Source organism: Lithobates pipiens, unplaced genomic scaffold (genome assembly GCF_037356315.1).
Source record: "Lithobates pipiens isolate NorthernLeopardFrog02 unplaced genomic scaffold, aLitPip1_a1.2 Scaffold_3, whole genome shotgun sequence".
Lineage (NCBI taxonomy): Eukaryota > Metazoa > Chordata > Amphibia > Anura > Ranidae > Lithobates > Lithobates pipiens.
The window spans coordinates 274,802,336-275,090,693 of record NW_027507790.1 but is presented as its reverse complement, the minus strand read 5'-3'; the positions used below and the strand labels follow the sequence as shown (position 1 = coordinate 275,090,693).

The 288,358-nt window shown below is 46.2% G+C and overlaps 1 protein-coding gene and 1 pseudogene across 1 annotated transcript; one reads left to right on the top strand and one right to left on the bottom strand.

The window, feature by feature from the left end:
* Positions 1–71,633: 71,633 nt before the first annotated feature.
* Positions 71,634–261,310, top strand: LOC143941275 (taste receptor type 1 member 3-like). Its single transcript, XM_077463312.1, has 5 exons — positions 71,634–71,926; positions 110,782–111,070; positions 176,430–177,212; positions 249,184–249,402; positions 261,167–261,310. Exons 1-5 carry the CDS (start codon positions 71,658–71,660, stop codon positions 261,308–261,310), a joined length of 1,704 nt encoding a protein of 567 aa, XP_077319438.1. The 5' UTR covers positions 71,634–71,657.
* LOC143940059 (small nuclear ribonucleoprotein F pseudogene) lies at positions 254,672–254,941 on the bottom strand (annotated as a pseudogene).
* Positions 261,311–288,358: the final 27,048 nt, after the last annotated feature.

Here is a 288,358-nt window from a genome sequence, read left to right as displayed (position 1 = left end):
ACCCCATGATGGATGTGTCATCATAGGTCAAAGTTCTTTTACACAGTATACACGGAAGGCCGCCGGGCGAACGGCGCCAATAGTCCACCGAACGGGCGGACCGCGAACAGCCGAAATTCGCCGCAAAACGACCGCCGGGCCAACCGTTCGGCCATCACTATTGGTCATAGAGCACGTGTGTATAAAAAAATCAGTCGAGTAACTCAGATCCACATAGACAAATGCAGTCAGCAGTGTTGGTCATCTTACTTTAAAAAAGTAATTAGTTAAGTTACAAATTACTTCTCCCAAAAAGTAATTGCGTTAGTAACTCGGTTACTACATTGGAAAAGTAATTAGTTACTCAGCAAAGTAACTATGACAGGGGTGGCAGTGGTGGTACTTGAGGGGGTGGCAGTGGTGGTACTTGAGGGGTGGCAGCGGTGGTACTTGGGAGGTGGCAGTGGTGGTAGTGTACAGTACTTGAGGGGTGGCAGCAGTGGTACTTGGGGGGTGGCAGCGGTGGTGTACTTGGGGGGGTGGCAGGCAGTGGTGGTACTTTGGGAGGTGTCAGCGGTGGTGGTGCCATCCTCTTCCACCACCACCTCTGCCTCTTACTGATCCCATCCCCCACAACCACCATACCTCCCCCATCACCTTTGTTGTAAAAGTGATGGTGGGTGGGTAGAGATGGCATCAGTAAGAAGCAGAGGTGGTGGAGGACTTGGGATGGATCGATTGCACTGCAATTCGAATTGTCAGACAGTCACTTACTTGAATGCCTCCCGGGATGCTTTTTCTCATGGGGAGAGAGAGAGACCCTCCCCTTCACTCAATTGGTGTCAGCTGCTTAGCTGACTTCATTTTTCAGTGTCCGCCCTGCCTCCCTACATTCTCTCTCTCTCTGGATAGGCAGGACGGGATGGGGAGGTCCAGAAGTCTCTCTGAGTCTCAGCCTCTTCTCAGCTCAGCGGGCGAAAGCCCCCTCCCCTCGGCCTAACAAACGGCCAGGCAGCACGGCCATGGCAGGCCTCCCGGGCGGGAGATGTAATTGCGGTAAAGCCGCCCAAGTAATGGAAACTTAATTACCATGAGGGGAAGAGTAATCAGTTAGATTACTCGTTACCCTCTAAAGTAACTGCATTAAGTAACTCCGTTTAATTTAATTGAGTTACTTACATCACTGGCAGTCAGTCACACATTAACAAAAGCACACTTTTCTATAGATAAGCCCTGCTGCAAGAAAATCAGCTCAACATAAAAGAAAGGCCCTACAAAATAATAATCAACATACCTGAAAAAAAAATGCAAACACCAAACTACACCCCTCCTGAAACAAGAGCTATAAGAAAGGGGAGCAATGCAGTAAAAAATATTGATATCTGCCTGGCAGAGGTGAGGGCTGCAAGGGATATTACCTAGGTGAGAGTAGAGAGAGGGGTGTCTCTAATGGGTTACAAAGACCATTTCTTAAGGCCAGAGGACACCAAATTTCCATGGATAAACTGATTAGTGGACCCTCTCTGCTATCTGCACATTGGAGAGGCTGGGAGCCCTTAAAAGGACCAAGGCACAGAGTCTAAACACACGCATACACACACACCGGATCTTCACCAAAGACCCTGCAAAAGGAAAAAAATGTGACCTTTGAAAAAAAAATTAAAATTTGATTCTAGCTTCCATCAGCACCCAAAGGCAAAGGCACCTAATCCCAATTAGAATATTTTTAATAAATGGAAAGACCAAGAGAGAGGGGGATTTTTGCGGTGCTAAATATAACAAAAAGAAAAACAATATATAAAAACAATTGTTTTATTCTCTCATAGTAAAATTTACACATGACACGAGTTAAGTAGATATCTACATATAGAAAAATTACAAATCAATAACTGGTCCACATAGCAAAGAGATTTTTTTGAAATGCTTGTACTTGACTATCCCGACATGTTTCGCAATAGCTTCTTCGGGGGATATACAAGCTAGTGACAACAAAAACACAAAATTAATTACAGTCAATGCAACCATCATAGAATACACTTAATGCATACATTATTCATAAAGCATATCGGCATGAATCTCCACACCCAGAGCCCCAAGAAGATGCTTACATTTAAAAGGACCAAGGCACAGAGTCTAAACACACACACACCGGATCTTCACCAAAAGCCGCGTACACACGGGGCGGACTGTCTGGCCAACTTAGTCCGTCAGACAATCCGACGGACACTCCGTCATACTTTCGAATGAACGGACTTGCCCACACACGGCACTTTTTGAGCAGACTAATACGGCGTACTAAGTCCGCCATACTATCCGCCCTACTTTTGAAATGAACGGACTCGCCCACACACACGGAGGAAAGTCCGCTCATTTCGAGCGCATCTCCAGGTAGGCGGGGCCCGCGAAGGAGACGTCGCTGGCCCCGCCGCCTGGTATGGACTTAAAGGGGAACCCCAACGCCGAAAAAAATCGGCGTGGGGGTCCCCCCCAAGTCCACAACAGACCCTTGTCCGAGCACGCTACCCGGCCGGCCAGGAAAGGGGGGCGAGCGAGCGCCCCCCCCTCCTGAGCCGTACCAGGCCACGTGCCCTCAACATGGGGGGGTGCCTTGGGGAAGGGGGGGCCGCGCGGCCCCCCCACCCCAAAGCACCTTGTCCCCATGTTGATGAGGACAAGGGCCTCTTCCCGACAACCCTGGCCGTTGGTTGTCGGGGTCTGCGGGCGGGGGGCTTATCGGAATCCGGGAGCCCCCTTTAATAAGGGGGCCCCGGATACCGGCCCCCCACCCTATGTGAATGAGTATGGGGTACAATGTACCCCTACCCATTCACCTGTAAAATAAAAGTACCAAAAAAAACACAACACACGAGATAAAATACTTTATTGCACAGCTCCGGGGGTCTTCCGTCTTCGGGGGTCTTCTCACCGGACTCCCCTGCTATCTTCTTGTAGCTCTTTTGCTAGCGGAGGACTCCGGCTTTCTTCTTCGCCGCCGGCCTCTTCTCCCGACTTCGGGGGTCTTGTCCCCCTCTTCGGTTCTTCTGTCGCCGCTGTCGCCGCCGTCGCCGCCGCCGTCGCCGCCGCCTTCCGTTCTTCTTCTTCTTCTTCTTCTTCTTCTTCTTCTTCTCCAGGAGATGTTGCCTCGACGATCTCTCCGGCCGGAATGCCAGGGACGCACTGCGCAGCCACTTATATAGGGACAATGGGGCGGTGTCACATGGCTTTGTGACCTCAATACAGTGCAGTTACACCCCCTTCTTGACCAGACCAATTTTCAGCTTTCAGCGCTCTCACAGTTTGAATGACAATTAGTCAGTCACCCTACACTGTATCCATATGAAACTTGCGTCCTTTTTTCCACACAAATAGAGCTTTCTTTTAGTGGTATTTAATCACTAGTGGGTTTTTTATTATTTGTGCTATAAATAAAATAAAACGTAAATTTTGTGAAAAAAATGCCTTTTTCTTCGTTTCTGTCATAAATTTTTGCTAATTAGTAATTTTTCTTCATAAATTTTGGCCAAAATTTATACTGCTGCATATCTTTGGTAAAAATAACCCACATTAGTATATATTATTTGGTCTTTGTGAAAGTTATAGAGTCTACAAACTATGGTGCCAATCACTGAAAATTGATCACTTCTGATCAGGCCTTCAGTACATCAGGTGTACCTCATTTCTTGAGACACTAACAAGTCAGGAAAGTACAAATACCCCCCAAATGACCCCTTTTTACAAAGTAGACATCCCAAGGTATTAAGTAAGTAGCATGGTGAGTTTTTTTAAGTTGTCATTTTTTCCCACAATTCTTCGCAAAATTAAGATTTTTTTTTTTTTTTTTTAACTAAATTGTCATATTATCAGGTTATTTCTCACACACAGCATATGCATACAACAAATTACACCCCAAAATACATTCTGCTACTCTTCCCGAGTACAGCGATACCACATGTGTAGGACTTTTACACAACCTGGCCACATACAGAGCACTAACATTGATGTAGTACCTTCAGACGTTCTACGAGCAAAAATTACGCATCTCATTTCTCAACCACCTATTACACTTTTGAAGGCCCTAGAGTACCAGGACAATGTAATTTCCCATAAAATGACCCCATTTTGGAAAGAATACACCCCAACGTATAATCTGTGAGGCATGATGAGTCTTTTGAACGGTTCATTTTTTTCCAGAAGTTTTTGGAATATGTGGAAAAAAATTAAAATGCATTTTTTTTTTACACAAAGTTGTCAATTTATAAGATATTTCTAACACATAGCATGTATATAGCAAAGATTACACCCCAAAACACATTCTGCTACTCCTCCTGAGTATGGCGATACCACATGTGTAGGACTTTTACAAAGCCTGTCCACATAGAGAGGCCGAACATTGAAGTAGTACGTTCAGGCATTCTAGGAGCATAAATGACACATCTCATTTCATTCCTACCTATCACACTTTTGAAGGTCCTGGAGCACCCGGACAGTGGAATTACCCACAAATTATCCAATTTTGGAAAGAAAACACCCCAACATATATTCTATGAGGCATGGGCTGCAAATAGGTACTCTGGTACTCTGATGGGCTGCAGATAGGTACTCTGGTACACTGATGGCCCGATGACAGGTAATTGAGTACTCTGATGGCCTGGTGACAGGTACTCGGGTACTCTGATGGCTGGTGACAGGTACTCGGGTACACTCATGGCCTGGTGACAGGTACTTGGGTACTCTGATGGCCTGGTGACAGGTTCTCTGATGGCCTGGTGACTGGTATATGGGTACTCTGAAGGGCGGTGATAGGTACTCAGGTACTCATATGGAATGTGACAGGTACTCAGGTACTCAGATGAACTGTGACAGGTACTCGGTTACTCAGATGGACTGGGACAGGTACTCGGGTATGGATGGACTGTGTTAGAGTCCAGATGTGGAGCCCGACTTGTAGGAGGAGACCTCTCTTACAGCGCTGGTTCAGGAGCCGCTGGAATGGGAACAGCGGTCTCGAGAGCACAGTGGGTAGGAGGGCCTGCTGGATAGGGCCGCTGGAGCTGGTAGAAGAGCGGAGATCCCTCTGAAGGCTGAGTGGACTGCGGTTTGCTGGAAGCAGGCAGTAGCTTCAGAAGCCGAAGATTGGAACTGGCAGCAGGCTGGAGAAGAGTCAGACGGTCCGGGTCAGAAGGTAAGCAGACTGGTGGTAACGGAAGGCAGAAGAGGTGTCGGTAAGCAGGCAGAGGTCGGCAACGGAATCACAAGCAGAAGAGGTTTCGAGGTCAGGCAGGCCGGGTCGGGATTGGAGAAGGCAGAGAAGTCAAGCAAGCCGGGTCGATAACGGTAGCAGGTAATCAGGTTCAGGATCAGGTCTTCAAAGGTAACCGGGTTCAGGGTCAGATATTCAGACACACGGAAGCTGAGACGAAACAGCGCCGCACAGGCGCACTTGAGGGTCCTTTAAACGCTCAGTGGCGGGAAGGAGCGCACGCACGCCACGCACGACCACGTGAACGAGCGCGCGTACGAATCGCCACTCGCGAACGTGCACACTAACGCGTAAACGAACGCGTACGCGAACGCGTACGCGAACGCGCAGAAGACACACGCCGACGCCTGTGTGCACGCAGCTGTACCTGTCTATTGCTGGTAAGTTCCTGACATTGCCCCCTCCCAAGGGGCAGCCTCCGGATGCCCAACAGGTTCCTCTTTTCTGGATGGGCAGACAAGTATGCGTGAATTAACCGCCTGGCATGGATATTGCTGTTCGGTTCCCAGGAATTGTTCTCTGGCCCAAATCCCTTCCATTTGATCAGAAATTGGATGCGTCCCTGTCTTTTTCTGCAATCGAGGATGGCCTCCACCTCGTACTCCTCATTTCCATCCACTAAGATGGGTTCTGGAGGTCTAGTTCCTCTATCAGGAAAGGGATCAGGGGTGGCAGGTCTCAGCAGTGACACATGGAACACAGGATGAATCCTAAGCGACTCAGGCAGGGTTAGCTCGTAGGAAACTTCATTAATTTTCCTCTTAACCGGAAATGGTCCCATAAATTTAGGTGCAAGTTTCTTGGAGGGACAAGCCATTTTAATGTTATTGGTAGAAAGCCATACCTGGTCGCCAGGTTGTAGGATCAGTTCCCCTCTTCTTCTCCGGTCAAAGGCTCTCTTACTGTCTGCCTGGGCCTTGGCCACTGCTTCCTGCAACACCCGGTTATAGTGGCTGAGGAAATCCACTGTCTTCTGGACCGCTGGAACTGAGGTTTCTGGAAGAAAATCAGGCAAAAAGGTTAAATGAAAGCCATAATTGGCGAAAAAAGGGGACTGACCGGTGGCCGAATGACAAGCATTATTGTAGGCAAATTCTGCCAAAGGCAGCAGGGACACCCAATCATTCTGTACGAATGATGTGAAGCACCTAATGTACTGCTCAAGAGTCTGGTTGGTCCTTTCTGTCTGCCCATTAGTTTGGGGATGATAGGCCGAGGACAGTGCCAGCTCAATTTTCAGGATCTCGCACAGGGCCCTCCAGAAGCGTGAGGTGAACTGCACTCCTCTGTCGGAGACTATATTCGCTGGAATCCCGTGTAGCCTCACAATCTCCTTAATGAACACGTGGGCAGTCTCCACAGCAGATGGGGTGCCTTTTAAGGGTGAGAAGTGGGCCATCTTGGATAGCCGGTCTACAACCACAAAAATAGTTGAACATCCCTCAGAACATGGAAGCTCGACAATAAAGTCCATACTAATCATTCTCCAGGGTCTGTCGGGTACGGGTAGGGGTTTCAGCAGTCCCCAAGCCCGGTTCCTGGGTGTCTTGTTCTGGATACAGACGGGGCAAGAGCTGATGTACTTTTCGCAAAAGTCCTTCAAATTGGGCCACCAGAACGTGCGTTGTACCAGATCAAGGGTCTTGCGGACTCCAAAGTGGCCTGCCAGTGGGTGGTCATGAAGAAGGGACAGCACCTTAACTCGGACATTCTTGGGGACAAAAATTTGACTTCCCCTCCAGAACAAGCCATCTCTGGACATTAAGGTGATTCCGGGGGGTCTAGAGGAGTCAGAGGATGCTTCTCTGATCAGAGAGAGGAGGTCAGGCTGTAAGAGTAAAAAATTCCCGGCAGGTAAGATGGTGTCAGGAACAGATGAGTCCTTGGGATTGTCATACATCCGTGACAGCGCATCCGGTTTCACGTTCTTCGATCCGGGCCGGTACGTGATGTGAAAGGAGAAACGTGAAAAGAACAGGGCCCAGCGGGCTTGTCGGGGTCTCAGTCGCTTGGCAGACCGTAGATATTCTAAGTTCTTGTGGTCTGTGTATATTAGTACCGGGTGAGCAGCGCCCTCCAATAGGTATCTCCACTCCTCCAAGGCGGCCTTAATGGCGAGCAACTCTCGGTCGCCTACGTCGTAATTCTTCTCCGCGGAAGAGAGTTTCCTGGAGAAGAACCCCACGGGATGCATTAGGTCCTTGTTGCCTTGACGTTGGGAGATGACCGCTCCTACGGCCACTTCAGAGGCGTCTACCTCGAGGATGAAGGGTAGAGACGGGTCCGGATGGCTGAGAATTGGGGCGGACGTGAAGAGTTTTTTAAGTCTTTCGAAAGCACTCTGGGCCTCCTGAGTCCAGCAGAAGCGGAAGTTTTGTCTGGTCAGTTGCGTGATGGGCGCAATTATAGCTGAAAAGTCTCTTATGAACTTTCTATAAAAGTTCGCAAAACCGATGAAGCGTTGTACACCCTTCTTATCCAAAGGCGCTGGCCAATCTAGTACAGCAGACACCTTTTGGGGATCCATCCTGATGCCCGTTGGGGAGATCACTAGTCCCAGGAATCGGATGCTCTGTAACTCAAATTCGCATTTCTCAGCCTTTGCGTAGAGTCGGTGCTGGCGAAGGCGGTCTAGGACTTTACGGACGTGTTCTCGATGCTGATCAAGAGAGTTGGAAAATATTAAAATGTCGTCCAGGTAGACAATCACGAACACGTCGAGGAAATCCTTAAACACGTCATTGATTAGGTGTTGAAATGTGGCCAGGGCGTTGCAGAGCCCAAAGGGCATCACTAAATATTCATAATGACCGAATCGGGTCCGGAAGGCTGTTTTCCATTCATGCCCGGCCTGGATGCGAACTAGGTTATACGCTCCCCTTAGATCCAACTTGGTGAATATTTTAGCGGATCTCAGTCTCTGGAAGAGTTCGGGTATCAAGGGTAAGGGGTAGCGGTTCTTAACCGTAATCTTGTTTAAGTCTCTATAGTCCACACATGGACGGAGGGACTGATCTTTTTTAGTGACAAAAAAGATTCCAGCTCCTGCTGGGGAAGTTGAAGGACGGATGAACCCCTTCTCTAGGTTTTCGTCCAAGTAGGTCTTCAGTGCCCCCTGCTCCTTTTCTGATAAAGGGAATATGCGTCCGAAAGGAATCTCGGCCCCAGGGAGTAGCTCGATCGGACAATCATAGGGACGATGGGGAGGCAGAGTGTCTGCTCCCTTTTTACTGAACACATCAATAAAGTCATGGTAGTGCTTGGGCACAGTCTGCAGTAGGTCTTGATCAGAGTCTAAACATAAAAGGGTGGCGGAAGGCTTGGTGGAATCTGTTAGGCAGTGTTTCAAGCAATAGGAAGATGGAAATGTGACTTCTCTGGTAACCCAATTGATGTAGGGGTTGTGGGCTTGGAGCCAGGGTATGCCCAGAATGATCGGGAACATTGGAGAGGAGATGACATCCAACGTCAGAAATTCCTTGTGTTGAGAGGAGATAGTGACAGGTAGAGGGAGAGTCTCTTGAATTACCTTTCCAGAACTGATGCTAGACCCATCGGCCAGAAAAACTGAGAGTTCATGAGCCTTGCCTCGTAACGGGATGCCCTGTCGGCCCGCAAAGGTGGAGTCTATGAAGCAGCGGCATGCCCCGGAGTCAATGATAGCGTTGACTGTCACCGTCCTTCCTTGGAGCTGTAGTGAGAGAGGAACAGCAAGGTGGGTTGAATTGGCAGTCAATGCAGAGAGACTGGTAGAAGCAGAAGGTAGACACTTACTTGTCTTGACAGGGCAATTAAAGACATAGTGATCCGAACCACCGCAGTAGAGGCAGAGATTCTGCTGCCGGCGACGTGCACGCTCTTCTGGAAGCAGAGCGGGGCGCAGTAGTCCTAATTGCATAGGCTCGGAGGTGTCAGGAGCCGTACAGGGCGGAATAGGACTGGACGGAGGTACAAAGCGAGAAGCAGGCATTGGGGCTCTCACTGTCATCCAGACTGGACGGGCTTGCTGAGCGGAGCGCTCTGATCTTCGCTCCCTGAGACGGCGATCAATCTGGATTGTCAAGGAGATCAGGGCCTCCAGGGTTTCTGGTATACCGACTCGAGCCAGTTCATCCTTAAGTCCTTCGGATAACCCCATGCGAAATTGATGCCTTAAAGCCGCATCATTCCATTCCTTGTCTGCGCTCCAGCGTCGAAAGTCCGAGACATAATCCTCAGCCGGTCTGCGGCCCTGCTGGAGCGCAAACAGAGCAGATTCAGCCGTGGCAGTCTTTTGGGGGTCCTCGTAAAGCTGAGCCATGGCCTCAAAGAAGGATTGCAGAGAGAAGGTTGCGACTGAATCTCCTTCAAGTAAATGGTGGGCCCAGGTCTGCGGTTCACCTTGTAGGAGGGAGATTACAAATCCTACCTTCGTGGCTTCCAGGGAGAAAGTCCGTGGTTGTAGGGCAAAATAGAGTTGACAAGCGTTCCGAAAAGCCCGAAATTTGGTTCGATCCCCAGAAAACCTTTCCGGAATGGGTACCCTTGGTTCAGGTGGAAGCATGACAACGGATGGTGAGGCGACGGGCTGTGCTGATAGGGAGGACGGAGCAGGGGCCACGTGACCAGTATCTGTAAGGTCCTGGACCTGTCCTTCAAGCCTGGCGTAGCTATCTTGAAGCGATTTTACCGCTTGGGTAAGGGCCGACAGGTGCGTGCAGATCTCCTTCATGGGAGAGGTCTCTCCTGCGGGCTCAGTCATGGCTGTTTCGTACTGTTAGAGTCCAGATGTGGAGCCCGACTTGTAGGAGGAGACCTCTCTTACAGCGCTGGTTCAGGAGCCGCTGGAATGGGAACAGCGGTCTCGAGAGCACAGTGGGTAGGAGGGCCTGCTGGATAGGGCCGCTGGAGCTGGTAGAAGAGCGGAGATCCCTCTGAAGGCTGAGTGGACTGCGGTTTGCTGGAAGCAGGCAGTAGCTTCAGAAGCCGAAGATTGGAACTGGCAGCAGGCTGGAGAAGAGTCAGACGGTCCGGGTCAGAAGGTAAGCAGACTGGTGGTAACGGAAGGCAGAAGAGGTGTCGGTAAGCAGGCAGAGGTCGGCAACGGAATCACAAGCAGAAGAGGTTTCGAGGTCAGGCAGGCCGGGTCGGGATTGGAGAAGGCAGAGAAGTCAAGCAAGCCGGGTCGATAACGGTAGCAGGTAATCAGGTTCAGGATCAGGTCTTCAAAGGTAACCGGGTTCAGGGTCAGATATTCAGACACACGGAAGCTGAGACGAAACAGCGCCGCACAGGCGCACTTGAGGGTCCTTTAAACGCTCAGTGGCGGGAAGGAGCGCACGCACGCCACGCACGACCACGTGAACGAGCGCGCGTACGAATCGCCACTCGCGAACGTGCACACTAACGCGTAAACGAACGCGTACGCGAACGTGTACGCGAACGCGCAGAAGACACACGCCGACGCCTGTGTGCACGCAGCTGTACCGGTCTATTGCTGGTAAGTTCCTGACAGACTGGAACAGGTACTCGGGTACTTTGATGGGCTGTGACAGGTACTCGGGTACTCGGATGAACCGTGACAGGTACTCGGGTACTCTGACGTGCCGTGACAGGTACTTGGGTACTCTGATGTGCCGTGACAGGTACTCGAGTACTCTGATGGACTGTGACAGGTATTCGGGTACTTTTATGGACTGTGACAGATACTCGTGTACTCTGATGGGCTGTGACAGGTACTAGGGTACTCTGATGGGCTGTGACAGGTACTCGGGTACTCTGATGGGCTGTGAAAGGTACTCGGGTACTCTGATGGACTGTGACAGGTACTTGGGTACTCTGATGGACTGTGACAGGTACTCGGGTACTCTGATGGGCTGTGACAGGTACACGGGTACTCTGATGGACTGTGACAGGTACTCTGATAGACTGTGAGTGACAGGTACTATGGGGGGTAGTGACAGGTCCTCTTTATTGGGGGGGGCAATCAGTGTCATTGGTGTACACTGTAAGCGGTAACGAGATGTTACCGCAATCGCCTCCTCACACACGATCGGTGTGTGAGGAGGAGAACCCGGTAACATCTCATTACCGCGGTTTGTATTTTAGTGATCGGCTGTGAAAGGATCACAGCCGATCACGTGGGTAAACAGCCGTGCAATGGCTGTTTACCAGCGTCGGTGACGAGCAGTGTTCCCGGGGAACACGCCGCCACCGAAGTGCACGCACAGCGCACTCTAAATTGCGCGCATGCTACGTGCACAGTGGGGGTGTGACCATCTGTGATTGGCCGTGACTTCATCAAGGCCGATCACGTGGTAAACAGCCATAACCAATGGCTGTTCACCCCCTTCGATGGCGAGCGGTGTCTCAGTGACACGCCGCCACTGAAAAAACAGGGATGCGCACACACGATCACGCGCATTCCCTGTTTAAACAGGAGGCCATCATATAAAGTCCTCCCGCCACAATAAGTGCGCCGCCTGGCCGTCAGTTGATGGCCGGCGGTCGGGAAGCAGTTAATAACAATAATAGATTCAGCTGGAATCAGTTAAACCACATTTAACTCTATATTTCTTAATCCTACTATCAATCACTTTCAAGTGGTATCGGAGTGATTTTGTAGGTCATGGGTACACCTGATTTCTCACTCTCGTTCCGATACCACTTTAACCACTTTCAGACCGGACCATTTTGCTGGTCAATGACCAGAGGTCTTTTTACAATTTGGCACTGCGCTGCTTTAACTGGTAATTGCGCGGTCATGCAATGTTGTACCCAAACAAAATTTGCGTCCTTTTTTTCCCACTAATAGAGCTTTCTTTTAAAGGTATTTGACTGACTCTGCGATTTTTATTTTTTGCGATATAAGCGTAAAAAGACCGCAAATTTTGAAAAAAATTATATTTTCTACTTTTTGTTATTAGAAAAATCCAATAAACTCAATTTTAGTCATACATTTAGGCCAAAATGTATTCAGCCACATGTCTTTGGTAAAAAAAAAGTCAATAACTGTATATTTATTGGTTTGCGCAAAAGTTGTCACATCTACAAACTAAGGTACGTTTTCTGGAATTTACGCAGCTTTTAGTTTATGACTGCCTATCTCATTTCTTGAGGTGCTAAAATGGCAGGGCAGTACAAAACCCCCCCAAATTACTCCATTTTGGAAAGTAGACACCCTAAGGAAATTGATAAGAGGCATGTTGAGCCCATTGAATATTTTATTTTTTTGCCTCAAGCGATTGAATAATGACAAAAAATTTTTTTTATTTTTTTACACAAAGTTGTCACTAAATGATATATTGCTCACACATGCCATGGTTATATGTGGAATTGTACCCCAAAATACATTCTGCTGCTTCTCCTGAGTACGGGGATACCACATGTGGTCGACTTTTTGGAAGCCTAGCCGCGTACGGGGCCCCGAAAACCAAGCACCGCCTTCAGGATTTCTAAGGGCATACATTTGTAATTTCACTCCTCACTACCTATCACAGTTTTGAAGGCCATAAAATGCCAAGATGGCATAAAACACCCACAAATGACCCCATTTTAGAAAGTAGACACCCCAAGCTATTTGCTGAGAGGCATGTTGAGTCCATGGAATATTTTATATTTTGCCACAAGTTGCGGGAAAATTACAAACTTTTATTTATTTATTTATTTTTCACAAAGTTGTCACTAAATGATATATTGCTCACACATGCTATGGGCATATGTGAAATGACACCCCAAAATAAATTTTGCTGCTTCTCCTGAGTATGGGGATACCACATGTGTGGGATTTTTTGGGAGCCTAGCCGTGTACGGGGCCCCGAAAGCCAAGAACCGCCTTCAGGCTTTCTAAGGGCGTAAATTTTTGACTTCACTCCTCACTACCTATTACAGTTTTGAAGGCCATAAAATGCCAAGATGGCACAAAACCCCCACAAATGACCCCATTTTAGAAAGTAGACACCCCAAGCTATTTGCTGAGAGGCATGTTGAGTCCATAGAATATTTTATATTTTGCCACAAGTTGCGGGAATATTACAAACTTTTTTTTTTTTTCACAAAGTTGTCACTAAATGATATATTGCTCACACATGCCATGGGCATAAGTGAAATGACACCCCAAAATAAATTCTGCTGCTTCTCCTGAGTACGGGGATATCACGTGTGGGATTTTTTGGGAGCCTAGCCGCGTACGGGGCCCCGAAATCCAAGCACTGCCTTCAGGATTTCTAAGGGTGTAAATTTTTGATTTTACTCCTCACTACCTATCGCAGTTTTGAAGGCCATAAAATGCCAAGATGGCACAAACCCCCACCAAATGACCCCATTTTGGAAAGTAGACGTCCCTAAATTTAGGGGTACACTAGTGAGACTCACAGGTAAAAAAGCACCTAGGCTGTCAGCGACTGTATCAAAACGCTACAAAAAAACTGTTAGCGATCGCAGGGATCAGGCCTGACTCTGCGAACTCTGCAGTTATGTGTGTTGTGTTTTGTAAGTGACAGTGATCGATCGATACTGCATTTGGGTGGGCTGGGCTGGGCTTGGCGGAGGGGCTAAACGCAGGTGCTAGCAGTTATCTGGGCTGATCCCACTAACAATGCGTTTTGGGAAACCTAAACTGCTGGGGACGCTAATATAGATCTGATCAGATACTATATTACTAAGGGAGGTGTATGCTTTGTGCGTGGGTGTTAGCGGTACTGGCACTAACCTGACGCTGCCTGGGGCGACGCAGACCTTATCTGACCCTCAAACTTATATCACCCGCCGGGTGATCAGGGGGTTAAACCTTTATTAGGTAATAAATGGCGGGTGCCCTGAAACTATAAAAAAATAACTAACCAACCAGCGTCACCTGTAACAGTTATATGGTGATCACTGGTGAAAGGGTTAACTAGGGAGCAATCAGGGGGCTTTATGCGGTAGTATATGGGGGTCCCTGGCGCTATAAAAAGCTGCGGCGAACCTAAATACCTACCTGCCTAACTAGCGTCACCTGTGACACTAATACAGCGATCAGAAAAACGATCGCTTATTAGGCTGGGTTCACACTGGAGCGATGCGGGAACGCCACAAATCCGCGGCGGGTTCCCGCATCACACTGCCCTATGCGAACTGCTGGGAGTGTCAGTGAAATGTTAATGACACCCCCAGATCAGTTCGCATATCGCAGTGCGATCTGCAAACTCGGACAGGAATCGGATCGCATGGTGTGAACACCCATGCGATCCGATTCTGCTGCGGACCAAAAAAAGGGTCCCGTGCAAGTTTGCGGCGGGTGCGGCGGGTGCGGCGCAAATTCAGCCATACTATCTGTATGGCTGAACTCGAATCGCACAGAGATCGGATGTGATTTGCACTGCAGTGCAGTGCGAATCACATCCGTTCTCATAAACCGCTGCAATGTGAACCCAGCCTTAGTGACACTGGCGACGGGGGGGTGATCACGGGGTTAAACCTTTATTGGGGGGTTAGGGGGGTACCCTAGAACTAAAGGGGGCTAACCCTAACTGCCCTAACAGTTATTACAGTCACAAATGGCACCAATGCAAAAAAAAATAAAAAATGCAATTGGTGTCACTGTGACTGGGGGTGCAGGGGTGATTCGGGGGGTGAAGGGGGGTGAGAGTGTGCCTGGCATGTTCTACTGTATTGTGTAGTGTTGGTGCAACTCACCGATCCTCTCTCCTCGGTGCCGGAACGAAAAATACCGACACGGAGGAGAGATTACATCACTTCCTCTGCCTGTGTTTACATTACAGGAGAGGAAGTGATGTCACGCTGCACTTCCATTCGTCAGGAGCGATCGCGAGGGGGTGGCCATGAACAAATGGCCGCCCCCTCATCCCGGATCGCTCCTGAACGGATTCCGACCGCCGCTGGCACCGGGGGGGCCCGATCGGGCCCCCCACCCGCGGGAAGGCAGGGACGTACATGTACGCCCATATGCCTGCCCGTGCCATTCTGTCGACGTACATCGTCGTGCGGTGGTCGGCAACTGGTTAAAGTGATTGATAGTAAGATTAAGAAATATAGAGTTAAATGTGGTTTAACTGATTCCAGCTGAATCTATTATTGTGATTAAGGAGTCTGTGATTCTGATAAATGTTATGTGAAGTGTGTTACCAGTTGCAGACATGAGATTGTGAGAAAGGGCGCTAGCTTCATAGCCCGAAACGTCGACTGCCAGTTGTACCTGGTACTTTTTTGATATTTCTATCTGATGTAATCCTTTTTGGAAATAAAAGAATTTTGTGCAGCAAAAACGCATCGTTGTTTCTACATATCTGTCCGTGGGAAGGACTAGATTTCTTGCACTTCAAGGATCATTCAGTGCATCTTACCTCTGCAATTGCAATATATATATATATATATATATATATATATATATATATATATATATATATATATATATATATATACACGAGACTATCTGTGTGTATGTATATACGTATGTATATATGTGTGTATATATATATATATATATATATATATATATATATATATATATATATATATAAAATACACTGCAGCTAACTGAATCACCTGCCTGCCTGAAGTAGTGTGGGGCGTGGACTTAGTCCCCCTGAGCCATGAGTGGCCAAAGGCACCCTGCCTTTGGCCAATTATGGCTCTCTTAGCGGAGGGCGCTGTGATTGGCCAAAGCATGCAGGTCATGGTGCATGCTTTGGCCAATCATCCTACAGTAATGCAATGCGCTCCCGTAGTGCATTATTGGCTGTTACGCACCACTTTAATTTGGTGCGATTGGCCCACAATGTTAGTTTTTTGACGAACAGGCGAACAGCCAATGCTCATCCCTAATGTCTATGTGTATTGATACATGTATGTACTATATATATAATTTCCCCTTTTAGATCCTTCTCATTGTGACAACATCCATTTCTCAACACCATATAGCTCCTGTCTCTCTAGGCTGCATTTTGGGGGAATCTCTCCGGGACTATTTTGAGTGGACCTTCGGTCATATCAGGAGTGGTGTCAGAGAAAACCAATGCTTGGCCCGCTGATGCATGCTTTTAAGCTTCAAAACATGGTTTTAGGACATATCACTTAAAATTTGGGTCAGTTCAGTTGCATTATTTGGTTCTGCTCATACAGTTGTGCTGATAAGTTTTCATACCCTGGCAGAATTTATGATTTCTTGGCCATTTTTCAGAGAATATGAATAATAACACAAAAACTTTTCTTTCACTCATGGTTAGTGTTTGGCTGAAGCCATTTATTATCAATCAACTGTGTTTACTTTTTAAAATATTTTTTGATAACATGCACACAAGTTGACACAAAGGAGTTGGAATGGCTTTTAAAGGTAACAATCCTCACCTGTGATCTGTTTGCTTGTGATTAATGTGTGTGCATAAAAGGTCAATAAGTTTTTGGACTCCTGACAGACCCTTGCATCTTTCATCCAGTGTTGCACTAAAGTTTCTGTATTCTGAGTCATGAGGAAAGTAAATGAATCATCAAAGGATCTGCGGGAAAACGTAATTGAACTGTATAAAACAGGAAAAGGATATAAAAAGATATCCAAGGAATTGAGAATGCCAATCAGCAGTGTTCAAGCTCTAATCAAGAAGTGGAAAATGAAGGGTTCTATTGAAACCAAACTATGGTCAGGTAGACCAACAAAAATTTCAGTCACAACTGCCAGGAAAATTGTTTGGGATGCAAAGAAAAAGCCACAAATAACTTCAGGTGAAACACAGGACTCTCTGAAAACATGTGGTGTGGTTGTTTCAAGATGCACAATAAGGAGGCACTTGAAGTAAGATGGGCTGCATGGTCGAGTTGCCAGAAGAAAGCCATTACTATGCAAATGCCACAAAGTATCCCACTTACAATACGCCAAACAGCACAGAGACAAGCCTCAAACCTTCTGGCACAAATTCATTTGGAGTGATGAGACCAAAATTTTGCTTTTTGGCCACAACCATAATTACTACATTTGGAGAGGAGTCAAGGCCTATGATGAAAGGTACACCATTCCTAATGTGAAACACGGAGGTGGATCGCTGATGTTTTGGGATGTGTGAGCTACAAAGGCACAGGAAATTTGGTCAAAATTGATGGCAAGATGAATGCAGTATGTTATCAAAAAAATACTGAAGGAACATTTGCATTCATCAGCCAGGAAGTTGGCCATGGGACGTACTTGGACATTCCAACATGACAATGATCCAAAACACAAGGCCAAGTCAATCTTTCATTGGCTAAGGCAGGATAAAGTGAAGATTCTGAAGTGGCCATCTCAGTCTCCTGACCTCAATATCATTGAGCGACTCTGGGGAGATCTCAAACGTGTAGTTTATGATAGACAGCCCAAGAATTTACAGGAGCTGGAGGACTTTTGCTAAGAGGAATGGGCAGCTTTACCATCTGAGAAGATAAAGTCCCTCATCCACAAATGCCACAAAAGACTTCAAGCTGTCATTGATCTTAAAGGAGGCAATACATAGTATTAAGAACTGGGGTATGTAAACTTTTGATCAGGGTAATTTGGGTAGTTTCTGTTGTCATTATGATTTAAAAAGAGTAAACACAGTTGATTGATAATAAATGGCTTCATCCAAACACTAAACATGGGTGAAAGAAAAGTTGTTGTTATCATTCATATTCTCTGAAAAATTACCAAGAAATCATAAATTCTGCCAGGGTATGTAAACTTATGAGCACGACTGTATATATATATATATATATATATATATATATATATATATATATATATATATATATATATATATATATATATATATACTGATATATGTAATTGTATACTAATATTTAACTTTATCTTGCAGAAAGTTATATGTATTGTCATTTCTGGACACCTCTGAAGAAGGAGTCTCAGTATGCGTTAGGTGTCTGTATCCATTCTTTTTAAAATCTATGTATGGTTGCCATCAATACCATTTTCACTTGATGTTTTGTATATATATAGTTTGTAATAAAATTGAATATATATTTTTTACTACTTATTGACTTTATTGACCAGTGCCGCCATAGTCCCACCCTTTGAGGGATATCTCCATTTCCATTTATTAGGGATGATGGCACTTATCTACTACAGCCATAATCCATATTGACAGAAGTACCATGGACCTCACCATGGAGGTAAGCAATACACAGCCCTCTAATCCTCCTCCAGACCCTATTGCTACCTTTCACACAGTGTCTCAGATACTATTTTAACCTCTTCAATACTGGCCACTTTTGCCCCTTTCCTTCCCAGGTCAATTTTCAGCTTTGTGCGGTCATGTAATACTGTACCCAAATGAAATTTTTATCATTTTGTTCACACAAATAGAGTTTTCTTTTGGTGGTATTTATTCATAAATATTTCTTTTTATTTTTGGAGATATAAGTGAAAAAAAGAGCGGAAATTTTGAAAAACATTTTTCCTGACAGACTCCATGGCAGCAACGTGTGGGTTAAGTCCCGCCTCCACTACCCATAGGACACTACTCCCATAAATCTTTGCTCCCTGCCCCTGGCCGTGTTCTTTTTTTGTCCTCCTCCGAAGGACCCAGAAGTGGTCTTCCTACCTGAAGATTTATCATCCCCGCGATCGAGGTCGGCCGGTCTGCGACTCTGGGTCTGGAAAGTCGCATTACTCCGCTAAGCCCTAGCTATTAGCAGGGTATGGAGTGGGCAGTGGAAGAGGCGCTGTGAAGAAGCCCATGTCCTGGCCACTGGCAGGCAGGCTGCGCATTGGTCGGATAGCCAGCTATTAGCAGGTGACCCGTTTTGCCCCCTGGAAAGTCCGGTGTCATCTTACCTTATCTTCGGCCGAGTGATCGATCGTGGTGGGAGTGGTGAGAGGTTCTAAAAGTTCTTTATGGCAGCAGTTTTTGTATCTTATTATCTGCCTTCGTTTGTTTCTGTTTGTTTGTATGTGCAGGCATGGCGGCTGGTTCTTCCGCGTTCCAGCCGCCGTTCTACTTCCGGGTTTGCGTTTTCGGCCGTACTGCGCATGCGCGAACGCGGTTGAGATCGAGGCTTGGTTTCGCGCATGCGCGATAGCGGCAAAATTGCCGCTGTTTCGCGCATGCGCACGGGCACGGCGGTGACATCACAGGGGCGGGCTATTTAAATGTGGAATTTGTCTGCAAGCTTTGGGAATGCTTGCGGGCTGTTGCGGTGACTTCCCCCTGCCTCTGTGTTGCATCCACTGGTAAGTGGCATTCTGGGATAGGGAGGCTATCCCTTCCCTGTCCCTTGCACTGATCCCTTGTCATCTTTTCAGCGCGTATGGATATCGCTGAGGACATGGATTCCTTACCGCCTGCTTGTGGCCAGCCCTCTCATAAAAGGTATTTCTAATGATCACCTGAAGGTCTGGTGGGGGAGGGGTATTTATCTGTTAGCTCTGTCCTGATGTCTTGTCTCTTGTGGTTTCTTGTCTTGTTCCTTTTTCAGCCCTTCCAGGTCAGAACAGCATCGCAGCTCTCATAGAGGGAGCGACTCCTCCAAGTCACATCAATGGCACTCCTCTTCCAAATCTAAACATTATGGTTCCTCCTCAAGATCAGGACACCGTAGTGAAGAAAGATCGCACTCCTCGAGGACTCAATCTAGTCACTCAGCTAGTGCCTGTTGGGGGTGCAGAGCTCTTGTACCGGCAGGAAAATCTTTATGCGACCCTTTCTACGCCAAGGCTTCCAATGAAAGGGGTGACGCGGATCAACAACTTAAAACCCTGGTGGAAAAAGTTGTTAAGGAGTCCCTCAGAAATATTGAGGGCCAGTCCTATGTTCCCCCGGCAGAGCCGCCACTTTCTCCAGGAAGGGAGACTCAGCTACAGGATACTTGGGAATCCTCTGCGCATAGCCACCCCTCAGCTGCCATATCTGACAGTGACTCTGATGAAAGTGATCCCTGTGTGGGCTTTGATTTCGCTCTACTGCCTCCTCTGGTCAGAGCTGTTAGAGAGACACTGAACTGGGAAGATTCTGTGGCTACTCCTTCCAAACAAAGAAAATTCTTTAAGCAATTAAAGAAGGAACAGATTAATTTTCCTTTTATCTCTGAGCTAGGTGAGATTATCACAGATGAATGGGGCAAGGTGGAGAAGAAAAATTCCATGCTATCAAAGGTTTCGAAACTCTATCCTTTCAATGAAGAAGAGGTGAAGCATTTGGAGTCAGCGCCACTGGTAGACGCAGCAGTCATGCGGCTGGTGAAACATGTCACTCTTCCCTTAGAGGATACCGTGTCTTTTAAGGACGTTCTGGACAGACGAATTGATGCTGATTTGAAGAGAGTGTATCTCACAGCAGGAGTGGCCTGTAAGCCAGCGCTAGCTCTGGCCGCTATGTCCAAAGCAATGGAGATATGGACAGATAGTGTAGAAGAGACACTTAGAAATATCTCTGAAGATACAGCTAAGAGCTCGCCTATCCAAGAGCTTAGGCTGGCCTCCGCCTTTCTTGGGGAGGCCTCTATCGACATTATACGCCTGGTGGCTCGGGTGATGCTTTCTTCTGTTACGGCTAAACGGGCTCTTTGGCTCCGCCCCTGGCTGGCAGACCCAGCCTCAAAACAAGTATGGTGCCGCATCCCCTTTGAAGGGTCCTCCCTTTTCGGCAATAAGTTGGATGAGGCTATTACCCGAGCCACTGGTGGGAAGTCGGGGTTCCTCCCCCAGGACCGGCGTTTGCAAGCCCAGAGAAGGTCTTTTCCAAAGAGACAGTACCAGGAACGAGCCAGGGAAGCTCGCAGTTACAGACCAGGCCGTGATTTTTCCAGGTCCTGGAAATCAAGACAATCCTCTTTTAAAAAATCTACAAAAAGTGATTTGAAGGGAGAGAGGGAGCCAACTAAATCCTTTTGAGGTTGGGCCCGCTCAGACATGGCAGGTGGGGGCTCGTCTTTTCCACTTTCGCCATGTCTGGGCGGCCTCGATCCAAGACTTCTGGACCGTCAAGACCGTCTCCTCAGGTCATGTTTGGACCTTCAAGGAATCTCCCAGACTCAGATGGGTCCCCACCTCTCTCCCGGCTTCAGACGAAAAAAGGCTAATTCTTCTAGCCTACGTGGAATCTTTGTTGGCTCAAGGCGCCATTATCCATGTTCCAGTCATTCAGCGAGGCATGGGAATCTACTCTCCTTTGTTTATGGTCCGGAAAAAGAGCGGGGCCTGGAGGCCGGTCATAGATCTAACCCACTTGAACAGTTTTATCAAAAAAGAAAAATTCAAGATGGAGTCTTTATCCACAATTCAACAATCTGTCCAAGCAGGGGACTGGATGGTCTCCATAGACCTCAAGGACGCCTATTTTTCATGTCCCAGTTGCAGAAAATTACCAGCAGTATCTCCGCTTCTCCGTGGGCGAAAGCCATTTTCAATTTACTTGCCTTCCCTTCGGGCTATCAACTTCTCCTCGTGTATTTTCAAAAGTATTGTTGGCAGTGGTAGCTCTTCTGAGAACCAAAGGGATTCGTCTACATCACTACCTAGACGACCTTCTGTTGTTGGCTCAAGACAAGGATCAACTTCTGGTACACAGAAAGCAGGTCATCTCCACCCTACAGGAATTCGGGTGGATCTTGAACTTGGAGAAGAGCCAGCTTGTCCCATCTCAGCGGCTGGTGTTCTTAGGGGCCCTATTCAACACTGTCAGAGGCACCATCTCATTACCAGAAGAGAAGTTGTCAGTGGTCAGGGACAGAATCCGTCCAGCCCTCTCTGCCTCTCATCTCCAGGCTCTCCAGTGCCTGAAAATTATAGGCACTATGGTAGCGACAATCCCGATGGTGAGGTGGTTACAGTGGAGGATGAGGCCCTTTCAGAAGGGTTTCCTTCATCAATGGTCAGGCAGCAAAACCCAGCTGATTCGGATCACCTTATCCATGAGGAATTCCCTTCTGTGGTGGCTCCAACGGGAAAATCTCTGCAACTGCCATTCTATTCTCCCCATCTCATGGGTCACCATAACAACAGATGCCAGCAACAGGGGTTGGGGCGCCCACTGTCTGGCGGAAGTGGCTCAGGGCACCTGGATTCTCCCCTCCAGAGGGACGGTGTCGAACATCCTGGAGTTAAGGGCAGCCTTTCAAGCTCTGCTAGCCTTTCGGCATCTGATTTCAGGAGCCTCGGTCTCACTCAGGCTAGACAATACCACAGCAGTGGCGTACATAAGAAGGCAAGGGGGTACCCGAAGTCTATCCCTTCTCCAGGAGGTGGAACCGATCATGACCTGGGCTCAGAGGAACCTGAAGGATCTGACAGCATCTTATGTCCCAGGGATTCAGAACGTTCAGGCAGACTTTCTTTCCCGGATACTTCTGGACAACGAGTGGTCTCTCCACGAGGAAGTGTTCAACTGGATCCTGACAATGGGGCTCTCCCCAGAAGTCGACCTGTTTGCCTCCCCTTGCAACAAAAAACTGGAGAAGTATTACTCAAGGTACAGGGATCCTCAAGCCTACGGGGTGGATGCCTTGACAGAGAAATGGTGGTTCCACAAGGCCTATGCCTTTCCCCCAACTCCTATTATTCATCAGTTCCTGAGGAGACTCAGGTCAGAGACAGCAGAAGTGATAGCCATAATTCCCTATTGGCCCAACAGACCCTGGTTTCCGCTTCTGATGCTCCTCAGTGTCAGGGATCCAATTCCTTTACCATCCAGGCCAGACCTTCTGTCCCAAGGGTCGAGATTACATCCTTGCCCGGATCACCTGCGCCTAAAGGCTTGGTTTTTGAAAGGGGACGGTTGAAGGCTTTAGGCTGTCCTGAAGAAGTCATTCCCACTCTTCTTAGTGCTCGAAGAAGCAGTATTAACCGGGTATATGAGAGAATTTGGGCGAAGTTTGCAGATCACTTGTCTTCAAGATCCAGTTCCTGTAATACCCTGACAGTCCGGGACGTCTTAAGCTTCTTGCAATCAGGATTGGATATCTCCCTTTCGGTTAGTTCTCTCCGGGTCCAGGTTTCAGCAATTTCAGCTTTTCTGGAGTCGCATGGGCCAATCATCCCTTGGTCCAACAATTCTTCAAAGGAGCAGTCAGGCTTAGGCCACAAAGGAAGCCTAGATTCCCCAAATGGGACCTTCCATTGGTTCTAGATTTCTTCTCTCAACTTGACAGAACGCTCTCAATCAGTGAATTAACCCTTAAAACCTCTTTTCTGGTAGCCATAACTTCGGCGAAGAGAATCTCCGAAATTCAGTCTCTAGGTACAAAGGAACCTTTTCTCACCTTCTTTCCAGATAGGGTGGTCCTAATTCCGATGTTGGGGACAAATCCCAAGGTGACCTCTGTTTTCCATGAAAACCAGGAAATCACTCTTCCTACCTTCAATTCTGCTGGAAGTCAGGATCCACATCCACTCGATTTGGGAGTTACTCTAAAACAATATCTGGATATTACAGCTTCTTTTCGTCAATCTGACTTCCTCTTCGTACTATTTAACGGGAAAAGTAGAGGCGCCAAGGCCTCCGTTAGATCCATCGCTGCTTGGGTAGTTCAGGCAATTCAATGGGCTTATAGAGAGAAGGGCTTGGCTCCTCCTGAGGCGGTTACAGCTCACTCTACCAGAAGTCTCTCAACCTCATGGGCGGCTTCGCGCCACGTTGCACCTGATGTAATCTGCAGAGCGGCCTCCTGGTCTTCTATTCATACTTTCATGTCTCACTATTGTGTTGAGCCAGCTTCTTTATCCTCTGTTGATTTTGGTTTGAAAGTCCTGTCGGCCGACAGTGTTAAATAAATCTTTTGTTCAGCATTTTGCCCACCCGAGTGTGTTTGGCGAGTTATTTCCCACACGTTGCTGCCATGGAGTCTGTCAGGAAAATGGAAAATTCCTATCAAAATACTTACCGTAATTTTCCTTTCCTGATGGACTCCATGGCAGCAGGAGTTCCCTCCCAAATGGCTGGAGTAGGCTAGTTACCGAACACGGCCAGGGGCAGGGAGCAAAGATTTATGGGAGTAGTGTCCTATGGGTAGTGGAGGCGGGACTTAACCCACACGTTGCTGCCATGGAGTCCATCAGGAAAGGAAAATTACGGTAAGTATTTTGATAGGAATTTTCCATTTTTTTTATACTTTCTGTTTTAAAAGAAATCCAATAAAATCTTATTCTGTCATAAATTTAAGCCAAAATGTATTCTGCTACATGTCTTTCATAAAAAAATAGCGTTAAGTGTATAATAATTGGTTTGTGTGATCACAGACTAGGGATGAGCTTCGTGTTCGAGTCGAACATACGTTCGACTCGAACATCGGCTGTTCGCCCGTTCGGCGAAGTCCGAACATTTTGGTCCGTTCGCGCCAAATTCGTGTGGCGCTCACGGCCCACAATGCACTGCGATGGCGCAGTGCATTGCTGGCTCATGATTGGCCAAGCATGCACTGTGACCCCGCATGCTTGGCCAATCGCAGCGCCAGCAGCGAGGAGAGCCATGATTGGCCACAGGCAGGATGCCTGTGGCCAATCATAGCTCAGGCTGTGTAGTGCACGCCCCACACTATATAAGGCCGCCAGCGCGGCGGCCTTGTGTAGTGTGTTGGCGTCTGAAGCAGTGGGTGTTCTCTGTACCTTCAACACAGTACACACCGATCGTTTTCGGCCGATTTTCGATCTTGCTGTTGTGTAGTGGTTGTTGTCTGCGTGCCCTGACCGCAGTATACACCGCTATATTCACCTCACCTATATAGCTAGTGATCTATCTTTTATAATAGAGCTTGCAGTCAGTAGTGTTAGGAGCTAGTGCGTGCTGTCTACGTGCTCTGTACCCAGTACATACCGCTATATCCACCTACATAGCTCTTCTCTATTTGAGCCCACTTACCATCTGCAGGAGTTATTGGAAGTTGTGTGTGCCCCCAGCACAGCACAGTATACATCTGTATATACCCCTTTATCTCTGGTGTTCTATAATAAAGGCATCTGCAGGAGTTAGTGCGTGTTCTGTGTACCTTCAACACAGTACACACCGATCGTTTTCAGACGATTTTCGATCTTGCTGTTGTGTAGTGGTTGTTGTCTGCGTGCCCTGACCGCAGTATACACCGCTATATTCACCTCACCTATATAGCTAGTGATCTATCTTTTATAATAGAGCTTGCAGTCAGTAGTGTTAGGAGCTAGTGCGTGCTGTCTGCGTGCTCTGTACCCAGTACATACCGCTATATCCACCTACATAGCTCTTCTCTATTTGAGACCACTTGCCATCTGCAGGAGTTATTGGAAGTTGTGTGTGCCTCCAGCACAGCACAGTATACATCTGTATATACCCCTTTATCTCTGGTGTTCTATAATAAAGGCATCTGCAGGAGTTAGTGGGTGTTGTGTGCCTCTAGCCCAATATACACTACCCAACGGCTTTTTTACCCAACTCCCTTCAGGCCATTACCATGTCTGGAAGGCCAGCAAGGAGAGGCAGACAGGCGCGAGCCGATAAAAGAGGGCAAGCAGGCTCTGTGTCTAGAGACAACAGTGCTGGTCGTGGACGCGGTGCATTGTCATCAGCACGTGGCCATGGGACACGCTTGTCCTTCTTTTCGGCAGCTGGACATGTTGAGCCGCAACATGCCAATGACTTGGTAGAGTGGATGACCAAGCCCTCTTCATCCTCCTCATCCTCTCTCACCCAGTCTCAGGGTACTAGCAAAGCAGCTGCCAACGAATCGTCTTCCCTCCTCTCAATGTCATCATCAGTGACTCCTTCCCTAGACCCACCACGTCCTCCTGAGGAGTCTCCTGAACTCTTTGAGCACAGTGTTGGGTACATACTCCAGGAGGATGCCCAGTGTTTTGTGGGCTCTGATGATGACACTCAGCTAGAGGAAGGCAGTAGCGTGAGCGCAGACAGAGGGGATGCTCAAGAAGGACAGCAATCTGGCAGTCATGTTCCACAAGCTGCAGCATACTGCCAGGTTTGCTACAGCGATGAAGAGGGAGGGGATGATGAGGGAACTGACTCCACATGGGTGCCTGGTAGGAGAGAGGAGGAGGAGGAGGAGGAGGAGGCACATGTCCAATGAGGCAGGATGCCCTCCGGGGGCCAGCTTAAGGGCAGCACACCGACTGAATCACACCGCAGAGCTCCGCCTGTGCAGGGCGCTGCCTCTGCACGTTATTCTAAAAGTTCTTTGGTGTGGGCCTTTTTTGAGACGAGTGCATCAGATCGCACTGCTGCTATTTGCAACATATGTCTCAAGCGTATCTCGCGTGGCCAAAACATCAGCCGCTTGGGCACCACATGCTTGACCAGACATATGTTGACCTGCCATGCAGCTCGTTGGCAAGCGTACCTCAAAGACCCACACCAAAGAACAAAGCGGACCTCTCCTCGCTCCTCATCAGCTGGCATCTCCAACCCCACTAGACCTTCAGTCCTCTCTGAAACCTGCTCTGAGAGGAATGAAGGTGTAGAATTAGGTGTGTCACAGCCAAGTGCTTCCGGGAACTCTGCTAGCGGTACACCCATGTCCGATTATAGCAGGCAAATGTCCCTGCCCCAGCTGCTGGACCGGCGAAAGAAGTTCACTCCCAGCCATCCACATGCCCAGCGGTTGAATGCTAGCTTGGCTAAATTGCTAGCACTTCAACTGCTGCCTTTTCAGTTGGTAGACTCGGCCCCCTTCCGTGAGTTTGTACAATGTGCGGTTCCTCAGTGGCAGGTCCCCAAACGCCACTTTTTCTCACGGAAGGCGATTCCGGCTCTCTACCGGCATGTGGAAGGCAATGTCCTTGCCTCGCTGGACAGGGCGGTCAGCGGTAAGGTGCATATTACCGCTGACTCATGGTCCAGCAGGCATGGACAGGGACGTTACCTGTCTTTCACGGCCCATTGGGTCACTCTTCTGGCAGCTGGGAAGGATGCAGGACAAAGTGCAGTAGTGTTGGAGGTTGTTTTTCCGCCACCACGCCTCCAAAATGCTACTATTGGTTGTGACACACCTCTCTCCTCCACCCCCTCCTCTTCTTCTTCCTCCATGGCCTCTTCCAGTGCTCTGTCCTCAGAACCAGCGGTGCTTCGTAGGCATTCCAGGGGCTACGCAAGTACGCAGACAAAACGATGCCATGCCGTGCTTGCGCTGGTTTGTTTGGGGGACAGGAGCCACACTGGGGCGGATGTTTTGTCAGCTCTGCAGGGGCAGGCCGAAAGGTGGTTGACGCCACGCCAGCTTAAGCCAGGAATGGTGGTTTGTGACAATGGCACCAACCTCCTCTCCGCCCTCCGACAGGGACAACTGACCCATGTGCCCTGTGTAGCTCACGTCCTTAACCTGGTGGTGCAGCGGTTCTTGGGCAGGTACCCCGGCTTACAGGATGTCCTGAAGCAGGCCAGGAAAGTCTGTGTGCATTTCCGCCGATCATTTAATGCCTGTGCTCGGCTGGCTGAGCTCCAAAAGGAGTTGAACCTGCCCAAGAACCGCCTTATATGTGACATGCCCACCAGATGGAACTCAACGTTGGCCATGCTGCAGCGGCTGCACATGCAGCAGAGGGCCATCAATGAGTACCTGTGCGACTACGGCACCAGGACAGGGTCAGGGGAGCTCGGTTTTTTCTCACCACGCCAGTGGGGCATGATCAGGGATGCATGTACTGTCCTGTCACAGTTTGAGGAGGCCACAAGGATGGTGAGCAGTGACAGTGCATGCATCAGTGACACTGTACCTCTTGTCCACCTTTTGGAGCATACGCTGCGTGGAATAATGGACAGGGCACTTGAGACAGAACAGAGGCAGGAAGAGGAGGACTTCCTTGCCTCTCAAGGCCCCCTTTATCCAGACAGTGTTCCTGCTGTGCCACCCATCACACAGGAAGAGGATGAGGAGGAGGAAGAGGAGGAGGAGGATGATTGTGTCAGCATGGAGGTGGAGGCTGGCACTCAGCATCAGCAGCAGCAGCAGCAGACTTGTAGGGATGATTTACAGTCCCAAGAAACACGTGGACTTGTACGTGGCTGGGAGGAGGTAGCTGCGGATCATGTTGTCCTTAGTGACCCAGAGGACTCCGGACCGAATGCCTCAGCTAACCTATGCTGCATGGCCTCCCTGATCCTGCAAAGCCTGCGGAAGGATCCTCATATTCTTTGGATCAAGTAGAGGGACCATTACTGGCTGGCCACTCTCCTTGATTCACGGTACAAGGTAAGGTTGCCGACCTTATCTTGCCATCGCAGAGGGAGCAGAGGATGAGACATCTCTGGGAGGCCTTGCAGAAAGGTCTGTGCAACGCGTTCCCAGAGACTGGGAGGTTACAAACTCCTGGTCCTGGACAACGTGTTGCTGAGGCATCAGTCAGAAGTAGCGGTGGAGAAGGTGGCCGTCTGACTGATGCTTTCAGACAATTTTTTAGTCCGCAGCCCCAAGGTATGATCGGTTCCAGCACCCATCGCCAGCGTCTGATTTACATGGTGCAGGAATACCTAGGGGCAAGGTCAGACTTGGACACCTTTCCCACCGAAAATCCTCTGGCTTACTGGGTCTTGAGGATGGATCACTGGCCAGAGCTTGCACAGTATGCAATTGAGCTACTGGCCTGTCCTGCATCCAGCGTTCTTTTGGAACGCACCTTCAGTGCTGCTGGTGGCTTTGTTACCGATCACAGTGTGCGCCTGTCCACCGAATCAGTTGATCGACTGACCTTCATCAAGATGAATCAGTCTTGGATCACCCACAGCTACCAAGCACCTGAAGCTGATGTAACCGAATATTTTTTTTTTTAAATATCACATCCCTTCAAGACTGCCTATGCTGATGCTGAGTGACTGTCCTGTTATGTTGATTGTCTATCCTCTTCCTCCTCCGCTGATATGTTGGAAGAACATTTCCCCTGTTTAAGAGGGGCGTTTAAGTACAATTTTTGATGCAATGCTTTGCAGCAGGGCTAATTCCTGCAATCAAACAAGAGTATATGGGAGAGGTTGCAGTGTGGTGGCACCAGCATCAGTGCCTAAGGCCCAATTGTTCTGCCCCTGTTTAACAGGGGCGTTTAATTACAATTTTTGATGCAATGCTTTGCAGCAGGGCTAATTCCTGCAATAAAACTAGAGTATATGGAAGAGGTTGCAGTGTGGTGGCACCAGCACCAGTGCCTAAGGCCCAATTTTTATGCCCCTGTTTAACTAGAGTATATGGAAGAGGTTGCAGTGTGGTGGCACCAGCACCAGTGCCTAAGGACCAATTTTTCTGCCCCTGTTTAACAGGGGCGTTTAAGTACAATTTTTGATGCAATGCTTTGCAGCAGGGCTAATTCCTGCAATAAAACTAGAGTATATGGAAGAGGTTGCAGTGTGGTGGCACCAGCACCAGTGCATAAGGCCCAATTTTTCTGCCCCTGTTTAACAGGGGCGTTTAATTAAAATTTTTGATGCAATGCTTTGCATCAGGGCTAATTCCTGCAATAAAACTAGAGTATATGGAAGAGGTTGCAGTGTGGTGGCACCAGCACCAGTGCCTAAGGCCCAATTTTTCTGCCCCTGTTTAACAGGGGTGTTTAAGTACAATTTTTGATGCAATGCTTTCCAACAGGGCTTATTCCTGCAATAAAACTAGAGTATATGGGAGAGGTTGCAGTGTGGTGGCACCAGCAGCAGTGCCTAAGGCCAAATTTTTCTGCCCCTGTTTAACAGGGACATGTAATTACAATTCTTGATATAATATTTCACAGGAGGGCCCCTTCCTGTGCCCACCCAGAGTAACTGTGAGGACTTATAGTGTTGTGGCACCAGCACCACAACCACCAAAGGTCAATTTTTCTACCACTGTTCAACAATGGCATGTAATTACAATTCTTGATATAATCGTTCACAGCAGGGCGCTCCAGCGCCCACCAAGAGTCACTTTGAGGGCTTACAATGTTGTGGCAAAACCAACACCTTGTTCCGCCATTTCTGCAGAGCATATAGGGCAGGCCCCTACTTTCAAACATCCAATTTACAAACATCTCCTACTTGCAAACGGAAGTAGACAACAGCAAGTGAGATGAAAAAAGATGGACGACAAAATAAATTATACAGGGGTGATAACCCTTCCCTATGTTTTCCAAAAAGCTTAAAAATAGTTTTTTTGACTGGAGCTACACTTTAAAAATGTACCAGTTGAAAATTACAAACAGATTCAACTTAACACAACAAACCTACACAGTTCCTGTCTTGTTTGCACCGCCTGTATACTGCTGTTCTGAGTATATAGGGCCTGGGGGCCACACGCATTTCCTTTTTTTAATATGGGTACAGGGTTCCCCTTAATATGCGTACAAGACCCAAATAGGCTGGTAATGGGCAGGGAGGGCTACCCATGCCATTTTTCTCAATGATTTTTAACCATATTGCAGGAACCAGATATAACATTAAAACCGCAAGCAGTTTTAAATGGTGCTATTTCCGTTTAATGTCATTTTGTGCAGGGACTGTTCTAAACACGGGAAACACGTGGCACTTCACAGGCATACTACAGACACCCCCCAGGCACCATATTTAAAGGAATATTTCACTTTTTTTTTCACTTTAATCGTCATTAAAATCAGTGCTCCCGCCAAAACGGCCATTTTTAAAAACATTTTAGGCATTGACCCATGTCCCCTGGGGCAGGAGCCAGGTCCCCAAACCCTTTTTAGGACAGGATCTTGCATATTAGCCGTTAAAATTAGCACTTTTAATTTCGAACGTTCGAGTCCCATAGACTTCAATGGGGTTCTAAAGTTCGTTCGAATTTGGGGTCCGTTCGAAAGTTCTGGTACGAACCGAACCGGGGGGTGTTCGGCTCATCCCTATCACAGACTATGTACGCAGATAATCATGTACAGATGTGTGCAGATGATCACGGACATATGTGTGCAGATGATCATTGGGACATATGATTTTAGTGTTACATATGTGGGGACAGTTGTTTTTACTGTGCGGGGACAGTGTTTTGGGACAGTGTTTTGGGGACAGTGTTTTGGGGACAGTGTTTTGGGGACATTGTGTGTTTACATTGTGTGGGGACACTGGGCTGATGATCAGTGTGCAAAAAGCAGTAAAAAACAGCTCATACTCACTGATCACTGGCTGGCTGCAGCGATCTGCTTTCCTCTCCTCAATGACAACTTCCGTGTGAGGAGAGAAGAGCCAATCACCTATCAACTAGCTCTCTATTTACATCACATGACGGCTCTGATGGGACGACACATCCGTCATGTGATCAGAAGGGCCAATCATAGAGCCCTCCTGCTGATTGGAGATGCGCCATGTCCGGGTGACACAAGCACATCGGGATCGTGCTGCTGCACGGGCACGTGTGGGTGTGATCTCCCTCCTTCTGAGGGATGTTCCTGAACTTCCACTTAGAAGGAGGAAGCTCCCACCTGGCCATATGTGTGCAGTGGCTGGGTGGAAGATGGTTAAAGGACATGCTCCTTTTCCTGTGTCCATCCCTTCACTCAGACCTGCTCTCATATGTGCAGTAATTTAACCACCTCAATACAGTGCAGTTACACCCCCTTCCTGACCAGACCAATTTTCAACCTATTACACTTTTGAAGGCCCTGGAGTACCAGGACAATGGAATTTCCCATAAAATTACCCCATTTTGGAAAGCAAACACCCCAACGTATAATCTGTGAGGCATAATGAGTCTTTTTAACGGTTCATTTTTTTCCAGAAGTTTTTGGAATATGTGGAAAAAAATTTAAACGCATTTTTTTTTTACACAAAATTGTCAATTTATAAGATATTTCTAACACATAGCATGTATATAGCAAAAATTACACCCCAAAATACATTCTGCTACTCCTCCCGAGTATGGCGATACCACATGTGTAGGACTTTTACACAGCCTGGCCACATAGAGAGGCCGAACATTGAAGTAGTACGTTCAGGCGTTCTAGGAGCATAAATGACACATCTCATTTCATTCCTACCCATCACACTTTTGAAGGTCCTGGACCACCAGGACAGTGAAATTACCCACAAAATGACCCCATTTTGGAAAGCAAACACCCCAACGTATATTCTATGAGACATGGGCTGGAGATAGGTACTCGGGTACTCTGATGGCCTGGTGACAGGTACTCGGGTACTCTGATGGCCTGGTGACAGGTACTCGGGTACTCTGATGGCCTGGTGACAGGTACTCGGGTACTCTGATGGTCTGGTGACAGGTACTCGGATACTCTGATGGTCTGGTGACAGGTACTCGGGTACTCTGATGGTCTGGTGGCAGGTACTCGGGTACTCTGATGGCTTGGTGGCAGGTACTCGGGTACTCTGATGGCCTGGTGGCAGGTACTCGGGTACTCTGATGGCCTGGTGACAGGTACTCGGGTACTCTGATGGCCTGGTGACAGGTACTCGGGTACTCTGATGGCCTGGTGACAGGTACTCGGGTACTCTGATGGTCTGGTGACAGGTACTCGGATACTCTGATGGTCTGGTGACAGGTACTCGGGTACTCTGATGGTCTGGTGGCAGGTACTCGGGTACTCTGATGGCTTGGTGGCAGGTACTCGGGTACTCTGATGGCCTGGTGGCAGGTACTCGGGTACTCTGATGGCCTGGTGACAGGTACTCGGGTACTCTGATGGCCTGGTGACAGGTACTCGGGTACTCTGATGGCCTGGTGACAGGTACTCGGGTACTCTGATAGCCTGGTGACAGGTACTCGGGTACTCTGATGGCCTGGTGACAGGTACTCGGGTACTCTGATGGCCTGGTGACAGGTACTCTGATGGTTTGGTGACTGGTATTTGGGTACTCTGAAGGGCGGTGACAGGTACTCATATGGACTGTGACAGGTACTCGGGTACTCAGATGGACTGTGACAGGTACTCTGGTACACAGATGGACTGGAACAGGTACTCGGGTACTCAGATGGGCTGTGACAGGTACTCGGGTACCCTGATGGACTGTGACAGGTACTCGGTACTCTAATGGACTGTGACAGGTACTCGGTACTCTAATGGACTGTGACAGGTACTCGGGTACCCTGATGGACTGTGACAGGTACTCGGTACTCTAAGGGACTGTGACAGGTACTCGGTACTCTAATGGACTGTGACAGGTACTCGGGTACCCTGATGGGCCGTGACAGGTACTTGGGTACCCTGATGGGCCGTGACAGGTACTCGGGTACCCTGATGGGCCGTGACAGGTACTCGGGTACCCTGATGTGCCGTGACAGGTACTTGGGTACTTTGATGTGCCGTGACAGGTACTCGGGTACTCTGATGAGCTGTGACAGGTACTCGGGTACTCTGATGGGCTGTGACAGGTACTCGGGTACTCAGATGAACTGTGACAGGTACTCGGGTACTCTGATGGGCTGACAGGTACTCTGATGGGCTGTGACAGGTACTCGGGTACTCTGATGTGCTGTGACAGGTACTCAAATACTCTGATGGACTGTGACAGGTACTCTGATGGACTGTGATTGACAGGTACTATGAGGGGTGGTGACAGGTCCTCTTTATTGGGGGGGGCAATCAGTATGATTGGTGTACACTGTATGCGGTAACGAGATGTTACCGCAATCTCCTCCTCACACACGATCGGTGTGTGAGGAGGAGAACCCGGTAACATCCCGTTACCGCAGTTTGTTTACATTTTTGTGATCGGCTGTGAAAGGATCACAGCCGATCACGTGGGTAAACAGCCGGCCAATGGCTGTTTACCAGCGTCGGTGACGAGCAGTGTTCCCGGGGAACACGCCGCCACCGACGTGCACGCGCAGCGCGATCGCGCGCATGCGCCATGCACGTTCGGGGTGTGACCATCAGTGATCGGCCGTGACTTCATCACGGCCCATCACGTGGTAAACAGCCATAACGAATGGCTGTTCACCCCCTTTGGTGTCTCCGTGACACGCCGCCACCGAAGAAACAGGGATGCGCGCGCACATTCATTGTTTAAACAGGAGGCCGTCATATGACGGCCTCCCGCCACAATAGGTGCGCCACCTGGCCGTCATTTGACGGCAGGCGGTCAGCAACTAGTTAAAGTAGAAGTGCAAAAATTTGGGTGAGAGGGTGGACAGAATAGAAACTTCTATGTGAGTGAGTGAGTGAGTTTACAATGCCCTTCAACACCATGGTGGATGCCCAGACAGCACAATCTGAACATATCACTTTGCTAAAGGATAAGGTAGCGGACCTGGAGGACAGATCCAGGTGGAATAACATCAAAATTAGGTGGGTCCCACAGTCAGTAACACATGATCAGCTATTGCAGTAAGCACAAGAGCTGTTCTCCTCCCTGATTCCCTTTCTCACGAGTCACACATATGGACCTTTTTATTGACAGGATCCACAGGCTGCCTAAGCCCTCTTTTCTCCTGCCAGAGGTCCGGAGGGATGTCCTCCCCAAAATGTATTTCTTCCATGTCAAAGAGCGAATCCTATCAGAGTCTGGAAAAATGGATACTCTCTCTGCTACCTTCTCAACAGTGCGACTACCTCCTGACCTATCTCACCACACTCTTTGACGTTGCAAGATCTTGTGACAACAACTAAAGGCTTATGTAACCTCAAGATCCCACATAAGCAGAAATATGCGGCAACTCTTTCTGTCACCCACTCGACTCAATTCGCTAGATGGAGGGTCTGCAAGGTTTCCATCAATGGAACATCCTCCCTGATCACCTGCCATCAGGACCTTATCAAGCTCATCCTGAATTTCTACATCCGAATTGGCAAGTATTCTCCTATAAGCATCTGTCAAAAAGAATGCTTCTGGAGTTTCTTGAGCTGTTTTCATCATGTCAGCACCAACTCACCGGCTCCAAAATGGCCCTCCCTTCTACCGTGGTCCCCCTGTTTTCTTGATATGGGTCCCCTTTTTAGACTTTTTTTAGTCTCCTTTGCTGTTCCATGGCTCCCCGTCTTCACCAGTACCATATTTTCAGTGCATATTTGGCTCATCATCATACAGTCTTGACCTCTGTGCTTCTACTCAAGGTACTCCTGAAGTCTGCTACAACCTAAACTATAGCACCACTATGCCACCTCCATGATCTATACTTTTCGCGTCACCAGCTTCTTGCTTTATTCTCATTATGCTGCTGAAATGTTCTTCTCTTAATGCCAAGGGTCTCAACCATTCTGCAAATAGATTCTCCCATTGGAAAGATGCCTCTAAAGACAAGGTTGATATTCTCTGTGTCCAGGAGGACACATTTCCGCATAGACAATGCCCTTTTACCCTTAAAAATCTCCATAGGTGACAAAATTCTACAAGTTGCATGTTTTGTGTTACAGAGGAAGTCTAGGGCTAAACCTATTGCTCTTGCTCTACCGATCATGGCAATACCTCACATGTGTGGTTTGAACATGGTTTTCATATGCAGAAGCTACTCACATATGCATTCACATCTGCATGTGAGCTCCGTGGGACGAGTATGTTTAAAAAAAAAAATTCTTATTTGTTTTTTATTTTTACACTGTTTTAAAAGAAATTCACTTTTATTCCTATTAAAAGGAATGTAAACCTTGTATTAGAAGAAAAGCATGGCAGGACCTCCTAAATATGAGATCTGGGGTCAAAAAGACCTCATATCTCATATTTACACTAAAATGCAATAACAAAAAAAACAATTTGTCAATTTGTCATTTAAAAAAAATGTAAAAAATAAAATGGCCATTTGAGAGCTATGGGCGGAAGTGACGTTATGACGTTGCTTCCACCCTGCAGTGTCATGGAGACGGGTGGGGGCCATCTTCTCCTCACTCATCTCCATGCACAGCACTGAGAAGGATCCAATCGCCTCCGGTAAGTGGTGGAGGGCACCAGATCGCAGGGGGAGGGGGGCCCTCTTCCGCTGCAGATAAAAGTGATCTTGCAGCGAATCCGCCACAGAGACCACTTTTATCTTGTACCGGACCACCGGCCGAACATGGGGATACTGGGGTTATGGCAGCCAGCTGCTGCCATAACAACGATATCCGTCCCCAAAGGAGGAACGTACATCAGCGTGCAGCAGTCTGGAAGTGGCTAAAGTAATCTTCCAGCATCTCCGGGACTTTTTTCCCACCAACACAAACTCTGTGTCTCATCCCTATGTCCTCTGGAACTCCCATAAGGCCTTTATCAGAGAAATCTGTATACAACAAAGGTCTAGAGCCAAGAGAAAATATAACTAAATTGTCAAATCTTCTTTCAGAAATCTAGTAACAAATCCCCTCTCTCCTATGCCACTTCACCTACCCTCATTAGACTCAGGGGGCAGTTGAGCATGCATTTAGTGAATTGGTACAACCAACACCTTAGGTCTCTTAAACACAACCAATAAGGCTGGGAAATATTTGGCCAACAAATTGAAAATTGCTCAGGCTAAATCTAAGATCGATCCCCTATCTAATTTATCCCACACTCAAATCAAAAATCACTAACCCACAGGATATAGTGGACACATTTGTTAATTTTTACAGTACCTTTACAATCCCCAACACAGTTGGCATACCGAGTGTTTTTATACATATATAACCAATCACCATACACTTTTATTTTTGGCTAACAATACCCTCCCTTTGACTCCTTAATCTTCTTATGCAGTAACCAATGATTGATTTCTCTGACAATCAACCAATCATTGATTGGTTTTTAATTAATACATTATAATAGGTTTTTATCATCTATCCCTCCATGTATACTTATATATGGGTCCATCTCTTCTATAGACATGTCTGCCTAGGTGTGCATGCACCCACACATTTACACCATAACACATATCTGTATATATATATATATATATATATATATATATATATATATATATATATATATATATACATACATATGTGTATGTGCTTATTATGGCATGGTGTATTTGATCTAGCCAGCTTGTTTCCTATATATTATTTCATATAAGGTTTTTCTACCTTTTTTTTATTTATACCCATACCGGGCCATCTCTATATAGACATATCAGGCTAATTCTCCCCCTTCCCTCTCTCTTTTCTTATATACATTGCCATTGATCGATGCGTCTGTGAGAATACTGTTGCTCCCTCCCTTGTTTTTTAGCAGCCTTAGCTCCTCTTTCTCTCCTTTTTTTATCATGACATTTTAAATTCATTCGCCTTCCTTTGGCTTTCCTTATTTGCTTTTAACCATTTTAGCATTGATAACAGTTTGTGAATGTCAGTTTTTATATGGTCCGATTTCCAGCAATGTTCGGTGTTACTCCCTAGTAGGGATGAGCTTGGTGTTTGAGTCGAATGCATGTTCGACTTGAAAACCAGCTGTTCGCCCGTTCGGCGAAGCTAGAACTCTGTGGGCCATTCACGCCAAATTCATGTGGCGCTCACGGCCCACAGTGCACTGCGCCATCGGATTTTCCGAACAACTTTGTCCAACCATGTGTATGCAACACCAGTTTAGGACAAAATCCGTCTGAAAAAATCCAACGGATTTTGTTGTTGGAATGTCCGACCGTGTGTACAAGGCATTATACTTAATTGATTGGTTGCAGATTTAAATTGCATGCTATTACTGTGTATGATCCCCAAAAATCCCAATTTTAATATAATGCTATTCAGGAGAGTACCTCCCAAAATATGTCTCATGTATATTGAACCCATAGCTTCCAGGTCTTTCAAAATGTTATTTGTTAACTAGAGTTTTCCTTAAGAGTAATTATATACACATTTTATTGTTAATTAGATCATATTAATACAGAGTGACCCTAATCCAAAAGCTGACATTGCCACCTGTAGTAGCATAACTAGGAACTTGAATAATAAAAAATCAAAAGGAGTGACATTTTGCAAATTATAACTTTACATATGAAATAAAGAAACAAATTATTACTTTAGTCAAACTAATAATCAGCCTGATGTTTACTAAATATTGTAATCAGGTAAGACAAAATAAGTTATAGGCGATACCAATAAGGGACCTTGCTCACCAGAGCTTAAAAGCTAATATTAAAAATGATGACTGTAATTATCTAACTCATCCCCCTGCATGTGCTACATATAGCACATATAATAGGATGGTAGCACTGTTTTTAACATGCATCACTCTTCACTATTCTTATTAGAAAATAAGAAACAAATATAAATTTGGAGTTCCCTTTTACCAAATAAATCCCATTGCTATCTTTGTGAATACTACTAAGTAGGCAAATATATAAAAATGACAGCATACATAATACTGTACAATAAGATAGGGACACGACAAAATAAACAACAAAAGCTACAAGGGAGAATAAGCACCCTACTTACAAGAGTGATACTCCGAAAACAAAATGCACCTTTCACTACTGCAGTCCATAATATGTCAGACAGAATACCTATTATAATCTACAATTTATATTCTAATAAATATAGATCTATTCCTATGATAGACATTTCTCTTTTTAGAAGCATAAAAAATAAAAATTTACTAATTTTTAAGAATAAGAACGTATTCTGAGATTTTTCTGGTCTGCTCAACAAGTTTCTGTCTAAATTCACCAGACATAACTCCCTAAACGTGCCCCTTTCATCTCAGTACAGAGCACTTAGCCCTTGTACACACGGTCGGAGAATCCGTCGGAATGTGTCCTATCGGACCGTGTCGTCGGATAAGCCGTGTGGTATGCATCGGATTGATTCCGTCGGAATATCTGTCGGACCCAACATGTTGGAAATATTTCCCGACCAACTGGACCGGTCGGACCTAATCCGATCATGTGTAGAGAATTTTGATCGGACCAAGTGCCACGCATGCTCAGATCAAATTCCTACATCAAAGCTATTGGCTATTAGCCTGAATGTAGTCCCATCGTAACGAAATTACGTCATCACGTTCTGAAAGATCAGATTTTTCGCCAAGTTTGTCCGACCGTGTGTATGCAACAGTTTCAGACAAGATCCGACGGATTTGGTTGTGGAAATCTCCGACCGTGTGTACAGGGGCTTAGAGGAACTGTCACAAAATTGATTTAATGTTGTTGTTACATAATTAGTAAGGTTGAATAAAGACACCAGTCCAACCTGAGTGAGTGCCTACAATTGTCTCTATCCCTATACATTGCACACTCACATTGGTCCTCATTCATATACAAGGGCCAATTTTTTTATTTATTTTTTAGACAGAAGCTAATTAACCTACCTGCATGTCTTTGGAGTGTGGGAGGAAACCCACACAGGCACAGGGAGAACATGCAAACTCCTGGAAGGTAGTGTCATGGTTGGGATTTGAACCAGTGACCCTTGTTTACTGCTAGGTGAGAGTGCTAACCACTATACCACTGTGCCACTATTCACAGCTGTTTCTAAAATGGTGGCTATATCTTCTACTCTCCTACACTCATACTGGAGGAAATACATTATCTTGTCTAACATGTAAAATCTACAACTGTAAAAATCTTTTTAAGCATGCCATTAATTACATTAACAGCATTGAATTTATCTACAGATTCAGGCTATGCTGGGACTTGGGGTTCTACAACAGATAGTACTCAGAGAGCAGCTACAACAATGAGATATATTCACAAATTGTATCTAAGCATCTAATCGTGAGAGGGATCATTAAAGTCATCTGTGCCATCAAAACGTCTAATATTCTTATGACTATAAACTTCAGTAGTATTTAGTATTATGTATTCAGTATTATTTTTTCTGCCTATTGCAATAGTTCAGCAAGAAAAAATGGTCAATGACTATAAAACAAAACAACCCCCTTTTTTTTTTTCAGTTTAAGATGTTATGATTACCTACATACATTTTCCTTCCAGAAGCAGTATGCTAGATACAAAAAAATAAAATAAAAATGGGTGAATGTTGTGTTGTTGTCTTTTTTCTACAGTTTAAATAACTAACTCCCTCAGCCCATTCATGGCGCTATCTAGCTGAGGTACTTATTCAAAAGAATATAAAAAATATGATTGATTAAGTCCATAGCTATGCACTTGATAAACGTTGCTAGGCTATGCATACCGGTAGATTGGAGGTCCACACGGCCTCCCTCATTGAAAGAGTGGGCAGCACATACTGATCGCATAGCGACAATGGATGAGCTGATCTTCACTTCACAGGACAAGATCTCGAGCTTTTCAGCAACTTGGGAGGTGTGGATCACGTTCAAAAACTCCCACTCATATCGGGATTTGCTACAACATGACATGTAATTCATTGTCAAGAGACATAAGGTGATCTCAGATGGTTCATCCTGGGATCCTGGAGGATCCTGTTGATGTAGATTGCAAACAGGTGGATGGAGTGGGTATCAGGTGGGACCCCACACCCCCCTCTGTTAGTCCCCACTTTTTCTTCCACTCATCACTCCCTCTTGCCCCCTTACTTTTTTTGCTCTCTTCACTTCTTTGTTATCTGATCCCTTTATAGTCGAGGACCTGGAGGTTGGAGCCGACTGTTTGGAGTGGCTAGGAATGAGCCCCCTCAGGTAGTTTGGATGGTCTCCAAGAGTGTTAGTAGGCTAATTTGAGCTGAGACTAGGGATGAGCCTGATGTTTGAGTCGAACGTAAGTTTGACCTGAACATCGGGTGTTCGCCTGTTCGCCAAGTAGTGAACAATTTGGGGTGTTCGTGGCAAATTCGAAAGCCAAGGAACACCCTTTAAAAGTCTATGGGAGAAATCAAAAGTGCTAATTTTAAAGGCTTATGTGCATATTATTGTCATAAAAAGTGTTTAAGTACCTGGGTCCTCCCCCAGGGGACATGTATCAATGCAAAAAAAGTTTTAAAAGTTTTTTTTGGGAGCAGTGATTTTAATAATGCTTAAAGTGAAACAATAAAAGTGAAATATTTCTTTAAATTTCATTCCTGGGGGGTGTCTATAGTATGCCTGTAAAGTGGCACATGTATCCTGTGTTTACAGAAGTCCCTGCACAAAATGGCATTTCTAAAGGAAAAGAAGTCTTTTAAAAGTACTTGCAGCTATAATGAATTGTTGGTCCCAGCAATACACATAAAAGACATTGAAAAAAATGGTATGGGATTCCCCTACAGTCCATTACCAGGCCCTTTGGGTCTGGCATGAATATTAAGTGAACCCTTAACCAAAATAAAAAAATGGTCCAACCAGACCCTTATCCGAGCACGCAACCTGGCAGGTCACAGGAAAAGGGAGGTGGATGAGAGAGCGCCCCCCCTCCTGAACCGTACCAGGCCACATGCCCTCAACATGGGGAGGGTGCTTTGGGGTAGCAAGGGCCTCATCCCCACAACCCTTGCCCTGTGATTGTGGGGGCCTGCCGAATTATCAGAATCTGGAAGCTCCCTTTAACAAGGGGACCCCCAGATCCCAGCCCCCCATGTGAAATGGCAATGGGGTACAAATTTACCCCTACCATTTCACAAAAAAAGTGTCAAGATGGTAAAAGTTACAAGACATGGCTTGGGGCAAGTCCTTTATTAAGAAATAAAAAAATAAAAATGTCTCATGAAGTACATTCACCTTCTTCTTCTCTCGCTCTGACATACCGAAAAAAAAAAACTTGACCATGGGAGGCTCCTGCCATATGACGCGTCTTCGCTAGGTGACAGTTCTTTTATAACTGAGGACGGGGCCACACTGTGACGTCCCCAAATGACCCCACCCCCTCTGACGCACGGGGACTTCCCTATAACTTTCCTGAAGCATCAGAGGGGGTTGGGCCACTCGGTGGTTTAACCTGGTGGCTAATACAAACAAACCCAAGGATAAACCGAGGAAAAAAACAAGCTTTACTTACCACCAGCCCACAGACAACCAGATAACCTGTCTAACAGTATGCGTTAAAAACAGGGGTTTAGTCTGCACACATTTGCAAATGCATACGTAAGCCACAGAGCCGCGCCAAGGCACCCCAATATCTGTGGATAAAGCACCCTCCCCATGTTGAGGGCATATGGCCTGGTACGTTTCAGGAGGGGTGGGCGCTCTCTTGTTCTCCCGTCTTTTCCTGCAGCCTGCCAGGTTGTGCGCTCAGATAAGGGTCTGGTATGGATTTTTGAGGGGACCTCCTACACCATTTTTTTCATTTTGGCATGGGGTTCTCCTTAAAATTCATACCAGACCTGAAGGGCCTGGTATGGAATATGGGGGGACCTCTAAGCAATTTTTTTTTACATTTTGGTTCGGGGTTCCCTTTAATATTCATACCAGACCTAAAGGGCCTGGTAATGGACTGTGGGGAATCACATGCCGTTTTTAGGACAATAAGTTGCATATTAGCCTTTAAAATTCACACTTTTGATTTTTCACGTTCTGGTCCCATAGAATTTAACGGGGTATCCCTATTCCTGACAAATTTTTGCAGTCCAGGGAACCAACATGCATGTAAAACCTAGGTTTACATAGAAACATAATATAAGGTCTGGTGTCACCCCAACATCACTTCCATCCCTATGAAATTTAAAGGAATATCTCACTTTTATTGTTTCACTTTAAGCATTATTAAAATCACTGGGCCTGAAAAAACTCGTTCGACTCGAACATCGGACTCATCCCTAAAAGGCACACTATATAAGGTCTCTCTCTCTCTCTCTCTCTCTCTCTCTCTCTCTCTCTCTCTCTCTCTCTCTCTCTCTCTCTCTCTCTCTCTCTCTCTCTCTCTCTCTCTCTCTCTCTCTCTCTCTCTCTCTCTCTCTCTCTCTCTCTCTCTCTCTCTCTCTCTCTCTCTCTCTCTCTCTCTCTATATATATATATATATATATATATATCCACTGTATCCAATCCAGCTTAGCTAGATCTGACTGCAGTCCGTTCCTGGTGTACTGTTTCTAATATTCTTCAGGCAGGCAGGCGATTCAGTGAACTGCATTATCCACTGCATTCTAGTCTAGCCAAGCCTATATATTACTGTAGGTCATTCCTGGTGTACATTTTCAAATATACTTGCAGGCAGGCAGGTGATTCAGTGAGCTGCAGTGCATAATATATATATACAGTCTCTTACATATGTATATCCATTGCATTCCAGTCTAGCCAAGCCTATATCTGACTGCAGGCCATTCCTGGTGTACTTTTCAAAGATACTTTCAGGCAGGCAGGTGATTCAGTGAGCTGTGGTGCATAAAATATATATACAGTCTCCTACATATATATATATATCCACTGCATTCTAGTCTAGCCAAGCCTATATATGAGTGCAGGTCATTCCTGGTGTACATTTTCAAATATACTTGTAGGCAGGCAGGGGATTCAGTGAACTGCAGTGCATACAATATATATACAGTCTCCTACACTCAGATGGAACATGTTATTGCCATCATCTCTCAGTGTACAAAATATTTGAATATTTGAATACTTCAACGGTGGGATTTTAAAGGCAATATCAATGACAATGATTTTTCATATTTATATACAAAAATATTTATTAATACAAAATGATAAAAAATACAGTAGTAATTATACAAAAGTATTTGCACAGTATGATATGTGGTTTATAAAGCGACAAAGGGCGGCTTTTTGACGCTTTATAAACCGCATATCATACTGTGCAAATATATATATATATATATTCACTGCATTCCAGTCTAGCCAAGCCCATCTCTGACTGCAGACCATTCCTGGTTAAGGATGAGCTGAACACCCCCCGGTTCGGTTCGCACCAGAACCTGTGAACAGACCTAAACTTTGTGGGAACTTTAGAACCCTATTAAAGTCTATGGGACTCGAACGTTCAAAATCGAAAGTGCTCATTTTAAAGGCTAATATGCAAGTTATTGTCCTAAAAAGTGTTTGAGGATCTGGGTTCTGCCTCAGGGGACATGTATCAATGCAAAAAAAAGTTTTAAAAACTGAAGTTTTTTCGGGAGCAGTGATTTTAATAATGCTTAAAGTGAAACAAAGTGTAATATTCCTTAAAATTTCATACCTGGGGGGTGTCTATAGTATGCCTGTAAAGAGGCACATGTTTCCCGTGCTTAGAACTGTCCCTGCACAACGTGTCATTTCTGCAGGAAAAAAAGTAATTTAAAATCACTCACGGCTATAATGAATTGTCGGCTCACCTTAATACAGAGAACAGTCATTGAAAGTCATTGATAAAAAAAGGGGGGGGGGGGGGTCCCCCAAATTCAATTACCAGGCCCTTCAGGTCTGGTATGGATATTAAGGGGAACCCCGCCTCAAATTAAAAAAAAATGACATGGGGTTCCCCCTAAATATCCATACCAGACCTGAATGGTCTGGATCAGATGAGCCATCACTGGACCCCGGAGAGATGATCATCCATCGCTGGACAGCAAGAGTGGATTACCACTTTTAAAAAAAAAAATATTTTTAATAAAGGACTTTTTCAACGGTGTGTGTGTCTTTTTTAACATTCTTTTACACTTTCTTTGTGAAATGGTAACCATTTCAAACAGGGGGGCCGGGATCTGGGGGTCCCCTTGTTAAAGGGGGCTTCCAGATTCTGATAAGCCCCCTGCCCGCAGACCCCCACAACCACCGGCCAAGGTTGTGGGGATGAGGCCCTTGTCCTCATCAACATGGGGACAAGGTGCTTTGAGGGGACCAGACCCCCAAAGCATCCTCCCAATGTTGGGGGCATGTGGCCTGGTACAGTTCAGGAGGGGGGCGCTCTCTCGTCCCCCCACTTTTCCTACGGCCTGCCAGGTTGCATGCTCGGATAAAGGGTCTGGTGTGGATTTTTAGGGGGAACTCGACACCATTTTTTTATCAATTTGGCGTGGAGTTCCCCTTATTACCCATACCAGACCTGAAGGGCCTGGTAATTGAATTTGGGGGAACCCCACGCTTTTTTTTTATCAATGACTTTCCATGAGTCTTTCTGTATTACGGGAGCAGACAATTCATTATAGCCACAAGTGATTTTAAATTACTTTTTTTCCTGCAGAAATGAAACTTTGTGCAGGGACAGTTCTAAGCACGGGAAACATGTGCCCCTTAAGGCCGCGTACACACGCGGGGACTGTTCGCCCAACTTTGTCCGTCAAACAGTTTCAGCAAACAGTCCGCTCAAAATTAGCATGGACGGACATGGCCACACACGACGAACGAACAGTTTGCTGAAACCGTGCGCGATGACGTGAACGGCACGTACGACGGGGCGGAAAATACGACGTCCTATACACTGCATTACAACTTTCGGCGTGTAAATCCTTTCTGAGCATGCGCGGAACTTAGTTTGACGAACAAGCCTACACAGGAGGGGACTGTTCGCTGAAACCAAGTTTCAGCGGACAGTTTTTCGGAATTTCCGAAAAACTTTGTTCAGCAGACTGTTCGCTGAAACTGTCCGCTGAAAGCCCACACACGGGCGGACTGTCCGCCGAAACACTGTTCAGCGGACAAAGTTGGGCGAACAGTCCCCGCGTGTGTACGCGGCCTTACAGGCATACTATAGACACCCCCCAGGTACAAAATTTAAAGAAATATTACACTTTTATTGTTTCACTTTAAGCATTATTAAAATCACTGCTTCCAAAAAAACTACAGTTTTTAAAACTTTTTTTTGCATTGATACATGTCCCCTGGGGCAGGACCCAGGTCCCCAAACACTATTTATGACAATAACTTGCATATAAGCCTTTAAAATTAGCACTTTAGATTTCTCCCATAGACTTGTACAGGGTGTTCCACGGCTTTTCGAATTTGCCGCAAATACCCAAAATTGTTCACTGTTCGCCGAACAGGCGAACAGGCAATGTTCGAGTCGAACTCAAAGCTCATCCCTATTCCTGGTGTACTTTTTCTAGTACTTCAGGCAGTGTTTTGCTAATAAAATTTTACAGCATGTCTGGAAGGTCACCAAGGGGAGGCAGATGCTCACAGGCCACTAAAGGAGGGAAAGCAGGCTCTTTGTCTACAGCCAACAATGCTGGTCATCGACACGGGGCATCCTCAGGACGTGGCCGTAGGGCACACTTGTCCTTTATTTTGGCAGCTGGCCGTGTTGATCCACAACATGCAGAAGCATTGGTAGAGTGGATAACTAAGCCGTCCTCATTCTCCTCATCCTCTGTCACCCAGGCTCAGAGTAGTTTACCTGCCGATGCAGCTGCCAAAGCAGCCTATTCCATCGGCTCAATGTCATCAGTCACTCCTTCCTTAGCCCCACCATCATGCACGGAGGAGTCCCCCGAACTTTGACCACAGTGTCGGGTACAAGCTGCAGGAGGATGCTCAGCGTTTTGAAGGTTCCGATGATGGTACCCAGGTTGAGGAAGGCAGTAACGTGAACCCAAAGAGAGAGGGTTCCCAAGAAGGACAAGAAACTGGCATTCGTGTTCCCCCAGCTGCAGCATACTGCCAGGTTTGCTCCAGTGACAAGAAGGGAGGGGATGATGAGGTCACTGACTCTATGTGGGTGCCTGATTGAAGAGAGGAGGAGGAGGAGGCACATCTCCAATGAGGCAGGATACCCTCCAGGAGCCAGCTTAAGGGCAGCCACCCAACTGTATCACAACGCAGAGCTCCACATGTGCAGGGTGCTGCTGACTCCCCACATATTTTGAAAAGTTCTTTGGTGTGGACCTTTTTTTAATACGTGTGCAGTAGATCATACCGTTGCTGTTTGCAAATTATGTCTGAAGCATATCAAGTGTAACCAAAACAGCAGCCGCTTGGGCACCACATACTTGACCAGACATATGTCTACCTCCCATGCAGTCCATTGGCAACAGTACTTAAAAGACCCACACCAGATAACAAGGCAGACCTCTCCTTCAGTCCTCTCAGAAACCTGCACAGAGCCAAGCACTTGCGGGCAATCTGCTATCACTACACCAACAGCTGATTGTAGCAGGCAAATCTCCCTACCCCAGTTGCTAAACCATCAAAAGAAATTCGGTCCCAGCCATCCAGATGCTCAGCGGCTGAATGCTAGCTTGGATAAATTGCTAGCACTCTAACTGCTGCCTTTTCAGCTGGTAGACTCTGCCCCCTTTCGTGAATTTTTGGAATGTATGGTACCTCAGTGGCAGATTCCCAAACGCCATTTCTTTTCACGGAAACAAAATGAAACGTCTGGAGTCACCAGTGATACACCTCCATCCCTATATACATATACAAAAAAAGGAGAGTCACCCTGGACTTTAAATTAGGTGGTCACAGTTAGCCACTGAGTAACACGAGTAATAGTAGTATAAATGTTTATTAAAATAATTGTACATACAATAGCATACTGGCTCAGCCAATGGATTTGCACATAGTAAAAAGAATAAATCAAGTTGATACAAACATTATACAATGCAGTATATACCAATGCACGCATCAGATAACCCGACGCGCGTTTAAATGTTTAAATGAAACAAAAAGTGCAGGGAATGCAGGTAAAGCACCAGGTGAGTGTTAGGGTGGGAAGAGCATATTTACCTTGATCTACAAACAGATGAACAGCAATGGAAATCTGTGATGTGCATAGTATTGATGAGTGAAGGAAGTGATCTCAGCCATGTCACACCCTTGACTTTTATCCCCTAAGAAGTCCGGTCCTCTCCGCCCCCAACGCCATGCCAGGATGGATTGGTAAGCCAACACCTAGGTGTCAGCTGCCAGTGGGAGTGTGCATGCACAATGGACTCCCGTCCATCCAAGATGACAAACTGCACTGCCACTGGGTGACAGCGCATCCGCAGAAGCCACCCAATGGGTGTAGGAGCATGGCGCCGATATGCTGGTGGCCCCCCCACAAAGTCCATAGGATGAGGGGGAGGGGACAGCAGGAGACAAAAATCTCCTTTTAGCAAATTGCAGCTCCAACGCCATACAAAAAACCTCCAACCGCCAGAGGAGACAGCAAAGGAAACAAAGGCCACAGAACACCACCACTATTGGAGGCAAGATCAAAAGGCTAAATCATGTATATGGAATATGTTTGTGAAACAGTGGCTGGTGGGGACAGCAGGCCAGTTTTTGGACTAAATGGGTGTCTTCCACCCGGATTCAATATGGAAGGCCATTCTGGCTCTCTACCGGCATGTGGAAGGCAATGTCTTGGCCTCGTTGGACAGGGCGCTCAGCAGTAAGGTGCATATTACTACTGACTCATCTTGCGGCAGGCATGGACAGGAATTATACCTTCCTTTCATGGTGAACTCTGCTGGCAGCTGGGAAGGATGCAGGACAGGGTGCAGTATTGTTGGAGCTTGTTCGGCCACCACGCCTCCAAAATGCTAGTAGTGGTGATTCTGCCATACCTCTCTTCTCCACCCCGTCCTCTTCTTCTTCCTCTATGGCCTCTTCCTCTACAGATTTGTCCTCTGAAGCAGCGGTACTCAGTAGGCGTTCAAGGGGTTACTGAAGCACTCATTAAGAATGCCATGCAGTGTTTGAGTTGGTCTGCTTAGGGGACAGGAGCCACACTGGGACAGAGATTCTGTCAGCTCTGCAGTGGCAGACTCAGAGGTGGTTGATGCCACGCCAGCTTCAGCCAGGAATGGTGGTTTGTGACAATGGCACCAACCTTCTCTCCACCCTCCAACAAGGACACTTGACCCATGTTCCCTGTTTGGCTCATGTCCTTAATTTGGTGGTGCAGCAGTTCTTGTGCAGGTACGCGGGCTTACAGGATCCCCTGAGGCAGGCCAGGAAAGTATGCGGGCATTTCTGCTTATCATATAATGCCAGTGCTCAGCTGGCTGACCTTCAAAAGGAATACAACCTGCCCAAGAACCGCCTAATTTGTGAGATGCCAACCAGGTGGAACTCAACATTGGCAATGCTGCAGCGGCTGAACATGCAGCAGAGGGCCATCAATGAGTACCTGTATGAGTATGGCACCAGGACAGGGTCAGGGGAGCTTGGCTTTTTTTTGCTACTGATCAAGGATGCATGCACTGTCCTGTCACCATTTGAGGAGTCCACGTGGATGATGAGCAGGGACAGTGCATGCATCAGTGATACTGTCCCTCTTGTCTTGCCGTTGGAGCACATGCTTTGTGGAATAATGGACAAGGCACCTGAGGCAGAACAGAGGGAGGAAGAGGTGGACTTCATTACCTCTCAAGGCCTCCTTTATCCTGACAGCCAATCACACAGGAAGAGGAGGATGCAGAGGAGGAGGAGGATGAGGATTGTGTCAGCATGGAGGTGGAGCTTAGCACTCAGCATCAGCAGCAGTCTTCAAGGAATCATTTTCAGTCCCCAGAAACCTATGGACTTGTACATGGCTGATAGGAGGTGGCTGTGGATGATGTCATCCTTAGTGACCCAGAGGATTCCGGATCGAATGCCTCAGCAAACCTTCACTGCATGGCCTCCCTGATCCTGCAAAAGGACCCTCGGTTTTGTAGTATCAAGGAGAGGGATCATTACTGGCTTGCAACTCTTCTTGATCCACGTTACAAAGGTAAGGTTGCGGAACTTATGCAGCCTTCACAGAGGGAGCGGGGGATGAAACATCTTCGGGAGGCCTTGTAGAAAGGTTTGTGCAATTTGTTTCCAGAGCCTGGGAGGTTACAATTTTCTGGTCCTCCTAGACAACGTGTTGCTAAAGCTTCAGTCAGTCACAGAAGAAGCGGTGCAGAAGGTGGCCATCTGACTGATGCATTCAGACAATTCTTCTGCAGTCTGCAGCCCCAAGGTCCAATCAGTTCCAGCAACCATTGCCTGATTTACACGGTGCAGGAATACCTAGGGGCAAGATCAGACTTGGAGACCTTTCCCACCGAAAATCCACTGGGTTACTGGGTCTTGAGGATGAATCACTGGCCAGAGCTTGCACAATATGCAATTGAGCTACTGGCCTGTCCTGCATTCAGCGTTCTTTCTGAATGCACATTGAGTGCTGCTGGAGGCTTTGTAACCGATCACAGAGTGCGCCTGTCCACAGACTAAGTTGATCAGCTCACTTTCATAAAAATGAATCAGTCTTGGATCACCAGCTACCAAGCACCTAATGCTGATGTAACCGATAATTTTTTCTGTGAATGTGAGATCCCTGCCTATGCTGAGTGACTATCCTGTTATGCTGAATGGCTATCCTATTCCTCCTCAATGTTCATGTTGATAGCTTCTAAGAACATTTTTGTATTAGGGCATCACCACCAGTGCCTAATGCCCAATTTTTCTGCCCCTGTTTAACAGTGGCATGTAATTACAATATTTGCTCTAATATTTCACAACAGAGCCTGTTCCTGCGCTCAGCAAAAGTATCTGTGAGGCTTTACAGTGTTGTGTCACCACTACCGCCTGAAGCCCAATTTTTCTGCCCCTGTTTAACAGGGGCATGTAATTACAATATATGCTTTAATATTTCACAGCAAGGCTTGTTCCTGCACTCAGCAACAGAATCTGTGAGGGGTTACAGTGTTGTGGCACAACCACCACTGCCTAAGACCCCATTTTTCTGCCCCTGTTTAACAGTGGCATGTACTTACGATTTTTGATCAAATATTTAACAGCAGGGCCCATTCCTGCACCCACCAAGAGTAACTGTGAGGACTTACAGTGTTGTGGCACCACCACCACACCACCAAAGGCCCAATTTTTCTGCCCCTGTTCAACAGGGGCATGTAATTACAATTCTTGATATAATATTTCACAGCAGAGTTCGTTCCAGTGCCCACCATGAGTAACTGTGAGGGCTTACAGTGTTCTGGAACCACCAACACCTAAGGCCCAATTTTCTGCAGAGTATATAGGGCAGGCTGCATAGTATATACAGGCCGCCCCTACTTTCAAACAACAGACTTAAAAATGACTTCTACTTACAAATGGAGGGAGACAACAGGGAGTGAGAGGAAATCTACTCCTAGGAAGGGAAATTATCTCCTATAAGAGTTAACATGGGAAAAAGGTGTCTCCACTGATGCTTTATCACCAATCCTTATTTCCCTAATAAACCCAAATTTTCAAAATCCAATTGTCATTGGGACAGAAAGTGAGGTGAAATCTTCTGAACAGGGGCACAGACAGCAAAACAAATTTTACAGGGGTGATAACCCTTCTCTATTATATACAAAACGCTTAAAAATTTATTTTTTTGCTGGAGCTACATTTACAAAATGTACCTGTTCCAAATTACAAACAGATTCTACTTAAGAACAAACCTACAGTCCCTGTCTTGTTTGGACCACCTTTATACTGCTGTTCAGAGTATATTGGGTGTGGGGTTCCCCTTAAAATCCATACACGACCCAAAGGTGTGAGTATATATATATATATATATATATATATATATATATATATATATATATATATATATATATATATATATATATATATACACTCACACACATACTCCTTAACTATTTTTGCAACATGCATATTAAACACTGCAGCAAGCTCACCTGTATTCGCAGGGTCTTTCTGATATACATATATTCTCTTTTACTACTTTTGCAGTTCATGATCATGGACAAGGGGAGGCTTCTAGGGACATTCGTACTTGCACCCATCAATACCATGTCAGTGCTCCGGTTGTTCACCCAATTGGGTTACCTTTTGCTCCGCCTCCTCAGCTCCCGTGCTGATTGTTTATTGCTGCCGGTGGAATCAGTGATTGATGGCCAGGCCCAAACCATTGGTGAGTATAGGGACCCACAGTTTGACCCCGATGATGACTCACCTCCCTGCCTATTTTTTGCTACATACATTCATTTGATTTACTACTTGTATTACAGATATAGCAAATAATTTACCCCTGAAGAGCGAGCACGGTCTCGCAAAACGTTGTTGGGTACTACTGATGCATGCACATTTTTCTGATGCTTGTAATTGGTATATACTGTTTACCATGTATGTGGACTGACCTATATTTTATCGGCCTGTATTTATTGCTGTTGTGTCTTACACGCGCAACAAACTGTAATAAATCTACTTTTTTACTATCATGATATGTTTTGGCTTACCATATTCACCTCATTTAAAGTCCCAGGGTGTACCCCATGTATATATATGTAAGTTTACATAGAGAATAACTAACCCTTTACAGGGTTACCCCTTCAGAGAAAAAAAAATAAAAAATTTCCACCTAGGGTATCTCATCCTGTACAATGCACTCTAAGGCACCCACAGTTGAGAAAACCCAACCTGCCATCACAAAGATCTGCCTGGTGGACAGAAATACCCCAAAAACAACCACCTGCCCCCCCTGGCGCTAGCAAAACATGCACAACACAATGCAGAACTTTCAATAATAGATGTCTGCTCACCTGATATAAATTGCGCAATATTGTGTTGAGCTTAGTGCCTAACCAGCACGGAGTTTGGCAAGATCGGAGTTGAGGTGATGCTGTCCCCGTATGGGCCATAAAATGAAGTAGAATAATAACGTATAGAACCAGGCAGGACCTCAGTGATGCAGGTTTATTAAGAGCTGGGAACATACAGGATTATGTCTTATTTATACAGTTTCTTACAATGCAAGCATATTAGGTACAACATGATTGGTTGCTACGATCTACGTCAATGTACCTAACCATAAATCTGACACCTATTCTAAAATCAGACAAACTCAATTATTCCCAGAATTCCTACAGGTTCATTAAAAGAGATTTATAACTGGTGTTGTCCAATTAAAAACACTTGTGTAGAAATGATGGCACCCATGATGCACCCAGCTGTGTTAAACTCAACTCTTCTTGTCCTGATAAGACTTCAACAACTTCAAGAATAACACATTTATGACTTTGGGAGAATTAACTTTCAGTAACCCCACCTTATGTGTTATATGTCTCACTATATAATCCTATATGTATGTATTTTAACAGTTTTGAGGGCACAAGTAGACCTTTGTTTGACCCTGTCAAACTTAATTAATATACTGTACATAACTTTCCCATATTCCACATAATTATTTCTAAACCACCTGTGTAAGATGTTCTATCTTATCTCTGCAGCTGTCAAAAGTTTATTTTCTCATTAGTAAACTAAAAATGACCTATCTTATCTCTGTGATTTACAGTATATGCATTTCAAGGACTCCAATCAACTCAGTGTAACTTGAATCTATTCTAATGAACTTTCACCCAGTAAAAATATCAGCATGAAGCAGAGAGGTCATCTAAAGTTCAACAATCTAAAAATGAAGACATTCTATGTTAGGGATGAGCCGAACACCCCCCGGTTCGGTTCGCATAGTGTAATGATCAGGAGTATGTGATGTACATAGTGTAAGGATCAGGAGTATGTGATGTACATAATGTAAGGATCAGGAGTATGTGATGTACATAGTGTAAGGATCAGGAGTATATGATGTACATAATGTAATGATCAGGAGTATGGATGACCCAAACCCCCCCCCCCCCGGTTCGGTTCGCACCAGAACTTTCGAACGGACCCCAAATTCGTACGAACTTTAGAACCCCATTGAAGTCTATGGGACTCGAACGTTCGAAATTAAAAGTGCTAATTTTAACGGCTAATATGCAAGATGCTGTCCTAAAAAGGGTTTGGGGACCTGGCTCCTGCCCCAGGGGACATGGGTCAATGCCTAAAATGTTTTTAAAAATGGCAGTTTTGGCGGTAGTACTGATTTTAATGACGATTAAAGTGAAAAAAAAAGTGAAATATTCCTTTAAATATGGTGCCTGGGGGGTGTCTGTAGTATGCCTGTGAAGTGCCACGTGTTTCCCGTGTTTAGAACAGTCCCTGCACAAAATGACATTAAACGGAAATAACACCATTTAAAACTGCTTGCGGTTTTAATCTTATATCTGGTTCCTGCAATATGGTTGAAAATTATTGAGAAAAATGGCATGGGTAGCCCTACCTGTCCATTACCAGCCTATTTAGGTCTTGTACACATATTAAGGGGAAACCTGTACCCATATTAAAAAAAGGAAATGCGTGTGGCTCCCAGGCCCTATATACTCAGAACAGCAGTATACTGGCGGTGCAAACAAGACAGGGACTGTGTAGGTTTGTTGTGTTAAGTTGAATCTGTTTGTAATTTTCAACTGGTACATTTTTAAAGTGTAGCTCCAGTCAAAAAAACTATTTTTAAGCTTTTTGGAAAACATAGGGAAGGGTTATCACCCCTGTATAATTTGTTTTGTCGTCCATCTTTTTTCATCTCACTTGATGTTGTCTCCTTCCGTTTGCAAGTAGGAGTTGTTTGTAAGTTGGATGTTTGAAAGTAAGGGCCTGCCCTATATGCTCTGCAGAAATGGCGGAACAAGGTGTTGGTTTTGCCACAACATTGTAAGCCCTCAAAGTGACTCTTGGTGGGCGCTGGAGTGCCCTGCTGTGAACAATTATATCAAGAATTGTAATTACATGCCATTGTTGAACAGTGGTAGAAAAATGTACCTTTGGTGGTTGTGGTGCTGGTGCCACCACACTGCAACCTCTCCCATATACTCTAGTTTTATTGCAGGAATTAGCCCTGCTGCAAAGCATTGCATTAAAAATTGTAATCAAACGCCCTTGTTAAACAGGGGCAGAAAAATTGGGCTGATGGCACTGGTGCTGGTGCCACCACACTGCAACCTCTCCCATATACTCTAGTTTTATTGCAGGAATTAGCCCTGCTGCAAAGCATTGCATCAAAAATTTTAATTAAATGCCCCTGTTAAACAGGGGCAGAAAAATTGGGCCTTAGGCACTGGTGCTGGTGCCACAACACTGCAACCTCTCCCATATACCTCTAGTTTTATTGCAGGAATTAGCCCTGCTGCAAAGCATTGCATCAAAAATTGTAATTAAACGCCCCTGTTTAACAGGGGCAGAAAAATTGAGCCTTAGGCACTGGTGCTGGTGCCACCACACTGCAACCTCTCCCATATACTCTAGTTTTATTGCAGGATTTAGCCCTGCTGCAAAGCATTGCATCAAAAATTGTAATTAAACGCCCCTGTTAAACAGGGGCAGAAAAATTGGGTTGATAGCATCACCCAGAACCAGAAATGTTCTTCCAACATATCAGCGGAGGAGGAAGAGGATAGACAATCAACATAACAGTCACTCAGCATCAGCATAGGCAGTCTTGAAGGGATGTGATATTTCCAAAAAAATTATTCGGTTACATCAGCTTCAGGTGCTTGGTAGCTGTGGGTAGGGATGAGCTTCGTGTTCGAGTCGAACATACGTTCGACTCGAACATCGGCTGTTCGCCCGTTCGGCGAATTCCGAACGTTATGGGCCGTTCGCGGCAAATTCGTGTGGCGCTCACGGCCCACAATGCACTGCGTCATCGCAGTGCATTGCTGGCTCATGATTGGCCAAGCATGCACTGTGACCCCGCATGCTTGGCCAATCACAGCGCCAGCAGCGAGGAGAGCCATGATTGGCGACAGGCAGGATGCCTGTGGCCAATCATAGCTCAGGCTGGGTAGTACACGCCCCACACTATATAAGGCCACCAGCGTGGCGGCCTTGTGTAGTGTGTTGGCGTCTGAAGCAGTTAGTGGGTGTTCTGTGTACCTTCAACACAGTACACACCGATCGTTTTCAGTTGATTTTCGCTCTTGCTGTTGTGTAGTGGTTGTTGTCTGTGTGCCCTGACCGCAGTATACACCGCTATATTCACCTCACCTATATAGCTAGTGATCTATCTTTTATAATAGAGCTTGCAGTCAGTAGTGTTAGGAGCTTGTGCGTGCTGTCTGCGTGCTCTGTAGCCAGTACACACCGCTATATCCACCTACATAGCTCTTATCTATTTGAGCCCACTTGCCATCTGCAGGAGTTATTGGAAGTTGTGTGTGCCTCCAGCACAGCACAGTATACATCTGTATATACCCCTTTATCTCTGGTGTTCTATAAAAAAGGCATCTGCAGGAGTTAGTGGGTTTTTTGTGCCTCCAGCACAATATACACCTGTATCCACCCTTTATTGCTGTTCTCTAATAGAGCCATCTGCAGGGCTTAGTGGGTGTTGTGTGACTCAATTACAGTATACCCCTTTATTTCTGGTTTTCTTTAATAAAGGCATCTGCAGGAGTTAGTGGGTGTTGTGTGACTCCAGCACAATATACACCTGTATCTACCGTTTATTGCTGTTCTCTAATAGAGCCATCTTCAGGGCTTAGTGGGTGTTGTGTGACTCCATTACACTGCTGTTTTACCCAACTCCCTTCAGGCCATTACCATGTCTGGAAGGCCAGCAAGGAGAGGCAGACAGGCACGAGCCGATAAAAGAGGGCAAGCAGGCTCTGTGTCTAGAGACAACAGTGCTGGTCGTGGACGCGGTGCATTGTCATCAGCACGTGGCCATGGGACACGCTTGTCCTTCTTTTCGGCAGCTGGACATGTTGAACTGCAACATGCCAATGACTTGGTAGAGTGGATGACCAAGCCCTCTTCATCCTCCTCATCCTCTCTCACCCAGTCTCAGGGTACTAGCAAAGCAGCTGCCAACGCATCGTCTTCCCTCCTCTCAATGTCATCATCAGTGACTCCTTCCCTAGACCCACCACGTCCTCCTGAGGAGTCTCCTGAACTCTTTGAGCACAGTGTTGGGTACATGCTCCAGGAGGATGCCCAGTGTTTTGTGGGCTCTGATGATGACACTCAGCTAGAGGAAGGCAAGAAGGACAGCAATCTGGCAGTCATGTTCCACAAGCTGAAGCATACTGCCAGGTTTGCTACAGCGATGAAGAGGGAGGGGATGATGAGGGCACTGACTCCACATGGGTGCCTGGAAGGAGAGAGGAGGAGGAGGAGGCGGCACATGTCCAACGAGGCAGGATGCCCTCCGGGGGCCAGCTTAGGGGCAGCACACCGACTGAATCACGCCACAGAGCTGCCTCTGCGCGTTATTCTAAAAGTTCTTTGGTGTGGGCCTTTTTTGAGACGAGTGCATCAGATCGCACCGCTGCTATTTGCAACATATGTCTCAAGCGTATCTCGCGTGGCCAAAACATCAGCCGCTTGGGCACCACATGCTTGACCAGACATATGTTGACCTGCCATGCAGCTCGTTGGCAAGCGTACCTCAAAGACCCACACCAAAGAACAAAGCGGACCGCTCCTTGCTCCTCATCAGCTGGCATCTCCAACCCCACTAGACCTTCAGTCCTCTCTGAAACCTGCTCTGAGAGGAATGAAGGTGTAGAATTAGGTGTGTCACAGCCAAGTGCTTCCGGGCACTCTGCTAGCAGTACACCCACGTCCGATTATAGCAGGCAAATGTCCCTGCCCCAGCTGCTGGACCGGCGAAAGAAGTTCACTCCCAGCCATCCACATGCCCAGCGGTTGAATGCTAGCTTGGCTAAATTGCTAGCACTTCAACTGCTGCCTTTTCAGTTGGTAGACTCGGCCCCCTTCCGTGAGTTTGTACAATGTGCAGTTCCTCAGTGGCAGGTCCCCAAACGCCACTTTTTCTCACGGAAGGCGATTCCGGCTCTCTACCGGCATGTGGAAGGCAATGTCCTTGCCTCGCTGGACAGGGCGGTCAGCGGTAAGCTGCATATTACCGCTGACTCATGGTCCAGCAGGCATGGACAGGGACGTTACCTGTCTTTCACGGCCCATTGGGTCACTCTTCTGGCTGCTGGGAAGGATGCAGGACAAGGTGCAGTAGTGTTGGAGGTTGTTCCGCCACCACGCCTCCAAAATGCTACTATTGGTTGTGACACACCTCTCTCCTCCACCCGCTCCTCTTCTTCTTCCTCCATGGCCTCTTCCAGTGCTCTGTCCTCAGAACCAGCGGTGCTCCGTAGGCGTTCCAGGGGCTACGGCAGTACGCAGGCAAAACGATGTCATGCCGTGCTTGCGCTGGTTTGTTTGGGGGACAGGAGCCACACTGGGGCGGATGTTTTGTCAGCTCTGCAGGGGCAGGCCGAGAGGTGGTTGACGCCATGCCAGCTTAAGCCAGGAATGGTGGTTTGTGACAATGGCACCAACCTCCTCTCCGCCCTCCGACAGGGACAACTGACCCATGTGCCCTGTGTAGCTCACGTCCTTAACCTGGTGGTGCAGCGGTTCTTGGGCAGGTACCCCGGCTTACAGGATGTCCTGAAGCAGGCCAGGAAAGTCTGTGTGCATTTCCGCCGATCATTTAATGCCTGTGCTCGGCTGGCTGAGCTCCAAAAGGAGTTGAACCTGCCCAAGAACCGCCTTATATGTGACATGCCCACCAGATGGAACTCAACGTTGGCCATGCTGCAGCGGCTGCACACGCAGCAGAGGGCAATCAATGAGTACCTGTGCGACTACGGCACCAGGACAGGGTCAGGGGAGCTCGGTTTTTTCTCACCACGCCAGTGGGGCATGATCAGGGATGCATGCACTGTCCTGTCACCATTCGAGGAGGCCACAAGGATGGTTAGCAGTGACAGTGCATGCATCAGTAACACTGTACCTTTTGTCCACCTCTTGGAGCATACGCTGCGTGGAATAATGGACAGGGCACTTGAGGCAGAACAGAGGCAGGAAGAGGAGGACTTCCTTGCCTCTCAAGGCCCCCTTTATCCAGACAGTGTTCCTGCTGTGCCACCCAACACACAGGAAGAGGATGAGGAGGAGGAAGAGGAGGAGGAGGATGATTGTGTCAGCATGGAGGTGGAGGCTGGCACTCAGCAGCAGCAGCAGTCTTGTAGGGATGATTTACAGTCCCGAGAAACCCGTGGACTTGTACGTGGCTGGGAGGAGGTAGCTGCGGATCCTGTTGTCCTTAGTGACCCAGGGGACTCTGGACCGAATGCCTCAGCTAACCTACGCTGCATGGCTTCCCTGATCCTGCAAAGCCTGCGGAAGGATCCTCGTATTCTTCGGATCAAGGAGAGGGACCATTACTGGCTGGCCACTCTCCTTGATCCACGGTACAAGGGTAAGGTTGCCGACCTTATCTTCCCATCGCAGAGGGAGCAGAGGATGAGACATCTCCAGGGGGCCTTGCAGAAAGGTCTGTGCAACGCGTTCCCAGAGACTGGGAGGTTACAAACTCCTGGTCCTGGACAACGTGTTGCTGAGGCATCGGTCAGAAGGAGCAGTGGAGAAGGTGGTCGTCTGACTGATGCTTTCAGACAATTTTTTAGTCCGCAGCCCCAAGGTATGATCGGTTCCAGCAACCATCGCCAGCGTCTGATTTACATGGTGCAGGAATACCTAGGGGCAAGGCCAGACTTGGACACCTTTCCCACCGAAAATCCTCTGGCTTACTGGGTCTTGAGGATGGATCACTGGCCAGAGCTTGCACAGTATGCAATTGAGCTACTGGCCTGTCCTGCATCCAGCGTTCTTTCGAAAAAGCACCTTAAGTGCTGCTGGTGGCTTTGTTACCGATCACAGGGTGCGCTTGTCCACCGAATCAGTTGATCGACTGACCTTCATCAAGATGAATCAGTCTTGGATCACCCACAGCTACCAAGCACCTGAAGCTGATGTAACCGAATCATTTTTTTTGAAATATCACATCCCTTCAAGACTGCCTATGCTGATGATGAGTGACTGTCCTGTTATGTTGATTGTCTATCCTCTTCCTCCTCCGCTGATATGTTGGAAGAACATTTCTGGTTCTGGGTGATGCCATCAGCCCAATTTTTCTGCCCCTGTTTAACAGGGGCGTTTAATTACAATTTTTGATGCAATGCTTTGCAGCAGGGCTAATTCCTGCAATAAAACTAGAGTATATGGGAGAGGTTGCAGTGTGGTGGCACCAGCACCAGTGCCTAAGGCCCAATTTTTATGCCTCTGTTTAACAGGGGCGTTTAATTACAATTTTTGATGCAATGCTTTGCAGCAGGGCTAATTCCTGCAATAAAACAAGAGTATATGGGAGAGGTTTCAGTGTGGTGGCACCAGCACCAGTGCCTAAGGCCCAATTTTTCTGCCCCTGTTTAACAGGGATATGTAATTACAATTCTTGATATAATATTTCACAGGTGGGCCCCTTCCTGTGCCCACCCAAAGTAACGGTGAGGACTTATAGTGTTGTGGCACCAGCACCACAACCACCAAAGGTCAATTTTTCTACCACTGTTCAACAATGGCATGTAATTACAATTCTTGATATAATCGTTCACAGCAGGGCGCTCCAGCGCCCACCAAGAGTCACTTTGAGGGCTTACAATGTTGTGGCAAAACCAACACCTTGTTCCGCCATTTCTGCAGAGCATATAGGGCAGGCCCCTACTTTCAAACATCCAACTTACAAACATCTCCTACTTGCAAACGGAAGGAGACAACAGCAAGTGAGATGAAAAAAGATGGACGACAAAACAAATTATACAGGGGTGATAACCCTTCCCTATGTTTTCCAAAAAGCTTAAAATTCGTTTTTTTGACTGGAGCTACACTTTAAAAATGTACCAGTTGAAAATTACAAACAGATTCAACTTAACACAACAAACCTACACAGTCCCTGTCTTGTTTGCACCGCCTGTATACTGGCGTTCTGAGTATAAAGGGCCTGGGAGCCACACACATTTCCTTTTTTTAATATGGGTACAGGGTTCCCCTTAATATGCGTACAAGACCTAAATAGGCTGGTAATGGGCAGGGAGGGCTACCCATGCCATTTTTCTCAATCATTTTCAACCATATTGCAGGAACCAGATATAAGATTAAAACCGCAAGCAGTTTTAAATGGTGTTATTTCCGTTTAATGTCATTTTGTGCAGGGACTGTTCTAAACACGGGAAACACGTGGCACTTCACAGGCATACTACAGACACCCCCCAGGCACCATATTTAAAGGAATATTTCACTTTATTTTTTCACTTTAATCGTCATTAAAATCAGTACTCCCGCCAAAACGGCCATTTTTAAAAAAATTTTAGGCATTGACCCATGTCCCCTGGGGCAGGAGCCAGGTCCCCAAACCCTTTTTAGGACAGTATCTTGCATATTAGCCGTTAAAATTAGCACTTTTAATTTCGAACGTTCGAGTCCCATAGACTTCAATGGGGTTCTAACTTTCGTACGAATTTGGGGTTCGTTCGAAAGTTCTGGTGCGAACCGAACCGGGGGGTGTTTGGCTCATCCCTAGCTGTGGGTTATCCAAGACTGATTCATCTTGATGAAGGTCAGTCGATCAACTGATTCGGTGGACAGGCGCACCCTGTGATCGGTAACAAAGCCACCAGCATAACTGAAGATGCGTTCCGAAAGAACGCTGGATGCAGGACAGGCCAGTAGCTCAATTGTATACTGTGCAAGCTCTGGCCAGTGATCCATCCTCAAGACCCAGTAAGCCAGAGGATGTTCGGTGGGAAAGGTGTCCAAGTCTGACTGCAGGATCAGGGAGGCCATGCAGCGTATGTTAGCTGAGGCATTCGATCCTGAGTCCTCTGGGTCACTAAGGACAACAGGATCCGCAGATACCTCCTCCCAGCCACGTACAAGTCCACGTGTTTCTTGGGACTGTAAATCATCCCTACAAGACTGCTGCTGCTGCTGATTCTGAGTGCCAGCCTCCACCTCCGTGCTGACACAATCATCCTCCTCCTCCTCTTCCTCCCCCTCATCCTCTTCCTGTGTGTTGGGTGGCACAGCAGGAACACTGTCTGGATAAAGGGGGCCTTGAGGGGCAAGGAAGTCCTCCTCTTCCTGCCTCTGTTCTGCCTCAAGTGCCCTGTTCATTATTCCACGCGGCGTATGCTCCAAGAGGTGGACAAGAGGTACAGTGTCACTGATGCATACACTGTCACTGCTCACCATCCTTGTGGCCTCCTCAAACGGTGACAGGACAGTGCATGTATCCCTGATCATGCCCCACTGGCGTGGTGAGAAAAAACTGAGCTCCCCTGACCCTGTCCTGGTGCCGTAGTCGCACCGGTACTCATTGATGGCCCTCTGCTGCGTGTGCAGCCGCTGAAGCATGGCTAACGTTGAGTTCCACCTGGTGGGCATGTCACATATAAGGCTGTTCTTGGGCAGGTTCAACTCCTTTTGGAGCTCAGCCAGCCGAGCACAGGCATTAAATGATCGGCGGAAATGCACACAGACTTTCCTGGCCTGCTTCAGGACATCCTGTAAGCCCGGGTACCTGCCCAAGAACCGCTGCACCACCAGGTTAAGGACATGAGCTACACAGGGCACATGGGTCAGTTGTCCCTGTCGGAGGGCGGAGAGGAGGTTGGTGCCATTGTCGCAAACCACCATTCCTGTCTTAAGCTGGCGTGGCGTCAACCACCTCTCGGCCTGCCCCTGCAGAGCTGACAAAACATCCGCCCCAGTGTGGTTCCTGTCCTCCAAACAAACCAGCGCAAGCACGGCATGGCATCGTTTTGCCTGCGTACTTGCGTAGCCCCTGGAACGCCTACGGAGCACCGCTGGTTCTGAGGACAGAGCACTGGAAGAGGCCATGGAGGAAGAAGAAGAGGAGGGGGTGGAGGAGAGAGGTGTGTCACAACCAATAGTAGCATTTTGGAGGTGTGGTGGCGGAACAACCTCCAACACTACTGCACCTTGTCCTGCATCCTTCCCAGCTGCCAGAAGAGTGACCCAATGGGCCGTGAAAGACAGGTAACGTCCCTGTCCATGCCTGCTGGACCATGAGTCAGTGGTAATATGCACCTTACCGCTGACCACCCTGTCCAGTGAGGCAAGGATATTGCCTTCCACATGCCGGTAGAGAGCCGGAATCGCCTTCCGTGAGAAAAAGTGGCGTTTGGGGACCAGCCACTGAGGAACCGCACATTGTACAAACTCACGTAAAGGGGCCGAGTCTACCAATTGAAAAGGCAGCAGTTGAAGTGCTAACAATTTAGCCAAGCTAGCATTCAACCGCTGGGCATGTGGATGGCTGGGAGTGAACTTCTTTCGCTGGTCCAGCAGCTGGGGCAGGGACATTTGCCTGCTATAATCGGACTTGGGTGTACTGCTAGCAGAGTGTCCGGAAGCACTTGGCTGTGACACACCTAATTCTACACCTTCATTCCTCTCAGAGCAGGTTTCAGAGAGGACTGAAGGTCTAGTGGGGTTGGAGATGCCAGCTGATGAGGAGCAAGGAGAGGTCTGCTTTGTTCTTTGGTGTGGGTCTTTGAGGTACGCTTGCCAACGAGCTGCATGGCAGGTCAACATATGTCTGGTCAAGCATGTGGTGCCCAAGCGGCTGATGTTTTGGCCACGCGAGATACGCTTGAGACATATGTTGCAAATAGCAGCGGTGCGATCTGATGCACTCGTCTCAAAAAAGGCCCACACCAAAGAACTTTTAGAATAACGTGCAGAGGCAGCGCCCTGCACAGGCGGAGCGCTGCGGTGTGATTCAGTCGGTGTGCTGCCCCTAATCTGGCCCCCGGAGGGCATCCTGCCTCGTTAGACATGTGCCTCCTCCTCCTCCTCCTCCTCCTTCCTCCTACCAGGCACCCACGTGGAGTCAGTGCCCTCATCATCCCTTCCCTCTTCATCGCTGGAGCAAACCTGGCAGTATGCTTCAGCTTGTGAAACATGACTGCCAGATTGCTGTCCTTCTTGAGCATCCCCTCTCTCTGCATTCACGCTACTGCCTTCCTCTAGCTGAGTATCATCATCAGAGCCTACAAAACACTGGGCATCCTCCTGGAGCATGTACCCAACACTGTGCTCAAAGAGTTCAGGAGACTCCTCAGGAGGACGTGGTGGGTCTAGGGAAGGAGTCACTGATGATGACATTGAGAGGAGGGAAGACGATGCGTTGGCAGCTGCTTTGCGACTACCCTGAGACTGGGTGAGAGAGGATGAGGAGGATGAAGAGGGCTTGGTCATCCACTCTACCAAGTCGTTGGCATGTTGCGGTTCAACATGTCCAGCTGCTGAAAAGAAGGACAAGCGTGTCCCATGGCCACGTGCTGATGATGACGATGCACCGCGTCCACGACCAGCACTGTTGTCTCTAGACACAGAGCCTGCTTGCCCTCTGTTATCGGCTTGCGCCTGTCTGCCTCTCCTTGCTGGCCTTCCAGACATGGTAATGGCCTGAAGGGAGTTGGGAAAACCAGCAATTGGGTAGTGAATATTGTGCTGGAGGCACACACAACTTCCACTAACTCCTGCAGATGGCAGATGGCTCAAATAGAGAAGAGCTATGTAGGTGGATATAGCGGTGTATACTGGGTTCAGAGCACACAGACAGCATGCACAAGCTCCTACCACTGACTGCAAGCTCTATTTAAAACGAGCAAGATAGTTTGCTATATAGGTGGATATAGCGGTGTATACTGGGTTCAGAGCACACAGACAGCATGCACAAGCTCCTACCACTGACTGCAAGCTCTATTTAAAACGAGCAAGATAGTTTGCTATATAGGTGGATATATCGGTGTATACTGGGTTCAGAGTACGCAGACAGCACGCACAAGCTCCTACCGCTGACTGCAAGCTCTATTTAAAACTAGCATGATAGTTTGCTATATAGGTGGATATAGCGGTGTATACTGGGTTCAGAGCACGCAGACAGCACGCACAAGCTCCTACCGCTGACTGCAAGCTCTATTTAAAACGAGCAAGATAGTTTGCTATATAGGTGGATATAGCGGTGTATACTGGGTTCAGAGCACACAGACAGCACGCACAAGCTCCTACCGCTGACTGCAAGCTCTATTTAAAACGAGCAAGATAGTTTGCTATATAGGTGGATATAGCGGTGTATACTGGGTTCAGAGCACGCAGACAGCACGCACAAGCTCCTAACACTGACTGCAAGCTCTATTATAAAATATAGATATATCGCTAGCTATATAGGTGAATATAGTGGTGTATACTGCGGTCAGGGCACGCAGACAACAACCACTACAGAAGAGCAAGAACGAAAAATCGGCCGATTACGATCGGTGTATACTGTGTTGAAGGTACACAGAACACCCACTAACTGCTACAGATGCCAACACACTACACAAGGCTGCCGCGCTGGTGGCCTTATATAGTGTGGGGCGTGTACTACACAGCCTGAGCTATGATTGGCCACAGTCATCCTGCCTGTGGCCAATCATGGCTCTCCTCGCTGCAGGCGCTGTGATTGGCCAAGCATGCGGGGTCACAGTGCATGCTTGGCCAATCATGAGCCAGCAATGCACTGCGCCATCGCAGTGCATTGTGGGCCGTGAGCGCCACACGAATTTGGCGCGAACGGCCCATAACGTTCGGAATTCGCCGAACGGGCGAACAGCCGATGTTCGAGTCGAACATATGTTCGACTCGAACACGAAGCTCATCCCTAGTATGGAATGTGTATAAGGCATTCATATGAGGCATTTTGATCCAACAAGGGGCTAGAATGATAAAATACTATAACTCCAAACCTAACATCCTCACATCGGAAATACACAAATTAGAAGCTTAAACAAACATAACTGCACACCAACTATCTCAAATTATCTTCACAAACTCAGGGATGACCTTAGCATTCTCTTGACACAACACTATGACAATCTCCTAAAAAATGTAAAAGCACGCACATATGCCAATTCCAAAAAAACTTGCAAACTCTTAGTCAACAGAGTTAAAACAGAAAAAGCCAAATCCAGAATAGCTCACCTTATCCACCCTACCCTCAACCACAAGATTACTAACCCGCAAGAGATTACTAACCAATTGACTGAATATTATGGAGATCTGTACAATCTTCGAAAAGATCCAACCCACTACAAAGGACATTGAGGTGTTTTTACACAAATTACACCTACTATCCCTATCTGACCCCCAATTACAAGTGCTAAACACCCCATTCACCCTTAAGGAAATAAACCAAATCATAGCCACTCTTCGAAATGGGAAATCACCCGGTCTGGATGGATTTTCTAACAAATATTACAAATTATTTAGCTCCATCATATCCCCCCATTTGAACAAAGTGTTTTCTGAGGCAGCATCTTCCTCCTCTTTTCTCCAGGAAAGGCTCAAAGCACATATCATAACTCCTAAACCTGGGAAAGACCCTATTACTCCATCTAACTTTAAACTTATCTCGTTATTAAACTCAGATATCAACATTTTTGCAAAACTTCTAGCAAGACATCTAATGGACATTATTTTGTCTTTAATTCAAAAAGACCAGATGGGGTTCATCGAGGGGAGACAGACCTCTGATGCAAGTAGGAGAATACTGAATGTTGTGCACTATGCAGAATGCTTACAAACGCCTTCTCTGCTACTTTCAATAGACGCGGAGAAGGCATTCGATAGGGTGCATTGTAGATATATGTCTATGGTACTATCAAAATTTTGGTTCATGGATTCCATCCTATCGGCCATCTTAGCACCATATTCCCAACCTATGGCACAGGTGTATAAATTGGGTCTACTGTCCACAACATTCAAGATTTTAAACGGTTGTCCCTTATCTCCCTCCATATTCAATCTAATGATTGAACCCCACACCGAAGCGATTGGGACTCACTCCCTCATCACTGGCTTTCAGTTTAAGTCACGACAACATGCCATCACCTTTTTCACTGACAATTTCATACTTACTCTGACCAATCTGCATTATTCCCTCCCTGCAGCCTATTAAATCCTGCCCAAATTTAGTGAAACATCTTATTATAAGGTCAATTTTTCAAATTCCCTAATTCTAAACCTCGGCCTCAGCAATTCATGAAAAAGTGCTCTCCAGAGTGCTCTACCCTTTAAATGGAGCACACAAGGCATCCCATACCTACACTGACATCACAAGCCACAAGACATCACAAGCCTCTGAACTACCCTCACTAAACCTACTCCCCCTTATAAACAAAATCAAAGAGAAACTGAAACAATTCTCAACATGGGAACTATCCTGGGTGGGTAGACTGGCCTCCTTTAAAATTATACTACCCCAAATTCCTTACCTATTCAGAGCGCTCCCCATCCCCATACCAAATTACTATCTGAAAACCCTGTTGAGTATCCTTAGTAGCTATGTGTGGTAGGGTAAAAGAGCCTGATGCTCCCAATCCCACCTGGTTTCCCAACGGCCAGTAGGAGAAGCAGGATGGGTAGATATTCAAGATTATTATCAGGCTGCTCACATGAACTAACTTAAATTTTGTCTCCGTGACACTGTCCTTTCATTGTGGACAGAAATAGAACCAGCCCTAGCTCCTACCACCGACATGCTTCAGCATGCCTCATTTCAGTGTCTGCACATTTATTTACATCACTCGGTTAGCATGGCCTTGGTTCTTCCCATACATGTTCCATTTTTCGCTACTGCTTGTCTTTTGCCTCCCTTCGAGGCTATTTTTTCGCAACATGTTTTGCAAGCTTGTTTCCAGTGGCAATAAACTCGGCTACTCACATTTATTGCATTTTGTAGTTTCTCCATTGGGTCAACCAAGTTCAGGTTGTTCATCCTGAACCAGGTTGGACATTTTTTTCTCAAAAAATAAAAATAAAAGGAAAAATTGTAAAAGAAAACTTTTCTAAAAAAAAACACAAAATGTTCTGCATCTTTACTCAGGGGAATAAGTCACATGTGAGGGGAGGGTCAGGATTTATTCCATACCAGATTAAAACTTTCGACTCCTATGTCACCTTTCCTACAGATTCTCGGTTGACTAGGTTTCTCAGCCTCAACCAGAACAACTAGGACATTGAGTCAGGTGTGTGGTACACGGGTTCCACCCTCACATCACTCTGCAGCATCCTTTCACCATATTCACTTTACATATGCGATTTAGGCCGCTCATCAGGCGTCAGCCACTGTCACATGTTTCTTTGCACTACATTCTATTTTCCCTTCACCTATGAAGACAAGGCCTCTAAACATCAGGCTGATAGCATTGGCAGGCCGAACATATGTCACAAACTACAGAATGCAACATTTCTACTTAGGCCGTATCAGACTTCGCTTCTTGCCCCAGTACACCCTAGGGCTCTGGTCCACAGGTGTTTGCTTAGGGCAGACAGGCACCCGAGTATTGGTTACCTGGCCAGTCCCCTCCTTGCTCACCTCAGTTGCAATGCATTCTTTTGAGTTTTCTAAATTTCCACTCAACAGTGTTTGACGCTCCCGAATGCAATATGGCTTCTTCATTGTGTCTGTTGTTCCTTTGCTATTCTTCTTCACCTTTTTCCCATCTATGTTTATGTACTCCATCTCTCCTCATTTTGTTCTTACATTTCTGACTCTTCTTAAATATACACGCTCCACATCAGCCGATTTGTCCCATCGATTCTAATCCATTGCTCAAAATGACACATCTTTCTTTTACACACTTCCCAAGCTTCCACAGCTCAGCCTCCCCCTCGCGGCACCTGCCACAAGCAACCAGTTACTACTCGTACCATTCACTAGTAAGTTGGCACACACTCACTGCTCATATAATGCTCCAGTTCATAGTTCCGTCACGAGTCGGCACGTTCCGTTCTCATTTACCTACATACGATCACGATACACGACTAGCATGGTCCATGGATCCTCCCCACACTGGCTCCCATTTCTCTACTTCCTTTTGTTTTCTGCCCCGTCACAAACATCAAGGCAGCACACCATTTCAACTTGTCTACCAGTGGCACGGTTACGGCCACTCATCATCTACAGTAGCACACATTCACAGCCATTCATTCACATGTCTGTCTTTTCCCTTTGAGATCAGTTGGGTTAAGTTTGACCCATCCATGTCATGGGCCGACAGCATAGATCTTGCCTCCGTCCCTCTGACACAGCCCGTGGATTCTGAGCACGGCACACTCAGTCTCTGAGGGTTTGGAGGCTTTGCTTTCTACGACTACCATCAGTCATTCACAGATGCAGCAGCAGCCAAACACTCTCCGTTCCAAGTGGCTCCAATCAGGGCATCTTGGACTCCAAACTTTTATGCCGCCACTTGCGGGCTTATGTTCCCTGCTCTGCCCCATCTGCCAATCCTCCACACATAGGATGAATGGGTGTTCCAATGCAGATTCCAGACATCCCCTGACCATCCCCTCCATCTCCTGTACTGCACAGGGCATGCCTGCCACCACTCAGCATTTGCATCTGGACAAATTGGGGCAGCCTGCCCAGTCTCTGGAGGAAGCACAGATTTGCAACAATTTCCACTATGCTCTCCCTCATAAAGCCAATACCATCTGCTCCACATCCTCAACCTAGCCATACAGCACTTCATCAGCACAGGCATGGGCACATGGCTGTCCAAAGTGGACATTTTGCATGCCTTCAAACTGTTGCCCATCGAGCCATCCTTGCCCACAATGCCGCGTCTTAAAGGGCAACGTACAGGTACGTTAATATGCCTGTATGTGCCCTTATGCTGACGTATATCAGCATGAGCCAGTCGGCAAGGGGTTAACCTGCTGGAATATTTGGTGGAGTCCCATTGTTTTAGGGACGATTGCAGAGTAGGGTCATCAATAGGAGGGTGAAGTTTTGAGGGACCAGATTAGGTTATAGATTGGTGTAGGAAAGCAGTTCAAAATGTTGAGATGAGTCCAAATTGGTAACTCAGAAGTATTGTGAAGAACTTCTATTTAATCAGCCCTGTAGTATTTAGAATTGATGGGTGCATTAACTTATTCACCCCAACTGGACATTCACTTTCCATCCTGTAGAATATAAATTAAGCTTTGGCGCTAAAACCTTTTTGTGCACTGTGAATACTAAAATCATATATGAGTGTGAGATGATCTATTATCTCTGCTAGTGCTCTGGAGAATTTAAAACAAATTGCGGTGGAAACCTTTTAAAACCACTATATACGTGATGTTAAAATGCGTGAAAAAAGAAAAGAGGATGTATGTCTGTTGATTTACACCTCAAAAATGCACATATGTATTGGAAAAGTAGTGGATCAATCACATAAAAACAATTAAGAATACTACTGTGCTCGGTAAAAAAACATACATAAACCAATATCTGAAAAATCATATGCAATATGTTCAAAGTGATAATCAAAAAGCGTTTTGTGAAAGTACCCAGAAAAAATAATAATAATAGTGACAAAAAATCTTATAATGTCCAACGGAAATTTTCAAAGTCGCATCAACTGGTTGCTGGAAAAACGCATGAAACTTTCATCAAATGAGGAAGATAGAGTAAAGTGACTAGTGCAGAAGGGTTAAATGCATTCCTCTCCGGTGCGCCACTCTGTGTTAGGAAAAAGGGATCTATATGTGCTCACCAGACAAAAAACCCTCAATGGGTTAATCGAGCAGCCACAGTATGAGCCACTGTGCAGCTTTCTTTGGGCTCTGCTTCTGCTATGCTGGGGAGATGCTTTACACTTTTCCTTCCACAGGTAGTCCGTTTAGCAATTATGCATGAAGGGAAACAGAAGTACAAACATAGTGCAATACTGTTGTTTGAACGTTTTTTTGTTTATTAAGAAGTCAGGTTACTCACAATATCCAAAGAGACAAGATCGCTTTAAAATTAGCCGCGCCGGCGTTGCTGCTTGTATACCAGTGTAAGGTGCACGTTCTAGGCCACGCCCGGCGTGGCCTAGAACGTGCACCTTACACTGGTAAACAAGCAGCAACGCCGGCGCGGCTAATTTTAAAGCGATCTTGTCTCTTTGGATATTGTGAGTAACCTGACTTCTTAATAAACAAAAAAACGTTCAAACAACAGTATTGCACTATGTTTGTACTTCTGTTTCCCTTCATGCATAATTGCTAAACGGACTACCTGTGGAAGGAAAAGTGTAAAGCATCTCCCCAGCATAGCAGAAGCAGAGCCCAAAGAAAGCTGCACAGTGGCTCATACTGTGGCTGCTCGATTAACCCATTGAGGGTTTTTTGTCTGGTGAGCACATATAGATCCCTTTTTCCTAACACAGAGTGGCGCACCGGAGAGGAATGCATTTAACCCTTCTGCACTAGTCACTTTACTCTATCTTCCTCATTTGATGAAAGTTCCATGCGTTTTTCCAGCAACCAGTTGATGCGACTTTGAAAATTTCCGTTGGACATTATAAGATTTTTTGTCACTATTATTATTATTTTTTCTGGGTACTTTCACAAAACGCTTTTTGATTATCACTTTGAACATATTGCATATGATTTTTCAGATATTGGTTTATGTATGTTTTTTTACCGAGCACAGTAGTATTCTTAATTGTTTTTATGTGATTGATCCACTACTTTTCCAATACATATGTGCATTTTTGAGGTGTAAATCAACAGACATACATCCTCTTTTCTTTTTTCACGCATTTTAACATCACGTATATAGTGGTTTTAAAAGGTTTCCACCGCAATTTGTTTTAAATTCTCCAGAGCACTAGCAGAGATAATAGATCATCTCACACTCATATATGATTTTAGTATTCACAGTGCACAAAAAGGTTTTAGCGCCAAAGCTTAATTTTTATTCTAGATTTCTAACCTATTCCTATTCTTAGGGACAGGTCTCAAGCACAGGCAGCTTTAACCCCTTAAGTTCATTTTTTTAATTTATCTTTATTTCACTATATATATATTTTTTTCCCTTGCCTGTGTGGCGAACGGGTGGAATTTGTCCATAGCGCAATCTTATCTATTTTTTACTTTCCATCCTGTGATGTAAAGATATATTAACAATATATATATATTATTATTATTTTTTTTTACAGAAGAATATCTTGAAAATGAATAAATATAAATCTAAACTACTGAAAGTGTACTGAATATGGAATAAAGAATAAACCAACTTTATTAGATCAGTTACACTGATATAGATGTGATATTTTCAGACTGATGCTATTATTATTCTGTTCTTTGCTCTGTAGTGTAAATCGGTGTCAGTCGATGTGTATAAAGCTCTGGTGATTGTGTCTCCCCTGAGCAGAGCTGCCGGTGACTGAGAGGATCTGCTGTGTGACATGAAATTTTCTGCGATGTTCTGTGTCTGTTTACTGCTGATACTCTTCATTCCTATCACATCCTATGTAGTTGCATTGTCCTGGACATCAACACAGCGTTGTAGACTTAATCTGATAAAGCCAATGTTTGAGTATGAATATTACAAGGAGGGAGATGTTATTATCGGAGGATTGGTCTCTGCTCATGTGAACAGCAAATTTGATACAACTTTAAATGAGAGAAAGTTTGGTTGGCCTAATTCACCTGTAAGCTTTTCCTTTTGTGAATTGTAAGTCTCTTTTTATCATCTTTTCTCTCTCTGTATGACTCAACAAAGAGAAATATAATTCTTTATTTTCACTGTAATATTTTTTGAAAATGTACAAATGTTTCTACTGTTGTGCTATATATTTTCTCATTGTTAAATGACAGTCTGTGTTTCACCAATATACAATGAATACATGGGGCTTCCATAACATTGGTCTTCAGGCCATGCTGGGATTTCAGATAAATAGTCATGTCAGTACCTGCAAACTGAAAATCCATCTGGTTGTGTTTCTGCCAGGAGAGAGGGAGGGAGGTGTGCTGTCATTTCATAGTTGTGTGTGTGATCTTCTACTATTCATGGCTCTTCACAATGATTACTTTTCACAGCATAGCAATAGGTCAGCCTGGTGTAAAATTATGGGTACTGTATATGTAGACAATATGACATTCAACAAATATTAAATGCAGGTGAATATTCACTTCAGCTAAATGTGTTTTACAGTGCCTTGAAAAAATATTCATACCCCTTGAAATTTTCCACATTTTGTCATGTTACAACCAAAAACGTAAATGTATTTTACAGGCATACCCTACTTTTAAGTACACAATGGGGTTTATTTACTAAAGCTGGAAAGTGCAAAATCAGGCTCACTTCTGCATAGAAACCAATGAGCTTCTAATCCCAGCTTGTTCAATTAAGCTTTGGTAATAAAACCTGGAAGCTCATTGGTTTCTATGTAGCGCCCGCATATGAAAACGGTGTTCAAACCACACATGTGAGGTATTGCCGAGATTGGTAGAGTGAGAGCAATAATTCTAGCCCTAGACCTCCTCTGTAACTCAAAACATGCAACCTGTAGAATTTTACATTTAAATTTTAAACATCGCCTATGGAGATTTTTAAGGGTAAAAGTTTGTCGCCATTCCACGAGTGGGTGCAATTTTGAAGAATGACATGTTGGGTATCAATTTACTTGACGTAACATTCTCTTTCACAATATTAAATTTTTTTTATTTTTTCCCAAAAAAGTGCACTTGTATGACCACTGCACAAATACAGTGTGACAGAAAGTATTGCAATGATTGAAATAATTTTCTAGCAAAAAAACTGTTTTTAACTTGTAAACAACAAATCTCAGAATAAGGCTCGGTCCTTAAGTGGTTAATGAGCAGGCCATTTTTTTGTGATATGGCACTGCTTCACTTTAACTGACGCTGTACCCAGACGAAATTGATGTCCCTTTTTTTTTGAAAAAAAAAAAAAAACAACAATTTGTTTTACTTTCTGCTATAATACATATCCAAAAAATATATATAAAGAACAAATTTATTCATCAGTTTAGGCCAATATATATTCTTTTACATATTTTTGGTAAAAAAAATTGCGTATGTTGATTGGCTTTAGCAAATGTTATCATGTCTACAAACTACGGGGTCGATTTTGGGACTTTTTTATTGTTTTTACTAGGGATCAGCCCGATGTTCGAGTCGAACATAAATCACGGGATGTTTGCTTGTTCACCGAACAGCGAACATTATGCGGTGCTCGCAGCAAATTCAAAAGCCGCAGAACACTGCTAAAGTCTACGGGACATTAACATGAAAAACCAAAAGTGCTCATTCTAAAGGCTAATATGCAATTTATTGCCATAAAAAGTGTTTGGGGACCCGGGTCCTGCCCCAGGGGACATGTATCAATGCAAAAAAAGTTTTAAAAACTGCAGTTTTTTCAGGAGCAGTGATTTTAATAATACTTAAAGTGAAACAATAAAAATTAAATATTCCTTTAACCAGTTGAGATCCGTGCTATAGCCAAATGACAGCTACAGCGCGGACCTCCTTTGCCGGGACTACGTCTATTGACGTCGTCCCGTGCACAAGCGGCCTCATAGACTCGCGCTCTGTGATCGGCGAGTCTATGAGACTCGCCTGATCACGGATCCGAGCAAGGGGTCGATCCCGACCACTTACCACGTGATCAGCTGGCAGCCAATGACAGCTGATCATGTGATACAATGGAGCCGGTAATCGGCTATTATTCCTCCTCGCGCTCACAGCGCGAGGAAAAAAAAAAAGAGCCGATCACTGGCGGCCGTGATTGGGACATCAGTCCCGATCACGGCCAGCCCTGCCAGTGCCCACCTGCCCCCTGCCAGTGCCACCCATCAATAAATAAGTGCCCCCCATCAGTGCCACCCAGCAGTGCCCACAGTGCCACCCAGCAGTGCCCACAGTGCCACCCATCAATGCCCGCAATCTGCCTCAACAACGGTGCTGCACTCCAGTGCCACATATCCATGCCCATCAGTGTCATCTACCAGTGCCCATCAGTGCCCATCAGTGCCGCCCATCAGTGCCCAGCAGTGCCACCTATCAGAGCCACCTATCAGTGCCACCTATCAGTGCCCATCAGTCCCATCTATCAGTGGTACCTATCAGTGCCCCTTAGTGCCACCCATCTGTGCCACCCATTCGTGCCACCCATCCGTGCCATCTTATCTGTGCCCATCTGTGCCCATCAGTGCCGCCTTATCTGTGCCCATCAGTACTACCTTATCTGTGCCTATCGGTGCCACCTTAACTATGCCTATTGGTGCCACCTTAACTATGCCTATCAGTGCCCACCAGTGCAGCCTATCAGTGCCGCCTCATCAGCGCACTTCAATGAAGGAGAAAAATGACCTGTTTGCAAAATTTTATAACAAACTATTAAACATGATTTTTTTATTTTTTTTATTTTGCATCTTTTTTTGTTTGTTTAGCAAAAAATAAAACTCCGAGCTGTAATTAAATACCACCAAAAGAAAACTCTATTTGTGGGAAAAAAATGATAAAAATGTCATTTGGGTACAGTGTTGTATGCCCGCGCAATTGTCATTCAAAGTGCTTCAGCGCTGAAAGCTGAAAATTGCTCTGGGCAGGAGGGGGGTTTAAGTGCCCAGTAAGCAAGTGGTTAAATATCGTGCCTGGGGGGTGTCTATAGTATACCTGTAAAGTGGCGCATTTTTCCCGTGTTTAGAACAGTACAGCAGCAAAATGACATTTCTAAAGGAAAAAAAACCTCTTGTTTACACAGAGATCTAAACGCATCCCCTCCCCTTTTAGGTGGGCTGACCTACAACAAGGACATTTGGATACACCGCAGCTGTCCTTGTTGTAGGCATATTATTAAAGGGGAGGTTGTGCGTTCTCATTCTAATGTGGAAGAACATTCTATAATTGCAATATCAAACATGTTGTGTAGATCATCACATGCAGACTCTGCAATGTACAGTACATTGAACGCACGATCAGACGTCTCAGGGATAGATTCATTGAGCATTTATCCAGTATTGAGAAAAATCATTCCACCAAAGTTGCTCACCACTTTAATCAATAACACAATGGTGACACCTCAGCAATCGGAGTACAGATCCTTGAGAAAGTCAGCCTGTCTAAATGGGGAGGGGAAGCATTTAGATCTCTGTGTAAACAAGAGGTTTTTTGGATCTTTCATTTCAAAACTCATATACCATACCGCTTAAATTTCACATGAGATATCACACATTTTTATGACTAAATTAGATAGTTTTTATGTTCTCATTAATGAACTAGTGATTTATCGGTTTTGGTATTTTTTGCCATTTTGAGTTTTTGTACGTTATGCTGGACAGGATTGGTTTCCAGGATTTACCATCATGTCATTCTTTGCTATCTTTAAGTATTCATATATTATTGGATTCCGCAAGGTTGTCATAATATTTTATGGTTTTAGATTGCCCTCATTTTTCTTATGATGTTTATTGCTTTAATGTAGCATTTGTGAATATTGGATTTCCATTGCTGCATTTTTATTTAGCACACCGCTTTTTACATCTCTGCTTCTTGCAATTGTTTTTGTATTGTTATTTGGTCTCATACTTTCCAAACACGTATATATTCCGTGTGTACTTTTATATATATTCAGATAAATGTTTATAGGAGTTCAAAAGAGGACTTTTTCTGTTGTTGGATTTGCTATCTGATTGTATACACACATATTAAATAAAAAAAAATTATATATATATATATTAATATATGGTTTTTATTTTGTTATGTAGTTATTTTTTTTCCGATCACTCTTCTACAATCTATATGTATATGTCCTCACTTTTATATTCAGTGATTGCTTCTTGTGTTCTCTGTTCCGGGTTAACTAACCAATCAACGCATATTGTTTATATTCATTTTGTTTTGGTTTTATTCCTGATTTTTTCTAAGTCCTTTTTGAAGGTCTATATCAAGTATCTATATTTATATATGTTTATGTATACTTCTGCTCATGCTGTACTCTTTGTTCTATCTTCATTATGTTTGTTTTTTCAAGTCTAGTTTTTACACACTTTGTGATTCAATGATTCAATGATTTTATTTGGTGTGTTTAACCACTTACAGACCGGACCATTTTGCTGGTCAAAGACCAGACCACTTTTTGCGATTCGGCACTGCATCGCTTTAACTGACAATTGCGCGGTCGTGCGACGTGGCTCCCAAACAAAATTGACGTCCTTTTTTCCCACAAATAGAGCTTTCTTTTGGTGGTATTTGATCACCCCTGCGGTTTTTATTTTTTGCGCTATAAACAAAAATAGAGCGACAATTTTGAAAAAAACGCATTATTTTTTACTTTTTGTTATAATAAATATTCCCCAAAAATATATAAAAAAACTTTTTTTTCCCTCAGTTTAGGCCGATACGTATTCTTCTACATATTTTTGGTAAAAAAAATCGCAATAAGCGATTATTGATTGGTTTGCGCAAAAGTTATAGCGTTTACAAAATAGGGATAGTTTTAAAGCATTTTTATTAATAATTTTTTATTATTTTTTTTTTACTAGTAATGTCGGCGATCAGCGATTTTTATTGTGACTGCGACATTGTGGGGGACCCATCGGACATTTTTGACACATTTTTGGGACCATTGTCATTTATACAGTAATCACTGCTATATAAATGCAGTGATTCCTGTGTAAATGACACTGGCAGTGAAGGGGTTAACCAGTGGGTGGCAGTGTAGGGGTTAAGTGTTCCTAGGGGTGTGTTACTAACTGTGGGGGGGTTGGGCTTTCATTTAGTGAACACTGATCTCTGCTCCAATCACATGGAGCAGAGATCAGCGTCACTAGTTGCTAGGCAGAATGGAGAAATGTTGTTTACAATGGCATTTCTTCATTCGGCCGCTCCGTGAGACGATCGCGGGTATGCCCGCAGCGATCGAGTCCGCGGGTCCCGCGACCGGACTCACAGAGGTCCTGACCAGTGCGGGAGCGCGCCGCTGCCGGCGCGCTCCCGATGGCAGGGCGGCAAATTTAAAGGGACGTATATGTACGCCCATTTGACTGCCCGTGCCATTCTGTCGAACGTACATCGTTGTGTGCTGGTCAGCAAGTGGTTAATTGCTATACAAGTTGGTCAGCCAATCAAACTGGGCTTTTTTTTTTTGTTGCTTCACTTTTGGGTGGAGCATTTAAATAGCTCAGGTTTGGGGCAAATATTGTAGCTGCTGACTTTTAATATAAGCACACTTAGGCTGCTTTCACACTGGGGCGGTATTCAGGCGTTACAGCGCTAAAAATAGCGCCTGTGTAACGCCTGAAAAAAACCGGCCCCTTTAACTCCAGTGTGAAAGCCGGAGGGCTTTCACACTGGAGCGATGCGCTGGCAGGACGGTGAAAAAAGTCCTGCTAGCCGCATCTTTGCAGCGGTGAAGGAGCGGTGTATTCACCGCTCCTATACCGCTCGTACCCATTGAAATCAATGGGACACCGCGGCAATACCGCCGGCAAAGCGCCGCTGCAGAGGCGCTTTGCGGGCGGGTTTAACCCCTTTTCGGCTGCTAGCGGGGGTTAAAACCACCCCGCTAGCGCCCGCACACCGCCGCTAAAATGACGGTAAAGCGCCGCTAAAAATAGCGGCGCTTTACCGCCGACGCTGCTCCCGCCCCAGTGTGAAAGCAGCCTTACCTGTCCAGGGATCCCGCCATGTCCGCACCCCAAGCCGATTCGTCCATTGGCTGTGGGTGCAGGTACCAGCATTGCAAGTAAGGAAAACTGGCAGTAAGGCCTTTAGACTTCACAGCCGGTTTCCTACTAGACATGTGCATTCGTTTTCATCCGAATGCATTTTCGTCCGAATTTCAGGTATTTTCGTTATCGTTTTGACAAACGACATAACGAAAGTGCAGAATCCGAAAAACGAAAGATCCGACATAAATAAAGTCTTTATTTTCATTTTCGTTGTGACAACAGTTCAATACAGAATAGGAGATTTGACGTGACTCTGACAATAGCAATCTGTGTCTATTGAACTTGTATCATTAACAGTCCATTCACACAGGGGCAACATGACTTCCAGCGTGACTTTGGGAGGCAACTTGGACACGACTTGAGTGTAAATCACAGCGCAACTTGGGGTGACTTACAACATGACTTTAACTCGCCCCCAGGCCAGGCCAAATAATAAAAACGGCATGGGTTCCCCTTCAAGAGCATACCAGGCCCTTCAGGTCTGGTATGGATATTAAGGGGAACCCCGTGCCAAAAAAAAAATGGCATGGGGTCCCCCTCAAAATCCATACCAGACCCTTATCTGCGCACGCAACCTGGCAGGCTGCAGAAAAAGAGGGGGGATGAGAGAGCGCCCCCCCCTCCTGAACCGTACCAGGCCACATGCCCTCAACATTAGGAGGATGCCCCCCAAATCACCATGTCCCCATGTTGATGAGCACAAGGGCCTCATCCCCACAACCCTGGCCGGTGGGTGTGGGGGTCTGCGGGTGGGGGCTTATCGGAATCTGGAAGCCCCCTTTAACAAGGGGACCCCCAGATCCCAGCCTCCCCCCTGTGTGAAATGGTAAGGGGGTATCATACCCCTACCATTTCAACAAAAAAGTGACAAAAGTGTTAAAAATGACAAGAGACAGTTTTTTGACAATTCCTTTATTAAAGTCTTCTTTCATCTTCTTCCTTTCTTCATCCTTCGGTTTCTTCCTCCATCTTCTTCTTCCTCCATCTTCTTCTTCCTTCGATCTGCTTCTTCTTACTCCAGTGTTCTCGTCCGGCATCTTCCTCCACGGCGTCTTTTCTTTGTTCTTGGGCCACTACGCGCAATGGGAGGCTCCCGCTGTGTGATGCTTCTCTTCTACTGACAGTTTTAATATAACGGAGGGCGGGGCCAACCGGTGACCCCGCCCCCTCCGATGCATGGAACCGTGCATCAGAGGGGGCGGAGTAACCTGGTGACCCCGCCCTCCGTTATATAAGACCTGTCAGAAGAAGAGAAGCGTCACACAGTGGGAGCCTCCCATTGCGCGGAGTGACCCGAAAACGAAGAAGAGACGCCGTGGAGGAAGATGCCGGACGAGAACACCGGAGCAAGTAGAAGCAGATCGGAGGAAGAAGAGGATCGGAGGAAGAAGAAGATGGAGGAAGAAACCGAAGGATGAAGAAAGGAAGAAGACCAGAAGATGAAAGAAGACTTTAATAAAGGAATTGTCAAAAACTATCATTTTTAACACTTTTGTCACTTTTTTGGTGAAATGGTAGAGGTACTTTTGTACCCCCTTACCATTTCAAACAGGGGGGGAAGCCGGGATCTGGGGGTCCCCTTGTTAAAGGAGGCTTCCAGATTCTGATAAGCCCCCTGCCTGCAGAACCCCACAACCACCGGCCAGGGTTGTGGGGATGAGGCCCTTGTCCTCATCAACATGGGGACAAGGTGCTTCGGGGGGACCCGAAAGCACCCTCCCAATGTTGAGAGCATGTGGCCTGGTACGGTTCAGCAGTAGTCAGAAATTGTGGAGATCGCTGATTTTATCAAGAAGTGGGAGAGGGTACCTGTAAAAACCAGGTACCCCCCCCTCTCCCCCCCTCAAAAAAGTACCAAATGTGGCAATGGAGCTTCCCCTTTTGGGTGGAGCTCGGCTTTTAGAGCATCAGATATGGATAGATGTGGATAATCAGAGGATTTATTAAAGGCCAATAGACTGTTCACTCTGCAAATGCAGTTTCTTCAGAGCTTAGTAAATGAGGGGAAGCTCTGCTGACTTCTATCGTCCAAACGTGTGAGTACATTTTTTTTATTTTTTTATTTTATTTCCATTGCAGATGATTCGGTGTTCTTTGCAAATTAAGCTTCACCTCATTTAATAAGATCTGGAGCAACTGTTTGCCTTTTGTAAATCAACCATTATATGTGAAGGGAATGTGATAGGGCTGTTGCACATTACAAATGATGATGATGATAATACCGATAACAATGTGTAATAAAACAGTATGTGCTGAATGAGTAGTCCAATAATATGAAAATGGTGATATAAAAAAAAAATGGTGAAAAAATATACATTAAAAAAATCAAAAAATGTGATGTACATAGGTAAGGATCTGGAGTATATGATGTACATAGGTAAGGATCAGGAGTATATGATGTACATAGTGTAAGGATCAGGAGTATGTGATGTACATAGTGTAAGGATCAGGAGTATGTGATGTACAGTACATAGTGTAATGATCAGGAGTATGTGATGTACATAGTGTAAGGATCAGGAGTACATGATGTGCATAGTGTAATGATCAGGAGTATGTGATGTACGGTTCGGTTCGCACCAGAACTTTCGAACGGACCCCGCGTTCGAAACGAACGTTAGAACCCCATTGAAGTCTATGGGACTCGAACGTTCGAAATGGAAAGTGCTAATTTTAACGGCTAATATGCAAGATACTATCCTAAAAAGGGTTTGGGGACCTGACTCCTGCCTCAGGGGACATGAGTCAATGCAAAAAAAGGTTTTAAAAACGGCCGTTTTGGCGGGAGCACTGATTTTAATGACGATTAAAGTGAAAAAAAAAGTGAAATATTCCTTTAAATATGGTGCCTGGGGGGTGTCTGTAGTATGCCTGTGAAGTGCCACGTGTTTCCCGTGTTTAGAACAGTCCCTGCACAAAATGACATTAAACGGAAATAACACCATTTAAAACTGCTTGCGGTTTTAATCTTATATCTGGTTCCTGCAATATGGTTGAAAATCATTCAGAAAAATGGCATGGGTAGCCCTCCCTGCCCATTACCAGCCTATTTGGGTCTTGTACGCATATTAACCCTTTCATGACTAAGCCTGTTTTTGGAATTTGGTGTTTACAAGTTAAAATCCATATTTTCTACTAGAAAATTACTTGGAACCCCCAAACATTATATATATTTTTTTAACAGAGACTCTAGAGAATAAAACGGCGATTGTTGCAATATTTTATGTCACACGGTATTTGCGCAGCGGTGTTTTAAATGCAACTTTTTGGGAAAAGGTACACTTTCATTAATTAAAAAAAAAAAAAACAGTAAAATTATCCCATTTTTTTTGCATGATGTGAAAGATAATGTTACGCCGAGTAAATAGATACCAAACGTGTCACACTTTATAATTGCACGCACTTGTGGATTGACGACAAAGTACGGTACCTAAAAATCTCAATAGGCGACGCTTTAAACATTTTTTACGGTTACCAGGTTAGCGTTACAGAGGAGGTCTAGTGCTAGAATTATTGCTCTCGCTCTGACGATCGCGGCGATACCTCACATGTGTGATTTGAACACCGTTTACATACGCGGGCGCGACTTCCGTATGCGTTTTCTTTGCTTTGCGAGCTCGCGGGGACGGTGGGCGCTTTAAAATTTTTTTTTTTTTTTTTTTTTTTATTTATTTTAAAATTACTAAATTGTTTAAAAAAAAATAAATAATTTTGATCACTTTTATTGCTGTCACAAGGAATGTAAACATCCCTTGTGACAGTAATAGGTGGTGACAGGTACTCTTTATGGAGGGATCGGGGGTCTAAAAGACCCCCCACCCCTCCTTTACACTTCAGTGTATTCAGATCGCCGAAAACGGCGATTCTGAATACCGGATATTTTTTTTAAACCGGCGCCATTGGCAGCCGAGTAAACGGGAAGTGACGTCATGACGTCGCTTCCGTGTTTACTATGAGGAGACTGGAACGAAGCCGATTACGGCTTCGTTCCAGTTCCTCCCCAGCAGCCGGAGCCATCGGACACGCAATCGGTGCTCCCGATCGAGCGGGAGCACCGGTAACAGCGGCGGGAGGCGGCGGGAGGGGGGGACGTCCCCTCCCGCTCCTCCGGCATAACAACCGAGCGGCTTTTAGCCGCATCGGTTGTTATGGCTGGATAGCCAATCACCCGCTGTAAAAGACGGTACCGGGATGATGCCTGCAGGTGCGGGCATCATCCCGGTATACCCCCCGGAAGCCGAGTACGCATATCTGCGTACGCTCGGCGGGAAGGGGTTAAGGGGAACCCCGTACCCATATTAAAAAAAGGAAATGCGTGTGGCCCCCAGGCCCTATATACTCAGAACAGCAGTATACAGGCGGTGCAAACAAGACAGGGACTGTGTAGGTTTGTTGTGTTAAGTTGAATCTGTTTGTAATTTTGAACTGGTACATTTTTAAAGTGTAGCTCCAGTCAAAAAATACTATTTTTAAGCTTTTTGGAAAACATAGGGAAGGGTTATCACCCCTGTATAATTTGTTGTGTCGTCCATCTTTTTTCATCTCACTTGCTGCTGTCTGATGTTTGTAAGTTGGATGTTAGTAAGTAGGGGCCTGCCCTATATGCTCTGCAGAAATGGCGGAACAAGGTGTTGGTTTTGCCACAACATTGTAAGCCCTGAAAGTGACTCTTGGTGGGCGCTGGAGCGCCCTGCTGTGAACGATTATATCAAGAATTGTAATTACATGCCATTGTTGAACAGTGGTAGAAAAATTGACCTTTGGTGGTTGTGGTGCTGGTGCCACAACACTATAAGTCCTCACCGTTACTCTCGGTGGGCACAGGAAGGGGCCCTCCTGTGAAATATTATATCAAGAATTGTAATTACATGTCCCTGTTAAACAGGGGCAGAAAAATTGGGCCTTAGGCACTGGTGCCATCACACTGCAACCTCTGCCATATACTCTAGTTTTATTGCAGGAATTAGCCCTGCTGCAAAGCATTGCATCAAAAATTGTACTTAAACGCCCCTGTTAAACAGGGGCAGAAAAATTGGGCCTTAGGCACTGGTGCTGGTGCCATCACACTGCAACCTCTGCCATATACTCTAGTTTTATTGCAGGAATTAGCCCTGCTGCAAAGCATTGCATCAAAAATTGTACTTAAACGCCCCTGTTAAACAGGGGCAGAAAAATTGGGCCTTAGGCACTGGTGCTGGTGCCACCACACTCCAACCTCTGCCATATACTCTAGTTTTATTGCAGGAATTAGCCCTGCTGCAAAGCATTGCATCAAAAATTGTAATTAAACGCCCCTGTTAAACAGGGGCAGAAAAATTGGGCTGCTGGCATCACCCAGAACCAAAAATGTTCTTCCAACATATCAGCGGAGGAGAAAGAGGATAGACAATCAACATAACAGGACAGTCACTCAGCATCAGCATAGGCAGTCTTGAAGGGATGTGGTATTTCAAAAAAAAATTATTCGGTTACATCAGCTTCAGGTGCTTGGTAGCTGTGGGTGATCCAAGACTTAGACGCTGGCGATGGGTGCTGGAACCAATCATACCTTGGGGCTGCGGACTAAAAAATTGTCTGAAAGCATCAGTCAGACGGCCACCTTCTCCACCGCTCCTTCTGACTGATGCCTCAGCAACACGTTGTCCAGGACCAGGAGTTTGTGACCTCCCAGTCTCTGGGAATGCGTTGCACAGAGCTTTCTGCAAGGCCTCCCGGAGATGTCTCATCCTCTGCTCCCTCTGCGATGGCAAGATAAGGTCGGCAACCTTACCCTTGTACCGTGGATCAAGGAGAGTGGCCAGCCAGTAATGGTCCCTCTCCTTGATCTGAAGAATACGAGGATCCTTCCGCAGGCTTTGCAGGATCAGGGAGGCCATGCAGCGTAGGTTAGCTGAGGCATTCGGTCCGGAGTCCTCTGGGTCACTAAGGACAACATGATCCGCAGCTACCTCCTCCCAGCCACGTACAAGTCCACGTGTTTCTTGGGACTGTAAATCATCCCTATAAGACTGCTGATGCTGATGCTGAGTGCCAGCCTCCACCTCCATGCTGACACAATCATCCTCCTCCTCCTCTTCCTCCTCCTCACCCTGTTCCTGTGTGATGGGTGGCACAGCAGGAACACTGTCTGGATAAAGGGGGCCTTGAGAGGCAAGGAAGTCCTCCTCTTCCTGCCTCTGTTCTGCCTCAAGTGCCCTGTCCATTATTCCATGCAGCGTATGCTCCAAGAGGTGGACAAGAGGTACAGTGTCACTGATGCATGCACTGTCACTGCTCACCATCCTTGTGGCCTCCTCAAACGGTGACAGGACAGTGCATGCATCCCTGATCATGCTGCACTGGCGTGGTGAGAAAAAACCGAGCTCCCCTGACCCTGTCCTGGTGCCGTAGTCGCACAGGTACTCATTGATGGCCCTCTGCTGCGTGTGCAGCCGCTGCAGCATGGCCAATGTTGAGTTCCATCTGGTGGGCATGTCACATATAAGGCGGTTCTTGGGCAGGTTCAACTCCTTTTGGAGCTCAGCCAGCCGAGCACAGGCATTAAATGATCGGCGGAAATGCACACAGACTTTCCTGGCCTGCTTCAGGACATCATGTAAGCCGGGGTACCTGCCCAAGAACCGCTGCACCACCAGGTTAAGGACGTGAGCTACACAGGGCACATGGGTCAGTTGTCCCTGTCGGAGGGCGGAGAGGAGGTTGGTGCCATTGTCGCAAACCACCATTCCTGGCTTAAGCTGGCGTGGCGTCAACCACCTCTCGGCCTGCCCCTGCAGAGCTGACAAAACTTCCGCCCCAGTGTGGCTCCTGTCCCCCAAACAAACCAGCACAAGCACAGCATGGCATCGTTTTGCCTGCGTACTTGCGTAGCCCCTGGAACGCCTACGGAGCACCGCTGGTTCTGAGGACAGAGCACTGGAAGAGGCCATGGAGGAAGAAGAAGAGGAGGGGGTGGAGGAGAGAGGTGTGTCACAACCAATAGTAGCATTTTGGAGGCGTAGTGGCGGAACAACCTCCAACACTACTGCACCTTGTCCTGCATCCTTCCCAGCAGCCAGAAGAGTGACCCAATGGGCCGTGAAAGACAGGTAACGTCCCTGTCCATGCCTGCTGGACCATGAGTCAGCGGTAATATGCACCTTACCGCTGACCGCCCTGTCCAGCGAGGCAAGGACATTGCCTTCCACATGCCGGTAGAGAGCCGGAATCGCCTTCCATGAGAAAAAGTGGCGTTTGGGGACCTGCCACTGAGGAACCGCACATTGTACAAACTCACGGAAGGGGGCCGAGTCTACTAACTGAAAAGGCAGCAGTTGAAGTGCTAGCAATTTAGCCAAGCTAGCATTCAACCGCTGGGCATGTGGATGGCTGGGAGTAAACTTCTTCCACCGGTCCAGCAGCTGGGGCAGGGACATTTGCCTGCTATAATCGGATGTGGATGTACCACTAGCAGAGTTCCCGGAAGCACTTGGCTGTGACACACCTAATTCTACACCTTCATTCCTCTCAGAGCAGGTTTCAGAGAGGACTGAAGGTCTAGTGGGGTTGGAGATGCCAGCTGATGAGGAGCAAGGAGAGGTCCGCTTTGTTCTTTGGTGTGGGTCTTTGAGGTACGCTTGCCAACGAGCTGCATGGCAGGTCAACATATGTCTGGTCAAGCATGTGGTGCCCAAGCGGCTGATGTTTTGGCCACGTGAGATACGCTTGAGACATATGTTGCAAATAGCAGCGGTGCGATCTGATGCACTCGTCTCAAAAAAGGCCCACACCAAAGAACTTTTAGAATAACGCGCAGAGGAAGCACTCTGCGCAGGCGGAGCTCTGCGGTGTGATTCAGTTGGTGTGCTGCCCCTAAGCTGACCCCCAGAGGGCATCCTGCCTCTTTGGACATGTGCCTCCTCCTCCTCCTCCCTCCTTCCAGGCACCCACGTGGAGTCAGTGCCCTCATCATCCCCTCCCTCTTCATCGCTGTAGCAAACCTGGCAGTATGCTGCAGCTTGTGGAACATGACTGCCAGATTGCTGTCCTTCTTGAGCATCCCCTCTCTCTGCGCTCACGCTACTGCCTTCCTCTAGCTGAGTGTCATCATCAGAGCCCACCAAACACTGGGCATCCTCCTGGAGCATGTACCCAACACTGTGCTCAAAGAGTTCAGGAGACTCCTCAGGAGGACGTGGTGGGTCTAGGGAAGGAGTCACTGATGATGACATTGAGAGGAGGGAAGACGATGTGTTGGCAGCTGCTTTGCTACTACCCTGAGACTGGGTGAGAGAGGATGAGGAGGATGAAGAGGGCTTGGTCATCCACTCTACCAAGTCATTGGCATGTTGCGGTTCAACATGTCCAGCTGCAGAAAAGAAGGACAAGCATGTCCCATGGCCACGTGCTGATGACAATGCACCGCGTCCACGACCAGCACTGTTGTCTCTAGACACAGAGCCTGCTTGCCCTCTTTTATCGGCTCGCGCCTGTCTGCCTCTCCTTGCTGGCCTTCCAGACATGGTAATGGCCTGAAGGGAGTTGGGTAAAACAGTAGTTGGGTAGTTTATATTGTGCTGGAGGCACACAACACCCACTAACTCCTGCAGATGCCTTTTTTATAGAACAGCAGAGATAAAGGGGTATATACAGATGTATACTGTGCTGTGCTGGAAGCACACACAACTTCCAATAACTCCTGCAGATGACAATTGGGCCCAAATAGAGAACAGCTATGTAGGTGGATTATAGCGGTATGTACTGGGTACAGAGCACGCAGACAGCACGCACTATCTTCTGACACTACTGACTGCAAGCTCTATTATTAAAGATGGACCACTAGCTATATAGGTGAGGTGAATATCACGGTGTATACTGCGGTCAGGGCACGCAGACAATAACCAGAAAACAGCAGAGTTAAAGGGCTATATACAGATGTATACTGTGCTGTGCTGGAAGCACACACAACTTCCAATAACTCCTGCAGATGACAATTGGGCCCAAATAGTGAACAGCTATGTAGGTGGATTATAGCGGTATGTACTGGGTACAGAGCACGCAGACAGCACGCACTATCTCCTGACACTACTGACTGCAAGCGCTATTATTAAAGATGGACCACTAGCTATATAGGTGAGGTGAATATCACGGTGTATACTGCGGTCAGGGCACGCAGACAATAACCAGAAAACAGCAGAGTTAAAGGGGTATATACAGATGTATACTGTGCTGTGCTGTGCTAGAAGCACACACAACTTCCAATAACTCCTGCAGATGGCAATTGGGCTCAAATAGAGAACCGCTATGTAGGTGGATTATAGTGGTATGTACTGGGTACAGAGCACGCAGACAGCACGCACTATCTCCTAACACTACTGACTGCAAGCTCTATTGTTAAAGCTAGATCACTAGCTATATAGGTGAGGTGAATATAGTGGTGTATACTGCGGTCAGGGCACAGACAGTAACCACTACACAAGAGCAAGATAGGAAATCAGCCAAAAACGATTGGTGTGTAACTGTGTTGAAGGTACACAGAACACCCACTGCTTCAGATGCCAACACACTACACGAGGCCGCCTCAAAGGCGGCCTTATATAGTGTGGGGCGTGCACTACACAGCCTGAGCTATGATTGGCCACAGGCAGGACGCCCGTGGCCAATCATGGCTCTCCTCGCTGCTGGCGCTGCGATTGGCCAAGCATGCGGGGTCACAGTGCATGCTTGGCCAATCATGAGCCAGCAATGCACTGCGCCATCGCAGTGCATTGTGGGCCACACAAATTTTGCCGCGAACGGCACAAACGTTCGGAATTCGGCGAACGCCGAACGACCAATGTTCGAGTCGAACGTACGTTCGACTCGAACACGAAGCCCATCCCTAATCAGGAGTATATGCTGTACATAGTGTAATGATCAGGAGTATATGATGGACATAGTGTAATGATCAGGAGTATGTGATGTACATAGTGTAGTGATCAGGAGTATGTGATGTACATAGTGTAAGGATCAGGAGTATATACATATATAGTTACATAGTTAGTCAGGTTGAAAAAAGGCACAAGTCCATCTAGTTCAACCACAAAATAATAATAATAATAATAATAATAATAATAATAATAATATCATACAATCCCATATACCCAATTTTATACTCACAGTTGATCCAGAGGAAGGCAAAAAACCCCAGCAGAGCATGATCCAATTTGCTAAAGCAGGGGAAAAAAATCCTTCCTGATCCCCTGAGAGGCAATCGGACTTTCCCTGGATCAACTTTACCTATAAATGTTAGTACCCAGTTATATTAGGAAATAAGGGGGCGTGGCCTAACTCCGGACAAAGATGGATGCCTAATCCCTGAGCTCCAGCACTCGGGAGAATAATCTATCTCAATCAGGGCTAATTTAAAGTCATCCACGCCAGGGATCAGCGGATCGGAGCTCCCCATCGCCTCAGGCACAGATGGAGCATCAGCAGCAGCCGCCAGTAAGCATCCCAGCGATGTTCCGTACGTCGCACGGAGAAGGCCTCAAAGCTGCGGCCTCGCCTAAGACGCCCATGCCGCCCGGTGGCTCCACGGCCATCGCGGACACCGCGAACGGAGCGAACGGATCACAAAGGCAAGAAACACTCCAGCCCCAACCGTTCGGCCTAGCAGACCTTCAGGCCAACCTTCAAGCTATGTCTATGGACATAAAAGCCTCCTTTTCCGCTGCCATCAATGAAATAAGAGCAGACATACAAGGCATAGCAGCAAGAACTGGAGCAATGGAGCAAGCCTCAGCTCATCAGGCAGAAGCAATAAAGCAGGTACAAAAAAACGCTGACATACATCTAAATCACATCATAGATATGCATCGCCGCATTGAAGATTTGGACAATAGGGGGAGGAGACACAATATTAGAATCAGAGGAGTCCCAGAAATGACTGATCAAAACCCAGTTGAACAGACTGCTGCCGCACTATTTAATGACATCCTGGACAGACCCCCTGACTCCCCTATTGAATTTCGAAAGGATCCACAGAGCTCTGCAGCCCAGGGGTAGAGATGATGACCCACCTAGAGACATAATCTGTTGCCTGGTCAATTTCCCCCTGAAGGAAGCAATTCTTAAAAAAGCGAGAGAAAAAGGCAGAATCATCTTTAATGGAAATGAAATCAAACTGTACAGCCGCGTACACACGGGCGGACTGTCTGGCCAACTTAGTCCGTTGAAACACATTTCAGCGGACAGTCCGCTCGTGTGTGGGCTTCAGCGGACTTTTTCAGCGTGCAGTCTGGCGGACTAAGTATTTCCGAATTTCCGTAATATTGTCCGTCAGACTTTGGTTTCAGCAAACAATCCGCTCGTGAGTAGGCTAGTTGGACGGACTAAGTATGGCGCATGCTCAGAAAGGATTTACACGGCCGAAGGTTGCATTGCTGTGTATTGGACGTCCTATTTTCTTCCCGTCGTACGTGCTGTACACGTCATCGCGCAAGATTTCGAGGGACTGTTTGTGCATCCGTGTGTGGTCAAGTCCGTTCATTCGAAAGTAGGACGGACTGTCCGTCGGATTGTCTGACGGACTAAGTTGGCCATACAATCCGCCCGTGTGTAAGCGGCTTAAGTCTTGTTGTCGCTTTGACTGTAATTACAATTTAGGGTTAAAGTCACAAAATGCAATTTTCTCTGCATTCTAAGGTTAACAAACTTATTGATCAGAACACAGCCTGCTAGTTATGTCTTTATATATTATAGAATGTTCGTATGTATGTGTTCTCAATACCGTAGATATGTTTATCTCGATAATAGAACTGAGTATAAGATGATCAAGATACATGCATTGTTGATACGGGTTAAAATTGTTTAAAGTTCAGAATTCTTATAGAGTTGTTATTTATGGCGATAAGCCTGAGGGAGATCTCCTCCCCCTCGGAAGGTTGATGGTATATATCCTAGTCGGTAGATTGCAACCAATCTTCTACCCTCCTATATTCCGCTAGGAGAGACACTTAGATCAGCTCACTGACAACACAATCGATATCTCAACTAGGCCACCAATCACTATCATACATCACAGCTACTCGCTTCCACGCTACATACTATCTCATATGGTCAAAAACAGACATAGAGGAAAGTTTAACACCTGATATTATAGGTATAAGTCAAAACACAAACCTAAACTACCGCTATGTCTCATTGTTGGTATACTGTTCTTAGTATATGGTGCACCTGACACAAACCTCTCATAGGTTAGACAAAATGGCTTTCACTAAAGGTTAGTCAACCGTTCCACTAGCTTTTTGTAGACACTTGAAATACTTGATTGTCTCTTTCAAGCCATATGTCTTGGTGCACCCTCACTGTATCTGCCCCGTCATGTTTCTCCATTTGTACACAAAGGGCTAAAATACAATAACTCACCCCTAAAACGTCCTAATGGATAATAGGTCTATTACCAACCCCTACCCTGGCCCAATCTATCAAGAAAACGCCCTAATCTAATTAAGCATTATCTCAATGACTTCTCCCGAGTGCAGGAAGTTATTCCATAAGTAAGAAGAGAAATATACAAGGAAAAAAGAAAGGAAGAAACTAACAAGAGAGAAGAGGAAAAACTTCTTTCTTTTTAGTATACCGCTAATCAATTAGCAACCACAAGCATCCATTGAGCCCTGAGTAGACCCCGTTCTCACACAAAGGGCAACCACCTTTGCTCTTTGAACAAACCGGATCCCTAAAAGGGTAGACTAGCAGGTCTATCTCTCCCCCCGGTCAAACCCCCTTCACACATTCCTCCCCCCCACCCCTTTCCCCCTCTACACCCCTTTTTTTAATTTTATTTTTATTTTAGTTTTTTGTTTCTCTGAAACATACCCATTCACCTAGAAGTATACAACCAAACTCTAAGATGACTAACTGTAAACAGAATTCCACTCCACTAATGATCAAACTTCTCTCAATTAATGCCAAAGGACTTAACATACCTGAAAAAAGGACCAAACTACTCAATGAACTCCATAAACACAAAGCAAATATCATATGTATCCAAGAAACACATTTTAAATCCGAAAAGTTCCCGAAACTACAAGACAAAAGATTCCCATTTGCCTACCACGCCACAAACCCCGAAGGGAAAACAAAAGGGGTCTCAATTTTGATTTCCAGACAGACATCATTCCAACTCCAGGACTCTATGACTGACCCTGGAGGCAGATTTATATTTTTAAAAGGTAAACTTGGCCATCACCCCATCACTATTGCAAATATATATGCTCCAAATTCTAAACAGGTAGTCTTTTTCCGTAAAATCAAAGACCTACTAACGACATTCGCGTCTGGTATTCTCATCCTAGGGGGTGACTTTAACATCCCGCTAAACCCCGCAATAGACACCCCAAATGGAGCGTCGAGCCTACCATACAGAGCATTAAAGCAAATTAAAATTCAGTTACAAAACCTTATGTTACACGACTCCTGGAGAACTCTCAATCCCCAATACAAGGACTTCACATTCTTTTCCAGCGTTCATCAAAAGTATTCAAGAATAGATTACTTCTTTATGACACAATCAGACCTATCCCTCCTGACCAACAGTACCATCGAACCAATGACCATTTCAGACCATCACCCAATCACCATGACTCTAACTTTCCCAGAGAAAAACACTAGCACAAAAACATGGAGACTGAACACTTCCATATTGAAAAGATATTTCAGAGTTTAATGAAACACTAAAAGATTACTTTGCTCGTAATGATAACGGAGAAACCTCAACAATCACACAGTGGGAGGCCCACAAATGTTTTATCAGAGGATAATTTATAAAAAAACTAGCCAAAATAAAGAAAGAAAAACAATCCAAAATAAATTCATTGATAGCACATATCCATAATCTTGAAACAACACATAAAAGAACTATTGCAATCTCAACATTTGAGGAGCTTACGAATGCGAGAAAACTACTCGCAGATGAATTAAATATCAAAACCAAAAGGCAATATATCTTAAGACACAAGATATACTATGAGCAAGGAAACAAGAGTGGGAGACTGCTCGCTAAAGCAGTACAAAACAAAAAAATCTCAGCAACAATCCACCAAATAATGGACAAACAAGGCAAATTACAATCCTCGAATGTGGAGATTGCAAAACAATTCGAATTATATTATCAGTCTCTTTATAATATCCCTTCCAATCCCAAAAGTCCGCTAAATTCAGACCTAAGAGCCAACCTTATCCAAGACTTTCTAAGTAAATATAGTCCACCCCGAATCTCAGACGCCACTGCCCAAAAACTTGAAGAACCGATCTCTGGCACGGAACTAGACAAAGCTATAAAGCTTTGAGCTTTATAGCTTTTAAGCTAGATGAAAATAGGGAAAGCCCCAGGCCCTGATGGATTACCCCTACAATATTACAAGACCTTCATCGAAATATTAAAACCACAATTTCTGAAATCTTTTCAATCACTACACTCCGAGAAACGCCCCCCCAAACAACTACTAGAAGCCCATATAACTGTAATACCCAAGGAAGGCAAGGACATAACCCAGGTCACAAACTATAGGCCGATTTCCTTAATTAACGTTGATGTAAAACTTTATGCGAAAATTTTAGCAAACAGAATACTACCTTTACTAACATCCCTAATAACCCTAGACCAAGTGGGCTTTATTCCCGGCAGAGAGGGAAGAGACAACACGACCAAAGCCTTAAATATCAGTCACTGGTTAACTTCAAAACAAAAACAAGGATTCTTTCTCTCCCTCGATGCGGAGAAGGCATTCGATAGGGTGGCATGGGATTTCATAGACGCAGTATTGAACCATATAGGAATACTACCCCAAATGAGATCTTACATCAATGTACTATATTCCAATCCGACTGCACGAGTTTGTGTAAACAACCACCTATTGAACGCCTTCAACTTACGAAATGGCACCAGACAAGGATGCCCACTCTCCCCACTCCTATTTCTCCTCACTCTAGAACCACTATTAAATAAAATCAGAGCAAATAATGACATCAAGGGAGTAGAAATCCAAAATAACACCTACAAAGTTGCAGCATTCACTGACGATATGCTACTCTTCCTATCGGAACCACACACATCCTTGCCTAACCTCCTCAAAGACCTGGAACATTTCCATCTTCTCTCCAATCTAAAAATCAACCACTCCAAATCAAACGCTCTCAATATCACTTTGCAGCCAAGTTCTGTAGAACTCTGCAAGAAAAATCACCCATTTATCTGGGCTGAAAAGAGCATCACATATTTGGGCATTGAAATTCCCTCAGATTTAAAAAAACTATACCAATTAAACTATATACCCATTCTAAAAGAAACACGAGATGATTTGAGAAGATGGAACGCCCTAAACATCTCGTGGTTTGGCAGGGCCTCGCTGATAAAAATGACAATTTTACCCAGATACCTATACGTTATGCAAACTATCCCCATCAGAGTGCCAATTTCCTTTTTTACAGCCTTCCGTAAAGCGTGCTCCCTGGTTATATGGAGGGCCAAAACCCCCAGAATAAAGTTTGCCAGACTAAACCTCCCTAAACACAAGGGTGGTATAGCTCTCCCTGACCTTAGGAAATACCACCAAGCAACACTCTTAACCCGTATAGTAGACTGGAACATTCATCAAGCTGTTAAGGACTGGGTGACGTTAGAACAATCTCAGTTTACCTCCTCAATCAAGTCACTTCCGTGGATCCACCCTAAACTTCACTCTAATCACATCAAAACGCACCCCCTAGTTGGACCCACATTAGAAATCTTTCACAACACATTCAAATCCAAAATCCCCACCCCTTGGTATAGCCCTCTCACACCTCTGAGAAATAACCCTGACTTCCCACCAGGATTAGATAGAAACTTTCTTTCACACAATTGGCCACATAAAGAAATCCTTGCCAAACATTTCTTCAAAAATGGGAAAATACTCTCTAGAGAAGACCTCCATGACATTATAACACCTTTCCAAATACCCCATTGGAACTATATTCAAATTAGACACTTCCTGACCAACAGACAGACAACGCATCTTTGGACGAAACCCCTAATGACTGTTGAAGACCTTTGTACGAAGAAAACCCCACACAGACATATTATATCAATCATTTATAACTCACTATTTGAAGGGGCACCCGATTTTTCCATCAAAACATGTGAACATTGGGAAAGAGACCTTGATATCTCAATATCCGAAAAAAAATGGGAGAAATTATATATCTACGCACACAAAGGGTCACTAAATGTAGCCACTCAGGAATACAGCTATAAAATCTTGTCCAGATGGTATAGGGCCCCCTCTATTCTACACAAGTTTTCCCCCACATCCTCAGAAAAATGCTGGAGATGCAAACGAGAAGAGGGCTCGATGCTCCATGTGTGGTGATCCTGCCCCTTACTCCAGACCTTCTGGATAGAGGTTCACGAAACAATCAACAAAATCTCCTCAGAACACTTGAACTTTAACGTGGCACAATACCTCCTTCACTTAAATGACATCCCCAGGAAAATTTATGTGAAATCAATGCCAATGTTTATGGTCAATGCTGCACGTCACTGTATCCCCGTCCACTGGCGCTCCGAGGCCATTCCAACGAAAAAGGAATGGTTTCGGAGAATTGACAACATAGAGCAGATTGAAGAACTTATCAGTGTATCTCAGGAAAAAACTACAAAATTCTTTGCAACCTGGCATGAATGGATAGAATATAAAAGCTCTCAGGAATATAAATCAATTGTAAACCATTAGAAAATTACTTCTATAAGAGAAAAACTCAGGTAGAACTGAAATACATTTTGTAATTATAAGTACTTTTCTCACTGTACGGTCCCCCCCCCCCCCCCCCATCTATTAATTAATTAATTAATTAAATTTTTTTTTTTTTTTTCTCTCCTTCTATTCCTCACCCTTTCCCCCTCCCCACCCCTATACCTCCCCCCCCTACTCTGGGTACAGTTAGCCAAACTACCAACTGACCTTCAGTATTATGATGGAATAATATGCTTATTTGTTCATATATATATATTGTACTATCTACATGAATATTTTTCCTATTTTCCTCTGTAACTGTACTCTACTATTATCACATGTATAATATGCGACACTATATGTCTTTATACTAAGATGTATTTTATGTTCTGGTTCACTCAATAAACTTTGTGAAACAAAAAAAAAAAGGAAATAATCCAGGTCTTTCTTAAAGCAATCTACTGAGCTGGCCAGAACCACCTCTGCAGGGAGTCTATTCCACATTTTCACAGCTCTTACTGTGAAGAAACCTTTCCATATTTGGAGATTAAATCTCTTTTCCTCTAGACGTAAAGAGTGCCCCCTTGTCCTCTTTGTTGACTGTAAAGTGAATAACTCGACACCAAGTTCACTATATGGACCCCTTATATATTTGTACATGTTGATCATATCCCCCCTTAATCTCCTCTTATCAAGAGTGAATAAATTCAGTTCCTCTAATCTTTCCTCATAGCTGAGTTCCTCTATGCCTCTTATCAGTTTGGTTGCCCTTCTCTGCACTTTCTCCAGTTCCCCCACATCCTTTTTGAGAACTGGTGCCCAATACTGAATGGCATATTACCGATGAGGTCTTACTAATGATTTGAACAGGGGGGCAAAATGATATCTCTCTCTCTGGAGTCCATACCTCTCTTAATACAGGAAAGGACTTTTCTCGCTTAGCAAACCGCAGCTTGGCATTGCATGTTATTATTGAGCTTATGATCTACCAAAACCCCCAGATCCTTCTCCAATACGGATTCACCAAGTTGTACTCCCCCTAGTATGTATGATGCATGCATATTCTTAGCCCCCAAGTGCATAACTTTACATTTCTCAACATTAAACCTTATCTGCCACAGTCGCCTAATCAGACAGAGCATTGAGGTCGGCTTGTAAATTGGAGACATCCTGTAAGGAGGTTATTCCACTGCATAGCTTGGTGTCATCTGCAAAGATGGAAATTTTACTTTTGATCCCAGACCCAATATCATTTATAAAGATATTAAAAAGTAAGGGTCCCAACACTGAACCTTGGGGTACACCACTGATAACCTCAGACCATTCAGAGTAAGAATCATTAACCACTACTCTCTGAATTCTGTCTTTTAGCCAGTTTTCTATCCATTTACAAACTGATATTTCCAAATCTGTAGACTTTACCTTACACATGAGTCCTGTGTGCGGAACTGTATCGAACACTTTTGCAAAATCAAGAGTATGTGATGTACAGATTGCAATGATCAGGAGTATGTGATGTACATAGCGTAATGATCAGGAGTATGTGATGTACAGATTGCAATGATCAGGAGTATGTTACATACAGACAAGTGTAGAGAGTTCGGTGGTCAGAAGGGGGTAACATGCAGAGCAATTTACATATATATGTAATATACAGTATTGGGGCAATGTACTGTCCCTACTGCTACCCCGTTCCAAAATAAATCATCTCTGCAACCCTCTTCCTGCACTGCTCACCCTTGCACCACTTGAAACCCTTCTCCAACACCGCTCACTTCTGGACCCCCTTCCACTCCTTTCCAACACTGACCAACTCTACATTCTCTACAACCCTATTCCCCTACTGCTCACTTCTGTTCCCTATGCAAAGGCAACGTCCTTCCAACACTGCTCACAGGTGCTCCACCTGTAACTCTTTTCCAACACTGCTCACCTTTGTGCCTACTGCAATTATTTTATCACACTGTTTAGCCCTGCACCTGATTTTCCAGCACTAGTAACCAATGCAATCTCTGCAGCTCTCCTCCAACATGGGTCACCCCTGAGCCCCTCCATCCCACTTCCAGAACTTCTAATCAAGCACTGCTCTCCTCTGCACTTCATGCACCGCTTCCAAAACTGCTCAATTTGTACATCTGCACCCTCTTCTAGTGCTGCTCATCTCTGCACATCCTGAAACCCTCCTCCAACATTGCTCACTCCTTCTCCCTCCACATCCCTCTTCCAGCACCGTTAATTACCAAAGACATCAATTAAAAACATTACTTATCAGTCTACAAATCAGAAGGTATTAGCCCTTGTACACACGGTCGGATATTCAGACGGAAAATGTCAGATCGGACCGTGTTGTGTCATAATCCGACAGTGTGTGGGCTCCATCGGACTGTTTCCATCAGAATATCCAACGGACCAAGTTTGAGAGCTTAGCTATAAAATTTTCCAACAACATGATCCGATGTGCGTCAGTTCCGATCGTGTGTAGCCTAGTCCGAGGGACAAGGTGCCACGCATGCTCAGAATAAATTCTGAGACGTAAGCGCTCGGTCAGGTAAAACTACCGCTCGTAATCGATATAGCACATTCGTCACGCTGCAATGTTAAAAATTCTTTAATGCAGCGCATTCTCTTTTTCTTTATAATGCTACAAGAATGAAATTGTTTTGTTGCTCATATTCACACACACTTCTCTAAAACGTATTTCTTTATTCTTTTTCTTCATTTCATGAATACAATATTTAAATTTGTCATATCTCCCCAATCATTATTTTTTTTGCTTTTACATTTTTGACAGTTTGCTTATCTTCGCAATTTTTTTGGTGTGTTTTGTGTGTCAACTTACCACAACACCATTATTATCTTTTTATTGGTGTTTTCTTTTTTAATCTAGAGGAGGTTGTTTGGTGTTGGTGCCCCTTGTTATTAATTTGACTTTGTATTTTTGAAATGTACCTGCCTACTCACAAATAAACTGAACTTTTTGAAGTAAAACACATAGGCAAGTATTTCTTGAAAAAAACCTTTATTTAGGTGTCAGTAGCAAATAAAGAGGGAGGCAGTGCTGGAGAAACTGGGGAGATTAGCGAAGCCTTTGGCCCCCAGGGCACACATCAACTATTTTAATGCAAAATTGGTGGGCAGAGGAGTACATATCTGAGGGAGAGCAGTCTGGTCCTGAAGTCCAAGAAACCCGAAACAGCAGCAGATGACATCTATGTTCCCAGGCTGTGGTCCTACAAGAGGCTGCATCTTCTGTCAGACCAGACTGAACCCAGGTCATCACTCTTTTGTCTTCCTTCCACGCTTCCTTCCAGGCTGTGGCTGTGGTGCTGGAGGTGTGGAAGAAGGAGGAGGAGGAGGAGGAGCATGGTCCAAATCACACAAGTGTTTTGCTTGTGTGCTTTGGCCCAACAACCCCTTGTTGAGGGTGTGTATGATGAGCTCCTCACACAAGAGGTGTTGCCCCTCCTCCATTTGCTGGAGTTTGCAGGCAGTCAAGGCGGCAAACGGCTCTTGATATGTGGGGTGGCTTTGAGGGCCGCTGAAGCCTCCCCGATGAGCTTCATAGCCAACTCCTCCACATTCCACCCCTTTCTGGCCCTTTTGAGTGGAAGGCGGAGGGGAGGGACCTGGGATTCAGTCAGGCTCCTACGCCTGCCCACCTCCTGGCTGCCACTTTCCACAGCCACCTCCTGGCTGCTGCAGTCCACACCCTCCTCCTGGCTGAGGTCTTCCTGTGTATGAAAAAGGGACATCATTTTAGTTTTTGGTTCATCAAACACACACAATTTTTAGCTCAAGACTGTTGCAAATTGTTAACAAATAGAAAAGACTATCGGGGCGTGGCCTGACCTTGGTGGAGAATGGCAGCATAATCCCTAAGCTCCCACCGACTGAGAGAATCATCTGCCTACATCGGAGGATTTTCACCCACTAAACAGCCTAAAAACTATGGGAACCTCTTCCCGTGGCTCTTCGGGCCCCCGCTCCAGATCTCCGAGGGAAAATTCTGGGCGCCTAAGCCAGAATATACCCGAGATGTTCAGGACCCAGGCCGGCAACATGACGGCGTCATGAGGCACCCCACAAACAACAGGCCCGACACACAGCTCTAGTCTGCGGACCCCGCCAGGAAAAGATGGCATTGTCCTCACGCCCCAGCAACAACCAAGCCTACATGATCTACGATCGGTGGCTGCCGATATTAAAGACACCCAAACGGCGTCAGTTTCAGACCTCAGAGTGGACATTCAAGCAATAACAGGAAGAGTCCAAGAGGTGGAGAAAGTTATGGCGACCCACTCCACAGTAGGGATGGCCGAACGGTTGGCCCGGCGGTCGTTTCGTGGCGAATTTCGGCTGTTCGCGGTCCGCTCGATCGGCGGACTATTGCCGCCGTTCACCCGGCAGACTTCCGTGTTTACTGTGTAAAAGAACTTTGACCTATGATGACACATCCATCATGGGGTACAGGACAGCCAATTGAGACATTACAGCACATGGACACTTGGTCATTCCCCCTAACTTATAAATAGACCCGATCCGGCGGCCATTTTACATTCTTTCATATGTCAATATCGGGAGAGGTTGCTGTGTGGAGCAGGGAGAGACTGCAGTGACCCAGATCGCTAGCTATTAGGTCCACAAAAGTTATTTTAAGGACTGGTATCATGGTATAGGTGTTAGGTGCAGTTCAGGATATAGGTTTGAGGCACTGCTGTGCTAGTGATTGTTGCAGCAGCCTGTCTTTTGTCAGTGTAGAGAGAGGGACAGGACGCTGTGTGCAGCAGGGACAGTCAGTTTAATCATTAGCTGTTACTATTAGGTCCACAAAAGTCCTTTTCAGGACTGGTATGGTAAAGTAGTACAGGATATAGTTTTGAGTGCTATTCAAGTTATTGTTCCAGCAGCCTGTGTTTTGTCAGTTTAAATAGGGACAGGCAGGAAGCTGTGTGTGGCAGTGAGGGACAGTCAGTTTAATCAGTAGCTGTTACTATTAGGTCCACAAAGGTTATTTTCAGGACTGGTATGGTAATAGGCTTGTACACGTATAATATTCTTTCTTCCAAATATAGAAAGAATATTATACTTGACTGCTGCCCTTCTGCTGCAGTAGTCCTTTATCAGTATAGGGACTGAGGTACAGTCTGCTAATCATTCACAACCTACTAGTTCCACAAAGGTCCATATAAGGACTGGTAAGGTATAGTGTACTACAGTACATAGGGTTGAGTGAGGTACAGTCTGCTATTCCTTAAGGACTGGTATAGGTCCACAATACATAGGGTTGAGGTGCACTACTGCTGACTGCTGCCCTATACTGCAGCAGTCCTTTATCAGTATAGGGACTCAGGTACAGCCTGTTAATCATTCACAACCTACTAGTTCCACAAAGGTCCTTATAAGGACTGGTAAGGTATAGCATACTACAGTACATAGGGTTGAGTGAGGTACAGTCTGCTATTCCTTAAGGACTGGTATATGTCCACAATACATAGGGTTGAGGTGCACTACTGCTGACTGCTGCCCTATACTGCAGCAGTCCTTTATCAGTATAGGGACTGAGGTACAGTCTGCTAATCATTCACAACCTACTAGTTCCACAAAGGTCCTTATAAGGACTGGTAAGGTATAGTGTACTACAGTACATAGGGTTGAGTGAGGTACAGTCTGCTATTCCTTAAGGACTGGTATAGGTCCACAATATAGAGGGTTGAGGTGGACTACTGCTGACTGCTGCCCTATACTGCAGCAGTCCTTTATCAGTATAGGGACTCAGGTACAGCCTGCTAATCATTCACAACCTACTAGTTCCACAAAGGTCCTTATAAGGACTGGTAAGGTATAGTGTAATACAGTACATAGGGTTGAGTGAGGTACAGTCTGCTATTCCTTAAGGACTGGTATAGGTCCACAATACATAGGGTTGAGGTGCACTACTGCTGACTGCTGCCCTATACTGCAGCAGTCCTTTATCAGTATAGGGACTGAAGTACAGTCTGCTAATCATTCACAACCTACTAGTTCCACAAAGGTCCATATAAGGACTGGTAAGGTATAGCGTACTACAGTACATAGGATTGAGTGAGGTACAGTCTGCTATTCCTTAAGGACTGGTATAGGTCCACAATATATAGGGTTGAGGTGCACTACTGCTGACTGCTGCCCTATACTTCAGCAGTCCTTTATCAGTATAGGGACTGAGAGTTTTGTCACAGGGTCATTTAAAAAATGACAGGCAGAGGAAGAGGCAGGCCCTTCCGCAGGGGTTGTAGGGGTAGGGCAGGAGCAACAGGCTTGAGCCAAAGTGGGAAGTTGCAGAAGGTGCGTTCAATTACTTTAAAGGACGCACCAGACTTGGTTGAGTGGCTCACTCAGCCTTATACCGCGTACACACGATCAAACAATCCGGTGGAAAAGTCCGGCAAACTCAAGTCCGCCAAACAATCCCCCCGTGTGTAGACTCCGGCATACTTTTTTGACCCGAAAGTACGGCGGACTTAGAATGCCGTGTTGCACACCAATCTTCCCGCCGGACTCGCCTTTCGACGGACAATCCGGCCGTGTGTGTGCTAGTCCGCCGTACTTTTGAAATGAGCGGACTTTTCCCGCCCGGAGAAAAGTCCGCTCATTTTGAGCGGGTCTCCAGTTAGGCGGGGCCCGCAAAGGAGACGTCGCTGGCCCCGCCGCCTGGTATGGACTTAAAGGGGAACCCCAACGCCGAACAAAATCCGCGTGGGGTTCCCCCCCAAGTCCACAACAGACCCTTGTCCGAGCACGCTACCCGGCCGGCCAGGAAAGGGGGGGACGAGCGAGCGCCCCCCCTCCTGAGCCGTACCAGGCCGCGTGCCCTCAACATGGGTGGTGCCTTTGGGAAGGGGGGGCCGCGCGGCCCCCCACCCTAAAGCATCTTGTCCCCATGTTGATGAGGACAAGGGCCTCTTCCCGACAACCAACGGCCAATGTACCCCTACCCATTCACCTGTGAAATACAAGTATAAAAAAAACACACGAGATAAAATACTTTATTGCACAGCTCCGGGGGTCTTCCGTCTTCGGGGGTTTTCTCGCCGGACTCCACCGCTATCTTCTTGTAGCTCTTTTGCTAGCGGAGGAGCCCGGCATTCTTCCTCGCCGCCGGCCTCTTCTTCCGACTTCGGGGGTCTTGTCCCCCTCTTCGGTTCTTCTCATGTGTTGTGTTTTTTTTGTACTTTTATTTCACAGGTGAATGGGTAGGGGTACATTGTACCCCATACTCATTCACATAGGGTGGGGGGCCGGTATCCGGGGGCCCCCTTATTAAAGGGGGCTCCCGGATTCCGATAAGCCCCCCGCCCGCAGACCCCGACAACCAACAGCCAGGGTTGTCGGGAAGAGGCCCTTGTCCTCATCAACATGGGGACAAGGTGCATTGGGGTGGGGGGGCCGCGCGGCCCCCTTCCCCAAGGCACCCCCCATGTTGAGGGCACGCGGCCTGGTATGGCTCAGAAGGGGGGGGGGGCGCTCGCTCGCCCCCCCTTTCCTGGCCGGCCGGGTAGCGTGCTCGGACAAGGGTCTGTTGTGGACTTGGGGGGATCCCCACGCCGATTTTTTTCGGCGTTGGGGTTCCTCTTTAAGTCCATACCAGGCGGCGGGGTCAGCGACGTCTCCTTCGCGGGCCCCGCCTACCTGGTGACGCGCTCAAAATGAGCGGACTTTCCTCCGCGTGTGTGGGCGAGTCCGTTCATTTCAAAAGTAGGGCGGATAGTACGGCGGACTTAGTACGTCGTATTAGTCCGCTCAAAAAGTGCCGTGTGTGGGCAAGTAGCCCGTTCAGAAAGTCCGACAGACAGTCTGGCGGGAAGTCCGCCAGACTAAGTACGTCGGACATACCACTACGTGTGTACGCGGCTTTACTCTTCTGCACCCTCCTCATCCTCCCGATCTGCACCCTCTTCTTCACTCTCTGCTATGTGCACCCCCAAAGACACTACCACCAACAACACCACCACCACATACCTTCCGCTTGAGTCACAGGAATTATTTTCCGATCCATATCAAGACATTTCTGATGCGCAGCCACTCTTGGCATTGGATCAGGAAGAGGAGGTAGCAAGAACCGCCACTCAGCAGTCTGACGACAGTACCCAGATCAGCCCAAGGAGGAGATTGGTCCCCGGTGTTGCTGCCTACTCCGAGATCTCTACTTATAGCGGTGGGGAAGGTGACGTTGATGATGACGTGTCTAGTGATGTCACATGGGTGCCCACAAGAGAGGAAGAGGAGGGGAGTTCAGAGGGAGATATGGACCAGCAGATAGGGAGGAGAAGCAGGAATAACTTACATTGCACAGGAGGGACAAAGCAGACTGCTAATGTATCAGGAGCGAGGCATCAACCATGTATGGTCACATCTGGCGCTCCCAGGACGCCGGCACATGGCTCTGCAGTGTGGGCTTTTTTTAACGTGTCCGCTGCTGACAATAATGTTGCCATCTGCAATCTTTGCAGTCAACGCATTAGTCGCGGTAAGCCCAACACTCACCTAGGGATGACCGCCTTAAGAAGGCACATGAGCAGCCATCACCGAGCCCAGTGGGAGCAACGGAGCATACAAAGCCACCCTCCAGGCTCTCACCGTTCAGCCTCGTCTTCTACTTCTCCTTCTCCTCTCTCCTCACAATTGTCCTCCACTCCACCTTCCATCACGCCAAGCTCACGTTTTTCTGCAAAAAGGCAGGCTTCCGTGGGCCTAATGTTCAAAAGTAAAAAAATGATGACGCCGGATAACCCTCTTGCCCAACGGTTGACGGCTGGCTTGTCAGAACTCATAGCCCGCCAACTACTGCCATATAAACTGGTGGACTCGGAGGCCTTTCGAAAATTTGTGGCCATTGGAACACCACAATGGAAGGTCCCAGGAAGGAAGTATTTCTCAGAGAAGGGCATCCCAGAGCTATATGGCCATGTTCAGCGGCAAGTGAATGTATCTCTGGCACACAGTGTCGGTGCCAAGATACATCTGACCACAGACACGTGGTCTAGCAAACACTGGCAGGGAAGGTATATCACTTTTACTGCCCACTGGGTGAACCTTCTGACGGCCGTCAAGCATGTAACCCGTGGCACCCATGTAGATTTGGTTTTACCGCCACGGGTGAGTGTCGGAGACCACAGCTTCAGGTAAGCTAATCAATGTATGTCGGCATATTTATAATACATGGTGTGTGTTTTTTTTTGTTTTTTGTTTTTTAGGTGATGGGGATGTTGTGGAAGAAGAATCACATTTTACCAGTGAAAGTGCCCAGATCCTCATTGGGGAGATAATGGGGTGCAATCGCGAAACAAAAAATGAAGAACATCATTGATGTTTTAGAGAGAGTCTGAAACACCCAAAACTAGCTCGCATCCATTTTAAAATAAAAAAAAAACACTTTTATATATTTTTAGAAAAGCCAAATTTGGAAGATGCACACAGTGTGTCAACATGTGCTATCTCCCATCATGGCGGATCAATGTACGTGTTTTGTGGGTGCAACCCCTTCCTTGCTACTAAAGTTGCTGAGATGAAGGAGTTGCACCCCCAAAACACGTACATTGATACCCCATGATGGGAGATGGCACATGTTGACATTAGGCATGGGATCGGGAGGAAACTGGCCACTTTTTGATTCTCAATTTGTGTGCATCTTCCAAATTTGGCTTTTCCAGGGGTGACACCCCATCTGATGGAGGCAATATCAGCATAGTTTGTACATACTCATGCCTGATATTGTCTTCACTTTTCAAAGTTTGAAAAATGTTACCCAAAATAATGTTTTATATACACCAAATATGTGGGTTTGTTGTAAAACCCTTTTCTAAACGCACATGTGAATGTGCTTTGAGTAAAAAGTTAAATTATCAACAATGTGTGGCTTCCTTTTTCAATGTGCAAAAGCAGTATTTGTAGTAAAGTTGTTGTTTTCTGTGGCAATGGGTGTTATTTACTAAAGGCAAATCCACTTTGCATTCCAAGTGTAGTTTCAGGTGCACTTTTGCAGTGTACTTGTAGTGCATAGTGGATTTGCCGTTAGTAAATAACACCCACAGTGATGTTAATATTTCCCAATCACGTCATTTTCATGACCCCACATATTTCTGCCATGGTGCTGAAAATGAGCAATATTTTTGTTTGTGTAGCAGACCCACAACATAATAAGATTATCTAAAGACGAGACTGTCAGCTCATCTTGCTCTGAACTTGGGTTTGCACTGTTGTAGAAAAAGGCCCAAAAAAAACACAAAAAAACCTAGGAGACACCTAAAACAGAGCCAAGCCGTAAATGAAAACAAAGATTATTGGAGTTTCAAAGAAAAATGTATTAAAAAAATGTCTCTCAGACATTGTCTGGCATATCAATGGCCCCCCTACCCACAAAGTACTCCACATATCTGGATCAGACCTCACAGGCGCTTGGGGGGCAAGTCAGGATGAGCAGCTTCAAGGGCCGTGAGGTTCACATTTTCCATCAAGTCTGCATCAGGGCCAACTGAGGCCACATAGTCTCTGGAATGTTTTTTCAAAAAATTGTGTAGAACGCAGCAGGCAAGCACAATATGATTTAGTTTATATTCTGCCATGTGTGTTGGAGTCAAAAATAGGCGGAACCGGCTGGCCATTATCCCGAAAGTGTTCCCACTACTCTTCTGGCTCTGGCCAGCCGCACATTAAAGATCCTCTGATCCGGGGTAAGGGTCCTCATCGAGAAAGGCCACATCAGGTGGTTTGCCAGAGCTGATGAAATGAACGGGAGTCCTTCTACATTCTCCTCTGGAGGTGGCAAGCCCAGACTGCCACTCTGGAGATGCCAGTAGAATTCCGTCCGTGCGAACACTCCACCATCCAATATATGGCCATTTTTCCCCCACGTCCACATACAGCAAGTCATATGTCGCTGACACCACCGCTAACATCACCCCTTGTAATTATAATAGTAGGACCCCAAGTTGGGGGGTGGGACGATGTGGACGTGTTTCCCCATCAATTGCACCTCCACAATTGGGAAAGTCCCAACGGCTGGCAAAGTGGGAGGCCACAGTCTGCCATTCCTGTGGCGTTGAAGGAAACTGTGGAGTCAAACAAGAAAAAAATGTGTAATTTTGCACATCAACATTGCAAGCAGATTAGACACAAACATTGTTGGCCAATATCAGTATAACATTTTTGGAAATGAGTATTTAAAGCCTAAAGTATAAGGTCCCCTTATGAGATTCCTCACCCCCCCACCCCTCCCCCTCCTATCTGATGGCCCATTGCAAAAAAATTGGAGGGGGGTATGTTTTGGACAGGTAACCCCCTCCACTTCATTGAGAGCTGAATGCATAAATAATGTGTGATACATTGGCCATCCCCTCCTTACTTACACTATTGGCAGCCCACCGGACAGGTAAGAAGTGTCATAATACAAAAAAAAGGAACAAATGGAAGCACATTTTGACATTCTGCTATTACCTATCAAGATAGTAAAAGGAGAAAAAAAAACTTTAAACTGTAGCATTTGAAAGTATCGAGGCAAGCCCTTGCACTACATGCTTTGGTGAATTGATCCATAAATCTGACCAGAAAAAAGGTAGGTATAGTGTGTATTGGGTTTGGCAAAGTCAGCAGATAGAGGATTGCTATAAGCTGACCTAGCAGTTGGGGGAGGGGGGTTTCTAATGAGTTTGGCCCAACAAAAAAAAACCTGGCACTCTGTATGAATTGAAGCACACACATAACATTTGTACTAATTTTAGAGGGTGTTTAGGGGAAAGCAATACTATGGAGCTGACAGAATACATTGCTAAGTGACTAGGCTATAGGTTTATGGCCCCAGAAGAGCATGCTGGGGAAGTTAGTGAAGGCAAATATGCATGAAGGAAAAAAAAGGAACTTGAAAAGCTTCCAGCATGCATGAGGACAAAGGGGCACAGCATATCAATTAAAGCATATTGCAATCATGGTAATTAGGGAATGAGGAAAGAAATACAATACATTAGCAAACATTAAATACATAGAATGTGATGTTAAAGGAGAAAACTTACCTTAATATAGTCCTTCTGCAGGACCTGAATTATGGCAGAACAGGTCTCTGGAATAATGATTCCCAGAGCCTGGGGGGAGATGCTTGTCGAGAACTTGAGGTCCTGAAGACTTCTCCCTGTCGCCAAGTAGGGCCAAGTGGCGATGAGCCTCTGCTCCGGAGTGATGGCTTGCCGCATGCAGGTATCCTGCCTGCTGATATAAGGGGACAGCAAAGCCAGCAGACGGTGAAAAACGGGGTCTGTCATCCGGAGATAATTCCTGAAATCATCAGGATTATTCTCCTGGATCTCACGAAGCAAAGGCATGTGCGAGAACTGGTCACGCTGGAGCAACCAATTATTGGTCCACAAACTCCTCCTCGCCCTGTTCATGGACCGGGCTTGTGTCAAAGCTAAAAGTCGAACACCAAGCCCCTGCACATCACGAACTCTACAACGAGTATGTACACAAAACATGGCTTGAAAACGGTCAGCTGGTCAGAACGGACAACAGAAAGCACCGATAAACAGAAAGGCCTGAAAGAGCTAACTGAAAACGAGAAACAAGCAGACAATAAGCAATGAAAATCAAAGCGTACTATACAAAGATATAGTCCACAATGAGCAACAAATGCTTACTGACTACACGCACTGATAAGCAGATACGCACCGACAAGCACAAACTGAAGAGCAGTAATGATCTGAAGCACAAATTTGAAAAGCGTGAGTAGAGACTAACCAAACTTCTACTAACACGCGATAAACACGAGATCAGCAGAAGGAGCCCAAAGGGTGCTGAACTTCCCTTTTCTAGTCCCGTCGTACGTGTCTTACATAACCGCGTTCTTGGCAACCGGAAATTCTGACAACTTAGTCCGACCGTGTGTATGCAACACCACTTCCGGACCACTTCTGGACTAAATCCGTCAGAATTTATCCGACGGATTTGGTTGTCGGAATGTCCGACTGTGTGTACAAGGGCTTATGGCAAAAACCCACTAGAGAATGTCAGTCAACACGTTTGTCCACATTTTGTCCACAGGCAGGATATCATATTTCTTAATAGAATAAAAATCCCATATACTGGTGAATTTCATGCAGACATATAAAGGTGGCCGGGAAACAGAATCATGAACTCCAGGATTGCGGGGAGGTGTTGTAGTGAATGGAGGACAGGACATGCACATGTTGCTTATCCCTCTATTTCAGGGCCAAAACTTCTTCATTCTTCAACTCACTGACCCTCCTCTTAAAGGCTTTTGGTGGCAGGATTTTGTGGGAAGACCTTACTAGTTGTTTGTGCTGTACCGCATGATAACGTTTTCTGGAGGTAAAGGTGGTGGAAAAGGGTCAGGCTTGTGTAAATGTTGTCCACATAGATGAATAATGGCAAAGCAAGGCCCCACACAATTTTTCCACTGCTCCCCATATATAATAGGTTGGGCAGTCAGGGGGCTCCAGCTGGCTATCTTTCCCTTCATAAACATTTTAGGTATAGATATACCCTTAGGCTCTCATAAAGTTTGTATAGCTTCACCCCATATATGGCCCTTTTACTGAGGATGTATTGTTTGATTCCCGGCCAAATGTTAAAATGGACTCACCAATGCAAATATGCTTCTCAGAAGTACACAATGAGCAAATTTCTGGGGGAAAAAACAATAATAAGTGGGCAAATATTGCAAAGTTTATCATAGCCATGGTGGTATCTGGGAAAGCACAGTGTATTCTCACTAAAATGGAGGAGGCACATGATCATTTAACAGTGTATCCTTGACATAACAGATGAATATGGTGACATAGGATGAATGAGGTTTGTGGCTGAGTAAAAGTGTACTTCATTTTTTTTTGTAATCCCATGTTAAGGGTGTGGGACCAAAAATGTTTTGAATGCATCCACTGTGATATGTCTCAACTCAAATGTATGGGCATAATGTGAATTTGGGTTATTCATGATGTATTGCTGGGTAAAAAGACTGCTCTGGTCCAAAATTAAATGGAAAAAACATTGGTGAAAAAATAAAGAAAAAAAATAAAATGGAGTAAAATGTTGGGTGTTGGCCTAAATGCCTGGCTATGCAGTAAAAGAGGGGGTTAATAGCTGATGCTAGGTTACAAGGAAGCTATACCAGGTTTGTAGGTGCCTCTGGGAGACTTGTATGGGCTCTGATTCTTGGTGGATGATGTGACACCCCACTTCTAGTACTATGGCTTTCATCCAGGGGTACTGCATTGCTGGTGGTCGCCCCTTCACCAGGATGATGTACAGCGCTGCTGTTGGCTGCCTGCTCTTCAGAAAGCCTCATGCTTATTATAGGCATCCTTTCCTCTGATTCAGTTATTGACCCACTTCTCTCCATTGGCCCATATTCTGAATCCAAATCTGACAGTGAGAGCTCCCCGCTGCTCTCATCTGTCAGTCATTGTCAGAAACTGGAAGGTGAGCAAACAATAATTGAAGCTCTAAAATATCTGTTGCTCGAGCAAGTACACCAATGGCTTAAATGGATCAAAGGACCAGGGATGTGGGGATAGGGGCAAGTCCTTATTGTGTGCAGTGGTCCATTAGTCCTAGGTTGTAACACACTTGGTAGGCAGAACACTATAGAGCAGAAGATACTCTGTGAACACTGGAAGAGAAAGAGAGAGGGGCAATGCCAATCTAAGTGCAGCAAGGATACAATCAGTTTATCAAGGATTGTAATACATTTGATAACATGGGCTCATCAAAAGGTAGCAGCCTTGTGGTTAGCAGAGATCTGGAGGGGCAGCTGGAGAGTGCAGTATCATTGTACCCGATGGCGTTGGTGGTTCCCGGGGTCCCAGGTCCGAAAGGCAGGGCACAGGAGGAAGCTGTTAGGATGGTGTCTGGATGAGAATGAGGCTGCATGCATTGAGAGCATGCATGCTTCTTCATCAGGCAATCTCCGAATGTGTACACAGCTTCCTCCTGCACCCTTCCTTCCGACCTGGGACCCCGGGAACCACCAACGCCATCGGGTACGATGATACTGCACTCACCAGCTGCCTCTCGGATCTCTTCTAACCACAAGGCTGCCATGTTTTGATGTGCCCACGTTACCTACATTTTAGTGAGTGTATTACTTTCCTTAATTAACTGGTTGTATCATTGCTGCACTTAGATTGACACTGCCCCTCTCTCCTTCTCTTCCAGAAAGTGGAAGGCCTCTTTCCTGGTGTATATTTTTTTGGACATGATGTATGCTGGCTCAAGTGACACTGGAATAGGTGTGGCTGCAATCAGGGATACGGTGTATGGCTGCACTGGTGTGGCTGTTCAGGGCACTGACAACTGCACTGGTGTGAGAGGTACACTGGCTTTACTCAGGGCACTGTCAGGTGGGTCTCTGTGTGTAACAATGTAAAGTAGGGTAATGTAAAGATCACAGGAAATCACAATGGAATTGTTAAAATTACAGATCCTGGTACAGATCTCTCTTCTTCCTCTCACATGCGGTCTGTGTCTGAGTAAGGAGAACTAGTAAAAGCAAGTACCGGCCATAGTTTACATTTTTGTGGTCCACTGTGTTTGGACACAGCGATCACATGGTAAAGGGCCACTGAGATTGGTCCTTTACCTGGATCTAGACTATGTGATTAACTGTGTCCAAAGAATATAACAATTACAGATCATGGTGCTGCATGCCCCCTTGGTCATGTACAAGTTCAAAGAATAATACAACCTCCCGCCTGGCCGTATTATTACAAAAGGCAAGTGGAAAGCGGTTACATGCCGATTTAAAGGTCTTCACCAAAGTCTTAGTGAACCAAAAATGTCCACACCTACCTAATTTGATACATGGGGATCAGGTGGGCTTTGTCCCTTGCTTTGGGCCATAACCTAACATCTAACTGACACATCATTATGGGATTTCCAAACCAGGACATCCACACTTTAGTGGCTCTATCAATTTTAGTTGTTCATATTATTTCTATTCCTTTCTCTTTCCTTCGTTTTTTGTGAAAAACAGTTTGTGTTAGTTTTGTGGGATGTGGCCAAACTGTAATCTCATAATTAACTATTTGGTGTTGTTTGAAAAACCTCTCAATATCTTGCAGCGTTGACCCTGAAGAGTACAAAAGCATCTTGCTGATGAAATTAGTTGTTCAGGAAATTAACGAGAACCCCGATCTTCTGCCGAATGTTACCCTGGGCTATCATATATTTAGTACATGTTCTGATCCGAAGAAAACATTGGGATATGCCACAAAGATATTGTCTAGAGAAAAGGAAGCTCCTAACTATTACTGTAAGGGACATGGAGAAGTGGCTGGTTTTATTGGTGACAGTAATTTCCATTCAAGTCATGCGTTGGCCCAGTTACTTAGTCTGTATCGGTATACACAGGTAAGTGATCACTTCAATGTATTATATGTTCGTAATATGAAGTGTCCAATAGATAACTAAGTACAGTCTAGGTGATTTTTTTTTTAGCTTTACTTTTCTAATATGAGTGCCGATCAGAATGAACAGAACTTTGAATAATTCAGCTACACAGAACAAGTGGTGTCATTTGTTGAAGTTGTACCCCTGTGGGGCCGCTGAGTGTAGTAGTTCCACCTCTCACCCTGCTCCGCCCCGGAATTCACTTCCAGTCACTCTCCAGACAATGAACAGTCCAACAGCTTTGTTTTTGTTGTTTTATTGAGGAATTAAACTTGGATGGGGTAAAGGGAATATGGAATGCCCAGATCAATAGCATCTAATCGATCAAAATATAGATTGGAACCCCAGACTGCTCTAGTACAACACTTCTTGCATGAACTGTTACTTCCTCTACTGTGCAATACTTGGATCCTATTGCAGATAGCACATGTCTAGGCCCAACTCTAAATTAAACCTAACTTTGTAGATATGCCATTTGCTGTCAGGGGACCATTGGGTCCCTTTGGTGTATCAACCAATAGCAATAAAAAAATGTCCATTTTGTGCTAGCTGCATCTAGGTGGACTACTGGTCCCAATCAGTCCTGTGCAGACTCTGCCAGCCCTCCCGCAGCCTGACTTCAACTAAAGCAACATCAAAGTCTCTCCCTCTGACTCTACATCCATTTGGTATAATGAGTAGCACTCTTGCCTAGAAGTAAAATGGGTTACTGGTTTAAATCCCAACCACGACACTACCTGCCTGGAGTTTGCATGTTCTCCCTGTGCTTGCGTGGGTTTCCTCGGGGTACTCCACTTTCCTCTGGCACTCCAAAAACATGCAGGTAGGTTAATGTCCAAAATTGGCCCTAGTATAAGAATGGGGACCTTGGATTGTGGGCTCCTTGAGGGTATGGATTGATGTGAGTGTGCAATGTACAGGGATAGGGGCAATTGTAGACACTCACTCAGGTTGAACTGGATAGACTGGTGTCTTTATTCATCCTTACTAACTATGTAACTATGTACATCCACTCCTGGCATGACTCTCCCAGATCTCCCGACTGTGCCTGTCGCTCACCGAACAACAGGTGAATCCTTCCTGAAGATTTGCCTGGCAGTGTTCACCGCTGTCCTCTCCTAGGGATGGGCGAATGGTTCGGGCCGAACTTTGGTTGATTGGACGTTCGGCAAACAATGAACATTATGTGGTGTTCATGGCAAATTCTAAAGCCAGGGAACATCATTAAAGTCTATGGGACACGAACATGAATAATCAAAAGTGCTAATTTTAAAGGCTTATATGTAAGTTATTGTCATAAAAAAGTGTTTGGGGACCCGAGTCCTGCTCCAGGGACATGTATCAATGCAAAAAAAGTTTTAAAAACAAAAGTTTTTTTCAGGAGCAGTGATTTTAATAATGCTTAAAGTGAAACAATAAAAATGAAATATTCCTTTAAATATTGTGTCTGGGGGTGTCTATAGTATGCTTGTAAATTGGCCCAGTTTTCCTAAGTTTAGAACAATACCACAGCAGTATTACATTCTAAAGAAAAAAAGTAATTTAAAACTGGTCTTGGCAATATAGATAAAACTCATTGAAAAAAACAGCATGAGTTCCCACCCCAGTCCATTACCAGGCCCTTTGGGTCTGGTATGAATGTTAAGGGGAACCCCGTGCCAAAATTAAAAAAAATGGTGTGAGGGTCCCCCTCAAAATCCATACCAGACCCTTCAAGTCTGGTATGGATTTTAAGGGGAACCCCCACGCCAAAATAAAAAAAAATGGGGTGGGGTCCCCCAAAAATCCATACCAAACCCTTATCTGAGCACGCAACCTGGCAGGCCGCAGGAAAATGGAGGGGGGACAAGAGAGCTCCCCCCTCCTGAACCAAGCGTGAACAAATGTACCCCTACCATTTCACAAAAAAGTGTGAAAATTGTAAAAATGACAAGGCATGGCATATTTAGGGGAACCCTGTGCCAAATTTTTAAAAAATGGCGTAGGGGTCCCCCCAAAATCCATAGCAGACCCTTATCCGAGCATGCAAACTTGCAGGCCACAGGATAAGAGGGGGGCAAGAGAGTGCCCCCCTCCTGTACCAAGCTATATGCCCTCAACATGGGGAGGGTGCTTTGAAGTAGCCCCCCAAAGCACCTTGCCCCCATGTTAATGGGGACAAGGGCCTCATCCCCACAACCCTTGCCCGGTGGTTGTGGGGTTATGCAGGCTGGTGGCTTATCAAAATCTAGAAGCCCCCGTATGGGGACCCCCAGATCATGGCCTCCCCCATGTGAATTGGTAACAGGTACATTGTACCCCTACCATTTCACAAAAAATGTGTCAAAAATTGTCTTTTTTACAATTTTTTACACTTTTTTGGGGGGAAATGGTAATGTACAATGTACCGGTTACCAATTCACATGGGGGAGGCCGGGATCTGGCCGCCCGCATACCCCCACAACCACTGGTCAAGGGTTGTGGGGATGCGGCCCTTGTCCCCAACAACATGGGGACAAGGTGCTTTGGGGGGCTACTCCAAAGCATCCTTCACATGTTGAGAGCATGTGGCCTGGTATGGTTCAAGAGGGGGGGCTCTCTCATCCCTCCTCTTTTCCTGCAGCCTGCCAGGTTTCGTGCTCAGATCAGGGTCTGTTATGGGTTTTGGGGGGAGCCCTACGCCATTTCTTTTTAAATTTTGGTGCAGGGTTCCCCTTAAAATCCATACCTTCAGGTCTGATATGGATTTTGGTGTGGATCTCCACACCATATTTTTTTTTTAAATTTGGCAGAGGGTTCCCCTTAATTTCCATACCGGAACTGAAGGGCCTGCTATGGGTTTTGGGGGGCCCCCTACGGAATTTTTTCCCTTTGGGTCTGGTAATGGACTGGGGGGGGGGAACCCATGCCATATTTTTCAATGAGTTTTAGCTATATTGCCGAGACCCGACCATTCATTAAAGCCGCAATCAGTTTTAAGTGACTTTTTTTCCTTTAGAAATGTAATTGTGCTGTTATATATTCTAAACACAGGAAACATGGGCCATGCAGCAGTAAGGTGTATATTACCTCTGACTCATGGTCTAGGGATTTTACCTTTCCTTCATGGCACACTGGGTAACTCTGCTGGCAGCTGGGAAGGATGCAGGACAGTTCAGTATTGTTGGAGCTTGTTCCACCACCACGTCTCCAAAATGCTAGGGGTGATTCTGCCACAGCTCTCTCCTCCACCCCCTCCTCTTCTTCTTCCTCTATGGCCTCTTCTGCAGATTTGTCCTATGAACCAGCGGTGCTCTGTAAGCATTAAAGGGGCTACGCAAGCACTCAGGAAAACAGATGCCATGCGGTGCTTGAGTTGGTCTGCTTAGGGGACAGGAGCCACACTGGGGCACAGATTCTGTCAGCTCTGCAGGGGCAGGCTCAGAGGTGGTCGACGCCACACCAGCTTCAGCCAGGAATGGTTGTATGTGACAATGGCACCAACCTTCTATCCGCCCTCCGACAGGGACACTTGACCCATGTTCCATGTTTGGCACACGTCCTGAATTTGGTGGTGCAGTGGTTCTTGAGCAGGTACCCAGGCTTACAAGTTCTCCTGAGGCAGGCTCGAAAAGTCTTTGGTCGTTTCTGCCATTCATACAAGGACAGTGTTTGGCTGGCTGACATTCAAAGGGAATGCAATCTGCCCACCAACCGCCTCATTTGTGACATGTCCACCAGGTGGAACTCAATGTTGGCAATGCTGCAGTGGCTGTAAATGCAGCAGAGGGCCATCAATGAGTACCTGTGTGAGTATGACACCAGGACAGGGTCAGGGGAGCTTGGCTTCTTTTCACCACTGATCAAGGATGCACAATATATATGCACTGTAGAATGTAGATCTAGGCTACACTGACTGGATGCTGAAAAGAAAAGTGTATATATATATATATATATATATATATATATATATATATATATATATATATATTGTGAAGTTTGGAAGTTGGGGGATACTAGATCCGCGGGATTAAGTGCATAAACCGTTGTCAGGTGAAACCAAACTATATTTATTGATAATTAAATCTAAAATAAAGCTTTTCTTCAGCATATAAAAACCGTAAATTAAAGTCTGCTTATCTTCAGCACAAAATAATACAAAAAGAAAAGCACCTACAGTTCTGTAGACAGGTCTTCACCAAAAAGAGTCCTTGCAGAGATCTTTTTGCAGACAGCAAGACAGCAAGACAGCAAGACAGCAAGACAGCAAGACAGCAAGACAGCAAGACAGCAAGACAGCAAGACAGCAAGACAGCAAGACAGCAAGACAGCAAGACAGCAAGACAGCAAGACAGCTCCTCAGACAGGTGTTCAACTCCTTCTCCTCCTCACCACCACCTCTCTACTACTTCCTGTCTTATAGGCTGTCTGTCTTCCTGGAGGCCGTTAACCCCCTGTGGTCAGGGAGGGAGGCTCTTTCCCACCCAAATGTCACTTTAGAGCCTCCCAAATTCCGGGTCCCAACTATCTCTCTTAAAATATAGAGAGGACCGCGAATCAGTCTTCTCCTGAAAACTATCCCCGGAATCTGTCACCCATTTTTGGGTGACCCCCTGAGGCCTACCATGATTCCCTTAAAGGGACCACATCCCGAATATAGGCGCCACATAGTACCAGTCCAGGACCCAACCTTGGCGTCCTGTACAATATAAAAAAAAATATATATAAAAAATATGTATATATATATATATATATATATATATATATATATATATATATATATATATATATATAAAATATAAATATATATATATATATATATATATATATACTAAATTGACTGTATATATATATATATATATATATATATATATATGCAGCAGTAACCCCCAAAGATTCCTTTTTGAAGATTTATTTAGGGATAACACAAAAGAAGCAGAGCAAACACAGTCTTTCAATAGAGGGTCAAAGGGTAAAGGGGAGTTCAGGCACTTAATAATTGTGGGTTAGAGGTATTAATCAGGTCCAGAGGACAAACAGCTCCACAGACTGGATCCAGCAATCACCGGATAGGCCCCTCTCACTTGACCTAGCAGCCAATGAGATGCTCAACAAAGTCTCCAACAATGTCAATTGAACTTAGAGAATTTCGAGAGTTTTAAGAAGAACTACAATACAGTACCAGATTCTTTCAGCCGAGCTGGCGATACTGTAAGGATATTGATCCGAGTTGTGTCCTCTAAGTTTCCAGGCTCCTCCAGAGACACCAGCCTTGTGCTTGGCCCTCCACCCAAGAAGTCCTCCCCTGCATCCTCCAGTTTTCTTGGCAACTCCCCGCAGGCGAGACAGCACAGGACCACCACTGGATCAGAAGGCCCCAAGACATTCCTGGGCCCACACTCTCAGTTGCCGGCCCCGAGGCACTGAAGCATGTACCATAGTCCCCAGGCCATGAGGTCGGGATAGCGGATCCCAGAACAGGGACCCGGAAACAGACCCAATAAAATGGTGTTGGTACCTTAAATACCCTCTCCCAGAATGCACAGCAGGTAAACCACACCCACTGAGCCATTTCCAAGCAAGAGGTGGCATTCAATGCATCCAGCCTACTGCTGTTCCATACCCACTGATGGTGACAGCGACACCTACGGTCAAGTGGGAATCAGTGCAACCCAACTGGACTGGTACAGAAACCAGAACTTTTAGAGAGAATTAATCTGAGCCAAACTACAGCTTCAGACACTTAAATTTGAAAAAAAAACAAACAATAGCGCCTGCCCATCAGGAGCAGGGCGCTATATATATATATATATATATACATATATATCTATATATATATACATATATATATATATATATATCAAATACACTGCCTGAAGTAGATTGGAAAATAGTACACCCCAGAATGCACTGTAGAATGTAGATCTAGGCTACACTGACTGGATGTAGAGTATATATATATATATATATATATATATATATATATATATAATATATATATATATATAAGAGGGCCAGTATGGTGGCCCGTAATTATGGGAGGAGCCCGGAGGGTATATAATCAGACCACCCACAACGGTCTGTGTCGGTTCCAGTGCAAGGTACTGCACATCAAGGGGCCGACTCTTCTCAGCTCCCTCACGGTTGACTATCTGTGCGTCCAATCGCAGGTGCACTTCGGCTTCTTCATTCATGTTCTTCGTCGGCGGTTCCCGCTCATGGTCGCAGATAAGTAGTATCCGAATCTTTTCATATCATGTGCAAACTTGCGGCTTATCGTGCTTACTATCCTGCACCCCTTTCGCAAAACCTACCTCTGAGTTGTTGACACTCATGTCCCGACATCTTTCGGCACAGGCATAGTACATTCGTAAATTCCTTCTACCAAACATATGATTCATTCATAGATCCAAGCCTCCGAGTCGCTGTCGGTCGTTCTCCAATATCACTCGCCATAGGCTTCACTAGTTATAAAATTCACTGTTCTCATCCTTTTTGAGATAAACAGGTATTGTTTGTATGGGTTTCTGTGGCTGATTGAGGTGTAATTAAACCCACCTGATGTCTTTCTTGCACTTGACTAGCCTGGGGGGATGGGTGGTTGATAGGTGTTTGGTTTCACAGTAAGGAATGGCATACACTCTACAACCAATTCGTATCAGATACTCCTTACTGCCAATTTATATCAGATTCATCTCATACATTTTTTAAGCTGATTCGTGTCAAATGCATTGCACAGGCTAACTCTGCCAACTCACTGCGTGTCCACGTAGTTGTACCTTTGAAATCGGTCGTATATCTTCATCGATTGTCCCACGCTCGGACTGCTACACACTCGCTGTTGCAGGTAGGACTTTGTTGTTACCGCTCCTCTAAACTCTAGTAGTTACGTTATCATGTTCGTTTAGCATGTTCATTTTGCAAAAAGTCGCACTTACGCCACCGTAAGTCTTTCTATGTCATCTTTCATGTATTTCATGCTTTCTACCCAACGCGGGTTTACTCGAGCCGTTCACTTCACGGCGATGCGGTCAAATCCGACATTCAAGCCCCTTACTCACCTCGCGTCTACGGCCGATTCGAAACTAGTCGCAACTTCGCTTCTATGTTTCGGATCCTCGGCAATCACAAAGCCCCTTCAACCGCCATCACCATTTAGTTGATTCGAACCCAGCCATATCATCGGCAATACGGTCAGATCTGTCATACGAGCCCTGTAGTCCCCTCGCATCTACGGCCGATTCGAATCTAGTCGCAACTTCGCTTCTGTGTTTCGGATCATTGGCAATCACCAGCCCCTTCAACCACCATCACAATTCAATCAATCCGAACCCAGCCATATCCTTAGCGATACGGTCGGATCCCATATATGAGCCTCTCAGTCGCATCTACGGAAGATTCGAGTCTAGTCGCAGCATCGGCGCAACGATTCCAGTCCTTGCCAAACACAACTCTAACAACCAAGCCGAATCCTGTTGTATCTCCGACTCAAATGAGTCAAATCTTTCGCAGACTATTCCATAGCTATAGCCCAGTTCAAACTAGTCACATCGACTGTACGAATTCAGCAGTACTTACGTTTGACTTTCTCAGTCTATCCATACATGATCATACACAATTCTCTCCACCAATTTGCTCAGTATTGCGCACGGTCATTCCTACATAATCACATTTCCTCTATAACCTTTCTTTCGCCTTTCAACAAAGCTCCTTGCAATCGCTGCAAGCATCAATGCAATGGCTCAATACGGCCACTCATCTCCAGTAGCAACACGGCTGCTCTCCTCATTCCTACACACTTATAATTTAATTTATAGATTCAAATAAAGCTGCTTTCTTGCAATCGCTGCAAGCATCTCTGCAATAGCTTAATACGGCCACTCATCTCCAGTAGCAACACAGCTGCTCACCTCATTCATCCATTCATTCATTCTCACCTCATAATTCAAATAAAGCCGCTTCCTTGCAATCACTGCAAGCATTTCAGCAAGTGGCTCAAACTGCCACTCATCGTCTCCAGTAGCAACATGGCTGCTCATCATTTTCTGTCGCTTTCCCCTTTTTAGGCAAGTTAGAACACCAGTTAGTCCACCCTGCACCAGGTTTGGACAGTATCTCCCAAAAAAAACAAAAAACAAAAAAAAAACATTGTCGAGGGCTTGCATCTTCACCAGGGGGCCAGCTTTGCCCCAAAGAGCTCTTTGCAATCCCCCTTGTCAAAACGAAATTTTCATGTCACCTTACTACAGGCTCCCGGTCAACTCAGTTCTCGACCCCAACCAGTCGACTTCACAACTAGTGCATAAAGTCAGGTGTTTAGTTCAATGGGATTCCCCCTTTCTCTTAAACACTCTTTCACTACATATTTTTACTTCACATACAGAATTTGACCTGCTCCTGAGGCGTTAGCAACTGTCACATACTTCTGTGCACTTCACTCTGTTTTCGAAGCACAAGCCTTCAATACGCAGACAAGGTCGCCTAATCTCCATACTTGCTGGCAGTGCAAGCATTAGTAGACCGAACCCACGTCAATTAACTACAGATCGCAACATTCCTACTTAGTATACCAGACTTCAGCTACCCACCCCAGTCCGCCCTGGGGCGCTCTGGTTCATTGTCTGTGCCGAGCACAGACTGACACCCGAGCTATCGGTTACCTAGCCAGTCACCTCCTGGCTCACCTCGTTTGTCACGCATTCTTTTGAGTTTTCTAAAGTCACACTCAACAGCGCTCAAGCGCAAACCAACTGTCACTATGGCTGTTGTTCCTTGTCCTATTCTTCTTGTTTCCTTCCGCCTTTCATCTTATCTACCCAACGCAACTATCCCCTCCTACCTTTGCAACTTACCTCAAACATACGCACCCCCCCCCCCCCCTTGCTTTTAGTTGACGCCATGTCGCAGGCAGACAGTGAGGACTTTGCCTCAGCCCTGCCATCACCCTTTATGGGCTCAGCAAGCGGCGGTTTACAGTCTCACAAGAGCTTGGACCAATAATAAAAAATAAAAAAAATAAAAACCTCATAGCAGAACGGTGTCGCAGGAGTAAATCCTACCCTGCCGCAGCCAGGAAACCAAGCCTTTAGGCTACTGTTTCCACCGCCAGTGGCACCCCTTCCAGGCACCACTTCAGTCTATCTTCTTTGCGACTACTCAGCTGCACTCCTGGGTAACCACACTGTCAACAGCAGTCGCCGAAGTCCAAGCAGAGTGACAGCCCTGGAGGTACGCCCAGCCGTGCCCCTACCAGCTCCAGTCACCACCGTCATTCCGTACCTTCACTTACAGATACACCCAACTTCTGCACCATCGTCTTCCCTGCACACCTTGTCCTAGCAGGGCATCTAGGAGGACATCTTGGATGACAACGACGTTAACTTAGCATCCCTCCTCATAGCAGTACACAACTTGGCCTAGAACAAGTCATATTCGCGGGGAGATGTCTCCATCATCCTGAAGGACAGAGACCCTTTACTTAATCGCAAGCTCACTGTCACAGAGTTTGTGCTGGCCTTGGGGACAGTCAGAGACATGTTAGGCAGAGCAACCCCAACAGGAGGGTAGAATTGGACCCGTATCTGCATGCAGCAGGTCACAAGTGTGCAGGGTGCCCATCCTTTGACTATCACCGCTCATTTTCAGCCAAGGCAGCCAGACTCAAGGGGATCCTTTACCTCCCATCTTTTAGTGTTTCTCTTCCAGGTAAAGACCCTGACTAAATCCTTAAATTAAGATGTGCCAGCTATAGCAGATCTGCCCATGGGAGTCGAATTTCTCACAAATTGGAATGGCATGCCAATGTGCATTCCCTCAGCATCTCTCTCTTCATCTCAGGTAGTCATGGTCACCACAGCCTCCACAGGTCCTCGCCTCAATTTGTGGCCAAATTGGGTTTATAGGGCCATGGCCGTCAGAAATTCCTGGGTTCAGTTAGTCCTCCTCTTTGTTCGACCTCTACCCCATTGTCGCAGCAGCTCAAGTCTGGTGCAACAACTGGGCAGGACAAACAGTGACGTTTGCCACAGACAACCAAGCCACAGCCAGTATTATGAATAAAGGAGGTCCTAGTAGCCTGCCATCGTGGCCTTCCTGCGCAGGCTGGTGCCACTATCCCCACAGCACCAATCTAACGTCCTATGTGTCCACATCCCAGACAAACGCAATAATCTGGCCGACGCACTACCCGTTAACTTTGCTTCGTTATTTTTTGCAGGAACCTGGAATCGACCCGACCATGTCTCTTATCCCACACTGGTCATAGCTAACCTCGGATTCAAACAACACTTTCACGACGCTACCTGCCTTATTAATCTTTCACTATCTCACAACACCCTGAAGGCCTACCGTGCAGCCTAGAGGTTCTACGTCAGGTTACTAGCCTCAAACCCCAGAGCAATACCAAGAGTTCTCCATCACATCCTGGTCTTCATATTATGCCACCACACACAGTTGGCATTGTCACACAATACCTTAGACCCCACTCAGCTAACATCCATTATTTCATCCCCTTATGAGATCCTCTTGTTTGCCGCCCATACGGTCAAGACCATGTTGTGTGGTATTCACAGGCAATGACCCCAAATCAGTATCAAACGGCTACCCGTCACCAGCGCCATATTCCGAGACGTGTCTTTCATCCTGTCACATTCTCCTTTGGCTAAATTCAGCCCGGTCGTTCAAGCAGCCATCTACCTGGCTTTCTACAGCTTCTTACGCCCCAGTGAATACTGTCACCATCCCAGTTGTAAAGTGTTACGTAGACGCCACCTTACACGCCATCAGACTTCATCTTGCTCCTCAGGGTGTCCAAAACACAATAGTCTGGTCCAGGGGTTGACATCAAACCTTTCCAAACTCTCAAAGCCTGGTGCCCCGTGTCCATCTTAGATCAATTTTTGGCCCATATGTTTGATCCCTCGCAGGACAGCCCATTACTACCGTTCCCGATTAGTACCCCAGGCAGCAACCAGTTCATTAGTCACGTCAGGTTCCTTTTGAGAAAATTAGGCCAGGACCTTGGTCATTTTCTTGGACATTCTTTCGCATTGGAGCAGCATCAGCAGCCTCACGAAACAGGGTCCCAGTTCACGCGATCAAAGATGGGCAGGCGGGAATCCACCTGCTTTAATCGATACATCTCCAATCCACAAGTGGAAATGTCCTGAGCCTTCAGCAACTTTGCCCCGTAGTGTCTTGTTGTACATAAATTAATAATTACCTCCCTAAATCAAGTCTTTTGCGGCCTTCTCTTGGCATATCACCCAGCAGACCAGGGCTTACCTTACAGCAGACCAAGGGCACAATTCAGGTCTATTTTATGTTGTTAGTCTTGTGACGTGTTTATGTGTTCTTTCATATCTCTTAGAGCGGAGGGCTCCGAACATAAATAAGAGGGCCAGTATGGTGGCCCGTAATTATGGGAGGAGCCCGGAGGGTATATAATCAGACCACCCACAACGGTCTGTGTCGGTTCCAGTGCAAGGTACCCACCCACCCATTTCCCTTCTCAGAGTACTTCACTTAAAACACGTTTCTCTACAGAAACATCCATTTACTTTCTTAAGGTATGCGGCCTTCTCTTGGCATATCGCCCAGCAGACCAGGGCTCACCGCCCAGCTCACCAGGGCTTACCTTACAGCAGACCAAGGGCACAATTCAGGTCTATTTTATGTTGTTAGTCTTGTGAGGTGTTTATGTGTTCTTTCATATCTCTTAGAGCGGAGGGCTCCGAACATAAATATATATATATATATATATATATATATATATATATATTAGACATGTGCATTAATTTTCATCCGAATGCATTTTCGTCCATATTTCGGGTATTTTCGTTATCGTTTTAACGAATGATAATGAACGTGCGGAATCGGATGAAAACAAAATTCCAAAGCAAAATATTTCAGTGTGCACATGTCTAATATATATATATATATATATATATATATATATATATATATATATATATATATATATATATATACACACACTAGACTGACTGTGTATATATATATATATATATATATATATATATATATATATATAATATATACCAAATACACTGGCACTAACTGAATAACCTACCTGTTTAATATAAATCAAGCTATCTCTCCATCCATGCCAACAACACTACACAGGGCCGCTGTGTAGGCAGCCTTATATAGTGCGGGGCATGGACTTAGTCCCCCTGAGCCATGATTGGCCAAAGGCACCCTGCCTTTGGCCAATTATGGCTCTCTTAGCAGAGGGCACTGGGATTGGCCAAAGCATGCCGGTCAGGTGCATGCTTTGGCTAATCATCAAACAGCAATGCACTGCGATCTCGCAGTGCATTATGGGGCATTCCACGGGTGCTCAAATTTTCCAGCGAACACCCCATGATGTTCGTTCTTTGGTGAACGAGCGAACACCCGATGTTTGAGTTAAACTCATGTTCGACCCCAACATCAAGCTCATCCCTATTAAGAACATACAGTAGGTGAACGCGTTATTGTGTCAATCTCGCCGCTTCTATCGGCGAGATTGACACCCTACGAGCTCCGTCGCGGGAGCCAGCGCCGAGCTGGCTTGCATCGGGAAAGGAATAATGTTTCTTTTCCTTTCCCGATAAGCGACAAGCATCGCTGGCCGGGTTCACACTGGTGCGGGGATCCAAATTGGATTCCTGCCAATACCAGGCACTGTGTTTGGTATGAATCCTAAGGGAGAACTCCACACCAAATGTAAAAAAAAAACGGCATGGGTTCCCCCTTGGGAGGCATACCAGGCCCTTAGGTCCGGTAGGGATTTTAAGGGGAATCCACAAAATCCACACCAGACCCCTATCCTACTCAGGCTTCATGAGTGAGGCGACATTATCGCCGCTCTCTCGCTCTCGCTACTATAGGAAAATTACATTTTCCTATTGCAGCCAGCGTGAGAACCAGCGCAACGGGATCGCGCTGGTTAGAGAAGCCTGTCACCGGGAACCAGCGCGACAGTATCGCGCTGGAAACACAATATCGGCGGCACCTACTGTATACACATTTTTCCTCAGAAAAGATACTCTGCTCAAAGAAATTCTTGTCTTTCCAGGAAGATGAAGATGGAGAGCCATCCCATCCCATGAGGACCCTAAAAGAAGACACAAAAAAAAACCACATCTTACACTTACATGTAACTTTGCACTGTACACAACGTCTACTGAAAGGGGGTAGCTTCCTTTCAGCAGAGAATATTGAGCCAAAAAAGCACACACATTTTCCTTGTCTTGTTCTGTCAGAAGGGGATTATAACCAACAACAGAACAATAAAATAAAACGTATGTACAATAGGTGCACAGTCCTCTTTAGAATTGCTGACAGCAGGGGCCCCTCCCTGAACAAACAGGATCCCAAAGAGGTAGAGCAGGAACAATGTTACGCAAAGTGTCCATGTAACAGACAGTCCCTCTGTCAGGCATATAGGGTGACAGGCTTAATTTGTTTCTGCTGAGTCAGGGTAGAAAAGAAAAAAACACAATTTTCCTTAGTTCAAATGCCCAAGTTTTAAGCATAGAACCGAGGGTCTGGTAGTCTCTTTGAACCCTTTTCTCATCTCTCCATGGGAACCAAATTACTTTCTACAAGCTGACCAGCCTTGCATATCAGCACCCGGTCCTTGTAGATGGTCCTCTTAAGTCGTCATTATTCCTTAAACTCCAGGAACCGGGTCCAGACTGCACTGTCTGGCAACCTTGATGGCTTGGGGACACATAGGTAGCCCCAAATCGTATCATCCTCCCATCCTCCCTGGGAGCTCATGATGCCCTCCATGATTTGGGACGGAACATAAGGGAAATCCAAACCCCACTCCAGGGCCACTCTCTCCTGCTCCAGCCACTGAAATCTGGAGAACCTAGGCAGCTCCTTAGGGTTCTACTTTCCATACAGGACACAAGAAGTAAGGGCCTGACTGTCTTACTGCCGATGGCAAATTCCTTGGTCTGGGTGGTAGAAAGCCTGGATTCTGAGAACTGCACGCTGCTGACTGAAGTTCCTACTGGTTATTCAGGCTCCAAAGCTGGCTCTGGTCTATCCCCACTGTCGGAGCCATGGGATTCCCCAGTCTACCAATCCTCATCAGTATCTTCCTCAGGGGACGACCGCTACGGCAACCTCTCTAGGGACCCAAACTCGGCCTGCACTCTGGGGAACCCCAATCAATGACTCGGCCCTCTGCCCCTTCCCCCTGGCTCCTTACGGACTACAAGGCCAAAGGGTTTAGTGCTGACCAGCTCTTTAGGGGAAGCCTCTGGCTTTCGTAATATAGTACTCATGGTTACCAGACCCCTGGCCAGGCCACTAGTCTCGGCAGTCTCTCTCCCGCTGTCCTTGGTATTCACAAAGGGGTCTCCAGGCTGCAACACCTCTCTGCCTTTAGTGTGTGATCTTTGGTCCTCTCAGGCCTTCCAGTTCTTCCACGGGTTGTGCGTACAGAGTCCTGATAGCAGGACTGTAATACCTTACATGCTGTAATACTGTGAATCCTGCTGAAAAGGGCTCAGCCGGGTAAGTGGCTCCTCACAATGCCTGCACTGGGCCCAATCAGTCACCTGTGCTGTCAGAATCTGGCACTCAGGACAGAGCAGGCAGAGTCGCTCTGCTTCATCAATGACTCCCAAGGTGTGCCCTTTGTGAGGCTCCGATTGGACGCCAGTGTCCACCAGCACCCGCATTTCAGGCAACCACTGTAAGGTGGGCATCAGCCGATTACCCTCCACCATCTTGCTTCTCTGCCTCGTGCCTGCTGCTAGCAGGAACTTTAAAGTTTCCTCCAGGGTGTGGCACCACCCCATCGCTTCCAGGCAGACTGGAGCCAAACAAACTGATACGCACACTCCTCCCTAAAAAATCAAAATATTGCAGGACGGAGGACAATCAGGGAAACATTGTCAAAGGCTTTCTCCGCATCAAGGGAGATTATGGCTATGTCTTTACTGGTGTTAGACGTGGCATGTTTGAGGACTGTGAGTACTTTGCTGATATTGGAGGATGCGGATCAGCCTTGGGCGAAGCCAGCTTGAGCCAGGTGGATAAGGGCGGGCATGATTCTGGCCAATCTATTGGCCATGATCTTGTAAAGGATCTTAGAGTCTAGGTTAAGTCATGAGCTGGCTCTGTAGGAGATAGGTTCAAAGGGATCTTTACCTTTCTTGGCTATCAGCTTTATGTCCGCTTGATATCCTGATGGGAGGTAATCTCCAACCTCGAGAATCATTTAGTAGACCCTCGCCAGGGTTGGGACTATTGTATGTGCTGTGAACTTGAAGAATGCAAGGGTGTACCCATCTGGGCCTGGGGCTTTCTCGTTGGCAAAAGAGGAGATTGTTTTGTGAATTTCTGGTTTGGTGATTGGAGAATTTATGATCAAGGAGAGTGGAATCGATTTGGGGAAGATTTTTTGTAAAAAATTTTGTACGGCATCTGGGTCAGACGGGTCTGGGCTATATAGAGTGGTGTAATATTTTTCAAGGGTAGAGGGAGAGGAGCATAAGTTTCATTGGGAATCTTTTAGGGAAGTGTGTGGGGACATGTGCTCCCTTGCACAGCTTTGCTAGCAATTTCCCTGACTTGTTGCCAAACTTATGGTAATGAAGGTCAGAATAAGATTTATGTATACGTTCTTGAGCTTCCGCCCATCGATCAAAGTTTTTTTTGGCTCCTCATCAATTCTTACAGTTTGTGGTGGCTTTTCGACAATTCTTATGGTTTGTGGTGGTATTGGTACATGATAGCTGCCCTCTGGTGAGTCTGAGGCAACCACTGGCTTCACGGTAAGAACCTTCCTTTTGTACATAGTGGCAAAAGCGATGATCCTACCACATAGGACGGTTTTACATGCATCCCAAAACATGTTGGGGTCAGAGCATTGTGGGGCATTAGTCAGCTTGTAGTCTGACCAGGGTTTTCTGTAGGGTTTTCTGAAGGTCGGGATTTTGGGCCTAGAATTGGGGGAAGATCCATATTCTCATAGGGGTAGAGGGCTGAAGTTATGTAATTTTATTGAAATGGGGGTATGGTTGGAGGAGATTGCAATGTCATGGATAAGAGTTTTGGAGGTTTTGGTCAGTTGCACGGAATTGCATAAAAGGTAATAAATCCTGGATAGCGTGTGGTTGAGGCTGAGTAATAGGAGTATTCCCTGCCTTCTGGGTGAGCTAAGCGCCATGGACCGCTAAGCTGGAGGGCTGTTTCAAAGGAAGTTAGTAGAGTTGTAATGGATTGAGGGGGAGGTTAAAGTGTGGGTAGTGCCTTGCATTTGCCCACTTGTGTATCCATCACAGTGTTAAAGTCACCTCCTAATAGGAGGGGGTATTGTATATAGGAGGCTAGGTGTGCCATGACCACATGGAAGAAGGGTTTGGTGGGGGAGTTTGATGTGTAGATGTCAGTGATTGTAAAGGTCTTTGTTGGAAATGCAAAGGTGAAGATTCATTTAAATCATGAATGATTAGGTCTGTTGAAGCCAGATCTAAATCAAATCCAGATATCAAGAGGGAAGTAAAAAGAAGAGAGAGGAGAAGAGGAGAGGGGGATGCAGAAAAGGATATAGTTGTGAGACAATGGATGAATTTATGATGCTCAGTATGGCTCCATTGTGTGTAGGGCCTGTTACAAATGTAGTGGGGAATACGGCATGCTCGTGATTTTGGTGGGCATTAGAGAGCTGTGTTTAGTCAAGCTTGTGATAACTCAGGTCATTTATCCAGGCAAACCAATTTAAGATAATTTTTTTTTTCTTTACAATTGCTTGATATGAAAAATAATCATTATCATTTGGGGTGTGTTTGGGTTTTCTGATTTCCGATATTGATTGTAAAATAACAATAAACAAAATATTTGATTGAAAAAAAATAGATACATTTTGGAAAGGTCAGGTGAGCTTTAGCAAACATGAGTTCCAACTGTTGTTGAATATATGGAGAGCAGTATTTTTCTACGATCGTGTGATGAATAAGCGTTTTAAAAAAGCATGAAAGAGGTTGGGCCATTCATCCAGGCCCAGACCCAACAGAGCCAACTGAGGCATAATTCTTTGTGATATGTCTGTAACACTTTCTATAAACACTTGTACATCTTTCTAGAAGGGTGAAAGAATTGGACAAGTCCGCCATATGTGGGCGAATGATCCAATCCCAGATAGCAAGCAATTGTGGTGCAAGTTTGAAAATTATATTGCTAGACTTGCCAGGCTTCACAAGTTTGTTGCACAATTGCAGCAAGTCCACATTGCATGGCTCCAGATTACTTTTCTTTGGAGGGATGAGCCGAACACCCCCCGGTTTGGTTCGCACCAGAACTTTCGAACGGACCCCAAATTCGAACGGACTTTAGAACCCCATTGAAGTCTATGGGACTCAAACGTTCGAAATTAAAAGTGCTAATTTTAACGGCTAATATGCAAGATGCTGTCCTAAAAAGGGTTTGGGGACGTGGCTCCTGCCCCAGGGGACATGGGTCAATGCCTAAAATGTTTTTAAAAATGGCAGTTTTGGCGGGAGCACTGATTTTAATGACGATTAAAGTGAAAAAAAAGTGAAATATTCCTTTAAATATCGTGCCTGGGGGGTGTCTGTAGTATGCCTGTGAAGTACCACGTGTTTCCCGTGTTTAGAACAGTCCCTGCACAAAATGACATTTAACGGAAATAACATCATTTAAAACTGCTTGCGGTTTTAATGTGATATCTGGTTCCTGCAATACAGTGGTGTGAAAAAGTGTTTGCCCCCTTCCTCATTTCCTGTTCCTTTGCATGTTTGTCACACTTAAGTGTTTCGAAATATCAAACCAATTTAAACAATAGTCAAGGACAACACAAGTAAACACAAAATGCAATTTGTAAATGAAGGTGTTTATTATTAAAGGTGAAAAAAAATCCAAACCATCATGGCCCTGTGTGAAAAAGTGATTGCCCCCTAAACCTAATAACTGGTTGGGCCACCCTTAGCAGCAACAACTGCAACCAAGCGTTTGCAATAACGTGCAATGAGGCTTTTACAGCGTCCTGGAGGAATTTTGGCCCACTCATCTTTGCAGAATTGTCCTAATTCAGTTACATTAGAGGGTTTTCGAGCATGAACGGCCTTTTTAAGGTCATACCACAACATCTCAATAGGATTCAGGTCAGGACTTTGGCTAGGCCACTCCAAAGTCTTCATTTTGTTTTTCTTCAGCCATTCGGTGGTGGACTTGCTGGTGTGTTTAGGATCATTGTCCTGCTGCAGAACCCAAGTTCGTTTCAGCTTGAGTACCCCGAACAGATGGTCGGACATTCTCCTTCAGGATCTCTTGGTAGACAGCAAAATTCATAGTTCCTTTTATCACGGCAAGTCTTCCAGGTCCTGAAGCAGTAAAACAGCCCCAGACCATCACACTACCACCACCATATTTTACTGTTGGTATAATGTTCTTTTTATGAAATGCAGTGTTCCTTCTACGCCAGATATACTTGGACACACACCTTCCAAAGAGTTCCACTTTTGTCTCATCGGTCCACAGAATGTTGTCCCAAAAGTCTTGGGGATCATCAAGTTGTGTTGTGGAGAAATTAAGACGAGCTTTGATGTTCTTTTTGCTCAGCAGTGGTTTTCTCCTTGGAACTCTGCCATGCAGGCCATTTTTGCCCAGTCTTTTCCTGATGGTGGAGGCATGAACGCTGACCTTAACTGAGGCAAGTGAGGCCTGCAGTTCCTTGGACGTTGTTGTGGGGTCTTTTGTGACCTCTTGGATGAGTCGTCGCTGCGCTCTTGGGGTAATTTTGGGCGGCCGGCCACTCCTGGGAAGGTTCACCACTGTTCCATGTCTTCGCCATTTGTGGAAATGGCTCTCACTGTGGTTCGCTGGATTCCCAAAGCTTTGGAAATGGCTTTATAACCCTTTCCAGATTGATAGATCTCAATTACTTTCTTTCTCAATTGTTCCTGAATTTCTTTGGGTCTCGGCATGATGTGTAGCTTTTAAGGATCTTCTGGTGGACCTCACTGTGTCAAGCAGCTCCTATTTAAGTGATGCCTTGATTGTGAACAGGTGTGGCAATAATCAGGCCTGGGTGTGGCTAGAGAAATTGAACTCAGGTGTGGACAACCACAGTTATAGTATGTTTTAACAAGGGGGGCAATCACTTTTTCACACAGGGCCATGATGGTTTGGATTTTTTTTCACCTTTAATAATAAACACCTTCATTTGCAAATTGCATTTTGTGTTTACTTGTGTTGTCATTGACTATTGTTTAAATTGGTTTGATGTTCCGAAACACTTAAGTGTGACAAACATGCAAAGGAACAGGAAATGAGGAAGGGGGCAAACACTTTTTCACACCACTGTATGGTTGAAAATCATTGAGAAAAATGGCATGGGTAGCCCTCCCTGCCCATTACCATCCCCTTTGGGTCTTGTACGCATATTAAGGGGAACACCGTACCCATATTAAAAAAAAGGAAATACGTGTGGCCCCCAGGCCTTATATACTCAGAACAGCAGTATACAGGCGATGCAAACAAGACAGGGACTGTGTAGGTTTGTTGTGTTAAGTTGAATGAATCTGTTTGTAATTTTCAACTGGTAGATTTTTTGTCTCCTTCCGTTTGCAAGTAGGAGATGTTTGTAAGTTGGATGTTTGAAAGTAGGAGCCTGCCCTATATGCTCTGCAGAAATGGCGGAACAAGGTGTTGGTTTTGCCACAACATTGTAAGCCCTGAAAGTGACTCTTGGTGGGCGCTGGAGCGCATTGCTGTGAACGATTATATCAAGAATTGTAATTACATGCCATTGTTGAACAGTGGTAGAAAAATTGACCTTTGGTGGTTGTGGTGCTGGTGCCACAACACTATAAGTCCTCACAGTTACTCTGGGTGGGCACAGGAACGGGCCCTCCTGTGAAATATTATATCAAGAATTGTAATTACATGTCCCTGTTAAACAGGGGCAGAAAAATTGGGCCTCTGGCACTGGTGATGGTGCCACGACACTGCAACCTCTCCCATATACACTAGTTTTAGTGCAGGAATTAGCCCTGCTGCAAAGCATTGCATCAAAAATTTTAATTAAATGCCCCTGTTAAACAGAGGCAGAAAAATTGGGCCTTAGGCACTGGTGCTGGTGCCACCACACTGCAACCTCTCCCGTATACTCTAGTTGTAGTGCAGGAATTAGCCCTGCTGCAAAGCATTGCATCAAAAATTGTAATTAAACGCCCCTGTTAAACAGGGGCAGAAAAATTGGGCTGATGGCATCACCCAGAACCAGAAATGTTCTTCCAACATATCAGCGGAGGAGGAAGAGGATAGACAATCAACATAACAGGACAGTCACTCAGCATCAGCATAGGCAGTCTTGAAGGGATGTGATATTTCAAAAAAAATTCGGTTACATCAGCTTCAGGTGCTTGGTAGCTGTGGGTGATCCAAGACTGATTCATCTTGATGAAGATCAGTCGATCAACTGATTCGGTGGACAGGTGCACCCTGTGATCAGTAACAAAACCACCAGCAGCACTGAAGGTGCGTTCCGAAAGAACGCTGGATGCAGGACAGGCCAGTAGCTCAATTGCATACTGTGCAAGCTCTGGCCAGTGATCCATCCTCAAGACCCAGTAAGCCAGAGGATTTTCGGTGGGAAAGGTGTCCAAGTCTGACCTTGCCCCTAGGTATTCCTGCACCATGTAAATCAGACGCTGGCGATGGTTGCGGGAACCGATCATACCTTGGGGCTGCGGACTAAAAAATTGTCTGAAAGTGTCACGTGCCTAGTAGGGGAGCCCGGAATGCAGGGAGCGGCCCCTCGTATCCCCTGGCTCAAGAACCCCTGGAGATGGTAACAGGGATTCAAAAGTTCAGAGGGCACAAGTGCCTGGCAGGTAGAGGCAGGTCCGGATAGTCAGCAGCACACAGACAGCAGGTAGATAAGGCTGATGACAATCGGCTGGTGACGGCAGGCACAAGTGGATAGACTGGCAAGCAGACGATCGTCAGCGGAGACAGCAGGCACAGGAAATCCGAACGGATTGGCAGGTACAGGCCGGGTCAGCAGCAGGCGATCAACACAGTACAAGGGGGCGAGGCAGAGACGTGGTCAGACAGGCAGGTAGTCGAAGGCAGGCAGCAACGGATCATGGTCAAGAACAAGCCGGGTCACAGGAATCTAGGCAACGGGTAGCAGGTAACAGAATAGCAGAATCTCCGAACACGCTGTAGACTGGACAGCAAGAAGGGAATGGAGCAGAGACCTTAAGAAGCCTTTAGGGCGCCAAAACAGTCGCACGACGAGTCAGCGTGCCCCCGCGAGTGGCCATGCGCCCGTTCGTGACCCCGCGCACACGCGTGCGCTCGTTCGTGCCGACGCGCACCCGAGTGCGTCTGTTCGCGCTAACGCGCGTCAAAGGGGAACGACGGGTTCTCGACAACAGGTTTCTGTGGGTAATTCTCCCGTGTGCGACCGGGACGCCAGGGCGATCGTGACAGAAAGCATCGGTCAGACGGCCACCTTCTCCACCGCTCCTTCTGACCGATACCTCAGCAACACGTTGTCCAGGACCAGGAGTTTGTTATCTCCCAGTCTCTGGGAACGCGTTGCACAGACCTTTCTGCAAGGCCTCCCGGAGATGTCTCATCCTCTGCTCCCTCTGCGATGGCAAGATAAGGTCGGCAACCTTACCCTTGTACCGTGGATCAAGGAGAGTGGCCAGCCAGTAATGGTCCCTCTCCTTGATCCGAAGAATACGAGGATCCTTACGCAGGCTTTGCAAGATCAGGGAGGCCATGCAGCGTAGGTTAGCTGAGGCATTTGGTCCGGAGTCCTCTGGGTCACTAAGGACAACATGATCCGCAGCTACCTCCTCCCAGCCACGTACAAGTCCACAGGTTTCTTGGGACTGTAAATCATCCCTACAAGACTGCTGCTGCTGCTGATGCTGAGTGCCAGCCTCCACCTCCATGCTGACACAATCATCCTCCTCCTCCTCCTCCTCCTCATCGTCTTCCTGTGTGATGGGTGGCACAGCAGGAACACTGTCTGGATAAAGGGGGCCTTGAGAGGCAAGGAAGTCCTCCTCTTCCTGCCTCTGTTCTGCCTCAAGTGCCCTGTCCATTATTCCACGCAGCGTATGCTCCAAGAGGTGGACAAGAGGTACAGTGTCACTGATGCATGCACTGTCACTGCTCACCATCCTTGTGGCCTCCTCAAACGGTGACAGGACAGTGCATGCATCCCTGATCATGCCCCACTGGCGTGGTGAGAAAAAACCGAGCTCCCCTGACCCTGTCCTGGTGCCGTAGTCGCACAGGTACACATTGATGGCCCTCTGCTGCGTGTGCAGCCGCTGCAGCATGGCCAACGTTGAGTTCCACTTGGTGGGCATGTCACATATAAGGCGGTTCTTGGGCAGGTTCAACTCCTTTTGGAGCTCAGCCAGCCGAGTACAGGCATTAAATGATCGGCGGAAATGCACAAAGACTTTCCTGGCCTGCTTCAGGACATCCTGTAAGCCCGGGTACCTGCCCAAGAATCGCTGCACCACCAGGTTAAGGACGTGAGCTACACAGGGCACATGGGTCAGTTGTCCCTGTCGGAGGGCGGAGAGGAGGTTGGTGCCATTGTCGCAAACCACCATTCCTGGCTTAAGCTCGCGTGGCGTCAACCACCTCTCGGCCTGCCCCTGCAGAGCTGACAAAACATCCGCCCCAGTGTGGCTCCTGTCTCCCAAACAAACCAGCGCAAGCACGGCATGGCATCATTTTGCCTGCGTACTTGCATAGCCCCTGGAACGCCTACGGAGCACCGCTGGTTCTGAGGACAGAGCACTGGAAGAGGCCATGGAGGAAGATGAAGAGGAGGGGGTGGAGGAGAGAGGTGTGTCACAACCAATAGTAGCATTTTGGAGGAGTGGTGGCGGAACAACCTCCAACACTACTGCACCTTGTCCTGCATCCTTCCCAGCTGCCAGAAAAGTGACCCAATGGGCCGTGAAAGACAGGTAACATCCCTGTCCATGCCTGCTGGACCATGAGTCAGCGGTAATATGCACCTTACCGCTGACCGCCCTGTCCAGCGAGGCAAGGACATTACCTTTCACATGCCTTTCTCATCGCCTTTCTCATCGCCTTTCCGTGAGAAACCTGCCACTGAGGAACCGCACATTGCACAAACTCACGGAAGGGGGCCGAGTATACCAATTGAAAAGGCAGCAGTTGAAGTGCTAGCAATTTAGCCAAGCTAGCATTCAACCGCTGGGCATGTGGATGACTGGGAGTGAACTTCTTTCACCGGTCCAGCAGCTGGGGCAGGGACATTTGCCTGCTATAATCGGACGTGGGTGTACTGCTAGCAGAGTGCCCGGAAGCACTTGGCTGTGACACACCTAATTCTACACCTTCATTCCTCTCAGAGCAGGTTTCAATGCTTACCATATTTTTAAAAGAAGGTTACCAAAAAGCTAAACAGGGAGTGATAGGATAGAAAGACCCACCACCAAGGAAAAGGAAGGGGGGGTCATCAAGGCGGCCGGAAAGAGAACCCCCTCCACAACTTGGCACACCTCTCTCTCCCCATTCTTTCCCCCTCAAGATACCTCACCTTTTCCAATTCCCGAAGGATATCACCCACCACCTCATGCATGGGCAGGTACTTACCCCTAGTGGAAATCAAACACCGAGCGTGCCATGTGTAATAGAGACAGACTACATTAACTAGGTAAAGTGACGACAAATCAAAACCCCTTCGGGCTCCAAAGTTGCCGTACACCCTCTCAGAGTAGGTAAGGGCCTGGAGACGGGGATAGCCGATGGCATCTCCCACCTCCCCCAGAACCTCTGAGTTGAAAGGGCACTCGACCAAAAAGTGGTCCATAGTCTCCAGCGCCCCTCCACACTCAGAGCGAGGACAGCCTCTGTCCTCTAGGTTCCGGTACTTCAAGTTCGATCTCACATAGAGGCGTCCGTGGAACGCCCTCCATGCGAGATCCCAGAACTTGGCAGGAATTCTCTTGGAATTCAGGAGGGCTAGCCCCTCCTTGAGAACCCTGTCCGGACAGTCCCTTAAGGCTAGAGGCTTCAGGACATCCGAGGCCATGACCCTCTGGTGCAGCTCACGCCGCCCCAGGGAGCCCACCTCCAAGGCCGTCAGCCTCCAACGCCTCAGTACCTTTAGGGCGGTTGGAACATAGGCAGGGAGGTATCCATGGGACCTCCGAAGGTCTCCAGGACGACCTCCCTCCTCCCACCCACTCAGGAAAGCCAGAAACCAATCCTTACACGAACGTTCGAACAGAGAGGGTTCGTCCACAAAGATGGATTGTAGGTTGAACTTTATAAAAAACCACGGTGAAAAAGACCGTGGGGTTCACCATGTCCAACCCACCCTGCTCTCTCCGTCGGTACGTGACTTCTCTTTTCACCAGGTTCAGTCTGTTTCCCCACAGGAGCAGGAAGAACAGACCGCAGACCCGTGCATAGAGAGACTTTGGCAAAAGACAAGCGTAGCTGACATAGATAAACTCGGGAAGCAGATAGGTTTTAACCAAGCTCACCCTTTCCCTCAACGTCAGCTTCCAGCCTTTCCAGGCGTTAACTTTCTGGGTGGCACTTACCAGCCTGCGCTCCCAGTTTTGCTTGGGATAATCACCCGGGCCGAAATAAATGCCAAGAATTACAACTTCTGGCCGGGGCGTGGGAAAAACGTCCGGGAGGGTGAACTGCTCACCCTCCCTACCCAGCCAGAGAGCTTCGCTCTTATCCCAGTTGACCAACGAACCGGACGCCTCGGAGTAGCCCCCAATCTGTGTTTCCACAAACTGGGCCTCCTCTCGGCTAGCCACCACCACCGAGACGTTGTCCGCGTAGGCCACTACCCTCACCGCCTTATCTGGGCCACTGCCGGGCTCCGTCAGGACCCCCCTCAAACACTCGCAGTCTAGCCTCCTTACGAAAGGGTCGACCGCAAAGACGTAGAGAAGGGAACTCAACGGACAACCCTGCCTAACACCAGAGTCCACCGGGAAGGTAGGACCCACCCAACCATTGACCAGAGGGAAGCTCTCAGCCCCCCTGTACAAGATCTTAAGCCAATCAATGAATTGATCAGGCAGGCCGTATCTTTCCAGAAGAAGCCAGAGGTACTCCTGGTTCACCCGATCAAAAGCTTTCGCCTGATCTAGTGCCAGCAGGTACCGCCCTTCACCCGTCGCCCTGCACCTTTCCACAGCCTCCCGGACGTTAAGGACAGCACTAAAGGTGCTGCAGCCGGGAACTGTGCAGTGCTGGGAGACTGACAGTAGCTTGTCTGCGACAGCAGACATACGCACAAACAATACTTTTGCCAGAATCTTTCTATCTGTAGAGAGAAGGGCAATGGGACGCCAATTCTCTACCACAGACGGATCCTTCCCTTTGGACAGAAGGATCAAGGCTGACCTTCTCATCGAAGGAGGGAGCAGGCCGGATGCCAAACACTCGTTAAAAACCTCCTTCAGACGAGGAGCCAAGAGGCTCTTAAAGGTTTTGTAGAATTCTGCCGTGAACCCATCGGGCCCTGGCGACTTCTTTGGTGACAAAGAGTCTATGGCCTGTTCTATCTCAGCCACAGAGATCTCTTCTGCCAAAGAGTCCCGAGAGTCAGACCCCACTTCAAGCGGAGTCTCGTCAAGGAACTGTTTGGCCTTTCTCAGATCCAACGGCTTCTTCCGAAGGATGTCTGAAAAATGGGCTCTGACGATCCCCAAGATGCCTGGTTTGGACCTCACCAGGGAACCCGAGGGATCTTTCAGTCCGTGTATGACCTTCCCACTCACCGCGTCCCCGCAGCTTTTGTAGGGATCCGGGTTGGTAAACTTCCCGTAATCCCTCTCCAGCTTCAGGGAGGCGAGACGGTCATACTGACACTCCTTCATCTGACGCTTCAGATCTGAGATCTGGTCCTGAGGGCGACCATCGGAAACCAAGCGATCCAGTCGCCTGCGCAACCTTTGGTAGGCCTGGTACCGGGATGCTGCCCGGCGGCCTGAGACTTCCCGGAAGAAGCCCTCCGACCTCTTCTTCACTACTTCCCACCATTCCTGGCGGGAGCAGCCGCTCTCAAGGAGCGAGGCTTGTTCCTTAAAGAAGTCTTCATAGGCCGACCTAATTTCAGGGTCCTCAAGTAGCGACCCATTTAGTCGCCACAGACCCCTACCTTTCTGAGGGGTGTCCACCACATTCAGAGTGACCGATACCATACAGTGGTCAGAGAACTCGACCGCATGCAGCACAGGAGCCGCAAAGGACGAGTCCCCCTTCAAAAAAAACCTATCTATTCTACTCTTACTGCTACCTCTGGAGTATGTGAAACCAGTGAGGTTGGGGAAGTGGCGAACGTGCACATCCACCAACCCAGCTTCCCTCACTATTCTATTCAAAAAGATACTATCATATCCCAGAGGGCCTGAGGTGCCTGCCCGGTCCTTTGACCTGGTGACCATGTTAAAGTCACCACCAAAGACCACCTGCTGGGATGTAAACAGGTATGGTTTCAGCAGCGTGAGAAGGTCCTTCCTCCCCCTCTGGGACTGAGGACCATAGAAATTTATGAGGCGGAGGAATTCCCCCCTCACGACTGCATCCACAATCAAACATCTACCCATTTCTAATTCGATCACTCGTCGACAAGCCACCGAACCAGTCTTAAAAAGGACCGCAACTCCACTGCAGGGCTCAGCCGCAAGAGACCAGAGGGAGGGCCCATGTCTCCACTCCCTCTTTGCTAGATGCATCTCTGCCACAGATGCCAGCCAGGTCTCTTGCAAAAACAAAATGTCGGCTTCAACCCGGCCGAGAAAATCAAAGGCTGCAAACCTAGCCGCCGCAGAACGCACACTTGCGACATTAATGGTCGCAAGGCGTATTGGAGAGGGCGCCGTCATCCTTAGTGAAAAAAGTCTACGTTCCTCTCTTTAAACTTACAACATTAATCCACCTCGGAGTCCGAGGAGAGGACCCCAAACCGGTTCCAGAGGGCAAGCGAGGGATCCCCCCCCGCTCCCGAACTGGTTTCAGGCTGAGGACCCCTGCCGCCCTCCTTCCCCGGGCTCCTTCTCTTCTTTTTCTTGTCTGAGGCTTTTTAATGGATGATTTATTGGCTTTTACCGGCTTATCAGCCGGTCTACCTGTCACTACTCCATCCCTCCTTGACCCAGGCTGGGCCGGGGGGTCTACTGGGCAACCACCTATTGGGTCCTCAACCACCCTACCCGCCCCCTGCTCACGCCTGGGGGGCCTAACCCTTTGAGGGAGGGGGGGATCCTCCCTCTGTGGCTCTGGGGGATTGGGGGCTCCACTTTGTCTAGGGTCACCATCACCCCCTGGGCCTGGGGCAGCCCCGCCCGCCTGATGCCCCCGGAAAGCCTTGGGGCAACGGCTGAAGGGGTGCCCCATTTCCCCGCAGAGGTTGCAGACTATCAGTCTGCAACCATCAGATGAATGGCCGAAACCATTACATCTCACGCACCGAGGCATTGTGCAGTCTGCACTGAGGTGTGCAGGACTGCCGCACTTGAAACACCTACGGGGCTGGCCGGGGTAGAAGACCAGGATCCGGTCTCGCCCGATAAACGCGCTACCAGGAACGTGTGCCACGGTGTTGCCCTGGCGCTTGAGCCGGATCCTGACCTGCCACGCACCCGTCCAGACCCCGCGCTCGTCAAGGCTCTTCCTCAGCCCTGACTGGAGCTGTCCGTACCGCGCCAGCCAGGTGGCGATGTCCTCAGGCGGGAGAGACTCGTTCCTGACCAGCACAGTGATGTTTTTAATTTCCTCCTGCCTCGAGAGAGGCACTACCCGGAAACGTTTCCATGGTTCAGACCTCCCGACAATCTCGTAGAGGGTCAGGAAAAGCTCCATGGAGACCACGGAGACGAAGCTAATATCGAACTCTTTCGAGTTCGCAGGATGTATCACTGCGAACAGGTCCGAAACCTTAAACCGAAGCTCCAACAGGTAATCAATCACTTGACCCCTGCTGGGACAAGCGGTCGCTCCCTCCCACCTGAGCTGCACCACGTTGCGTCTGCACCTTTCGGGACCCCCTGTACCCCTGGACCAGGCATTCGCCCCTTGGAACTGCTCCTCGGGGGGGGCCCTGAAGTTCTGGGCACCAAACTGGCCGTACAGGGGCCTTAGGGGCACAGACGCACCTGCCACCTGGGCAAACGAACGCCCAGTTTTCAGGGCACTCAGGAGGTTAGCCTCGGCTTGCATGCCCAAGATGGTATTGGGGCCTGCGGGGGAAGGGTCAGGCTCCCCGTGAACCAGGCCGGAAGGCCCAGGCTGAGCTGATGCTGTTTTCCCACCCTCTGGTCCACCTGTGACCCTTACTTTCCTCCTCACCCTTACCATGGGGGGCGGGGCACTAGCCACCTCTACTGCAGGACCCTGGGGGGAGGCGACTTCCATCACCTCCTCCCGTTGGGATCCCTCTAGCTCCCTTATAAATTTCAGTGCGGAGCATTCCGCTCCCAACTCTCCCATAGGGGATTCACCCCAGCTCCCCTGCCTGGCCGGGAGATCCACACCAGGGGATTCCCCCTGCCCCTCCGAGATAGTACCCAGTGGGTCTCCCAAATCCTCGTCCATTCCTTCCGCCTCGACCGAGAGGCCGTGGGCAGTATCATGTGGTGACTCCACAGTCTTTTCGGACATTTCCTGCACTTCCGGGGACGCATTGTCAGTCACTTCCGGTTCGCGGGAGCCACTTCCGGTCGCGGCAGTCACTTCCGGTCCGCGGGAGCCACTTCCGGTCGCGGCAGTCACTTCCGGTCCGCGGGAGCCACTTCCGGTCGCGGCCCCCTGCGCCGGAAATGACGCGGATTTTCCCGCGACATGTCCCGCCATGGTGTCCGCAGCAGAAGAAGATCTCCTTTCCACATATGTCTTCACAGACGCTACAGACGCCATTGGCGCCACAGACTCCAACCCCTTACCACGTGCGGCCGCGGCGGGGGCCGCCATTATGGCCGGCAACCCTCGCACCGCATGGGGGACCGACGGATCACCCTGGATCACTGGGGGGGCCTGTGCTGCACCATCAGCCGCGGACTTGCTGACAACAGGTTGTACCGGCCCTTCCAGATGGCTCCGGGTGAGGACTACTACCAGTTTTTTCCCTTGGCACTCCACACTTCCCGCTCTTCCCTCTCCCCTGGAGCCTCCCAACACTTCACCGGGTACCCTACCCGGGTCAACCCTTGCCCCAATCACGGACTGGGCAGGCGGACTTACATGGACCCGGGGACCCTCCGTGCTTACTGCTCCAAGGGGGGCACCGTCCTCACTGATGTCTGTACCGGGATGCTGGCTTCTCTCTTCCTCCACACTTGCCAAAGGGTCTTCCACAGCCGGCTCGGGTAAGCTCTTCCGTGTTCCCCTCCTTCCTGCATGGGAGCCCTCCTGGCTCATTCTCAGGAGTTCCCGTTTTATTTCAAGCAGGAATCCTCTCTCTCCTACTCCTTTCTCACAGAGACCGCCCAGGAGCTGCCAGAGGTCTCTGCATTCAGATTTAAGCTCTTCTATGGTATCTCTGTACTCTGCTCTCTTCCTGCTTCCTGAACGGTCTCTGGAGTTCCTGAGAGCCGTCAGCCTTTCCATCTTCTTGCCGTATACCTCTACTGCCTTCTGGATCAGGGTTTTCACCCTGACCCTGCGCCTCTGCAGCTTCAAGCCGTCTTCACCCGGCTGTGCCCGGGTCCAGTCGCTTAACTCCACTTGGGTGGATAAAAACAATCGTTCCTCCCTGGAGAGGCCTTCCTTTCCACCAGGGGGATGAGCTGTAGCCCCAGGCCGGGAAGAGGGCCCCGAGCCTGGGCTGGCCGACGCCATAAGGCTGGATGTCCAAGACAGCTACGGTTCTCCACAGAGCTCTACCACACACGTCTGCTCTCCTCGGAAGCCTCTCCTGTGTGCTGGGTTCAGAGCACGCAGACAGCACGCACAAGCTCCTACCGGTGACTGCAAACTCTTTTTAAAACGAGTAAGATAGTTAGCTATATAGGTGGATATTTTTATTCCAAGAATACTGCTACCATCTTACAATCATAACATTACAAAACAAAAATCAGTTTACATACACTTTACAATAAACTATACCATCAAAGAGAACAATTTTTACATGTCATTCTCCCCCTCCTCATCCCCGGAAGAAAAATCTATGAGAAGGTCTTTACTTCTACTGCTAGGCCCTGGCGGAGGCCCAGGATCCACCTCAGGTGGTGGAGCCCTCTTTTTCTTCTTCTTCCCCTGCTTTTTCCTTATCATGACCCAAGCCACTTCACCCTCCTCATCTGACACCTCTTTTGGGCGCTTCTGAGCTCCTTTTACAGAGACCTCCATCTCCTCCTCCCCAGACCTATCATCTCCAGCCGAAGAGTCGGATGAAGAGACAGCGACCAGATGCCTGCCTGGCCTACACCTTCGAGGAAGAGGAGTGGGAACAGGACCCTGGGGGTTGGAACCCTGTGCCCCCCCACCTGGAAGGGGAGTCCCGACCACCCCCACCTGACCAGATACTTGACTTTCAGTAACAGGGGCCTGGGCAACCTCTACAGGTCGCACCCATTTCTCTCTTTGAGGGACCTTGTTTGCTTTCTGAACTTGAGGTGTACCTTGTGGTTCCACCACAGGAGAACTTTCCTGCCTTTCCCCTCCATAACTTTGCCCAGCAGGGGGCGGTACATTGTCCCCTCCTAATCCATCACTTGCTGCAGCTTTACCCCTGTAGGCCCTGGGGCATCTGCTAAAGGGATGCCCCATTTGACCACATAGGTTGCAGCAGATTAAGCCGCAAGTGTCACCGGAGTGCCCGAACTTATTGCACTTAGTGCAGCGCACGATTGTGCAATCTGCACTCAGGTGGGTTGGACACCCGCACCTGAAACACCTACGAGGCTGACCTGGGTAGAACACCAGGATTCTGTCCCTTCCCAGGAAAGCACTCCCTGGGACATGCGCAACCGTGTTGCCAGATCTTTTTAAGCGAATCCTGGTGTTCCACGCTCCAGTCCATACCCCCCGCTCGTCTAGACATTTATTCAGAGGACACTGCAACTGGCCATGCCTTCCCAGCCAAGTTGCTATGTCCTCTGGAGGCAGGCTCTCGTTTCTCACTAATACCGTGAGATTTTTAATCTCCTCCTGCCTACTCAAGGGGATCAAACGAAGCCCCTTCCAGGGATCAGTACCCCTGACCAGCCCAAAAGCGGTTATAAAACGCTCCATGGTCACCGCGTTGGTGAAACTGATGTCAAAGTCAGGGGAGCCCGCTGGATGGATTACAGCGAAAAGCTCAGCCACCCTGAACCCCAACGCCAAGATCATGTCAACCACTTTGCCCCTTGTGGGACACTGACCCTCACCCTCCCATCTCAGCTGAACTACGTTCCTACGCCTACGCTCCGGACCACCTGTCCCCCTAGACCAAGAACTGGCCCCTGGGGTCTGACCAGCTGGGGGAGCCCTAAAATTGCTGGCCCCAAACTGGTGGTACAGGTGGTCCAAAGGCACACTGGACCCAGCCACATTGGCGTAGGAACGTTTCTCACCAAGGGCTGTCAACAACCTCACCTCTGGTGTACCCCTCAACCTGGGCTCCGGAGGAGGAGTCTCCGCCACAGACACCGGGGGCACCACATGAGAAGAGACCCCCACTCCCCCCACATGAGGATTCACTTTTACACCGGGCTGAACCTTAGAGTGAGTTTCCTCCTCAGAACTGTAAAACAGAGCATTCCAAGATTCCTGCCATTCCACCTCCATATAGGCGCCGCAGGAATCTACTGACACCTGACTCTGCATTGATTGAGAACCCTCCAAGTCCCGAATGAACGCCATTGCAGGGTTCTCATCATCAAGCTCTCCCATTGGGCAGTCACCCCAGGCTGCAACTTGCTCAGGTATCATACTGTTAGATGTTTCAACATTACCACTTTTGTTTACACTTTCCTGACCGGAACGAAGACCGGAAGTTCCTTGAAAACAACCTCCGTGGTCTACTTCCGGCCTCGCCACCGTCACTTCCGGCCGCGGGCCAATCCCACCAGGAACCTGCCCGCCCACCGGAAGTGCGTCATCACCACCCAACGCGCTACTATTGGCCTTGCGGTCAGAAGCACCACCCCTCCTCCCGCGGGAAGACGGCGTTTTCTCATTCACGGCCGCCATTCCCAAACTATCAGACGCCATGCTGCCGGCCAACGCTGCACCGCTCCCCACAGCGGCAGCCAAGCTGGCTTGACTCTCACATTTCCCGGTCCCCTTACCCTGAGCCTGGCTTGCGGCAGCGGCAGCCGACAACGCAACTGACGGTATGCCCTGCTTGCAACCACCGGTCGGGATCACTGGGGATTGTACAGGTAAGTCCGATTTTTCTTTGCTTACTAGTCTAGCAAGCTGAACCACAGGTATCTTCTTTTCTTTCATGACACATTTTTCTTTATTGTCCTTCTGCTGTCTCCTTCCTGCTTCACCGGAGTCTAACCTGCCTTCTGGGGATACAGCCTCGCTCATAGGCTGACAACCCCTAGGCTTACCTGACCCCTCTGCAGTACTAACGGAGTTAGCAGTCTTGTCACTGGGAGCACTCTTCACACTTGCAGCCTTCTCTGCACTCTTTCTCACCGGTGCTGTCTCTTTACAAGCCATTGGCTTTTTCTCCACCACCTCTTCACGGGTGGCCACCTCAGAGGGACCCGCCATTTCCTCCTCTTGCGTTGTGTTCGGGGCTGGATACAGTCTACGGCGTCTCCCTGCCTGGGTCCCCTCGTCACACGCAATTCTCATCGCTTTGTCCACGTTAGATAGAAAGTCTTTCTCACCAGAAGCACTGTCAATCAGGTTGGATAACAGCTCACCCATCATGCTGCACTGCTTCTTCAATCCGTCTATCACCGTCTTATACTCCTGTCTCTTTACAACGCCCGATCTGTCTCTCCGGTTCCTTAACTCCGCCAGGACCTTCATTTTCTCGCAGTAGCTGCGGGAAGCCTTCACAATTAAGCTTTTAACTTTCTTTCTTCTGTCTGCAGATTTCTCTGCATCCTCTCCTGGCTGTCTCAGAGACCAATCTGCAAGATCCAGTTGGTTCTCCAAGAACAACCTCTCCCCCTTGACGAGCTCCAGGAGCTTAGGGGCTCCACGTCCTTCACTAGGCTGAGAAACAGGCCCCTGGCCTGGGCTGACCGACGCCATCAGCTCCCTGTCCTCCTCCACCACTCTGGAAGTCCTCAGAGATCAGAGCACGCAGCCAGCACGCACAATCTCCTACCGCTGATTGCAAGCTCTATTTAAAACGAGCAAGATAGTTTGCTATATAGGTGGATATAGCGGTGTATACTGGGTTCAGAGCGCGCAGACAGCACGCACAATCTCCTACCGCTGATTGCAAGCTCTATTTAAAACGAGCAAGATAGTTTGCTATATAGGTGGATATAGCGGTGTATACTGGGTTCAGAGCACGCAGACAGCACGCACAATCTCCTAACACTGACTGCAAGCTCTATTTAAAACGAGCAAGATAGTTTGCTATATAGGTGGATATAGCGGTGTATACTGGGTTCAGAGCACGCAGACAGCACGCACAAGCTCCTACCGCTGACTGCAAGCTCCATTTAAAACGAGCAAGATAGTTAGCTATATAGGTGGATATAGCGGTGTATACTGCGTTCAGAGCACGCGGACAGCACGCACAATCTCCTAACACTGACTGAAAGCTCTATTTAAAACGAGCAAGATAGTTTGCTATATAGGTGGATATAGCGGTGTATACTGCGTTCAGAGCACGCAGACAGCATGCACAATCTCCTAACACTGACTGCAAGCTCTATTATAAAAGATAGATATATAGCTAGCTATATAGGTGACTATAGCGGTGTATACTGCGGTCAGGGCACGCAGACAACAACCACTACAGAAGAGCAAGAACGAAAAATCGGCAGATAACGATCGGTGTATACTGTGTTGAAGGTACACAGAACACCCACTAACTGCTACAGACGCCAACACACTACACAAGGCTGCCGTGCTGGCGGCCTTATATAGTGTGGGGCGTGTACTACACAGCCTGAGCTATGATTGGCCACAGGCATCCTGCCTGTGGCCAATCATGGCTCTCCTCGCTGCCGGTGCTGTGATTGGCCAAGCATGCGAGGTCACAGTGCATGCTTGGCCAATCATGAGCCAGCAATGCACTGCGCCATCGCAGTGCATTGTGGGCCGTGAGCGCCACACAAATTTGGCGCGAGCGGCCCATAACGTTCGGAATTCGCCGAACGGGCGAACAGCCGATGTTCGAGACGAACATATGTTCGACTCGAACACGAAGCTCATCCCTATTTCTTTGCAAACATTCTGCAAGTCTGCTGCAAGTTCTGCTTCAATTATGCTCTGCAATAGTCATCCCACCACCTGGGTCACTGTGGCTGAATTTTCATGCTGTAGACTTGCAGAGCTCTTGCTGTAGACCTACTACTTCAACTTTTCTCTTGCTAGAGTCTTTCCTGCAAATTTGCTACAAATTGAAAAAGTGTCAACTAGAATTTGGGCTTTAAGTGCTCTGCAAATGTATAACTTGCCAGTGAAAATGTACAGAAAGTTAACAGACTAACAATTCAGCACTGCCACAAATTTGTAGCAAGCTATAGCAGTTGTAGTAAGTTTTTTTTACACCTGCTTTCGTGCCTGTGTGAGAGGTAGCAGAAAATAATCTGGGATAATGCTTAGTAATAAAATGTAAATTGGCAGTTGATGAATAAAAAGTGACTGCAGAGCTCAATCTCAGTCCCGTAAAGACTCTCTCATGTGAAGACTGAGATTGAGCTCTGCAGTCACTTTTGCAGCAGTTGTCTTCTTATTCCGGGTTACAATCCTGCACACTGTGCTTTTGTCTCTTTTAGTCCGTTGGCCATCTCTACCAGGCTTATGCCTAACAGACAAGGTTTTCCTGGAAACTGTATATGCCATCATAACCTTTGATAGTGTACTTCACGACACAGCAAATAAATCAGAAACTTCAGTCACAGAGGTCCCAGCTAAGCCTTTCCAGGCTTCCCACGTGTTAGCTTGGTGTCTGAACACACAGTGGAAGCAAAAGAATGTTATATTACTTCCTCTTTTTTTAACGCAAAACATGACATCCCTTTCACACCTGCAAATTATGTAGTGTTTCCATATTTTTTTTCCAATCCCTGTACAATGCACAACTGGCATAGCCACATAAACTAGAAGAGGGGGAAGGGTAAAATATGAAAAATGAGGGGCTTGGGAATTAAAGGAAGTCAAGGATGAAGAAAAGAAAGAAAAAAACAAGAAGTTTCCCAAAAGAATAGTGGCCATGTTACAGGAGACATATTGTCGTGGTAATGTATGCAATATAAACATCATGTCCATAGGCCTAAGGTGTCTGAGAGATCTAGATAAATCATTGCATAGCTATTAAAAAATAAAATAAAAATAGTATGTTACTATTGGAATCCTGAGTCAGTTGGAGCATAAACACAATTCCATATTGTGACAGACCTAGCCGGGACACAGGCTTTTTGAGAGGACTGAATGCGAGCCTCTTGCCGACCGATTATGGGCCCAGGATTTTTAGGGGCACAGGGTGAATGAGAACCCCAATATAATCTGTGCTAGTCAGATTCAATGCTGTGTATATGTATATATAATGTGTGTTGTCTCTTGCTGTTGGGACACACACTGTCAGATCAGAGGCGTAACTAGAAACCTCAGGGCCCCGATGCAAAAAATCAGGAAGGCCCCCCCCCCCGAAAAGCATGATTTTGATACTATATTTTTTTCCACTGTAGAACAAAGTAAAACATTTCTGTGCAGCCTGTGTCCCGAGTGAAACCTGTGTCACCAGTGCAGTGGTGGTACTGGAGGGGGGTGGCGGTGGTACCGGAGGGGGATGGTGGTCCTGGAGAGGGTTGGTGGTCCTGGAGGTGGGTGGCGGTGGTGGTACTGGAGGGGGGTGGCAGTGGTACTGGAGGGGGATGGTGGTCCTGGAGAGGGGTAGCAGTGGTACTGGAGGTGGTGGCGGTGGTACTGGAGGTGGGTGGTGGTGGTGGTGGTGGTACTGGAGGGGGGTGGCGGTGGTGGTACTGGAGGGGGATAGTGGTCCTGGAGAGGGGTGGCGGTGGTACTGGAGGGGGATGGTGGTCCTGGAGAGGGGTGGCGGTGGTACTGGAGGTGGGTGGCGGTGGTGGTACTGAAGGGGGGTGGCGGTCCTGGAGAGGGGTGGCGGTGGTACCGGAGGTGGGTGGCGGTGGTACTGGAGGGTGGGTGGTGGTACTGGAGGAGGGTGGCGATGGTACTGGAGAGGCATGGTGGTCCTGGAGAGGGGTGGCGGTGGTACTGGAGGTGGGTGGCATGGTGGTGGTACTGGAGAGGGGGTGGCGGTGGTACTGGAGGTGGGTGGTGGTGGTACTGGAGGTGGGTGGCGGTGGTGGTACTGAAGGGGGGGTGGCGGTCCTGGAGAGGGGTGGCGGTGGTACTGGAGGGTGGGTGGGGGTACTGGAGGAGGGTGGCGATGGTACTGGAGAGGCATGGTGGTCCTGGAGAGGGGTGGCGGTGGTACTGGAGGTGGGTGGCATGGTGGTGGCGGTGGTACTGGAGGTGGGTGGTGGTGGTACTGGAGGTGGGTGGCGGTGGTGGTACTGAAGGGGGGTGGCGGTCCTGGAGAGGGGTGGCGGTGGTACCGGAGGTGGGTGGCGGTGGTACTGGAGGGTGGGTGGTGGTACTGGAGGAGGGTGGCGATGGTACTGGAGAGGCATGGTGGTCCTGGAGAGGGGTGGCGGTGGTACTGGAGGTGGGTGGCATGGTGGTGGTACTGGAGGGGGGGTGGCAGTGGTCCTGGAGGTGGGTGGTGGTGGTACTGAAGGTGGGGGGCACGGTGGTGGTACTGGAGAGGGGTGGTGGTGGTCCTGGAGGTGGGTGGTGGTGGTACTGAAGGTGGGTGGCACGGTGGTGGTGGTGGTACTGGAGGAGGGGTGGCGGTGGTACTGGACATCAGGGTTCACAGAGGGCCCCCTTGCTTCAGGATCCCCAGATACCCCCCCTTACTTTAGGGTCCCTAGACAGTCACCCCCCCCCCTTAAAGAGGTTTCTCTGTACCTTGCTGGACTCCGATGTGCACCTTGGCCCCCAGCAGATCTCTGTAACCCCCCCCACCGCACCTTGGGGGAGGCAACGATCAGCAGCTCTATGGATGTTGATGGGCGGCGGGATCTTCCTGAGTCTCTGCACACACTGGAGAGGGGTCATCACGGCTGTGAGTGGAGAGCGTGTCTGTCATTTAACAGCAGCGCAGAGACACCGGGACTGACGTTTAATTTTCCCTCGTTCTCTCTCCCAGGGAACACAAAACACTGACACAGCTGATCTGCTCCCCCTTCGGCCCCCCCTCCCCTCCTCTCCTGTGTTCTCCGCGGGAAATGTGAGCTTGTTAGCTTCGCACCTGAATGCCCACGGAGAACACAGGAGAGGAGGGGAGGTGGGGCCGAAGGGGGAGCAGATCAGCTGTGTCAGTGTTTTGTGTTCCCTGGGAGAGAGAACGAGGGAAAATTAAACGTCAGTCCCGGTGTCTCTGCGCTGCTGTTAAATGACAGACACGCTCTCCACTCACAGCCCCGTGGATAGCAACCACGCCGGGCCCCCCCCCCACAGTGATGGAATTCCAGGGCCCAGTCACAACTGCGACTGTTGCGACCCTGATAATTCCGCCACTGTGTCAGATGCTAATGTCATGAACTCCAGCCACCTGTCTGTTGGCTTGTATAATGTAAATGAGTCTAGTCTGGCACATTGTTGTTTGGGCTAATAAACCCTATGTTGATGTTTATGGTAATGTTTATTGAATTGTTAGTGAGTTAGGAGCCGGAAAGTCTTATCCCTCAGTCAACTAGTCTGAGTGTTGATTAGATAATTAGCTCATGCTAATTAGGTTAGGTTTTAGTCACCCCGCTGTATATATTTTGTGTGAGATCTCAAATAAAGGTCATTCCTGATGTCCTCCAAGACTGGTGTCGTCTAGTTCTTGGGGGTTCCTATAGCCAGATCCACTGGGCTTGTGTTTCAAGACTTAGGAAGCGGTATACTGCCGGAAGCACCTAATCGGAGTGTGGGATCAGTTCCGTCACACGTATACAAAGCTAAAGAGGTAGCCTTAAGTACTTTTTCAAGTAACTGATATGACTGAACCATGGAAATAAAAGGAGGGTGAGGGATGGGCAATAAAAGGGGAAAAAAAGGGGGACACTGAAAATAAACCAGGTGTCAGGCAAGCAATACAAGAAAAATTGTAGGTCATATCAGCTATGCTAATCAGCTTAGAAAGGAATATGTTCCTCAACAGTAAAATATCATCAGGAAAAGAAAACAGCAACCTTTTATAAGGGCATATAAGGCTCATCAATTGTAGCATCACTAAAGTAACTCTTTAAGTGTGGAGGGTGGATAAAGATGAGTGTGGGCGCTTAGTAAAAATTACCTTTTGCAAAACTTGTGGTTCAGGCAGGATAGATGGTAGGGGTTCCCAGCCTGCAAGTTTGGGACAAGGAATGTACAGGTCCTTGCAAAAGGAGGGAAGATCTTCAGGAATCCTGAGTATAAATTATTTACCATCTCTCTTTGCGATAAGGCTGAATGGGAACCCCCAATGGTAAGACATATCAGATTCCCTGAGAATTGCCAATTTTGGTTGCAGAGAGTGACTTTTGTTTAGAGTCAACCAGGAGAGATGCAGATACAGTTGAATGGGAGTTCCATAAAATTCCAAGTTGCCCATATTGTGAGCCTTGAGCATAATGTCCTCAATAATGATATAGAAAAAAATACTACAGATGACATCCCTTAGCTGTGAAGATAACTTGCAGGGAGTAATGATCTATGATCCCCATTGAATTCAATTTTATGGGAAGCCGGTTCCCACAGGATGTTATTAAAAATTGCTTCCAGAGTCTCCTTCTGATGCTCAGGGCTAGTTGCATTTAGTAGGCCTTAAAGTCTGATGTTATTTCTACGCCCACAATTGTACAAGTCCTCTAGATCACATTGAATGTCTCTAACAGTGGGGTTTTGAGCGGCTATCATGATATGAAGAGTATGAATCTAGGGTTAGACCTCATCCTCCACCGTTTCCACATGATTATTAAGGCTCTGTAAATTGTCATGCAGAGCAGTGTTTTCAGTGTGGCAGGTGTCACAGACATCTTATATGAGCATTCTGAAATCTTTTTTTGTAGGAATAAATAAATGGTTCCTTAGTATATGAATTGGAAATGGAGGACATAGGAGAGTGAAGTGGGGTGCCCATGGAATTTTCCACAATGGGGTGGAAGGGCATGATGGAGATTACTGAGAAGCTGCAGTGGAAATTGCAGCAGGAGTATGCACATTCTTCCATGGTTCCAACCATTTATCTGAGGGCAGGTCAGCTAATACAATCACTCTGAAGATGTGTAGAAATAATGGTATGACTTCCTACTTGTGGAGGAACACTGGAGGAGCAGGTGTGCAACTGATATTGTTTACATGTAGGCTGTCTCTGTTGCTTGGATGTATGCTGCAAAAATGTACGGTAGACTCAACATATGGTAGAGAACACTTGCGAATGGTGGTAGTAGAGGCACAAGGCACAGAATGCAATGGTTGTTCACCTGCTCCCTGGTGATCTATGGCAGGAGAGGCTATTACACAGTCCAGGTGCTGTGAATGCAAGACAGAGAGAGAGCTGGGAAGCATGGAAGAGTCGGCAGCTGGCTCTGTGGGAGAAGCATGTGGTGCCATCTTGAATATTTTATTGGGATTTTAGGTGATAGACCAACACAAAGTGGCACATAATTGTGAAGTGGAAGGAAAATGATAAATGATTTTAAACATTTTTTACAAATAAATAAGTATCGCGTGCATTTGTATTCAGCCCCTTTTACGCTGATACTCCTAACTAAAATCTAGTGAAACCAATTGCCTTCAGAGGTCACCTAATTAGTAAATAGAGTCAATCTGTGTGTAATTTTTTCTCAGTATAAATACAGATGTTCTGTGAAGCCCTCAGATGTTTGTTAGAGAAACTTAGTGAACCAGCGATAAAGTTGTGGAGAATTTTAATGCAGGGTTAGGTTATAACAAAAATCCCAAGGTTTTAAAATCTCACAGAGCACTGTTCAATCCATCATCCAAAAATGGAAAGAGTATGGCACAACTAAAAACCTACCAAGATATGGCCATCCACCTAAACTGACAGGCAAGAAGAGAATTCACCAGAGAAGCAGCCAAGAGGCCCATGGTAACTCTGGAGGAGCTGCAACTCAGGTAGGAGAATCTGTCCACAGGACAACTATTAGTCATGTACTTTGCAATTTGCCCTTTATGGAAGAATGGCAAGAAGAAAGCCAAGAATGGCAAGAAGTTATGTTTGCAATTTGCAAAAAGCCATGTAGGGGACACAGCAAACATGTGGAAGAGGGTGCTCTGGTCAGATGAGAACAAAATTAAACTTTTTGGCATAAAAGCAAAACGTTATGTGTGGCAGAAAACTAACACTGCACCTAAACCTATTAGAGTCTGCAAAGGACTTGAGACTGGGGTGGAGGTTCACCCTCCAGTATGACAACAACCCTAAACATACAACCAGAGCTACAATGGAATGGTTTAGATAAAAGCATATTCATGTGTTAGAATGGCCCAGTCAAAGTTCAGACCTAAATCCAATTGAGAATCTGTGGCAAGACTTGAAAATTGCTGTTCACAGACGCTCTCCACCCAATCTGACAGAGCTTGGGCTATTTTACTTGTAGCTGTAATTACAGAGAAAGAGGGTTCTACAAAGTATTGACTACGGGGGGCACCATACAAATGTACCCCACACTTTTCACATATTTATTTGTTAAAAAAAATGAAAACCATTTATCATGTTCCTTCTACTTCACAATTATGTATCACTTTGTGTTGGTCTATCATATAAAATCCTAATAAAATATATTTACTTTTTTGTTTGTAACATGACACAATGGGGTGTGAATACTTTTTCAAGGCACTGTATACTCCGCTTCCCAGGCTAGTTAAGGGCAATGTTATTTAAAGCAATTTTGCTTTTATGTACGTGTTTGAGGGGGCACTTTCCAGTCTCTTGTGTGATTTGCTTGACAATCCCTGACCTATAGGTCTAGGAAAATACCATTTAATACGTGGCTCCCATTGACTTTAATGAGTTCCAATTTGGCACCAAAATTTCAGCAGTGTTCATTGAACTTGCCTACGACCAAACCCAGTTATATTATGCCTATGCTGACTAGGAGACACTGGGTCCATCAGAAATTTGATCTGCTTTGAGGGATACTAACCTCAACCACCTATCACCATGGGGAATTTTTTCCCACCTTTCTGTAGAGAGATTCCTTAACACCCCAATCCTACCAGATAGAATGCTTCTCAGTCAGTAATATGGTAGGTTTCTTCTTCTGGACATGGGCAAAATATGATAATACAAGTGATCTTAGCCAACAAGTCCTTGGAGCCAAAATAGCTACAAGTAAAAACAGAAAATATAATTAATAGTTTCTAATATGTTTCCATTCAATTCATCCCTTTTATGACCACGGTGCCCCGTCAACCACTGTTGACGTGGTGGGACCCCGGGGAAAGTAATTTGAGTCATGGTAAGAAAGTATGAGCAAGGGTGTGATCTAGTAAAATCTACTTATTCATTTAGGCAGAAATTAACAATAAAGCTGCCTTGGGCCCCCCTGTTTATCTGATAAGGTCTGGGCCCAGTACAACAGGACCAGTTGTACTGCCTTATCAGTAGCCCTGGTTTCAGGAATGTTGGTCATCTTCAGTACAGTGTATGGAAGGAACAGCTTCTAAGGTGTAAAGCTTGGGGATCATCAATAAAGTATAACCCTACAGGTTTCAGAGAATATAATCAACCAATTATCAATAAGCCTTCCACTAAAAACATTGAGGAACTTTCCATCTTCAGAGGGGGGAGGATTCTGCTGAACCTCTAGACTTGGAAGTGAGTTCCGTGTCAATGTTTGTGAAGAAAACATGGAGACTGTTCAATATACAGTGCCTTGAAAAAGTATTCATATCCCTTGAAATTTTCCCCATTTTGTCATGTTACAACTAAAAATGTAAATGTATTATATTGGGATTTTATGTCATAGACCAGGGATATGCAATTACTGGACCTACAGCTGTTGTAAAAATCCCATCATGCTCTGCCTCTGGGTGTTATGCTTGTGGCTGCCAGAGTCTTGTTATGCCTCATGGGACTTGAAGTTCTGCAACAGCTGGAGGTGCGCAAATTGCATATCCCTGTGATAGGCCAACAAAAAGTGGCACAAAAAAAAAAAAAAATCTGAAAAGTGTTGCACCCAAAAATGCTTTATCCCATCCAACAGTAAATGCGGTAAACACAGAAGAGGGACTGGAAGATTAAGTCCAACTTAGGGATGAGCTTCGTGTTCGAGTCGAACGTATGTTCGACTCGAACATTGGCTGTTCGTCCGTTCGGCGAAATCTGAACACTTGGTCCGTTCGCGTCAAAATTCGCATGGCGCTCACGGCCCACAATGCACTGCGATGACGCAGTGCATTGCTGGCTCATGATTGGCCAAGCATGCACTGTGACCCCGCATGCTTGGCCAATCGCAGCGCCAGCAGCGAGGAGAGCCATGATTGGCCACAGGCAGGATGCCTGTGGCCAATCATAGCTGAGGCTGTGTAGTGCACGCCCCACACTATATAAGGCCGCCATTGAGACGGCCTCGTGTAGTGTGTTAGCATCTGAAGCAGTGGGTGTTCTGTGTACCTTCAACACAGTACACACCGATCGTTTTTGGCTGATTTCCTATCTTGCTGTTGTGTAGTGGTTATTGTCTGTGCCCTGACTGCAGTATACACCACTATATTCACTATTCACTTCACTATATTTATATATCTTTAATAATAGAGCTTGCAGTCAGTAGTGTTAGGAGATAGTGCGTGCTGTCTGCGTGCTCTGTACCCAGTACATATCGCTATAATCCACCTACATAGCTGTTCTCTATTTGAGCCCAATTGCCATCTGCAGGAGTTATTGGAAGTTGTGTGTGCCTCCAGCACAGCACAGTATACATCTGTATATACCCCTTTATCTCTGCTGTTTTCTGGTTATTGTCTGCGTGCCCTGACCGCAGTATACACCGCGATATTCACCTAACCTATATAGCTAGTGATCTATCGTTAATAATAGAGCTTGCAGTCAGTAGTGTTAGGAGATAGTGCGTGCTGTCTGCGTGCTCTGTACCCAGTACATACCGCTATATCCACCTACATAGCTGTTCTCTATTTGAGCCCAATTGCCATCTGCAGGAGTTATTGGAAGTTGTGTGTGCCTCCAGCACAATATAAACTACCCAACTGCTGTTTTACCCAACTCCCTTCAGGCCATTACCATGTCTGGAAGGCCAGCAAGGAGAGGCAGACAGGCGCGAGCCGATAAAAGAGGGCAAGCAGGCTCTGTGTCTAGAGACAACAGTGCTGGTCGTGGAAGCGGTGCATTGTCATCAGCACGTGGCCATGGGACATGCTTGTCCTTCTTTTCGGCAGCTGGACATGTTGAACCGCAACATGCCAACGACTTGGTAGAGTGGATGACCAAGCCCTCTTCATCCTCCTCTTCCTCTCTCACCCAGTCTCAGGGTAGTCGCAAAGCAGCTGCCAACGCATCGTCTTCCCTCCTCTCAAAGTCATCATCAGTGACTCCTTCCCTAGACCCACCACGTCCTCCTGAGGAGTCTCCTGAACTCTTTGAGCACAGTGTTGGGTACATGCTCCAGGAGGATGCCCAGTGTTTGGTGGGCTCTGATGATGACACTCAGCTAGAGGAAGGCAGTAGCGTGAGCGCAGAGAGAGGGGATGCTCAAGAAGGACCGCAATCTGGCAGTCATGTTCCACAAGCTGCAGCATACTGCCAGGTTTGCTACAGCGATGAAGAGGGAGGGGATGATAAGGGCACTGACTCCACGTGGGTGCCTGGAAGGAGGGAGGAGGAGGAGGAGGAGGAGGAGGCACATGTCCAACGAGGCAGGATGCCCTCCGGGGGCCAGCTTAGGGGCAGCACACCGACTGAATCACACCGCAGAGCTCCGCCTGTGCAGAGCGCTGCCTCTGCGCGTTATTCTAAAAGTTCTTTGGTGTGGGCCTTTTTTGAGATGAGTGCATCAGATCGCACCGCTGCTATTTGCAACATATGTCTCAAGCGTATCTCATGTGGCCAAAACATCAGCCGCTTGGGCACCACATGCTTGACCAGACATATGTTGACCTGCCATGCAGCTCGTTGGCAAGCGTACCTCAAAGACCCACACCAAAGAACAAAGCGGACCTCTCCTTGCTCCTCATCAGCTGGCATCTCCAACCCCACTAGACCTTCAGTCCTCTCTGAAACCTGCTCTGAGAGGAATGAAGGTGTAGAATTAGGTGTGTCACAGCCAAGTGCTTCCGGGAACTCTGCTAGCGGTACACCCACGTCCGATTATAGCAGGCAAATGTCCTTGCCCCAGCTGCTGGACCGGTGGAAGAAGTTTACTCCCAGCCATCCACATGCCCAGCAGTTGAATGCTAGCTTGGCTAAATTGCTAGCACTTCAACTGCTGCCTTTTCAGTTGGTAGACTCGGCCCCCTTCCGTGAGTTTGTACAATGTGCGGTTCCTCAGTGGCAGGTCCCCAAACGCCACTTTTTCTCACGGAAGGCGATTCCGGCTCTCTACCGGCATGTGGAAGGCAATGTCCTTGCCTCGCTGGACAGGGCGGTCAGCGGTAAGGTGCATATTACCGCTGACTCATGGTCCAGCAGGCATGGACAGGGACGTTACCTGTCTTTCACGGCCCATTGGGTCACTCTTCTGGCAGCTGGGAAGGATGCAGGACAAGGTGCAGTAGTGTTGGAGGTTGTTCCGCCACCACGCCTCCAAAATGCTACTATTGGTTGTGACACACCTCTCTCCTCCACCCCCTCCTCTTCTTCTTCCTCCATGGCCTCTTCCAGTGCTCTGTCCTCAGAACCAGCGGTGCTCCGTAGGCGTTGCAGGGGCTACGCAAGTACGCAGGCAAAACGATGCCATGCTGTGCTTGCGCTGGTTTGTTTGGGGGACAGGAGCCACCGTGGGGCGGATGTTTTGTCAGCTCTGCAGGGGCAGGCCGAGAGGTGGTTGACGCCACGCCAGCTTAAGCCAGGAATGGTGGTTTGCGACAATGGCACCAACCTCCTCTCCGCCCTCCGACAGGGACAACTGACCCATGTGCCCTGTGTAGCTCACGTCCTTAACCTGGTGGTGCAGTGGTTCTGGGGCAGGTACCCCGGCTTACAGGATGTCCTGAAGCAGGCCAGGAAAGTCTGTGTGCATTTCCGCCGATCATTTAATGCCTGTGCTCGGCTGGCTGAGCTCCAAAAGGAGTTGAACCTGCCCAAGAACCGCCTTATATGTGACATGCCCACCAGATGGAACTCAACATTGGCCATGCTGCAGCGGCTGCACATGCAGCAGAGGGCCATCAATGAGTACCTGTGCGACTACGGCACCAGGAAAGGGTCAGGGGAGCTTGGTTTTTTCTCACCACGCCAGTGGGGCATGATCAGGGATGCATGCACTGTCCTGTCACCGTTTGAGGAGGCCACAAGGATGGTGAGCAGTGACAGTGCATGCATCAGTGACACTGTACCTCTTGTCCACCTCTTGGAGCATACGCTGCGTGGAATAATGGACAGGGCACTTGAGGCAGAACAGAGGCAGGAAGAGGAGGACTTCCTTGCCTCTCAAGGCCCCCTTTATCCAGACAGTGTTCCTGCTGTGCCACCCATCACACAGGAAGAGGATGAGGAGGAGGAAGAGGAGGAGGAGGATGATTGTGTCAGCATGGAGGTGGAGGCTGGCACTCAGCATCAGCAGCAGCAGCAGCAGCAGTCTTGAAGGGATGATTTACAGTCCCAAGAAACACGTGGACTTGTACGTGGCTGGGAGGAGGTAGCTGCGGATCATGTTGTCCTTAGTGACCCAGAGGACTCCGGACCGAATGCCTCAGCTAACCTACACTGCATGGCCTCCCTGATCCTGCAAAGCCTGCGGAAGGATCCTCGTATTCTTCGGATCAAGGAGAGGGACCATTACTGGCTGGCCACTCTCCTTGATCCACGGTACAAGGGTAAGGTTGCCGACCTTATCTTGCCATCGCAGAGGGAGCAGAGGATGAGACATCTCCGGGAGGCCTTGCAGAAAGCTCTGTGCAATGCGTTCCCAGAGACTGGGAGGTTACAAACTCCTGGTCCTGGACAACGTGTTGCTGAGGCATCGGTCAGAAGGAGCGGTGGAGAAGGTGGCCGTCTGACTGATGCTTTCAGACAATTTTTTAGTCCGCAGCCCCAAGGTATGATTGGTTCCAGCACCCATCGCCAGCGTCTGATTTACATGGTGCAGGAATACCTAGGGGCAAGTTCAGACTTGGACACCTTTCCCACCGAAAATCCTCTGGCTTACTGGGTCTTGAGGATGGATCACTGGCCAGAGCTTGCACAGTATGCAATTGAGCTACTGGCCTGTCCTGCATCCAGCGTTCTTTCGGAACGCACCTTCAGTGCTGCTGGTGGCTTTGTTACCGATCACAGGGTGCGCCTGTCCACCAAATCAGTTGATCGACTGACCTTCATCAAGATGAATCAGTCTTGGATCACCCACAGCTACCAAGCACCTGAAGCTGATGTAACCGAATAATTTTTTTTGAAATACCACATCCCTTCAAGACTGCCTATGCTGATGCTGAGTGACTGTCCTGTTATGTTGATTGTCTATCCTCTTCCTCCTCCGCTGATATGTTGGAAGAACATTTTTGGTTCTGGGTGATGCCAGCAGCCCAATTTTTCTGCCCCTGTTTAACAGGGGCGTTTAAGTACAATTTTTGATGCAATGCTTTGCAGCAGGGCTAATTCCTGCAATAAAACTAGAGTATATGGCAGAGGTTGCAGTGTGGTGGCACCAGCACCAGTGCCTAAGGCCCAATTTTTCTGCCCCTGTTTAACAGGGGCGTTTAATTACAATTTTTGATGCAATGCTTTGCAGCAGGGCTAATTCCTGCAATAAAACTAGAGTATATGGCAGAGGTTGCAGTGTGGTGGCACCAGCACCAGTGCCTAAGGCCCAATTTTTCTGCCCCTGTTTAACAGGGGCGTTTAATTACAATTTTTGATGCAATGCTTTGCAGCAGGGCTAATTCCTGCAATAAAACTAGAGTATATGGCAGAGGTTGCAGTGTGGTGGCACCAGCACCAGTGCCTAAGGCCCAATTTTTCTGCCCCTGTTTAACAGGGGCGTTTAAGTACAATTTTTGATGCAATGCTTTGCAGCAGGGCTAATTCCAGCAAAAAAAACTAGAGTATATGGAAGAGGTTGCAGAGTGGTGGCACCAGCAGCAGTGCCTAAGGCCAAATTTTTCTGCCCCTGTTTAACAGGGACATGTATTTACAATTCTTGATATAATATTTCACAGGAGGGCCCCTTCCTGTGCCCACCCAGAGTAACGGTGAGGACTTATAGTGTTGTGGCACCAGCACCACAACCACCAAAGGTCAATTTTTCTACCACTGTTCAACAATGGCATGTAATTACAATTCTTGATATAATCGTTCACAGCAGGGCGCTCCAGCGCCCACCAAGAGTCACTTTGAGGGCTTACAATGTTGTTGCAAAACCAACACCTTGTTCCGCCATTTCTGCAGAGCATATAGGGCAGGCCCCTACTTTCAAACATCCAATTTACAAACATCTCCTACTTGCAAACGCAAGGAGACAGCAGCAAGTGAGATGAAAAAAGATGGACGACAAAACAAATTATACAGGGGTGATAACCCTTCCCTATGTTTTCCAAAAAGCTTAAAAATAGTTTTTTTGACTGGAGCTACACTTTAAAAATGTACCAGTTGAAAATTACAAACAGATTCAACTTAACCTAATAAACCTACACAGTCCCTGTCTTGTTTGCACCGCCTGTATACTGCTGTTCTGAGTATATAAGGCCTGGGGGCCACACGCATTTCCTTTTTTTAATATGGGTACAGGGTTCCCCTTAATATGCGTACAAGACCCAAATAGGCTGGTAATGGGCAGGGAGGGCTACCCATGCCATTTTTCTGAATGATTTTCAACCATATTGCAGGAACCAGATATAACATTAAAACCGCAAGCAGTTTTAAATGGTGTTATTTCCGTTTAATGTCATTTTGTGCAGGGACTGTTCTAAACACTTTTTTTTTCACTTTAATCGTCAGTAAAATCAGTGCTCCCGCCAAAACGGCCATTTTTAAAAACATTTTAGGCATTGACCCATGTCCCCTGGGGCAGGAGCCAGGTCCCCAAACCCTTTTTAGGACAGTATCTTGCATATTAGCCGTTAAAATTAGCACTTTCCATTTCGAACGTTCGAGTCCCATAGACTTCAATGGGGTTCTAACGTTCGTAACGAACGTGGGGTCCGTTCGAAAGTTCTGGTGCGAACCGAACCGGGGGGTGTTCGGCTCATCCCTAGTCCAACTACCTATTTCAAGCAGCAGGACATTCCTCTATGTGAAGGGTGTGAATGACGCTCACATAGAGGAATGTCCTGCTGCTTGAAATAGATGGTTGGACTTCATCTTCCAATGCAAGTCATACATATGCTAATTTAACCTCATATGCAGACACAAGTGGACTTGAGACACCCAGGCATCTACCATGCTTCCCGTTTTAAGGAAAAAAAAAAAAAAAAACACCTTTTGGGTAATTCGTAAAACGCATCTGGAAGGAATATGCAGGACAGTATGCACTTGCATGATACATTATTTACATTTAAATCAGCTTGCAGACATATCCACGCTCTAAAGTGATACGTATCTTCGGTTAGATCATTGTATCAATATATCATCAAGTTTTTTCACCCCTGATGAAAGTTCTGTGATACCAGCAACTGGAAACGTGTCAGTGTGGGTGATATAAGAAGAGTATTTTAATCATTTATCATATTTCTGTGATTTGTTTCATTTATGTAACTGTCCATCTGTTAATACACCATTGGGACATGTTTTAGTTTGTATGCCCCTCTGGTGGTACTATGTATATTTTTTGTAACTATTAATAAAATTTTGTATACATTGTGAACCTTTGTTTGGTGTTGGTGGTCATTTAAAATCCCACCCATTCAGGGGGAATTTTTCTTCATTGAACAATGTGTGTGGTAGCAACATGGGGGACTTGAGATTGTGTGCATTGGAGAAGGATATAATGGGGAGACTAATATGTGTATGCTGGAGGTGGATACTCACTGTTTGCTCATTTAAATTCAACACTGGAGCCTTATTCCCTGTACACACAGTCGGACATTCCGACCACAAAATCCGTCTGATTTTTTCAGACGGATTTTGGCCGAAACTTGTGTTGCATACACACGGTCGGACAAAGTTGTTGGAAAATGCGATCGTTTGGAACAAGGCGACGTTCGTTCCGTACGACGGGATGAGAGGCCAGTAGCCAATAGCTTTCATCTCATAATTTATTCTGAGCATGCGTGGCACTTTTGTCCGTCGGAATTCTCTACAAACTAATGCCGCGTACACACGAGCGGATTGTATGGCGTACTTAGTCCGTCATACAATCCGACGGACAGTCCATCGAAATTTCCGAACGGGCTACTTGCCCACACACGGCACTTTTTCAGCGGACTAATACGGCATACTAAGTCCGCCGTACTAAGTCCACCGTACTTTCGAAATGAACGGACTCGCCCACACACGCGGAGGAAAGTCCGCTCATTTCGAGCGCGTCTCCAGGTAGGCGGGGCTCGCGAAGGAGACGTCGCTGGCCCCGCCGCCTGGTATGGACTTAAAGGGGAACCCCAACGCCGAAAAAAATCGGTGTGGGGTCCCCCCCAAGTCCACAACAGACCCTTGTCTGAGCACGCTACCCGGCCGGCCAGGAAAGGGGGGGCGAGCGAGCGCCCCCCCCACCCCCTCCTGAGCCGTACCAGGCCGCGTGGCCACAACATGGGGGGTGCCTTGGGGAAGGGGGCCCCCCCACCCCAAAGCACCTTGTCCCCATGTTGATGAGGACAAGGGCCTCTTCCCGACAACCCTGGCCGTTGGTTGTCGGGGTCTGCGGGCGGGGGGCTTATCGAAATCCGGGAGCCCCCTTTAATAAGGGGGAAGAAAGCCGGACTCCTCCGCTAGCAAAAGAGCTACAAGAAGATAGTGGAGGAGTCCGGCGAGAAGACCCCCGAAGACGGAAGACCCCCGGAGCTGTGCAATAAAATATTTTATCTCGTGTGTTGTGTTTTTTTTGCACTTTATTTTACAGGTATTTCTACAGGTACATTGTACCCCATACTTATTCACATAGGGTGGGGGCCGGTATCCGGGGGCCCCCTTATTAAAGGGGGCTCCCGGATTCCGATAAGCCCCCCGCCCGCAGACCCCGACAACCAACGGCCAGGGTTGTCGGGAAGAGGCCCTTGTCCTCATCAACATGGGGACAAGGTGCTTTGGGGTGAGGGGGGGGCGCGCGGCCCCCCTTCCCCAAGGCACCCCCCCATGTTGAGGGCACGCGGCCTGGTACGGCTCAGGAGGGGGGGGCGCTTGCTCACCCCCTTTCCTGGTCGGCCGGGTAGCGTGCTCGGACAAGGGTCTGTTGTGCACTTGGGGGGGACCCCCACGCCGATTTTTTTCGGCGTTGGGGTTCCCTTTTAAGTCCATACCAGGCGGCGGGGCCAGCGACGTCTCCTTCGCGGGCCCCGCCTACCTGGATACCCGCTCAAAATGAGCGGACTTTTCTCCGGGCAGGAAAAGTCTGCTCATTTCAAAAGTACGGCGGACTGGCATACACACGGCTGGATTGTCCGCCGAAATGCGAGTACGACGGACAGAATTTCGAAAAAAACGAAATTCTTAGTACGCCGGACTGCACGCTGAAAAAGTCCGCTGAAGCCCACACACGAGCGGACTGTCCGCTGAAATGTGTTTCGGCGGACTAAGTACGCCATACAGTCCGCTCGTGTGTACGCGGCATAACTGAAAAAGTCTGATCGGATTTTGTTGTCGGAAAATTTTAGATCCAGCTCTCAAACTTTTTCCATGGGAATTTCCGACAGAAAAAGTCCGATAGAGCCCACACATGATCAGATTTTCCGACAACATAATCTGATCAGACCTTTTCCGTCAGAATTTCTGACTGTGTGGACAGGGCAATAAAGTGAAATTAGAACACATTATATTATAGAGGAGGACAGGATGTAGAATATACAGTGGTGTGAAAAAGTGTTTGCCCCCTTCCTCATTTCCTGTTCCTTTGCATGTTTGTCACACTTAAGTGTTTCGAAATATCAAACCAATTTAAACAATAGTCAAGGACAACACAAGTAAACACAAAATGCAATTTGTAAATGAAGGTGTTTATTATTAAAGGTGAAAAAAAATCCAAACCATCATGGCCCTGTGTGAAAAAGTGATTGCCCCCTAAACCTAATAACTGGTTGGGCCACCCTTAGCAGCAACAACTGCAACCAAGCGTTTGCAATAACGTGCAATGAGGCTTTTACAGCGTCCTGGAGGAATTTTGGCCCACTCATCTTTGCAGAATTGTCCTAATTCAGTTACATTAGAGGGTTTTCGAGCATGAACGGCCTTTTTAAGGTCATACCACAACATCTCAATAGGATTCAGGTCAGGACTTTGGCTAGGCCACTCCAAAGTCTTCATTTTGTTTTTCTTCAGCCATTCGGTGGTGGACTTGCTGGTGTGTTTAGGATCATTGTCCTGCTGCAGAACCCAAGTTCGTTTCAGCTTGAGTACACGAACAGATGGTCGGACATTCTCCTTCAGGATCTCTTGGTAGACAGCAGAATTCATAGTTCCTTTTATCACGGCAAGTCTTCCAGGTCCTGAAGCAGTAAAACAGCCCCAGACCATCACACTACCACCACCATATTTTACTGTTGGTATAATGTTCTTTTTATGAAATGCAGTGTTCCTTCTACGCCAGATATACTTGGACACACACCTTCCAAAGAGTTCCACTTTTGTCTCATCGGTCCACAGAATGTTGTCCCAAAAGTCTTGGGGATCATCAAGTTGTGTTGTGGAGAAATTAAGACGAGCTTTGATGTTCTTTTTGCTCAGCAGTGGTTTTCTCCTTGGAACTCTGCCATGCAGGCCATTTTTGCCCAGTCTTTTCCTGATGGTGGAGGCATGAACGCTGACCTTAACTGAGGCAAGTGAGGCCTGCAGTTCCTTGGACGTTGTTGTGGGGTCTTTTGTGACCTCTTGGATGAGTCGTCGCTGCGCTCTTGGGGTAATTTTGGGCGGCCGGCCACTCCTGGGAAGGTTCACCACTGTTCCATGTCTTCGCCATTTGTGGATAATGGCTCTCACTGTGGTTCGCTGGATTCCCAAAGCTTTGGAAATGGCTTTATAACCCTTTCCAGATTGATAGATCTCAATTACTTTCTTTCTCAATTGTTCCTGAATTTCTTTGGGTCTCGGCATGATGTGTAGCTTTTAAGGATCTTCTGGTGGACCTTACTGTGTCAAGCAGCTCCTATTTAAGTGATGCCTTGATTGTGAACAGGTGTGGCAATAATCAGGCCTGGGTGTGGCTAGAGAAATTGAACTCAGGTGTGGACAACCACAGTTATAGTATGTTTTAACAAGGGGGGCAATCACTTTTTCACACAGGGCCATGACGGTTTGGATTTTTTTTCACCTTTAATAATAAACACCTTCATTTGCAAATTGCATTTTGTGTTTACTTGTGTTGTCATTGACTATTGTTTAAATTGGTTTGATGTTCCGAAACACTTAAGTGTGACAAACATGCAAAGGAACAGGAAATGAGGAAGGGGGCAAACACTTTTTCACACCACTGTAACTGTTCTAAATGTTCTATTTTAGTTGTTTTTTGTTCTGTAGATTTATAAGTACCTCAATAAATTTATATACATACTACAGGACAGTCAGCATCTTAATTTTAATAAATTTTTATTGAGTTTTACAATTTACAAAAAGAAAAACAAACAAAATGTAAAGAGACATAGCTTAATATTGTAGTCACATTCAGTTCACATCAGGTCGTAAAACGTACCATGTTTCTGATTAGTGATGGACGAACTTCCGACGGGACGTTTCGCGAGCGCGGACCGCGAACGCGGCCGATCGTTCGCGAACCGTTACGTTTGCGGCGGGCCCCATTAACTTCAATGGGAGGCGAACTTTGAAAACCTACAGGTCAAATTTGCAGCCACAAAATAATTACTAGCTGTGCAAACATAGTCCCACCACATGGCCAATGACATAACACATGTATAAGGGGAGTCTGGGATCGACAACTACAAGCATTCTTTTTTTATATGTGAAATTGTTGTGACAATTCAGGACTGTGGAGTGCAGGAAGTCAATGGAGGAGAGGGAAGGTCAGGGTAGGCAAAGAAGAGGGTGCAGGAGATGATCACCAGCAGCGTGACATACAGCAATGACACCTGCACCGTGATAGAGTGATCTGACACCAGCACCGTGATAGAGAGCACTGACATCAGCAGCGTGACATAAAGCACTGACACCAGCACCGTGATATACAGCACTGACACCAGCACCGTGATAGAGAGCACTGACATCAGCAGCGTGACATAAAGCACTCACACCAGCACCGTGATATACTGCACTGACACCAGCACCGTGATATACAGCACTGACCCCTGCACCGTAAGCAGCCCCAGGAGGAAGTCAGCATAGCACAGGGATGGTGGGAGCCCCTCATAATGAGCATAGCACAGGGATGGTGGGAGCCCCTCATAATATGCACAGCAGAGGTACAGCCCCAGGAGGAAGTCAGCACAGCACAGGGATGGTGGGAGCCCCTCATAATAAGCAGCCCCAGGAGGATGTCAGCATAGCACAGGGATGGTGGGAGCACCTCAAAATAAGCAGCCCCAGGAGGAAGTCAGCACAGCACAGGGATGGTGGGAGCCCCTCATAATGAGCATAGCACCGGGATAGTGGGAGCCCCTCATAATATGCACAGCAGAGTTACAGCACCAGGAGGAAGTCAGTACAGCACAGGGATGGTGGGAGCCCCTCATAATGAGCATAGCACAGGGATGGTGGGAGCCCCTCATAATGAGCATAGCACAGGGATGGTGGGAGCCCCTCATAATATGCACAGCAGAGGTACAGCCCCAGGAGGAAGTCAGCACAGCACAGGGATGGTGGGAGCCCCTCATAATAAGCAGCCCCAGGAGGAAGTCAGCACAGCACAGGGATGGTGGGAGCCCCTCATAATAAGCAGCCCCAGTAGAAATATGACACCGCTCAACCTCTTCAAACAGGAGGGTACGGGCATTTAGTACGGTGTGCTTTTTTTGAACAAGGAAGTGAGCCAACTGAAGAAAGAAGGTCTGTGTGCTCGATTAAAAAAAAATTGTTTATAGACATATACATGGTCTACTGGTCACATGTGTTGAATTCCTCCGAGATCCATGCCTCATTCATTTTTAGAAATGTGAGGTAGTTAACACTGTCGTGAGCTAGGCGAGTACGCTTATCGGTCACAATCCCCCCTGCTGCGCTGAACGTCCTTTTGGACAGGACACTGGAAGAGGGGCAAGCCAACAGTTCGATTGCAAATTGGGCAAGCTCTGGCCAGAGGTCAAGCCTGCCCACCCAGTAGTCCAGGGGTTCATCACTCCTCAGAGCGTCCACATCAGGCGTTAACCCGATGTAGTCGTACACCTGACGGTCTAGGCATTCCCTGATGCTGGATCCGGATGACACCTGTCGATGGGTCGGCTGGAAGAATGACCTCATATCCGAAGTCACCAACACACAGGTTTAAAGCATGCTCTTCTTGCTCCTCCTCATCCGCCCCGGCACCATCCTCCTCTGACTCCTCTTCAGACTCCTGTTGTTCACTTGTCTCAGATAGAGTAGCCCCCCCTGGGAATTCATCCAGCATTGCGACTTCCTCATCTTCCCGCTCCTGCTTCTCCACAGCTTGATCAATGACACGACGCAATGCACGCTCCATAAAGAAGGCGTAAGGTACCATGTCACTGATGGTGCCATGGCTGCGACTGACCAGTTTGGTGATCTCCTCAAATGGCCGCAGAAGTCTGCATGCATCACGCATGAGCAGCCACTGGCGCGGTGAAAAAAAACCCAGATCCCCAGAATCTGTTCTGCCGCAGAGTTCATACAGGTAGACGTTAACTGCACGTTTCTGCTGGAGCAGCCTATCAAGCATATAGAAGGTTGAGTTCCATCGCGTCGGGCAATCGCAAATAAGACGTCTGACCGGCAGATTGTGTCGCCGCTGAATGTCAGCAAGGCGAGCCATGGCTGTGTAAGATCTTCTGAAATGGGCCAAGATTTTCCTTGCCTGCCGCAAGATGTCCTGGACCCCAGGGTATTTGACAAAGAATCTCTGCACGACCAAGTTTAAGACGTGTGCCATGCATGGCACGTGCGTAATTTTGCCCTGTTTCAATGCGCTAAGCAGATTGGCACCGTTGTCACACACCACTTTACCAACTGTCAAATTGAGCGGTGTTAGCCACTGATCTGCCTGTGAACGCAAAGCTGAAAGGAGTGCCGGGCCAGTGTGGCTCTTGGCTTCCAGGCACAACAGACGCAGCACGGCATGGCAACGTCTCACCTGGCATGTCGAATAGGTTCTGGGGAGCTTGGGCGGCACAGCGGAAGAGACGCTAGCAGCGGAAAAGGAGGAGTCAGCCGAGGAGGAGAGGGAGGAGGATGGAGGAGAAGAAGAGCCAGGCCTGCATGCAATCCGTGGGTAAAACCAAATCTACACGGGTGTCACGGGTTACATGCTTGACGGCCGTCAGAAGGTTCACCCAGTGGGCAGTAAAAGTGATATACCTTCCCTGCCCGTGTTTGCTAGACCACGTGTCTGTGGTCAGATGTATCTTGGCACCGACACTGTGTGCCAGAGATACATTCACTTGCCGCTGAACATGGCCAATATAGCTCTGGGATGCCCTTCTCTGAGAAATACTTCCTTCCTGGGACCTTCCATTGTGGTGTTCCAATGGCCACAAATTTTCAAAAGGCCTCTGAGTCCACCAGTTTATATGGCAGTAGTTGGCAGGCAATCAGTTCTGACAAGCCAGCCGTCAACCTTTGGGCAAGAGGGTTATCCGGCGTCATCATTTTTTTACGCTCGAACATTAGGCCCACGGAAGCCTGCCTTTTTGAAGAAAAACGTGAGCTTGGCGTGATGGAAGGTGGAGTGGAGGACAATTGTGAGGAGAGAGGAGAAGGAGAAGTAGAAGACGAGGCTGGATGGTGAGAGCCTGGAGTGTGGCTTTGTGTGTTCTGTTGCTCCCACTGGGCTCGGTGATGGCTGCTCATGTGCCTTCATAAGGTGGTCGTCCCTAGGTGAGTGTTGGGCTTACCACGACTAATGTGTTGAATGCAAAGATTGCAGATGGCAACGCTATTGTCAGCAGCGGACACATTAAAAAAAGCCCACACTGCGGAGCCATGTGCCGGCGTCCTGGGAGCGCCAGATGTGACCGTACATGGTCGATGACTCGCTCCTGATACATTAGCAGTTGCTTTGTCCCTCCTGTGCAATGTAAGTTATTCCTGCTTCTCCTGCTTATCTGCTGGTCCATATCTCCCTCTGAACCCCCCTCCTCTTCCTCTCTTGTGGGCACCCACGTGACATCACTAGACACGTCATCATCGACGTCACCTTCCCCACCACTATAAGTAGAGATCTCGGAGTAGGCAGCAACACCGGGGACCAACCTCCTCCTTGGGCGGATCTGGTTCTTGCTACCTCCTCTTCCTGATCCAATGCCAAGAGTGGCTGCGCATCAGAAATGTCTTGATATGGATCGGAAAATAATTCCTGTGACTCAAGCGGAAGGTATGTGGTGGTGGTGGTGGTGGTGTTGTTGGTGGTAGTGTCTTTGGGGGTGCACATAGCAGAGAGTGAAGAAGAGGGTGCAGATCCAGAGGATGAGGAGGGTGCAGAAGTGTAAGGCTGAGTGAGCCACTCAACCAAGTCTGGTGCGTTCTTTAAAGTAATTGAACGCACCTTCTGCAACTTCTCACTTTGGCTCAAGCCTGTTGCTCCTGCCCTACCCCTACCACCCCTGCGGAAGGGCCTGCCTCTTCCTCTGCCTGTCATTTTTTAAATGACCCTGTGACAAAACTCTCAGCCCCTATACTGATAAAGGACTGCTGCAGAATAGGGCAGAAGTCAGCAGTAGTGCACCTCAACCCTATATATTGTGGACCTATACAAGTCCTTAAGGATTAGCAGACTGTACCTCACTCAACCCTATGTACTGTAGTACACTATACCTTACCAGTCCTTATAAGGACCTTTGTGGAACTAGTAGGTTGTGAATGATTAGCAGACTGTACCTCAGTCCCTATACTGATAAAGGACTGCTGCAGTATAGGGCAGCAGTCAGCAGTAGTACACCTCAACCCTATATATTGTGGACCTATACCAGTCCTTAAGGAATAGCAGACTGTACCTCACTCAACCCTATGTACTGTAGTACCCTATACCTTACCAGTCCTTATAAGGACCTTTGTGGAACTAGTAGGTTGTGAATGATTAGCAGACTGTACCTCAGTCCCTATACTGATAAAGGACTACTGCAGCAGAAGGGCAGCAGTCAGCAGTAGTGCACCTCAACCCTATATATTGTGGACCTATACCAGTCCTTAAGGAATAGCAGACTGTACCTCACTCAACCCTATGTACTGTAGTACCCTATACCTTACCAGTCCTTATAAGGACCTTTGTGGAACTAGTAGGTTGTGAATGATTAGCAGACTGTACCTCAGTCCCTATACTGATAAAGGACTGCTGCCGTATAGGGCAGCAGTCAGCAGTAGTGCACCTCAACCCTATATATTGTGGACCTATACCAGTCCTTAAGGAATAGCAGACTGTACCTCACTCAACCCTATGTACTGTAGTACCCTATACCTTACCAGTCCTTATAAGGACCTTTGTGGAACTAGTAGGTTGTAAATGATTAGCAGACTGTACCTCAGTCCCTATACTGATAAAGGACTACTGCAGCAGAAGGGCAGCAGTCAGCAGTAGTGCACTTCAACCCTATATATTGTGGACCTATACCAGTCCTTAAGGAATAGCAGACTGTACCTCACTCAACCCTATGTACTGTAGTACCCTATACCTTACCAGTCCTTATAAGGACCTTTGTGGAACTAGTAGGTTGTGAATGATTAGCAGACTGTACCTCAGTCCCTATACTCATAAAGGACTACTGCAGCAGAAGGGCAGCAGTCAAGTATAATATTCTTTCTATATTTGGAAGAAAGAATATTATACGTGTACAAGCCTATTACCATACCAGTCCTGAAAAGAACCTTTGTGGACCTAATAGTAACAGCTAATGATTAAACTGACTGTCCCTGGTGCACACAGCATCCTGTCCCTCTCGCTACACTGACAAAAGACAGGCTGCTGCAACAATCACTAGCACAGCAGTGCCTCAAACCTATATCCTGAACTACACCTAACACCTATACCATGATACCAGTCCTTAAAAGAACCTTTGTGGACCTAATAGCTAGCGTTTTGGGTCACTGAAGTCTCTCCCTGCTCCACACAGCAACCTCTCCCTATAGTGACAGTAGAAAGAATGTAAAATGGCCGCCGGATCGGGTCTATTTATAAGTTAGGGGGAATGTCCAAGTGTCCATGTGCTGTAATGTCTCTATTGGCTGTCCTGTACCCCATGATGGATGTGTCATCATAGGTCAAAGTTCTTTTACACAGTAAACACGGAAGTCCGCCGGGCGAACTGCGGCAATAGTCCGCCGATCGGGCGGACGGCGAACAGCCGAAATTCGACCGCCGGGGAAAAGCGTTCGGCCATCCCTATTTCTGATTAAACTATGCTTATTAAACTATGCTGCAACAAGGAAAAGAACTGCGTCTTCCAGTATTGGAGAGGCTAATTGTTAGCCCACTCGCAATCTCTCTTTAACGGTTGAGTGGCTGTATGTTAAATATACACACACACACACACACATATATATATATATATATATATATATATATTTTATATGTTTTCTTGTCAATAATGTTCCAGCAACTCATGTAACTTATGGAAGGAATGTACTACCAATAGGGATGAGCCGAACTGGTTCGGTTTGCACCAGAACTTTCGAACGGACCGCATATTCGTGCGAAATTTAGAACCCCATTGAAGTCTATGAGACTCGAACGTTTGAAATAAAAAGTGCTAATTTTAATGGCTAATATGCAAGATATTGTCCTAAAACAGGTTTGGGGACCCGGCTCCTGCCCCAGGGGACATGGGTCAATGCCATTTTTTTTTTTTTAAAACTGCTGTTTTTTCTGGAGCACTGATTTTAATGATGATTAAAGTGAAAAAAAGTGAAATATTCCTTTAAATATCATGCCTGGGGGTGTCTATAGTATGCCTGTGAAGTGGCACGTGTTTCCCGTGTTTAGAACAGTCCCTGCACAAAATGACATTTAACGGAAAAAAAGTCATTTAAAACTGCTTGCGTTTTTAACGTAATATCTGGTTCTGGCAATATGGATGAAAATCATTGAGAAAAATGGCATGGGTAGCACCCCCTGCCCATTACCAGCCCCTTTGGGTCTTGTATGGATATTAAGGGTAACCCCGTACCCAAATTAAAAAAAGGAAAGGCATGGGGCCCCCAGGCCCTATATACTCAGAACAGCAGTATACAGGCACTGCAAACAAGACAGGGACCATGTAGGTTTGTTGTGTTAAGTAGAATCTGTTTGTAATTTTGAACTGGTACATTTATAATGTGTAGCTCCAGTCCAAAAAATCTATTTTTAAGCTTTTTGGAAAACATAAGGAAGGGTTATCACCCCTGTATAATTTTTTTTGTCGTCCGTCTTTTTTCATCTCACTTCCTGTTGTCTCCTTCCATTTTCAAGTAGGAGACATTTGTAAATTGGATGTTTGAAAGTAGGGGCCTGCCCTATATGCTCTGCAGAAATGGAGGCCTAAGGTGATGTGAAATATTATATCAAGAATTGTAATTACAATTGGAGTGCAGGAATGAGCCCTGCTGCAAAGCATTGCATCAAAAATTTTAATTACATGCCCGTTAAACAGGAGCTGAAAAATTGGGCCTTAGGCACCGGTGCTGGTGCCATGACACTGCAACCTCTCCCATATACTCTAGTTGGAGTGCAGGAATGATCCCTGCTGCAAAGCATTGCATCAAAAATTGTAGTACATGCCCCTGTTAAAATTGGGCTGGTGGCATCACCCAGAACCAAAAATGTTCTTCCAAGATATCAGCAGGATCATTGAGGATAAAGAGGATAGTTAGTCAACATAACAGGACAGTCACTCTGCATCAGCATAGGCAGTCTTGAAGGGATGTGATATTTTAAAAAAAAAATATTCGGTTACATCAGCTTCAGGTGCTTGGTAGCTGGTGGTGATCCAAGACTGATTCATCTTTATGAAGGTCAGTCGTTCAACCAAGTCGGTGGACAGGTGCACCCTGTGATCGGTTACAAAGCCACAAGCAGCATTGAAGGTGCCTTCTGAAAGAACACTGGATGCAGGACAGGCCAGTAGCTCAATTGCATACTGTGCAAGCTCTGGCCAGTGATCCCTCCTCAAGACCCAGTAAGCCAGAGGATTTTCGGTGGGAAAGGTGTCCAAGTCTGACCTTGTCCATAGGAATTCCTGCACCATGTAAATCAGACGCTGGCGATGGTTGCTGGAACCGATCATACCTCGGGGCAGCGGACTAAAAAATTGTCTGAATGCACCGCTCCTTCTGTGACTGACTGAAGCCTCAGCAAAACATTGTCCAGGACCAGGGGTTTGTAACCTCCCAGTCTCTGGGAACGTGTTGCACAGACCTTTCTGCAAGGCCTCCGGAAGATGTCTCATCCTCTGCTCCCTCTGTGACGGCAAGATAAGGTCCGCAACCTTAGCCTTGTACCATGGATCAAGGAGAGTGGCCAGCCGGTAATGGTCCCTCTCCTTGATCCGAAGAATACGAGTATCTTTCTGCAGGCTTTGCAGGATCAGGGAGGCCATGCAGTGTAGGTTAGCTGAGGCATTCGGTCCGGAGTCCTCTGGGTCACTAAGGAAAACATCATCCGCAGCCACCTCCTCCCAGCCACGTACAAATCCACATGTTTCTTGGGACTGTAAATCATCCCTAAAAGACTGCTGATGCTGATGCGGAGTGCCAGGCTCCACCTCCATGCTGACACAAGCCTCCTCCTCCTCCTCTTCCTGTGTGATGGGTGGGACAGCAGGAACACTGTCTGGATAAAGGGGGCCTTGAGAGGCAAGGAAGTCCTCCTCTTCCTGCCTCTGTTCTGCCTCAAGTGCCTTGTCCATTATTCCATGCAGCGTGTGCTCCAACAGGTGGACAAGAGGTAAACTGGACTTGAAAGCATTGATCTTATAATATGAGACGCAATTGAATACTTCTAATACCTCATGTACTGCTATCAGGGATTGAGCCGGATTTGAAAGCGATAATATGACATCATCTGCAAACAATGTGATAGCATGCTTTTCTTTGCCCATACTGATTCCATCAATCTTCCGCCAGAGGCTCCATCATGAGGGCGAAGATCAGGGGCGACAAAGGGTACCCCTGTCTTGTCCCATTTGTAATGAAAAACTGTTCGGAGAACAAGCCCTCCGCATACACATGTGCCGAGGGCTATAAATAAAGAGCTGTTATGGCGGACAGAATTTGACTGATGAAACCGAATTTCGATAGAACTTTGGAGAGATAACCCCAATGTATTCTATCAAATTCTTTCTCAGCATCCAGTGACAGGAGAACCGAGGGTCATCCGTCACCGGATGCCAAGTGTATTAAGTTCAGTATCCTCCTTGTTGCATCCGTAGCCTACCTCCTTGCTACAAACCCCACCTGGTCAGGTTTTACCAGTGACGGTAGTAGTCGTGCTATTCTATTCACCAGAAGTTTGGCGTACACTTTGAGATCCACATCCAAAAGTGAAATTCGTCTGAAGTTTTGTACTTTATCCGGCTCCTTCCCTGGTTTGGACAGAGGAGGTAGCAGCCTGGAACACTCTGTATTATTGGGGATAGGATGTTTGTGAATTTTTGATAATACTCTGAGGAGTACCCATCAGGGCCAGGCAAACCAGCTATAGTCTTTTGTATTTCTGATATTGAGAATGGGGCATTTAACATGTCCCGATCTACTGGTTGTATAGAAGGTAGCAAGATGTCATTGAGAAATTGATCTATAATTTCTAGTGTCGGTTGGGATATTGTTTTGTAATTTTTCAAGTTATATAAGCTTTCGTAGTAACTACTGAAAGCATCCGCTATTTCCTTGGGGTTTGTAATTTTCAAACCATATTTTGGATGATATAAATATGGGATCCTTTGTTTATGTATTTGATCTTTAGCCTGATTTGCCAGGGATTTCCCTGCCTTGTTACCATGTGTATAGAAATTTGCCTTTAATTTATAAATGTTGCAGAAGTGTTGGGCCATTAGTAAGGCACGAAGATTGTTTTGTGCTTCAGCTAATTTGTTGCTTGTGGTTGAGGGTGACTTTTTGTTCAGTGATTTTAAACTAGTGATATCTTTTAGAATATCGTCCATGTGCTGCCTCCTCCTCCTCCACACTGCACTTTGTTTAATGAGAACATAAATGCCTTATGGGCATTCCACAATGTAAATGGATTTACATCTTTGGAGTCATTATTTTTTAAGTATTCTTGTAATGAGTTTACAATGTCCTTTGCTATAACCGGATCAGAGAATAGTTGTGTATCATTTTTCCACCTATTTGTTTGAGTCGAAAAACTGTGGCTCCCCACAGTTATGAACACTGGAGCGTGGTCTGTCCATGTAATGTTACCTATCTCCGATTTTGAGTTTTTTTGTAGCAGAAATTTGTCCAGTAAGAACATGTCTATCCTTGAATAAGATAGGTGAACGAGAAGTTTTTTCAATGGAATGTTGACATCTCCATATATCATATAGACAGGCCGATTGAGTAAAATTGACAAGGACTGGTCTACGGGCATTTTTGGTCGAAGCACTGGATATGTCCATTTGTAAGTTAGACACGGCATTCAAGTCGCCACAGAGGATTGTGTGCCCCGAGCTTCACTTTTTCACTTTTTTCCAAAGCTTGTTAGGAAAGCGTATCTGTTTGGTGTTCGGGGCATACACGTTGACTATTGTGTACACCACATTATTCATTTCACAGGTCAGTATGATGAATCTGCCATCTTTGTCACAATAGTTTAATATATGTTTAAATGTTACTGTATTCTTGATTAGGATGGCGACCCCTTGATTTTTAATTGGCGTGTTAGCAAAGTACGTGTGGGGAAATTGGCTATGGGTTAAGTTTGGGTGATTGCTATCCTTGAAATGGGTCTCTTGAATGCAAAAGACATTGCAGGATTGAGTGTGTGCCTCTTTCCATAACATATGTTGTTTTTATGGGCTGTTCGAGCCATTGACATCTAAGGAGGTTATCTTGAATGTCATGGTGGAGACTCCGTGGCCCTTTTATTTAGCTGTATTTGGACAGAAGCCTTATGATTAAATGAGATTTGCCTTACCCTGTCGGTTCGATACTGATAGAGGCGAACTTCAAAAGTAATTGCAGATTCTTACTTCTGTGACGGTGTTCATGAGAATGCTGTTGCTTGGAGGTGCTATGCGGATATTGATATAAACAAACTTCAAACTTATCAGAACTGCAATGAGAGAAAAAGGTTAACAGTTCGAAGAACAAGTAACTAAATAAGAAAGTAAAAGAGATTGCGCCTAGGTAAGCGCTCTTTTAAAAAAAAAAAATTGCAATTTCTTTGAAATCTGAGCAGATGGATAACCTTCTAATTCTGGGGTACGTAATAACTGTATGGATGCTGGGTGGATCGTCCAGAACAGGTAGTCATGACCATAGTTAATGGGCATTAACTGCAGTAATGCTATCAGGTATTGGGTGATGGGGAATGCTCCCGCTGTGCGTTGGATACCTCTGGTTCTTGGATAAGTATTCTCCATTTTTCCAGTAGCCGTAAGCCCTCCTCTATTGTATTTATGCAGAATTCTTCTTCTCCTTTGGTAATTGTAAGGGTGGCTGGGAAATTCCAAGCTGTGGTTTCTGAGCGGTTTCGTTATTGTCATTAGGTTGCATCTCCTCTGCATAGTGTGCGTAGAGAGATCAGTGAAGAATGACAGCCCTTGCATGCAGTCTGGGAGGCAGTCGGCATGTCTTGTAGCATTCGTTAATTTTTCTTTAACCCTGTAATAATGGATCCTAGCGATTGTATCCCTAGGCAGTTTAGCAGAGATATGTTGCGGTTTTGGAAGTCTGTGTATCCGGTCTATGACCAGCTCCTCCAAAGGCAAATCAGGAAGGGTCTCTTTCATTATATTGGTTAAGTACGCCATTAATTCACCATGCATATAAGCCTTTAAAATTAGCACTTTTGATTTTTCATGTGCGTGTCCCATAGTCTTTAAAGTGGTTGTAAACCCTTACAAACCACTTTGACCTACAGGTAAGCCTAGATTAAGGCTTACCTGTAGGTCCAAGAAATATCTCCTAAACCTATATGGTTTAGGAGATATTTGCCCAAAGACAGGAACCACTGTCTACGGCGCATGCACCGTAGACAGAGGCGCGCAGGCGCACTGAGCGTGGCATCGTCAATGACGAAGATGCCGCACGATGCAGCGTGTGTCGGCTCCTGTGCGCATGCGCGGGAGAGACATTATCGCGGCTTCGCCGAATGACAGCGCCGGAGCTGCGAGACCCCACCGAGAAGATGGATGTGCCGGACTAAAGGGGACAGCGGTGACTTCGCTGGCTCCTGTGTCAGGTAAGTGACACATAATGGGCTACTATGCGATGCATAGTAGTCCATTATGCTTTGCCTTTGCAGGGAATGAAAGGGGAAGTAAACCCATCAGGGTTTACTTCCTCTTTAACTGTGTTCGCGTGATTTGTACAAATTTTTTGCCTGTTCGCATTTTCTGGTGCAAACCGAATGGGGGGAGGAGGAGGTGTTCGGCCCATCCCTATATATAAAGAAAAAAAAAATCATAATTAATAATCTCTATGATTTTAATTCTGACAAGTACTACTTTTTTTAATTAGAACAGTATATGATGAAGAGACCTTGGTCCATCATTTATAAATTGCATTTCTCATTTTTTCATTGACTGAATAAGAACATCCCACTGAAATATTTCCCAACATGTCAACCAGGTCAGTTATCGAGTCACTGACACTCGTCTGAGTGATGGAAAACTGTATCCAACTTTATTCCACATGACACCAGACAATCGGATGCGTTATGCAGCTATTATAAAATTGTTGACGTATTTTGGGTGGAACTGGGTTGGAATAATACAATCAGATGATGGCAGCAGTGATGAGGAGTCCCAAGAACTGAGTAAAATATTGAGCCAACATGGAATCTGCATAGATTATAACATTAAACTGACACTAGATATTGTACATGATACTGAAGGATTGATGAAAATGAGTAAATCAAAAGCTAAAGTTGTCATAGCGTGTGAAACTTTCACATCGCACTTTTATTACTTTTCTCAGCTCATACCCTCTACTTTAGAAAATATTACATTTATTTTACCGCCTTCATGGAGTAAGCTAAGTAGTAAAAAATTTAAGGACTTAACAGCCATCAACTGCAGCTTCATATTTCTGTGGGCACAAAAAATATACGTACAAGACGGAAATCCTGAATATGGTGTCAGCTTCCCCCGTTGCTTTATTGACCCAATACTGGAAGATATTTGGATTTCTTTGTTTTCATGCCTTTCCCCTCACCCACGGAAAAATGACTTTTTAAATTTGTTTTATAACATGTCTGCAAAACCTTGTAGAGGTGTAAAATATTGGAAGCCATTTGATGGTTACACATCTCTGCCTTTCTATGCATACAGGGCTGTAAATGTTCTGGCCAATGCTCTACACTGGATGTACATGAAGAAAAATAAATCTGAACAAAATGGATTCCAGCACAGAGTAAGTTGTATAATAAGTGTTTATATTACTATGATCCTATCCTATATTATATAATAATTACAGTATGTGAATGCACAGCTATCTCCAGCCTCCATCAAATTTCCTGGGCAATCAGGAAAACATCAATCCCCCAAAATCTTTGATTTCTCTATACAGGTTTTAAATATAGATACATAAATGGTTGTTTCTTTTTTTTTTTTTAATGGGGGAAAGATTGATGGTATTTTACGAATTTCTTTGTTTAGACTATCTTAAGAGACATATTCAAATAGTTCATATTTCTATTTCACATATTTTATCTGTGTTGTATATATTTATATGCAGTTATATTCTGTAAATTTATATCATTTATACAGTATCTCACAAAAATGAGCACTCCCTTTACATTTTGTAAATATTTTATTTATCTTTTCATGTGACAAAACTGAAGAAATTATACTTTTCTACAATGTAAAATAGTGAGTATACAGTTTGTATAACAGTGTAAATTTGCTGTAACCTCACAATAACTCAACACACAGCCATTAATGTCTAAACCACTGGCAACAAAAGTGAGTACACCCCTAAGTGAAAATGTCCAAATTGGGCCTAAACTGTCAATATTTTGTGTGGCCACCATTATTTTCTAGCACTGCCTTAACCTTCTTGGGCATGGAGATCACCAGAGCTTCACAGGTTGCCACTGGAGTCCTCTTCCACTCCTCCATGATGACATCACGAAGATGGTGGATGTTAGAGACCCTGCACTCCTCTACCTTCCATTTGAGGATGTCCCACAGATGCTCAATAGGGTTTAGGTCTGGAGACCTGCTTGGCCAGTCCATCACCTTTACCCTCAGCTTTTTTAGTAAGGCAGTGGTAGCGTTGGAGGTGGGTTTAAGGATATAATGTTGGAAATCTACCCTGCAGCCCAGTCCCTGATGCTCTGCTTCTGTCTGTATGTCACAGTACATATATGTGTGCCCACTGCACTAATAAAAAAACATCTGTTTGTGCTGCCACTTAATAGTCAATAAACATGCAAATGAGATGAAACAAATGTTAATGTAAAAAAAAGAGAAAAATAGTTCCACAGTAGCACCACTCAATATTAGCATTGTGAAATGATCCGAACACCCCCTGGTTCGGTTCACGACAGAACATGCAAACAGACCAAAAATGAAAGCGAACATGCAAACCCTGTTAAAGTCTATGGGACACGAACATGAATAATCAAAAGTGTGAATTTTAAAGGCTAATACGCAAGTTATTATCCAAAAAAGTGTTTGGGGACCTGGGTCCTGCCCCAGGGGACACGTATCAATGCAAAAAAAGTTTTAAAAATGGCCATTTTTTCGGGAGCAGTGATTTTAATAATGCTTAAATTGAAACAATAAAATTGAAATATTCCTTTAAATGTCGTACCTGGGGGGCTGTCTGTAGTATGCCTGTAAAGTGATGCATTTTCCAGTGTTTAGAACAGTCCCTGCACAAAATGACATTTCTAAAAGAAAAAAAGTAATTTAAAACTTCTTGTGACTGATGTAATGTTGCCCCCCCTCAGCCCATTAATGGCCCTTTGGGTCTGGTATGGACATTAAAGGGAACTGTGCACCCAAATAAAAAAAAAAGGCTTGGGGCCCCCAGGCTCTTTATACTCTGAACAGCAGTATACAGGCAGTCCCAAGGTTACAAACAAGATAGGGACTGTAGGTTTGTTGTTAAGTTGAATCTGTTTGTAATAGGTACCTTTTTTAAGTGTAGCTCCAGCTAGGAATGGCCGAACTGTTCGCCCCGGCGGTCGTTTTGCGGCGAATTTCGGCTGTTCGCCCTCCACCCGATCGGCGGACTATTGCCGCCATTCGCCCGGCGGACTTCCGTGTTTACTGTGTAAAAGAAATTTGACCTATGATGACACATCCATCATGGGGTACAGGACAGCCAATTGAGACATTACAGCACATGGACACTTGGACATTCCTCCTAACTTATAAAAAGACCCGATCCGGCGGCCATTTTATATTCTTTCGTATGTCACTATAGGGAGAGGCTGCTGTGTGGAGCAGGGAGAGATTGCAGTGACCCAAATCGCTAGCTATTTGGTCCACAAAAGTTTTTTTCAGGACTGGTATAGGTGTTAGGTGTAGTTCAGGATATAGGTTTGAGGCACTGCTGTGCTACTGATTGTTGCAGCAGCCTGTCTCTTGTCAGTGTAGAGAGAGGGACAGGGCGCTGTGTGCTGCAGGGACAGTCATTTTAATCATTAGCTGTTACTATTAGGTCCACAAAAGTGCTATTCAAGTTATTGTTCCAGCAGCCTCTGTTTTGTCAGTTTAAATAGGGACAGGCAGGAAGCTGTGTGAGGCAGTGAGGGACAGTCGGTTTAATCAGTAGCTGTTACTATTAGGTCCACAAAGGTTCTTTTCAGGACTGGTATGGTAATAGGCTTGTACACGTATAATATTCTTTCTTCCAAATATAGAAAGAATTCTATACTTTACTGCTGCCCTCAGCAGCAGTCGGACTTAGCACTACTGCTGAGTCTGACTGCTGCCCTATACTGCAGCAGTCCTTTATCAGTATAGGGACTGAGGTACGGTCTGCTAATCATTCACAACCTACTTGTTCCACAAAGGTCCTTATAAGGACTGGTAAGGTCTAGGGTGCTACAGTACATAGGGTTGAGTGAGGTACAGTCTGCTATTCCTTAAGGACTGGTATAGGTCCACAATACATAGGGTTGAGGTACACTACTGCTGACTGCTGCCCTATACTGCAGCAGTCCTTTATCAGTATAGGGACTGAGGTACAGTCTGCTAATCATTCACAACCTACTTGTTCCACAAAGGTCCTTATAAGGACTGGTAAGGTCTAGGGTGCTACAGTACATAGGGTTGAGTGAGGTACAGTCTGCTATTCCTTAAGGACTGGTATAGGTCCACAATACATAGGGTTGAGGTGCACTACTGCTGACTGCTGCCCTATACTGCAGCAGTCCTTTATCAGTATAGGGACTGAGGTACAGTCTGCTAATCATTCACAACCTACTTGTTCCACAAAGGTCCTTATAAGGACTGGTAAGGTCTAGGGTGCTACAGTACATAGGGTTGAGTGAGGTACAGTCTGCTATTCCTTAAGGACTGGTATAGGTCCACAATACATAGGGTTGAGGTGCACTACTGCTGACTGCTGCCCTATACTGCAGCAGTCCTTTATCAGTATAGGGACTGAGGTACAGTCTGCTAATCATTCACAACCTACTTGTTCCACAAAGGTCCTTATAAGGACTGGGAAGGTCTAGGGTGCTACAGTACATAGGGTTGAATGAGGTACAGTCTGCTATTCCTTAAGGACTGGTATAGGTCCACAATACATAGGGTTGAGGTGCACTACTGCTGAGTCGGACTGCTGCCCTATACTGCAGCAGTCCTTTATCAGTATAGGGACTGAGGTACAGTCTGCTAATCATTCACAACCTACTTGTTCCACAAAGGTCCTTATAAGGACTGGTAAGGTCTAGGGTGCTACAGTACATAGGGTTGAGTGAGGTACAATCTGCTATTCCTTAAGGACTGGTATAGGTCCACAATACATAGGGTTGAGGTGCACTACTGCTGACTGCTGCCCTACTGCTGCAGTAGTCCTTTATCAGTATAGGGACTGAGAGTTTTGTCACAGGGTCATTTAAAAAATGACAGGCAGAGGAAGAGGCAGGCCCTTCCGCAGGGGTGGTAGGGGTAGGGCAGGAGCAACAGGCTTGAGCCAAAGTGGGAAGTTGCAGAAGGTGCATTCAATTACTTTAAAGGACGCACCAGACTTGGTTGAGTGGCTCACTCAGCCTTACTCTTCTGCACCCTCCTCATCCTCTCGATCTGCACCCTCTTCTTCACTCTCTGCTATGTGCACCCCCAAAGACACTACCACCAACAACACCACCACCACCACCACCACCACCACATACCTTCCGCTTGAGTCACAGGAATTATTTTCCGATCCATATCAAGACATTTCTGATGCGCAGCCACTCTTGGTATTGGACCAGGAAGAGGAGGTAGCAACAACCGCCACTCAGCAGTCTGACGACAGTACCCAGATCAGCCCAAGGAGGAGGTTGGTCCCCGGTGTTGCTGCCTACTCCGAGATCTCTACTTATAGCGGTGGGGAAGGTGACGTCGATGATGACATGTCTAGTGATGTCACGTGGGTGCCCACAAGAGAGGAAGAGGAGGGGAGTTCAGAGGGAGATATGGACCAGCAGATAAGGAGGAGAAGCAGGAATAACTTACATTGCACAGGAGGGACAAAGCAGACTGCAAATGTATCAGGAGCGAGTCATCGACCATGTGCGGTCACATCTGGCGCTCCCAGGACACCGGCACATGGCTCCGCAGTGTGGGCTTTTTTAACGTGTCCGCTGCTGACAATAGCGTTGCCATCTGCAATCTTTGCAGTCAACGCATTAGTCGCGGTAAGCCCAACACTCACCTAGGGACGACCGCCTTAAAAAGGCACATGAGCAGCCATCACCGAGCCCAGTGGGAGCAACAGAACACACAAAGCCACACTCCAGGCTCTCACCATCCAGCCTCTTCTTCTACTTCTCCTTCTCCTCTCTCCTCACAATTGTCCTCCACTCCACCTTCCATCACGCCAAGCTCACGTTTTTCTGCAAAAAGGCAGGCTTCCGTGGGCCTAATGTTCGAGCGTAAAAAAAAATGATGACGCCGGATAACCCTCTTGCCCAACGGTTTATGGCTGGCTTGTCAGAACTGATAGCCCTCCAACTACTGCCATATAAACTGGTGGACTCGGAGACCTTTCGAAAATTTGTGGCCATTGGAACACCACAATGGAAGGTCCCAGGAAGCAAGTATTTCTCAGAGAAGGGCATCCCGGAGCTATATGGCCATGTTCAGTGGCAAGTGAATGTATCTCTGGCACACAGTGTCGGTGCCAAGATACATCTGACCACAGACACGTGTGACAACGGTGCCAATCTGCTTAGCGCATTAAAACAGGGCAAAATTACGCATGTGCCATGCATGGCACACGTCTTAAACTTGGTCGTGCAGCGATTCGTTGTCAAAAACCCTGGGGTCCAGGACATCTTGCGGCAGGCAAGGAAAATCTCGGCCCATTTCAGAAGATCTTACACGGCCATGGCTCGCCTTGCTGACATTCAGCGGCGACACAATCTGCCGGTCAGACGTCTTATTTGCGATTGCCCGACGCGATGGAACTAAACCTTCTATATGCTTGATAGACTGCTCCAGCAAAAACATGCAGTTAACGTCTTCCTGTATGAACTCTGCGGCAGAACAGGTTCTTGGGAGCTGGGGTTTTTATCACCGCGCCAGTGGCTGCTCATGTGCGACGCATGCAGACTTCTGCGGCCATTTGAGGAGATCACCAAACTGGTCAGTCGCAGCCATGGCGCCATCAGTGACATGGTACCTTATGCCTTCTTTATGGAGCGTGCATTGCGTCGTGTCATTGATCAAACTGTGGAGGAGCAGGAGCGGGAAGATGAGGAAGTCGCAATGCTGGATGAATTCCCAGGGGGGGCTACTCTATCTGAGACAAGTGAACAACTGGAGTCTGAAGAGGAGTCAGAGGAGGATGGTGCCAGGGCGGATGAGGGGGAGCAAGAAGAGCATGCTTTAAACCTTTCTGGGATCCCTGTTGTTGTGCGTGGATGGGGAGAGGAGAATGAAGAGGATGACATTATCCTGGATGATGAGCAGGAGCCAGGCCACCACACCGCTTCCAGTTTAGTGCAAATGGGGGCCTTCATGCTCCAGTGTTTTTTTTTTTTTTTTTTTTTTTGTATAATAAATTTTTATTGAAAATTTCCAAGAAATCTTACATAAAGCAAGACATAGAATAAAACAAAACAATACAGACAAAACTACCGTGTCATACACTGTGTAATAGAAGCAAACATATCATTAACAATACATGTAAATTAGAAAACTATCCAGTGGTGAATCGATGGACAAAATAGAGCCTGGATATATACGTCAACTATTCCTCTGCCCCGCGGCCACCCCATCTGGGAACAAGCTGTAGCCGGGGGGGGGGGGAGGAACAGGATTGTGTCAAGCGATTCAACATAAGAGAATGTAGTGCCAGCTGAGGTCAACTTTTATGGTAACCAATGAAATCCTTTAGACAAAAAGTAAAGGGCCAGTATTATTCTCACATTAATGTGAGCTCCGAACTAGTCAAGTCATGCCTATCAATAGTGTGGAGAATGTACTAAAAGAAAGAAAAAAAAGTGGTTATAACTGCATGCGCATTGTGTAAACAGTTGTATCAATATGTGGTAGACTTTTTAAAGACTTTATTATACCAAATGGACCAAAGAGACCACTCTTTTTGTTTTGATCTAAGATAGCCTTTGCTGGATGCATATATACATTCATATATGCTATGTAATTGGGTAGTAGCTATGACTTCTGAACAGGAAGGGCTCTGTTTGGAGCGCCAACTGCGTGTTAGAGTTAGTTTAGCCGCTAAAAGGATATGTGTGAGTATGCCTCTGAGCGGATAGGGGAATTTATCAATACCTATATTCAATAGCGCAAGTTCCGGAGAGGGAGTAATCTTAACATGAGTTACTTCTTGGATGAGGTTGAAAACTGCCGACCAAAATTGATTTAGCAATCTACACGACCAAAGGATGTGTAGGAGTGAGCCATGGGTTCCACAATCTCTCCAACATAAAGGGGACTTAGTGGAGTCAATTATATGTAGGACATGTGGGGTCACGTACCATCTAAAAGCAATCTTGAAGGACAATTCCCACAAGTTGGCTGCTTTAGTAACCTTGTAAGTAGCATTTAAGGCCTCTACCCACTGCTCTTCTGAGAATTGAGTCCCTATTTCCGTTTCCCATTTAATCTGGGGACGGGTCTTATTAAAAATTGTCTTATTTTGAAGCGCTTGGTAAAAGATTGATATACCATGAACATGGAGGGTGTCACTGAACCAAAATTTTGAGAGATGGGAAGGCACCACTTGAAAGATATTAGGCGAGTGAAGTAGGCAATGTGTTATTCTAAGGTATTGGTAGTATTCCTTTTTTGGGAGATTGAACTCCTTTTGAAGCGTAGGAAAAGGTTTCAATGCTTCGTCTGCATATAGATCAGAGATTACTGTTATCTCGTGTTGTATCCATGTTGAGATATTAATATCAGGGGTCAGTAGAGGAATCACAGTTATAGGGATGGGAATTGGGGTCAAGGAGCCATGGCACGATGTTTTAAAGATCAAATGATGGAAGGCCTTCCTAGAGGCCAAAATGGTAGGTGATAGGTGGGGATCTACCTGGCGTTGGTGAAGTGTGCTGAGAATCCATCCATGTAGATTCCCACCGGGGACTTGTAGGTTCTCTAAACTACTCCATATATTATGAGGATGTGGTTTAAACCATGCTTTCAACTGTGTGAGGAGTGTGGCTGTGTAATAATCTCTTAAGTCGGGGAGGCCAAGTCCTCCAGCTGTTTTATGTTTGATCAATTTGTCGTGGGAGCATCGCGCTTTCTTCCCCTGCCAAACAAAGTGGTTTACAACCCTTTGTAGTTTTCGAAAATAATAATTGGGTATGGGAATAGGAATAGTGCGGAAAAGATACAGTAGCTGTGGTAGCTTCATCATCTTGAAAGATGCCAACCTACCCATCCAGGAGAGTGTTAGTTTGGCAAATCGAGATAATTCTAGAGGAAGGGATTGGAGATAGGGAACAAAATTTTCCTGAAACAAAGAATTAGGGTTAGCCGTGAGTTGTATACCAAGGTATTTTATAGATTTCTCAGCCCATAGAAAAGGGAAACGTTCAGAGATGGCCTTTTGAGTCGCTGTGGGAATATGAAGACCCAGGATGTGTGACTTGGATTCGTTAATTTTGTAATATGAGATAGAACTAAACTCTTGTAGGGTATCGATTACCGCTGTTAAAGAAGCTTGTGGATCTGATAACATGAGAATCACGTCATCCGCAAACAGGTTAATTTTATGTTCGTCTGTGCCAATTTTTATTCCTACTATGTTGGATTGGGATCGAATCTTCTGGGCTAACGGTTCCATAAGGAGGTTGAATATTAACGGGGAAAGGGGGCAGCCTTGTCGGGTCCCATTAGTTATAAGAAAAGTGGAGGAGAGCATTGCAGAGCTATAGACTTGGGCTGAGGGTTTGGAGTAGAGAGCCATTATAGCGGAGAGAATATGACCTTGAAAACCAAATTTTTGCAATGTCAGATGGAGATATGACCAATGAATTCTATCAAATGCCTTCTCTGCATCTAGCGCTAGAAGCAGAGAAGGCACTCTATGTTTGTTAGTGTGGTGAATGATATTAATTAAACGTCTGGTGGCGTCCGCTGTTTGCCTCCCCTTTGTGAACCCTGATTGGTCCGGGTGAATTAAAGTTGGAAGTATATCAATAATTCTGTTCGCTATTATTTTGGCATAAAGTTTCAAATCATGATTTAGCAGAGATATGGGGCGGAAATTTTGGGGTGAAGAGGCTTCTTTACCTGGTTTAGGTAATGTGATAATTAAGGCTTTCAACATATCATCAGGGAAAGAAGAAGAGAGTGCAGCCGCATTGAACACCGATGTCAAAGGATCCGTTAAAATGGTTGTAAATTGTTTGAAGTATTCGGCAACAAAACCGTCAGGACCCGGAGCCTTGTTGTTGGGAAGCAATTTAATAGCTCTAGCAATTTCTTGGGCGGTGAATGGGGAGTTTAAAGTGTCAAGTTGAGAAGAGGATATTGTAGGGAGGTTGATGGATTGTAGGAAGGTTGTTATATCAGAGGTCGAGGGATGCTTGGTATGTGGGTCATTTTTTAGGTTATACAAAGAACCGTAGTATTCACTGAATGCATTAGCAATCTCACGGGGGTTTATTAATTTTTCTTTAGTGACCGGGTGGTACAGGAAAGGGATGGACGTTTTAGAACGCGCCCCTTTAATTTGTTTAGCAAGAAGTTTCCCAGCTTTATTGCCAGTGGCATAAAGGGTAGATTGAAAACGTTTGTGGGAGATTTCGAATTGTTCCAATAACATGGAACGAAGTTCTAAACGGAGTTGGCCCAATTTAGTTTTAAAGCAGTCGGATGCTTTTTGTTTATTTAACGGGGGTTTATTAATTTTTCTTTAGTGACCGGGTGGTACAGGAAAGGGATGGACGTTTTAGAACGCGCCCCTTTAATTTGTTTAGCAAGAAGTTTCCCAGCTTTATTGCCAGTGGCATAAAGGGTAGATTGAAAACGTTTGTGGGAGATTTCGAATTGTTCCAATAACATGGAACGAAGTTCTAAACGGAGTTGGCCCAATTTAGTTTTAAAGCAGTCGGATGCTTTTTGTTTATTTAAAGTATCCAGCTCTTTGATTTCTTTTAGGAGGTTATCAATGCGGTGCGATCTCTCCTTCTTAGCCCTAGAACTTTGTTGGATAAAAATCCCCCGCATATAAGCCTTGTGGGCTTCCCAAAGCGTCGCTGGGTGAGAAACAGAGTCCTTGTTAGTTGCAAAGAATAGTTCTAGATGGTCCTTTATAATTGTACTGTAGGGATCTTTCTGAAGCACATTGGTGTTCATCCTCCAGAGGAAGGTCGGAGATAGATGTGGTGAGTTTGTCAGGGTGATACTCACTGGTGAATGGTCTGACCACGTGATCGGATGGATATCCGAGGCAGAGATTTTTTGAAGAGTCCATTGGTCGGTTAGGAATAGGTCTATTCTGGAGTATGAATTATGACACGGTGAGAAGTAAGTAAAATCTCGCTCTGATGCATGTTGGCATCTCCAGATGTCTTGTAACTGAAATTCTTGTAAGAGAGGGCCCAGGGAAAGATTACGACGTCTAGAGGGGACAGAAGAGTCCAAATCTGAGTCTGGAATTAAGTTAAAATCGCCACACCAGAGGAGAGTGCCCTTTTGCACGTTGTCTATTTTCCTTTTGAGCTTCCTCAGAAATTTGATTTGGTGGACGTTGGGTGCATAGACGTTCACAATGGTAAACAAGGCCTTGTTCAGAGAACATACTAAGATGATGTAGCGACCGTTGTCATCTAGTACTTGATGGTGCAGTTCAAAGGTTAAGGACGAATTAATTGCCGTTAGCACCCCTCTTTTCTTCGAGTTGGTACTTGCTGTAAAGACATGCGGGTATTGATTATTGGAGCATTTCGGTGGTGCAGCCTTGGAGAAGTGCGTCTCCTGTACGCATAAGATGTCACAGTGAGATTCTTTAGCCAATTTCCAAAGAGACGACCGTTTTACCGGGTGATTAAGACCGTTCGCGTTGATGGATAGAAATTTGATAGACATTTTGATTGTCTATTCTGCGAAGGCCCCAGAGACAGCTAGTTACTTTATTGGACGAGGTAGAGATCAGTAAAAACCTCTATAGAAGCTGTAGAGCAGAGAACTAATCCAGCGGAAGTTGTACACTAGATCAAACCAATAAGTATATGCGACAGTGATGACACAAACTAAAAACAGTGCCAAAATTAGGTAACAAGAGAAGAAAAAAAAAAAAGAAAAAAAAAAAATATAAAAAAGAGTCAATCAATCAACGCCAGAATAAGCGTAACGGAACTTTGTGCCAAGTGGCCGAACAGATGGCCTCGTTGGAAAGTGACTTGCACTTACTTGGCAATAACGTGGGGAAAAAGTTCAAGTGGCCTGAATAGAGCCATGTGAGAATCCGGGATATAAATGATGCATTGATTGGACCTCGTTCAGCGACTGGATGGGTGGTGAGGGCGCTGAGTTGGGTGAGCCTCCGAGTGTGGGATAGAATGCCTGTGAGTTTCCATCGGTGTGGTTGCAGTATCAGGGATTATGCCCCATGAGCGCAGATAGTTTAGTCCTTCTGTCAGGTTGGAGGCTGTAACTTTAGCCCCATTGTAGGTTATCAAGAGCTTAGCAGGATTTATCCATTTGTAAGGAAGATTATGGTTCCTCAGAGCTTTTGTAACCGTATTCAGCTCTCTACGCAGCTGAAGCGTATATTGTGACAGGTCAGCAAATATTTGTAGGTGCGAATACGGATCGGGTAAAGATTTCTCGTTTCTAGCAATTTGCACTATCTGCTCCTTGACATGGTAAAAATGAATACGTAAGATCACGTCACGTGGAACGGAGTCAGGTAGGGATGGCGGTTTCGGCAAACGGTGGATACGGTCTATCACCATTTCCATATTTTTCAAATTGGGTAGTAGTGTTTTGAAAAGCCCTTTAGCATAGGCTGATAGATCTTGGGGTTGCACCGTTTCCGCTATTCCTCTAATTTTTAGATTGTTGCGACGAGATCTATCTTCGAGATCTGCCAATTTGCGTTTAATCCAAGCGTGATCTTCTAGGTTAACCTCATGTGCGTCAACAAGATCATTCACGGTCGATGCGAATCCCCCCAATCCGTTTTCAATATGTGATACTCTAGTAGATACGGAGGCTATATCAGCATGCAGGCGTTGCATAATTGATACCATATCCGTTTGCATAGAATTTCTGAGGGTGGATAACATATCCTTAAGTGTGGTATCAAGAATAGGCTGGTTGTTGGTAGGGAAGCTAGCAAAAGGATCAATGGCATTGCAGGGGTTAATAGACTGTATAGTGTTCAGGCTCACCTCAGGTGCTACTGGGTCCTCTGAGTCCAGCCTCATTCTAGTATTTGCAGGGCTACCGGTCAATGGAGTGCCTGGATAAGAGGCAGGGAGGCTCTGTGCAGTGCTAGTGAGCTCCATGAAACCCTCCTCTAGCTCACTGGTCTGATGGCTCTGTAACACTGAAAGCTGTGAGGGGAGACCTGCAGACGCTGCAGCCGCGGCGCCATCTTGGATTTTTCCGGCGGCCGGCTGGTGTAAATAGGCCGTTATTTTTTGTGGATGGCGGTATCCCTTCCGTTTAGAGGACATACTGCCACGCTGCAGGGATATCCCAAGAGTTCCCCTGTGAAGTTTTCGTGTGAAAACGAGGTCTCAATGTGCTGTGGTAAGTCGCTAATCCCGGGTGTCTCTCAGCCCTCAGTGAAAGACGTCCATGCCGCTCGGAAGTTGGCCACGCCCCCCATGCTCCAGTGTTTTAATAGGGACCCCTGTATAAAAAGCATAAGGGTCAAGGACCAGTACTGGGTGGCAACGTACTTAGACCCCCGGTACAAACACAAAATGGTGGAAATGTTACCGCCGTCACAGAGGGCTGTCAGAATGGAGCACTTCCAGGCCTTGCTTCGAGAAATGCTGCATTCTGCTTTTGCGTGCGCTGGCAGAGGAGCAATTCCCACTCCCAGAGAAGGAGTTGTGGGTACCAATCCAACAGCGCCTGCAAGAAGAGGCCGGTTTGAAGATGTGTTGGTGACTTCGGATATGAGGTCATTCTTTCAGCCGACCCATCGACAGGTGTCATCCGGATCCAGCATCAGGGAACGCCTAGACCGCCAGGTGTCCGACTACATCGGGTTAACGGCCGATGTGGACGCTCTGAGGAGTGATGAACCCCTGGACTACTGGGTGGGCAGGCTTGACCTCTGGCCAGAGCTTGCCCAATTTGCAATCGAACTGTTGGCTTGCCCCTCGTCCAGTGTCCTGTCTGAAAGTACGTTCAGTGCAGCAGTGGGGATCGTGACCGATAAGCGTACTCGCCTAGCTCACGACAGTGTTAACTACCTCACATTTCTAAAAATGAATGAGGCATGGATCTCGGAGGAATTCAACACATATGACCAGTAGACCATGTATATGTCTAGAAACAATTTTTTTAATCGAGCACACAGACCTTCTTTCTTCATTTGGCTCACTTCCTTGTCCAAAAAAAGCACACCGTACTATATGCCCGTACCCTCCTGTTTGAAAATGTTGAGTGGTGTCATATTTCTACTGGGGCTGCTTATTATGAGGGGCTCCCACCTTCCCTATGCTGTGCTGACTTCCTCCTGGGGCTGCTTATTATGAGGGGCTCCCACCATCCCTGTGCTATGCTGACATCCTCCTGGGGCTGCTTATTATGAGGGGCCCCCACCATCCCTGTGCTGTGCTGACTTCCTCCTGGGGCTGTACCTCTGCTGTGCATATTATGAGGGGCTCCCACCATCCCTGTGCTATGCTCATTATGAGGGGCTCCCACCATCCCTGTGCTATGCTCATTATGAAGGGCTCCCACCATCCCTGTGCTATGCTGACTTCCTCCTGGGGCTGCTTACGGTGCAGGTGTCAGTGCTCTCTATCACGGTGCTGGTGTCAGATCACTCTATCACGGTGCAGGTGTCATTGCTGTATGTCACGCTGCTGATGTCAGTGCTCTCTATCACTGTGCTGCTGTCAGTGCTGTATATGACGGTGCTGGTGTCAGTGCTTTATGTCACGCTGCTGATGTCAGTGCTCTCTATCACGGTGCTGGTGTCAGATCACTCTATCACGGTGCAAGTGTCATTGCTGTATGTCACACTGCTGATGTCAGTGCTCTCTATCACGGTGCTGGTGTCAGATCACTCTATCACGGTGCAGGTGTCATTGCTGTATGTCACGCTGATGATGTCAGTGCTGTATATCACGGTGCTGGTGTCAGTGCTGTATATCACGGTGCTGGTGTCAGTGCTGTATATCACGGTGCTGATGTCAGTGCTCTCTATCACCTTGCTGCTGTCAGTGCTGTATATGACGGTGCTGGTGTCAGTGCTTTATGTCACGCTGCTGATGTCAGTGCTCTCTATCACGGTGCTGGTGTCAGATCACTCTATCACGGTGCAGGTGTCATTGCTGTATGTCACGCTGCTGATGTCAGTGCTCTCTATCACGGTGCTGGTGTCAGATCACTCTATCACGGTGCAGGTGTCATTGCTGTATGTCAAGCTGCTGGTGATCTTCACCTCACTTTCTGTCCCAATGCCAAATGGATTTTTAAAATTTGGGGTTATTAGGGAAAGAAGAATTGGTGATAAAGCATCAGTGGAGACACCTTTTTCCGATATTAACTCTTACAGGAGAGAATTTCCCTTCCTAGGGGTAGATTTCCTCACTTCTTGTTGTCTCCCTCCGTTTGTAAGTAGGAGTCATTTGTAAGTCTGATGTTTGAAAATAGATATATATATATATATATATACACACTATACAGCCTGCCCTATACACTCTGAGTAAAATTGGGCCTTAGGTGTTGGTGGTACCAGAAGACTGTAAGCCCTCACAGTTACTCTTGGTGGGTGCTGGAATGGGCCCTGCCAAGTATTGTAATTACACGCCCCTGTTAAACAGGGGCAGAAAAATTAGGTCTTAGGCAGTGGTGGTGTTGGTGGTGATGGCACAACACTGTAGCCCCTCACAGATATTCATGTTGGGCACAGCAATGGGTCCTGCTGTGAAATATTAGATCAAAAATTGTAATTACACACCCCTGTTAAACAGGGGCGGAAAAATTGGGCCTTAGGCAGTGCTGCTGGTGGTGGCACAACACTGTAACCCCTCACAGATTCTGTTGTGGAGCGCAGGAACAAGCCCTGCTGTGAAATATTAGAGCAAATATTGTAATTACAAGCCCCTGTTAAACAGGAACAGAAAAATTGAGCCTTAGGTGGTGGTGGTGGTGGTGATGGTGGTGGCACAACACTTTAAAGCCTTACAGATACTCTTGTTGAGCACAGGAATGGGCCCTTCTGTGAAATATTAGAGAAAATATTGTAATTACATTAGACATGTGCATTCGTTTTCGTCCAAATGCATTTTTGTCCGAATTTCGGGTATTTTCGTTATCATTTTAACAAACGATAACGTGCAGAATCTGGAAATCGAAAGATCCAACATAAACAAATGCTTTTCATTGCGACAGCAGTTCAATATAGATAGGAGATTCGACATGATGCTAACAATAGCGATCTGTGTCCATTGAACCTGTGGTCGACTGTACCTAACCTTAGCTCTATTAGTTCAAGATTATTCTACATAGAGAGAAAAGATTCAACATAGAGTGAAAAGATTTGACATTATAGAGACAATAGCAAAAAAGGTCGAATGTGCCTAACCTATCTCTATTAGTCCAAGATTATTCAACATAGAGAGAAAAGATTTGACATGAAGATTCGACGAAGCAGTCATTGTGAGCGGACATTTATGGTCAAATGCTCCGCCCTCAGGCTATAGAAGAATTTTAATGTTGGTTGACTAGTAATAATAATTAAAGTAGATGTAAACCCAATTTTGTATGTCATAATGTAGAGTATAAGATTTCCTATCATTTGAGCCCAGTCTTGCCACAAAGAGTTAATCCAGCTCTGAGCAATTCTCTTTTATTGTTCAGTGAGATAAATCTTGACAGACAGAGAATAACTTTGTCAAATCCTCCCCCTTGCTGTGATTGATAGGTGATTTACATATCTGTGGGGACTTTTCTGGGTTTTGACTGGATGTTAGTGATCATAGCAGAAGTTCAGTGTAAGAAATACACAGGAGAAAATGCACGTTGATAAGGGGAGTGTAGAGGTAGGCGGGGAGTCTACTGACATCACGACTCCACCCACTGAGCCCTGGGAAACAGACTCACCCACAAAATCTGCAGTATTTCGGGTCTCATAGCAGACAGTTGGGAGACTTTTGACAGATAAGTATACATGCAGAAGGGAAGTATATCCTTCTAGATAACCAATATTGCAGTAGTTTAGAAAGGATGAGAATGGGTTTACATCCACTTTAATAAATATAACTATTACTAGTGTCATACAACATTAGAATTCTACTATAGCTTGTAGGCAGAACATTCGTCCGGAAATGTACGATTGCAGCGCTGTACAGTTTAGATGCTCCGTCTAATCTTCTTAGAATATTCGACAGACACCATAAACATTCAATGACAGATTCAACCTTAATTATTTCAGATTTTCAGACGAATGCATTTTTTAACGAAACAAAATAAATAAAAAATGAATTTCAGGAGTAACTAAATAAATTTATTTTTTGGACAAAAACGAAATTCCGAAACAAAATATTTCAGTGTGCACATGTCCCTGTTAAACAGGGGCAGAAAAATTGTGCCTTTGTCACTGGTGGTGTTGCCACAACACTGCAGCCCCTCACAGATACTCTAGTTGAGCGCAAGAATGAGCCATGCTGCAAAATATTACAGCAACAATTGTAATTACACGCCCCTGTTAAACAGGGGCAAAAAAATTGGGCCATAGGCACTGGTGGTGGTGCCCTGAAACAAAAATGTTCTTAGAAGCTATCAACATGAATATTGAGGAAGAATAGGATACTCACTCAGCATAACAGGATAGTCACTCAGCATTAGGGAGGAGCCGAACACCCCCCGGTTCAGTTCGCACCAGAACCTGCGAACGGACTGAAAATTCACACACATTTTAGAATCCCATTAAAGTCTATGGGACTAGAACGTTTGAAATAAAAAATGCTAATTTTAAAGGCTAATATGCAAGTTATTGTCCTAAAAATGGATTGGGGACCCGTCTCCTGCCCCAGGGGACATGTATCAATGAAAAAAAGTTTTAAAAACAGCCGTTTTTTCGGGAGCACTGATTTTAATGACGCTTAAAGTGAAAAAAAGTGAAATATTCATTTAAATATCATGCCTGGGGGTGTCTATAATATGCCTGTGAAGTGGCACGTTTTTCCCTTGTTTAGACAGTCCCCGGAAAAAAAGTCATTTAAAACTGCTTGCGGTTTTAATGTCGTATCTGGTTCCGGCAATATGGATGAAAATCATTGAGAAAAATGGCATGGGTAGCCCCCCCGCCCATTACCAGCCCCTTTGGGTCTTGTACAGATATTAAGGGGAACCATGTACCCAAATTAAAAAAAAAGAAAGGCGTGGGGCCCCCATGCCCTATATACTCAGAACAGCAGTATACAAGCGGTGCAAACAAGACAGGGACTGTGTAGGTTTGTTGTGTTAAGTAGAATCTGTTTGTAATTTTGAACTGGTACATTTTTAAAGTGTCGCTCCAGTCCAAAAATCTATTTTTAAGCTTTTTGGAAAACATAGGGAAGGGTTATCACCCCTGTAACATTTTTTTTTTCCATCTGTGCACCTCTTCAGAAGATTTCACCTCACTTTCTGTCCTAATGACAAATGTTTTTTGAAAAAAATTTTTTTTTTTTTATTAAAACAAGGATTGGGATAAAGCATCAGTGAAGAGGAGACACGTTTTTCCCACATCAACTTTTACAGGAGATAATTTCCCTTCCTAGGGGTAGATTTAATCTTGCTTCCTGTTGTCTCCTTCCGTTTGCAAGTAGGAGACGTTTGTAAGTTGGATGTTTGAAAGTAGGGGCCTGTAACATTTTTTTTCCATCTGTGCACCTCTTCAGAAGATTTCACCTCACTTTCTGTCCTAATGACGAATGTTTTTTGAAAATGTGTTTTTTTTATTAAAACAAGGATTGGGATAAAGCATCAGTGAAGAGGAGACTAGTGATGGACGAACTTCCGACGGGACGTTTCGCGAACGCGAAATGCGAACGGACCCAAACGTTCGCGAAACCGAACGTTCGCCGCGGGCCCCATTGACTTCAATGGGAGGCGAACTTTGCAAACCTTCATGTCGAATTTGCGGCCACGTGGTAATTATTAGGGGGTAAAACGTAGTCCCACCATCTGGACAATGACATAATACATGTATGAGGTGAATTTGGGATCGATAACTACAAGCATTTTTATTTTATTTGGGAAATTGTTCTAACAATTCAGGACTATGGAGCTAATGAAGGCAATGGAGGAGAGGGAAGGTCAGGGACCAGGGTAGGCAAAGAAGAGGGTGCAGGAGATGATCACCAGCAGCGTGACATACCGGAATGACACATGCACCGTGATAGAGGCATCTGACAGCAGCACCGTAATACAGAGCACTGACAGCAGCACCGTGACATACAGCGCTGACAGCAGCACCGTGACATACAGCGCTGACAGCAGCACCGTGACATACAGCGCTGACAGCAGCACCGTGACATACAGCGCTGACAGCAGCACCGTGACATACAGCGCTGACAGCAGCACCGTGACATACAGCGCTGACAGCAGCACCGTGACATACAGCGCTGACAGCAGCACCGTGACATACAGCGCTGACAGCAGCACCGTGACATACAGCGCTGACAGCAGCACCGTGACATACAGCGCTGACAGCAGCACCGTGACATACAGCGCTGACAGCAGCACCGTGACATACAGCACTGACAGCAGCACCGTAAGCAGCCCCAGGAGGAAGTCAGCACAGCACAGGGATGGTGTGATCCCCTCATAATAAGAACCCCCAGGAGGAAGTCAGCACAGCACAGGGATAGTGTGATCCCTTCATAATAAGAACCCCCAGGAGGAAGTCAGCACAGCACAGGGATATCATAAGCAGCCCCAGTAGAAATATGACACCGCTCAACCTCTTCAAAGAGGAGGGTAGGGGCATATAGTACGGTGTGCTTTTTTGGGTCAAGGAAGTGAGCCAAATGAATTAAGAAGGTCTGTGTGCTTGATTAAAAAAATAGTTTATAGACATATACATGGTCTACTGGTCACATGTGTTGAATTCCTCCGAGATCCATGCCTCATTCATTTTTAGAAATGTGAGGTAGTTAACACTGTGGTGAGCTAGGCGAGTACGCTTATCGGTCACAATCCCCCCTGCTGCGCTGAACGTCCTTTCGGACAGGACACTGGATGAGGGGCAAGCCAACAGTTCGATTGCAAATTGGGCAAGCTCTGGCCAGAGGTCAAGCCTGCCCACCCAGTAGTCTAGGGGTTCATCACTCCTCAGAGCGTCCACATCGGCCGTTAACCCAATGTAGTCGGACACCTGACGGTCTAGGCGTTCCCTGATGCTGGATCCGGATGACACCTGTCGATGGGTCGGCTGAAAGAATGACCTCATATCCGAAGTCACCAACACATCTTCAAACCGGCCTCTTCTTGCAGGCGCTGTTGGATTGGTACCCGCAAATCCTTCTCTGGGAGTGGGAATTGCTCCTCTGCCAGCGCACGCAAAAGCAGAATGCAGCATTTCTCGAAGCAAGGCCTGGAAGTGCTGCATTCTGACAGCCCTCTGCGACGGCGGTAACATTTCCGCCATTTTGTGTTTGTACCGGGGGTCTAAGTACGTTGCCACCCAGTACTGGTCCTTGACCCTCATGCTTTTTATACGGGGGTCCCTATTAAAACACTGGAGCATGAAGGCCCCCATTTGCACTAAAGTGGAAGCGGTGTGGTGGCCTGGCTCCTGCTCATCATCCAGGATAATGTCGTCCTCTTCATTCTCCTCTCCCCATCCTCGCACAACAGGGATCCCAGAAAGGTTTAAAGCATGCTCTTCTTGCTCCTGCTCATCCGCCCCGGCACCATCCTCCTCTGACTCCTCATCAGACTCCTGTTGTTGACTTGTCTCAGATAGAGTAGCCCCCCCTGGGAATTCATCCAGCATTGCGACTTCCTCATCTTCCCGCTCCTGCTCCTCCACAGCCTGATCAATGACACGACGCAATGCACGCTCCAGAAAGAAGGCATAAGGTACCATGTCACTGATGGCGCCATGGCTGCGACTGACCAGTTTGGTGATCTCCTCAAATGGCCGCAGAAGTCTGCATGTGTCGCGCATGAGCAGCCACTGGCGCGGTGAAAAAAAACCCAGCTCCCCAGAACCGTTTCTTTCGCAGAGTTCATACAGGTAGACGTTAACTGCACGTTTCTGCTGGAGCAGCCTATCAAGCATATAGAAGGTTGAGTTCCATCGCGTCGGGCAATCGCAAATAAGACGTCTGACCGGCAGATGGTGTCGCCGCTGAATGTCAGCAAGGCGAGCCATGGCCGTGTAAGATCTTCTGAAATGGGCCGAGATTTTCCTTGCCTGCCGCAAGATGTCCTGGACCCCAGGGTATTTGACAAGGAATCGCTGCACGACCAAGTTTAAGACGTGTGCCATGCACGGCACGTGCGTGATTTTGCCCTGTTTCAATGCGCTAAGCAGATTGGCACCGTTGTCACACACCACTTTACCAACTGTCAAATTGAGCGGTGTTAGCCACTCATCTGCCTGTGAACGCAAAGCTGAAAGGAGTGCCGGGCCAGTGTGGCTCTTTGCTTCCAGGCACAACAGACGCAGCACGGCATGGCAACGTCTCACCTGGCATGTGGAATAGGTTCTGGGGAGCTTGGGCGGTGCAGTGGAAGAGACGCTAGCAGCGGAAAAGGAGGAGGCAGCTGAGGAGGAGAGGGAGGAGGATGGAGTAGGAGGAGGAGAAGAAGAGTCAGGCCTGCATGCAATCCGTGGCGGTAAAACCAAATCTACACGGGTGCCACGGGTTACATGCTTGACGGCCGTCAGAAGGTTCACCCAGTGGGCAGTAAAACTGATATACCTTCCCTGCCCGTGTTTGCTAGACCACGTGTCTGTGGTCAGATGTATCTTGGCACCGACACTGTGTGCCAGAGATACATTCACTTGCCGCTGAACATGGCCATATAGCTCTGGGATGCCCTTCTCTGAGAAATACTTCCTTCCTGGGACCTTCCATTGTGGTGTTCCAATGGCCACAAATTTGCGAAAGGCCTCCGAGTCCACCAGTTTATATGGCAGTAGTTGGCGGGCTATGAGTTCTGACAAGCCAGCCGCCAACCGTTGGGCAAGAGGGTTATCCGGCATCATCATTTTTTTACGCTCAAACATTAGGCCCACGGAAGCCTGCCTTTTTGCAGAAAAATGTGAGCTTGGCGTGATGGAAGGTGGAGTGGAGGACAATTGTGAGGAGAGAGGAGAAGGAGAAGTAGAAGACGAGGCTGGACGGTGAGAGCCTGCAGTGTGGCTTTGTGTGTTCCGTTGCTCCCACTGGGCTCGGTGATGGCTGCTCATGTGCCTTCTTAAGGCGGTCGTCCCTAGGTGAGTATTGGGCTTACCGCGACTAACGCGTTGACTGCAAAGATTGCAGATGGCAACGCTATTGTCAGCAGCGGACACGTTAAAAAAAGCCCACACTGCGGAGCCATGTGCCGGTGTCCTGGGAGCGCCAGATGTGACCGTACATGGTCGATGACTCGCTCCTGATACATTTGCAGTCTGCTTTGTCCCTGCTGTGCAATGTAAGTCATTGCTGCTTCTCCTCCCTATCTGCTGGTCCATATCTCCCTCTGAACTCCCCTCCTCTTCCTCTCTTGTGGGCACCCACGTGACATCACTAGACACGTCATCATCAACGTCACCTTCCCCACCGCTATAAGTAGAGATCTCGGAGTAGGCAGCAACACCGGGGACCAACCTCCTCCTTGGGCTGATCTGGGTACTGGCGTCAGACTGCTGAGTAGCGCTTGTTGCTACCTCCTCTTCCTGATCCAATACCAAGAGTGGCTGCGCATCAGAAATGTCCTCTTGATATGGATCGGAAAATAATTCCAGTGACTCAAGCGGAAGGTATGTGGTGGTGGTGGTGGTGGTCGTGTTGTTGGTGGTAGTGTCTTTGGGGGTGCACATAGCAGAGAGTGAAGAAGAGGGTGCAGATCGAGAGGATGAGGAGGGTGCAGAAGAGTAAGGCTGAGCGAGCCACTCAACCAAGTCTGGTGCATCCTTTAAAGTAATTGAACGCACCTTCTGCAACTTCCCACTTTGGCTCAAGCCTGTTGCTCCTGCCCTACCCCTACCACCCCTGCGGAAGGGCCTGCCTCTTCCTCTGCATGTCATTTTTTAAATGACCCTGTGACAAAACTCTTAGTCCCTATACCGCTGAAGGACTGCTGCAGTATAGGTGAGCGGTCAGCAGTGGTGCACGTCAACCCTATCTATTGTGGACCTATAGCGGTCCTTACAGAACAGCAGACTGTACCGCACTCAAGCCTATGTACCGTAGCACCCTATACCAAGTTACCAGTCCTTATAAGAACTTTTGTGGACCAAGCAGGTTGTGTATTAGTGTTTAGCAGACTGTACGTCAGTCCCTATACCGCTGAAGGACTGCTGCAGTATAGGGCAGCGGTCAGCAGTGGTGCACGTCAACCCTATCTATTGTGGACCGATAGCGGTCCTTACAGAACAGCAGACTGTACCGCACTCAAGCCTATGTACCGTAGCACCCTATACCAAGTTACCAGTCCTTATAAGAACTTTTGTGGAACAAGCAGGTTGTGTGTTAGTGATTAGCAGACTGTACGTCAGTCCCTATACCGCTGAAGGACTGCTGCAGTATAGGTGAGCGGTCAGCAGTGGTGCACGTCAACCCTATCTATTGTGGACCGATAGCGGTCCTTACAGAACAGCAGACTGTACCGCACTCAAGCCTATGTACCGTAGCACCCTATACCAAGTTACCAGTCCTTATAAGAACTTTTGTGGAACAAGCAGGTTGTGTGTTAGTGATTAGCAGACTGTACGTCAGTCCCTATACCGCTGAAGGACTGCTGCAGTATAGGTGAGCGGTCAGCAGTGGTGCACGTCAACCCTATCTATTGTGGACCGATAGCGGTCCTTACAGAACAGCAGACTGTACCGCACTCAAGCCTATGTACCGTAGCACCCTATACCAAGTTACCAGTCCTTATAAGAACTTTTGTGGACCAAGCAGGTTGTGTATTAGTGTTTAGCAGACTGTACGTCAGTCCCTATACCGCTGAAGGACTGCTGCAGTATAGGGCAGCGGTCAGCAGTGGTGCACGTCAACCCTATCTATTGTGGACCGATAGCGGTCCTTACAGAACAGCAGACTGTACCGCACTCAAGCCTATGTACCGTAGCACCCTATACCAAGTTACCAGTCCTTATAAGAACTTTTGTGGAACAAGCAGGTTGTGTGTTAGTGATTAGCAGACTGTACGTCAGTCCCTATACCGCTGAAGGACTGCTGCAGTATAGGTGAGCGGTCAGCAGTGGTGCACGTCAACCCTATCTATTGTGGACCGATAGCGGTCCTTACAGAACAGCAGACTGTACCGCACTCAAGCCTATGTACCGTAGCACCCTATACCAAGTTACCAGTCCTTATAAGAACTTTTGTGGACCAAGCAGGTTGTGTATTAGTGTTTAGCAGACTGTACGTCAGTCCCTATACCGCTGAAGGACTGCTGCAGTATAGGGCAGCGGTCAGCAGTGGTGCACGTCAACCCTATCTATTGTGGACCGATAGCGGTCCTTACAGAACAGCAGACTGTACCGCACTCAAGCCTATGTACCGTAGCACCCTATACCAAGTTACCAGTCCTTATAAGAACTTTTGTGGACCAAGCAGGTTGTGTATTAGTGTTTAGCAGACTGTACGTCAGTCCCTATACCGCTGAAGGACTGCTGCAGTATAGGGCAGCGGTCAGCAGTGGTGCACGTCAACCCTATCTATTGTGGACCGATAGCGGTCCTTACAGAACAGCAGACTGTACCGCACTCAAGCCTATGTACCGTAGCACCCTATACCAAGTTACCAGTCCTTATAAGAACTTTTGTGGAACAAGTGAGTTGTGAATGTTTAGCAGACTGCAGCAGAAGGGCAGCAGTCAAGTATAATATCCTTTCTATATTTGGAAGAAAGAATATTATACATGTACAAGCCTATTACTGTACCACTGATACCAGTCCTGAAAAGAACCTTTGTGGAACTAATAATAACAGCAAGTCTTTAAAATTACCCTCACTGCCTGACAACACTGCTTCCTTCCTGTCCCTATACAAATTGGCAAAAAAAGAGAACGATTAGTGGTTACTGGAACAGCTCTTTTGTGGACCTTGATAGTAACAGCTAATGATGATGATGATGATGATGATGATGAAAGACTAATCTGGCTGTCCCTGTAGCATACACCGTCCTTTCCCTTTCTCTAAACTAACAAAAGACACTCAGGCTGCTGCAAGAATCAGCAGCACAGCAAACCTATCAACACCTAACACCTATACCAGTCCTGAAAAGAACTTTTGTGTACCAAATAGCTAGTGGTTTATCTCTCCCTACTCCACACAGGAACCTGTCCCTATCTTAACAGAAGAAAGAATGTAAAATGGCCACCGGATCGGGTGTATTTATAGGTTAGGGGGAATGTACAAGTGTCCATGTGCTGTCATGTCTCAATTGGCTGTCCTGTATCACATGATAAACGTGTCACCAAAGGTTAAAGTTCTTGTATACATTAAACACGTAAGTCCGCCGCGGCGAACGACGGAAAAAGGCGTTCGAACGTGCGGACCGCGAATGTCGGAAATTCGCCGCGAAACGACCGCCGGGCGAACCGTTCGGCCATCACTAGAGGAGACACATTTTTCCCATATCAACTTTTACAAGAGAGAATTTCCCTTCCTAGGGGTAGATTTAATCTGGCTTCCTGTTGTCTCCTTTCGTTTGCAAGTAGGAGACGTTTGTAAGTTGGATGTTTGAAAGTAGGGGCCTGCCCTATATGCTCTGCAGAAATTTGGGCCTGAGGTGTTGGTGTTGCCCCAACACTGTAAGCCCTCAAAGTGACTCTTGGTGGGCGCTGGAACGCCCTGCTGTGAACTATTATATCAAGAATTGTAATTACATACACCTGTTGAACAGGGGCAGAAAAATTGGGCCTTAGGCACTGGTGCCACAACACTGCAACACCTCACAGAAACGCTAGTTGGAGAGCAGGAATGAGCCCTGCTGCAAAGCATTGGATCAAAAATTTTAATTATACACCCCTGTTAAACAGGGGCAGAAAAATTGGGCCTTAGGCACTGGTGCTGCTGCCAGGACACTGCATCCCCTCATAGATACTCTAGTTTGAGTGCAGGAATGAGCCCTGCTGCAAAGTATTTCATCAAAAATTTTAATGACATGCCCCTGTTAAACAGGGGCTAATAAATTGAGCCTTAGCCACTGGTGGCAGCGCCCAGAATCAAAAATGTTCTTCCAAGCTATCAGCAGGATCATTGAGGAGGAAGAGGATAGTCAGTCAGCATAACAGGATAGTCACTCAGCATCAGCATAGGCAGTCTTGAAGGGATGTGACATTTCAAAACAAATTATTTTGGTTACATCAGCTTCAGGTGCTTGGTAGCTGGTGGTGATCAAGACTGATGAAGGTCAGTCGATCAATCGAGTTGGTGGACAGGCACACCCTATGATCGGTTACAAAGCCTCCAGCAGCACTGAATGTGCGTTCCGAAAGAACGCTGGATGCAAGACAGGCTATTAGCTCAATTGCATACTGTGCAAGCTCTGGCCAGTGATCCATCCTCAAGACCCAGTAACCCAGAGGATTTTCAGTGGGAAAGGTGTCCAAGTCTGATCTTGCCCCTAGGTATTCCTGCACCATGTAAATCAGACACCGGCGATGGTTGTTGGAACCAATCATACCTTGGGGCTGCAGACTAAAAAAATTGTCTGAACGCATCACTCAGATGGCCACCTTCTCCACCACTCCTTCTGTGACTGACCGAAGCCTCAGCAACATATTGTCCAGGACCAGGAATTTGTAACCTCCCAGTCTCTGGGAACGCGTTGCACAGACCTTTCTGCAAGGTCTCCCGGAGATGTCTCATCCTCTGCTCCCTCTGCGAAGGCAAGGTAAGGTTCGTACCGTGGATCAAGGAGAGTGGCCAGCCAGTAATGGTCCCTCTCCTTTATCCGCTGAATATGAGGATCCTTCCGCAGGCTTTGCAGGATCAGGGAGTCCATGCAGCGTAGGTTAGCTGAGGCATTCGATCTCGAGTCCTCTGGGTCACTAAGGACAACATGATCCGCAGCCACCTCCTCCCAGCCATGTACAAGTCTACGGGTTTCTTAGGACTATAAATGATCCCTAAAAGACTGCTGCTGATGCTGAGAGCCAGGCTCCACCTCCATGCTGACACAATCCTCCTCCTCCTGTGTGATCAGCGGGCCAGCAGAAACACTGTCTGAATAAAGGGGGCCTTGAGAGGCAAGGACGTCCTCCTCTTCCTGCCTCTGTTCTGCCTCAAGTGCCCTGTCCATTATTCCACAAAACATGTGCTCCAACAGGAAGACAAGAGGGGCAGTATATCACTGATGCATGCACTGTCACTGGCCTGGCCTTCCTCAGGACATCCTGTAAGCCCGGGTACCTGCCCAAGAACTGCTGCACCACCAAGTTAAGGATGTGAGCCACACAGGGCACATGGGTCAGTTGTCCCTGTCGGAGGGCAGAGGGGAGGTTGGTGCCATTGTCACAAACCACCATTCCTGGCTTAAGCTGGCATGGCATCAACCACCTCTCAGCTTGCCCCTGCAGAGCTGACAAAATATTTTCCCCAGTGTGGCTCCTGTCCCTCAAGCACACTAGTGCAAGCACGGCATGGCATCTTTTTGCCTGCGTATTTGGATAGCCCCTTGAACGCCTAAGGAGCACCGCTGGTTCTGAGGACAAAGCACAGGAAGAGGCCATGGAGGAAGAAGAAGAGGAGGGGGTGGAGAAGAGAGGTGTGTCACAACCAGTAGTAGCATTTTGGAGGCGTGGTGGTGGAACAACCTCCAACACTAGTGCACCTTGTCCTGCATCCTTATCAGCTGCCAGAAGAGTGACCCAATGCACCGTGAAAGATAGGCAACATCCCTGTCCATGCCTGCTGGACCATGAGTCAGCAGTAATATGCACCTTACCACTGACCGCCCTGTCCAGTGAGGCATGGACATAGCCTTCCACATGTCGGTAGAGAGCCAGAATTGCCTTCCGTGAGAAAAAGTGGCTTTTGGGAACCTGCCACTGAGGAACCGCACATTGCATAAACTCATGGAAGGGGGCAGAGTCTACCAACTGAAAAGGCAGCAGTTGAAGTGCTAGCAATTTAGCCAAGCTAGCATTCAACTGCTGGGCATGTGGGCAACTGGGAGTGAACTTTTTTTGATGGTCCAGCAGCTGGGGCAGGGAAATTTGCCTGCTACAATAGGACGGCTGTGTACCGCTAGCAGATTGCCCGCAAGTACTTGGCTGTGACACGCCTAATTCTACACCTTAATTCCTCTCAGTGCAGGTTTCAGAGAGGACTGAAGGTATAGTAGGGTTGGAGATCTCAGCTGATGAGGAGCAAGGAGAGGTCTGCTTTGTTCTTTGGTGTGGGTCTTTAAGGTACGCTTGCCACCGAACTGCATGGCAGGTCAACATATGTCTGGTCAAGCATGTGGTGCCCAAGCGGTTGATGTTTTGGCCACACGAGATACGCTTGAAACATATGTTGCAAATAGCAGAAGTGCGATCTGATGCACTTGTCTCAAAAAAGACCCACACCAAAGAACTTTTGGAATAATGCGCAGAGGCAGCGCCCTGCACAGGCGGAGCTCTGTGGAGTGATTCAGTCGGTGTGCTGCCCTTAAGCTTTCCCTTGGAAGGGCATCCTGCCTTGTTGGAGATGTGCCTCCTCCTCCTCTCTCCTATCAGGCACCCATGTGGAGTCAGTGACCTCATCATCCCCTCCCTCCTCATCACTGGAGAAAACCTGGCAGTAGGCTGCAGCTGGTGGAACATGACTGCCAGATTGCTGTCCTCCTTGGGCATCCCCTCTCTCTGGTTTCACGCTACTGCCTTCTAGCTGGGTATCATCCTCAGAGCCTTCAAAACGCTGGGCATCCTCCTGGAGCATGTACCCAACACTGTGCTCAAACAGTTCGGGGGACTCCTCAGAAGAACATGGTGGGTCTAGGGAAGGAGTGACTGATGCCATTGAGATGAGGGAAGAGGCTGCATTGGCAGCTGCTTTGCCAGTAGCCTGAGCCTGGATGAGAGAGGATGAGGAGGATGAGGAGGGCTTGGTCATCCACTCTACCAAGTCTTTGGCATGTTGCGGCTCAACACGTCCAGCTGCCGAAAATTAGGACAAGCGTGTCCCATGGCCATGTGCTGATGAGGATGCACCATGTCCACGACCAGCACTGTTGCCTCTAGACACAGAGCCTGCTTGCCCTCTTTTATTGGCTCATGACTTTCTGTTTCTCCTTGTTGGCCTTCCAGACATACTAATGGCCTGCAGGGAGATGAGAACATCAGCAATTGGGGTAGCTTTAGGTGCACACTGAACAGATCACACAGTACACTGACTGTAATTACTGCAGCTGTCTGAGGTATAGGATCAGCAGAACAGCAGCAATTGGGGTAGCTTCAGGTGTACACTGTGCAGGTGGCACAATACACCGGCTGTAACTGCTACAGCTACCTGTAGTATAGGACAAGAAGAACACCAGCAATTGGGGTAGCTTCGGGTGTACACTGTGCAGGGGGCACACTACACCAACTGTAACTGCTGTAGCTTCCTGTGGTATAGCACCAGAAGAACACCAGCAATTGCGGTAACTTCAGGTGTACACTGTGCAGGTGGCACAATACACCGACTAACTGCTACAGCTGCCTGTGGTATAGGACCAGAACAACACCAGCAATTGGGGTTGCTTCAGGTGTACACTGTGCAGGGGGCACAATACACTAACTGTAACTGCTGCAGCTGCCTGTGGTATAGGACCAGAACAACATCAGCAATTGGGGTAGCTTCAGGTGTACACTGTGCAGGTGGCACATTACAGTGACTGTAACTGCTGCATCTGCCTGTGGTATAGGACCAGAACAAAACGAGAAATTTGGGTAGCTTCAGGTGTACACTGTGCAGGGGGCACAATACACTGACTTTAACTGCTGCCGCTGCCTGTGGTATAGGACCAGAACACCATAAGCAATTGGGGTAGCTTCAGGTGTACACTGTGCAAGGGGCACAAAACACAGACTGTAACTGCTGAAGCTGCCTGTGGTATAGGACCAGAACAACATGAGCAATTGGGGTAGCTCCATGTGTACACTGTGCAGGGGGCACAATACACAGACTGTAATTGCAATAGGTCAAAAGGAAATGAAGACACTGTCTCTGCGTCTTTGCGGCCTTATATAGTGTAGGCATGTACTAAACCCCCTGAGCCCTAATTGGCCACAGGCATCCTACCTGTGGCCAATTATCGCTCTCCTCGCTGACAGCACTGTGATTGGCCAAGCATGTGGGTCATAGTGCATGCTTGGCCAATCATCAGCCAGCAATGCACTGTGATGCCTCAGTGCATTATGGGCCGTGGACGCCACTCGAATTTGGCGCAGACGTCCCATAAAGTTCTGGTTTCGCCGAGCGGCGTACAGCTGGTGTTCGAGTCGAACGTGCACTCGACTCGAACACCCAGCTCTTCCGTACTCAGCATAGGCAGTCTTCAAGGGATCTCACTTTCATAGAAAAATGAATCGGTTACATCAGCATCAGGTGCTTGGTAGTTGGTGATCCAAGACTGATTCATTCTTATGAAGGGGAACCGATCAACTGAGTCTGTGGACAGACACACTCTGATCGTTTAGAAAGCCTCCAGCAGCACTCAATGGGCATTCAGAAAGAACGCTGGATGCAGGACAGGCCAGTAGCTCAATTGCATATTGTGCAAGCTCTGGCCAGTGATCCAGCCTCAACACCCAGTAACCCAGTAGATTTTCAGTTGGAAAGGTCTCCAAGTCTGATCTTGCCCCTAGGTATTCCTGCACCATGTAAATCAGACGCTGGCGATGGTTGGTGGAACTGTCTTTAGGTGCACACCGAGCAGATGACACAGTACACCGATTGTAATTACTGCAGCTGCCTGCAGTATAGGATTAGCAGAACACCAGCAATTAGATTCAGGTGTACACTGTGCAGGTGGCACAATACACTGACTGTAACTGCTACAGCTGCCTGTGGTATAGGACCAGAACACCACAAGCAATTGGGGTAGCTTCAGGTGTACACTGTGCAGGTGGCACAATACACCGACTGTAACTGCTACAGCTGCCTGTGGTATAGGACCAGAACAACACCAACAATTGGGATCAGACCTTGGAATTATTTGAACGCATCGGTCAGATGGCCACCTTCTCCACCTCTCCTTCTGTGATGGAATGAAGCCTCAGCAACACTCTGTCTAGGAGGACCAGGAAATTGTAACCTCCTAGGCTCTGGAAACGCATTGCACAAACCTCTCTGCAAGGCCTCCCGAAGATGTTTCATCCTCTGCTCCCTCTGTGAAGGCTGCATAAGTTCCGCAACCTTACCCTTGTGACGTGGATCAAGAAGGGTTGCCAGCCTGTAATGATTCCTCTTCTTGATACCACAAATCCGAGGGTCCTTTCGCAGGTTTTGCAGGATCAGGGAGGCAATGCAGTGAAGGTTTTCTGAGGTATTCGATCTGAAGTCCTCTGGGTCACTAAGGATGACATGATCAACAGTCACCTCCTCCCAGCCACGTACAAGTCCATTGGTTTCTGGGGACTGAAAATTATCCCTTAAAGATTGCTGCTGATGCTGACTGCCAGGCCCCACCTCCATGCTAACACAATCTTCATCCTCCTCCCCCTCCTTCTCCTCTTCCTGTTTTTTTGGTGTGCCCACAGGAATACTGTCAGGAAAAAGGTGGCCTTGAGAGGTAAGGAAGTCCTCCTCTTCCTCCCTCTTTTCTGCCTCAAGTGCCCTGTCCATTATTCCACAAAACGTGTGCTACAAAAGGAAGACAAGAGGGGCAGTATATCACTGATGCATGCACTGTCACTGCTCACCATCCTCGTGGCCTCCTCAAATGGTGACAGGACAGTGCATGCATCCTTGATCTGTAGCCACTGGTGTGGCAAAAAAAAAACCCAAGCTCCCCTGACCCTGTCCTGGTGCCATACTCACACAGGTACTCATTTATGGCCCTCTGCTGCGTATGCAGCCACTGCAGCATTGCCAACGTTGAGTTCCACCTGGTGGGCATGTCACAAATGAGGTGGGTCTTGGACAGGTTGAATTTGCTTTGAAGGTCAGCCAGCCGAGCACTGGCATTATATGACTGTTGGAAATGCCCACAGACTTTCCTGGCCTGCCTCAGGAGATATGTATAGTCTATATAAAATATCTCTAAATCATATAAACTGTATATATAATCGTTATCTCATCTCCAAAAAATAAATAATAAAAACTAAAATAAGTCATATCCTCAAAAAATTCTCAAAATATCAGTTAGAACCAGACTAATAATTATTACTTATTAATAATCACTAATGAAGCAGTTAATGTACAGTTCGATGTTGAACCCCTTAGGCCGCGTACACACGGGCGGACTGTTCGTCCAACTTTGTCCGCTGAACAGTGTTTCAGCGGACAGTCCGCTCGTGTGTGGGCTTCAGCGGACAGTTTCAGCGGACAGTCTGACGAACAAAGTTTTTCGGAATTTCCGTAAGACTGTCCGCTGAAACTTGGTTTGAGCGGACAGTCCGCTCGTGTGTAGGCTTGTTCGGCAAACTAAGTCTCGCGCATGCTCAGAAAGAATTTACACGGCGAAGGTTGCATTGCAGTGTATCGGACGCCGAATTTCTCATCCCGTCGTACGTGCCGTTCACGTCATCGCGCAAGTTTTCAGCGGACTGTTCGTTCGTCGTGTGTGGTCAAGTCCGTTCATGCTAATTTTGAACGGACTGTTTGTCAAACTGTTTGACGAACCTAGTTGGGCGGACAGTCCGCCCGTGTGTACGCGGCCTTAGGGTTTATTGTCTGTAATAAATGAATCCACTTTGTTTGCCTTCTGGAGAGGCCATTTTTTTTTTAAATGGCATGGGGTCCCCCCAAAAATCCATACCAGACACTTATCTGAGCATGCAAACTGGCAGGGTCTGGTATGGATTTTCAGGGGGACCCCCATACCATTTTTTTTTCATTTTGGCACAGGGTTCCCCTTAATATCCATAACAGACCTGAAGGGCCTGGTATGTAATTTGGGGGGACCCCTACACATTTTTTTCATTAATTTTGGTTCGGGGGTTCCCCTGTAGGGAAATCCCATGCCGTTTTTATCAATGAACTTATGTTTGGCAGACCGACAATTCATTATAGCCGCGAGTAGTTTTAAATGATTTTTTTTCCTTTAGAAATGTAATTTTTCTGTCAGACTGTTCTAAACACAGGAAACATGCACCACTTTACAGGTATCCTATAGACACCCCCCAGGTATGAAATTTAAAGGAATATTACACTTCTATTGTTTCACTTTAAGCATTATTAAAATCACTGCTCCCGATAAAACAGGCATTTTTAAAACTTCTTTATGCATTGAAACATGTCCCCTGGGGCAGGACCCAGGTCCCCAAATGCTTTTTATGACAATCCCATGCATATAAGCCTTTAAAATTAGCACTTTTTATTTTTCATGTTCGTGTCCCATAGACTTTAATGGTGTTTGCGTGTTCGAACAAAGTTTTTGCCTGTTTGCATGTTCTGGATGTGAACCGAACGGGGTGTTCGACTCATCCCTAATGTTCAATATACATCAGTCTGCAGGGACAGAATAGTACATGTATGGCATGAGTAGTTTTACATGATATGAAGTCAGTGATTTCATACTCTCTACCTGTAGGGTTTGAATAAAATTTGGATCTTTTCTTTACATTGTTTTTTCCAAACTGACATGCTTTACATTTCCTGTAGACTGCACAACCCTTTCGACCCTGACAGAAAGATAGTTTGGATAGAGGATCTAGAATTTTTTTGAACTACTTTGTCACCAAAATTAGGAGCCCTCCTATAAATGAGGGTTTTTTGGGGATTACAGTTTTTAATACCTTATCCTGGGACTATGCCAAGGTCTGTAGAATATTCTCTCAATTTCCTAATGCCCTGTACACACGGTCAGACTTTCTGATGGAAAATGTGCGATCGGACTGTGTTATCGGAAATTCCGATCCTGTGTGGGCTCCATCAGACTTTTTCCGTCGGAATTTCCGACACACAAAGTTTGATATCTGCATCTAAAATTTCAATCATTTAAATTCAACAAAATCCGATCATTTAAATTCCGATCGTGTGTGGACAATTCCAACGCACAAAGTGCCACGCATGCTCAGAATAAATTACGGACAAAAGCTATTGGCTACTGGCTGTTGTACGTGTTGTACGTCACCTCGTTTTGAATGATCAGATTTTCTGACAACTTTGTGCGGCTGTTGCCGCATACACGTGATTGGACTATCCGGCCATTTGGACTTTGCAGCGGAGGTCCGCCAGACTTTCCAAACGAGCAGACTTGCACACACACGACCACACATGAACGAACTTTCCAGCGGACTAGGTACGGCGGACAATCCACCTGCACTTTTGGCCACACACGGACTAAAGTCTGTTCATTTAGAACATGACTTCAGGTACGACATGACTAGAGAAGGAAGTCAATCTCACCGCCTCCATCAGTGAGATTGACACCTTGCGAGCCCCATAGCCTGGTATGGGCTTTAACCACCTCAATACAGTGCAGTTACACCCCCTTCCTGACCAGACCAATTTTCAGCTTTCAGCGCTCTCACAGTTTGAATGACAATTACTCAGTCATCCAACACTGTATCCATATGAAACTTGCGTCCTTTTTTCCACACAAATAGAGCTTTCTTTTAGTGGTATTTAATCACTAGTAGGTTTTTTATTTTTTGTGCTATAAATAAAATAAAACGTAAATTTTGTGAAAAAAATGCCTTTTTCTTTGTTTCTGTCATAAATTTTTGCTAATTAGTAATTTTTCTTCATAAATTTTGGCCAAAATTTTTACTGCTACATATCTTTGGTAAAAATAACCCACATTAGTATATATTATTTGGTCTTTGTGAAAGTTATAGAGTCTACAAACTATGGTGCCAATCGCTGAAAATTGATCACTTCTGATCAGGCCTTCAGTACATCAGGTGTACCTCATTTCTTGAGACTCTAACAAGTCAGGAAAGTACAAATACCCCCCAAATGACCCCTTTTTACAAAGTAGACATTCCAAGGTATTAAGTAAGTAGCATGGTGAGTTTTTTTAAGTTGTCATTTTTTCCCACATTTCTTTGCAAAATGAAGATTTTTTATTTTTTTTTATTTTTTTTTACTAAATTGTCATATTATCAGGTTATTTCTCACACACAGCATATGCATACAACAAATTACACCCCAAAATACATTCTGCTACTCTTCCCGTGTACGGCGATAACACATGTGTGAGACTTTTACACAGCATGGCCACATACAGAGCACCAACATTGATGTAGTACCTTCAGACGTTCTACGAGCAAAAATGACGCATCTCATTTCTCAACCACCTATTACACTTTTGAAGTCCCTGGAGTACCAGGACAATGGAATTTCCCATAAAATTACCCCATTTTGGAAAGCAAACACCCCAACATATAATCTATGAGGCATAATGAGTCTTTTGAATGGTTAATTTTTTTCCAGAAGTTTTTGGAATATGTGGAAAAAAATTAAAACGCATTATTTTTTTTACACAAAATTGTCAATTTATAAGATATTTCTAACACATAGCATGTATATAGCAAAAATTACACCCCAAAATACATTCTGCTACTCTTCCCGAGTACGGCAATACCACATGTGTGAGACTTTTACACAGCCTGGCCACATACAGAGCACTAACATTGATGTAGTACCTTCAGACGTTCTACGAGCAAAAATTACGCATCTCATTTCTCAACCACCTATTACACTTTTGAAGGCCCTGGAGTACCAGGACAATGGAATTTCCCATAAAATTACCCCATTTTGGAAAGCAAACACCCCAACGTATAATCTGTGAGGCATAATGAGTCTTTTGAACGGTTCATTTTTTTCCAGAAGTTTTTGGAATATGTGGAAAAAAATTAAAACGCATTTTTTTTTTTACACAAAATTGTCAATTTATAAGATATTTCTAACACATAGCATGTATATAGCAAAAATTACACCCCAAAATACATTCTGCTACTCCTCCCGAGTATGACGATACCACATGTGTAGGACTTTTACACAGCCTGGCCACATAGAGAGGCCGAACATTGAAGTAGTACGTTCAGGCGTTCTAGGAGCATAAATGACACATCTCATTTCATTCCTACCCATCACACTTTTGAAGGTCCTGGACCACCAGAACAGTGAAATTACCCACAAAATGACCCCATTTTGGAAAGCAAACACCCCAACGTATATTCTATGAGACATGGGCTGCAAATAGGTACTCGGGTACTCTGATGGGCTGGAGATAGGTACTCGGGTACTCTGATGGCCTGGTGACAGGTACTCGGGTACTCTGATGGCCTGGTGACAGGTACTCGGGTACTCTGATGGCCTGGTGACAGGTACTCGGGTACTCTGATGGCCTGGTGACAGGTACTCTGGTACTCTGATGGCCTGGTGACAGGTACTCGGGTACTCTGATGGCCTGGTGACAGGTACTCGGGTACTCTGATGGCCTGGTGACAGGTACTCGGGTACTCTGATGGCCTGGTGACAGGTACTCGGGTACTCTGATGGCCTGGTGACAGGTACTCGGGTACTCTGATGGCCTGGTGACAAGTACTCAGGTACTCTGATGGCCTGGTGACAAGTACTCAGGTACTCTGATGGCCTGGTGACAAGTACTCAGGTACTCTGATGGCCTGGTGACAGGTACTCTGATGGTTTGGTGACTGGTATTTGGGTACTCTGAAGGGCGGTGACAGGTACTCATACGGACTGTGACAGGTACTCAGGTACTCAGATGAACTGTGACAGGTACTCGGGTACTCAGATGGACTGTGACAGGTACTCTGGTACACAGATGGACTGGAACAGGTACTCGGGTACTCAGATGGGCTGTGACAGGTACTCGGGTACCCTGATGGACTGTGACAGGTACTCGGTACTCAAATGGACTGTGACAGGTACTCGGTACTCTAATGGACTGTGACAGGTACTCGTACTCTAATGGACTGTGACAGGTACTCGGGTACCCTGATGGACTGTGACAGGTACTCGGTACTCTAATGGACTGTGACAGGTACTCGGTACCCTGATGGACTGTGACAGGTACTCGGGTACCCTGATGGACTGTGACAGGTACTCGGGTACTCAGATGGGCTGTGACAGGTACTCGGGTACCCTGATGGACTGTGACAGGTACTCGGTACTCTAATGGACTGTGACAGGTACTCAGGTACCCTGATGGACCGTGACAGGTACTCGGGTACCCCGATGGGCCGTGACAGGTACTCGGGTACCCTGATGGACCGTGACAGGTACTCGGGTACCCTAATGGGCCGTGACAGGTACTTGGGTACCCTGATGTGCCGTGACAGGTACCCGGGTACCCTGATGTGCCGTGACAGGTACTCGGGTACTCTGATGTGCCGTGACAGGTACTCGGGTACTCTGATGTGCCGTGAAAGGTACTCGGGTACTCTGATGTGCCGTGACAGGTACTCGGGTACTCTGATGGGCCGGGACAGGTACTCGGGTACTCTGATGGGCCGGGACAGGTACTCGGGTACTCAGATGGGCTGGGACAGGTACTCGGGTACTCAGATGGGCTGGGACAGGTACTCGGGTACTCTGATGGGCTGAGACAGGTACTCGGGTACTCTGATGGGCTGGGACAGGTACTCAAATACTCTGATGGACTGCGACAGGTACTCTGATGGACTGTGATTGACAGGTACTATGAGGGGTGGTGACAGGTCCTCTTTATTGGGGGGGGCAATCAGTATGTTTGGTGTACACTGTATGCGGTAACGAGATGTTACCACAGTCTCTCCCTCACACACGATCGGTGTGTGAGGAGGAGAACCCGGTAACATCCAGTTACCACGGTTTGTTTACATTTTAGTGATCGGCTGTGAAAGGATCACAGCCGATCACGTGGGTAAACAGCCGGCCAATGGCTGTTTACCAGCGTCGGTGACGAGCAGTGTTCCCGGGGGAACACGCCGCCACCGACGTGCACGCGCAGCACGCTCGCGATCGTGCGCATGCGCCGTGCACGTTCGGGGTGTGACCATCTGTGATCGGCTGTGACTTCATCACGGCCGATCACGTGGTAAACAGCCATAACGAATGGCTGTTCACCCCCTTCGGTGGCGAGCGGTGTCTCCGTGACACGCCGCCACCGAAGAAACAGGGATGCGCGCGCACGATCGCGCGCATTCCCTGTTTAGACGGGAGGAAGTCATATGACGTCCTCCCACCCCAATAGGTGCGCCGCCTGGCCGTCATTTGACGGCCGGCGGTCGGCATCTAGTTAAGAGTAATCCATATGCCAAAAAACTGTGTGGGGGTCCCCCCCAAAGTCATACCAGACCCTTATCCGAGCACGCAGCACGCACGGTCAGAAAATGGGGGTGGGGACGAGCGAGTGCCCCCCCCCCCCGAACCATACCAGGCTGAATGCCCTCAACATGGGGGTGGGTGTTTGGGGAAGGGGGCCCCCTGCAGCCCCCCACCCCAAAGCACTTTGTTCCCATGTTGATGACAAGGGCCTCTTCCCGACAACCCTGGCCGTTGGTTGTCGGGTCTGTGGGCGGGGGGCTTATCAGAATCCAGGAGCCCCTTTTAATAAGGGGGCTCCCAGATCCCTCCCCCCCACCCTACGTGAATGAGTATGGGGTACATCGTATCCCTACCCATTCACTTGAGGGAAAAAGTGTAAGTTAAAAAAAACACACTACACAGGTTTTTAAAGTACTTTATTAGGCAGCTCCGGGGTCTGCTTTCCGGTTCTTCTCGCCGGGCTCCACTTCTACCTTCTGCTCTTTTGCTGCTCTTTTGCTAGTGGAGGAGCCCGGCTTTCTCCGTCGTCATCCTGGGGTCTTCTTCTGACTTCGGGGGTCTTCTTCTGACTTCTCCACACTTTCCAGTTCTTCACGCCGGGCTCCTCCGCTATCTTCTGCTCTTTTGCCACTCTTTTGCTTGCAGAGGAGCCCAGCTTTCTCCTTCATCGTCGTCGTTGCCGTCACCGTCTTCTTCTTCTTCCTCCTTCTTCTGATCTTCTGATGTTGACACGGCGCTCTCTCCCGCTGTAATGCCGTGGACATGGTGCGCGGTGACTCATATAGGCATTAAGGGGCGGGGTCACCATGTTATGTCCCAGTCCCAGCATCCCCTCGCCGGATAGTCTGATCTTGTGTACGCGGCATGTGTGTATGCAAGACAAGTTTGGGCCAAAATCCGTCAGAAAAAAATCAGACGGATTTTGTCGTTGGAATGTCTGACCGTGTGTACAGGGCATTATACTGGCAACGAAAATCTGAGATGAAACGTCACTGCTTATTATCATCTTTATTAATATGGATCCTATTCTCCAAGCCTTGGTTCCTCGGGATGGCCAATGTCTTCTGGATCTCTTGATCAATCTGTACCTCTGAATATCCCTTCTGTATAAATTTCCCTTTATGATATCTGGTTGTTCTAGAAACTCACTGTCAAAAGTGCAGTTCCTTCTGATGCACATTAGCTGACCTTGTGGAATTTGTGCAACCACGTAGGATGATGGCCGCTTCTAATTGATAGATAGCTATTTCTATCTGTAGTTATAAAATAAACTATAAAATAATATAGAATAAACTTTTGTGGCAAAAAAAAAAAAGATCTTTCCTATAAATAGTCGGATCCAAGAAATTGATGGTACCTGTGCTGTATTGGTAGTCTAATTTAATATTGTTTTTAATATTGTTAAGATGATGTATAAACTGGTGAAGTGATTGTTCAGTGCCCTCCCTGATGAATAACAAATCATCAATGAATAGAATCATGATTCATGAAAAAAATAAATAAAAATTCTCCCACTCGGCAATTAAAATATTAGCAAGACTAATAAATTAAAAGAAAGAAAAGGAAAATAGAACTTTTAGATGAAAAAATTAAGGATCTTCAATTAAAGTTAAAACACGTTAAAGATAAACCGCATACTAGACATGTGCATTCGTTTTCGTCCGGATGCATTTTCGTCCGAATTTCAGCTATTTTCATTTTCGTTTTGACAAACGATAACGAAAGCACAGAATCCGAAAAACGAAAGATCCGACATAAATAAATGCTTTATTTTCGTTTTCATTGTTACAACAGTTCGATATAGAATAGGAGATTCGATGTGACTCTGACAATAACAATCTGTGTCTATAGAACCTGTGGTCGAATGTGCCTAACCTTACCTCTATTAGTCCAAGATTATATAGAGAAAATATACGACAGAGAAAAAAGATTTGACAGAGAGAAAAGATTCTGCAAGTTACTGTCCTAAAAAGTGTGTGGGGACCCGGGTCCTGCCCCAGGGGACATGTATCAATGCAAAAAAAAGTTTTAAAAACTGACGTTTTTTCGGGACCAGTGATTTTAATAATGATTAAAGTGAAACAATAAAAGTGTAATATTCCTTTAAATTTCGTAGGGGGGGGGGTGTCTATAGTATGCCTGTGAAGGGGCGCATGTTTCTGGTGCTTAGAACTGTCCCTGCACAAAGTGTAATTTATGCAGGAAAAAAAGTCCTTTAAAATCACTCGCAGCTATTATGAATTGTCGGCTCCGTAATACAGAGAACACATTTATTGAAAGTCATTGATAAAAAAAAAAAAAATAAAAGCGTGGGGGTCCCCCAAATTCAATTACCAGGCCCTTCAGGTCTGGTATGGATATTAAGGGGAACCCTGCCTTAAATTTAAGAGAAAATTTGACGTGGGGTTCCCCCTAAATATCCATAACCAGACCCTTCAGGTCTGGTATGGATATTAAGGGGAACCCCGCGTCAAATTTAAAAAAAATTGACGTGGGGGTCCCCCTAAAAATCCATACCAGACCCTTTATCCGAACACGCAACCTGGCAGGCTGCAGGAAAAGAGGGGGGACCAGAGAGCGGCCCCCCTCCCTCCTGAACCATACCAGGCCACATGCCCTCAACATTGGGAGGATGCTTTGGGGGTCTGTGACCCCTCAAAGCACCTTGTCCCCATGTTGATGAGGACAAGGGCCTCATCCCCACAACCATGGCCAGTGATTGTGGGGGTCTGCGGGCGGGGGGCTTATCAGAATCTGGAAGCCCCCTTTAACAAGGGGACCCCCAGATCCCGCCCCCCCCGTTTGAAATGGTAAGGGGGTACAAAAGTACCCCTACCATTTCACAAAGAAAGTGTAAAAAATAGTTAAATAAGACAAACACACTTTTGAAAAATTCCTTTATTAAAAATAAAAAAAATAAAAAAAGATTCCAGCGGTGCTAATCCACTCTTGCTATCCAGCGACGGACGATCATCTCTCCAGCGATGGCTCATCTGAATCAGCGCAGCGAATCCATCATTCTTCTGTCTCCATGAAGGAGACACTGCAGGGATTCCGGCGGCCTGACGTTTCTTATATACGGAGGGCGGGGCCACCCGTCACCTGACCCCGCCCCCCTCTGACGCAAGGGGAAACCCAGAGTTCCCTGTGACGTATGGGTGACCCCGCACTCCTCTGATGTAACACAGGCAGGTTTCCGTTACATCAGAGGGGGGCGGGGTCACCCAAACGTCACGGGGAACCCCGGGTTTCCCCTTGCATCAGAGGGGGGCGGGGTCAGGTGACGGGTGGCCCCGCCCTCCGTATATAAGAAACGTCAGGCCGCCGGAATCCCTGCAGTGTCTCCTCCATGGAGACAGAAGAAGGATGGATTTGCTGCGCTGATTCAGATGAGCCATCGCTGGAGAGATGATCGTCCGTCGCTGGATAGCAAGAGTGGATTACCACCGCTGGAATCTTTTTTTTATTTTTAATAAAGGAATTTTTCAAAAGTGTGTTTGTCTTATTTAACTATTTTTTACACTTTTTTTTGAAATGGTAGGGGTACTTTTGTACCCCCTTACCATTTCAAATGGGGGGGTGGGATCTGGGGGTCCCCTTGTTAAAGGGGGCTTCCAGATTCTGATAAGCCCCCCACCCGCAGACCCCCACAACCACCGGCCAGGGTTGTGGGGATGAGGCCCTTGTCCTCATCAACATGGGGACAAGGTGCTTTGAGGGGTCACAGACCCCCAAAGCATCCTCCCAATGTTGAGGGCATGTGGCCTGGTACGGTTCAGGAGGGAGGGGGGGCGCTCTCTCATCCCCCCTCTTTTCCTGCGGCCTGCCAGGTTGCGTGCTCGGATAAAGGGTCTGGTATGGATTTTTAGAGGGACCCCCACGTCAATTTTTTTTTAAATTTGACGCGGGGTTCCCCTTAATATCCATACCAGACCTGAAGGGCCTGGTAATTGAATTTGGGGGACCCCCACGCTTTTATTTATTTATTTTTTTTTCAATGACTTTCAATGAGTGTTCTCTGTATTACGGAGCCGACAATTCATAATAGCTGCGAGTGATTTTAAAGGACTTTTTTTCCTGCATAAATGACATTTTGTGCAGGGACAGTTCTAAGCACCAGAAACATGAGCCCCTTCACAGGCATACTATAGACACCCCCCCCCCCCCCCATACGAAATTTAAAGGAATATTACACTTTTATTGTTTCACTTTAATCATTATTAAAATCACTGCTCCCCAAAAAACGGTAGTTTTTAAAACTTTTTTTTGCATTGATCCATGTCCCCTGGGGCAGGACCCGGGTCCCCAAACACTTTTTAGGACAGTAACTTGCATATTAGCCTTTAAAATTAGCACTTTAGACTTTGAATGTTGGAGTCCCATAGACTTTAATAGGGTTCTAAAGTTCACACGAAGTATGCTATATACTAGCTCCGTCGAATTCTCTTTATACATTTGACAGACACCATAAGCCTTCAAAGACAGATTCGACCATAATTCATGTGGATTTTCGGACGAATGCAATTTTTGAACGAAAAACGAAGTAAATAAAAACGAATTTCGGGAGTAACTAAATAAATTAATTTTTCGGACGAAAACGAAATTCTGAAACAAAATATTTTACTCTGCACATGTCTACCGCATACTATTTAAGGGGAAAACACTGCGCTACAATTTAGTATATATGGAAAAAGGCCTCAACAGCCAAAAACAGCAGCCAACACCAAAAAACAAACAAAGTTCAACAAACAAAATAATACAAATAGTGTAGCGCTTCACTAATGAATGTGGTCAGCATAAATTATATGAATAAAGGCAAAAATAATATAAATATGAATGCCTAAAGAAAAGTCCAATATTGGCCGCACATTCCACTATGTAGCAGGCCCAAGGGTGGCCGAACCGTCACAGAGGGGGGAAATTGGACTGGGCGGATGTATTCATGCGAGTCTGCTTGACTGTAACATCAGAGAAGAATGGATAAAATACTTCTTACCGACTTAGTTGGACCCATACAGTCATATGACAGTTGAGTCTAGAAGGCTTTAGGTCACAGTTTGGGACCGAGGAGTACGAAGAGGGAGGTCTGTTGAGCTGATGGATGAGCTCAAAACGATTGTAGGCCCTGTGATGGATCCTTTCAAATGGAACGTCAAGGGTGTATGTAGTCAATCTCAGACGTAGCCCGTTGTACTGATGCTCCAATCTCGCCCGAATAGGGAGGGAGACGTTGTGGGGGTTCAAGCCAGAGAAACAGAAAAAATGAAGAAAGAAAAAAGGCTCCACATGGTGCAGGTCAGACGGTATAAAAAAGGTTGATTTATTGAAGTCAAAAAATAATTAATGACTTAGTGATCACATAGACAGTCTAAAATAGAAATTAAAAGCAATGTAGGGTGCCAACAGCTCGCCCAACGCGTTTCGACATATGTGTCTTCTACAGGGGCAGAAGACACATATGTCGAAACGCGTTGGGCGAGCTGTTGGCACCCTACATTGCTTTTAATTTCTATTTTAGACTGTCTATGTGATCACTAAGTCATTAATTATTTTTTGACTTCAATAAATCAACCTTTTTTATACCGTCTGACCTGCACCATGTGGAGCCTTTTTTCTTTCTTCATTTTTTCTGTTTCTCTGGCTTGAACCCCCACAACGTCTCCCTCCCTATTCGGGCGAGATTGGAGCATCAGTACAACGGGCTACGTCTGAGATTGACTACATACACCCTTGACGTTCCATTTGAAAGGATCCATCACAGGGCCTACAATCGTTTTGAGCTCATCCATCAGCTCAACAGACCTCCCTCTTCGTACTCCTCGGTCCCAAACTGTGACCTAAAGCCTTCTAGACTCAACTGTCATATGACTGTATGGGTCCAACTAAGTCGGTAAGAAGTATTTTATCCATTCTTCTCTGATGTTACAGTCAAGCAGACTCGCATGAATACATCCGCCCAGTCCAATTTCCCCCCTCTGTGACGGTTCGGCCACCCTTGGGCCTGCTACATAGTGGAATGTGCGGCCAATATTGGACTTTTCTTTAGGCATTCATATTTATATTATTTTTGCCTTTATTCATATAATTTATGCTGACCACATTCATTAGTGAAGCGCTACACTATTTGTATTATTTTGTTTACCGCATACTATTGAATTTAATGATACGCTAAAAATAAAATTAGATAAAGTGGATAAGAATACACAAAAAAAAATAATAATTGAGAATTGGCAGATTTTAGGACCAACAATGCTTATGGATGTCAGAATATACCACTTATTATGGGAGCAGAAGCACCGGAAGCAGTAGAAATCCATTCAGATGGGGAAGAATGTATGGAGGTTTCCTCCACTATTAAACCACGGATACGACCAAATAGCCCCATTGCACCTAACAATAAAAATAAGAATAACCCCAATAACGGAAGTGAAGGGATGATTTCACAATACTAAACTCAACGCCTCTCACCCCGAATTTTAGTGTTCCTAAACATTCTAATGGATATACATCTAGTCCGGGATGAGATTTTGGATGGCGAGGTCATCCACGAGCAGTGGTCATCAACCCTGTCCTCAGGGTCCACTAACAGGCCAGGTTTGCAAGATAACTGAAATACATCACAGCTGATATAATTTGCTGCTCAGTGATTGCAGTATTTTAGTCTGCATCTCCCCAAGGTAATACATAAAACCTGGCCTGTTATTGGGCCCTGAGGACAGGGTTGATGACCACTGTCCTAAGGACGACCACAAAGAGGTCATCTTGGAACCCCTACTGGTCGAGGATATGATTTCCCAGAACCAATACCAACCTATAATCATTACAAACCCCTCTCAGACTATAGAGACCCTAATGATTACCCTAGCCATGCCAATCCCTATTTTTTTTTAGGAAGAGGAAAACCATTCAATTATGCACATCAAGGAGGGAGAGGAGGAGATATTTGAAGAAAAGGAGAGGTTGTAGAGCAGGAGAAAACTCCAATCCAAAAAAAACGCAGAAGGAATTAGACAATAAAAATCAAGGTATTTTTAATTTCAGTAAAGTTACTCTGACCCCAAAAGAATTAGATAGGAAGAGAGAAAACTCTGGACAGCCACACTCCGAATGGAATCTGAAGTGACTTGTGCCTTTATTTTTCAAGTAAAAATTACATCACACAAACCACAGCAAAAAGGAACATAGAAAAACTGACGCGTTTCACACTGAAATCAGTGCTTACTCAGCTATGAGTAAGCACTGATTTCAGTGTGAAACATGTCAGTTTTTTGTTCTATGTTCCCCTTTGCTGTGGTTTGTGTGATGTAATTTTTACTTGAAAAATAAAGGCACAAGTTACTTCAGATTCCATCCGGAGTGCGGCTTTCCAGAGTTTCCTCTCTTCCTATCTATTTGCTTGTGCAATTAGCCAGCACCTGGGACTCCTTTGCCTGGAAATCAAGCCATCTTTCTGGTGGATCGACCTGGAGCGGTGGCCCTCTCTTCCCAAAAGAATTACACATACTTGTCTTGGGTTAAAAAAAGTGCCCCAAGGAGAGCTATCAACAAGATTAACATTTATATTGATGCACATAAGTTCATTAGAAAAATTAACCTGAAAAGTATTTTCTATCCTTTCTATCCTTTAAACTCAATTAAACTATAGAGAATGTATGTACAGATAGTGTATTGCAGAATTAATTGATTTTTAAATTACCAGAACCAGTTAATTAGTGTGTGGAGGCGTTTAAAAATTTGGTGTTACGTGATTTGGAACAAATTGTACCAAAAAAAAGGCATATTAGAGAGTGAATTTAATCTCTTGAAAAATGTAAAGAGATTATTGTGAGACCTGCAGACAAAAGGAGGAGGTGTTGGTATCCTTGTCTACCATCAACAGATGACAGAAATTCTTTCTGATGAATGCTTGGATAATAAAATATGGAAAGATTCCACATTAGCTTATAAAGATCAATTGATACGTTTAGTACAGTAGTTGACCAGAACACCCCGTATAAACAATGGTAGCAGAGAGGGTATCTTGTGTAAGCACTCCAGGACATCTGTTCAACAAATGTCCCACTACCAGAAAAGCCTAAGTAAACAGCAAATTTCTTAGTGTGAGACTGGGATAGTCACAATTATATATATATCATATACTCCATGTATATTATATACATAAAAAAACACATCAGATGCAATACAAATATGCACTTTACCAAAAGTGCATAAAGATGCTAATTGTCCTCCAGCTCGCCCCATTGTTAATGGGATAGGATCAGTGACAGCAAGACTGGGTGAATACCTTGACAGGTTTTTACAACCCAGTGTCTTGAAAATGAGGGCTTATTTTAAAGACACCAAAGACCTACTAGTGGCATTAAAGGACATTAAACTAAGTGATGACTGGTCAACTTATTTAGTAACAGTGTCTGTATCATCTCTGTATACTATTATACAGCATAATGACGCCCTGCTGACCCTTAATTGGGGACTTAACCAGAGAGATGATTTAACTAATGTACAAAAATTATTTTTCAAAAAAATCTTTAGACTTTTATTTGTTGCTTAATTATTTCTGATATCAGAATATGTACATTGGCCATAAAAGCGGTGTAGCTATGGGTGCTAAATTCACCCCTAGTCTTGCTAATATTTTTATAGCTGAGTGGAAGGATTGTTTTGTTTTTCATAAATCTAGACCGGAATTACAATTCTACAAGGGGTTCATTGATGATTTGCTATTCATCTGGGAGGGACGCATGCTTGGAGAATAGGATCCATATTAATAAAGATGATAATAAGTAGTGGTGTTTCATCTCAGATTTTAATTGCCAGAATAAGGAAATTGACAGCATATTCTCCAGACATTGGCATATTCTCAGGATGGATAACCCCTTGCCGTCGAGCGTATGCAGATGTGCGTACTCGGCTTCTGGGGGTTATATCGGGATGATGCCCGCACCTGCAGGCATCATCCTGGTACTGATTTTTAGAGCGGGCGATCGGCTTTCCAGCCATAAAAGCTGCTCGGCTATTATGTCGGAGGAGCGGGAGGGGACGTCCCCCCTGCCGATCAAACATCCGATGCCTCTGGCAGCTAGGGAGGGACTGGAATGAAGCCGTAAGCGGCTTCATTCCAGTCTCCTAATTGTAAACACAGAAGTGACGTCATGACGTCACTTCCCGTTTATTCGGCTGCCAATGGCGCCGGATTTAAAAATATATACAGTATTCATAATCGCCGAAAACAGCGATCTGAATACTTTGAAGTGTAAAGGAGGGATCGGGGGTCTTCCCGATCCCTCCATAAAGAGTACCTGTCACCACCTATTACTGTCACAAGGGATGTTTACATTCCTTGTGACAGCAATAAAAGTGATAAAAAAAAAAATGTATTAATTTTTAAATAAATAAGCAAAAAATAAAATGTAAAGCGCCCCCCCCTCCCTGTGAACTCGCGCAGCAAAGAAAATGCATACGGAAGTCGCGCCCCGCATATGTAAACGGTGTTCATATCACACATGTGAGGTATTGCCGTGATCTTCAGAGCGAGAGCAATAATTCTAGCACTAGAACTCCTCTATAGCTCTAACCTGGTAACCAGAAAAAACATTTAAAGTGTCGCCTATTGATATTTTTAGGTACCGTAGTTTGTCGTCATTCCACGAGTGCGTGCAATTATAAAGTGTGACATGTTTGGTATCTATTTACTCGGTGTAAAATTATCTTTCACATTATGCAAAAAAATTGGGCTAATTTTACTGTTTCATTTTTTTTTAATTCATGAAAGTGTTCCTTTTCCAAAAAATCTGTGTTTAAAACACCGCTGCACAAATACCGTGAGACATAAAATATTGCAACAATCGTCGTTTTCTTCTCTAGAGTCTCTGCTAAAAAATATATATATATAATGTTTGGGGGTTCCAAGTAATTTTCTAGCAAAAAATATGGATTTTAACTTAAACGTAAACACCAAATTTCAAAAATAGGCTTAGTCATGAAAGGGATAAGGTATTAAAATCTGTAATCTCCAAAAAACCCTCCTTTATTCATAGGAGGGCTCCTAATTTTGTTGACAATGTAGTTCAAAGAAGTCTAGATTAGGGATGAGCTTCGAGTTCGAGTCAAACTCATGTTCGACTCGATCATTGCCTGTTTGCCCGTTTGCCGAACAGCGAACAATTTGGTGTGTTAGCGGCAAATTCGAAAAGCCACGGAACACCATGTACAAGTCTATGGGAGAAATCTAAAGTGCTAATTTTAAAGGCTTATATGCAAGTTATTGTCATAAGAAGTGTTTGGGGACCTGGGTGCTGCCCCAGGGGACATGTATCAATGCAAAAAAAGTTTTAAAAATGTCAGTTTTTGAGGGAGAAGTGATTTTAATAATGCTTAAAGTGAAACAATAAAAGTGTAATATTCCTTTAAATTTCATACCTGGGGGTGTCTATAGTATGCCTGTAAAGGGGCGCATGTTTCCCGTGCTTAGAACTGTCCCTGCACAAAGTGTCATTTCTGTAGGAAAAAAAGTCATTTAAAAGCACTCACAGGTATAATGAATTGTCGGCTTCCCGTAATGCAGAGAACAGTTATTGAAAGTCATTGATAAAAAAAAAAAAGCATGGGGGTTCCCCCAAATTCAATTATCAGGCCCTTCAGGTCTGGTATGGATATTAAGGGGAACCCCGTGTCAAATAAGAAAAAAATTATGTGGGGTCCCCCCCCAAATATCCATACCAGACCCAATTTTTTATACTTTCTTTTTGAAATGGTAGGGGTACTTTTCTGGGATCTGGGGGTCCCATTGTTAAAGGGGGCTTCCAGATTCTGATAAGCCCTCTGCCTGCAGACCCCCACAGCCACCGGCCAGGGTTGTGAGGATGAGGCCCTTGTCCCCATCAACATGGGGACATGGTGCTTTGAGGGGTCACAGACCCCCAAAGCATCTTCCAAATGTTGAGGGCATGTGGCCTGGTATGGTTCAGGGGGGGTGCTCTCTCGTCCCCCCTCTTTTCCTGCGGCCTGCCAGGTTGTGTGCTTGGATAAAAGGTTTGGTATGGATTTTTGGGGGGAACTCCACGCATTTTTTTTTATTTGGCATGGAGATCCCCTTAAAATCCATACCAGACCTGAAGGGCCTGGTAATTGGATTTGGGGGAAGCCTACGCTTTTTTTTTCTATCAATGACTTTCAATGAGTGTTCTCTGTATTACGGGGAGCTGTCAATTCATTATAGCAGCGAGTGATTTTAAATGACTTTTTTTCCTGCAGAAATGACACTTTATGCACGGACAGTTTTAAACAAGGGAAACATGCGCCCCTTTACAGGCATGCTATAGACACCCCCCAGGTACGAAATTTAAAGGAATATTACACTTTTATTGTTTCACTTTAAGCATTATTAAAATCACTGCTCCCAAAAAAATGGCAGTTTTTAAAACTTTTTTTGCATTGATACATTTCCCCTGGGGCAGGACCCAGGTCCCCAAACACTTTTTGTGACAATAACGTGCATATAAGCCTTTAAAATTAGCACTTTTGATTTTGAATGTTCAAGTCCCATAGACTTTAATAGGGTTCTAAAGTTCACTCAAATTTTAGGTCTGTTCGCAGGTTCTGGTGCGAACCGAACCGGGGGTGTTCGGCTCATCCTTAGTCTAGATATTCCAGCCAAACTATCTTTCTGTCAAGGTTGAAAGGGCTTTGTAGCCTGCAGGAAATGTAGACAATGTAAAGAAATTATCCACATTTTATTCAAACCCTGCAGGTAGAGAGTATGAAATCACTGACCTCATAACACGTGACACGTGATACTCATGTTGTACATGCAATAGTCTGTCCATGCAGACTGATGTATAATGGACATACAAAAAGAACTCTGAAAATAAGAGTAGGTGAACACAAAACAAATATATTAAAAGGATATAAATAGTATAATGTCTCAGAACACTGCAGGCGTTATCATGCAAAACACCCCTCTTCTCTCCAATTTTGGGGTGTGGATAGGGTCCTCCCTGCATGGAGGGGCTCTAATAGAGTTAGAGAACTCTCCAGAAAGCAAAAAAAAGTGGATTTATTTATTACAGATGAAGAGCCCTGAGGGGTTAAACATTGAACTGTAAATTAACTGCTTCATTAGTGATTATTAATGATTAATACTTATTAGTCGGGTTCTAACTGAATATTTTGAGAATTTTTTGAGGATATAACTTATTTTAGTTTTTATTCTATATTTTTGGAGATGCGATTTATATATATATATATATATATATATATATATATATATATATATATATATATATATATATATATATATATACAAAAGTGAGTACACCCCTAAGTGGAAATGTCCAAATTGAGCCCAATTAGCCCTTTTCCATCCCTGATGTCATATGTCACTCATTACAAGGTGTTGCAAGGTCTCAGGTGTTAATGGGGAGCAGGTGTGTTAAATTTGGTGTTATTGCCCTCACTCTCTCATACTGGTCACAGGAAGTTTAACATGGCATCTTGTGGCAAAGAACTCTACGACAATCTGAAAAAATTTTTTTTTGCTCTACATGAAGATGGCCTAGGCTATAAGAAGATTGCCAAGACCCTGAAACTGAGCTGCATCATGGTGTCCAAGACCATACAGCGGTTTAACAGGACAGGTTCCACTCAAACAGGCCTCACCATGGTCGACCAGAGAAGTAGAGTGCACGTGCTCAAGGTTATATCCAGAGGTGGTCTTTGGGAAATACAGTGGTGTGAAAAAGTGTTTGCCCCCTTCCTCATTTCCTGTTCCTTTGCATGTTTGTCACACTTAAGTGTTTCGGAACATCAAACCAATTTAAACAATAGTCAAGGACAACACAAGTAAACACAAAATGCAATTTGTAAATGAAGGTGTTTATTATTAAAGGTGAAAAAAAATCCAAACCATCATGGCCCTGTGTGAAAAAGTGATTGCCCCCTAAACCTAATAACTGGTTGGGCCACCCTTAGCAGCAACAACTGCAACCAAGCGTTTGCGATAACGTGCAATGAGGCTTTTACAGCGTCCTGGAGGAATTTTGGCCCACTCATCTTTGCAGAATTGTCCTAATTCGTTACATTAGAGGGTTTTCGAGCATGAACGGCCTTTTTAAGGTCATACCACAACATCTCAATAGGATTCAGGTCAGGACTTTGGCTAGGCCACTCCAAAGTCTTCATTTTGTTTTTCTTCAGCCATTCGGTGGTGGACTTGCTGGAAAATAATGGTGGCCACACAAAATATTGATACTTTGGGCCCAATGTGGACATTTTCACTTAGGGGTGTACTCACTTTTGTTGCCAGTGGTTTAGACATTAATGGCTGTATGTTGAGTTATTTTGAGAGGACAGCAAATTTACACTGTTATACAAGCTGTACACTCACTACTTTACATTGTAGCAGTGTGTCATTTCTTCAGTGTTGTCACATGAAAATATATAATAAAATATTTACAAAAATGTGAGGGGTGTACTCACTTTTGTGAGATACTGTATATATATATATATATATATATATATATATATATATATTAAGGAAAATTGTTACCCATACTTAACGTAATTTTCCTTTCCTGGATCCTCCCCATGTCAGCCTACTATGGGTCAGCTCCGCCCCCTCTGACCCCTCCAGGACCACCTTTTTCCTAGCCCATAAAGGGTGGCTGTCTGCCCACACCAGTGTTCAAAAAATACCCGCCTCGCGACGGATAAACTTGGTGGGAATCCTCCGAATGACATGGGGAGGATCCAGGAAAGGAAAATTACGGTAAGTATGGGTAACAATTTTCCTAATTCCTGGACCTCCCCATGTCAGCCTACTGTGGGATGTAGCAAGCAATATTAAAAAGGGAGGGAAGACAAAAAATAAGCCAAACCCTCAATGCAATATTACTCAAATTTTTAATGGGCGACAGCCGCTGTAATAACCATAGAGCCAAATGTCTCCTCAGGTGGGCAAGCCAATTAAGCCTGTAATGCCTAATAAAAAGGTGTTGGGCACGCTCCAGCTTGCTGCTCTGCAAACTACCTCAGGGGCGACCTTTGCGTATGTTGCCCAGGATGCTGCCATACCCTTCATCGAATGTGCTTTGATCTCTGAAGGAGGAGGAAGGCACAGCATTTTGTATGCAATATGTATGGTCTTTGACAAATCTGGAAGAAAAAACTCTGGATGTTGCCTGAATACCCTTTTAGGTCCCATTGGGATAAAACTACAGCTGATCTGCTTTTAGCCCATTTCAGGTAGGTTGAAACCGCAGAGCCCAGGTCTAACCTACTCCACTCATCCTCAGCTGTATCCGCCGGAAAGGCTGGGAGAATGACCTCCCAGTTCATACGAAATCATATGGCAACTTTAGGTAGTAAGCTTGGAATCGGCCTAAGGACTATCTTGTCTTGTCTTTAGATGAGAAGGCACACAACTCGGAGACCCTTCTGGCCGAGGCAACGGCTAGCAAAAAACAAAAAACTGTTAACAGAAATAATGAACAAGAGAAAGCTTGATCAAATGGAGGAACCAGTGATGTTCCAAAGACTAGTGTTAAGTCCTCTTTTGGAAAAAACGATTTCAATGGAGGTCTGATCTCTATGGCTGCCCCTAAAAATCAGATCACCAACGGATGTAGAGCATATCTTGTACACGACATAACCAACAAAGTGGGGATTTGACCCTTCGGGGAATTATAAGCTAACCCTTAGGCCGCGTACACACGGGCGGACTGTTCGCCCAACTTTGTCCGCTGAACAGTGTTTCAGCGGACAGTCCGCTCGTGTGTGGGCTTCAGCGGACAGTTTCGCTGAAACTTGGTTTGAGCGGACAGTCCGCTCGTGTGTAGGCTTGTTCGTCAAACGAAGTCTCGCGCATGCTCAGAAAGAATTTACACGCCGAAGGTTGCATTGCAGTGTATAGGACGTCGTTTTTCTAGTCCCGTCGTACGTGCCGTTCACGTCATCGCGCGCGGTTTCAGCGGACTGTTCGTTCATCGTGTGTAGTCAAGTCCGTTCATGCTAATTTTGAGCGGACTGTTTGTCAAACTGTTTGACGAACAAGGTTGGGCGAACAGTCCGCCCGTGTGTACGTGGCCTTAGAGACCACTCTGCAGAAACTCCAAAATGTTAGACACTGAAGGAGATCCAAGGTCCCAACCCCTGCTGTAGTATTCCAGATCTGGTGATAGGTTACATTCAGGGACCTCTTATGAGCCTGTAATAATGTCTCCACTCCACCGCCCGAGAGACCCAAGCCAGTTAAAGCCTTGACTCTCACTTTCAAGTTATTAACTTCATCCTCCTGCAGTTCGGGTGTCAGGCCCCACTCAGCATCCACCAGCTCTGCTACCCACAGCCTAAGGCGGGATTCAGACTAATGCACTCCCAGCGCTCCCTGCAGTCCCCAGATCCGCACCACCAAACATGCCCCATAGGATACCATGGTAAATGAGCACAAAACTGCAAAAAGCACCAAAAAATGCACAGGTGCGAATCCAACCCAAGTGCTGCTGCCACAGAAGTGAGCACTACCGCCAGCCTCCAGGCTGCTTTGGCCAAACTGCTTTCTGCCATGTAGTCTGTGTGAGCTTCCACTTACTGTTCCGCTTGTCCATGCCGCCGAACATCAACAGTATGAGCTTCCTACTCGAGTGCCAATGTCACTTCCGGTAGCACTGCTCAATGAAACTGAACTCACCCGGCCAGTCCATCGTGCCGGAAGCTGTGGCGCGATCGACCGCGCCACAGAGCAAGTTTTTTTGGGCCAAATGAAGTGCCTCGTCTGCAATCTCGTGATTGCAACGATGTGGCGCTTCCCATATTGCACTGCGCTCGGCGCCGGGTCGCAGTGCACTTAAGGACATTTAAATATATCTATTTTTATAAAATAACATGTTTAAATAAAATACATTTTAACTTTTTTTTGACTGCCTGGGGGGGGGGGGGGGGGACCAGCGCTGCCCGGGCGCCCCTTATTGATGGGCCGCCACTGATATTGAATAATATGTTGCATGAATTTAGTACTGTTTTTTTTTTGTGTTGAACACATTTCTGTGAATATTTTTTATTTCTCTCTTTGCTTTCTCTTTTCTCTCCTGATTATGATATGATCACAGACCTAATGTATTTCCCTCTGGGGCGGGGGGGGGGGGGGAGTTCTCTCTCTTTTTTTTTCTGTAAATTAGAAGAGTAGGTGGAAAGATTTATATAAATATTTTTGTTGTGTGTATTTTTATGTTGTACGATTAAATTTGTCTTAATAAAGAAAAAAGTGATTATAAAAAAACTGTCTCCCTAGCTAGTGTTTTCCTGCTGTGGGGGAAGCGCTTTTACTAGAGGAAGTCATGGATCTGTGTTCCTGCTTTGCAGGAACACAAGATCCATGCCTTCTGTATTGACAGAACACCATATTGGCTGTTTAGCCCTCCCAATCACTTGATGCCTTTATCCAATCACAGCCATCACTGATTATAAACAGAGGCACATATTTCTATAGCTGTTCCCCCTGCTGAGCTCAGTGAAAGCTCAGTGCAGGGGGGCGGGGGCAGTGTGGGATGCTGAAGCCTGTGACAGCTGATCTGTGTAGCTGAAAATGTTATTGTTCAGCTACACAGATATCACAGAACGCAGCTGACCCCATACCAGTGCACCAAGCACCATCTGTCCCTGTCTATCTGTCAACATCTTTCATAGTGTCCCATCAACATCTGTCACAGTGTACAGTGCAAATCAACATCTGTCACAGTGCCCCATCAACATATGTCAACATCTGACAGTATCCCATCATCATCTGTCAGCATCTGTCAACCATGAATCAGACTGAGACAGAAGTACAGTTAAATCACACTTGTTTAATAATTCTAAAAAAAAGGTAAACAGTAAACGTAGTCAAAACATATCCAGAGTTCAGTAACCAGAACAGATAGTCAGACAAGCCAAAATGTCAGGCAGCCAGAGATGAGCGTAGTAGAACAGCAAGCAGGATCTGGAGCCAATCAAGTCTTTAATAGGATGGTCTCTAGAGATGTGACCAAGGCGAAGGCAGAGATCATCTGGACTGGACGGCTTATGCTGGACTGACGAGCAAGATATCATCAACAGGTGAGTCACTATGGAGAGATATGAGCTGGGAATTACGCGACACCTGAGTGGCCAGCTTTGAGAAGGAAGGGCTGAGCCCAGCCCTGACAGTACCCCTTCCTCAATGGCCCCTCCCCCTCGGAGGACCGAGGGGAAAACATCTACGGAAATCACTGAGGAGGACAGGGGCATGTACGTCCGAGGATGAGACCAAAGAGCATTTCTCCGTACCCTTTCCAATGAACTGGGTACTGTATGCTCCTACGGACCATACGGCAGTCAACAATGGACTGTACTTCATGCTCCTCATGGTTCTCAACCTGTACAGGGAGAGGATGAGGCACTGAGGTGGTAACGTGGTTACAGACCAAAGGTTTTAATAAGAAGACATGAAATACACATATTAGAAGGAAGGTCTAATGTGTAAGCCACTGGATTAATCCTGCGAAGAGTATGAAAAGGCCCAATAAACCAAGGTGCAAACTTCAGAGAGGGAAAAAAGTTGGAGGTTTGTAAGAGGACAGCCAGACCCTGTCCCCAACCTGGTAGGAAGGCACAGTCAGGCGTCTCCGGTCAGCATGGAGTCTGTACCTATCATTAGCAAGTCTCAAAGCCTCCTGGACTTGTGCCTAAGTGGAACAAAGACCACAGAGATGCTCCTCTAATGCAGGAATACTCTGCGGAACAAAATGAGTCAGGCAACATGGAAGGTTGGAAACCGGGAAACAGAATTCAAGGCACTATTGTTGCAATAGATTTTATTGTTAATTATAACAACAGTTTACAAAACATGTCAATAATAAGTGGCAGTAGGGCGAGATGCCCCTTAAAAGACAAATGCATCATACTGGTAAAGCATATAATGAGAAAACAAGTAAGAAAAACATATCCCTCCCCAGACCAAGGTTGCAATATAGAGGGTAAGAGAATAAACCTTGACCAGTCCGAGAATGAGAGCGCGTGATAGCAATGGTACATTCGAGAACAAGGGGTCAACGAGGCCCCCTCCTAAGTCGTGGGGACCCTGAGATCCCCCCTTAACACCTTCCAGCCGAGGCCGAGACGGGCCCAGGGAAGATCGCCCTGCCGCCCCAAATGGGAACACACTGCGACCGGGCAACTCCCCAGGGCCCCCCCCCCACCCCCCAGCGAAAGGGACTGGTCAACCAACTACATTGGTTATGCATTCGAAATATAGCAAGTGAGAACTATGATTTATGCAACTGAATGAGGCACACGTGATATATACTCAATATCTGGGAGGGAGAGCAAAAGAACATAGTAGAACAAATGAAGATTTCCTTGCAGCTTATAGATTAGGAAATACAATAAGTGAAATGTTAGCTAATCACAAAGAATATTTGCAACCAAAGGGAGCATCCCCTACAGGGAGGGGAAAAGGGAGTATAGGAGGAAAAGGGGATAGACAAAGAAAATAAGAGCAGGAAAAGTAGAGGAAAAGTAGAGGAAAAAGGCAATTAGCGCAGAAGAGTGTAAAAGGAGATAAAGGGGGGTGTAGAAGGTCGTCTGGAGAAGTGAGCGACAGCCAGTAGTACAGCTATTTCAATGTGGGAGGGTGATCCCAACAAAAGATGCCCAAGGTTCCCAAGTGTGATAGAATTTCTCAGAACGATCCAGGATTACACCGGCCATTTTTTCTTGATTCATGATCCAAGAAAATTTTTTCTTTGCTACTCTGGGTGACACAGTAGGCGTCTTCCAGGCTTTTGCCAGGGTAAGTTTGGCACCCAGTAAAATAAAGTGGATGAGGCGTTGTGTAATCTTGGGCGCTCCCGTGACTGGGAAGTTGAGAAGTGCAATGAGGGGGGATGGTAAGATAGGCTGTGAGGTAATTATGCTTATCCAGGAGAAAATTTTACGCCAGAAATGTCGCACCCTGGGACAGGACCACCAAACATGAAGCATGTCACCTCTAAGGTTACAGCCCCTGAAACATAGAGGAGATGGGGACGGGAAGATGTGGGCAAGTCTCGTGGGTACTAAGTACCACCTGGTAAGTACTTTAATGCTCGCTTCTATGAGACCGGTATTCATGATGCCCTTGTATGAGTAGGAGAAATTCCTTTGCCAAGTCTCCAGGTTCCAAGATTGGGCTAAGTCATCTTCCCAAGCCAACATGTAAGAGGTTTTGGACTGTTTACCCTGAGTGCCCTGTAAACCAGTGAGATCCCACCCCTCTGCTCGATGCCTTGCCCACACCATTGTTCATAAGAGGTAATTTGTGGACCGTCTGGGAAGGATCTGCATTTTTGGTGAAGAAATGCGGATATCTGTGTAAATCTGAAGAATTCAGATCTGGGCATGTCCAGTTTACTCACGCAATAGGCCTTCGTTAGGGGGCCTAAAGGTCTGAGAAAGTGACCGATTCTGTAGAGCCCTTTGTCTAGCCACCACTGGAACGCTTTGATGTCTAGGCCCGGGTAGAAGTCTGGGTTGTGAAATAAGTGTTTCAGGGGTTCTAAAGAAGAAATTAGGTGTGTATTACCTCTGAGGGAGTCCCATAAAGTGAAGGAGTGGGACAGCGTCGGCGACATGATCGGGGGTCTGGATTTTTTGGGGCTCCATAGAAGGAAATCAAGGGTATGAAGCGGGACTGCCAATCTTTCAATGTGTATCCAGTCAGGGTGTTCCCATCGGGAGTAGATTCTGGAGAGCTGTGAAAGTTGTGCTGCTTGGAAATACCAAAGCAAGTTTGGCAGGCCCAGTCCCCCCTCTGTCCTTGATCTATATAGGACCGACTTAGCCAGTCTGCGTCCACCCTTCCCCCAAATAAATTTGATGACTTTGGCTTGGAAGAGCCTAAGGTGGTTTTTGTTTATTGGTATCGGAAGGGTTCTAAAATAGTAAAGGATATGCGGGAGTAATGTCATTTTGATGGCGTTGATCCTACCTAACCATGTCATGGGAAGTCCCGACCACTTTAGGAGATCTCTCTCTAATTTTTTGTACAGCGGCGGGTAATTAGCTTGGTAGAGGAGATCTATCCTTGGTGTCAGTTTTATTCCCAGATATGTAATAAATGAGTTGGCCCATGAGAGTTTAAAGCTATCTCGAAGCCTAGAGATGAGTGAGTCTGCAAGATTAATGTTAAGTGATTGAGATTTGTTGTAGTTGACCTTGAGGCCAGATACCAAGCCAAAGTCATCTAGGAGGCGGCATAAGTTAGGGAGCGTTGTGAGGGGAGAGGATACAAAAAGTAGGATGTCATCCACAAACAGTGCGCATTTGTGAGTTTGGGAGCCACAAGATATGCCTTTGATATTAGGGTTGTTCCTAATAGAAATCGCTAAAGATTCAATCGCTATAGCGAAGATAAGAGGGGATAGAGGACATCCTTGTCTCGTCCCCCGTAAGATAGGGAAAGATTCAGAGTAAAATCCCTGCAGACGTACCTGGGCCGAAGGGGTTGAGTAGAGAGCCCTCAGAACATTGAGAAAATGCTCACCAAAACCCCAACGCTGTAAAGTTGAAAAGATAAACGACCAGTTAATAGAATCAAATGCTTTTTGTAGGTCCAAGGAAAGCAAACAGCCTTGTCGAGAAGCTCCTTTGTCCCAGTTGGAGTTTAGGATAGAAATCAGGTCAATGGCTCTACGCGTCTGGTCAGAGCCTTCTCGGCCTGGTATAAAGCCTACCTGGTCCTTATGGATATACAGACTAATGAAAGAGGCCAGGCGGTCTGCAAGGATCTTAGTCAGAATCTTTAGATCATTGTTGATGAGGGAAAGTGGTCTATAGTTGGAAACAGCACTAGGGTCCTTGTCTGGTTTAGGAATAACCGTTACATATGCCATATTAGAAGAAGCTTCTAAGGGACCCCCTCTCCGAAGCTCATTGAAAAAACGAGCAAGGTATGGGGCTAGAGTGGTGGAAAAGGATTTGTAGTAAGGTATAGAGAAACCGTCCGGGCCAGGAGCAGAGTGGGATTTTAATTTTTTGATCACAGCACAGACTTCTTCCTGTGAGATAGGGGCGTCTAAGATTTGGCAATGTGAAGATTTCAAAATTGGGTTTTGTACCGTGTCGAGGAACTGATCAACCTGCGCTTGCGTCGGGCAGTCTTTATTACTATAGAGGGATTGGAAGAAGGAATGAAATTGTTCCATTATGCGTTGCGGATTTTGGGAGAGGGTACTACCATTTATTTTGATTTTAGGGAGAGCAGTGTGTTTGATTTTTGGAGAAAGTCTACATGCTAAAAGTGTGCCTATCCGATCTCCCTGGCAGTAAAAACGGGATTGATTCCAGCGGATCCATTTTTCAGCTCTAGTAGTGAGTGCTAAGTTTAAAGAAGCACGAGCTGCATCCAGGTCCGAGATGGGAACCTCGGAGGGGCGAGCCTTGTGTCTTTTAGATAGGGCCGCGAATTCCTGCTCCAATCTGACAATATCAGATTTTTGTGCTTTGTTAATTTGAGAAGCAATTTGGATAAGGTGTCCTCTGAGAACCACCTTATGAGCAGCCCAAAGGCACGAGGGTCCAACCTCCGGGGTGTCGTTGACTTGAAAATAAGTTTTAATTTTGGTATCAATCTCTGCCTTCCTGCCCGGGTCGCTCAAAATAGATTCATTGAGGCGCCATCTCCTACCGGATCGAGCCACTCCAGGGCGTCGGAAGGCTATCACCACCATAGAGTGGTCCGACCAGACTACGTCTTTAATGAAAGCTCTGTTTGTTAATGGAATGGTACGGGAGGTAACCCATATGTGATCTATTCTCGAGAAAGATTGGTGGGGACTGGAGAAATGGGTAAAATCCCTCAGGGATGGATTCATTTCCCTCCAGATATCAATCAGCCCATGTTGGGAGATTAGTTTGGCTATGCGCAGACTTTGTTTAGTGGGTCGAACAAGGCGTTTACCCGGAGGACGTGCCTTATCCATGCCCGTGTCAAAGGCCGTATTCGAGTCACCCCCAAAAACTACAGTCCCCTCCAATAAAGGTGACACGGTGTCTAGTAGATTCTTAAAGAAGCATATTGACCTCTGTTGGGGGCGTAGTATGAAATGAATGAGTAGAGATGACCATCTAGCTCTCCAATCAATAGGAGAAATCTGCCTTCTGGATCTTTAAGTTCTGACTTGAGAGAGAATGTACATCTGTTGGAAATAAAAATACCCACCCCCTTTGTTTTATCATCTGCATTAGCCAGTGAGAAATTAGAGAATTTGGAATGGATAAAAGAAGGATGGAAGCGTTTAGGGAAATGGGTTTCTTGTAGAAGTGCTACATCAACTTTTTGGGAGTGAAAATGTTGAAACATTTTCCGACGTTTAGCCGGGGAGTTTAGGCCTTGGGCATTGTGAGTAATAAGCTTAAGGGGAATTTTGTCTGGGTCAGTTACCGCCATCGAGCAGAGGAGTGGGAATACCCCGATACACAAAGGCACTTACCCTTAGTAGATTCATAGACCAGGACAATATCAGACCGGTGTGTGACTTCAGCTAGCATGGATGAAGACCGTGCCCTCATTCTCCAGACGACTTCTAGGGGAAAGAAAGAGTAGAGAATGAGCAAGAAAAGGGGATAGAGAGGAGCAGAGAAGAGAAGAAGGGGGAAAAACATGACCCCCGATGCGGGCGGAATAAAATACCACCTGCAAAAAAAAAAAAATTCAAATACCTCCCCAATCTCAATCCCAAAGGGGATAAAGATAGCGAGTAATCCTGACCAGTGAAGGGTCAATACCGAGTTACTACTTAATACTAGGCAGGATGGGGTGCATGAGCACCGCCCTAGCAGGAAGGACCATCTAAGAATTTAAACAAAATGTAACTGTCAAAAAGGCCCCAGAACCAATGTTAACATTAGAAATCGTTTGAATCTCCCCAAAGACCAGGAGATAATAAAGAAAAACAAATCAGGAGAAGAAAAATACTTGAGTGTGGCAACATAAGATTGGTAAAAAAGGGTTAGCCAGTTCCCCCCAACACAGAGGGAGACCTTGAGTGCCTTTCCCACCTATATGGTGAGGTATATTCTAGGCGATTTCCCCGCTCAAGGTCCCCGAGAGGGGACTAGTATCCCCCAAAGTCCCAAAACTTGTACTGCAGGCAGTTTATAGTGAGTCAAGGCGGGACGTTGTCCTTTGATTTCTTGTATCTTGCAGGTTTCCACATCGAGTTCAGTGGACTGGATGGACTGGAGGGAAGTTGCCTTTTAGCCGAGTGAGGAGAGGGCTCCTGTTGCATAGCGATTGGGTCGTGAGAGATGAGGCCGAGTCGTAGGAAAAGCTGTTCCCCTTCTGGAAGTGAACTAAAGGTGTAGGGTTTGCCATTGAATAACATCTTCAGTTGAAATGGAAAGAGCCACCAATATTTAATGTCCTTATTCATTAGAATTTGAAGTAGCGGTTTCAAGGTGCGTCTCTTTTGAATGGTGGAGGGAGATATATCAGCAAAGACTTGTAATTGGTGTCCCTGAAAGACGATCTTGGACAGGGATCTGGATTTCTTCATGACTGCTTCTTTCACTGTATAGTGGTGAGGCTTTACTACAATATCTTGAGGCAGGCCATCATCCCTGGGGGGCCTGAGGGCCCTGTGAGCCATATCAAGCTCTAGATGGTGTTGTGGGGTGTCAGGGAGCAGATCTTTAATGAAGGCCTGTATTGTCTCAGGAACGTCCTTGTAGGATTCAGGGAGTCCCCTGACTCTAAAGTTGCACCTCCTATTTCTATTTTCAAGGTCATCTATTTTGGCATTGGCAGTATCCAGTTGTTCTCCAGTTGTTCTTGTAAAACTTGTAAGCAAGCAGAGTTTTGATTTGTTCTGGAAATCTTCGCATCCAGGTTGGATTTAATAGTTTCAATGCGAGATCCGATGTTCTGGAGGTCTGCTTTAATGTCATTTGTGATTTTGGTAGCCGTATTTTGTAAGCCCCTGTCCAGGAGTTCTGCAAATTTAGCAAAGAGTTCAGTCACATTGATCGGCTGCAGTAGGCCCAGATCCCCAGGCTGTGTTAGATGTTGGGGCTGAGGGAGGTTGGCTCCCAAGGGTGGGAAATCCATGTCTGGGAATGATTGCTCCAGAAGGGACACTGTGGAGGCTGGGGAAGCCATTTCAGGATGATCGGTACTTGACTGTCGTTGCAGGGCAGAAGAGGGAGAGACTGCCAGCTGTGCCCCGGTCGTGTAAGCCGCGTCCGAGCGGTGAGGCCCGGCCGCCATTTTCGCCTCTGTCTGGGAAGAACGGGTCGTCTCGAAAGTCGGCCTGATGTATCTACTACTCAGCGGACATGTTGTGGAGTGAGCGTTGGTTCTCTGGGCGCCGTTATCAGTCCTGATCCGCCAGGGCGGGATGGGGCTCCAGGTCTATGCGGCCATCTTCGAAGCTGCCGTGCATGCGCCCTCTGGAGACAGGGCTAGAAGATTGTAGGAGACTCCTCTCCCCCACCACACCAGCAGAGTGTGAAATGAGGAGTAGTAGGCCGTTGGGTGTAGCAAGATGGCTGACCTCAGTCAGCACAGGCCTGGATCAGGGCCAGGCCTGATGAAAGATGCTGTGTGGGGGTTTGGGAGGTGTTTGCTGTCCAGGGGGGGATCCTGCAGTCAGAGGGACTCTTTCCCTATTTTCGTTGGGTAGTGGTCCGGGCGCGATGCTCTTCCGCGGGTGTCCGCCGTAGGAAAGGCCGGGGATCCACAGGCCTTACTAGGCCGCACCAGGCCAGACCCAGCCACGGCCTCCTCGCTCACCCCCGAGGCCCGAACGAGCCACCGGAGCGCACAAGGGGGGGAAGATCAGAAGGGTTGGAGGGTGGATGATAGTCCCCTACCGCTCGATGCAGCTGAAATCTCGAAAATTCGTCAGGCCTCCGGAGCGGCAAGATGGCCGCCGCGAGCTCCCGGTGTCGACCGTCCCACGGCCGAGTGGAGGGGTATGTGCTCCAAATATAGCCACCAGTCGCTGCAGGGCACTCCAGGGAATAGTTGGCCGTAGATTCAGGCACCAGTCGGTGCTGGTTAAGTGAGGATGGCGATGGATGGAGCTCGGGATACATGGAGCTCCCTCAGAAAGCGTCCACCGCCGAGCACTTCTCAAGGCACTATTGTGAGCAAACTCTGCCAATAGTAAGAGGTCTGACCATTTGTTATGATGGTCAGAAATATAGCAACATAGGAATTTCTCTAAGGACTGATTGACCCCATTAGACTCCGGGTGATACGCAGAGGAGAAAGCAACCTGAATTCCCAACTGTGCACAAAAGGCTCGCCAGAACTGGTACACAAACTGACTACCCCTGTCCGAGACAATCACCTTGGGAAGCCAATGTAAGAAAAAGATCACCCAAGCAAAAATGTAAGCCAGTTCCTTAGAAGTGGGCAACTTCTTAAGTGGAATTCAATTGGACATTTTTGAGAACCGGTCAACCACCATAAGGATAACTTGCCCTGGGAGTTGGGTAACTCCACAATGAAATCCATAGACAGGTGGGTCCAGGGCCTCTCTTCATTGGGTATGGGTTGTAGGAGGCCCACTGTAAGGTGTCGTGGAGTCTTAATCTGAGCACACCAGACTAGACTAGGCCACCAGAATTGTTGAGAAAAGGCCCAAAAGAGTTGATTCTTCCCAGGGTGGCCAGCAGCCTTGGGAGAATGGTAAGTCTGGAGCATGGCAATACAGAGACTCTCTGGGAGTCAGTCACAACGTTCTCAGGAGGAGCATGGATCAGATCAGAAAGAATTTTGTCACCCAAAGGAGAAGTGAAACTGGAATGAACCATAGCCAGAATATAATCAGGAGGAATCACCGGAATTGGAACTGACTCCATCTTGGAAGTGGAGGAAAATTGTTGTGACAAAGCGTCAGTCCTTACAGTACATTCTTAGTACCCAGTAAGAATGAGACAATGTAATTGAAAGTAGACAAGAAAAGAGTCCATCGCACTTCTGAGAGAGAGGCGTTTAGCCTCAGACAAGAATGTGGGATTCTTATGGTCAGTAAGAATGAGAACCGGCACAGTGGTGCCTTCCAGGAGATGTCTCCTTTCTTTCAGGGCTAAAATGATCGCCATCAGCTCTGTCACCAATTTTGTAATTGCACTCCACAGGTGACAATTTATTGGAAAAGTAGCCACAACAATACATAATGCTCTCAGAGGTAGGACGTTGAAACGGAAGGGCACCAACTCCAGTCTCAGAAGCATAAACCTCAAGGATAAAAGGTAACATAGGATCAGGATGTGGTAACATGGGAGCAGAAACAAAGGCAGCCTTGAGACTCTCAAATGCCTTAATGGACTCCGGAGACAAACTCTGTGGGTTACTGTCATATCAGTCAGTGGCTTGACCAGAGATGAGAAGTTACAAATAAAAAAAAAAATGGTAATAGTTGGCAAAGCTAAGAAAACACTGCAGAGGACATAAACCCACGGGTCGGGGACACTGTAGGACTGCTGAAAGTTTCTCAGGGTCCATCGAAAAACCAGCAGTGGAAATGACATAACCCAGGAATTTAACCTGTTCATGATGGAACTCACACTTCTCCAATTTACAATAGAGATTGTTCTCTCTTAGTTTCTGAATCACACAACAGACATCTGTGTGGTGGCTCTCCAGGGACTTGGAAAATATGAGGATATCGTCAAGATAAACCACCACACATTATTGCAACAAATCTCGGAGGACATCGTTAATAAATTCCTGGAAAACTGCTGGGGCGTTACAAAGGCCAAAAGGCATTACAGGCTATTCATAGTGGCCTGTTCTGGTATTAAAGCAGTTTTCCACTCGTTGCCCTCCTTATTGCGCACAAGATTGTATGCCACTCTCAGGTCAAGCTTTGTGAAAACCGTTGCTCCCTTGAGGCGGTCAAATAACTCTGTAATCAATGGAATCAGATAGGCATTCTTAATCGTGAAATGATTGAGACCCCTATAATCAATACAAGGTCTCAGTTCACAACTCTTCTTCTTCACAAAGAAGAAACCAGCACCAGCAGAAGATGAGGATTTGTGAATGAAACCTAGAGAAAGTGCGTCTGCAACATACTCCTTCATGGCCTTATCCTCCAAGACTGACAAAGGGTAAACCCGGCCCAGAGGGGGTATGGCGCCAGGTTGAAGTTCAATTGCATAATCATACGACCGGTAGGGAGGCAAACTACCTACTTGACCTTTGTCAAAGACTTCGCTAAAATTGTGGTACTCCTCCGGCAATCGTACTCTGTTTTATGGACATGAGGCACTTGGCAGCAGAAGCGGAGCATGCGGGAACGTCAAATACCCTTTTAAAAGAAGTCACAAACTCAGGATAATGCAAGACAACAGATTTATGCTTCTCCCATAGAGGGTTTGACCAGGCCAAGGCTCTCTCAGAATAGCAAAGATATCACAAAACCTACTTTGCTTCTGTCCGTGGGAAACGCCTGGGGCAGCATCTCAAAGTATATCTCAACCTGGATGAGAAACCATCTGCATTGGACTGGATCACCCCCAAATCGCTGGGGAAGCGGAACGGAACCAGACATACCTCTTATAGAGGTAATACTCGAGGCAGGTGCCTGCACAGAGACTAGAGCAGCAGCAGGGTCGGCCTGCAACACAGGTTGTACCAGAGCAGTCACTGTGGGAGATTCTAGGTGAGCCGTGCGACTCAGGAGCAGTTGTATCGCCATGGCAAACTGATCCATGTAGTGTTCCTGCTCATTCAATCTGGAAAAAATATTACCAAAAAGTAGATTGACTGCATCTTCTTTATGGCCTTCGGCTACTGTCAGAAACCATGAATCAGACCGAGACAGACGTACAGTTAAATCACACTTGTTTAATAATAATAAAAAAAGGTAAACATAGTCAAAGCATAGCCAGAGTTCAGGAACCAGAAACAAATAGTCAGACAAGCCAAAACGTCAGGGGGCCAGAGATGAGAGTAATAGAACAGCAAGCAGGATCTGGAGCCAGAAGGAATGTCAGCCAAGCAAGTCTTTAACAGGAACACAGGAGAGAATCTCTAGAGATGTAACCAAGGCGAAGGCAGAGATCATCTGGACTGGACATCAACAGGTGAGTTACTGTGGAGATATAGGATCTGGCAAATAAGCCAATAGCTGAGCGGCCAGCTTTGAGAAGGAAGGGCTGAGTGCAGCCCTGACAAGTGTACAGTGCACAAAAACCTCTGTCACAGTGTACCAGTGCACAAAAACATTTGTCAATGTATCACTCTCCCATGAACATTTGTCACAGTGTACCAGTGGTAGTGTGATCAGATGCTTTTAGGGCAGAAGAGAGCCCAGATCTCTTCATAAAGAGTACCCGTCACTGCCTATTGCTGTCACAAGTGATGTTTACATTCCTTCTGACAGAAATTAAAGTGATAAAAAAGAGACAGTGTAAAAATTTGAAAAATGAAAAAAGGAAGAAAGAAAAAATGTAAAGCATCCCTGTCCCCTCATGCTCACGTGCAAAGGCGAACTCATGCATTGGTGTCATACGTACATCCGTAAAAGGCAATCGCACCACACACGTGCAGCACTCACAACAGGGAACAGATCCATAAATTGCACATGAAATCCAAAAACAGGTGTTTTGGCTTGTTATAATGTCCTCAAAGGCTACTCGCGGAAACATGTAAGCATTTTATCTGCTTCTGCGCAAGAAATATAGATATTTATACGGATGTTGGAGTTGCTGGTTACTACTTTTGCTTTATATTGCCGTGAACAGTAGAACAAGAGCAATAATTCTAGCACCAGACCGCTTCTGTAACTCTAAACTGGTAACCTGTAATGGCTTATAAAGCATCACCTATGGAGATTTTTAAATACCGTCGTTTGGCACCATTCCATAAATGTGCACAATTTTTAAGTGTGACGTGTTTAGTATCTATTTACTCGGTGTAACACCATATTATAAATTTTACCAATTGCAAATATTAAAATCACTCCATTGCTACATTCACAATATTTGATATATTTAAGAAAAGGGAAGGCGGCAGATCTGTGCATCAAATGCACAGGGGCTCACTCATCTGATATGGTGTAATGATTTACTCCTACACTGGTTGGCCTATGTCACCTATATTCTACACATATGTAAATATATGTTTTTAAGTCCCATGCTCTCCTTTTGCAAATCTTTTTATATTGTATTGTACAAATAACATTTATATTTTTTTTATTTTTTATACATTTCCAAGTGAATTTTGTTTAACCAGTTGCCGACCGCCGCACGCCGATGTACGTCGGTACAATGGCACGGGCAGGCATAAGGACATACATGTACGTCCCTTGCCTCCCGTGGGTCGGGGGCCCGATCGGGCCCCCGCCCGGTGCCTGCGGCGGTCGGTATTCGTACGGGAGCGATCCCGGACGAGGGGACGGCCATTCATTCATGGCCACCCCCTCGCGATCGCTCCCGACGAATAGAAATCCCCGGTGACATCACTTCCTCTCCTGTAATGTAAACACAGGAGAGGAAGTGATGTATTCTCTCCTCCGTGTCGGTATTTTTCGTTCCGACACGGAGGAGAGCGGATCAGTAAGTTGCACCAACACTCACACACACAGTAGAACATGCCAGGCACACTCACACCCCCCCTTTACCCCCCGATCACCCCCCCAATTACCCCTGCCCCCCAGTCACAGTGACACCAATGTCATTTTTTTTTTTTTTTTTTTTTTTTTGCATTGGTGTCATTTGTGACTGTAATAACTGTTAGGGCAGTTAGAGTTAGCCCCCTTTAGTTCTAATGTACCCCCCTAACCCCCCCAATAAAGGTTTAACCCCGTGATCACCCCCCGTCGCCAGTGTCACTAAGGCTGGGTTCACATTGCAGCGGTTTATGAGAACGAATGTGATTCGCACCGCACTGCAGTGCAAATCACATCCGATCTCTGTGCGATTCGAGTTCAGCCATTCGCCGCACCCGCCGCACCCGCCACACCCGCCGCACCCGCCGCAAATTCGCACGGGACCCTTTTTTTGGCCCGCAGCAGAATCGGATCGCATGGGTGTTCACACCATGCGATCCGAGTTTGCAGATCGCACTGCGATATGCGAACTGATCTGGGGGTGTCAGTAACATTTCACTGACACTCCCAGCAGTTCGCATAGGGCAGTGTGAACTGCCGCCGGGAGGCATGCGATGCGGGAACCCGCCGCGGATTCGCGGCGTTTCCGCATCGCTCCAGTGTGAACCCAGCCTAATAAGCGATCATTTTTCTGATCGCCGTATTAGTGTCACAGGTGACGCTAGTTAGGCAGGTAGGTATTTAGGTTCGCCGCAGCTTTTTATAGCGCCAGGGACCCCCATATACTACCGCATAAAGCCCCCTGATTGCCCCCTAGTTAACCCTTTCACCAGTGATCACCATATAACTGTTACAGGTGACGCTGGTTGGTTAGTTATTTTTTTATAGTTTCAGGGCACCCGCCATTTATTACCTAATAAAGGTTTAACCCCCTGATCACCCGGCGGGTGTCATTTGTGACTAATAACTGTTAGGGCAGTTAGGGTTAGCCCCCTTTAGTTCTAAGGTACCCCCCTAACCCCCCCAATAAAGGTTTAACCCCGTGATCACCCCCCGTCGCCAGTGTCACTAAGGCTGGGTTCACATTGCAGCGGTTTATGAGAACGGATGTGATTCGCACCGCACTGCAGTGCAAATCACATCCGATCTCTGTGCGATTCGAGTTCAGCCATTCGCCGCACCCGCCGCACCCGCCGCAAATTCGCACGGGACCCTTTTTTTGGCCCGCAGCAGAATCGGATCGCATGGGTGTTCACACCATGCGATCCGAGTTTGCAGATCGCACTGCGATATGCGAACTGATCTGGGGGTGTCAGTAACATTTCACTGACACTCCCAGCAGTTCGCATAGGGCAGTGTGAACTGCCGCCGGGAGGCATGCGATGCGGGAACCCGCCGCGCATTCGTGGCGTTCCCGCATCGCTCCAGTGTGAACCCAGCCTAATAAGCGATCGTTTTTCTGATCGCCGTATTAGTGTCACAGGTGACGCTAGTTAGGCAGGTAGGTATTTAGGTTCGCTGCAGCTTTTTATAGCGCCAGGGACCCCCATATACTACCGCATAAAGCCCCCTAATTGCCCCCTAGTTAACCCTTTCACCAGTGATCACCATATAACTGTTACAGGTGACGCTGGTTGGTTAGTTATTTTTTTATAGTTTCAGGGCACCCGCCATTTATTACCTAGTCTCACTAGTGTACCCCTAAATTTAGGGGTGTCTACTTTCCAAAATGGGGTCATTTGGGGGGGGTTTGTGCCATCTTGGCATTTTATGGCCTTCAAAACTGTAACGCCCTTAGAAAGCCTGAAGGCGGTGCTTGGTTTTCGGGGCCCCGTACGCGGCTAGGCTCCCAAAAAGTCCCACATATGTGGTATCCCCGTGCTCAGGAGAAGCAGCAGAATTTATTTTGGGGTGTCATTTCACATATGCCCATGGCATGCGTGAGCAATATATCATTTAGTGACAACTTTGTGAAAAAAAAAAAAAAAAAAAAAAAGTTTGTAATTTTCCCGCAACTTGTGGCAAAATATAAAATATTCCATGGACTCAACATGCCTCTCAGCAAATAGCTTGGGGTGTCTACTTTCTAAAATGGGGTCATTTGTGGGGGTTTTGTGCCATCTTGGCATTTTATGGCCTTCAAAACTGTAATAGGTAGTGAGGAGTGAAATCAAAAAATTACGCCCTTAGAAAGCCTGAAGGCGGTGCTTGGTTTTCGGGGCCCCGTACGCGGCTAGGCTCCCAAAAAGTCCCACATATGTGGTATCCCCGTACTCAGGAGAAGCAGCAGAATTTATTTTGGGGTGTCATTTCACATATGCCCATGGCATGCATGAGCAATATATCATTTAGTGACAACTTTGTTAAAAAAAAAAAAAAAAAAAAAAAGTTTGTAATTTTCCCGCAACTTGTGGCAAAATATAAAATATTCCATGAACTCAACATGCCTCTCAGCAAATAGCTTGGGGTGTCTACTTTCTAAAATGGGGTCATTTGTGGGGGTTTTGTGCCATCTTGGCATTTTATGGCCTTCAAAACTGTAATAGGTAGTGAGAAGTGAACTCAAAAATTTACGCCCTTAGAAAGCCTGAAGGCGGTGCTTGGTTTTCGGGGCCCCGTACGCGGCTAGGCTCCCAAAAAGTCCCACATATGTGGTATCCCTATACTCAGGAGAAGCAGCAGAATTTATTTTGGGGTGTCATTTCACATACGCCCATAGCATGTGTGAGCAATATATCATTTAGTGACAACTTTGTGTAAAAAAAAAAAAAAATTTTTTTTTTTGTCATTATTCAATCGCTTGAGGCAAAAAAATAAAATATTCAATGGGCTCAACATGCCTCTTATCAATTTCCTTAGGGGGTCTACTTTCCAAAATGGGGTCATTTGGGGGGGTTTTGTACTGCCCTGCCATTTTAGCACCTCAAGAAATGAGATAGGCAGTCGTAAACTAAAAGCTGCGTAAATTCCAGAAAACGTACCTTAGTTTGTAGATGTGACAACTTTTGCGCAAACCAATAAATATACAATTATTGACTTTTTTTTTACCAAAGACATGTGGCTGAATACATTTTGGCCTAAATGTATGACTAAAATTGAGTTTATTGGATTTTTCTAATAACAAAAAGTAGAAAATATCATTTTTTTTCAAAATTTGCGGTCTTTTTACGTTTATATCGCAAAAAATAAAAATCGCAGAGGCAATCAAATACCATCAAAAGAAAGCTCTATTTGTGGGAAGAAAAGGACGCAAATTTTGTTTGGGTACAACATTGCATGACCGCGCAATTACCAGTTAAAGCAGCGCAGTGCCAAAGTGTAAAAAGACCTCTGGTCATTTACCAGCAAAATGGTCCGGTCTGAAAGTGGTTAAGAGGAGAGACAAAAAACATTTACAGCAATCATGAACAGTAGTGATACAGTGGGTAAAAAAAAAAAAAACAAAGAAAACAAAAATTGTGAAGCAACAGTATCCCGTTACATAAGAAATATAATCACTTCAGCCGGAGTTATTACATGTGGGGGAATATGATCCTGAGATGAGCTTTTAGACATTTTCCTGTTTGCTTGTGGGAATTGCCTCGGGGAAGTATCTGGCGTGTCATCGATAGAAGCCTGAGTATGCTGGTATTGTCTAGAATTCTATAGGAGTGGAAAATTGGATGGGTAGATGGTTGTAGTGTGAGTTCATCTGGGGGGAAGTTTGGACGATGGTTGGAGGGCAATAGCTATGTTTTAATAGCTTCCCTGGTTTCTGAGTCGGGAGGTTGGGATGTGTATGAAGTGATTTTGTGATGCAGGTAAGTGGATATGTAACGGGGTGACTTAGGTTTTTATACATTTCATGTGGTCCAACTTGCCTTTAAAGTCTGAACCCTCAATGTCTTTTTCCATTTTCTTACTATATCTTACAAAATATTGGATATTCAATTGTGTATGTGTGCATTAAAATTCATTGTAGCCATGATGTTGCAACAAACAATCCGCCAAATCCCCCCACTGCCAGACTTCATACATCACTTCCAGAGACAATGAACAGTCTTTTGCGAGTTTTGTTTTTGTTGTTTTATTGGGGGGTACAACTTGGATAGGTATTGGAATATGGGACGCCCATAGGAATTCTAATTGCCATCATATTTTTAATTGAAGAACAAAAGCACACTGTTAGAGCCAGAAGATTAGATGTGCATGAACATTATTTGTAAATCTCCTCCAGCAACTCACGGCAGGCTGTTGCTCCTCCTTTGCTCTCCTCCTGCTGACTATTTGCTTCCAAGAGTTCCTTGGACAGTATTTGTACTGTCCTGGCATGTTAGGGCCTCAATAAATGAGATAAGCAGTCAGTACATCACGATTGATTAATTTTCAATGATAGGTACCATAGCTGGTAGACTTTAAAACCTTCACACAGACCAAATAATATGCACTGGTTTGGGTTATTTTTACCAATGAAATGTAGCAGTAAAAATGTTGGTCAAAATGTACATTTTTTTTTCCATTTATAGTGCAAATAAAACTAAAAATACCCAGTGGCGAATAAATACCACCAAAAGAAAGCTCTATTTGTTTGAAAAAAGTGATAAAAATTTTATTTGGGTTCAGTGTTGCATGACAGAGTAATTTTCATTCAAAATGTGAGAGTGCTGAAAGATGAAAAATTGGCCTGGGAAAGAAGGGGGTGAAAATGTCCAGTGTTGAGATGATTAAAGAGGTCACATAGAGCATTAAAAAAATAAAAAATAAAAAAATAAAAGGTATAAAAGGATGGGGAAAATGTACCACGATCATGGACAACTTCATAACCATATAAAAGTAACATACCGGGGGGGGGGGGGAAATTTTGAGGTTATTAACCTCTCCTCATACCCCTTTACAGCAGTTAATATCCCAGTTTTTATCCCACTAGTAGATTTATCAAATTTGAATTTGTTCAGTGGAAAGTTAAAAGGATAAGTTCATATTTAGAAATTAAAAAAAATACACATTTATATTTTCTTCCCTAGGAGCCTGGAAATTACCGACAGCTGCTGAGGCTGTCGGTACTTATAGGCTTCTCATTCACAAAAATACTGTGAATGAATGACGTGTCTGGGCAGGCCGAACCCTTTTTTAAATAGTGACAGCTAGCAAGGAGAGAGGATCCCCCGTTAGCTGTCAGAATGGGGGATCAGAGGAAGCGGGGGCCGGTGCATCTGTAATATGTTAAACTTAAAATGGTTGCAAAAACAATCAAGCGATGGTGTTACGCACTTGATTTTTTTTGCATATATTATTTTTTTTGGGTAGTGTTTGGCCCATACGGTGGTTGCAACACCATTGACCATTATTTATTCATATTCCATTGGAGCGCAAGAATAACTATTCTATTTATTTATAATCCTTAAAAATGGTGATATGGTAAACTTTGTATTTCCGTCTTCCATGAAAAGCTGCACAAATATGTGAGAAATGTTCATTACATGGAACCACCCGGTACCAAGATCTACTTCAACGAGAGAAGACAAGTTTCAACCAATCTTATTTTAGAAAGCTGGGTTTATGTTAACGGTACACATTATTCCTATAAAGAAATGACCGTTACAAGACCAGACGTTGTGCCTGAAATACTTACCAATCTGAGTAATCCCGTCTTCTGGAAAAAAGGCAAAGTAAGACATTAGTTGATTGTTTTCTGTTTGTATTGTTTGTTGAGGAGATTTACAATTAGAATATATAGGGATTGTTTAGTTTCATATTATGATATATTTGTAAATATACCTGTAAGTGAAAGAGGTAATGCATGGATTAATTTTCTATTCATGGAGTCATTTTCTATAATGTTGCAGTTTGAACTGTATATATATTATAGGACAGTGATGGCGAACCTTGGCACCCCAGATGTTTTGGAACTACATTTCCCATGATGCTCATGCACTCTGCAGTGTAGTGGAGCATCATGGGAAATGCAGTTCCAAAACATCTGGAGTGCCAAGGTTTGACATCACTGGTATAGGAGATCCACCCGAGAAAGCCTCATCTGTGTTGTCAACATCCCCATAGATAAATGGAAAAGAGGTTAGTATCCCCCAAGTGCTTAATAGGTTGTTGTACGCATTGTTCAAAGCTTATTGAGCAAAGCATAGAGAGCAGTTCCTGCCAGTGCTGGTGTCATCCTGTCTAGCAGAAAAAAACTGCCAATTACTGACACCTACAGGCCAGTCATGATACTGCTTCAAATAACACTATATAAAATATCTATTTTATTAAAATAGCATCATCTTGTGGAAAATTATCAAAATACTTGAAAAAGAAAAAGAAAAGGGAGGGTGCTCCAGTGTGAAAGGGGTCTTAGTATATTGCTCTTGTACTAAGCTGAATAAATAGACTGTGCTTATAGGCTTTATGCACAGCCCACAGTGGTTGGATCAGATACTGAGTTGGTATTGGCAATAAAAAAATTATTCTACAGTAGATGTTATCAGAGTATTTGGCTGACTGTAGAAGGTGGGTGTTCATTCTCCACACAAAGGTAGGATTAGAGCCTCAATGGATGTACAGACAGATGAGTGGTCTGACCATGTGGTTGGCAATACACTGAATAGGTGCAAAAGATATGTATAAAACATGCTGTTCAGTTGTTAAATTGAATTCCCCGCATGGTCCCAGTTCCTTGGATCTGAATGCAGGGATCAGAAGGTCATTCCGGGCACCACTGTGGGGAACATACTGTGCCCAGGGAACGCATCCCCCATTCCCCCATGGGAGGAACTGGGTGAGGATTTGCATCAAATGACACTGCCGGGAGGAAACATTGGAACCAAAACATCATATCTTCTGGGTAGGGACCTTTTGTAGAGTCATTATAGAGGTAGTTAGTTGTACTATAGGTACCCTTAGAGAGAAGAGATGGTATATAGTGTATGGTGTAAGGGGCAAGGGCGAGAGATTAGTAGGAAGAGGGAAGAGAGAGAGGTAGAAAGTTAAGCCACTCAACAGGAGGGGAGTGGGGAAGCAAATTTGTTAGGCTTGTACACCAGGAATGAGAGCGATACCCATGTACTTAACCCAGAGTTCCCAGGTGGCCTCAAACTCACTGGTTTTATCTAGGAGGATGCTTGTGAGTTTTTCCTGGGACATAATCCATGAGATTTTGCATTTGGTGGTCAAGAAGGAGACCCTGGGTTGTTTCCACGCTTTGGCTATTGTCAGCTTAGCCCCTAACAATATGAAGTGGATCAATTTGCATGTGGATTTGGTCGTCTTGGGAAGGTTAGCATTCAGTAGGGAAATAGCCGGGGTTCTTGGAATCTGGTGGGTTGTGACTTTTTGTATCAAGGCAAACAACCTGTTCCAGTATGACCTTATTCTCAGGCATTCCCACCAAGTGTGGGCCATAGTGCCTTCTAGTTGGCAACCTCTGAAGCATTGCGGGTTAACTGTAGGGTATATGGTAGCCAGCTTAGCAGGGGTGAGCTATTATCTGCTCATCACTTTTAAGCTAGATTCTATGAGGGAGACATTGCTAATCCCCTTAAAAGATCTAGAAAAGGAGGTTTGCCATCTTTCCAAGTTCCAGCATATTTGGAGATCATTTTCCCAGGTTGTCATGGGGCTTTGCAAGGATGTTGGGCTAGTGACTAGTAGACAGTGGACATTCCACCCCTCTGTTCCATGGACTGTCCACACTATATTTCATATGGAGTGAACTTTGGGGGGCTGTTTTACACTTCCAGATTTTGTGTAGGAAGTGCTGTGTTTGTCGGAATCTGAAATGTTCAGAAGTTGGGATTTCCAGCTGTTGCATACAGAATTTCATAGATATCGGTCCTGAGGAGATGAAAAAATGCCAGATTCAATACAACCCCTTGTCCAACCACCATTTAAAAGCTTTAATGTTTTGGCCTGTGATGAAGTTTGGATTGTTAAAGATGTGGGCTAGGGGTTGACACTCTGAAATCAAGAAAGGGTTCAGCTTCAGATTGTCCCATAGAGATAGAGATTGGGAGAGAATGGGCGACAGAATGTTCTGTTGCAAGGATTTCAATTAGTCTTTTCTTATTTCGAACAGCAATGCTGTTGTCCTCTGGTGGGATATGAACCTGGAGATTAACATAGGAGGGCCTTCAAAATGGCAGCTTAGGTTAGGGGTTAGGGGTGTAATGCTTCTTTAACAGAGTGGACTGCCGTCCTGGCGGGTTGGATGCTTGGAGGAGCCCGCAGAAGCATTGGAAAAGTACATAGGCGCTTCCTGGGTTTTAAATTTAAGGTGCAGGAGTAGCCTCTCGCTGTCCGTTAGGTTAGAGAAGGAATGTGCCTTTCCCTGTATTGAAAATGTCACTGCAAATGGGAAAGCCCAGTGGTATTTGATGTCCTGTTGAGTGAGGGCTGTAAGGAGTGGTTTTAGGGATCTCTGTTTCTGGATGGTTGAGGGGGAAAGGTCTGCAAAGATTTGTATTTGGTGACCTTGGGACAGCACTTTAGACTTGGTGTGTGATTGTCACATAACATTCTCCTTTATGGCATAGAAGTGTGGCTTCACAATGATATCTCTTGGGGATCTGTATTTCCTGGGGGGCCCTAGGGCCCTGTGAGCCAACTTCAGGTGGTGAGGGGGTGTGTTGTGTATAAGGTCCTTGATGAGGCTCTGCACTGTAGGGGAGATTTCGGTGACAGTTTTGGGAAGGCCTCGGCTACTGAAGTTATGTCTCCTGGACCTATTCTTCACCAGGTCGTCAATCCTGGAGAGGGCTGTGTCAAGTTGATCTTGGAGGACCTGAATGTGTGCTGCATTTTAGACACTGTAATGTCCAGTTTATGTTCTATGGCTTCCATTCTGGAACCTAGGTTTATAAAACCAGATTTGAGGTCTCTTTTAATTTTGTCAGCTGTATTGGCAAGTCCCATCTCTAAGAGGTCTGATAATTTGAGGAATAAGTTTGCCAGCAGCGAGGCCGGGTCCTGGACCAGCATGCCTGGGGAGGGAGTAGTATGCATGTGGATGAGTGCACTGGGAAAGAGTATAGTCCTTCATGGCGTGGCCCAGCAGAGACTCAGTGGAGACTGGAGAGGGAGTCAGTGGGCCATGAGACACCTGGGAGTATGTGAGGGTGGCAGGGAGAATCACTTGCCTCTGATCCAGTGTCCTTTCCTCACAGTCCACCTGTGGCTCATTAGTAGCGGTGACGGAGGCCATCTTGGTACACCCGTCCCTCTGAGAATGTGCAAACTGCGGCCCAAGATCTTGTCTGGTGGCCAGTCCGGACATACAGGGGAGTGCTTGGATGTCTTCCAGATCTGGATGGCTCGAGTGTGGCTGTCCAGGGGGGTCGTGTAGCTTGCTGTGTGCTCCGGGGGTCTGGGGTGATGCAGAGTTCTGGCTTAAGTGGCCATTATGGAGCTCTTGTGCGTATGGTGATTATCTTAATGGTCATGGTAGTCAATCTTGTTGCAAAATAGAGCTGAAAGGAATAGGTTTTACAGAGAGCAGTGAATATAGGTAGCATGGACTTGCCTTGCAAATGTCATATTCCACAGGTGAGCTGGTTGGCAGGTGTAAATCTCAAAAATATTAAAACTGTTGTTGGAGAGGGAGTTGACTGCACAAGTGGTGTGAACACAGTTAGTAGTTGTTGAAGCGTTCAAATTTAAAAAAATAATAACTTGAAAACCAAAGGTGGGTTGATAACCCACAAAAACTTCCTGGGTTGCTGGCACTCCTTGTGCCAAGTGTAGTGCTACCTTCTTGAGAGCAGCTATGTTTCTGGGTCCCCTAAGCTCTGCACATCCAGTTAACATGCATTTCCTTAATTGCTTTCACAGTCAGTGAACAATCCATGAGCTTGATTTTTTATATTTTATTAGGGGAAATAACTTGGATAAGGTAATAGGGATCATGGGAAGCCCAACTTGACTGAAGCAATGCATGGGAACCTGAACCAGGTGGATTTGATAGAGTCCCAACCTGCTGTATCACCCAGCCTGACCTGCAGTAACCTGCTCCATGGCACTGTTTTAGCAAGGCTTGGCTTATTGTTGTTGCATTGAGGCAGTAGGCAGTCAGGAGGTAGTTTGGTCTTCTCTTGCTGTATGGATAGAGGAGCAGGAGGCTCAGATAGGATACCCCATGCATGCAGCTAATGTAGGCCTTCCTGTAGGGAGGATACCATGTGCTTGGATCCTTGGAATGTAATCATCAGCTTTGCAGGGTTGACCAATTTATATGGGACTTTCTGCTTTTGAAGGGCTTGTGTTAATGTCATATGTTTCCTGCAATGTTGTAAGCAGGGCTTTTTGTCAGGGGGAACTTGGTGGAACTCAGTTCCACCACCTCTGGCTCAGTCCCATTGGTGCCTGCTCAACACAATCACTTGTAAACACAGAAGTCTGGTTTCTGTGTTTACAAGTGACAGCTCTACACTCTGTGTGTAACCCCCATGAACTCTGTACTCTGTATGCAATGCAATCCTGATATTTCATGCTCCTTTAAGATGCTTCTACTGTTTGTGAAATATAACCACACCCACTATTTGATGTGATTTGGAGGGTGTATGTGGGGGAGGGGTTTTGGGGGTCGTGGTTGAGTTCCAGCAGCTATTGTTTGAGAAAAAAAGCCCTGGTTGTAGGTAAATTTGGCCCAAACACAACCCAGTTTGGTTTGCACCAGAACTCTCGAACATCGCTAAAATTCGGACCCGATCCTTGGACACTATTAAAGTCTATGGGACCTGAACTTGAAAAATCAAAAGTGCCCATTTTGAAGGATTATATACAAGTTATTAGCCATTAAAAGAGTTGGGTTTGGGAGTTGCTGGTGGCTTCACATTGTAATCAAATAGAGGTATTCGTGAAAAAAAATCTGTTTATTTTTCTTAACAAAGCATACAAAAATAATGTTTAACAATAACCTCAAAAGGGAAGATTCAAAATAAATTTACAAAACTAATTTGGAATTTGCTTTATTTTCTCATCTTGCCATTTTCCTCCTCTTCTACTCCTTGTATATACATTATTACACCTTATTAGAACTTCTCCAAGATGTCCAGACAATGCCCCATCAATATACTCTTCTGTACTGGCAAACTGCATGTTCATATAGCCATCCACAAATACCAGGTATCCCTTGTATTCCATACCCCATTTCAGTTTCACCATTACTGGCTTACCAATAAGGTCATTAAGGAATGGTTTTGGGTTTATGGACAAACTCATTCAGCCGCTGAAGCCGCTGCTGATCCACAGACCAGTGAAAGGAAGAAGAAATTTCCCTGCAGAATGCTCCGAGAACACACCACAGGAGAAAGCAGGAAATAAGAGGTACTCTTGATGAAAGCAAGAATTGGCATGTCTGTAAAAACAAAAAAATGAAATTATATACACCTGTCAAACAGGTGTGGAAAAATTGGGCTTTGGGTATTGGTGGTGCCTTTACACCATAACCCTATAGAGGTACATTTGATGAAAGCAAGAATTGGCCTTGCTGTAAAAACTTGAAATGATGTGAACCTGTCAAACAGGTGTGGAAAAATTGGTCCTTGGGTGTTAATTGTGCCCATGAAATCCTATACCAAAAAATTACTTCAAAATAAAATCAACACCCACAAACCTAGTTGCCTAGACAGTCTTGCAGAGATTCCAGATCCTAAAAACATTTAATCAGTGTCATCTGTATCAGGGGCTTGATAGCTGATGCTAATCCAGGACTGATTAATTTTGACAAATGTCAGGTGGTCAACGGAGTCTGTGGACAGACACGCTCTTTTATCACTCTTTATACTCACACTATATTCACGCTACACTAGCACTGCACTTTCACGCTACACTGACACTACACAATACTTACATTATACTCAAACTATGCTAGCACTACGCTGACACTCTACACTCAGGGTCACAAGAACACACTAGCTCACTAGTAGCAAACAGAGCCCTGCTCTATCTCTACTTCAACAACACACTGCAAAAGGATCCTGTGGGAAGCAACCTTTTATAGTGTGGGGTGGGACTATGAGCACCGAGCCATGAATGGGCAAAGTCATCATGATTTTGCCTTGCACTTGATCTGCAAGGTGCATTGCTGCATCTTAGAATGCACTGTGCAGTGCATTGTGGGGCACTCGGTGAGTGAACATCTGTCTGAGCACTGCACAAATTCGGGTGTCCACAATACAGGCGGAACAGGCGCTTGGGCCAAAATTTTGCTCAGCCTGAACTGCTTGCCCAACTCTAGTTCTAATGTATGCTGTCAGCAAACAGTTGTAGGTGAGCAAAAGGTTCAGGTAGAGTCCTTGTGGTTTTAGATTTCTGCTTAAGTTGTTTTTTGGCATGACAAATGGATGCACCGGATAACATCCCTGGGCATGGAGTCAGGCAGGTGTTGAGGTTTGGAAAGCCTGTGAATGCAGTCAATGACCAACTCAATATTTTTAATCTCTGTCAGAACTTCAGATATCCTCAGATTTTAATGTTATTCCAGCGGGACCTATGTGATAGATCTGACAACTTGTCTTTTATCCAGTTATTTTTCTCGATATGTGCATCATGAGTATCAATGAGGTCATTTATAGTGGCTTCATAGTCCCCCATTTTTGTTTCCATATGTGTCACTCCATCCCCTAGGGAGATAATATGATTAAATTACTGCATGAGAGAAAGCATATCTGACTGTGTCTAATGCTGCATACACACGATCGGACTATCCAGCAGACTAGGTCCGGCAGACCTAGAAAGATGTTTTGACTCAAAATTGTCCGCCCGACTCAGCAGTCCAGTGGACAATCCGCCTGTCTGTATGCTAGTCCACAGGACTTTTGAAATGAACGGACTTGCCCACACACGGAGAAAAGTCCGTTCATTTTGAACGTGGCTCCAGGTGGACGGGACTAGGGAAGGAAGTTATTGTAAAAAAAGTCCATAGCAGACCCTTATCCGAGCACGCAGCCCGGCCGGTCAGGAAAGGGGGGTGGGGACGAGCGAGCGCCCCCCCTTCTGAGCCATACCAGGCCGCGTGCCCTCAACATGGAAGGGGGGGCCACCACCCCAAAGCACCTTGTCCCCATGTTGATGAGGACAAGGGCCTCTTCCCAACAACCCTGGCCGTTGGCTGTCGGGGTCTACGGGTGGGGGTCTTATCGGAATCCGGGAGCTTCCTTTAATAAGGTGGTCCCAGATACTGTACCCCCATCCCATGTGAATGAGTATGGGGTACGATGTACCCCTACCCATTTACCTGGTGAAAAAATGTAAATAAAAAAAACATAAGACAAGTTTTTAAAATCATTTATTAGACAGCTCTGGTGGTCTTCTTCAGTCTTTGTGGGGTCTTCTCTCCGGTCTCCTCTGCTATCTTCTGCTAGCTCTTTTACTAGCGGAGGAACCCGGCTTTCTTCTTTGTCATCCCCGACGTCCGGGGGTCTTCTTCCGACTTCGGGGTCTTGTCCCGCTTTTCGGTTCTTCTTGCTGGGCCTCTGCTATCTTCTTATAGCTCTTTTACTAGCGTTGGCCCGGTCTTCTGTGCTGTCGCCGCTGCCGCCTTCTTCTCTTCTCTTGTTCTCTTCTTCCTTGCGATGTTGACACGACGCTCTCTCTGGCCACAATGGCAGGGATGCATTGTGTGGTGACTTATACAGGGACAAGGGGCGGGGTCACCGGGTGATGTCACATGGTGACTCCGCCCCTTATGATGTCACAGTCCCGGAGGATGCCTCATAAGCTGGACTAATTTAAATAGCAATCCTAGGCCAAAATTTTGTTTAGTTTTACTAAAAGAATTACAGTGACATTAACCTCCCTGGCGGTACGATTATTTCGGATTTTAGGTGCTAAAAGCGGTACAATTATTTTGCATGAAAATTTGGTGTTTTATATTGTAGTCCTGTAATTCTTAGGAATAACTCACTTAAATCTGTCCAAACCAGAGTCTAGCAGACATCCTGGGTATGATAAAGTTTGAAAAATGAAATCATAAATTATAATATAATAAATAACTATAAATAATTATACCAAATATTAATATAACAATAATAAAAATTATTCAATAATTCAAATTAAAAACACTGAAATTTGCTCAGCTGCAGAATTGTCACTGTCATTACTTTTCAATATTTGATGACGGATCTCCCCACAAATCGCTATCGCTCAATTCTGCGAGTGATTCCAATTTATTATCACTGTTTTCTAGCTGGTCTAAAATAATTTTTGATGTAAAGGGACAGTTTTGGTTGCTATGGTCAATCTCCAGTTTCCAGGCATAAAGAACAGTTTTTATAATATAAAACTGCATGCAGGGCACTGGGCAGACCACTAGGGACAAAGGGGATGTGAAATAATTACATACAGGAATGTAATCTGTAAGATTACATTATACTGTATGTAATGTGTGTGTTTCACTTTTTAGAATTTGGCGCCGATCTCCTTCCCTGTGCGTCGCAATGCTCGCAGGGAACGGAGATCGTCTCCATGATGAATCGTGCGGAGGACGAGCCGCTCGTACAGTGGGGGGACATCGCTGGATCCAAGGGACAAGGTAAGTAAACCTCCTCCTGGATCCAGTCTCGAGTCTGGCTCTGGGTTAACGCTTTTGGTATAAAACTTCCACCCCGAACCAGACTCGGGAACACCGCCAGGGGGGTTAAAGCTTATTTTTTTTTATTAAAAAACCAAACATGTCATACTTACATGCCCTGTGAAAATGTTTTTCACAGAGCAGCCCTGATCTTCTTTTTATGGGGTACTCCACTGGTTCTCCTGGCCCCCATGGAAAGCCACCTGTGCAGGCTTGCTCCCGACCCACCCTGTCTGCGTCCATTGACACAGAGCATGCGGCTTGACCCTGCCCCTGTTCCCATACAGCATTTGATTGACAGCAGTGGGAGCTAATGGCTCCTGCTGCTATCAATCTTCCCAGGGAAAAGGGAGGCAGCAACAAGAGCCACTGCTCTCATGCACATCGCTGGATCAAATCAGGCTCAAGTAAGAATAATGGGGGCTGGGGGGATTGTGAAGCACAGAAGGTTTTTCACTTTAATGCATAGAATGCATTAAGGTGAAAAACCTTAAGGCTTTAGAACCACTTTAACCACTTAAGGACCAGAAAATTTGCCCCCTTAATGACCAGGCCATTTTTTGTGGTCCGGCACTGTGTTTTTTTAACTGACAATTGTGTGGTCGTGTGATGCCGTACCCAAATAATATGTATGTACTTTTCCCCCCCCCCAAATAGAGCTTTCTTTTGGTGGTATTTGATCACCTCTGATCACCTTTTGAAAAAAAAAAACACAATATTTTTTACTTTCTGATATAATAAATCACCAAAAAAAAGAAAAAAAAAAAAATCTTCATCAGTTTAGGCCAATATTTATTCTTCTACATATTTTTAGTAAAAAAAAAAAAAAAAATCACAAGCGCATATTGATTCGTTTGCGCACAAGTTGTAGCGTTTACAAAACAGGGAATAGATTTATGGGATTTTTATTATTATTTTTCTTTTACTAGTAATGGCGGTGATTAGTGATTTTTAAGGGGACTGCGACATTGTGGTGGACAGACATGTTTGACACTCTTTTGGGACCATTGACATTATACAGCGATCAGAGCTAAAAATAGCCACTGATTACTGTATAAATGTCACTGACAGGGAAGAGGTTAACACTAGTGATAAAGGGGTGAGTGTTATTCTTATTTTAGTTAGTGGGAGTTTAAGTATTCACTTATTGAGTGCTACGTGTCACATAATTTTCCGGTCTTAAATGAGAATTATCATAAAGGACAAAGAAGGTCTACTAATTATGCGTGCAATAGATGTTGCATGGGACTGTCCTCTAACCTCTATCAGAATGCATATAACAAAACACGGGTCCCTAAAGGCTGGTGACCCAGAGAAAAGTGAGGCTCACTGAGGAACAGAACGCCAAAATTTCAAAACAAGACTTACTTTATTGAAAGTTTAGAAAATTAAATTTAATATAATTTACAAAATGCACCTATAAATCACTAGAAATGACGTCAACGATATGATATATATTGGCTAAGCGGAGCAACATGATTTTGATTCTAGCTCTGTAAGTACATCCCATTCCAGCTCGGTAATAAATAGCATTGTCAAGAAACGTACATATCCCTCAGCACAAGAGACTCTATATACGGGAAGTTTAGTAATAAGCTTATTACTGTCAAAAGTGCTTGATGTTGAAAGAAAAAAGCTAATAACATGAAAAGCTTCCTCAATTACTTTTTGTATTAGTATTATTAACTATTATCCGTGCTGCTGTGACAGACTTACCATACTATATGAATAGGCTGTTCCCTCGTGAACAGCGAATGATTAATGACTTTTAGTGATTTCACAACTCGGCTTTCTGGATTCCAGCGGGTGGGATTACCATCATTATTGATATTATTTCTATGGCTTTGCTATAATTGCTGTTTTCCTGGCTATCTCTATCCTCTATTGGGCTCGAGCCACCGGGGGGATTCAATGCTGGTCTTATACTGCTAATTAGCATATACAGTAGTTGCTGCGCATTATCTGCACCAACATTGGACCAGCTCCAATCCCACTGGCGTCCGGACGTGTATGTTTTTTGTTTTATGTTTGATATAAGCACTGTTTTTTGTGTGTATATGTTTCCTCTCTGTCTGTGCCTGATGGGATCGAATAATGCTATTCGATCAATAACAGTGGACATATTATAGTTATTTAAATTGTGGTTCTTTGATAAGAGTGATTTATAGGTGCATTTTGTAAATTATATTAAATTACATTTTCGAAACTTTCAATAAATTAAGTCTTGTTTTGAGATTTTGGCGTTCTGTTCCTCAGTGGGCCTCACTTTTCTCTGGGTCACCAGTCTTTAGGGACCCGTGTTTTGTTATATGTAGTTTTATTAGGAATAATAGGCCTAATCGGTGTATTCCTCACTTTTATTTTAACTAGGGGGATGGGGCTGATGTAAATGTGACGCATATACTGTGAGGTGGTTTAGGTGCCTACTATTCTTATATTTAGTTTATCTTTCTTTAAATTGAAATCTTTATTTTATCTTTCTTTAAAAAAATTAATAAAATTAAAGCCCAATCAACATAATCTAAAAAATACCAAAAATAGCAAAAGAAATGTAAAAAAAAAACAAAGCACCAACCCTGAAACCAAAACCCTCCATTTGTAAAGCATAGCCTTGAAATAAAAGAGCAATTTAACCAAAAACAGAGGCCACCATACAATTGAGATGAATAAACACCCAAAGTGAATAAAAACCCCCAAAATATTGCACCTTGAATGGATGTCAAATCTGCAGAATTCACCTTGAGCCCATTGTAGAGACAAACCAAAACCTCATTCCTATTTGTAACATTCAGTTTGTATAACCTCATGGGATATGATAGATCTTTACATAATAATAATAATAATAATAATAATAATATATGATTTGATTTTAGATTCCGGTATCTCGATGTTCAGATCCCTGTTTACCTGGAAGCAGAAAAAATTTTGGATCTACAATGCATAAATGTTGCTATGAGTGTGTCCCATGTCCAGAAGGAGAGATATCTAACATTTCAGGTATATTTTGTATTTGCTAGTAAGTTATTAACTATTGTTTAATTTCAAATTTGGCTGCTAGTGAATAGAACAAATAAATAAAAATGTATCCAAAGTTATCCGGCATTCGCTATTTTGGATAATTCTTAACTTCAGATAAATTTGTATTCATTACATTCACTAAGCCAAATGTGAAAGGAAATTCCAATACCTGTGTGACGAACTCCTGTCCACAACAGGTCTATGTCTACCGTAAATGCTTCCTCTGTCCAGAACCAGCACTATCCAAGACCCCTTAGCTCACCCAGTTACCAACCATAACACAGTGTAGGGTGCACAACAACTCCTTTATTCAAGCACATATATACAATTCTGAGACCCTTCCACCCACCCTTGTATTCTGGGTGGGGTAAACTGTCCAATCACAATAGACACACAGGTCAGGTGTATTCAAATTTCTCATCAGTAAACAGTCTTATCAGCAGGGAGAGCTGTTGGAGGAATTTGCCCCACCAATCTCACAGCTAATTTACATACACATCCCATAATATCCAAGGCAGACAGACACAATAGAACATTGGAATACAACCCCACCCCGAACAATCCCAGCAAAGAGTCCACAACAGCATGAGAAAACACACAATATATACAACATTCCAGTGTGGCTGTACAGTGTGTCTAAATGGCACAGATCATAGTGGGGTTCTCAGTTACCCTGTCCCCATAATGGACGCAGGGTGATTTACACATAAGAGGGGCCAAGAGAGCTGGACACGGAGTCTCCCGAGTTCTCCAAGGTAAGCTATGTTCCACAAACCCCCCCACCCAAAGTTACTCCTGTCACAACCTGTAATTTAATAGTTTATAACAATTATTATAGTTATAGTTATTATTATTATTATTATTATTTATTATGTATGCATAATAATAAAAACATTTTATAAAATTATAATAATGGTAATAAACATAATATCTTAATTATAATAGAAATTATCCAAATGTATTTTGTTCTTTCGGAATTTGGGATTTTCGTTCTTATTTTCATATTTTCGCTCTTTCGATTTTCGGATTTTCGTTCTTATTTTCGCTCTATTTTTCTGGTTGACAAATTTTCGGATTTAAATTTTTTTCGCATTTCAGATTTTGATTCTTTTGAATTTTCTGTGTATATAATGGAGAGTCCACGCTTAGGTAAAGGCCCCAATGAGGCACCAGAAGTGTAAGAGAAGTGAGTTGGGGATGAATGGCGCTGCCTATGAACTAAAAAATGAAAAAATCTAAATCTCCCTTCATAGTTAAAGTGCTTTAAACCTACTACACACCCTGCAATCACATTGCCAATACATATGTGTTATACTGAACCACTTATAACTGTATCAGAGGTAATATGGGTATAAGAAACTATTTATGGGAGAAAAAGTGAAAATAAAAGTAAAAGTCCACTTTACATAACAAGTGTAACCCGCATTCAAATGGTTAATTACAATCCACCTGTTGCTGGATTTTAAATACACTTCCACAGTGGTTCTGAGTGTTTTACCAGCCAATGTACAAACATAACATAACGTTTCTGTACATATGTGTGTGTAATAACACTTAAAAATGATTGTGCAAAAGGCAGTCCAATAAAAATCATTCCATAGTTTTCAAGTGACTTATTCTTGTATTTGCTTCCAATCCTTGTGCCAAGGTCATAAAGGTGACTATTGTGCTGCCCTTTTAGATCCCTACTCACCAGATCTTTGCACCCCTACAGGGGTAACTCGCATGTAGTGATTTTGCAACAAACTGCCGGGCCAATCCCCCCTTCCGATTGTCCTAGGGGGTCCAAGGCTTCCAGCACTTCAGGAAATGATTCCTGGTCGCCCGCTGTCACTGGATCATGGGACAGTAATTGTATGGTCCCAGGAGTGTATATCCACTTCGCACCCGGGCCATTTCTGACATTTCTCTCCTACATGTAAAATTCATATTTTTTTTGCAGAAAATTACATAGAACCCCAAACATTATATATGTCTTTTTTTAGCAAAGACCCTAGAGAATATAATGGCGGTTGATACAACTTTTTATCTCGCACAGTATTTGCGCAGCAATTTTTTTAACATGTTTTTTTCAGAAGAAAAACTGTTTCATGCTTTAAAAAAAAAAAACAGTAAAGTTAGCCCAATTTTTTTGCATAATCTGAAATATGAAGATACGCCGAGTAAATAGAAACTGCATGCGCTCGTGGAATGGTGCCAAACTTTGGTACTTAGAAATCCACATAGGTGATATTTAAATTTGTTTTACTGGTTACATGTTTTGAGTTACAGAGGAGGTCTAGCGATAGAATTATTGCTCTCACTCTAATGTTCACAACGATACCTCACATGTAGGGATGAGCCGAACACCCCCCGGTTCGGTTCGCACCAGAACTTTCGAACGGACCGCAAATTCGAACGAACGTTAGAACCCCATTGAAGTCTATGGGACTCGAACGTTCGAAATGAAAAGTGCTAATTTTAACGGCTAATATGCAAGATACTGTCCTAAAAAGAGTTTGGGGACCTGGCTCCTGCCCCAGGGGACATGGGTCAATGCCTAAAATGTTTTTAAAAATGGCCGTTTTGGCGGGAGCACTGATTTTAATGACGATTAAAGTGAAAAAAAAAGTGAAATATTCCTTTAAATATGGTGCCTGGGGGGTGTCTGTAGGATGCCTGTGAAGTGCCACGTGTTTCCCGTGTTTAGAACAGTCCCTGCACAAAATGATATTAAACGGAAATAACACCATTTAAAACTGCTTGCGGTTTTAATGTTATATCTGGTTCCTGCAATATGGTTGAAAATCATTGAGAAAAATGGCATGGGTAGCCCTCCCTGCCCATTACCAGCCTTTTTGGGTCTTGTACGCATATTAAGGGAAACCCTGTACCCATATTAAAAAAAAGGAAATGTGTGTGGCCCCCAGGCCCTATATACTCAAAACAGCAGTATACAGGCGGTGCAAACAAGACAGGGACTGTGTAGGTTTGTTGTGTTAAGTTGAATCTGTTTGTAATTTTCAACTGGTACATTTTTAAAGTGTAGCTCCAGTCAAAAAAACTATTTTTAAGCTTTTTGGAAAACATAGGGAAGGGTTATCACCCCTGTATAATTTGTTTTGTCGTCCGTCTTTTTTCATCTCACTTGCTGTTGTCTCCTTCCGTTTGCAAGTAGGAGATGTTTGCAAATTGGATGTTTGAAAGTAGGGGCCTGCCCTATATGCTCTGCAGAAATGGCGGAACAAGGTGTTGGTTTTGCCACAACATTTTAAGCCCTCAAAGTGACTCTTGGTGGGCGCTGGAGCGCCCTGCTGTGAACGATTATATCAAGAATTGTAATTACATGCCATTGTTGAACAGTGGTAGAAAAATTGACCTTTGGTGGTTGTGGTGCTGGTGCCACAACACTATAAGTCCTCACCGTTACTCTGGGTGGGCACAGGAAGGGGCCCTCCTGTGAAATATTATATCAAGAATTGTAATTACATGTCCCTGTTAAACAGGGGCAGAAAAATTGGGCCTTAGGCACTGGTGCTGGTGCCACCACACTGCAACCTCTTCCATATACTCTAGTTTTATTGCAGGAATTAGCCCTGCTGCAAAGCATTGCATCAAAAATTGTACTTAAACGCCCCTGTTAAACAGGGGCAGAAAAATTGGGCTGATGGCATCAACCAGAACCAGAAATGCTCTTCCAACATATCAGCGGAGGAGGAAGAGGATAGACAATCAACATAACAGGACAGTCACTCAGCATCAGCATAGGCAGTCTTGAAGGGATGTGGTATTTCAAAAAAAATTATTCGGTTACATCAGCTTCAGGTGCTTGGTAGCTGTGGGTGATCCAAGACTGATTCATCTTGATGAAGGTCAGTCGATCAACTGATTCGGTGGACAGGCGCACCCTGTGATCGGTAACAAAGCCACCAGCAGCACTGAAGGTGCGTTCCGAAAGAACGCTGGATGCAGGACAGGCCAGTAGCTCAATTGCATACTGTGCAAGCTCTGGCCAGTGATCCATCCTCAAGACCCTGTAAGCCAGAGGATTTTCGGTGGGAAAGGTGTCCAAGTCTGACCTTGCCCCTAGGTATTCCTGCACCATGTAAATCAGACCCTGGCGATGGGTGCTGGAACCAATCATACCTTGGGGCTGCGGACTAAAAAATTGTCTGAAAGCATCAGTCAGACGGCCACCTTCTCCACCGCTCCTTCTGACCGATGCCTCAGCAACACGTTGTCCAGGACCAGGAGTTTGTAACCTCTAAGTCTCTGGGAACGCATTGCACAGACCTTTCTGCAAGGCCTCCCGGAGATGTCTCATCCTCTGCTCCCTCTGCGATGGCAAGATAAGGTCGGCAACCTTACCCTTGTACCGTGGATCAAGGAGAGTGGCCAGCCAGTAATGGTCCCTCTCCTTGATCCGAAGAATACGAGGATCCTTCCGCAGGCTTTGCAGGATCAGGTAGGCCATGCAGCGTAGGTTAGCTGAGGCATTCGGTCCGGAGTCCTCTGGGTCACTAAGGGCAACATGATCCACAGCTACCTCCTCCCAGCCACGTACAAGTCCACGTGTTTCTTGGGACTGTAAATCATCCCTGCAAGACTGCTGCTGCTGCTGCTGATGCTGATGCTGAGTGCCAGCCTCCACCTCCATGCTGACACAATCATCCTCCTCCTCCTCTTCCTCCTCCTCATCCTCTTCCTGTGTGATGGGTGGCACAGCAGGAACACTGTCTGGATAAAGGGGGCCTTGAGAGGCAAGGAAGTCCTCCTCTTCCTGCCTCTGTTCTGCCGCAAGTGCCCTGTCCATTATTCCACGCAGCGTATGCTCCAACAGGTGGACAAGAGGTACAGTGTCACTGATGCATGCACTGTCACTGCTCACCATCCTTGTGGCCTCCTCAAACAGTGACAGGACAGTGCATGCATCCCTGATCATGCCCCACTGGCGTGGTGAGAAAAAACCGAGCTCCCCTGACCCTGTCCTGGTGCCGTAGTTGCACAGGTACTCATTGATGGCCCTCTGCTGCGTGTGCAGCCGCTGCAGCATGGCCAATGTTGAGTTCCATCTGGTGGGCATGTCACATATAAGGCGGTTCTTGGGCAGGTTCAACTCCTTTTGGAGCTCAGCCAGCCGAGCACATGCATTAAATGATCGGCGGAAATGCACACAGACTTTTCTGGCCTGCTTCAGGACATCCTGTAAGCCGGGGTACCTGCCCAAGAACCGCTGCACCACCAGGTTAAGGACGTGAGCTACACAGGGCACATGGGTCAGTTGTCCCTGTCGGAGGGCGGAGAGGAGGTTGGTGCCATTGTCACAAACCACCATTCCTGGCTTAAGCTGGCGTGGCGTCAACCACCTCTCGGCCTGCCCCTGCAGAGCTGACAAAACATCCACCCCAGTGTGGCTCCTGTCCCCCAAACAAACCAGCGCAAGCATGGCATGGCATTGTTTTGCCTGCGTACTTGCGTAGCCCCTGGAACGCCTACGGAGCACCGCTGGTTCTGAGGACAGAGCACTGGAAGAGGCCATGGAGGAAGAAGAAGAGGAGGGGGTGGAGGAGAGAGGTGTGTCACAACCAATAGTAGCATTTTGGAGGCGTGGTGGTGGAACAACCTCCAACACTACTGCAACTTGTCCTGCATCCTTCCCAGCAGCCAGAAGAGTGACCCAATGGGCCGTGAAAGACAGGTAACGTCCCTGTCCATGCCTGCTGGACCATGAGTCAGTGGTAATATGCACCTTACCGCTGACCACCCTGTCCAGCGAGGCAAGGACATTGCCTTCCACATGTCGGTAGAGAGCCGGAATCGCCTTCCGTGAGAAAAAGTGGCGTTTGGGGACCTGCCACTGAGGAACCGCACATTGTACAAACTCACGGAACGGGGCCGAGTCTACCAACTGAAAAGGCAGCAGTTGAAGTGCTAGCAATTTAGCCAAGCTAGCATTCAACCGCTGGGCATGTGGATGGCTGGGAGTAAACTTCTTCCGCCGGTCCAGCAGCTGGGGCAGGGACATTTGCCTGCTATAATCGGACGTGGGTGTACCGCTAGCAGAGTTCCCGGAAGCACTTGGCTGTGACACACCTAATTCTACACCTTCATTCCTCTCAGAGCAGGTTTCAGAGAGGACTGAAGGTCTAGTGGGGTTGGAGATGCCAGCTGATGAGGAGCAAGGAGAGGTCCGCTTTGTTCTTTGGTGTGGGTCTTTGAGGTACGCTTGCCAACGAGCTGCATGGCAGGTCAACATATGTCTGGTCAAGCATGTGGTGCCCGAACGGCTGATGTTTTGGCCACGTGAGATACGCTTGAGACATATGTTGCAAATAGCAGCGGTGCGATCTGATGCACTCGTCTCAAAAAAGGCCCACACCAAAGAACTTTTAGAATAACGCGCAGAGGCAGCGCTCTGCACAGGCGGAGCTCTGCGGTGTGATTCAGTCGGTGTGCTGCCCCTAAGCTGGCCCCCGGAGGGCATCCTGCCTCGTTGGACATGTGCCTCCTCCTCCTCCTCCTCCTCCTCCTCCTCCCTCCTTCCAGGCACCCACGTGGAGTCAGTGCCCTCATCATCCCCTCCCTCTTCATCGCTGTAGCAAACCTGGCAGTATGCTGCAGCTTGTGGAACATGACTGCCAGATTGCTGTCCTTCTTGAGCATCCCCTCTCTCTGCGCTCACGCTACTGCCTTCCTCTAACTGAGTGTCATCATCAGAGCCCACAAAACACTGGGCATCCTCCTGGAGCATGTACCCAACACTGTGCTCAAAGAGTTCAGGAGACTCCTCAGGAGGACGTGGTGGGTCTAGGGAAGGAGTCACTGATGATGACATTGAGAGGAGGGAAGACGATGCGCTGGCAGCTGCTTTGCTACTACCCTGAGACTGGGTGAGAGAGGATGAGGAGGATGAAGAGGGCTTGGTCATCCACTCTACCAAGTCGTTGGCATGTTGCGGTTCAACATGTCCAGCTGCCGAAAAGAAGGACAAGCATGTCCCATGGCCACGTGCTGATGACAATGCACCGCGTCCACGACCAGCACTGTTGTCTCTAGACAGAGCCTGCTTGCCCTCTTTTATCGGCTCGCGCCTGTCCGCCTCTCCTTGCTGGCCTTCCAGACATGGTAATGGCCTGAAGGGAGTTGGGTAAAACATCAGTTGGGTAGTTTATATTGTGCTGGAGGCACACAACACCCACTAACTCCTGCAGATGCCTTTTTTATAGAACACCAGAGATAAAGGGGTATATAGAGATGTATACTGTGCTGTGCTGGAGGCACACACAACTTCCAATAATTCCTGCAGATGGCAAGTGGGCTCAAATAGAGAAGAGCTATGTAGGTGGATATAGCGGTATGTACTGGGTACAGAGCACGCAGACAGCACGCACTATCTCCTAACACTACTGATTGCAAGCTCTATTATTAAAGATAGATCACTAGCTATATAGGTGAGGTGAATATCGCGGTGTATACTGCGGTCAGGGCACGCAGACAATAACCAGAAAACAGCAGAGATAAAGGGGTATATACAGATGTATACTGTGCTGTGCTGGAGGCACAAACAACTTCCAATAACTCCTGCAGATGGCAATTGGGTTCAAATAGAGAACAACTATGTAGGTGGATATAGCGGTATGTACTGGGTACAGAGCACGCAGACAGCACGTACTATCTCCTAACACTACTGACTGCAAGCTCTATTATTAAAGATAGATCACTAGCTATATAGGTGAGGTAAATATAGTGGTGTATACTGCGGTCAGGGCACGCAGACAATAACCACTACACAACAGCAAGATAGAAAATCAGCCGAAAACGATCGGTGTATACTGTGTTGAAGGTACACAGAACACCCACTGCTTCAGACGCCAACACACTACACGAGGCCGCTGCAATGGTGGCCTTATATAGTGTGGGGCGTGCACTACACAGCCTGAGCTATGATTGGCCACAGGCATCCTGCCTGTGGCCAATCATGGCTCTCCTCTCTGCTGGCGCTGCGATTGGCCAAGCATGCGGGGTCACAGTGCATGCTTGGCCAATCATGAGCCAGCAATGCACTGCGCCATCGCAGTGCATTGTGGGCCGTGAGCGCCACGCGAATTTGACGCGAACGGACCAAAGTGTTCGGATTTCGCCGAACGGACGAACAGCCAATGTTCGAGTCGAACGTACGTTCGACTCGAACACGAAGCTCATCCCTACTCACATGTGTGGTTTGAACACTGTTTTCATATGTGGGTTGAACTTAGGTATGCGTTCCCTTCTGCATACAAGCTCATGGGGACAGGGGCGATTTAATTTTTTTACATTTTTTATTATTGTTAATTTTACTTTTTTTTTGTTTGACACTAAAAAAATAAAAATGAGTGATCACTTTTATTCCAATTACAAGGAATGTAAACATCCATTGTAATATGAATATGGCATGATCTCTTTACAGTGAGATATGGGGTCAATAAGACCCCACATCTCACCTCTAGGCTGGGACGCCTAAAATAAAAAAAAACAAAAAAAACAATCACGCCTTCCCAGCTGAGACGGCACCGTTTTTTTTTTAATGCAGAGGCTGGGCGTGATGTCATAACATCGTGCCCAATCATAGAGACTCCGGTGACCATCTCTATGATCACCATCCGAGGCTAGCGGATACTCTATCTGACTTACAGATGGAAGTGGCGAGTCGCTAGAAGCACCGGAGGGTGGCGGGAGGGAGGAGGCGTCCCCTCCCGCCACCCGTAAGAACGATCAAGCGGTGGAACAGCCGCTATGAACATTCTTATGGTGTAGGGAATCGTTGTCTGAAAAAGCTGATATCTGAATGATTTCTGTAGCTTCAGATATAACCATGGAAAGTCAAGGACGTCCCAGGACGTCCCTCCGGTGCAAAGTGGATATAGAAAGTGGATGGGCTCCAATAGTGTGATTCAGGTTTGACAATATTTATTCAAATTGAAACCAAATAAAATAAAATAAATGAACACAGAACATGTATAGTCCCGTGTGCGGATGGGTAGAGTTAAAAAAAACAGTTCTGCTATTTAAAAACCGAATGCTTTTGGTCGGCGTGCGTTCCAACAGCTGGAGCCTCGTATGACCGGAAATGATGTGCATAGCTCAGACTTATGCATTTCGTCATAGGTTGTCATCTGAGGTGGTGCCATCTTGGTACACCTCACATCATTTAACCACTTCCCGACCGTCGCACGCCGCTGTACGTCGGCAGAATGGCATGGGCAGGCATGTTGGCGTACAGGTACGTCCATTTTTAAATGCCGCCCTGCCATCGCGTGCGTGCCGCCGGCGGTGCACTCGTCTGCCGGGGCGGCTGAACAGGGAGATGCCGTTGTAAACAGCATCTCCCCGTTCTGCCTAGCAATAAGTGACGCTGATCTCTGCTCCATGTAATTGGAGCAGAGATCAGTGTTCACTAAAACAAAGCCCAGCCCCCAACAGTTAGTTACACACCCCTAGGAACACTTAACCCCTACACTGCCACCCCCTGGTTAACCCCTTCACTGTCAGTGTCATTTACACAGGAATCACTGCATTTGTATAGCACTGATTGCTGTATAAATGACAATGGTCCCAAAAATGTGTCAAAAATGTCCGATGTGTCCACCATAATGTAGCAGTCACAATAAAAATCGCTGATTGCTGCCATTACTAGTAAAAAAAATAAAATAATAAAAATGACATAAAACTATCCCCTATTTTGTAAATGCTATAACCTTGCGCAAACCAATCAATAATCGCTTATTGCGATTTTTTTTTTTTTTACCAAAAATATGTAGAAGAATATGTATCAGCCTAAACTGAGGGAAAAAAGTTTTTTTTTTATATTTTTGGGGGATATTTATTATAACAAAAAGTAAAAAAAAATGCGTTTTTTTTCAAAATTGGCATTCAATTTTTGTTTATAGCGCAAAAAAATAAAAACCACAGAGGTGATCAAATAACACCAAAAGAAAGCTCTATTTGTGGGAAAAAAAAAGGATGTCACATTTGTTTGGGAGCCACGTCGCACGACCGCACAATTGTCAGTTAAAGCGACGCAGTGCCAAATGGCAAAAAGAGGTCTGGTCTAAAGCCAGCAAAATGGTCCGGTCTGTAAGTGGTTAAGGAGAGCAGCCGTACAAGATCCCTCCCCCTTATTTTGTTAATTACTTGCGAGCAATATGATCGCTTGCACTGATCCCATTAGAAAAACGGGCACCATTAATCATAAGGCTGTGATGTATAATACAGCACCGCAATCCTAACCTATATTCTTGGGAATCAAAAATCCAAACCAGACCTTTATCCGAGCACGTCACCTGGCAGACCGCAGGAAAAGAGGGGGGATGAGAGAGCGGCCCCCCTCCTGAACCATACCAGGCCACATGCCCTCAATATTGGGAGAGTGATTTGGGGTAATGGCCCCCCAAAGCACCTTGTTCCCAAGTTGATGGGGAGAAGGACCTCATCCCCACAACTCTTGCACGGTGGTTGTGGAGATATGTGGGCGGGGGGGGCTTATCAGAATCTGGAGGCCCCCTTTAACAAGGGGACCCCCAGATCCCGGCCCCCCTGTGTGAATTGGTAATGGGGTACAAATGTACCCCTATCATTTCACAAAAAAAGTGTCAAAAAGGTTGACATGATGATTTTTGACAAGTCCTTTATTAATTTCTTCTTCTTTGCGCTTCTTCTTCCATCTTCTTTCTTCCTTCAGTTTTCTTCTTCTTCTCCATCTTCGTCTTCACAGAGTTCAGGCACGATCCAAACCAAGGGGTGTTTGGCCCATCTCTACAAATATCTAAATGGTGATTCTAGCATTGGGAGGAAAGTATTTAATCCCAGGTCACTTAGAAAGACACACAGCCACTCAATGAGTTTGGGGGGGGAAGGGGGAACAGTGCTAAGGATGTTTGAGTGTTGATATTTTCAAAAAACTTTCAAATGGGTATCACAATCACAATATATAGGAATTTGGGAATATAGGACATGGTAGTGACTTAAAGTGATAGTAAAGCCAGATTATTTTTTTTTTTATAACAAACATGTTATACTTACCTGCTCCTTGCAGTGGATTTGCACAAAGCAGCCCCCTGATCCTCCTCTTCTTGGATCCCTTGTTGGCGCTCCTGGCCCCTTCCTTCTGCCAAGTTCCCCCATAGGGGCACCCAAACAGGCTCACTCCCAAGTCACTGCTCTGTGTTTACATTTACCTACAGTTGCGACTCGACCCCGCCCCATTCTCTCCTCATTGGCCCACTGGCTGTGATTGACAGTAATCATAGAATGCATGAAAGTAAACGACCTTGTACCTTACAATCATTTTAACCACTTGCCGACCGCCGCACGATGATATACATCGACAGAATGGCACGGGCAGGCATATGGGCGTATATATACGTCCCTGCCTTCCCGCGGTGGGGGGCCCGATTGGGCCCCCCCCCCCGGTGCCTGCGGCGGTCGGTATTCGTTCGGGAGCGATCCGGGATGAGGGGGCGGCCATTCATTCATGGCCACCCCCTCGCGATCGCTCCCGACGAATGGAAATGCTCCGTGACATCACTTCCTCTCCTGTAATGTAAACACAGGAGAGGAAGTGATGTAATCTCTCCTCCGTGTCGGTATTTTTCGTTCCGGCACCGAGGAGAGAGGATCGGTGAGTTTCACCAACACGACACTACACAGTAGAACATGCCAGGCACACTCACACCCCCCCTTTACCCCCCGATCACCCCCCAATTACCCCTGCCCCCCCAGTCACAGTGACACCAATTGCATTTTTTTTTTTTTGCATTGGTGTCATTTGTGACTGTAATAACTGTTAGGGCAGTTAGGGTTAGCCCCCTTTAGTTCTAATGTACCCCCCTAACCCCCCCAATAAAGGTTTAACCCCGTGATCACCCCCCGTCGCCAGTGTCACTAAGGCTGGGTTCACATTGCAGCGGTTTATGAGAACGAATGTGATTCGCACCGCACTGCAGTGCAAATCACATCCGATCTCTGTGCGATTCGAGTTCAGCCATACAGATAGTATGGCTGAATTCGCGACGCACCCGCCGCACCCGCCGCAAATTCGCACGGGACCCTTTTTTTGGTCCGCAGCAGAATCGGATCGCATGGGTGTTCACACCATGCGATCCGAGTTTGCAGATCGCACTGCGATATGCGAACTGATCTGGGGTGTCATTAACATTTCACTGACACTCCCAGCAGTTCGCATAGGGCAGTGTGAACTGCCGCCGGGAGGCATGTGATGCGGGAACCCGCCGCGGATTCATGGCGTTCCCGCATCGCTCCAGTGTGAACCCAGCCTAATAAGCGATAGTTTTTCTGATCGCCGTATTAGTGTCACAGGTGACGCTAGTTAGGCAGGTAGGTATTTAGGTTCGCCGCAGCTTTTTATAGCGCCAGGGACCCCCATATACTACCGCATAAAGCCCCCTGATTGCCCCCTAGTTAACCCTTTCACCAGTGATCACCATATAACTGTTACAGGTGACGCTGGTTGGTTAGTTCTTTTTTTATAGTTTCAGGGCACCCGCCATTTATTACCTAATAAAGGTTTAACCCCCTGATCACCCGGCGGGTGTCATTTGTGACTGTAATAACTGTTAGGGCAGTTAGGGTTAGCCCCCTTTAGTTCTAAGGTACCCCCCTAACCCCCCCAATAAAGGTTTAACCCCGTGATCACCCCCCGTCGCCAGTGTCACTAAGGCTGGGTTCACATTGCAGCGGTTTATGAGAACGGATGTGATTCGCACCGCACTGCAGTGCAAATCACATCCGATCTCTGTGCGATTCGAGTTCAGCTATACAGATAGTATGGCTGAATTCGTGTCGCACCCGCCGCACCCGCTGCAAACTCGCACGGGACCCTTTTTTTGGTCCGCAGCAGAATCGGATCGCATGGGTGTTCACACCATGCGATCCGAGTTTGCAGATCGCACTGCGATATGCGAACTGATCTGGGGGTGTCATTAACATTTCACTGACACTCCCAGCAGTTCGCATAGGGCAGTGTGAACTGCCGCCGGGAGGCATGCGATGCGGGAACCCGCCGCGCATTCGTGGCGTTCCTGCATCGCTCCAGTGTGAACCCAGCCTAATAAGCAATCGTTTTTCTGATCGCTGTATTAGTGTCACAGGTGGCGCTAGTTAGGCAGGTAGGTATTTAGGTTCGCCGCAGCTTTTTATAGCGCCAGGGACCCCCATATACTACCGCATAAAGCCCCCTGATTGCCCCCTAGTTAACCCTTTCAACAGTGATCACCATATAACTGTTACAGGTGACGCTGGTTGGTTAGTTATTTTTTTATAGTTTCAGGGCACCCGCCATTTATTACCTAGTCTCACTAGTGTATCCCTAAATTTAGGGGTGTCTACTTTCCAAAATGGGGTCATTTGGGGGGGGGTTTGTGCCATCTTGGCATTTTATGGCCTTCAAAACTGTAACGCCCTTAGAAAGTCTGAAGGCGGTGCTTGGTTTTCGGGGCTAGGCTCCCAAAAAGTCCCACATATGTGGTATCCCCGTACTCAGGAGAAGCAGCAGAATTTATTTTGGGGTGTCATTTCACATATGCCCATGGCATGCGCGAGCAATATATCATTTAGTGACAACTTTGTGAAAAAAAAAAAAAAAAAAAAAAGTTTGTAATTTTCCCGCAACTTGTGGCAAAATATAAAATATTCCATGGACTCAACATGCCTCTCAGCAAATAGCTTGGGGTGTCTACTTTCTAAAATGGGGTCATTTGTGGGGGTTTTGTGCCATCTTGGCATTTTATGGCCTTCAAAACTGTAATAGGTAGTGAGAAGTGAAATCAAAAATGTACGCCCTTAGAAAGCCTGAAGGCGGTGCTTGGTTTTCGGGGCCCCGTACGCGGCTAGGCTCCCAAAAAGTCCCACATATGTAGTATCCCCGTACTCAGGAGAAGCAGCAGAATTTATTTTGGGGTGTCATTTCACATATGCCCATAGCATGTGTGAGCAATATATCATTTAGTGACAACTTTGTGTAAAAAAAAAAAAAATATTTTTATTTTTTTTGTCATTATTCAATCGCTTGAGGCAAAAAAATAAAATATTCAATGGGCTCAACATGCCACTTATCAATTTCCTTAGGGGGTCTACTTTCCAAAATGGGGTCATTTGGGGGGTTTTGTTCTGCCCTGCCATTTTAGCACCTCGAGAAATGAGATAGGCAGTCGTAAACTAAAAGCTGCGTAAATTCCAGAAAACGTACCTTAGTTTGTAGATGTGACAACTTTTGCGCAAACCAATAAATATACAGTTATTGACTTTTTTTTTTACCAAAGACATGTGGCTGAATACATTTTGGCCTAAATGTATGACTAAAATTGAGTTTATTGGATTTTTCTAATAACAAAAAGTAGAAAATATAATTTTTTTTCAAAATTTACGGTCTTTTTACGTTTATATCACAAAAAATAAAAATCGCAGAGGCAATCAAATACCATCAAAAGAAAGCTCTATTTGTGGGAATAAAAGGACGCAAATTTTGTTTGGGTACAACATTGCATGACCGCGCAATTACCAGTTAAAGCAGCGCAGTGCCAAATTGTAAAAAGACCTCTGGTCATTGACCAGCAAAATGGTCCGGTCTGAAAGTGGTTAATCATATACACACTCACTAACAGAGGTTGGACCAGATGGACTGGTGTCTGAAATCAACCTTACACACTATGTAACTCTATTGATTGAACAGACCAAAAGCTAGCAATTAAGAGATGTTCATTTCCGAGGTTTTCATCCAATTTAAATTGAAACTCACTATTATCATTTTTCTGCCTATAGCAAATTTCTTGGGCATTCCTTTTTTATTTCAATTTATCATGTCTTATGACACCAACAACTTTTTGTTTTAATTTTAACACCTACCAATGGGCAGTCAGTATGTAGTGGTTCAACAGTTTGATCTACCTATCTATCTATCCGCCCCCTGCAGTTTTACTTCGGCTGCTTGAAGGAGGCTAGCTGCCATAACCCCGGTATCCTTGTCTTCAGTGGGCGGTCTGCTACAAGATAAATGTGGTCTCTGTGGCAGATTCGCTGCGAGATCACTTTTATCGGTGGTGGGGGAGGTTCCCCCCTCCCACTGCTATCCGGTGCCCTCCACCGCTTACTGGAGCCGTTGGCAGCAGCGGAGGCGGTCACGTGTTGTCTCCTGTCAGGTATGAAGACGAGTGAGGGGAAGATGGCTCTCACCCATCTCCATACAATTGCTGGGCATAAGCGACGTCAAAACTTCACTTCCGCCCACAACTCTTAAAGGGCCAATTTTATTTAAATATTTTTTTGAAATTACAATTTTTTTTGACCCCAGATTTCATATTTAAGAGGCCCTGTCATGCTTTTTCTCTATTATAAGGGATGTTTACATTCCTTGTAATAGGAATAAAAGTTTAGTTTTTTTAAAACAGTGTAAAAAAAAAAAAAGGTAAAATAATGAATTATACATTCTTTTTTTTTTTTTATCGTCCCCTGTCCTGACGAGCTCGCGCGCAGAAGCGAACGCATACAGGAGTAGCGCCCGCATATGAAAAGGGTATTCAAACTACACATGTGAGGTATCGCCGCGATCGGTAGAGTGAGATCACTAATTCTAGCCCTAGACCTCCTCTGTAACTTAAAACATGCAACCTGTAGAATTTTTTAAACAACGCCTGTGGAGATTTTTAAGGGTAAAAGTTTAGTAGTCATTCCACGAGCGGGCGCAAATTTTGAAGCATGACATGTTGGGTGTCAACATACTTGGTGTAATGTTATCATTCACAATATTATAAAAATGGGATAATTTTACTGTTGTCTTATTTATTTTTTTCAAAAAAAGTGATTTTTTTCCCAAAAAAGCTGCGCAAATACTGTGTGAAAAAAAGTATTGCAATGACCGCCATTTACTTCTCTAGGGTGTTAGAAAAAACAATATGTAATGTTTGGGGTTCTAAGTAATTTTCTAGCAAAAAAAAAACTGTTTTCCTGATGTCAACATGGCAGCATACTAGTGATAGAGCTCCGCCTCTTAACCACTCCCTCAGGACCAGTGAATAGCATAAATGAAGACCTGGTTGGCCACCATCCTATTCTTCCTGTTTTCCTCATACCTCCACGCACCAGTGATGAACTAAGGAATTTTATGTCCCTCACCCTGTCGCTGAGCAGTATCCGGCTGGGTTAAAGCCTCTCCCAGTGTGTAGTCTCAATTCTTGGGCTGCTAATAAGCCTGAGAGACCCTCGTCTGTGTGGTTTTGATGGGTCCCGGCAGTGTTTCCTCTTTAGGAACTAAATTTGCCATTCAGCATGACTTTGTTCCGGAGCTTTGGGGGGGGGGGGGGGGGGCAGCCTGTCATTTCCTTTTCTAGGGGCTTCCTTGTCTGTTAGGCTATGACTTTACCTGTTTTATTCAGCTCCTGCTCTTCTCCCTTCTTTTTTGGCTTTAGGTAGGTTCCGGGTGAATGAGGAATGGGCCGCACCGTGCAGTAGGTGTCAGGGTATCCCTATAGGCGTGGGGCGGCCGCTCAGCACCATATTTACCAGCCTAGGGTGTTTCCGATTATGTCATAGGGCTGTGTCCAGTCCGCACATGAGCACTGGCAGATGGAAGCTCCCGGCGCCATTTTGGTTCTGGTCAAAGTGATTTGATTTGCCCATGAACAACAGAAGGAGTCTGGGGGCGAGTTCTGCTTGTCCCAGGATCACCTAAGAGTGTCAGTGGGCTGCTGTGGGATGGGCAATATACAGCTTCCTGACTGTCTTCAGACTGTGAAGTTTTTTTTTCTGGATCCAGTCTCAGCGACCTTCTGTGTCGCCATCTGCTGGTAGGAAAGTTTTCTGTATAAAAAAAAAAAAGGTACATTCTTTCTTTTTCTTTGGCTTGTTTCAGCTGTTGGCTTTGTTGTAGTGTTCAGACTTTCATGTTAGAAGATTACTGGCAATCTCCATCCTTCTGTTTCTCTTTTTAGCTATCTCTCTTTCTGCTGGCCATCCCTTATTCTCTACTACCATGAGTCAGCCACCACTTATGTAAGACCCTCAATACTTAAAGTGGAAGTAAACTCCCCTATCGTTTTCAGCCAAGGAAGCTGCCATCTTTTGCCTCTGTTTAATCTTCAACTGCTATGGTGCTGCACATGTGATTCATTATGACACCAGCCATTGGATGGTTTGATAGTTTGGCTGAGAGAACAGCCAATGTGCAGTTAGCATTCCCGACACGCCCTATTTTTTAACTGTTTAAATCGATGGGTTTACTTCCACTTTAAGGTAGGGGGACCACCAGTTGGTAAGTTTTCAGGTGTACTTAAAAGAGTGCCCTCTAATGTGGTTTGCTTTGATATGTTTCAGCTCGACACGCTCACGCTCTCCGCGTTAAAGAACAAGAGAGGACAGGTGTTCTCCAAAGGAGCATAGCTCCAGACGTCGCTCCTGGGCAAAAAAATAAATAAAAAAGAGCACATCGCGCCTCCTCTTCTCCAGAGCAATACAGGTGTTCCAGCAAGAAATCAGGCTGGGCTTGTGGCGCAGACCCCCTATCCAATAAATTGGTGTGCAAAGACTGTCTAGAGGAGTCTGCAGTAGACAGGGAGAAGGACACTGTGCAAGTCTCATCATTACTGAAGAAGGTAGTACGAGATTCCTTGTCTGAGTTTACCTCAGCCTAGCCACCCACCCAAAGGGTCCCATTGGAAGATCATCCAAGGACTTCAGCAAGCAGTGACTATGCCTACACGGATTTGTGTTTGACTATCTCGGCTTACATTTGGGAACCTTTGGGAGCCACAGCCCGGTCTGGGTAATATGTCAGGGTCTCAGGTGGACTGAAACCCTGACACTTGATTCAAAACCCAAACTATCCGGCTGAATCCTTGACAGGTGGCACACCCTAGGTGTCTGGCGCCCATGAATCTACTTTGCAGAGGCTGCCTGCTGGCTAAGTGGGTAGCGATTCTGTCTAGCAGCACTGAGGCTGCTGGTTCAATTCCCAACATGCTAATGCTTGTGTTGAAGTTTATAAGCTCTCCCTGTGTGGGTTTATCGCCACAATCCAAAGACATGCTCTGCACCTACTATGCCTTATGACGCATGTGGTGGGAGGTCAACAACTCAAGGCTCCGGAGGTTCTCATTGGACTGAAGGAGTCCAGGGTCATTGCTACATATATTATAGATGTAGCAGTCTGCTACTCAAAATAGGGAGGGTGACCAGGATTTCCCCCCTAGTTGCTTGTATAACCACTGGACGAGCACCCTAGCACTTTGGCAGCTAGGGAGGTCATGTGGTTGAGACCCTGCACTGCGTATTGCTTCCTAGAAACAAAAGTGGGGAGGAATGGAAGGGGTTTCGAGAATATTGCCCGTATAAACAGGCTGATGAAACTGTACCCGGAACAAGCTGATGGTCAACCTGCTTTTACATACTGTAGCATCTGCAAGTGTCGGCAGACAAGCAATATCCAGTCGATGTACTGGGTGAGTCGAATGGGAATGGTTTAATAATTATCAACCAGCTGCTGTACCTGAAGGACTCTGAGGAGAGTGGCAGGGTCTGCATCCCTTTAGACATGATTCCTATTGGGAGTATCTTGCAAAAAATGATATTTTTGTAACAGTGGATGCCATAAATCTGACTTGTATTTTAGTGCAGACTTCTAGGAAAACGAATGAGCCAATCACACAAGTGCATACCCAGACTCTTAAGGTAAGACCTAGAAGGCACATTTCAGGGGTTTCTGGACAGCATGCTGTACAGAGCCTTGGATAAAGGTATCAGACACTCATGGTCACTTCGGGAGATTCCTCACTGCTCCTCCTCAAGATCATTTCTCTCCCCTGGAGCTGCCAAGTCCACCACAACAGCAGGGAGGGGGGGGGGGGGGGGTTGCTACAATACTTACAGACACCTCAGATTCAAGAGGGATTGCATTTTTTCTATCCAATCCTGTTTGGATTTTGCAGGGGAGGTTGGTTAGTGTCCAGTTGCAGATTGGAAGAGGTTGAACCCTTTTGGGCCCTCTTTGAGATCTTTAAGATGGAGTCCATTAAACAGTATAACCACATGGCTGGAGGCTGTTGCTGGATCGTCAGAATGCCTATCCTATCCTCACACTTTAGAGGGAAAGTAAAGCCAACCTTTCTCCATCCCAATGGTTGGAGTACTCAGGGGTGCTTTATTTCCATCAGAGGATGTGGTGACAGTCAGGAACAGATTTCTGAGGATGAATACTTCCGCTTGTTTGATGGCTTCTCAGTGCCTCAGTCATCTGGGCACAACGTCATCATACATATAGATTATTTCTGGGGTGCAGGGGTACCTGCACAAATTTCACCTAAAATTCTTAGTGCAAGGGAGGAAACAGGATAGAACACAGTTACTAAATGTTACTCAGTATGAGTAGCGGTCTACGGTGATGGAAAGAGCTTGAGGAAGTCTCGGTCCGTTAGGACCTTTAGACTAGAGAATGGCTACAAATCATGTCTGCAAGGACTTTCGGTCAAGGCAAGCAGAGATTCCCAGCCAAGGAGCGTAATCTTGAATGCGCTGGGGTTCAAACAGCCCTTTTAGCACTTTGGCCTTACTACACATAGTCAAGGAGGACCAATCTCCTTGCAGTTTAGCAACAGGGCAGCAGTTGCCTATATTCAACTCCAGGATGAAACTCGCAGCAATATGCTATTGAGAGAGGTGAACCCATAACGCCTAGGGCAGAAGATCACCAGCAAAGTTTCAAAAACTGTTTAGCTCCCAGTGGTTGCTTTTGAACAAATACAAGCTTCCCAGAGCACAATGAGTGGGTCTATGACGCAGGTCTTCCTTGAGCTGGTCCACAGGTGGGGCCTACCACAGACAGACCTCCTCATTTCCCACAGTAATCACAAACTTTGGTCTGATTTTGTCTGTACCCCAAAAACGTGAATGGCAGATGCTCTGGTCTCTCCCTGGGATTGTAATCTAACTTATATATTTTCCCCAACGTTTCCCCGTAAATGAGGTTCCCCTTGAGGCTGTCAAGGGAGAACATAGTTGTAATAGCCAGTCCTCCATATTGACCAGGAGGCCCTCGGTTTTCCCTGGCCATTCATTTCAGGATACAGAAGACATTTCCCCTCCATAACATACGCAGACTGGGGCTGCAAGCAGGGTCACTAAAGGGGGAGGATGGGCAACTCCGGTTGCTCTAGTTTCACTCCAGAGTGTTCTCTACTTTTGTTGTGTTCGAGAAGACATTCTACTTACAACATCTAGGTCTAATTCTGGAACAAGTTTTCTTTTTCTTGGTTGGGGGAGACACTGATCCTACTGCCCTTCCAGTGTCAGCTGTTCTATTCTTCCTCTAAGGCATTAGCCTATCCTCACATAGCTCACGACTGTGGGCTATATTGACATTAACACATTTGAAAGGACCAAGAATCCTTCAGTTTGCACAACTTTTGAGGGCAGTCGTGAGGAGTCAGTCACCAAGGAAGAAAGATCTATTGCAGTTGCTGGATCTCATATCAGTTTAACCATTTGTTCCAACAGAGCAATGTTCAGTTCAGGCCATCACTTACAAGGCAGTATCAATTGCAAGAACTTTAAGCAGAAGGTTATCAGAGATTCAAGCTCTTGGAGCTTCAAAATAAAAAAATAAAAAAATTATATGCAATATATATAATATATTCCTTTCTTTCCAGAAAGAGTAAAGTTGGATCTTGTAGATCATTCTGCATCAAACATAGCAACAGACTGCTATTTAACAGACAGGTGGACATTGCCTAACTTTCCAGAACATCACACAGGAAAGTCGCACGTACTGTTCATTTTCAGAACTTTAAAGGAGTATCTCTCCACAATTGTCCCTTTCAGGTCATCTAAATAAACCTTTTGTCATTCCAGTTGGGAATCATCAAGGGAAAGAGGTTACTGCCAGGATGCTAGCAGGCTTGGTTGTGTATAGGAATAGAGGTCACGAGCCTCCGTCGGCGGGGGGCAGATCACTCTACTAGAGCGGTTAAAGCCTCATAGGAAACACATTCAAGAGAATTTGTGGTACCCATCTGTACAGGGGTATCACGGTGGCTCCAACATTCCTGTTAAACTTGACGGAATAGACCCGGGGGCCTTGTCATCAGGGGACTTTATAGGGAGGACTATTCAGTCCTCTGTCTCATCTTATTTAGAATATTGGTTTGACAAATAGATCCCACCCTATCAGCTAGTTATTTATCACTAGTATGCTGCTATGTTGTCGTCAGGAAAATGGAAAATTGTATCAAATACTTACTGTAATTTTCCTTTCCTGACGCAAAACCATGACAGCATATGAGCCCACCCATGTGTGTTCCGGTATGTGGCTTGTTAAAAAGAATGGGGTGGTGGCTAACCAGGTCTTCATTTATGCTATTCACTGGTCCTGAGGGAGTGGTCAAGAGGCAGAGCTCTATCACTAGTATGCTGCCATGGTTTGGCATCAGGAAAGGAAAATTACGGTAAGTATTTGATACAATTTTGCTTTTTAAACATGTACACACAAAAATCTCAAAACAAGGCTGGTCCTTAAGTAGTTAACCACCTCAATACTGGACACTTATGACATCTCGCCAGCCCAATTTTCAACATTAAGCGCTGTCACATTTTGTCACACCTACTCAGTTATTTAACCCTCTAGCCTAATGGAATTGTTATCATTTTTTTAAAGCAGTTGTATACTCATTTTTTTTTTAGTTTTACCTACAGGAAAGCCTATAGTAAGGCTTACCTGTAGGTAAAAAAATATCTCCTAAACCTGTACGGTTTAGAAGATTTTCCCCTCGGTATGCACCGCTGACTGCAGCAGCGCATGCGCACAAGGGGATTCTCGGCTGAAAGTCCGACAGTGGCCGGACCCGGCCGGGATGAAATCTCCCGCGCGCATGCCACTCACAGCGCCGGAGCCGCGATACCCGGAAGAAACGCAGAGGGAGCATGTCAGCTCCCTTGGTGTGGATCAGGCCAGATGTCGGGGCCTCGTTCTAAGGTAAGTATTTCATAATGAGCTAGTATGCGGTGCATACTAGCTCATTATGCCTTTTGCTTTGCAGGTGGTAAAAAAATAAATAAAAAAATGAGCGGGTTTACTACCACTTTAACACAAATAGAGCTCTCCTTTGGTGGTATTTTGGTGATATTTACTCACCACTGGTTTTTTTTTGTCATTTGTGATATAAAAAAAAAATATTTTGAAAAAGAAACCCCTGTATTTCTTAGTTTCTATTATAAAATTTTGCAAATAATTATTTTTTCTTCATACATTTTGACCAATATTTGTACAGCTACATTTCTTTGGTAAAATGTATTTTATGTGGTCTGTGGGAAACTAATAGAGTCTACAAGCTATGGTATCTATCACTAAAACTTGATGAAACCTGATGTACTGACTGCCTATCTCATTTCTTGAGGCCCTAACATACCAGGGTAGTACAAATACCCCCCAAATGACCCTTTTTTTGGAAAGAAGACAGTCCAAAGTTTTTTTTTAGTAAAAGGCATGGTGCATTTTTTCAAGCTATAATTTTTTCCACAATTCTTTTGAAGATGAAGATTTTTTTTTTTTTTAAATGTCAAATTAACAAGATATTTCTCACACACCACAATAGGTATGCTTTTAATTACACCTCAAAACACATTCTGCTACTCCTTCTGAGTATAGCAATACCACATGTGTAAGCCTTTTTCACAGCCTGGCCACACAGAGAGACCCAACATCCAAGGAGTACCTTCAGGCCTTTTAGGGGCATAAATTACACATCTAATTTCCTGACTACCTATCGCATATCTGGAGGCCTTGGAGTACAATGGAATTACCCTCAAAATGACCCAATTTCGGAAAGCAAACACCCCGATGTATGTTCTACGAGGCATAATGAGCCTTTTGAACATGTCATTTTTTGCCAAGCATTTTTGGAAAATGTGGAAAGAAAGTGAAACATCATAGACATACTAAGAATTACACCCCAAAATACATTATTTTACATCTCTTGAGTATGGCAACACCACATGGGTGATTCTTTTAACAGCCTAGCCACATAGAGAGGCCCAATATCTAAGGAGCAACTTCGGACATTCTAGGGGCATGTGAACACTGACTGTATCTAATACAATCCACCCGCACCAACTAATAAATACATTTTAATTTAAATAAATAAAAGTGCAGCTGCTTTTTCAAACCAAAGGGTGTAATGCTAGTGTTAAATGAATCCACTTGAGTGAGCTCCTTGTGAACAAACAGCACTTGCTAAGTGTAATCCAAACATATATTAAGAGATAAATAAATATATTCTATACAATAAAGTGACAAGTGCAAATGATTAAATCCTGTGCATTTCATGTGTTATAAAGAACAGTCCAGGAAAATGCAGACAATGTCCACAATCAGGGGATATAATTCAGTAGGAAAAAAGTTCTTCCAAGAATATGAGTTACCCCAAACCATATGGCCCCCACCAACTGGTGTCAGCGTAGACCGCAATAAGAGACCCGCGGGATGTAGGTAAAATTCCTAATGGTCTCCGTGACCGAGAAAGGGGAGAAAAAACAGCCAACCTCTCCTCACGCTCTCTCCTCATGATCACAAGCAGTTTCGGTGGTAAAAACTCCTTAAAATGTGAACAGGAAAATACAAGGGCCAAAGATCCCCATAGTGTAAAAAAAGTTTCCAAATAGGATTTTATTTAGAAAAAACTGGCAGCAGATATTGTAAAAAGACGTTTGCATCACAAGCCTGTTCTAGGGACATAAATTATACATTTAATTTCCTGACTACCAATCACATTTTTGAAGACCCTGGAGCACCAGGACAATGGAAAAACCCACAAAATGACCCTATTTTGAGAAACAAATACCCCAACATATATTCCATGAGCATAATGAGCCTTTTGAATATGTTGTTTTTTTCCAAGTTTATGAAAAATGTGGAAAGAAAATTAATTATTTTTTTTTTTTACACAAAGTTGTCCATCTAGAATGTTATTTCTAACAAACAGCATGGACATAATAAGAATTATACCTGAAAATACATTCTTCTACTTCTCTGGAGTATGGCAATACCAAATGTGTGAGACTTTTTCACAGCCTAGCCACATAGAGAGTAGGGTTGCCACCTCATTACTTGAAACCCGAACACATATGAATTACACAGGTTCTGAGGAGTGGAGGAATTACCAGGGTCGCAACAGTCGCAATTGCGACTGGGCCCTGGAATTCTATCACTGTGGGGGGGCCCCAGCGTGGTTGCTATCCACAGGGCTGTGAGTGGAGAGCGTGTCTCTCATGTAACAGCAGCACAGAGACACCGGGATTGAAGTTTAATTTCCCCCTCGTCCGTCCTCTCTCACACGGGACACAAAACACACAGAGGATCTGCTCCCCCTTTGGCCCCCCCTCCTCTCCTGTGTTCTCCGGGGGCATTCAGGAGAACACAGGAGAGGAGGGGAGGGGGGCCGAAGGGGGAGCAGATAAGCTGTATGTTTTGTGTCCCGTGCGAGATAGGATGGACGAGGGGGAAATTAAACTTCACTCCTGGTGTCTCTGTGCTGCTGTTACATGAGAGACACGCTCTCCACTCACAGCCATGCTAACCTCTCTCCAGTGTGTGTATAGACTCAGGAAGATCCCGCCGCCCATGAACATCATAGAGCTGCTGATCGCTGCCTCCCCCCAGGTGCGGGGGGGTACAGAGATCTGCTGGGGGCCAAGGTGCACAGCGGAGTCCAGCAAGGTACAGAGAAACCTCTTTAAGGAGGGGTGACTTTCTAGGGACACTAAAGTAAGGGGGGCTCTCTGGGGACCCTAAAGTAAGGGGGGGTATCTGGGGACCCTGAAATAAGGGGGGGCTCTCTGGGGATCCTGAAGCAAGGGGGCCCTCTGTGAACCCTGATGTCCAGTACCACCGCCACCCCTCCTACAGTACCACCAACGTGCCACCCACCTTCAGTACCACCGCCACCCACCTCCAGGACCACCATCCCCCTCTAGTACCACCGCCACCCGCCCTCAGTACCACCGCCACCCCCTCTCCAGTACCACCACCATGCCACCCACCTCCAGTACCACCGCCACCCCTCTCCAAGACCACCATCCCCCTCCAGTACCACAGCCACCCTCCTCCAGTACCACCACCCACCCTCCAGTTCCACCACCACCACCCACCTCCAGTGCCACCCACCTCCAGTACCACCATCCCCCTCCAGTACCACCGCCACCCCTCTCCAGGACCACCATCCCCCTTCAGTACCACCACCAACCCTCTCCAGTACCACCACCCCCCCTTCAGTACCACCACCGCCACCCACCTCCAGTACCACCGCCACCCCTCTCCAGGACCACCATCCCCCTCCAGTACCAGCGCCACCCCTCTCCAGGACCACTATCCCCCTCCAGTACCACCACCGCCACCCACCTCCAGTACCACCACCACCCACCTCCAGTACCACCGCCACCCCTCTCCGGGACCACCATCCCCCTCCAGTACCACCAGCCCCCCTCCAGTACCACCACCACCACCCACCTCCAGTACCACCGCCACCACCTCCAGTACCACCGCCACCCCTCTCCAGGACCACCATCCCCCTCCAGTACCACCTCCACCCCCCCTCCAGTACCACCACCGCCACCCACCTCCAGGACCGCCAGCCCACTCCACTACCACCACCACCATCCCTCTCCAGGACCACCATCCCCCTCCAGTACCACCAGCCCCCCTCCAATACCACCACCACCACCACCCACCTCCAGTACCACCGCCACCACCTCCAGTACCACTGCCACCCACTCCAGTACCACCGCCACCCCTCTCCAGGGCCACCATCCCCCTCCAGTACCACCGCCACCCCCCTCCAGTACCGCCACCCCCCTCCAGTACCACCACCGCCACCCCCCTCCAGTATCACCACCGCCACCCACATCCAGTACCACCACCACCCCTCTCCAGGACCACCATCCCCCTCCAGTACCACTACCACCCCTCTCCAGGACCACCATCCCCCTCCAGTACCACCGCCACCCCCCTCCAGTACCACCACTGCACTGGTGACACAGGTTTCACTGGTGACACAGGTTTCACTGGGGACACAGGCTGCACAGAAATGTTTTACTTTGTTGTACTGATTTCTTGCACCGGGGCCCTGCAGTTTCTAGTTACGCCTCTGGTTCTGAGGCTAATTTAATGCAAGTGAGTTTAATTACCACCTTAATCAGCCACAGAACCTGTGGAATTCATATGTGTTCGAGTTTAAAGGGATGAGGTGGCAACCCTAAGAGAGAGACCAACATTTAAGGAGCACCTATAGTGTTTTAGGGGCAGAAAATTACAAATCTAATTTTCTGACTACCTATCACATTTTTTGAGACCATGGAGCACCAGGACAATGGAAACCTCCACAAAATAACCACATTTTGTAAATGAAACACCCACCTGAGGTTTTATCAGTGTGGTTTTTGAAAGAGAATGAGTGGGACTGGTGTCTTGTAGGAACATGGTCTATAAACAGGCCAAAGTCAGTACAGCAGCAGGCTGACATGCAGGAAGCAGGCAGGAAAATAGTCCATAACAATCCAGGGTTATTTGGGGCAGCTGACTGACAACCAGGCAGCAGGCAGGAACATGATCCATAAACAGACCAGGGTCAGTATATGCATCGGGCAGAGCCGTGGTCAGTTTTGGTGGCAGGCAGAGGTATGGTTAAGTAACAGGACAATCAGAAGGGCCAATCTTAGAGCCCATCTGCCAATCAGTGATGCACTGTGTCCAAGTGATCGTGGGAGTGCGCCAATAAATTATATATTTAGGTCATATATTAGATTATAATTTATATTTATATTATATTCATATTTATATTATATTTTATTTATTATATTCTCTTTTTGCTTCCCTACAATGCACTGATAGAAATCCCATTGCTAGCTGTGAGACAACACAAGACAATTCATTTTCTCAGAAGCTCTAACCTCGATTTTCATTGTGTTTGTATTGTACTTCCTGCAGACAGTGAAAACTGCATGAAATGTCCTGATGAAGAATGGCCAAATGAGAGTAAGGA

Excerpts from the sequence above, each read along its gene's own strand:
- LOC143941275 (XM_077463312.1), top strand. The coding sequence starts at position 71,658 with ATGAAATTTTCTGCGATGTTCTGTGTCTGTTTACTGCTGATACTCTTC. Across the intron at positions 71,927-110,781 it reads AGCTTTTCCTTTTGTGAATT|CGTTGACCCTGAAGAGTACA; the intron begins GTAAGTCTCTTT and ends AATATCTTGCAG. Across the intron at positions 177,213-249,183 it reads AAAATGGATTCCAGCACAGA|CTGCACAAATATGTGAGAAA; the intron begins GTAAGTTGTATA and ends TTCCATGAAAAG.